A 288,358-nucleotide genomic window follows, 5' to 3' on the forward strand; every position below is an offset into this window, starting at 1 on the left:
CTTTGTTGAGCTCTGTTGGTTTAACTATTTTTGTGTGTGTGTTTTTTCTAACCCCACCTCCATACCTAGGGTTCTGGTAAATTTCCCTGTATGTTTCTCAGCCAAATTCATTTGGTTTTTTTAATGCTTGTCTCTTTAACATCTTTATGCCTGTATTTCTTGATTTTCTTCCCTTGTGAGGTTTGGGAACACTGACTGCTTCATTATCATATGCAGATTTGATTTATCCGTTGTTCTGAATCAATAATGAAGATGTAAAACAATGTTTGACTCTAGGGGCTGCGGATGACACCTCCCCTCAGCAAGATTCATTTCTATTCATTTACTGACGCTGTCAGCCTTCCAACCACCGGAATGTGCAAAGCCCAAGCAATTTGCAAGTAAGATTTTGGAAATATTATCTCAAATGCTTTCTGAGAGTCTGACTCTATACACGCATTGCTTATATATTCATTTTCTCTCCCATCCTGATCTGAATTATTTTTATCAATACGTGGTCCTCATAGGTCTTTTTGAGATGGCTTAGATATTTACTGATTTTCTCTTTACTACTAAATTCATATTTCACCAAACTTTAATCACTACTTTACCAAATAGCAATTATCAAGATCTTTTTCTCCAATAGGCCACATTTTTTTCCTCATTACTACCAACTCTCTAAGGAAAAAAATTCCATTCATCCTGAAAATTAGGATACAGTGGGCCCAGTTTACCGTAGCTAAGCACTCACAGTGGGTGACGTGTGGATGGTGTAATGTATAAGGGGTGATGTACAGACCCCAAGGTTATAAACTCAGGATAGAAGCCCAGACGAACAGCTCAGTTCTTAGTTATGGTGGGTCACAGTGGGTAACAGCTTATATAGTCGTTTCTATATTAAAATATCTACCTCGCAGCCTGTTGTGGCATCTAATCAAGCAGAATTGGTTATTTTGAGACAAGTGAGCTTGTGCTGAAAATACTTACACTTAATTGAATTTTTTTAAAAAAAGCATTCTGGACTTCAGCAAATTAAGGAGGAGGTGAAATTTAACTCACCCTTAAGCTTTTCCTTTCTTCCAGTTAGAAAATTAACACACCATGCCTCAGAGGAAAAAAAGGAACTCTCATTTTTGCTAACCCCTGCTAAATTGTTAATGCATAAATGGATAGCTAAGCTGTTGAGCTTTACCACTATTGATCTATAATATCACCTTTTGCATCTTGATGCGGAACTCTTAAAAGTAGTAAGCTTTCTAGATCAAAGGAGTTAAAGTACAATGATACCTGGTCCTGAAGTTGATGATGTTGGAGATGGCTTCCTTGCTTGTCACTCTTACAATTTATCTCATACAATCTGCTCCCAGCAAATTGGTAGGATGGGTTCCTTGGAGAAGAAAAGTTTTGATTAAGTGCTATATCTGATAACATTTTCTTTTTAGCTACCTGTTTCATAGGCAATTTGGCAATGAGAGTGCAAATATGTGCGATTTAGTGCTTGCCTTTTCTCACGGTTGCTCATGTCCTTGTTTCCTCGACTACCAGGGATTTGAGATTCAGGATTATAATCCCAATAATAGTAAATTTTTTCATTTGGGGTTTGGAATGGAACAATTAAGGCCTACAAGATGAAGAGACTTGACTGTTTTGTTTGAGCGAAGGCTGATAGTATTTACATATCGTGTTAGCCCTCTCCCCAGACTGGGAGTAGATGGAAAGAATGACTTCTAAGTAGGTGTGATTGGGCCTCCATGAATTGCATGGACTTCCTGGTTTTAGCTTGTTGTAACGGTATTCAGATATGCATAAGAGTATTTTGGTTTATTTTTCTCTGCAATGGGAAATTAAAATAGCCCCAAATCCAGGTGTGTTGGCTGGATACAATTTCATTTGCATACCACGTAGAGGAGGAGAGAAAATCTGGACAGTATTTTTGGCATTTTAATAATATGCTTCCAAGGAAGGAAAAAGTCACACAATTCATGTTCTTTGACAAAACTTTAATTAGAAAACCAGACTCCTCTGATTATAAAAATTACACAAGCTGATAAATCTTGGTAAGTTATAGAGAGAATAATTTTATGAACATTTTATACCTAATAAAAAAGTTAAAATAATTAACAGCATTCATCCATTTTGTTTTCACATGATTTTCTAATATAAAAAGGCATATAGTCATCAACCTTTATAGAAATCCATATATGTTTGTAATAGCTTTTCATAATGGGAAGGGGACAATATTTGTATTTAAATAATGATATTAATAATCAATAGTGAATATCAAAACTGCCATAAGCTGAAGCATGACAAAATTTATGATCAAAGATGCTTAGAGAACTTTTGAGTCTTCTGAATCCAGCAAAAAATGATCTTTTGGAGAAAACCTAGACACAACAATTCGTATTATTGTAGTATTGCCTCACTTGAAAAAAAATACGTATGATCAGTGTCGCTTTACATATTTTCAGAACAATGACTTTTTCTTTTCTTTCAACAGTTTTGTACCAGAGTGGGGTAACCATGTGCTGGTGAATTGTGATGCCTGCAGGAAATGGTGTTTGATCTACAGTAAACTGGAAAACTTCTTTTTTCTACCCAGACTAGTAAGAACAGATGCATACTGACAGTACAGTGTTTCATGTGAATCCACAGTTTACTGTGGAGATTAACCTCTGTCCTGCAATACTGCATTTCAAGATACCTCACTCCTTACCACTCCTGTCTTGGAGCAAGGCAGCATCACACTGACGTTGTGACAATCGCCTTTCGGCAAGATAAAAGAGTAGCTCTGTGTCCAAACAAGAAATGAGGAGTCTGGGTAGCATGAAGTAGTCCCATGTAATATCTAAATTTCTTTACTGCATTCTAATTTTTTCAATATTGCATTGCAGTGCTGACCCAATTTCATACCATCACCAAACCATTTTAACCTACAGTGTTTACAGGTGCTGCTGTCTCTTCGATAGTACCCAAATACTGTAAACTCTTAACAAATTGCTTATTTTCCTGTGAAGAATGGCAATGAAAAAATTGTGAAGTAAATCGACTTCTGAAGATGGCATTACACTGAGCACACATATTAAACACACAAATGGTTGCCATTAAATATTCTTTTACTTGCTGGTACTTTAACACTTACATCCCAAAGTGAATTTGATTAGAATAGTTTTGGAGCAAACTGTAACTAGAAATAATTAGACATCAGTACCTTGAGGACTGGGGATAATACATTTAAGGATGCCATTTTTTCACATCTCAAATGCAGATCCAAACATAAACATTTCTAAACATTTCAGTTGATTTAGCTTGTGGGCTAAAGAGCGGCAGAACCAGACCATCTATGGACATTTAAACTTGAGTGTTGTTCGTGCAGTCTCTGTTGTACCTTCCCTAGGAAGTGTTTTGCTAGAAATTATATGCCAAGTGAGAGGACTGAATGAATACCTCAGCAATTATAAGAGAGGGAAGGTTCTCAGATCGAAATATACTTGAGTTTATAGCAGGCACCCCACAGGTTTGGATTCAGAGACAGACATAAGAAGAAAATGTGACTTTAGTTTATAATATTCATCACCTTCCTCCATAAATAAATTCCTTGGGTAGGACAAAGTAAAGTGTATGAAAAAATATTGTATATATTCAGCTTACCTCAACTTCAAGTGGATAAAAATATAAGCAGCCATTTCAGCTGAGCACAGGGTAGAGATGAAAACATTAATGAAAATAAAATAGCTATCACATCACCCAAACATCTACAAAACTTAAAGAAAACTTTGTGTATGCTGAAACCTATGTGGTACAATTAATAAAGCATTTTCGGCCACAAATAATGTAATACTGCTTCACCAACATAAATTACATTATTTTGGAGAAATTCTAATAAGGATAAACTAAGGCATAAAACAAAAAGCAATACAAAATTTGAACACATAACAAAGCCACACTCTACTAGCCATCTGAGTCAGAACTTCTGTGGTTGGAGTTGAATAATAAATCTGCTGGTGTTAAAGAAACTAAAATAAGTTCTATAATAACAAAAATTTAGAAGATGAGAAATTTCTACCAGAAACAATGATACAGCAAATATCACAATTATACAGAAAAATGCTTCTTATATTCCTTCCTGAACTGATGAATTTAAACTACAAAATTTCTTCTTAATTCTTTCAGCCATTAGAGGACTAATGATCTTACAGAACCTGTGATTTAATTATGAGCATCTGTTTTGGGGACTAATAAATGAATCATTAATGTGAGTTTGGGAACAGCAGGTAAAATACCAATAAATTATTCATTTTGAGGGAAGAAGGAAATGTTCCTGGGCATCAGATGATATATTTAACTTATATTTATGTCAGGCTAGCTTTGGGTGCTTGTGGACATAATCCTAAAATTCCAGCTGAAAATGGCTTGGGGCAGAATCTTTGAGTTCCTTAGCCAAGAAGAAGTAGCATAGTGATTTCCCCCACTTAAATTTGTGGTTGCATGATAATCTTTCACCTTTTCAGTTGTAAGACAGGATATGAACACAGTTCCTGCGGTATCAAAGGAAACCAAGGCTTTTGTTAAAATTTAAGCTACTGACAAATATTTAGGGAAATGAAAGGCTGATGCCAATATTACCTGGCAAGGAATTCACAGGCAAGGAACTTTCTAGTTTATTAGTAAGTCTACCCTGAATTACTTACTAGACAATAAGATACATCCAATGGCTTCAACTTTATAATTGAAACACCTGAAGCTTTCAAGGGCCTCCTGAAATTGGTCCACTCTTTGATCTGATTTCCTCCCTCCCTTCATCCCTCCCTCCTTCCCTTCCTTCCATCCTTCCTTTGTTCCTTCTTTGCCCAAATATTTATTGAATGCCTAACATGTGCCTGGCACTATTCTAGGGTACTAGGGTTATAGCAGTTTGTAGAACAGAAAAAAATCTCTGCCCTCATAGAGCTTTTAACCTACTGGGGACAGATAAATAATAAACAAATGCTATGAGAAGGAGGGAAGGAGGAGAGGAGGGTTACTGTATTTTTATAAGATGGTCATGGAAGGCCTTCCTAATGGCATGGTATTTACGTATAAATATCATGAAAAAAGGGAAGAAGACTTACAGCTGGAGAGCAGAAAAAGAGCATTCAGGGTGGTGAGAACTGCAAGCAAAAGAGGACAAAGGGGAGAGTGGCAGGAGAGCAGGCCAGAGAGGAGGAGGCTGGGGACAGATTCCCTCCATCGTGCATTTTCCACCAGAGGTAACGGCTGCGGAGGGTGGGATCCTTGGCTTAAGCAGGTGCACTGCATTCTTCAAGTGAAGTTGCATTTTCTTCATGCAGTGTTCCCCTTTAATGCCAACAGAACTTGATACCCAGATTCTCTTAACCCTAGAGTATGAACCATGCAAGTCATTGTCAACCATTTTCTGTGTTTTATCACTCAGGACTGTTTCCTCTGTTAGCCTCTTCAAATAGATCCCAAGCAGTTTAGGGCAGAAACCACATAATACATTTTCTCCTTTCCTTACAGTGTGTAACACTGAGCTCAAGGTAATTAAATGAAAGAAATACATAAAATTATCTGTTCATTAAGAGAAGACGAAGAAATCCACAACTCAAAAAAAAATTTTTTTTTCAAGAAATTTCGAGAATGTTGCCATGGAAACAGAAAAATAGTAGGTTGGAACACAGTCTATCAATTTCTGATTTGTCTGATGAATTACGTCATCGTCCATCCTAATCTAGGGATTATCTCTATGTGCTTGTAGACTCTTCCCTCATGCCCTGCAGAAAATGGGACCCCTATCTATGCAGGCTTCTTTCTCTCTTTATAATAGTACTACTACCCATTCTCCTTAATGTCTGCCGTCAGCTATGATTTTTTCCTCTGAATTTATATCTCCAATTTCCCAAGGTACTGTTACCAAGCAGGGTCAGGGCTGTCAGTGGAGCAGAGGATTACAAATATATCAAGGAGTTAAGCTACAGGGTAAAAATTCACTAGGCCACTAATTTATTTGAACCACTTGCTTGAGATTCACCTACTTTAAGCAGGGTCATTAGGTTATGGATGAACAGTGGTGATAAAACACTTCCATAAAAATTAATTATTTCATAAATAAATAAATTTTTAAAAAAATTCATTATTTCCCTTGTGGTAAGGTCTTTATGGGTTTTAGACTTAAAATAATTTTATGCATATTTTTCATCAGTTCTCTATCAAAGATAGTAGAGTCCAACTAAGGAATAAATGTTGACGTATTCAGGCTCAGCTGAACAAAGAAGAAAAGCAGCTGCTGCTTGATACCTCTCAGATCATTATTTTAGTGGAAAATATCAATCCCAGATCAATCTCAGTCCAAAGCTTGAGATCTCACAATCCCCGCAGTGCTAAATTTCCAACTGGACAAGCATTTTGGAGCTAAACGTGAAGGAGCAAGACTGTTCCCTCCATCCACAGATGGACTCTTCTTTCCCAAATTAGTCACGATGTCTCCTCTCTGTGAGCCATCCTTCTGAATATGTCTGAGTCATTTCCACACTGAACAAAGTGAGCAGAGGTGGCAACAGGGCAGGAATGATTCCTCACTAATATTCTTTGCTCACGCTCTTTCATAAAATGATTTTTCCTTTTTTTTGTTCTTGTCAATCTCAATTTTGGCCCAACTGGTCTATTTATCAGTATTTTTTCCCTTGGATCAAATTATGAGTTTTGGAACTTGTTTACACTTGTACTCGCTAACTTGTTTTAGTGTATTAACATCAAGCAAAAGGATTTACGCCCTCAAAGTTTTTATCTCCTGCATTGTTGATAACGTGAATCCATTGATTACCCATCCTGGCCTCCCTGCCTTACCATTTTGTCTCAGACTCATCTAGCACTCGTTGATACCCATCTCCAGAAAACAAACAAAAAATTCATAGAGTAACTGCTATTTATTATGGTAGACAAATATTAACTAAAAATTTTGAACAATTTTTAGATTAGGATAATAGCGGGCGAATGATAACTCTGGTCTTGCCAATGTTTCATAACACAACTGTTTCAGTTAAAGCAAATAGCTACTCTCATCTTTTTATAAGACATTAAGATATTCCTGTGAATTATTCGAACATTGTTTGTCCCTAGCATAGGACTTGGTTCATTACTTGGCACATTAAAAGTGCTTAACAAATGTTTGTTGGGTGGATTAGTGAAGGAATGATACGGCTGGTTCATTATGCCATTTTACTTTCCGAGTTCCTAGGTAACTGCTCATAGTTTTAGCTGTTGGAAAATTTCTTCTTATCAATAATTACTTTCTGTCCCTGTCAACCTTTAGTTGTGGCTTCCTATTACTGAAAAAAACTGAGTGCTCTAAGTATTTAGATATAATACATAAAGGAAAATTATTGGAACATAAGAGATCTTTTACCTCTAGAGGCATTTTGTATGTGACTCTAATATAAGTTTCAACAATTCTTTATTCTAGTTGTATGACCGAGGTGGCCCTTTGGGGGTCTGGTGGTGGTGGATTTTCCTAATGAATTACAGGTTTGTCAACCATTGCTTTTGCTAGGCTGTGGCTTTTTTTTTTTTTTTTTTTTTTTTTAAAAAGTATCTCCAGTGTGGCATACATCACAGTTGAATAGCTAAGGAAAAAAACAAAATAAATTAATGATTAAAATATTAAATCTGGACAGGAAAATGGCTACTAAGTCAAATATTTCCATACAAAATTCTGGGCATCTTTGTTTAAAAAATATGAAAAACTATATAAAGTGAATGTTATTAAATAGAGTTCTCTGGTTATTCATGCAAATGATGTCACTAATGAAATCTGCAATAACAAAAGCTTCTAAAGTGGATTACGGATTATTAATTCGGCATAATTTTGGCATCAGGTTAAACATGGTGAATGTTGGATATCTATGTATTATTCCCTGTAATGCCATGACATTAATCACCAGATACAGTCGACTTGGGTATTCAAAGATTTAAAGTTATTGGCTTAATGACTTGGAAATAGTGCTGACAGCTCATGAATAATTTTGTCCAGACGTGGAACTGTATCGCGCGCAGCCTGAGGGATGTGCTTTGTCAATGAGCCTGGGTACTGCTCAGGAGCCACCAGCCTATTTATTACTGTCCCCATCTCTGTAGTTCTCACATGGTGAGAAAATTGTGAGTTCATGCGCGTTTGTAGTTAATGTTCATACAGTAATACAGTGTAATGAAGTGAGATGTTTTAGGCAGAATTTTTTTGAACTGATTATAAATTGCTTTAGATTTGAAGTTAATACAAGCGTTAGGGGTCTTAAAGGGCCACCTAACTATTTCAATAACACTTCAGTGATTTACACGTTATAAAGATATTTGTAACTTAGGGATTTGTAAAAAATATGTTTCAGGAATACCAAGGTACTCTGTGTTTGCTTCACAACCTTACCTTAACCAGGTAGAAATAATTGATATACATAATCATGGTATTATTTTTAATGCATGTGTCCTTGTATTTTGCAAGGATAAATTTTATAATTTTTAGAACCTGTAATTCAACAAAAGACTGAAGAAGTATAGATTATTATGTTTCATTTTGATGTCATGGGATGTTGTGCTTAAGAAGTTTAATTCCTAGCCTAGAAGAATCTTTCCCTAAAGGATAGGGAGCCCAAAGATCCCACTGAAGTTAGATGAAGAGGTCATGTGTCATGACATTACGTGGGGCATTTAATATTAGCAATAAGAAATGAAAGAGAGGACAGTGAATCTATGAACAGCCTAGTTTGCAGCATTTGTGACTGTGATCTAAAAAGAACTGGTAAAGTTAACTGATACTAGTAACAAAAGAGTAAACACCTGTATCATCTATCAGTATTTTAACATGCTAACTGTTCCTTGTTATGACTAATGGAACTAGACTTTTGTTGTTTTTAAAATAAAAGGTCAACATACCCAGAAGTACTGTAAATAACTTTGCCTAGTGGCATTGTAGTAAATATAACTGAGATGACATTTTCACAAGTAGCTAAGACTTTATGATTATTTTTCTTAAGATGTTTACTTTTAGGCTTAAATCATAGATTTCCTAAACAGAGTAATCCTGAGGAATTTAACTAAAGTTATTATATCTCTGTGTGGGCAAAGTATGAAAATAATAAAATAAATAAGGAAATATTTGCAACATAATTTCCCTTGATTGAGTTAGGACATTAACTTAATTATTAGAGGTATGTTTACATGTGCAAATCTATGGGGAATAATTTGTTACTTCTTTAACTATAGTTAGAAAAAATCTGGTTTATAAATTATTTTTTCCCTTAGAAAGAATGGAGATAAATTTTGATAATGGACCAAATTAAGGCAATTTTGGAGACTGTGAAGGATTCACGTGGAAATACTTGCTTTTTAGCGAGATTAAAAAAATGTGCATTCGGGCAGTTCCCTATTTTGAAGATACGTTGGGGTGAAAATATAACTTAGGAAATACACACATATATATATATATATTTTTTTTTTTTTTTTTTTTTTTTGATTTGACATTTTTTTGTTCAGAATTCTTTTTTAAGCTTTCCTCAATAGGTAGCTTTAGTTTCAGAGCCCAAGATACAGAATTACAGAGCAGAGAGCTTTAAATGGCTTATTAGTTTACTTGCACTATTTTAGAAGTGATAAGTGAGACCGTTTTCATGAACAAGATGTGGTAAGAACCTATATCGCACAGAGTATTAAACAAAAGAATGTTCTTACAGGGAAAGACATCTGAAAATGGTGGTTTGCCATTAGGTTTGTATTGATAAGACACTAGAGTCTCATAATTGTACACTTTTTATCCTTCTCCTTTATTTTGTGATAGAAATTAGCATTTGTTTAGCCAGGATTAAGAGCAAGTGGGTTTTGTTTTAGGAAAGGAAAGGAAATAAAATGCTCAACTTTTACTCTCATTCCTACAATTTGTCTATGCACGCGTAAAGAGTACCTCTTCCTAGTAGTTTTCTTTTCATTGATTCTAATGTTTCCAAAAGTGACCTGTGTTTCAGAACCCCAGTTTAACTAAAAATAATAGTAATGGCATCTAGTGAAAAAGAAAACCTAAGTAAAATGCCAAATACTGGTAACTCTGTCTCTTTCTATTTGCTTAGGGTAAACAAGCAAACAAACAAACTGAGTTTTCCCTCCACTGATAAAAAGTGCACTTGGAATTTTTACTGAAGTTATTCACGGATTATTTGACTGTGCACCTCACTAGGTGGACCACTGCCTCATAGGCAATGTCAGGTTATTCTCTTTCTGAACCAAGTTTTGGGATGTCTGCAGAGAGACACCAAACAACTGTCCTGAGCTATTTCAAGTATATGAGTATTATTAGTCAGAATGCACAAGTGGGACTGCACATAGGGGTATTCCTCTTACACTTAGCCTGGTCTAAATTTACAAAGTAAAAGAGCATCAAGGAGAGCTGATAAATAATATTGCTTCGTGGCTATAACATACTGCCATTTAATCAAAGGTTGCCTGCCACTTTGTCTTTGAATACCCTTTTGAGGTAGCTTGGAGAGATCTCTGCCCTTTTCATGCTGTGACAGATTTCCTATTTAAGAAAATCTATTGCTGAAAAATATGCATAATTAACAGGAAAGTATAATAAAATTGTTGCTTAAACTCTGCCAGAACTTTGGAATATTTGCATTGGTGAGTTTGAAGTCTAATTTATCAGTACCTAGCACTTTCATGTTTGAGAAGAAAAGATACCAGAATTTCCTGATTCCACCTCAAAAGAGATGCTGCATGCTACGGCAGGGCATGTAGGAATATGACAGTTTGGTTTTCTTCCAGGTCTCTTATTGTGTCTACCAATAACCAGTGAATTAACCAAACAGAATGATGGAAGGTATTTCAGTTTCCAGGGGGAAATTCTGTTGACCATCTTACATTAAACAACTTAAATGCTCCCCACAACATACTGCAGGTTGCCTGTACCAAAATCCAAGTTAATAAATTTATACAGGACTGGAAAGTGACACATTTATAATAAACCCCCCTTGTCTCTTACCCATGGCATCCTCTCTAGTTACTCCTAGGAAATTCTTCAATGAGATTGTCCAAAGCATTAAAGTTCTTATTTCTCCACTGGTTTGACAGAGCCCTTTGTGTAATGCAGTTGTTCTAATAACTGGATATAGAGGGAAGGGAAAACATGGGGTTCTTCTATCTAGCCATGCCATTAGCCATGTGGGAAACTGGAACACAGTTACTAAATGACTTCTGAAGACCCCAGTTCAGATAAGTACAAACACGTGACATGGAGCAGGAATCACACAAAACCAGTGTATGTTCTTATTCCTCTGTTTCTAAAGTTTCCTTCTGATTTTTAAGACTTCATAAATAGCATGACCTGTGAGAATTTTCTTAGGGAAAACTTCAACTGGGAAAAGTAGTAGGGACTGACTTTCTATGATTTATAAAAGTGCAAAATTAGCAATAATTTTTAATAAATACTTTGTTATATTAAAAAATATCTACCTCATAGAGCTTCTCATTTTAAGGTATAAGCCCATTTAATTTTGACAACACCTTTAGAGGTGCAGAAGGAATATGATGTTATTTGTAGGCTAGTCATCTGTACTATTCTAGTGTATGATTTTTAACCCTATATACTTCGCTCTGTGAGTTGTTTTCCATATCATAAGAAAAGCAAGGAACTTCTCTATCAGCAACAGAGAGGTCCTAATTAAGTACAGAGAAAACATCAACAAAATATTCATTATGTCTCTAAGATGCACAAAATCAGAGCAATGCCAACAGCCATCCAGGATAATGCTTATCTGGGTGCTTACTTGAAGCTTCTTTTCAAGGAGACTCCCTGGTATCCCATTTTCATCCACAAAATGATCTATGGTCCTGACTCATGCTTGGAAATTCAGGAGCACTTTGCCCACAAAGATCAGGTTATGAATCTGACAAATGAGAAGGCAATCAATCCTCAAATGGAGTGTATTGGCATGTGTTCGATTTGGCTAGCAGTTAAGAATCTATAGTTTTGAGGCACTGTGCAATTCTCTGTGCACAGTGTCTCAAACTATAAACTGTACACGGTGTGCTTGAAAGATTGGTGTAAATGCCTGCACCACAGTGATGATGCTGAGTTTTATATTTAGATTGAAGATGGGGAAATTTCAAGGGCATACCAATTCAGCTATAGATCGATTTTGAGTCAGTGTCATAAAATTTGTCACAATTTCTTTTTTGTAATACAGAAAGAGTAAGAAGTGTTTTTGCTTTGTTTTGCTCTTTTGTTTTTAAAGGGAATGAAAGTGTTCCTAGATCTATTTTGGTATAAATGACAGTTTTTAGGTTCACGTTTGAAAGGACTATCAATACCATTCGCAAACACCAACAAAATAGACTGAACAGAGAGATCCCTCTAGAAGAAAGAGATGGAGTAAATTATTGAGTTCTCCAATCCACGGGAGACAACATCTAAATTCTATTCTCAAGGCATTGTATTCTCTGTTTCAACTTGAGATTAGCAAACACGGGACACTAAAGTATGCTTAATTACTGACTAACATAGAATCTGCTACGTCCTTTACTTGGAATCCAGATTTACCCTCTAGGACTTTCCAGAGGACATTCTAGAAGAGGTTGCTGCCATTGACACCCAGGGAAGGCAACTTTTAAACTGTTCCCCTTGGTATGGAAATTTCTGTGGACTTTAGGCCCTTGGGACTAAAACCTACAAGGCATTTATGAATAGGTGATATGAGAATTTTAATAAAAGTTGCAATAACCATGAAAATAGTGTCTTTAAAAATCTATGTACTATTAGTAACAATGCATGCATAGTGTCAGGCATTCATAACTATTTGGCCATAAAAATATGTGACTGTAATTATAATATTTACAGTCAACTTATAAAAAATACATGTAATTCTGAATGGCAATAGTTAATCCCTAGCTCTAACCACAAGCCTAGGATGATCAGCTTATTATGGGAAAATGCAATGGGTAATTACAAAATGGACAAAGCTCTCACCCTCTTGAATTCAACATTCAAGAATGGCTATTATGGCATCATAGGAGCTTCATTTGTCATAATTCTTCTTCTAATCTCACAAGGTAAAACCAAAAATTCTGTGGAAATAAAGAGGAATAAAATGGGAAAGGAACACTCACATGATACAGCCACAGTGGAGAATAATTCTTTCATAGAATATTCATGCACAACCTTCAAAGGTTCACTGGTCCCTGAAAGAATTCATGGGATGACATTTAAGTATACCTTTCATTTAAAAAACTTGTGCATGGTCTAAATCAGCATATGATTACCTTTAACTATAGGAGGGAAAGAACCTGTTAGCCAAATCTCCTTTCTATCATTAAGGCGAGTACCTCTTTGAAGCTTTATTAACCATCACGGAGAGTGGAGCTCTTATGGTACTAATTCAAATTTAAATTCCAATGGGAGGAAACAAATCCACATTCCAGTTTAAATTCAGAAAGGGTGTGGTTTTTGCAAACTTTTAAACTCTCTCACTTGAAGGGAAAAACATGTTTCAGCAAAAGAAAATATTCTACGCATCTGAGATATTTCCCACAGGTTTCTTCTCTTCCTGGAGTTGATTAGTCATCTTCTAGCAGTAGCTAAGTTCCTAATTTGAGTACCATCAATATTTCACAAAAGGAGTAAACAACAGGAGTAAACTTGAAAAACTAGAAGAGTTGCACATGGGCTACTGAAAGAGGCAGAGGTTTGGTGTCACATGCAAATCATGATCTTATGTTTTAGGATGTATCTTGGCATTCAGCAAATGGAATTCTTGGAATTACCTGTTTCACAGTGAGTTTGGGAGGTCAGAGGATGCTCAGTTACATTCTTCCTAGGCTTAAATTACTTTCAAGGACTGAGTTAGGGCATTTTGTGTGGTATATTAACTCTTCCAGAACAAGAAACCCCATTTCAATAAATTATTGCGACAGTTCACTAAAGAGTACCACGGTGTCCTGGAAAAGATAATATCCCTTCCAAAATTCCACCTCTCTAGTCTCTTGAACAATGAGAAATTCATATTTTTCTTAGTCACTTTGATCCTTGAAGATATAAGCTAAAAAAGAACTGTTTTCCCCATCCAAATAGAGACTATCTAGATGGAGACATGATATTAGAACTGCCTCAGTATTGGGGTAGTTATGCCACTATTCCCATATGCATTTGGCAACTGGCACACTTGATTCTTTCTTTATAAACCAACCTGCCAATCTTCTTTGCATGTGGAATTGTCTAAGGTGATCAAGAAAAAAAAAATGAGCCAAGTAGGCAAGCTTTTTAAAAATTGGTAAATTAATGGAGTATGGCACATTTTGGAAAGAAATGGACTGATAGTTAATGGAATATCTCGGCTGATGACCTCCCATTTTTGAAAAGGATGTAAAACACATCTTCACAAATGATGAGTAAACTGTGAAAGAAGAGTCCCCCCCGACCCCACCAAAAAACCCAATGCCTCAGAAATTTCCACTTCAGATATAAGATCATGGTCTGCAGGTCTGCTAGTGCCAAATACCAGTTCATCCTAGCAGAGCAGCTCAGGAGGCAAAAGGCTAGGGTTATCTGTGACATGACTTTACAAATAATGTACGAACAATAATGCTATATTATGGCAATTATTTTCCACACTCGATCTATTGATATTTTGCCAATATGAACACAATTGAGAAGACATGGATCATTTCTAATAGAAACTCAATAACCTCAAGGTAGGACAAAACAAACTCCATTTAATAAAATAAAATTTGGTTAAAGGTTTTTCATTGTAGAGACAGTTCTCCTTTCCCTTAATATTCCAGCAAACTCTTTATTTGTAAAAGCACACCCGTTTTGTTGTTTCATTACCTCATTAATCTACCAACTTCATTTCCAAACACTGCAACGAGACTGGAATGGTTTGTATCTCTTGTCTGAACGTGAGTCCAAAAAGTCTTTTTTTTGTTTGCTTGTTTGAGATTTCAATATTTTAAATTCAATTAACATATGCAACCAAAGTTGGTGGGAGACAGTAGCTCTCTTCCAGGTGAAAGAGCTGACTGGCAGATTTTCTAATCATTGGACATTTGTTCAGTCCTACCTGAAAATTAAGTTATTTTACTGCTTGGCATGGGAAAAGGCATTTTCTAGTAATTTTCTGTGACAGGAAGCACACCATTAATCCAAGGAAGCACCCAACAGACTGAGTCTATCTGCTGGGGAGCAGTTGTAAAATTTAACACAATGAAAACATTTACCTCAGTACTGTTTTTGAGAGAGAATTCAGCAGCAGTTACAGTTAATACGTCACCTGTGGAGAGCGGCGATCACCCTAGGAGGCCTGCCAACTGACAAGCACTTTTCAGGTAACAAGAACAATGATATTGCAAGAAGCTACAAAACAATATTGCAGTAGTTACAGCGACCACCACTATAGTGATCGTGGCCTGGGTTAATGTTCCAAATATTAATGCAAGGAACACACTAGACTTGAGAGGTTTAGAATATTTGCTTTACACTCAGAACCAGTTGATAACACGTGATGAGTGGTGTTGCTCTGTTTACTCTATTTCCTTCTATAACAAGTTTCCTAGTTATGTCCACTTTCTCCATGTTAATTATCTATATTCCGTGGCAGTATATTTTCAACATCCTAACTGAGAATACTGTAACTACGGAATACCTCAACTCTCTCTCTCTTTCACTCGCACACACACACACACACACACACTCTTGTGCAACTTTACACACATTTGTATGAACAATGCATGTAAAGTGCTCATTTGCAGTGGGTGAGCTCCCTAAAAGCAGCTAAATCAGCCCTCCCAAATACAGAGAATCATTAAAAGCCAATGAAAAGCCACAGTAACTATTTAGCACAAACATGAGATTTTAAACCTTGCCCACGTGGTAATTAATTCAAATGCCTTTTGCGTTTTTGGCTGTCATCCAAAGCAAGAATCTCAAAGATTGACAACACGATATGTGAATCTAATGGGCTCACATCTCTGTTTATTTTGCTTATTGCACAGATGAACGATACTCTTGCTGCTGCAACACGTGAATCGATTTTGAATGGCCCTTAATGCGTCTATATTTGGCTAAGGCTGGTTTGACTTTCTAGAGAAAGGCCAGCCGGTCTGCAAATGGACACCTCCCTCCACATAGACGTCAGTGTACACTAAAGACAAATCTAAGTATATGTATATATGGCACATATACATATATATGCACACTTAAGATGAATTGGGAAGTCCTTTGGTTTAGATGGGATTAAATATGTACTTCCCAAGTGCATAGGTTTCCTCTGGCCAACCTGTTCAAACAACAAATATGAAAATTGTCATGGCAATTTTGACATTTCCTATGTCTTTTCCGCTATTTGGAGGCCCCCATCTTCTCTACTCCATCTCTCCTAAGCATTTTAGTTTTAAAAGCAGTTGACTCCTTTGGCCTTCCAACACTCCATTGATTCGTCCATTCCTTGGAAGAGCTCTAAGGTCACATCCAGAAACTTATCTTTAGTGGAGAACAAGGTTGCAAAGAACTTTTTCCCCTTCTTTGAGTCCTTCTTTCCCCCAAGAAGTGGACACCTTGATGTGTCATGAATAATTCACTCTTGATCTGACTTGCCTTGTTACCCCTGGCCAGCCCAAGCAGCTGAGGTCTGAGCTTTACCTGCCCTGCATCGTTGTGCAATACTGGAAAAGAAAAATAATCCATTAGTCTACACCCTTCAGACTGTGGTGACGTGATCAGGGTTCTCTTGAATTTCTATGCATTCGATTTCCTCTCTCTCCTTCCGTTTGGCGCGTTTCTTTTTCTTGTGGTGCTTTTTGGAAGGGGGGAAAAAGGTTAGGAAGACAGGTAAGATAACAAAACAGTGCAGAAGTGTGCAACCCCCCGTGAGCAGCAAGCATTTGAACAGTGTGAAGGTCAGGTTGGAAGGCACAAATAGGAGGGGGACCAACCCAATAAGAAAAGAAGTAACATTTTGCAAAGTGGCTGTCCCATGCTCTTGCAGGGAGCTTTTTATACATTGTGTTCGGGTGTGCTCAGTTGCTAATACAAACGTGTAAAGCAGTGGTGCACAGTGGTCAATGGCGAAATTTAAAGTGTAGATAAGGCACAAGATAGCAATGCAATCCATGTCGATGTTCCATAATGTCATTAAGCCCAGAACGCCCAGCTCAATTGAGGTGACACTAAGAATTAGCCAGAAGTTTCCCAGAGGGTGGATCACTAGGAAAAAAGTCAGGATTAACACCAGGAGAACACCAAAGCCTGCAATCAGAACAGGCACCGTGACAGATAAGCTGTAATGGTCCATGAACACAAAGGAGGGGTTGAACACGATGAAACGGATGCTCTTTGACAGGGACAGGGGCCTCAACTTTTCCAGCACTTCTATGACTTCCTTCTGCTTGTCTCTGCTAGTCCTGGCCACCAGATACAAGCGAGAAGCAATGATGCTGTTTTCATCTCCTGCCTTGGAGAAGATGATATCGTTTCGAAAATGCTGGAATTCTGGCTTTTTTAAAAACGAACTTTGTAGAACACTGATGAAGTCACTCTTGTTATTGGCACTGATGTTACCCACTTTCAGGAACTGGTAATACTGCTCCACCCAGGACACTGCAGTGAATCCGCTGCAGAGTCTCCGGAGGTCCTGCTGGACACTGCTGTTCCAGTACTCGAGGGGCTCGTAGACGTAGAATCCTATCACGGGGCTGTAGTTGCTGAAGTATTTCCGCTGAACCATGGCATAAGAGACGCTTGGGGAATCACTGGCTAGTAGATTGATGATGTTGGCTCCGTCACTGATCTGCAAGCACCCCATGAAGGAGAAGGAGGCATAGATGAGATAGAGGATGACCACAAATGGCTTCACGTAGATGTTGGTAATCCATTCATTGTAATGTTCACGGAGGAAGTGCTGAATAAAGTGGTGCTGGTAGGGGTTCGTCTCATGATGGGATGTCTGCTGATGCCCATCACTCATCACTGTCTGGAACCACACAGGCTTGCGGTCCAGGTATTCTGCAGAAGGGATCTTACAGCAAAAGATGCTGTGGTAGCGGTTTTGCTCTAGTTGGCCAGCGAAGACCAGACAGGAGCCAAAGAAGGAGAAAATGTAGAAGTAGTTCAACAGGATGGAGACACACATGTTCTGACAGAAGACCTTCACAGCCTCTATGTTGGTGAACGGGCTGGCACCCATGCCAAAGGTAATAAAGTACAGGGAGCTGGTCATGGTATAGGTCACCATCACATCCGAATAGGCATCTGCTACCCTGTCTTTGAAGGGCAAATTCTCTTTGGTTCTCCGCCATCCAGACAGAAGCTCAAATACTCCTTTCGTTCCGTGACCTAATTTAAAAAAAGAAGGAAAAGAAGAATTGTTTTCATTTCCTCCTGTGGTTCAAGCGAATTCCTTATAGGTTATCTATGCTCAACAGTACTGCTTATGCTAATCTTCAAAGTACTATGATCCTCCTATCAGGGTCTCAAATTTCAGTTACATAGCAGGATATGTTTGGTTCATGTTTCTACTTCAGCAAAGTCCAAACTCGTTGGTATTCTGGGCAAAATGAAGCATTTATTGTCTGTTCTATCAATTTGACAAATTGTAAATTTAATATGACATTGTTCTGTGATTTTTTTCCCCCTGCACACATATTGTCTCCCTAAATGGATCCTAAGTTGTCAAGGGCAGGGGCTGTTAGTCACCCATCTTCAAATGCTCCTCAATATCAGTTCAGTGTTTTATCAACTGATGTATTGACTGATAGTCCCTAACCTCCATTTCAAACTGACTTACATGCTGATTTTGGAAATTATATGATGATTTTTTTTTAAATTTATTTTTGGCTGTATTGGGCCTTCGTTGCTGCGCGCAGGCTTTTCTCTAGTTGCGGCGAGTGGGGGCTACTCTTCTTTGCGGTGCGCGGGCTTCTCACTGCGGTGGCTTCTCTTGTTGTGGAGCAGGGTCTCTAGGTGCGCGGGCTTCAGTAGTTGCGGCACATGGGCTCAGCAGTTGTGGCTCGCGGCCTCAGTAGTTGTGGCGCATGGGCTTAGTTGCTACGCGGCATGTGGGATCTTCCCGGACCAGGGCTCGAACCCGTGTCCCCTGCATTGGCAGGCGGATTCTTAACCACTGCGCCATCAGGGAAGCCCTAAGATGATCTTAAACACTTAAAAATGGCTTTAAATTGATTTTCCAATGTTAATAATCTGCTAGGTAGCCAAACAGCTTAGAAACCAATTCCTATAGATTTGATTAATTAACATCGGATGTGAGTCAAAAAAAATCTGCCAGGTCACATAAAACACAGGGGCAAGACCTTCAGTGGGAAAGATCATAGCAGGCATTTCCTCACAGAGCTTTTATTCACACAGAATGGGTGATGACTAAATGTCTGACTGCTCCATTAAAGTGGAAGGAGTATGCTTCTTTTTAACCGATTTCTGTGCACCCTTTGATAAGGGTAAATAGGTAAAAGGTTTATTCAACAAATATTACTTGAGCACCTACTATGTGCCAGATACTATTAGATACTGAGCTGGGTTTTTTTTTCCAGAAACCTGACAGCTCTTAAGATACCACCACTTGCTTCTTTACTAGAAAAACAAACAAACAAACAAAAACCAACCAACCAACCAAACAAAAAAACCCAGAAAGCAGCTGGGAAAATGAAGGCAGCTGGGAAAATAAAAGTATTATACCATACCTTCAATTTCCCCTTTTCTTCACTGCCCTGGATTAGCTCTGTCAGTTATCATCGAGGATATATCAATTGGTAACTTTCTGACTGACCGGAAATCTTCATGGATCACTCTTGCCCTTGTAGGCATAGCAATACTACACGCAAACCTTCTCTATGAATGGATACAAGCTATGCTTGGGCTGTTTTCCAAGAAATTCATTAGACAAAAATGAGTTTAAAGGTACAAAATGACCTAGTTCAAGAAATCCTGGAAAATGGACTTCGTGTGGCACCTAGATGTTGGAGCTATGTGTTAACCCAATTCACTTAGCAGTGCTTTAACAGGCCTCTTTTAATAGCTAGGGTCTTACTATAATCACTGATTTTGTGTTGTTGATAGAATTTGCTAATTGGTCTCTATAATGCTTCTACTTCTTTGTTAGTTTTATTTGGGGCTGCAATGTGCACAATTATTCTCAGCCTATCTTTCAGCCAGGGGTGTTTCACATGATGCACTTCTGGGCAATGCAATGTAACTGGAAGTCATCTAAGGATGCTTATTAGAAAACCAGAAGGAGCTTTGTCCTAAATGGCATCACGAAGCCAACAAGAAGAGCCGTGGCTTATCTTCCTCTCAAATTCTCTTTGAAGAAAACCAAATCTCTATTTGGTTAAGCCACTGTTATACGCAGCTGTTATATGCAGCTAAACATTTTCCTAATCAACAAAACTTTGTGGGTAAATTAACATTTACCAAAACCTCTTTTATGGGTATCTAAGAATTCTTGCTTTACAGTTAATTTGACTATAGTATTTATAGGTTTAAATGTATACAGTGCTAATCTTTGATTTTAAAGACACATTGGTTCATCCATCTTGGGAGGTTTTTTAAATTAATTATTAATTGTTTTTGCATTGGAGTTCTTTTTGTCCCCAATATAAAATGTGTTTATTCTCCAAAGTTCTCTCTTATGGGTCTCCAGTCAGGAAAGATAAGTTTATCCTAACAAATAGAAAGGGTTATGAAAACTACATTTAAGTATAAGGTAGATTTTTTTTTTTTTTGAGCCAATGATCTATTACTTCTTGCAATTAATTATTAGCTCAACATCTATGTGCATTGGATTAAGTCTAATGATTCTTAACAACATTAATTATTCATTTCTATCTTCTCTAAGACTCCTTGACCAAACAGAATACTTGTTCTCTTATTCCCTTGACAAAAACATAATATTAGGATATTAGTTAAAGTAATTAAGATAATTCTTTAATTAGAGCACCTCTCTTCTGAAATGAAGACTCTTGGTATCTTTGTAGTCACAAGGGGGGAAAAGGTTACCTGAGGCTACGGCTAAATTTGGCTTGTCTCTGCTTTTGGTCACTTTTTTGGAGCATTAGGTACATTATGTAGGCCAGGTTGTTGCTTTATATAGTACAAAGGTCTTACGTGTGGGAAGATGAAGCTAAATCATATGAAGTCAAATAATCACTCTTAAGTGTGGTAAAGACTGAAAACACAACTTTGGGGCTGGCATGTTTTATCCCATTCATAGGCTTAGATATTTTACAGGGTATTCCTAATAATACTCATTCATTTGATTTTCACCATAATCTGGCCACCTCCCAGCAGTTCAAATCTATTACCTGCTCAACGAGAGTGGTCCTCTCACTCCCCATCAACCTGCCTATGATCAGTCTTACTTTCCAAGTTTTGTTCATGCTATTTTCTCTGCCTTTCAATACCTTCCTCTTGTTGCTGCTTATATTGAAATTCTACCCATCAGTCTGTTAGCTCAGTTCTCTTCTTTGTCTTGAAGCCGTTTCTCACAATTCCAGACATATTGATTTTTTTCTGTTCCTTAAATTCCTATTGCACTAATTAGCTACTCATTTTGGCATGCAAACATGTGCTGTTTTGCTCTGGAACAAAATGGTTTTCTCAGGACATGGTCTATCTCTTCGGTTAGACTGCAAATTCCTCAAGGTCAGGGAATGCATTTTATGTTACTTTTATACTCTGCAGAACGTCTGACAAAGTGATAGATGCCCACTAACCTCTCAATGAATTAAATCAACTATAACTCTCAATTCCAGTTGGGTCTAGAAAATGTACCTTTTAATTACTAATTCAGAAGTTTATTATGCATCTTTATACCTATATTAATTGTGTCCAGAAGAGATATGCACTTTTAATTCAACTCAACCCAATATATATTTATTAGAATTTGCTACACATGAGGATCTGTGCTAGTTAATATATAAAACATAAAGGTAAAGAAGAGATACAATCTTTTCCAATATCTGTCAGTCCAGAGGTCATTTTTACTTGGGTCATTCTGAGCCAGAGATCATAGCTTCTGATACAAATGCATCTTCGGAACTGTTCTGTATGTTGTAGGGTGTTTAGAAGCATCCCTGGCCTCTACCCACCACATGCCAGTGCCACACTCCTCAGCTGTGACAATCAAACGTGCCTCCAGACATTGCCAGATGCTGTTTGGGGGCCAAAACTGCCTCCAACTGAGAATTATTGGTTTAGTCAAAAGAAAAAGAGATATTATACACACACACACACACACACACACATACACATAACACACATTTTAATCGCCCTTTTCTGACTAAAAAATAGGACATATTTCCATCAAAAATTTGGGGAAAATGGAAAAAATAATGGTGAAAAAATTATTCCATAGTCCCATAACACAGATAACTGCTGTTAACAATTTGGTGCATTTATTCTAGCTATGTATGTATGTATGTATGCATTAAGCTTTATCTATCTATCTATCTATCTATCTATCTATCTATCTATCTAACCATCCATCCACCCACCCTTCCATCTTTCCAGACAAATAACTATTTAATTATTTCACAGAGCTGGGCTCCTACAAAGAGAAATTAGGGTTTGGGATTATCTTGTTGCTCTGTGCAGTTGGCCTGTCGACAACGGAGATCCTGTTTTCTAACCTCTGCAGTGTTTTCCCTCTTGGTTTCTTACTATTCCCTTTAGTTTTCATTCGGATGCTAGAACCATTTTTTGAACATCTCTGCTCACTTGAAAGAATCCTTAAATCTCTACATAGCTTTTTAAAAGGATTGTATTCACTATTTTTCCACCCTTACTCCGAGAGTCCTATTTCAATTCAAACAATACACCTGAAAACAAGGCACTGGTATCCACTCAAAAGACAGGTGGTCCACCATCTCAGATGATGAAGCATGGAATATACACAAGTGTGACTTGCTGCACTGAACAAAGACCTGAACTGATTCCATTATATTACTCCCTGGTACCCTAGTCCTGGCAGTTCTTTGCTTCTGTCCGATTCCCACCAAAATCCTTAATCCTCACCTAAGGCCTCAGTTTGTCCTGTGAACACCATTCATGCTCCTGAGTGGTGATAGACATATATGTAAGCAGCTAACAGACATGAAAGGAAGGCTTGCATTCTTGTTAAGTAGAGATGTATGCTGTGTACTGTGAAAATACAGTTGATTCTTTCGGAGGGGTCAGAAAATCTCCAAAAGGTGTTACTAGGCAGAGGATGATGCCAGTGGTGATCTAGACTGACGGAATAACATGAATAAAGGCACAAACCCTTATAAATTAAGGGAAGGTAGTTTTGTTTTTAATGTTTATAATTGAATTTTTTCTCTCAGCAGAGATAATCTACTGCCCAAATTATACACTTTATTTAATGTTTCAAAAGATGACTGCCAAACATTGATCATGATTTCCTCCCACTATATTAGTATATATTTGCAAATTATATTAGAATAATATGACAAGTATCTCACCTGGGACATTATGGGATAACTGACATTTGTTTTGATAAAGCTTCATGAAAGAAAAGAGAGAGAGAGAACTCTTTTTATTAACTCTTAGGAATAAAATGATTTGCACAGAATTGGAACTGGGAGAAAAATTCAAGGAGGAAAATGAATAGAAATAAAAGATCTGCATGTATATGTGTGTGTACTGAATATTCCAAAAGTCTTCAGGGATGTTGCTGGGGAGACCTCTTTCTAAATGAAAGCAAATGGAAAAATTGTGCAATAACAAGGAAAACTTAGCTGGCAGCTTACTAACATACCTTATTTAACAATTTAATAAGTTCTGCTATTTGCAGTTGAGAAATGAGAAAATGAAGAGTATGTCGATTCTTTCTCTAGCCATGGCAGTGCAGGTCAGCCAGAGGAAATATTTTAAATGATTAAAATTTAAAAAAAAAAGTTTTGTTACCAAACAAAACTCATTTCAGTCCTAAGTGAGCTGAACAATATTCAGAATTAGTTATTATTCCATCTGAACCTCAAGTAATCACTCTACAACAAGTAAAGATGACTTCTAAAGTGAGATGGATCTTCTTGAGAACTTATTCCAACCCACATTTTACAACATTTCTCTAAACTCCTGCACTTCCCGTGTAAACTTCTACACTATGATTGACCTGACGGTGCTGTAGGAAATCTCTCTGGTTCATGGCTAGTCTGGAAGTGACTTCTTTCAAAGCAATGATATTCTTCTGCAAATCTAATACAAATTTTACAGTTGCCACTTTAATACCAAACCCAACCTCTCCAAAATCAAGAATTCCAAAGAAAATAGTTTTAACAAGGATCCAATCCAATCAGAACTAATTGTAACTGACCCAGTCAGTTTCCTACTGGGTTTTCCTTTGATACAGTTATTGCTCTAATAAGCTCCTTCTGTGGGGCTTCTAATTCTTTCTAATCTGCTGAATTAGAATTTTCTTCTGAAGACGTACTGGTGGGTCTTCCTTTTCACTTGAACATGTTAAGCCCTCAGCAGGTCATGAGAGTTTGACATCTGTTTCAGCGACATAAAAAATAGAGGTAAAAATAATACTCCTTCTCACAACCCACTCCAGAGAAAACTTTCTACTTTCCCTTAGCCATTATTTCTGCTTTGGTTAATTAACTATGTGTTCAGCAGCTCTGTTTGTGGAAATCACCATTGAGCTCAGCTTGAAAAGCATTTTGATTTTTTATTGGGCTCTTAGGCTATGTGATCCTGATGCCAACCTAATGGATGAAAAAACAAAATCCCAGTCGACTGAACCAGTAAAGCAGCTAACAAAAAAATCGGGATATTGAATCAGCATTCTGAGTTGTCAGTCACTGGTTTGGCGTTATATGGGATCCTTATGCATTGTTCTTTCTCTTTAGTTGGCTGATTCCTATGTATATTTTAAAGATACCACTTAAACATGATCTCATCTCTAATGCTTTCCCCTTCCCCTCTTCATCTCTAACTCACCCACTTAGAAGCCTCCCCTCTGTGTGCCAACACATTTCTTAGTGCTTACTACTACACCCAACTGAAATTATCCATCCATGGGCCTGTATTTCATGTAAGTCCTTATAAGGTCCTTACCATCTAGGGCAGGTACTTACCTTTTCTATTTTTGTATTCCAATTATTTGGCACTTACTGGTGCTCAGTAAATGTTTGTGAAACTAAATTGGCCTTGATCTGCCAAAATCTGTATAGTTTTAAAGATATTTTTAAAGTTCTTGCCATAATTGTTATTAACAGAGGTATATTCAGTATAAGATTTAGTGAAATATAGTTTGCCCCTCAGTTTACTGAGAAGGGCATTTGCCGAGTGCTTCTGTGGCTGAGGCGGTGGTAAATATCAATGATGTTCAACTACAAAATTAGCACATAATTCATTCGTTCGGCTGGTTCAGCATTGTAAATGTCTAGAGGGAATGAAATATGAAATTAAGAAACTTGCTCTAAGTTGCTAGTTGCAGGGTAGAAATGGGTCCATAAGGCACTCCTGTTACCTGACAGATGATGAATTTTTTAGACATTTTCTAATCCCCATGATGTCTAACTTAGAGGTGGTTATCAGTGTGTCTTTGTAGACTGACTACTTTTAATTAACTCTCATCTAGAATAAATAGGTGATTATCAAGCTCCATTCATAAAGGACGGCCAAGGCTGTTGCATCTTGGTTGCTATGTAGCCCACAAAGACATAGGCAGGAAGTTATTCAGCAGGAATGCTCCAAGTTGCTCTTTGATGGGGCATACTTGATGGTTTTACGTGTAAACCTGTGGTGTGCAGTGAGGGAGGGTCTAGCTTCATATTACCCTTAAGCATTTCTCCTGAAGTGCCCCCATCCCCGTATGGAATGAGGCAGGTAAAACACAGAGAAGAGAGGCAGCGAGGAAGGAAAGTAAGGAATTCAGAATGAATCTGAACAGATACTCATCCCTTAGCTCTTAGCAGGAGGTTAGAGGATTTTATCATGTCTCTAATAAGAAAAAATGGAATCCAGTAACAGATTCTCATTGTATGATTTTCAGAGCTGTTATATACTTGACACATATCTCAATGTATAGAAAAGGGCATGCAGTCTCATTCCAGAGTTTGCATTCCATCATTTTTGACAACTTATTTTGTAGTTCTATATAAAGTTAAAAATTTAAAAATCCAGTATGTGTGTTTATTCATATGCATATGTGTATATACATGCACATACATATACATGCATATACACATGTATATATATTGAGAGAGATATGTGTGTATATGTATATATATATATATAGAGAGAGAGAGAGAGAGAGACAGAGAGACAGAGAGAGAGAGAGAGAGAGGAAAGAGAGAGGAGGTGGGAGTGTTCTAAAGCTCACAGACTATTAGCCAAGGTTTTAATACTCAAAGTGGGGAAAACTAGGTAAGTCCCACTATTCGATATTGTGATTAGCAGCACATTCCCCAGAGCCGGAGTTTAAATCCTGGGTTAAATCAGAGTTTAAACTGCTTGAGTTTAAATCCTGGGTCTTCTACTTCCTAGTTCTGTGACCTTGGGCAGGTTGTTTTTTAACCTCTCCGTGTCTCAGTTTTCTCATCTGTAAAATGAGGTAACAAGAGAAGCCACCTCATGGGATTGTTCTGGGTTTTAGATAAGTTAATACATGTGCTTGGCACACAGGAAGTACTCCACTGAGTGGAAAAGCTCAGTGCTGGCAACTCCAGGATATTTACCATGGAGAACATTCCAAGTCACTTGACTTGGGATGCCAGCTTCTGCATGCAGCCGGTTCCTGCTCTCTTTACCACCACAGCTGACTTGGCTTCTGGAGGGAACTCGGGGGCTCTCTTTTCAGATTTCCTTGCTGCAGGAGCTCAGTGTTGCCAAGAGCTGAAACTCCACTGCAGAGCCAGCATACACACGGTGGCTTGCTTTCTTGTTCTCTCCCTCTCTGGTATTCCCATTCAGGGAGAAAAAGACTCCCAGGAAGCTTTTCATTTTCTTCTCAATGCTTTCTGCGTCTTCTAGTTTTATGAAAGGAATATACATTATTTTTGAGAAAGGAAAAAGCAGCCCTGATAGCTGGGTGCTGTCAAGTAGGTCTTGGTGTTGCCAGGAGCTGGTCTGGCCCTCACAGCTCGGCTTAGTATTGTCCTGTTGATCACACAGATGGTCTGGCAAAAAAGCATCAGACAAGATCACTTTGTGACCGGGATAGACTGAGACAAAATAAGACCACTCCATAATCACGACTGAGCACAAACAAAATGCAAACATTGTCCAAAACATAAAATAGGCCAAACATCCTTTTATCAAGAATAGTAGGATTGATTGCTGCTTCCTTACCAATCACAGTTTAATCTTGGTCTGGTTTCCTTGCCTTCTAAGAATTGTTAAGATAACTGATCATGGATTTACCCTCTCTTCCTGACAGTAACCAACCTTGCTGCCTTCAACCCTCTTCCCAATCACCTAATACTTGCAAAAATCATACAATAAGTCCATTCTAATATCTTCTTCCAAAAATGCTTCATAGTCCTCAGAGGTGTGTGTGCTTCCTCATTGCAGTGAGTCAATAAACCCAGATTTGTTCAATTATTGTAGCAGTCCTGGTGGTCTTTGGTTGGAGGACATTGATATTTTATAATAAATATTTTTGGAAAATGAGAGAAATTAAACTTCCTTTATTGTTGACTTTATAAATTGACTTCTTTGAGTACAGGAGTTAGAAGTGTGGGAGCTAGAACAGGAGCATTGGATGAGAGTTAATTCTTGGAGGATTTAAATTTCCAAATCATGTCACTAGCGAAAGGGATGGCGTTCTGGTGGAAGTGATATTTTAGTTGTATTTTCACTAAAAAGAGAAAGCCAGTTGGGCATATGGGAAGTGGCAAGCTGTTCTGAAAGGAATATAACATGGTTGTTAAAATCGGAAAAGCGGGGAGGAGCCACGTGGATGAAAAAGTCATTGCTTCAAGCAGAGAAGAGCAATGAATGGGAGAACCGGGGCGGGGCTGAAAATCTTACAACAATTGTCAAGAGAAGTGGATTGGTAGCTCATAAACTAAACACAAGCATATGCTTAAAAAAAATCAAGACCTACAATAAGAGATCATATAAAAGAAGAAAATAATAAGTATAAGAACTTGGAGGAAGGAAAATTAAGATAATCTAAGTATTTATTGAGCTAAAGACATTCAAAGATTAGTTAGAATAATCAGTTCATTCATTTGAAGGACATTTCCTGAGTGCCTCCCATTAGGAAGATATGGTAAAATGTCATCGCTTTGAAGTTTAATAACTCCCATTTGTCCCATTTGAAAACCATATCATACCCATATGCCTGAATTTAATGGTTCATTAATTACAAGCTTTGGGGATCTTTTATCCTACAAAGAGTAGAAGTGATGATGATTTAGGATTTCTATAACACCAAGAGCTGGAGAATGCTTTTAAAATGCATTTAAAGGGGCTTCCCTGGTGGCGCAGTGGTTGAGAAACTGCCTGCCAATGCAGGGGACACAGGTTCGAGCCCTGGTCTGGGAGGATCCCACATGCCGCAGAGCAACTGGGTCCGTGAGCCACAATTACTGAGCCTGTGCGTCTGGAGCCTGTGCTCCGCAACAAGAGAGGCCGAGATAGTGAGAGGCCCACGCACCGCGATGAAGAGTGGCCCCCACTCGCCACAACTAAAGAAAGCCCTCGCACAGAAACGAAGACTCAACACAGCCAAAAATAAATAAATAAATAAATAAATAATAAAATTAAAAAAAAAATGCATTTAAAATGTCTAATTCAATCATTAAGAAATGCATTTGAAGTGGAAGGAATCTTACAGAGCAAATTTAAATTATGCACAGTTTTGGTTTCTTATAAATATCATTCAAAAGAAAATCTTCAAAGTTGTAGCACAAATGCTTGATAAAAGCATAATGCTTCAAAGAGCAAGTTTTCTGGGAGCATCCTTGAATGTTTTGCTGCCTTTCTTACCAGTGAAGATGAATTTAACAACCCATGAACGAGAATTCCCTCTGAACAGAATGGCCTGAAATCAGTGGAAACTCAATTAACCAGGAAGCTCAAGAATTGGATCATCTGATTATTTGAAGTCATTAAATTAATCAACCAGAACTTCCTTTCTGATTCTGCTTTTATTGGTTGATTAGCTTTATTGGAGATCTTTCTAAAATGCATTAGACTTGTATTCCTCTTCTGCATCCAATTCTTAAAAAAAGGGAAAAAAGGCATTATTTGTAGCAATTAAAATGATGTACTCTGGACTAACACATTTTGCTTCTAGTTCTGGCACATCATTTTGTGATGTGTGGTACGGGGAGAATTAGTTTAACGTCTGTGTATTTCACTTTCCTAGTCTGGAAAATAGGGATTAAAAAGGTACCCATTTTAATGGGCTATGTGAAGATTAAATGATACAATAGTTGTAATATGCTTAGAGCAGGCCTGGGACCCAGGAAGCACTCAATAAATGTTAGTTTTTATTATTTATTAAATAATATACTTCAGAGTCATCATTTTATCATACATCATTTTATCAATAATCAGGAGGCAATTTAGCATATTGGTTAAAGAATTGAGTTCTTGGGGGCTTCCCTGGTGGCACAGTGGTTGAGAATCTGCCTGCCAATGCAGGGGACACGGGTTCGAGCCCTGGTCTGGGAAGATCCCACATGCCGCGGAGCAACTGGGCCCGTGAGCCACAACTACTGAGCCTGCGCGTCTGGAGCCTGTGCCCCGCAGCGGGAGAGGCCGCGACAGTGAGAGGCCCGCGCACCGCAATGAAGAGTGGCCCCCGCTTGCCGCAGCTACAGAAAGCCCTCGCACAGAAACAAAGACCCAACACAGCCAAAAATAAATAAATAAATAAAATTAAAAAAAAAAAAAAAAAGAACTGAGTTCTGTGGGTTTAAGCTTCCATCTATTAGATGTGTGACCCTGGGCAAATGAAAGACTCCATGGCTAGATTTGCCAATCTGTAAAATGGAGAAAACAGAAATTCCTGCTTCAAAGGATTGCTGTGTTAAAGGAGACACAGACACTTGAATCCCTTTATATAAATACCTGGCACACAATTAGTGTTCCCACAAATGATAGCTAGTATTGAACAGTATTATATAGTTGCAGAAATGTGGGAGTTTGGATTGAATGTATACCAGGCCTAGAGAAAAGTTTAAAAGTTTTCTTCTCTGATGATTATTTTGAAATTGCCTATTCTGTCCTTAAGAAGTTCGTTGTGGAAAAATGTTGATTAATAAAAGACTTTAGTTAACTGGATCCAACTAATTGCAGCATTCCTTCCAAGTGTGCTCTTATTCAGGCTAAGCTAATAGAATCGTTCTCATCTGGCAGGAAAGAAGCTGAAGAGGAGCTTTTCAGCCACTATTTTATTCTGCAGCTCACAGAGCAAACCAGACTCCCTTCTAGGAGGAGAGCACAGTAGGGCTTTGGGGCAGCCTGCTGAGTTCCAGCAGCCCTGGCAGTGGTGGGGAGCTGGTGCAAGGACACCATTTCCTAGAGGGTTCTCTCAAAGTGAGAGAACTGCTGTCATTTGAATACATCCCTGATGAGTACAGAGTTCCTTTTCAGATGAAAAGGCCCTCTTCTCACCATATTTCTCTGTAATCTGTCCGCTTTCAGTGGTCCACAGCTTAACAGCTTTAACACAGCATAAATTAATCAACGGGAGTTATCTCAGAAAAAGTTAGATGTTAATTCCCAAAGGCAGGGGATCAAGAACAGTGGCTGGGCAGATAGCAGGGTGGAAGAGGGGCCCTGAGTACTGGCTCTTGTGTTAATTCCCTGGGTTCAAACCCCAGCTACATCACTTCCTACCCCACACCTTCAATAGCAACCTCTCCGTGTCAGTTTCCTTATGTGCAGAGCAGGAAATGCAAGCCCCTACCTGATAGTGTGCTGCTGACATTAATGAATGAGATAATCCACATAAAGTGTTTACCACAGTCCTTGGCACATATTAAAAACTCAATAAATAGTAGGCGACACTTTTCATTTACGGGTGAACATTCATTTGGAGTCTTAGCTACATGCTCACAGTGTAGTACAGCACACTGCTGTGTTTCATTCTTGAAGGCATCAATAGAAGTGACAGTTAATCATGATAACACACCAGGCCACCAAACACAGCTTCAAGGGATGAAAGTTGTATGAAACTCTTATTGCCCTCTTGGGATAAATCTTACTCTTTTCTGTCTTGAGAATTCTCATGGACTTTGTCCCGCCCATTTCCATTAGGCAAAGATTAATCAAGAAACAATCATAAGAAAGAGTCAAATGAAAACCCTCGCAGATAGCTATGACTCTGAAACAGCTAAGTGGACCTTGGGAAGGATGATTTTTGGCCATGTGACCATCTGAAAGTTCTAACCCTTAGAGACATATGAAAACGTAGGGCTATTTCAGCAATTACAAAATAAAAAAACCAAAACAAACAAACAAAAAACAAAACAGCTCCACATTATTCTTTTCAGAACATTTTCACCTATAATTAACTGACAACAATTCAGGATCCAGAAGGGTTAAATAAAGAGCTGATGAAAGAATGTCAGCAGCTTCTAAAATTTATCATCTCTTTGACACTTTCTGAGATTTCTCAAGGGGTAGACTACATTAACACTGGTATGGAAATCTTTAATAAAACAGCATGCCTCTCAAAGAAATCCATCAACTAATCAGCAAATATTAATTAAGCACCTACAGTATGCAAATCATGGTGCTACATGAGACCACACTCAGCTTTCCTCCTGATGGGTATACTCTTCCTCTATGCCCAACAAGTGCATATCCTGCCCAGATACTTTCTGAAATTCAGGAAGTTCTTCCATATTTAGAGTTGAAGTTAGTCTCCCTGACATTTCCAAAATTTTCTCCTAATTGTATCATTTGGAATCTTTGTCCATTATTCTGCCACATACCCATACTTCAAATATTGGACAAAAAAGCATGGTACCTTCCATCTTCTCCAAGCCAGTAATCTCATTACTTTGACTGTTTCTCTGATGACATCAGCGTTGAATTCCATCAGAAGTACTATGTAGCAGTGAAAGTGCCTTGAAAACAAGGACCATGTCTTCATTTTTGTTTGCCCCTCAGTACCTAGCAGTGTCACAAATGTAGCAAGTTCTAAAGGAATATTTTTTGAGTCTAGTGGTGATAAAATGTTTGTACCTAAACTTGCTAAGCTCAAAAGTATATTGAGGCATTATAAGGAGTAGCAGATGATACGTCCTGGGATCATCTCTTAACTACAGTTAAGGATTGATATTTACATGCTGTGGATTGTTACACTCTTTCTGACTCCTGTACCATTGTAGATGATGACTGTTTTCTAACTTGACTGTTGGGGTGATTTCTGTGACACATGTGGTCAAGTCAGTATTGTACAAAGCCTGTCCTCACCAACTGTGGAGGTCCTCAAAGGAAAGACCCATTTCTCTCTCATGAGGCAGAGTATCCTGGGAATACTTCTTGGATAGCTTTATAAAGTCTGTGGATAAACTAATACATGTAAAGAAAAGACATAGATTTTCTATACTGGCTCTCCATGCAGCATGGCTGGCCTTATTTGTCAGTGGAGTTGCCTGCCACTTTAGAGTCATGCTAGGAAAAAATGTTGCTACATGGAAATTTCCAATTATTTCAGTATTCAACTTGAGTTAGTCTTTCATGAAAATGGAAATACTCCTGGGAAGATCCACCTTATAAGCATAGCAGTTCTTTATTCCTTTGGGTGAATGAGTTTTTCATATCCTTCCCTAAAATGCATGTGTGTGGACAAAGTAAGCTGGGTACAAAGGAAGAAATCACTAAGGGGGAGATGTGCACAAAGGGAATCCTGAGGAACACCACTGCATGAGACCCTCATGAACAGATCACTTTTCCCCCTCATTTTACAGTTAGGAGATAGAGGCTCAGAAGAAGCAGAGACATGAAGAGTTTACAGAGTTCTTTTGGTAGTCAGGACCAGAACCCAAATCTTCAGCCTCTCACCCCAGAGAGAGTAGACCATGATCTTGAAGTCAGTATCTGTGCCTTGCTTTGATTTCTATATCATCCTTTCCTAAGGCAGTACTTGGCACGTAGTAAATATTTATTGTAAAACTGAGGAATGTGCCTCTGAGCTTCCAAGATTTCTGGTGTTCTAGCACATTGGAATGGGGATACTTACCCCCTACTTCTTTTTTTCATGAAGAGGAGACTTCAATTCTACTCTCATTAGGTAGTGCCGGAGAGTACACTCCCATTTTTCCTTTTTCTCTTTGACCACACTCTTCTAAGCACTAGGAATGGCTGATCTGATGGTGAGAGCCTGATAACATTTGTGACCATGTATCAGTGGGTTGGCCACTATTCCTCTAAAACAGTAAATAAGCTGAACCCCATTGCTCTCTCCTGCACGACTTGTATAATGGATGAATAAGAAGGGTCAGGGCTTGCCCTCAGCTTTCTCATCCCTTGCAGGCACAGCCCCTGGTGCCACTGCTCTAAAGGGAGACAGGTTATCTATCTCTTAACCTTGGTCTCTCTTCTGACAGAACCTGGATTTGTGAGGCAAACCACAGACTTCCATTCAGTTGGCTGTTAAGGAAATCTTAGGGGCGGGGGACTCCTTGAAGATCTAGTTCTCCTACAGGTAGGAGGGGAAAATATCTAGATTTAGGATTTGTTAGGTAGAGATCGCTACATTGGCTCTGGCCCCATATAAGGTCTCCATTCCAGCTTTACTGGGGACTTTAGGAAATACCGTGCCTCCATTTATAAGGAAGAAAATTTGATTCTCCTTTAGCTCCTTGAGTGTATATTCTCTACTGCACAGAACCCAGCGAGGAGGAGGGCTGATTGGTTGAGATGACTGATTTCCACACGTCTACGAGATGATCAGTGAAAGAGCACTGTCTGGTGCTAGGTATAGGGAAGGCACATCATAGACACATTATATTAAAGCTGGAGTTTTCTTTCTATTTATTACTGAATACTTACAAAACAGCACTTTATATTTTTTAGTTTGACTTAAGAATGAGTTAATTTCATTTATTTTTAATTTTATTTTTTATTGAAGTATAGTTGAATTACAATGTGTTAATTACTGCTGCACAGCAAAGTGACTCAGTTATATATATACATATATTCTTTTTCATATTCTTTTCCATTATGGTTTATCATAGGATATTGAATATAGTTCCCTGTGCTATACAGTAGGACCTTGTCGTTTAGAATGGATAAACAACAAACCTTTTTACCTTTTCAAACTGCATTTTAACTATCATAACTCTATATCTAAAATTTTAGGTGACTTCCAGAATCTTTTTAGCTAATATTAGTTTTTAAATGTCTGCCTAAGGAGTACCATTCCCACTATTTAACCTGACCCTGTTCTTCTCAATTTTCTCCTCTATGCAGTAATTAGACAAAACTGTAAAACATATATAGTGGCTAAGGAATCTTCCTCATTGAAGAAGAATGGAAGCATGTGATCAGCGAAAGAAGGTCTCATCAGTAGTGCTGGAGATTCAGGGTCAGTTCAGCGAGCACATGCTACCACTCACGGTTCTTTTCAAGGGGTCTTGTAAATAGAGTAAACACAAAGACCTGAGCTAAATGGCAACCTAGCAGTTTGCTGATGGTAGAACTCGATGGGAAGATAACGGAGCCGTCTACCTCCCAACTGATGTAGACATCCTCCCAATTAAAGGCAAAGTCACTTCGGAAAGACATGCATCCCTTGCAAGAGGAGAGACTCCATGTCACCACAGGGAGATAAAGAGGAGTGAGAACAGGGAAGGAGAGAAAGAAAAGGAAAGAAAGAAAGAAAAGAGAGAAAGAGAGAAAGAAAGAAAGAAAAGAAAGAAAGAAAGAAAGGAAGGAAGAGAGAAAGAGAGAAAGAGAGAGAGAGAGAAGGAGAGAAGGAGAGGAGAGAGAGAGAGAGAGAAAGAGAGAAAGGAAGGAAGGAAAGGAAGGAAGGAAGGAAAGAAGGAAGGAAGAAAGGAAGAAGAGAAATGTTTCCTTTTTAGGTCACTACTGGTCTTGGGGCCCCTAGATGTCAGATTCTCCCTATTTTTCCAATCAGAGAGATCACTTTCTCCCTGGAGAAGAATCCAGTGAAGGGCTTGAACGAATTAACGCAAAGTTTTCCCCTTCCATGCCTCATTCAGGGAGAAGCTTAGGAGTATCCATAAGTGGAAGAGCACTTGCTCCTACAAGAGGCAAGAAGTAAAAGACTAAAGCAGAACATCCAAGTACATACAGGTCTAGAAGAGGATCTCCCCTTCATAGCAGGGCTATAAAATACTGTATACGCCACAAATCTGGGATTCTCACAAGAATTTCTCCTATATAATGTATATAGTTAAATACCTTTTTATTGCTCCTCTATTGTTCTTGTTGTTTCACGTATTTTGCCAACTACACAAAGTGACATCTGATGTCTCTTCCAAATACCCAAGCTTTCACTGTACTATGAATATTATAGATGATTAGGAAATATTTTTGACAAATTGAATACAAACATTTCCCCTGACCACCACCAAATGGGATGGTATTTGTGAAAAGGCTGTGGAGGGAGGAATACTCTACAGCACTCCATAAACACAACATAGGTGTAATGTCATACAGCTGTTAAAGATTCTTGAGTTTGAAATCATTTTATTGGGTACAGAAAATCAGCTTGGAGATCAAACACTTGCTGAAATAATTTTGCATGTTACCCTAATGGGGTTTGCAGCTTAAATAGAGAAAAAGGAAATGGAAGGTGAGCCCTTTCCTTTTGTATGTAACAACTTTATTGAGTTACATGCCATACAATTCACCCACTTAAATTGTACAATTCAATGATTTTTAGTATATGAAAGAGTTATTTAACTATCACCACCATCCACTTTAGAACATTTCATCACCCGCAGAAGTAACTCCAAACCCCTTTAGCAGTCACTCCTCATTCCTCAGCTCAATCCCCCCAAACCCTAAGTCCTAGGCAACCACTAATCTACTATCTTTCTGTATATGTTTATTTCCTAGACATTTCAAATAAATGAAATTATACAATATGTAGTTTTTTGCAATTTGCTTCTTTCACTTGGCATAATGTTTTGAAAGTTTATCCATACTGCAGCAAGTATTAGTACTTCTTTCCTTTTTTTGGCTGAATATTATCTATGTGTATGAATATACCACATTTTATTTATTCATCAGTTGATGGACGTTTGAGTTGTCTCCACTTTTTGGCTATTATGAATAATACTGCTATGAACATCTGTGCATAAGTTTTTATGTGGACGTATGTTTTCATTTCTCTCGGACATACACCTGTAGGTAGAATTGCTGGGTCTTATGATAACCCTACATTCAGCATTTTTGAGAACTGTCAAACTGTTTTCCAAAGCAGTTGCACCATTTTACAACTCCACCAGCAATGTATGAAGGGCTCCAATCCTCCACAACCTTGTCAACCCTTGCTACAATCTGATTTTTTAATTTTAACAATCCTGATATCTACAATGTGTTGTAGTGGTTTTGGTTTGCATTTCTCTAATGACTAATGATGTTGAGCATCTTTCATACTTTTTTGGACATTTGTTTATCTTCTTAGGTTAAATATCTATTCAAATCCTTTGCTCTTTTTAATATTGGGTTATTTGTCTTTTTATTAATAAGTTGTAATAGATCTTTTTACATATTCTGAATAAAAGTCTCTTATCAGATATATAATTTGCAAATATTTTCCCATTATTTGCAGTTCCCATTCTGTGAGTCATCTTTTCACTTTCTAGATGGAATCTTTTGAAGTGCAAAAGTTTTTAATTTTGAGGAAGTCCAATTTATCCATCTTTTGTTGCTTTTGCTTTTGGTGTCATATCTAAGAAGGCTTTGCTTAACCAAGGTCATGAAGAGTTACTCCTACATTTTCTTCTAAGAGATTTATAGTTTTAGGTCTTTCATTTAGGTCTATGATCCATTTTGAGTTGAATTTTACTTACAGTGTGAAGAAGTCCAACTTTATTCTTTTTCATGTGGATATCTAATTGTCCCAGTATCATTGGTTGAAAATATTATTTTTTCCCCATTGGATTATCTAGGCATCTTTGTCAAAGAATCAATTGACCATAAATGCAAGAATGTATTTCTGGAGTCTCAATTCTATTCCATTGACCTGTATGTCTACACTTGTGCCAGTTCCACTGTATCTTCATTGCTGTAGCTTTATGTTAAGTCTTCTAATCTATGAACATGGAATGTCTTTCCATTTACTCAGGTCTTTTAAAGTTTTTTCAATAGTGTTGTGCAGTTTTCAGAGTACAATTTTGCATTGCTTTTGGTAAATTTATTGCTCAGAATTTTATTCTTTATAATGCTATTATAAATGGAATTGTTTTCTTAATTTCATTTTTGGATTGTTTATTGTTAGTGTATAGAAGTACAATTGACTTTTGTATACCGATCCTGCAATATTGCTGGACTCCTTTATTAGTTCCAACCATTTTTTGGTAGATTCCTTAGGATTTTCTGTAATGAGATCATGTCATCTCCAAATAGAGATAATTCCTCCTTTCAATATGAATGCCTTTTATTTCATTTGCTTGCCTAATTGTCCTAGCTAGAACATCCAGTACAATGTTAAATAGAAGTGGTGAGGGCAGATATCCTTGTGATGTTCCTAATCTTAAAGGAAAAGCGTTCATCAAAAATATTATGTTAGGTTTGGGTTTTTCACAGATGCTTTCTATCAGGTTGACAAAGTTCCCATCTAGTACTAGTTGGTTGAGTGTCTTTTATCATAAAAGGGTGCTGAGGCTTGTCAAATGCCTTTTCTATGTCTATTGAGATGATCATGTCTTTTCTGACCTTTACCCTATTGCTATAGCGTTTTACATTAACTGATTTTCAGATATTAAACTAACCTTGCATTTATGGGATAAATTCCACTTAGTCATGGTGTATAATCCTATTTATATGTTGCTGGATTTGATTTGCTCATATTTTGCTAAGACTTTTTTGCATTTATAATCCTAAGAAATATTGGTCCATAGTTTTCTTTCCTTGTGATGTTTTTGGTTTGGGAATCAGGGTAATACTGCCCTCAGAGAATGATTTGGGAAGTGTTCTCTTCCCTTTATATTTCTTAAGTATAAAAATTGTTCCTACCTCTCATATCTTGCCAGGCAACCTTCTTCATTTTGTTTATAAATTATAGCATATCTAAACTTCCTCATCAGTCAGCACTTAGGAAAGTACCTAGGTGATTTGAACCAATTTATCCTCGTCATCAAACAGTATTTGTAATGCTCCCACATGATTTAAACCAATTTAGTATTCCCATGAGAGAAGTCAGGTGTGAGAGAGAGAAATGGTGTGTGTGTTGCAGATGTACAGCAGTTAAGTACAGGGAGGGAAGGAATGTCTGGAGGATACTTACCCTCCAAGGAGCAGACAGCTTGGTTCTTAGACCAGAATAAAATCTCAGTATTTCACAAATCACTCTGTTTATTATTATGGTTATTATCATTATCATTATTTGGTGTCCTACCTTTAGACTCTAAGGAGTGAGCCTTCGTGTTGAATCTTCTAAATCTTGCTTCTTTTTTTCTCCTTCCTACCAGAGGTTTTTGTCCTCCCTCCTTCCCTCCTTCCTTTCTTTTTTTTAGAACTAAATCTGCTACCGGCCTGAGATAAACTCAATGGAGATAACCCATTGATGCCTTAAAAATAAAATAAGCACGGGAATCCAATAAGAATCCAACGCAGGGGACACGGGTTCGAGCCCTGGTCCAGGAAGATGCCACATGCTGCAGAGCAACTAAGCCCGTGCGCCACAACTACTGAGCCTGTGCTCTAGAGCCTGCAAGCCACAACTGCTGAGCCCGTGTGCCACAACTGAGCCTGTGCTCTGGAGCCTACGCACCACAACTACTGAAGCCCGGGAGCCTAGAGCCCGTGCTCCGGCCACAAGAGAAGCCACCACGATGAGAAGCCCTCGCACAGCAACAAAGAGTAGCCCCCGCTCGCCATAACTAGAGAAAACCCCCGCGTAGCAGCGAAGACCCAACGCAGCCAAAAATACATAAATAAATAAATAAGTAAATAAAAAAATAAAATAAGCAAGTCAATAACTAAAGTTAGAGTGTTATTTTCTTAACTGAACTCATATTTCCCACTTACTCTTGTGAAATCACTAGGGAATTAAAGATTTTACAAACAACAACAATAACAACAGCAACAACACAAATACCTTGTATGATTTTGGATAAATTAATATTGTCTGGCTCCTCTTATAACACTAGGCTTTACTGAAATGCTTCATTTTAAATGCTGTAAAATTATAATCCTTTAATTCCTAAATATCTGCTGTATATCAACGTTTCTATTTTTAAATAATCAAATTCAACAGGTATTGTAGTAACTAGTTTGTTCTGGGTATTAGGGATTAGAGAAAGAAGGTTCGGATAACTTTTATTTTGAGGGGTTTACAGTCTCATTGAAAAAATGCATATATTTAAGAAATAATTAAATAAGAATTCGAGATACTTTAATCCAGGGTAACAGGCGCTTGTTTACTAGTATGTTCAAGGCACTGCATGTCACTCAGAGGTGAAACTACAAGAGCTCAGGAAAATGAACACATGGGAATGCTGAAATGAAGAAAACGCTTCCAGAACACAGAAAGACGATGAGGGTATGGACTGATAAGGAATGGAGGCATTAACAATGATTTCAGCCTGAAGATTAATTAGCAATTGGTTTCCCTTCCATTTCAAACAAAGCAGCCAATTTAAAAACTGTCAGCTAGTTTTCTTTACTCTGATTTCCTTTTAATCACATATAAATAAATCCAAATTCTAATCTTTCTTTTTCTCTTTTATTGGTATAATTGTCAAATGTCTTACCCTGGGTCGATTTCATACGCTCATAAGTAACCCATGCACACTTACGTATCATGAAAAACTTGATGTTTTTCTTTGTTCTCAAGTACAAAGGAAACATAGGTTCACATAGTGCTCTCTGTTTAAAGCTAGGAAAATAACTTGTCCTCAGAGCTTTCTAAGAAGAGTTTTTCTGGCATTATTTTGACCCATGGGCTAAGGTTCTGGTCAGCACGTTCACAAATACCCGGAGAATTTAAGTAAAACTTATCAATAACCAATTTCTGCACATGCATTTAATTAAAAAACAAGGTATAACTTCTTTTTGACTTTTGAAACTTTTTCCCCTCCCTCTAGTTTTAACCTGTCAGTGGAGAGAGTCAATTCAGATGAAAAGAAGTTGCTAAGATGCAACTATTAAGCGTTCTTAAGTTGAGTACAAAGATGAGCCCAATGTGTACAAATTTTTTCAACTGGAAACTTGACTTGTTTTCTTGAATATTAAAAGGAAAAGAAAAAATTACTTGTGATGGTGTCTTGGCTCAGGCACAGAAGTTCCTATAAGGAAAAGGACTTGCTTATTCACTTATTCTTTTATTCAATATATATTTATTGAGTGTATACTATGTACTAAGCACTATTATAGGCATTAGGGATACAGCAGTGATGAAGACAGAGGTGGTCTCTGCTCTCGTCGGGCTTAATTCTAGTGAAGAAGACAAATAATAAGTACTAAGATAAATAAGCACTAAATATAATGTGTTATATATTGGTCAATCAGGAAAACAAGCAGAAAAAGCGGAGTTATATGTGTCTGGGGTAGAGGTGGGAAATTTTAGAGAGAGTGAATAAGAAAGACCTTATCATAAAGATAACTTTTGGAAGATGGCCACAAAGAAGTGAAGAAACAGCTGTGATGTCTTCACGAGAAGAGTATTCTAGGCAGAGGAAACATTAAGTTCAAAGGCACTGAGTCAGGAATCTGCCCGATATCGGTAAGGAACAGCCCAAGGCCAGTGTGGGCTGGAGTGGACCAAGAGCAGGGAGGATGGATGGGAGGTGAGCTCAGAGAGATCAAGATGAGGGACAGATACAGCCATGCAGATCACAGTGGAGACTCTGGCTTTTACGTGGAGTAAGATGGGAGGCCACTGAACAAGATCACCTTGGTTGCTGGGATGAGAATAGAAGGCAAGGGTGCAGGGGAAAAAGGATCAGTACAGCTAGGAGGTCTTTGCACGAATCTAGGCAATACAGATGTGTCATCTAAAGCTGTGGCTCTGATTACCTAGGGCAGGGGCTGGCAAACTAGCCTGCCGCCCCAAAGCTGCTTCCTCCTGTTTGGGAAGTAAATTGTATTGGAACACAGTTATATACTCATTCATTTACCTTTTGCCTATGGCTTCTCGCCCCCTACAACGGCAGAGCTGAGCCATTGCAACAGAGACTGCGTGGCTAGCACAATTGAAAATATTTATTATCTGGCCCTTTACAGAAAACAATTTGCCCACCTCTGACTTAGAATCTACTGGGAGGAGGATTACAGCAGGGAAGATGGCTTCTGGATGTACAAAACAGCATGGGCACAAACCACCGTTTCTCTTCACTACAATTCTGTAGAGTGTATGCACTTCACAGAAGGTGGAGAGAATTATATCTGGGTGTTAGTAAATGGGACAAAATGAAAATAAGATTCGTCTTTCAATAATGGATAATGGAGAAATCATTCATTCACTCAAGAAATATTCTTTGCAAATGCCATTTATCATTTAATGAGCTAGAAAGACATCAAATAAATAAACACGCGAGTAAATATATAATTACAAAAGCATTAAGCACCATGAAGAAAAGGATTGGGTTCAATGGAGAGAACAACAAGGGACATACTTTATATCAGGGGAGGTCAAAAGAAATTCCATTTGAGGTGAGCCCTGAAGGATGAGCGGGAGGGAAAGATAGCGGAAGCATTTCATGTACAAGGAACAGGATGTACGCAGGTGGTGAACTGGAGGGAGAATTAGAAGAACTAAGAAGAAAAGAGACACATACACACACACACACACACACACACACACACACCTTATGCGCACACACATATGTGAATGGCTGAGTCAGGAGGAAAGAGTAATGGAACGTGGTTGGAGATACAGTGTGGCTTGGAAAATACTGGGCTTTTGTAGATCACGTGAAGGAGTTTTGATTTTATTGTAAGTCCAATGGGGAGCCACTGAAGGATGCAAGGCAAAAAAGGCATGATTAGCTTTGCTTTTGATACAGAATTCTGGCTCCATGAGGATAATGGAGCGAAGGGGGTCAAGAATCAAAGTCCAGCAACCAGTTAGGAGGTGGTGTGCAGTGAGTGGCTCAGGAGACAGATGATGACAGAGGTTTATAATAAGTTGGTGTCTGTAGTTTAATTCACAATTTATTGTATTTTTACTATGAACAAAATGTTATTCTTGGTTCTGTGTTGGGGGGAGGTAACGATAAATGGAGATAATCTCTGCCTTGGACAAAACTATAGCTCTGAAGAGTGAGAAAAGTGTACAAATACTTGTTACATGTAGTCAACTCTGAAACATTCTTATGACAGCTTGAAAGAGTACTACTGGAGACCAAGGGAAGGAAAATTTCCACTGGCTTCGTTGCTGAAAGAACCTTAGTCACCACTATATTTCCAATGCTGAGCACAGTCTCTCGATACCTCCCAAATAAGACAGGCTTGGGAAATGTTGAGAGAATGGCCTGAATCATGTCTCTGGATTCTTGTCTTGTTCATTATTCCCAAACGCTAATTGCAGTAACTTGATGAGCCAACCTCAGCTCCTTTCTACGTTGCTCTGTTGCTACCAGTCAGCCTGTTTCTTGCCACCAGACCTTCCTCACACCATGATCAGTCAGTCTGCCAGGACAATTGTGCCCCTCCCTGTGCTAGCAGCTTGCTGGCCTGTATGCCGGCATTGCCAGGTGTTTCTTGTGTCTGTCCTCACAGTGTGGAAGGGAGCCAAGAATGAGAAGCAAGTACGCCAAACAAAGTTGAAATAGTATACAGAAGCCCAGGACCTGACAAGTGTATCCTGTCTTGTGGCCAAGAGTTACTCAATTCAGTTTGGATCTATATGAGGGTCCCGCCCCTCCATGAGTGCTTTCACACACTAGGTGTTTAATAAACATTAATTAAATTTAAAAAACACAAAGTAAAACGCAAGACATTTCAGTTAATCCACTTCAAAGCAGGCACTGCACACAATAAAGAGTATTCAGGGTGCTTTCCTGCTGCTAGTGAGAGGGGGTGCCCAGCCCCATTCTTTGTCTTGCCCTCCAAGCTGGAGTCACTTCCACTTGTGGGATGAGTCTCACCCAGCACAAGCCAACTCAGGAAGAGAGTATAATACAAACCTTAATATAACCAAGAGCTGGAGCCTGAATTAGCCTACGGGCATAGTCTATGGATCTTTCAGGGAAAAGATAAGAGTATTGATGAAAGCCGAGTATTTGGAGCCTGAATTCTCTCATTTTCTTTCTTTACACTGCCATATTCAGGCTGTGTGACATGGGGCAAATTTCTTAACTTCTCTGAATCCTGATTTCTTCCTTTATAGAAGGAGAATAATGAAATCTTCCACACAGGATAAAGCCTTTAATGTAAATCTTGACATGAGATCAGCATGAGATGATCAGCTATGGTGAAATCCTGTGGTGATGTGGCTCATTTTGGAAATTTTGGATACAAGGAGATTGGCAGTTTCCCCTAGCAGACTCACCCCCATCATTTCACTAACTTTATAATAGTGTGACCTTGACATTTTTGGACCCCACTTACAGACTATGGTTGGTTTTACTATGTTATTATATATTGAGCTATAATAGTGCTCATGCATAAACCTGATATTAATCACGTCAGTCTGAGAAAGAGAGAAAATTTCAACTCTGACATGTTTCCCCCATCTTTGTTTTCCAAAGGAGGACCGTGTTGAATAGCATACATCAATATAATGTTTGTATTTTGTTCTTTCCCCTTAAACACCCTTTGAAACAAACATGCCTTCAAATCTTGGATGCAGTTACAGGTTTCTACTGGCCAAGTGGAATTGGTAGGAAGGGATTTTGGAAATGACTGCTTGGAACTGAGAAAACTTTTCTCAGTAGAAGACTGTTTACCTCCCCATGGAGTCAAAAATAACATTTTTGTTATTATTCATTCAGGTTCATTCAGGTTCCCAGGAGCACAGCCACAGGGAAGAATGTGTTTTGTTAATGATTATAACAATTAATGCTGTTATTGAAGTGAGACTTCTGGTTTTAGATAAGATGGAGAAGACTCACTTCTTGCTCCATCTCTTGCTAAGTATAATTATAAAATCCCTGGACATAATACAACTAACAAACACAAGAAGACTTTGAAAGGTGGAATGAAGATGGTATACTGACCAGGGACCTTGGGACATTAACAACAGGGGTGATTTCCCTGTGCTTTCTTTTTGCCTCCCACGCATCCTGGGCTTGGTGCTGGGATCGGTGCAGGATTCTGGAGAAGCCCTTAATTTAGAAGTGCCAAAAGACACAGACAAAAACAAAATCCCCCATAATCAGCTCCCTCTAGACAAGACCAGAAAGTGGGTGATCCAGCAGGATGGCAAAATTTTTGACAATATCCACCTAACTCCAGCCAAACATCCTGAAGAAACCATGCCCTCTCCCCTCACTCCCCTGTGGTGCTGGCAGAGATGGAGTGGGAGCCTGGACTTCCCATTCTACCTAGAAGTAGCACATGCATGGCAAGAGAGCAGGCAGCTCTCCGATGCCCCTGCAGCCAGGGTGGTGTCAGCAAAGACTCTGGGGGAAACCTGGACTCCATGACTCCAACCCCCAGCTGTGCTCCTCTGTCTATCAGTTAGAGAGAGGGCAGGATTTTGGAGAAGAAGGAGCTGGAGAAAAGATTTCTTTAAACCTTTATGTGGGCAGATTCCTCATAACTCACACGTGAAACTGGTCACAATTTAAGACAGAAATACATTGTAGGGACTTCCCTGGTGGTCCAGTGGTTAGGACTTCGCCTCCCAGTGCGGGGGGTGCGGCTTCGATCCCTGGTCGGGGAGCTAAGATCCCACGTGCCTCTCGGCCAAAAAACCAAAACATAAAGCAATATTGTAACAAATTCAATAAAGACTTTAAAAATGGTCCACATCAAAAAAATCTTAAAAAAAAAAAAAGAAATATTGTAGAACACTGCCCAAGATTTCATGTTGGCCTCTGAGTAGTCCACACACAAAGCAGACTAGATTATCGCTACATAGGCTGTGAAGACTAAGTTCTTTGGGACCACATCCCACAAAAGTAGGACAAGACCTGCATGAGAGACCTCAAGAGAGACTCGGCTAAAAGCAGATTAGGATCCGGAGTCATATACTCTGATGCCCCAAATGTCCAGATACTGTATTGGTGTCACTGGACACTCTGATGGCCATCAACCAACTTCCAGCATCGTCCCCACTCTTCAGCTCTTGCTCATTTGACATGACCTGTTAAGTTGGGATTTTGTCTTCCTTTTCCTGCTTAGAGCTCGGAGCCCTGATTCTAACTGCCCCCCAGCCCTCACTCCGGGACACTGACTAATGTTTTCAGGAGAGATAACTGTTCTACGTGTTCCCAGCAATGGGTAGACTCTTGTGGATGGATCAACTGAATAGAATTATGATGCTGTCCCAGTTTTTTGGGGGGTGCTCATTGTACATATGACCCAAATTGTCCTAGGGCTGGGTCAGTTTCCCTGATGGCACTCTTTGTCAACCCAATCTGGGCTAGAATTACTCCTCCTCTCCAATAACCCAGGCTGTTGAAATCTAACCATGGTTTCTGCCAATATCGTCCTTAACACAATGTCCTGGTTTCTACCAGAAATGAAAATTTAGCCCACCAAATATTTTTTTTCATATCTAATTATGCCACAATTCTATAAATTCAGCCACTGAGGACCCATATATTTCCTACTGACGTCAATTCATGAAATGTCCGTTTTAATAACTTTTTTCCTGACAGTGAATGTACAACCGTGGGTGGCTAATGATCTGTTTGAGGAGATTACAATATGTGAATAATGAAGTAATAGTAGTGATGTAAGCAGAAAAGACATAATGGTTCCCTTGTTCTAAAAACGTCTCTCGCTTAGGAATGCTACACGAAATGAATGTCAGACTACCTAGCGGGGAGCCTGGTACACAGTGGGTGCTAACATATATTTACTGAAATTAAAACCATAAATTATGTTAAATGGTTTGTTCACACTAATGGATATTTCAAATGCTACTTTAATCCTGATGGTCAAAAGAAATCTAGAAGTGAACTCTTTTCTTGAGGTAGAACTTATCATTGTAGTTGAGGCCGTGACCTTGTGAGAAAGTAGATTAAATACCAGAGAGAATACATATCAGACACCTGAGACCACAGATCTACAAAACCATCCCAGTTTTGTAATCTCAGGGAAATATTTTACTGAAATATTTTGTTCGCACCATCTGAAGCAGATTAGTAATAAGCATTGAATGCCTACCTACTGGGGAGATTGAACACATTTGCTCACGTGATACTATTGTAAACCATTAGGAATTCAGTGCACAATTCCTTAACATATTTACATTGAAGGCAACAATCATATACTCAAAATATCATTAATATTAAACAAAAACTTAAAGATTTTAATGTTTTCTGGTGTTAAAATGAAGTATTTGGTTTGGAGGCCCAGATTTTAAAACTATGAAAATAGTTACTGTAGGCGAGGTGACAAATATTTTGTTATCCTCAATTGTCTAATGATGATTTATTAGCTTATAGTTTAGACTCAATCATTATGCCATTTTCACTATTATTTCACCTCTAGGACTCTTTGAAGCAAGTCAGTAATATTAGTCCCCCTGTTTACAGATGAATAAGCAAGCACTAACAATTAACTGATTGGGTCAAGAGGTTAACAGTGGAGATGCAGATGAGTTATCGGACTCTAAATCTTACCCCTGCTGGGATCTGGTGTCTGCTGCCTTGCGACACCGGGAGGCCTTGCACACGTATCACATGAGAACAAAAGTAGAAACTGTTTCTCAGAATATAAGGGGTGACTCATCTCTCCACACGGGAGACATGGCTGCTGCAGTGGGAGGGTCAGCATCCCCCGCGACTAGGGGAAGTCGCTCTGCTTCTCCGTGGCTAAGTGGAACTGAAGTAGTCACTTAACTTTTTTGACTTCCAGTTTTCACATCTAGAATTCTGCACTAGATGGTCTGTAAGATCTCACCTGGTATTCAATTCTCTGAAATAGCATCAGAAGACAACAGCTTCCTTCGTTTTGAGGGTCTCTTCCTTTGAATGGAGGGACCTGTTGAGACCTTGACAGTGGGGCTAGAAGAGGCATTGAAAGGTCAGGGTGACATCTGGTGCACTGCACAGGCAAGGAGGTACACACACACACACACACACACACACACACACACACACTCATTCCAAATTTTGGCTAGGCACTTGGAATTTAGTTGGGAGGTAGAGGTATATATTCTGTTTTGTTTAAAGGAGCTGTTTTGCCTTTTATGTTCATTAGGTTTTTGTTTATTCATCAACTACCTCTTTATCTTTCCATCAATGCATGCCCTTTGGTTTGAAACTAGGTCCTGGAAGCTAGAACAAAGGAAACTAAACAGCACCTGGTTTTCTGATCCCAAGTATTTGTGACATCTTTCTCTTTAAGATGGGTTGTTCCATGATTACCTCAGAAAACAGCAATAGCAAACAAATAAAAACAGAGGCATGGGGGCTCATTCCTGGCATTGGTTGGATCAGAAACAACTGGAGTTGTCAGTGACAGGCTCATTCTGCCACACCTACAATGGCTGTGTTTAAAGACATCAGCATGAACGAGAACAATATATGTGTTATGTGTAACTGATCACTCTGCTGTACGCCTGAAACTAACACAACATTGTAAATCAACTATACTGCAATAGAAAATAAAAATTAAAAAAAAACTTTCAAAAAAACTAAAAACATCAGCAGAAGAGGAGCAACCACAGCCACCGTACCTCCCACACCATCAACCCACTGCTGGTGGGACTCAGGCATCACAATCCCATTTTTCTTCACTCTCCGTTGTTCTAATTTCCTTCTGCAATCCATTTCATGCTTCCATCTCTTCCCAGCTTTATTTTTTTTCTAGTTTTTGACTTTTTTTTTAGATTTCCTTGGCAAAGTTTGTCCTTCCTTTCTTCCTCCCTTCATCTGTCCCTTCCTTCCTTGTCTTCTATTTCACGACCTTAGGACATTACATACTGTGGTTGTAATTCTGCATCGACTTGACTGGATTAAGGGATTCCCAGAGAGCTGGAAAAACATTATGTCTGCGTGTGTCGGCGAGGTTGTCTCCAGAAGAGATTAGTGTTTGAGGTGGTAGACTGAGTGAGGAAGACGCTCCTCATCAGGGCGGGCAGGCATCATCCAAGCCACTGAGGGCCAGGGTAGAACAAAGAGGCAGAGGAAGGGCAAGTTCACTCTGGTGGTTTGCAACCTGGCCCCTGTACATGGAAGGCAGGGAGAGACAGGAGAGCTAGAAGAGCTACTCCAGATTGAGAGGTGGCAGGTTTAATAAGAAAGGGAACTTACATACGAGTCTTGTCCTGCGTGGCTGCAAGACAAGTAGATCTCCCCACCTACCCATCATAATCTTAAACGTTTATAGAGAGGCCTTAACTGGGTTCAGTCACATACTCAGTCCAGATGATCTCAATGACACCTTACCTTCTCGAGGCTGTGTCCTTGGAAAGGCTGCTAGTATGGAGATGGTAGGCGGAACATACATTCTAAACACAGGGAGGGGCTCAGGAACCTCCAATTGTCCAGATTTAGCTCAAGGGTCAACCGGTGGTCACAGTCTCTTGATAACCAACTCAAAGAACTCTCTCTGTTTAAGCCAAGACATCTACCTTCTTCTGCCCTTGGACATGGGCATTCCTGGTTCTCAGGCCTTCAGACTCAGACTGGAATTTACACCACTGGCCCCTTAATTCTTGGGCCTTTGGACTTGGACTGAATTACACCAAGGGGGAAGAGGGTGCAGAGAAGGGGGGCTTTCCTGGTTCTCCAGCTTGCAGAGAGCAGAACGCGGGACATAGCCTCCATAATCACATGAGCCAATTCCTATAGCAAATCTCATATATATATACTTCTTATTGATTCTGTGTCTCTGGAGAATACTGACTACTGCACACGTCATAGCCCCTGGCTCTGACTTGGCATGAGAATGTCAGGTTCAGTATCTCAAGTTTATGTCTCCAATATCTTGGGAGGCACTCTGAAATAAGCTGCTATTGACATTTCAATAAATCCTTTTGTATTTAGCTGCTTTTAGGAACTCATTAATAACTAATCAATATTCATGACATCTGACCAGAAGCGGTGAGCCCTGAATGTGGGATAATTAAGATCTCAGCACTCCTCCAGTACTGTTTTTTTGTTTTTTGCATCTCACTCTCTTTATTTTATTTTATTTTATTTTATTTTTTAACACCTTTATTGGAGTATAATTGCTTTACAATGGTGTGTTAGTTTCTGCTGTATAACAAAGTGAATCAGTTATACATATACATATATTTACTGAATGTGTAAAGCACTTCGATTCTCTCTAGGATGTTCCTGGTTGCAGATGTTGCCATATGTATATTGCTTAATTAGCTAATATTTTGGTGTTTTGCTTTTGCCATCTATTCACTTTATGATATTACAGACCAGCAAAGGAGATGCTATTTACCTCCTGTCTTACCTGCCCAAGATGTTTGCTGCCATTGGAGTTACTCAAAGCACCCTCCCCAGGATAATGAATTGATCAGTTCAAATCTGTGCCCTCTGTAGTGTGGACAACCATAGCACACAGGCAGGACATACTGCTTGTGAATATTTATGTTCCTAAAAGCAGAGCTTTAGCTCTCATTTTTTGGAGTGTTTATTTTCTTTCCTAATTTTCCCTAAATAAGCAAAATCAGGTTTTTACTTGATAAAATCCTTCAGAAAAAGCTTTCCATTCTAAGTTAATTTTCTCTTCCTACATGTTTCCATGTAAATAATAAAGAGAATGTGTTTGAAAAATGTGTACTTTTAGCAGTGCTAGAAACTCTGGTTCTCTGAATCAAGATAGCCCTTGTGAGCTGCAAACTCATTGTGAGTCTAAACCTTTTCTACTTCCTGGTATGGCTTTATCCACAGCCCTCTCTCCCAACCCTTAGCATCCCTTCCCTAAATATCCCTTATTCTAAGAGATGTGTAGTCTTCTCTCTTGGTCAGAGATAATCATGTGCTTCAAGATGCTAAGAGGTTTTGAAGAAAAATAAGACCTTTATTGATAGTTTGGATAGAAGGGCATGTTCTAACTATTTTGAGTTAAAAATAACCACCCCCTCATTATGTATAAGAATCTATTCACAGTGCAGTGTGCCAGGCACTGTTCTAGGCACCAGAGATACAGGAGAGGACAAAGTTGACAAAATACACCTCCTTATGAAGCTTATGTTCTCATGGGGAAGACAGACATTCAACAACAACAAGGACAAGTAGTTGAATATACCAATCAAGTCAAGAAGTGATCAGAACTTGTGATGGTCACTTGCTCACTGCTCTTGGATCCATTCCCAATCTTTCCCCTGGAAATTACAGAGGGTCCCTTGTTCTCTGGCTTTCAGCTAGTTTTGGCCAAAGGGAGGCACTAATAGGAGACTGGAGGGCAAGAGAGAGGGAAAATTCAGGGCATTTCTCCTCCTTTCTCTTGTTTCAGGCAGTGCATCGTACAAAAGCTATGTTCCCTTTATATCGGCTGCCTCTCCTCTCTATATAAGCTACTTTGTGAATCCACCCCTCACCCTCCCTCCAAGGGCAGCCCTTGGGCTCTGGTGATACACGTACTCAAGTTCTAAGGGTCATGGGGCTTCCCTGGCGGTCCAGTGGTTAGGACTTGGCGCTTTCACTGCCGAGGGCCCAGGTTCAACCCCTCGTTGGGGAGCTAAGATCCCACAAGCCGTCCAGCGTGGCCAATTAAAAAAAAAAAAAAAAATTCTAAAGGTCAAAGCAGCTTCCTGTTCTTCCTAATCTTTGTGTTGCCTCTTCTGATAACTTTGTGCCTATTTGCTTACACTGCAGTCCTTCTTTTGGACCACTTAGTATGGACCTTCCCCCCCCCCCCCCCCAATATTGGACCTTGCCTAACACAGTACTATAAAGTTTAACTGATAAGAGAACTGAGAGGGAAGGGGATGCTGATAAGATAGCCAGGGAAAGCCTCTCTGGGATGGTGGCTTTGGTGCAGGGACCTGGATGAGATGAGGATATGAGCCACGATAATGTCTTGGGGTAGAATATTCTGGGCTGAGGGCACAGCAACTATACAGGACAGGGGTGGAAACGTGCTTGGCATGTGGAATAACAGCAAAAAGCCCAGTGTTATTAGAGCATAATGCGTGGAAGAAAGAGATGTAGGAAAAGATGTCAGAGGTTAGCCAGGTCATGTATGGCTGTGTAAGGCCTGATAGAGGTAATCAGAATGATTGGGGAGAGAAGAGTAACTTGAGCTGATGACTCTGGGAAGAGTGCAGGGGGAACAATTAGGAGGACCAATTAGGAGGCCATGGCAACAGCCTGTCCAGGTAGAATATAATACGTCAGAGGTAGAGATGGTGAGACATGGCAGATACAAGATATATCCTAAAGGTGGAGCCAAAAAATTTTGCTGCTGGATTGGATGTGGGTTGTGAAAGAAAGAAGTCAAGGATGACTCCAAGGTTTTGAGCCACTCAACCACATGCACAGTGATGATTCTGACTGAATTGGGAAAAACTTGATGAGGAATAGTCTTGGAGGGAATTACATGGATGGGCAGACAGCGAGAGTTTGATTTTGGACATGTTAAATTTGGGATGCTTAATAGACGTCTAACAGTGCAGCCAGAATTCAGGGGAAAAGACTGGGCTAGAGAAGAATTCTAGGAATCATTAATATATAGATGGTCAGGGGACTAGATGAGATCTAGGGCATGAATATAGAGAAATACCAAGGAGATCCTTGGATTAAACCTTGAGGCAATCCAATATCTACAAGTCAGGCAGGTGAGAATTCTATCAATCCAGCAACCTAAGTGTCCATCGATGAATGGATAAAGAAAATGTGATACACACACATCCACACACAGAGGAATGTCATTCAGCCATAAAAAACATCCCCCATTTTTGGCAACATGGTAGACCTTGAGGGCATTATGATAAGTGAGGTAAGTGATACAGAGAAAGACACATAATTATGATCTCACGTACATGTGAAATCTAAAAATACTAAGCTCAAAGAAACAGAGTACAGATTGGTGGTTGCCAGAGGCTGGGAGTGGGGAATGGGAGAAATGGGTCAAGGTGGTCAAAAGGTACAAACTTTCAGCTGTAAGATAAAAAAGTTCTGGGATTATAATGTACAGCGTAGTGACTATAGTTAACAATACTGTGTTACATATTTGAAAGTTGCTAAGAGAGCAGATCTTAAAAAGCTCTCACGCAAAAAAAAAAATTAAACTATGTGAGTTGACGAATGTTAACTAAACTTAATGCTGTAATCGTTTTTCAACATATATGTATATCAAATCATTATATTGACACCTTAGACTAATACAATGCTGTATGTCAATTAAATCTCAATAAAGCTGGAAAAGAAAGTTGGGCAGTTAAGGAAGATCCAACAAAAGAGGCTGAGAAGCCACAGCCAGGAAGGCAGAAAAAAAATGGAAGGATGTGGCATCCCAAAAGCCAAGTGAAACAAACGTTTCAAGTGGAGGCCGTGATCAGTGGTGTCTAATGCTGCTCTGAGGTTGATAAAGGAGAGGCTAGAAAATTGACCATTAGATGAGAGTTACCACCTACTGCACTGTAGCTTGTGATGATGGGGCTGGGGTCTCACTCAAGGGAAATAAGGCAGCAGGTCTGGGGAGGCAAGGGAGGAAGCTAAGCTTCTGCTCTGGTGGAGAACAGACACTTCTCTTATCTACTGATACAGAAGAAAGCAAATCCACCCCACCCTTAGTGGTGGGTAAGTTTCTGAAATTAGAAAAATACCATGCCTCATCCTAGAACTCTAGGCCAGCATCCTTCAGCTGGGCATGTTATGAGTTTGAGGAGGGACGTTCTACACTGTGAATCATTGCAAGACATTTAGCATCCTTGACCCCTCTTCCCTGTCCCCCCACACTAAGCACAAAGCAGTTAAACTTACTCCCCTCTTTTCCTGCTTTTCATTGCCACCAACAATATTTCCATTTCCTTAGTATAACTGATCATATTAAGATTAAACCAGTTCGCACCAGGATGTAAATAACTGATCATCTTTTTTCAAGCCTTCCTTGAATGTTTTCTTTCTCAGACACTAAATCCAAATAAATAAAAAATTAGTGACACTGCTGTTGGTGTAAGCAAGTGAAGCAGTGCAACAATGGGAGGCAGATAATTTGAGGTAAAACAAACTGATCTTCATCTTGTCAAATAATCGAATCCAATTCAATTTTACACTTACAAAAATATCTATTATCTGCAGGGCTTTTTTCCAGGTACAGCATGGAGCACAAAGTGGGAAGTTTTGGTGACTTGACGTTTCCTGGGTATCGTCAGTGGAGACACCCAGCAACTCCTGTTTCCCCCACCCCTTCCCGTGTGTGACCTTTACAAAGTTCTCCTTATTCTAGCTTTTCTATCTTTGGCCTTGCCTCCCTGTGCTATTGCTCCAGATGAGAAAAGAACCTCTCTTAAAAGCCAATCTTGGGACTTTCCTGGTGGCGCAGTGGTTAAGAATCCTCCTGCCAATGCAGGGGACACAGGTTCGAGCCCTGGTCTGGGAAGAGCCCACATGCCGCGGAGCAACTAAGCCCGTGCGCCACAACTACTGAGCCTGCACTCTAGACTTATGAGCCACAGCTACTGCGTCCACGTGCCACAACTACTGAGCCCACGTGCCACAGCTACTGAGCCCACATGCCTAGAGCCCATGCTCCACAACAAGAGAAGCCACCGCAATGAGAAGCCCGCACACCGCGATGAAGAGTGGCCCCCGCTCGCCGCAACTAGAGAAAAGCCCACGTACAGCAACGAAGACCCAACACAGCCAAAAATAAATTAAAAAAAAAAAAAAAAAGCCTATCTTAGATAAATCACCTCTAGCTCTGAATTACCAGCACTGCTAAAAACTAATTTGTCCTTAATTTTACAGTTTGGATGTGTTAAAAGCTCAGGTTTCTTGCATTCTGTTTGGGCCTGGGTCCAGTCCTAATTCTACCTCTTACTATTTGGGTCATTTTGTGCTAAGTACTTAAGTTACAGTGCTTCATTTTTTTAAAAAAATCTGTAAAATGGGAATTCAGTAGTAGTACCTACCTCATGGGATTTTTATGAGGATTAAATAAGATCTTACCTACAATGACTGTGAAAGAGTATATGGCACTTCATAACTGCTCCATAAATGTTAGCTATTTCTATTATTAAATGTGATTTTTCGTGTGTTCTGGTCTTTTTAAAACGTTAACAAATTAATCCTTTTAGAACAGTCCTTATGGAGAAAGGATTTGTTTAGATGCAGGCACTAGTTTACTAGACATGTGTAGGTCTTTTGCCCAGGTTACACAGTTTGCAAAAGTCCTAAAGGCACAGATAAGACTGTATCTTATACCCAGCACCTGAAAACCACACTCCCTAAAGTTGTCAGTGCTGCTAGCCTTGCCTGGCACGGTTCTGGAGCACAGTAAGTACTCAACTGTGACTTATTAAATTAACAAACTGCAGGATATTTCTCAATAAATATCAAACTCCAAACTGACCAGTTATTCTAGAAGCAAAAGTTCTTGCATAAATCTCCCTCATTAATTTAATCTCTCTCATCACATTTAGGATGAATAAATAATTTCTTGTCTCAATTTTCATTTTGTCTATCACTTGTTCTTACAACCTCACGAGCTGTTTATACCCCATGTTGCATGGACAGAAGGTCTATATTTGCCTCCTTGCTCTCCGCCCCCACTCCTTTGTATTTTGCTGTGTGTTGTAGAGGGTTGGTTGCCTGAAAAATATTTCCCAGGCTCTCTTGCCAGTTGGATTCAGGTTATGTTCTACCATGAATAGGCACTGGTACAAGAGCAGACAGGAGGAAGGGGAGAAGTGGCTTTCTTCTTCCTTGTGGTTTCTGGTGCACTTTTTGCCAGCAGTACAGGGGACAATATAACAGAGGCTACAAAAATGACAGCTATAAGAGTGGTTTCAGGCAACAGTTTCTGTCCTAATCAAGGTGACAATTCTGGTAGATCCAGAACCAACCGTGACAGCATCTCCAATGCCTCAATAACAATTGTAAGCTGTAGCTACAGCCCAGCAATAATAGCAGTTCTTACCTCTGGGTATCATGCCTTCCTACTTATCGCTCTTCCAGGCCCCTCCTTCTGCTTTTGATTTTCTGGTTCTTCCAGCATCTTTGTACCTAATCCCCTGCATTAAAATACCTGTTTAGGTATTTATATAGATTGTATTAGAGGTGATATGAATTGGAAATGTCTCAAGTGCAATTACATGTTTCTATTTATTCAATAGAAATTGTTACACACATGTGATTTACAAAGAATTTCTGGTCATGGCCTTTGGTTATATTTAAACTCTCACAATTTTTCAGTCAGTTGCTATAATTTGGGATACCTCTGTCCCGAAAATTTTCAAAAGAAAAGACAAATAGTTTTGCCCAGCAGTGAGCTAAACCTCAGACTCAGCTTTGCAAAACAATGGCTTCTCCAGTAAGCGATTATTAACTCAGCTCCTGTCTGTTTCAAGGAATTTCCTTTCTTCTACTTGGCGCTAGTCGACTTTATTAGCAGTGGAGGATCCCGGTGGTATATGTTCCGTGGACTTCACTTTATGGTGCTCCCCACTGGGACACTGTTTCTTATGACTTTCCCCACCAAGACAAATCTTACTCACTCCTCTAATGAGGACAAGTATTTCACACTGTTCAGCTTCTTTTCAATCTGGGTGACCTGTAATCCCAATTCTCATTTCCAAAAACTGAAGCAAATGTTCTGCTCTTTTTTGTTACAATTTTGTTTTTTTTTTTTAAGGTAGTGATTAACCACCCATATTGAAAGGTCTACAAGGTAATTTCATGGAAAAGAAACCTAATTAAATATCACAGACTTTTTACTACCTCTCCACTTAAAAAAGTAAAGCCAGGAAGAGGGTTGCCTCAGGCTTCCCCAAATACTTGTCAATATGAATTGTAAAAGCTGAAGTTAAATATTTAAGTTCTTATTTATTCAGGAAAATGATATATTTAGTCTGCCAGTATTTCTTTACATTACTAGGTGTGCTGATACCTGTATTAGGTTCATATTGTAATATTTACCATTATTGAGACATAGTCAGAATTCAAGTACATGTCAAAATAGAAAAAAATTTCTTTACGGCGATCACCTCGAGGTGATGACAACGCCTGGCTATGGAGAAGAACCATCCATTGGCACTGGGAGTCCTAAGCAGCTTCCACAGGAACATAATAGTGACATCATTTCTGAACTAACATTGTGGAAAGTTTCCAGAAATTTCTGATTTGGTAGAATAGACTCATGGAAGTTATAGGGGAGATTCTTTTCGCACAGAAGAAAATTGAAGTCAAAAGAAGAGTGAAAACTAAAAGGTACACACTGAAAGTTGGGCTAGTGATAATGCCATTCTATTTGTGATGGATTTGATAATAAATTATAGTGCTTGGCATTTATATTTACTATGCTTATTAGAAACAAAGACTGGGACTTTTCCCGTTGCCTCACAATTGCCCTGTACTGGGACAGAGGAGCACAAAGTATCCTGAGAACATGCATAACTCACACAAAATCAGTAACAGTCTGAAAGAAACCATTGAGTGTCTAAGGATAAGAAAGAAAGTGAGGAATTTTGGGCAGGGGCTGGTGTGGCTGGCAGTGCTCTAAGAGAATCCTTTTCACAGACCAGCCGGAAGGCTTCTGAGCTGCAAACTCTGAAGTCCATTTTAGTGCTATCATCTAGTGCATGGCAAGAGGTTTCTTGGGAGAGTGTGATATGTGTGCATGCCTGGCAGTGGTGAGTGTGAACAGAGACTGTTGGTTGCTTCTTGTCTGCCAGTTCCAGAAAGTGCTGAAAGGCGGCTGGAGTTGCCAACATTAGCAGAACGACAAGGGACTGAAGTGTAGTGTGGCTTGGGAGAAGAGGGCAGTGGTATCCTCCTCTGGGTCCTTGTGGCTCTCTGGATGGAAGAAGACCTTAGCAGTTCCTCCAGTTCCAGGAAGATTAATGGGGGAGGCTAGATATAGGCAACCAAAGCATAAACTGGCCAAGTGAGGTTATACCCCACCTAGGAACCTATACGCTGTAGGACTGAAGGGAGACCCTGTTGACCCTCCTTGAGGGCATCCCTAGCAAACCACCTCCATCATCCATGTGGAGACTACCACACCTGTGGATGCTGTCACAGCATGTGGGACCATTGTGAGCCAGAGCAAGAAGTCTTCCTCCCCACCACCTACATGTAATCAGTTGCTTAAGATTTGCCCCTCCTAATTCCTCTTCTGCGTTCCCAATTATGGAAGAGCTAGACCTAGAAGAGGGGGAAGAATCAGGTATCTCTAAATCACACCTTCCCATCCACCCCCCATAACCACATACCCACGTACCCTACAAGGGGTTAGATGGGGAGAAGTACACCACGCTCCCTCCCAGAACTAGTGGATGGTGGCTAATGGGACAGGAAGTTAAAGACTTATAGTGAAACAGGCTGAATTGGAACACCTAAAATTGACCTGAAATTATAGAATCTGTCCAAAGTGTGAAGGCTCATGTTGAAGGCAATAACTGGAGAAAAATAAAACCACTCTGTACTTACATCCTTCTGGGTTGGCACTCCTCAACATATCATTTAAAGAAATCCTCTGATTATAAAAAAAAATCTGAATTTAGGGAATTCCCTGGTGGTCCAGTGGTTAGGACTCCATGCTTTCACTGCTGAGGGCCTGGGTTCAATCCCTGGTCGAGGGACTAAGATCCGGCAAGCCCCACGGCGGGGCCAAAACCCCCTGCCCAAAAACAAAACAAAACAAAACAACAACACAAAACAAAAACAAAAAAATCTGAATTTAAATAAAATGCTGTTGTCTGTCTTATAAAGACTCCTTCTCTGAACTTAAACTACAATATAAAATAATGTACTGTGGGCAACTCTGCATGTAAAACGTGATTATATCTTTCACAGTTCAATTTATACTAATATTTTCAATGCTACTACTTTTGGAAAAAACAAGTACTATGTTTTCAAATAATCCGAAGAAAAGAATTAGTCATTCCTTCCAAAATTCCAGTGCCACAAAGAAGTTAAGTAAATTGCTCAAGGTCATGTTTTAAGCCTGGTCTAGGATTGAATGCGTCACCAACCAGCCTACACAGTCCAACCAGCCTACACAGTCCAAATAACAAAAGCCAGACTGAGGGAAATGCATCAGTGAAACGGACAAAGGCTCTGACGTACACAGATGGTGCATATTATCACGTAGGGAGATGTGTAAGAACACAAACGAACTCCATACACTGCGATGTGCTGTCCTTGAAAGGTTTTCTTCTTAGGCTTCCTTCTTTAAGGATGCCATAACCCTTTTAGATCATCAGCCAAAATTGAAGAAAACACTTGATTTTTCTACACATATTCTTTTATAAATTTTCTCAAACTTAAATAAATTGTGACGCTGGAGGAAAGAGTTTTAAAGGTTTGCAGGTGCCAAATGAATACACAGTATATACGTTTTGAATGTAGAGTTACTGGAAGTTTAAAAGATTTATCTTCAGGGATCTCACCCTGTTTTCTTGGAGATAGACACCCCTGAAAATTTATTTCTATCCTGATGGTGTCGAAGGCACTCACAGGAACAACAAAAAAAGTAAATCCAAGTAGCAAGATGGTAATACAGTTGCAACCATTAAACATGCACATGAAATAGAAAAATTAAAACCCGAGCAGAACTTTTAACTTAAGTTGCTGAAGCAGTAAGGACTAGTGGGGATTGGGGATGGGTATGTGCGTGGAGCTATGGATATGAGCTATCAAGAGGAAACAGAAAAAACTCAGTGGAGAGAAGAGCTTCACAGTACATTTTTTTTCTAGCCTAGACTCAACCTAGAATTTACCTTTTCCATGAAAAATCCAGGAAGTCCTCTTAAACCCCCTCCAAGAAGAGCTGCAGAGGGCATTCACAGACTTTTGGAGCTGAGAAAGTTCATGTTTGCATCAGAAAGCCACTCTTTCAAATTTTCAACTTGCTTAGATTAGGGCATTTCTGAGAAGGAAAATAGCTAGCTAAAGGAATAGGAAGGTCATTGACTAAGTCAAAGTAAGCAAAGACGCAATGCCTTTGCATTCAACCTGAAATCAAGAGTTCTTTGCAATTAGTCCATTGGGCTTTGAAGCAGAAAGAATCCAGATCAGCCTGGGGAAATAACACTGTGTGGGATGTAGGAGTGAGTAAGAGACTAGAACCAGGGCAACCAAATGCCAGAGAAGTTGAATCAGAACTAGGACAGAGATTGTCCTATAGTAATTTTGCTAAGATATTACAGATACTTACATGAAAAGGGATTGGTAGTTAATGTTAAAATGTTTGTACAGTATTTCTACTTGACTAGCTATGAATATATTTAAGTTAATGGTCACAAATACTATAGAGGTCATTCCACACTGTAGGTTCAGTTTTTTTTTTTACACAAAAGTTATTTACTTACATCTCTGAATCTTATATCTTCATCTACAAAACAAGGAAGAATAACATTTTTCCTGATAGATATTCTGAGGATGGAAAGGGATAATTCAATTAGGGTTCAGTTGTTTTTAATGGTGCTTTTTCCCCTATAAAATTCTAAATGGAAAAAAAAATCATTGCAAGTATTATGGCAGAGACTTTTAGTTTTCTTCTAGTATATCTCCCCTCTATAACAACAGAACCTTATCTACCTGCAGTTTTTATCTTGGCACATAGCTATATATATTAAATCTGAATTTTTCATCCACTCTAACAACTAAGTATGACTACATGACTAAGTTCTGGGCAATGGAATATAAGAGGGGATGATATGTTCAACTTCTGAGTCTGGATATGAAAGGTTAGCCCCACCTGCTGGCTGGGTTGTGGATGAGGTGTGAGCCTTGATGGACCAGTCAGTCTAGGGCAAACCCCTAGTACTAGCAGGGAAACAAGGAAGAAGAGCTCTTGGACTTTGACTCTGTGAAGCTGGTATATCAGGCTTAGTATGCTGAAATATGGCTCTTTATGCTGGAATTATTTACTGGTGAGAGAAATAAGCTTTAATTATGTTTAAGCTGAACCTAAACTCATAACCAACTGAAATAGTTATTTGTTCATTCATTCATTGATCAAATTGATATTTTATGCATATCCTCTATCAGTCACTGTTCTAATGATACCAGGTCCCTGCTCTTAGTAGAGTAAGGGGCTTCAGACAATAAAGAAATAAAATTATATATAAGGCGATATCTCATACGTATAAATGCTGTAAACAAAATGGCACATAGTAATCTAATAGAGAGATATTAGATGCACAGGGGAGCTACTTTTAATGAGTTAATTATGGACAGCCTCTGTGAGGAGATGACAATTAGGATGAGATCAGAATGATAAGAAGGCATACATGAGAGATATTGTGGGTCCAGTTCAGGACCACCACAATAAAGTGAATATCACAATAAAGTGACACAAACTCTTTGGTTTCCCAGTGCAGTATAAAAGTTATGTTTATACTATACCGTACTGTACTGTGTGCAATTGCATTATGTCTAAAGAAACAATTACATACCTTAATTAAAAAATACTCTATTCTTGAAAACTGCTAACCATCACCTGACAATGCAGGGTTGCCACAAACCTTCAATTTGGAAAAAACCCCGAAATATCTGCGAAGTGCGATCAAACAAGGTATGCCTGTAAACATATAAATATATGGAAGAAGAGTGTTCCAGCAGAGGGGACCAGCATGTGCCATAGCCCCAAGTAAACAGTGAGCTTAGAATTGCTGAGGGATGTCAGAAAATAGTGAGCAAAAGGAAGTGCAGAAGCATCCAAGGTCAGAGAGACACACAGGTATCTGATCATATAGGATTTCGTAATAAGGGTGAGAAGTCTGAATTTTGATGGAATTGCAGCAGGCAGCTATTGCATGGCTTTAAGAAGGGCAGTGATATACTCTGATTTTTAATCTATTTGAAAAAATGCTCTAACTGTTGTAGAAACAGGAAATGGGTGTTACAAAACCAATGCTGTGTATTCACCAAAACATGTGTGATTTTCCTCTTGGCCAGACAGGAAGACTACATTACCCAGTCTCCCTTGCAGGTGGGTGGGGCCATGTGACTGGCTTCTGTCCAATGGGATGTGGGTGGAATGGTGTAGGTCACTTTAAGGCCTCAACCTTGAAACTCCTCCTGTGAATCCCCATGAGTTTTTTCTTCCCCCATCTGCTCGTTGGATGCTGCACTTTGAAGACTTAAGTGATGGCAGAGTCTACTTGAAGGAACCTGATCCCTGAATGACAGCATGGAGCTGAGTCTCCTTGCTAGAAATCATCCTTTATTGTGCTAAGCCACTGAAGTTTAAGTATTGTTTGCTGAAGCAGTCAGTTGAACCTGATTGCACAGGCAGCCAGTGTGACAGTCTAAACAAGAAATGATAGTGGCTTGGACCAAAGGTAGCACTGGAGGTAGTGTGCAGTGACTGGATTTGGGATAAAACTGCAAAGTGGAGCAAACAGGACTGACTGATGGATGAGATGGAGATAAGAAGGATATGAACAACATTTTAAAAAATGACTCTTGAGGATTTTTACCCGAGCAGTTGTGTAGCTTGTGATTTCATTAACTGTGGGGGTTGGGTGGGGAGACTTGGGGAGCGTCACATGTATGTCGGGTGGGGCAGTCAAGCACTCTATTCTGCCTAGGATACATTCTTAGATACTTAGTTATACATCGAAATAGAAATGTTGGCTGCCTGAATCTGTATCCCAGAGAAGAGTGAAGGGCTGAAGATAAATTTTGGAATCATCATCCAGTGTGGACTAAATCAACATTTGTATTCACAATACTTGTCCACTGCATAGGTTGTTTCTCCTAAGCATGCCCACTCCTTACCAATGTCTTCTTATAAAGATACACACACCCCATCATATTAGAGAGGAACATTACAGAGATGTGAGCCTGGACAAGCAAGTAAACACAGTGTGAAGAATTTGACCATGGATAGACACATAGGCTTTTAGCTAAAATTCTCTTCCCAGGAAAATGATGGCTACCACCCAAGCGTCAAAGAAAAGAACAAGACAAGAGGACTGGGAATCTCTTAAGTACAGCTAAATAGATTCTGCTGATTGTTGTTGAAATTACAGGAAGCAGAAAGAAAAAAAGATGACCCCTGAAGTGTAATTCCATTTACCACACTGTCGGTTCAGGTCACTGAGACAAGATCTAAAATTGTCTGCTGCAAAAGTTAAACAAAGAGGCATAGTTTTAAAAAAATGGCTCGCATTTAAAGAAAAGATTATTACTGTCACCACTGTAAATTTGAGACAAGCTCTTTTGAAAAAAAATCATTTGTAGTCCCACTGCTCCAAGATAACTACTGTTAACTATTACACTTTTCCTTAACTATTCAGCAAATTTCTTTCTTTTTTTGAGGGGGGGGGGTTAATTTGATAAGAGAAAGTGCCACCCCTCTGCTTTAATTTACATTCCTTTAAATATTAGCACATAGCACAATTACCCCCCTATTTGCCACCTGGTGATATTTATCCTTCGTCAATAAACTGGTGATATCCCCAGGCTTTGTTTTCAATATCAACTTTTGTCTCTGTGTTAGAGACTACTAGTTTTCTACCCAAATATCGATTCCCCCCTGTTTTAGAAGGCCTAGCTTTTAGCTGTGCTCAAGGACACTTGAAATAAGACATTTCCCAGCCTCCATCGTAGCAAGGTGTGGCCATGTGACTAAATTCTAGCCTACGGAATATTAGTGAAAATATAGTATATCAGGTTCCAGGGAATTTCTTTAAGAGGCTGTGATATGGAACCCTTATGTACTTCTTACATCTTAATGCTTAATCTTAATGCTTAATCTTAGTTCCCTGAACAGGGATCAAACCCACGCCCCCTGCAGTGAAAGCGTGGAGTCTTAACCTCTGGACTGCCAGGAAAGTCCCCAATATTTGATTCTTATTGTCTCAATTTTCAGCTTCCTCTTGTGCTGATGTCTTAAGATGCAGAAATTAATTAACAGAAATTAATCAAATTTACTGAGTAGCCCATGAGCCATTAGTTAAATATTTTCAACACAGAAATGATATTTTAAAGTATTCTCCAAATTTAAAGTGTAAGGGGGAAAATCAAAATATTCCATAGAGGTATTTCCTAAAGCTCTATGTGCTTTAGGAAATAGTCTTATTTTCTCTACAGGTTTTCTTCCTCCTAATTTCTGGGATTCAGTAATACGTAATACACTGTATTTTTTTTTTTAGAAATTCTAGTTGTCTTACTAACCTTCCCACCAATATAACCAAAGATCTCTTGTCCTTGCACAATTTACAGCATTAAACACTTTTTATGTCTTGTTTTTCCAGAGTCCTCACATGTAAATACAAACTTAACTTGTATGAAGCACAATGTAAAACAACCAAGACTGGCTCCATCTCTGTCATTTCCAACCAGATGCCCTTGGGGTTAAGAATGGAACTCCTGCTACTATTATTTTCCCCACTTGGTATAACCATACAGTGTTGTTCCTGTGCCCTTCATTTGATTCCTTTTCTTGCCCCAATGCCAAGAGCATAGATGATGTCAAGTTTGAGATTTGTGTCACGTTAAACATGATGGTACCCATAAATCCATTGTAAATGGTATAGGCTCGTTGTTAGGTTTTCCTTGTTTTAACTTTTATTTGTGGGATAGAAAAATGAGTTTGAACACGTAAGAAAGCTTGATTGCAAAGGTAAAGAGGTTCCTTGGGATCAGCTCAGGGGAACGATGTCACCTCAGTACTCTTGGCATGAGTTCCCTGTCCCAGCCAAGGGATCCCTTGAAATCCTCTGATTTCTGAGTGACGCTTTGCAGTGCTGGGCTGAAGGTTATCACTACTAACAAAGTGTGAATGGAGAACAAAAAACTATGTCTAGATAGAGCTCCCCTTGGCATTTCCAGTTCTTACTGACACTGCCCTCAATATTTCCACCTGTGTAGGCTCTGCAGCTTCCCTGCTGAATCCATTATTCTCTGACTGATTTCTACATGAAGTACAATCTCGTGGTCACTATCACTAGCCTGTTCTTCTGAGCCTTGTCCTCTCCTGAGCTGCTGTCTCATGTGCTCAGCCAGATGGTTGGTCTAGGCCACTCTTGGTCAGTACTGTCCTGGCCAGCTTGATGGGGTCCTGACTACGTGGAAAAGCCCAGAGAGAGGAAACCCACTTCAGAATGAGCATGAGAGGAAGGGAAGGAGAAAGAGAAGGATGCCTAATAGGCTGTTTCAGATTATTACCAAAGTGAAGATTAAGATGGCTTTGAAACTCAGTGGTACAGAGGCACTCAAAATGAGGGAGGGTGTTTGGAGGTGAAGCCAAGTGGATGGAGCCAGGAGTGAATCTTAGCCTGCCACTTGCTTTTGAGTATGTTGGGCTGGTTTCTTAACCCCACGAGTCTCAGTTACCCCATCTGTAAAGTGAAGGTCATGACATCTCCCTTATAGATTTGGGAGGATTATAGGAGATAAGGTATGTGACCCACTTAGCATAGTGCCTGGCCCATAACATGCATTCTGTAACTGGTATTTCGAAAGAACAGGTCAAAGAACCCTGTAAGGATTTTTTACTGAGGTTTGCTCAAAAACAGCTGAGAGCAGATTGTCATGTTTCTAAGTAAAGAACACAAATACAATCCTTTACCTCTAAGTTTTTCTTTCTTTCCTTTTACTTGCTTACTTCAAACCTCTGCTCAAACGTTGCCTCCTCAGAGAAAAGCCCTCTGACCACCCCATGTAAAATAGCACTTCCCTTCAGTTTCTTTTCCTTTATCTTGATTTTTCTGTACAGTACTTGTAACCAGACATCATATTATATATGTTTTTTATCACTGATGGTGATGGTTTCCTTCACCAGTGTCAAAGCTTCATGAGGCAAGAGACTTTGTTTGGTTTATTGCTGTAACCCTAGTACCCAGAAAAATATCTGGAACAAAAAAGGCATTAAATGAATATTTGTTGAGTGAGTTATGATGAATCATTTTTCCTACTTCCTGTTTATAAATATATTGTTTTTATGGTGAGTATCTGCAGCTACATATAGACAGAAGTATAGGTATGACTGGCAGGGTATTTTCCTAGTTTTCTTGCCCATGAAAATTCTTCTCTAATATGTGGCACCAACTCATGTGATCAAATCAAACAGCCTGTTCCCCAAGGACCTGACAAGTCCCTTTTGGACTTTCTGTACCCTAAAAGAAAGCCAGAAGCTTCACGACTCCTTAATATTTTGCCAGTCTCATCTCTCAAGAGCCCAGGACCTGTGTCAACCTCCACAATGTGGGAAATTCACAAGAGTTTGTGACTTTCTCTGTTGGCTTGCTTTCAGTCACTCTTTCCTTCCCAAGAAATTTGCGCAGTTTTTTTCCTTCCTGTCAGATGCAGCACTGCTGTTTAGTCTGCTTTCGGTCTCAGGGACTACTCATCAGAGATTGTTCCCCAACTTGCTCCCAGTTGAACAGGCCTCTTTAATTTCATTGTTATTCAGTTGAGCAAAGAACAGGTTCTGGGGATTGATTATGGGAGCTTCCTGCACTAATGAGCAATCTGTTGCCCAGAGGCTGCCGCTCTACCTGGGGGCCGGCGGGAGGATCTTCAAGGAGCCCTGCATAGGACTCCTGCTCATCTTCCTCCGTCTGTCAAGGCCAGCGAACACCAAATACCATGCTGCATTCAAGGGGCCTGGAGCTCAGCTCACCCATGTTAGGAAAGGACATTTGAACGACGTCCTCATCTCAGTACTGCAACTATAATTGTGTAGAATCCTTGACAAGGCGTTGGGCAGAAAGTCACCTCCTGGAGGTGAGGAGGAAAGGTGAGTGCTCTGGGTTGACAGTGGCCAATGGGCAGATGTCTCTCTTGATGCTGGGAAAGTTCAATTTTTAAAATATAGTCTATCAGTTATATATGTATATATATACATATATATATGTATATATATGTATATGGGTAAATAATGTTTTCTTCAAAGAGCTTAATGGTGTACAATATATTACCCTAAAGGGATACGACTGTTTTTGAAAACAGCTACTTCTTTGATAAAAAAGTGAGATATAACTATTCTTTATTTCTTAACGATAGTATCTCTGATTTTGTGTAACTTAAATCCCATAGAAAGAGAAAGTTAGACCAGGTTATCTATAAGATACATTATGCATTTCTATTAAAGGTGTGTGAACCTGGGACAGACACTATCAGCTTGACCTGAGACCTTGTTAGAAATGCGGCGACTCAGGCCCCATCCAAGATCAACTGGGTCAGAATTTGAATTTTAACCTGCTCCTGGACAATTCACATGCACGTTACATGTTGTGAAGCACTGATCTTCAGCTCTAATATTGTGAGATTCTAAGATTATACTTCCTAGGTTAAATAATATAATTATCTAAATGCAAACAATAGCAGGCAGTGGAAAGGACATAGATCTGAATTTGGATGTCAGCTCCATCACTAATCATCTTTGGGAAAATAGTCTACCTTCAGTTTTCTAATTTGTAATGTGGAGAAAATAACATCTGCCTTTGGGTAGATGTGGGGATTCAAAGTGATACATGTAAAGCACATGCAATGTCTGGCACCCAAACCTGATAACAATTATTATTAATTAATTTAAATCTACATAGTTAGGGGATTCTTAAAACTTTTTTACTCATTCAGAGTTCATTTCTGTGAAAGCCAATAGCATTCTCCAATGAGTTTCCTCTAGACTGCCCATCAATGGGCCACCTGGGGTTGGAGGGCCCTTTACCGCCCAGAGGGGAGGCAACACCCAGTTTAACTTCTTATGGGGCCAGGGATCCCTAAGCTCTGTAGGGGTCGGAAGCCATCATTTCCCAGGACTATCCTAAAGAGCTGGCACCTAAGCTCAGCTACTTCAATCCTAAGCCCAACACGTTTATGTACCCTCTATCCCCCACCTCACACTCCCCCTATAAAAAAGGGAGAACTAAGGGGTTATTATCCAAAATATACAAACAACTCACACAACTCAATGTCAAAAAAACCAAACAACCCAATTAAAAAATGGGCAGAAGACCTGAATAGACATTTTTCCAAAGAAGACATACAGATGGCCAACAGGCACATGAAAAGATGCTCACATCATTAATCATCAGAGAAATGTAAATCAAAACCACAATGAGATATCGCCTCACACCTGTCAGAACGGCTGCCACTAAAAAGAACAGGAATAACAAATGTTGGTGAGGGCGGGGAGAAAAGGGAACCCATATACATTGTTGGTGGAATGTAAATTGGTACAGCCCCTGTGGAAAACAGTATTGAGGTTCTTCAAAAAATTAAAAATAGAACTACCATATGATCCAGGAATTCCACTCCTGGATACACGTCTGAAGAAAATGAAACACTAATTCGAAAAGATACATGCACCCCAATAGCAGCATTATTTACAGTAGCTAAGATATGGAAGCCACCTAAGTGTCCATCAACAGATGAATGGATAAAGAAGAGAATATTAGAATATTACTCAGCCATAAAAAAAAGAATGAAATCATGCCATTTGCAACAACATGGATGGACTTGGAGGGTATTAAGCTTAGTGAAATAAGTCAGACAGAGAAAGACAAATACTGTATGATATCACGTTTATGTGGAATCTAAAAAATAAACTAGTAAATATAACAAAAAAGAAACATACTCACAGATATAGAGAACAAACTAGTGATTACCAGTCGGGAGAGGGACAGGGGGAGGGACAAGATAGAGTAGGGGAGCAAGAGGTACAAACTACCGTGTATGAAATAAATAAGCTACAAGGATATATTATACAGCACAGGGAATATAACCAATATCTTATAATAACTGTAAATGGAATATAACCTTTAAAGATTGTAAATCACTATGTCATATATCTGAAAATATTGCAAATCAACTATACCTCAATAAAAAATAAAAATAAAAATAAAAAGGGAGAACTATGAGGGGCAGGAGCAATTTGTGGGGATAAGTCGTCTCCCTGTGGCCTTTCTGCAGGATAATGAAATAGCAGGGAACTCATTCACTGCTGGTCCTTTTGTCCATGAGTTCTGGCTTGCTCCAAGTAATGCTACTCACATTTACCTGAGCCCTTGGTCCAATATTATTTGGGTTAAGAATAAAGAGTGACAGATAAAACAGCCACCTTTTAATCTAAGTGGTATAAGATGTTATGATGTAGAAACCAGAACTGGACCGCATATAAAAAAGGAGCAGGAGAAGAACAATCTACCAGGAGCTGAGGCTTGGGGTCTAATTCTGTATATACAGTTATTTGACTCATCTCTTCTAGTGCATTTTATAAATCTAGGACTTGGATTTTCTATTTGTTAAAATGAGAATACTGGATCAAATTATTTTTCCACTTTAAAAGTCAATGATTTCTTTCTACCTTCCTCTTTCTTTCTCTCTTTTTTTCTTTTCTTTCTTTCTTTTCCTTTCTTTCTTTCTCTCTCTTCTTTCTCTTTCTTTCTTTCTTTCTTTCTTTCTTTCTTTCTTTCTTTCTTTCTTTCTTTCTTTCTTTCTTTCTTTCTTTCTTTCTTTCTTTCTTTCTCACTCTCTCTCTCTCTGTCTCTCTCTGTCTCTCTTTTCTTTCTTTCTTCTCATATGAATTGAGATGAAAAATCCATGGATTTTTTTTTTGAGAATTTATAGATTTCATCATCATCTTTTATATTATCACCATAAACGACTTAGATTAAGAGATTTTTGTTTGTTATTATTATTTTTTCTCTCCTTCTCTGTGTCCTCGGAGGCCCTCCCCTCCTTACCAAGTACAAGCAGTTCAATCTTTCCCATAAGGTTAAGTTTTCAAAAAGCGTGTTAGAAACACTGGCTTCAGAGAGCTTCTGCTTCTGTCTCTGCCACATACCTCTCCCGCAGCAGGGGAAGGGCACCAAGCCTGGGTCCCACTCCAGGGAGAGCAAATATTAGCCATCTCAGCAGCATGTGTCCTGATACCTTTGCTGAAGCTCTCCTACCAGCAACTAAGGGTGCTCAGGCTGCCAGGTTGCAGCCCTGGCTCTGGCAGTGGGCGTGGGGAGCAACTTCTCTGACATCCTTCTCTGTGCTCAGGAGCACGTGCTTTGTACTGATGCACACCCATGCAGAGAGGATAGCGGTACCCCACCACCTGGGATGTCATGGGGAGTAAATCCAGCCATTAAGTCAAGAACATAGAGCTGGGCCCGTAAGTAAGAGCTGTCTTTCCTCCCAGAGCAGGGAATTCACGTGGCTCCTTGAACTGCCCCCTCAGCCAGGGCCCCTTAACCTGAAGGCAGGTCGGAATCAAAATGAGGATCCTTTTCTAGACCCTCCCTGGAAACTCCCTTGTTGGTGGAAACAGGGTTTCTGTATCAAAGGCCATTCAAATTATTATACAAGTCTCAGAAAACTGATGTGTCCAGTTGGCACCAACAGTGTATGAGAACATTCATTGCCCCTTCATTCCACCAATGCCAGGTATTACCATCTTACGTTTTTGTTTTTTCCTAGTGGACACAGAAGTTCAGAGCCGCAGAATGAGAGTAGAGGTGAGAGACCAGGGTCAGCATGGACCGACAGACACATGGCTGACCACCTCCCCTCAGGACCCTCCTTTTTCTGGGGGGAGGCACAGGGTGACTAAATGATTACAACCTGTCAATCTTGAGTTTCTAGACAGTTGCCAGAAAGGCTGCCCTGTCCCTCAGCCACCCCCCACCCCCCCATAATCCTGCCTTCCTCTGTACCCTCACTACAAACTCAAATCCCAAAGAGTTGGGGGGCCCCCTGGGTCTGGGATTTTATCAACATATATAAACAATCTACAAGTGTAAAAAAAAACTAGTGGTCTAACCATGAGATTGCAAACCTGTTTTATTACTTTTCCTAAGCGTGGCTATTTTGAGGACAGATTCCCTTTCAATCGGAAGTTTACTTTCCCGGGACCGCCTTCCTCTGCACCAGCTTGGGTCTAATCCGGGTCATTCTGGGGGCCTTTCTGCACACAGATGAGGTCTCACCAGGAACACAGTTTCAAGGGCTTAACTTGTCTCAGGCTTGGTTTGGGGGAGAAATATTTCAATCCCACACGCAAATGCAAGTATGTAAACAATGCTGTTTGCTAAAGTGAAAAATGTGAGCATGGACATTCTTTAAAATATGGTTTCTATTTCAATGTAAATTTTCTTGTAATAGTATGGTTAAAGAGGAAATAACTTGAACTGGAATTGATACTTTGGCAAATTCCATCTTGTTATCAGGTTTGTGCATCCAAAAAAAAAAAAAATCAATTGTCTCTTCTCTCTGCTTCTCCTCCTCCTCCTTATTTTTATTCTTAATTCTTATTCTTGCTTGGTAATACACTGTATCATTTTTTTCAAAATAAATTACAACGTAAAAGGTTTTTAATCTTTGTTTTGTTTTGTTGTTATTCTTCATATAAACAATTTGTGGCCCATGTGAGGTTAGTGGGGATTTCCTCATTCAGTGGCTATTTTTCCAGGATATTGGCTTACCTAAGCACACACGCACTGGAAGATTTCCAGGTGACTGAGTTTTAAAGTACTGCTCCTATAGCAGTAAAAAAAAAAAAAAAAAAGCCAATCCAAATAATTTTGAAAAGAGCATTACTTATCTGAGTGAAAGATTTTCCTTTTTTAAAAAAATTAATGTATTTATTTATTTTTGGCTGCGACGGGTCTTCGTTGCTGCCTGCGGGCTTTCTCTAGTTGCAGAGAGCGGGGGTTACTCTTCGTCGCGTTGTGCGGGCTTATCATTGCAGTGGCTTCTCTTTGTTGTACAGCATGGGCTCTAGGTGCGCGGGCTTCAGTACCTGTGGAACGCAGGCTCAGTAGTTGTGGCGCACGGGCTTAGTTGCTCCGCTGCATGTGGGATCTTCCCGGACCAGGGATCAAACCCGTGTCCCCTGCATTGGCAGGCGGGTTCTTAACCACTGTGCCACCAGGGAAGCCCAAGATTTTCATTTCAAGTTTAGCAAGGAATAGTTTCTAAAACTGGCACTGACAATTATTTCCATAAATAGGAAAGTCAGTGAGAAAGAAAGAAATCTAAAGGAATTCTGAATTAAAGTGGCTCTTATTTAAGGCAGGGACCTACAACTGGGGATGAAATTCCAAAAAGGCATTTCTAAACTAATAGAGAAGAAAAGTCTAAAGTTACTTTTAGCATCTTCTTTAGTCTTCATTGATTTGGATTAAATCATAGCAATGGATAACAGGTCTACCATTTAATCCACGTCTCTCCTTTTTAGAATTCACCCCAAACAATGTTATCTCCCTGAGTATTCCCAATCCCGAAAAGCTGATCTCTTCTATCTCTGTTACAGCACTATGCTTTGTGTATAACCCTATACTATTGTATTACATAATGTTACACTATACCACATTATAGCATCTATATCCTAGTGCACAGAAATTCCTATTTACATTTCTGCCCACTCTACTTGATCCTGTTTTTGATGACAGGGACCAAATTTTAGTCATTTTTTTGCCTCAGGCGCTAAAACAGTTCTTGGTGCATTTGATACCCAATAAATGTGTTTTTAATGTTGAATGAGTGAATTAATGTACAATGTAGTAATATAAGGAACTTATCATAATGGTGCTTGAGAGGAAAAGTATTCTAAGTCATCATGGCCGTTCCACTTTAGAATGGAAATTCCTAAAGGAAAACATGATTTGAGCTGAATCTAGCCACATCTGGGGTATAGAGAATGTTTTTGAATGGTAGCACTCTAAATGTACCGGCATTTAGCAAGATCTTTTTTGACCCACCGCCTAGAGTAATGAGAATAAAAACAAAAATAAACAAATGGGACCTAACTAAACTTAAAAGCTTTTGCACAGCAAAGAAAACCATAAACAAGATGAAAAGAATGGGAGAAAATATTTGCAAATGAAGCAACTGACAAGGGATTAATCTCCAAAATATACAAACAGCTCATGCAGCTCAATATCAAAAAAATAAAAACCCAATCAAAAAATGGGTGGAAGACCTAAATAGACATTTCTCCAAAGAAGACATACAGATGGCCAACAAACACATGAAAAGATACTCAACATCACTAATTATTAGAGAAATGCAAATCAAAACTACAATGAGATATCACCTCACACCAGTCAGAATGGCCATTATCAAAAAATCTACAAACAACAAATCCTGGAGAGGGTGTGGAGAAAAGGGAACTCACATGCATTGTTGGTGGGAATGTAAATTGATACAGCCGCTATGGAGAACGGTATGGAGGTTCCTTAAAAAACTAAAAATAGAGCTACCATACGACCCAGCAATCCCACTCCTGGGCATATAACCAGGGGAAACCATAATTCAAAAAGATACATGCACCTCAGTGTTCACTGCAGCACTATTTACAATAGCCAGGACATAGAAGCAACCTAAATGTCCATTAACAGAGGAATGGATAAAGAAGTTGTGGTACATATATACAATGGAATATTACTCAGCCATAAAGAGGAATGAAATTGGGTCATTTGTAGAGACATGGATGGACCTAGAGGCTGTCATACAGAGTGAAGTAAGTCAGAAAGAGGAAAAGAAACATCGTATATTAACACATATATGTGGAATCTGAAAAAATTGGTATAGACCATCTTATTTACAAAGCAGAAATAGAGACACAGACGTAGAGAGCAAACATATGGATACCAAGGGGGGTGGGGGGGTGGTTTGAATTGGGAGATTGGGATTGACATATATACACTATTGATACTATGTATAAAATAGATAACTAATGAGAACCTACTGTGTAACACAGGGAACTCTACTCAAAGCTCTGTGGTGACCTAAATGAGAAGGAAACCCAAAAAAGGGGGGATATATGTATACGTACAGCTGATTCACTTTGCTGTAAAGTAGAAACTAACACAACATTGTAAAGCAACTATACTCCAATAAAAGTTTTTTTAAATGTAGCTGCATTTAGAATGAAGCTGTTATTAAAATTATGAATTGGTACCTACACTTAATTTTAATAACTAGACAATTTTTTTTAACGTGAACTCCTATCAAATGCTATGTAAACAACTTGATATACAACATCTTATAATCAGTACAATTATAATCAGTACAAAATGAAAAAAATGGCAAAGCAAGTAAAGTAATCCACATAAAAAAGACAATTTACATATCAAAACTAAACACTTTTGAACTAAGGATTTTAACTCTGGAAGAAGACCTAGAAGAAGTAAAAAAAGAAATTCAAGTAGGTCACTGAATATCAAGAACTTACCTGCACCCAGGTGGCAAGTTATCATTTTTTAATCTTTACATTTATAATTAATAAACCCATAATAAGGAAGAGTATCTGATAAGCCCAAAGGGATACTTCTGTAGCAATTCATTGTAATCCTTGCTCCCTGAATCTTGCAAACATTTTGAGTACCTGCCTGTTTTGAAGAAAACGTAAATAACTTAACCCTTTCCTTTCTTGCAGCAGGTAAAAAGGTTGTAAACTTGGACATATCACTACTGCATTTTAGTTTACGACACTCCCGTGCCATATATGTCCACAGATGTCGAATAGTGAATTTCCAGAGAGGACTAAAAGGGGTTTGAATCATTACCTGGGAAGTGGGGTCCTGCTCGCTCTGGTGCCGTTTTGTAGATGATTTATGGACACAACCGAATGCCAGCATAAGCCACGGTGACAGTCCAGTTCACTGCCTGGTATTTGTGGTTGAGTGTGGCCCCTTTCTGGTCCCTTCTGCTTTCTATTTCACACGAGTGCAAGCAGCCCACCCTCCTTACAGATCAGTGAGTCAGAGGTCAGGCCAACCGGGCAATGCCTCCTGCTCTTGGTCCTATAGCTTTTCTACTGCCTCTTAGATTCACTTTTTCTATGACAAAATGTAGTCTTAGGTAAGAAACTTGTTGTGACTAGTTCCATCAACTTCCATGCCCCGTGGTTGAAGCTGGGTCAGCGTCCTTATATCAGCTTTCAGAAAATAGCATGATTTTTCTAAAGTGCATGGAAAAGAAGGAAAAGGAAAAAGAAGTGGGTGGGAGGAGAAGCAGCACATTGGGGTCAGCACAGAGACACACTCTTTGAAAGGGCAACAAAGGCAGATGTTTTACAGACATGACAATATTTTACACTGGAACATTCAACTACGATATTAAATAATTCCAAAGATACATTTCAAGAATATCCAAGTAATTTTGCTTTGCATAAAGATGTTTGGGATCTGATAGAAAGTCAGTAACAGGGACATTGATTTTTAAAGTACAATTTCCCCAAATAGGGTTCTTTTTAGTCTCCACAACATCAAACCTTACAAATTTTTAACTATCAGTGTCTACCAGATCATCATATTTCTGTGTATTCCCAGGGGTCCATGGCACACATTAAAGAAAATATTTTTAGGAGATTTGCTTTGCAGAAAACCCAAAATGCAACATTCATGAGAGCTATGTATGTTCAGAAGGTATGCAGGCTGCTATCAAAATTTATATTTTAAGTGATAGTTCTGCACCAACTCAGAGTGAGCTAGCAACTTCACAGTACATAGGCAAGATCTTGGAAATATTCCTGCTTTCATATTATAAATATCAGTATTATAAAGAAGTTAGTCTACTCATGAAGAGTAATATTATACTCTGACTTTCCTTTTAGTTACATATGGGGGAATGTGGGGTATGGCTACTCTAATACCTTGTTTGCCATTAAAAACACCATATGGAATTATATATGAATATGAATTTCTATATTATTTTTTATCCCAGTGGTTTAAAAATGGTTAAACATTCAGAGACCTAGGGGAGCAATTACTTGGTTTACTCAGGTCACACTCTGCTCTGGTTTGCATCTTTCAGCGAATTCAGGCAAAAGCGGTATAATTTTGACCCTTTTGTTTTTCCCTTTTAAGTGTAGTGACACCCGGCTTCCTCTTTCTCTTTAATGATGGGACATGTCACTGACAATAACTAACTAATACTTATTAACTCTGTGTCATTGATGGTGAGCTAAGCTCATAGAACTTCCTCAAGGAAAGGAACCTTGCCTTTTATTTATTTTGGGGCCCCCCAAAGTGCTAGACACAACTGCTTGATAAATATAAAAATAAGAGTATTCTTATAATACTCCTATTCAGCAAGAAAATACTCTTTTAGGAACACTCGTTCTTATCATAAACTTCCTTAAAATGGGTATGAAATATGGATATCAGTAGGATGTATTTCTTATTATCAGAGAAGGGGAGTTTGGTTCCCAAAACACAAAAATCAGTGTGTCAGATACGCAAGATTAAAAGCATTCGTAACCACAGTGAGGAAAGCTGACAGAGGGCAACAGAGATTAGGTTCAATGGTGCAATGGGGGAGCGGCTAAGCTCTTCTTAAAGCAGGGCCCCTGGGTGGCGGTGTGCCCACAGGACTATGGATAAAGATGTGGTTCTGATAGAGAGGATGGCAAATGAACAGGAAAGGATTTTTTGTCCTTAGCAATTAATTATTGAAACAGAGTTATTCATCAGCTGGAGGAGGCTGGGCGGGATTCCTGGGAGAGCACCCTGTCCCTCTCTACGTGTGGGCTGATTCCAGACTGTGGCCTCGAAGCCACCTACCCTGTTATCCACAAACTGTCAATCAGGTTTCCCTCGGTGGGAGGCCTCCAAGCTGGTCTCCTCTGATCTCAGAGACTTCTGAACTACAACTTCCCGAGACCTCTATTTCTTTGATGATACCTAGAAAAAATACCTTTAAGAAGGCGTATATGTGTTACAGAGGGAGATTTCATAACGGAGTCTAACTTGAAGCTGAAATAACACCGTAGTGTGAATTGTGATCTTAGCCAAAATTTAATTGGTTCTGTCAATCTGTAAATGCCAGGTTACAGGTCCTTCGCAGTGTGGATTCTGGGAAGCCGGCTAGGCCTAGTAATGTCTGTCAAGGAGGAACGGTAAAGGGACCAGAAAAAAGAGGCTGGGGAAAAAAAAGAAAAAGAGAGAGAGAGCTTTGAATATCTGATGATTTTGCCCTAGAGAGTCCTTGTTTTCCTTCTAGTGAGCAGGACAGACAGCTGATGTGCATTTAGGGGATTTTTGTCAGGCTACTGGAAATGGCAGCATCCTTATTTCACATGATTTGTGAACAGTATTTCCGTTTATATTTGACACTGATAGACAGCGTCTCCCCCAGAAGGTCCATTAATCAGCTCCTGAGGTCCGGAGTGTGAGGTCTGGCAGGGTCCTGCTCAGCACGCCAACTCCCCACCAACGAGGGGCTGCGCCCAGGTCTCCCTCGAGTCTGCATTCCTGTGCTCAGTCACTCGGCATCTTGTTGGTCTTACAACTATGCATGCAAATATCAGCTGGGTCCAATGAAAGTTATAGATATGCACTTGGCACTTTTTAATGAGTTTTTCCATATTTGGAAAAAGAAGTATTTCCAGATGGACAAACACGGGATTGAAGATGCACATCGAAAGCCAAGTGTTTCGAATAGCAGCTGAAAGGCTACAAATTAAATGCATGAATAAAGGAGCACACTCAGAGTGGTAATTTCAGATGGAGGAAAACAGGTAATTGTATAAGCATTACTGTTTGAAGAGCAGTGAAATGCTTCTTTTACTTGCTGTTAAAATGTTATTTGCTTTTTAAGCATATTCTCCAAGTAGGATGTGAAGAAACAGTAAGTTCTCATCTTCTCATCTTCATGTAGGTTGTGTACTCTTTGAATAAACATACAGATTCCCCTTTTAGACTGAAGCTGATAAAAGGCATCATTAGCATAATAATGACATAACAATGGCAGGGATCATAATAATGCTCATCTCAAGGGGCCAGGGAATTTTCCTAGGTAGTGGGTCATGAATCCTTCCAGTATCATGGTGATTTTACTGGTGGGGAAATTGAGGTTTGAAGGTAAAGTGATCCAGGGACTAAAGGGCTTCCCAGGGACACTGAACACCGTAGAAGTCCACGCAGTGCCACAAAACCCAAGAGTGGCCTCAAGTTCCATGCAGCATGGGAACCGCTCCCATCCAACCCTCTGGAGGGAAGCTCTGCACAGAATCTCCCTCCTTCGGGAAACATTCTCGTTTGCCTACTCCTCCCCCCTTTCCTCCTGTCTCTCTATTGCAGAAGCTGCAGGGTATGGTGCTTAAGAACATCAACTCCAGAGCCAGGCTGACTGGGTAGGAAGGGCCATTTTGCCCCTTGCCAGCTGTGAGACTTCACACAACCCACTTAATCTCCATTCCCTCGTCTGTAAAGGGGAAACTCACCGTAGCTCCTCCTGGGATTGCGCGGAGGATTCAGTGTTCAACTCTGCAAGGCTCTTAGGACAGTGTGCAGCCCAGGCCGAGCCTTGTTTGCTAAGTGAATAAAATCTCTCCTCACTTTCTGCTTTCCCTTTACATTTTATTCTCCAACAAAGGCAAACGGTCTGTGCTTTTATAAACTTACCACACAGAGAATTTACTTGCGTGCCTTTGCTCCTGATGTTTTTCCTTTCTGGAAGGCTTTTCCTTCTTGGACAAGACCTCTTCCTTCTGTGGCTCCCACAGCTGACTGACCCCACTGTGCCCTGCAGGCGTTCCTCTGAGAGCATTACATACATTGCATGGCGATTCCCGGGAAGATGAAGCCGGGTCACAGTTGACACATGCTGGTTCTTGACTTCCATTATACCTCCGCCAGTTTCCTCCTCTCTTTCTGGCCAGTGCATCTAGGCTGCCTTTTGGGATGCCTCTTCTCCACCCGTACCCTCAGGCCTCTGCTCTGGATCCCTTTCTCTTCTCCCTAAATGTCCATCCACCCCTAGATGCTATCTTTCGTTCCCTTGAGAGCAAATCCTTAAACTGACCATTTCTAAACTTATTTCCAGATCTTTGTTTGGCGTTTTTGACCCATATCATCAAATGGTTCCCAGTCTCTTTACTCACATGTTCCAAAGGCACCAAAAACTCAACGTGCTCACAGCTGCTCGCAATACTTTTTTCCCTCATCAATTCTTCCCCGTAAAGATGTCACTCACCCTAGTATTTCTCTGAAGGGCCCCATGCTTAAAATTATTCCTCGTTCCTCTTGTTTTCTCATTTCCATCAATACTCTGATCACCTCAGCTAACCTCAGCAAGGTCTTAGGAAAGCTAACTAATTATATTAGTCAACAGGATCATGTAATAGGGGCCCTTCTCACTCCTCCTAGGAGTGTTTTCATATTAGTCCAAGTGAATCCCCAATATTGGAATTCCAGGTGTTGGGAGAGGCATTTTGGAGACATTTCTCTTAAATTACATAATTCAGATGACTCCAGGAAGGCCCAGACTGGATGGCTTATTCCAGGAGTCCTTGGTTTATTATTAATCATAAGTTGGAAAGCAGAATCTCATCCTTTTCTTTTGTCTCTCTGCTTCCAGAGCTCCTCCCTACCTCTATGGTCTTGGAAGGGACTCTGTTCTATTCTATTCCTTTCCAGACCAGATAGGGCTTGACTCTCAAATTTTCCCATCTCCCTTTAGCTTTTGCATGCAAGCCTGAAGTCTGGACACCTCTACTGAAGAAAGGCAAACCCAAGTGGCTGTGAACTCAGAGGTGAAAGTATAGTGAGCAGTTACCTACAGTTCGCTGACCCTAAAATGCTTGCTGCCCAAACACAACTGTTGATAACATTTCACACTCACTGGACTAGTGCATCTCTCTGTCAAGAAGCGCTATTCCATCTTTACTGGATCTGTTAGTAATAACGATAATTTGTTTTCATGCTTGCTCTTAAAAATGCATTTGGAGTGATTTAAAGAGTCACAAATAATAAAACAAGGGAGATAAATGTAGGGAAATAATGTTGAATAATAGGTAGGATCAGGGCACAAAATACTAAAAGGGCAAAGATGGGAGATAGATGTGGAGTAAAAATTAGGTTTGGAGCTTTCCAGGGGCTGGAATAAAGGGACAAACACAGTAAGTTATGAGAATGGATTAATGTTGTTCACTTGATGAAAGCACACCTTTTTTCTGACACCTGAGAAAGGTTGATTTTCCTAAAGGGTACTTGGTATGATGTAGTGAACTATATCCAGAGCAATATCTTTCAGTACGTCCAAAGGTGAGTTTCATAAGGCTACTTCTTCAGACAGCTCTCAATACAATAGGTGGCTCAATGCCAAAGCAAAGCTAGACAAAGACACAGTTCTGAGGGACCTGCATATTTTGGTATAACTACACAGCTAGCTGTGCATGGTACAGTGTAGAGGTTAAGAGCATTGGCTTTGGAGACAAACTGCCTGAGTTTGGACCCCAGCCTTGCCACCTTCCGGCTGTGTAAATGAACAAATTACTTTATTCCTCTGGCTCAGCGCAGTCATCTATAAAGTAGGAGTAATAATATTATCCACCCCTAGGTTTATTCTTAGGATTAAATTAGCTGATACGTGTGAAGCGTTTAGCATCCTGGCACAAAGGTTAAGCTATTATTTATCAAAAGGAAAAAGTGTAGAACACCTAGAAGAAAGACTTCACACAATTTAAGCCACACGCAATAAATAGCATTTCTTGTTGCTCTTGATCACAGTTAGGAGGAGCGAGTTTGAAATTACACTCTTTGACAAGAACCTAGCCTGCAGAAATTCTGTATGGCTGATTAAAGGAGGAACCATATGCTCATAATCAACCAAGTGGAATGCTGGGTTGACATCTGTAATGAAGATCAGGAACGAGGTGAACACATGGTGAACGGAAGACCATACCTCTACTGCAGAGCTACCTGGGGAGGAATCAAATGTTTCTCAGGAAAGAGTTCTGGATCCACAGAGGTACACACAAATCTTAAAGGGCCCTAATTCTGTGCAACAGAGAGAACTTGGCTGAAATAATTTAATTTTAGTTTGGAGAGTTTTCAAAATGAGTATGAATATTATCCATCCTGATCATATATCTTATTAAGAAATTAGAAAACATTTTAAGTGCTTGCAAATTTTTAATGGATCCGCCAAGATGATACAGCTCTAGATAACTGAGTTTTAGCTTTGCCCGTAACACCTAAGTCAATGAAGTGTTGGAAAACCATGGTTTTAGCATTTGAGTAGTTAACAAAAGTTCATTCTTTTAAAAGCCCTCAGTATCAGTTATTTATTGAGGCCAATCCTCATTTAGGAGGGAAAAATACCTTACTACAAACACAATGATAATGGTAGCTCCTTTCTTCTCCATTTTAAACAACAGAAATTTACCTGATGCTTATATTACTTTCCTGAACAGTTACCCATCGATTACCATGCATTATAAAAGAAATGATCAAGTGTGGCAAATGATTAAGTTCTTATGTTTCATTTGATTATTATGCTAAACTTAGGACAACTTAAGGTCTTGTCCTTATAAATTCTTTGTAGAATAGCATGATCATCTGCTTACAACTTAAAATGCTCCTGTATACTTTATGTATATGTACATCCATGTCACCAAATTCCTCATAAAACTATTACATTGAAAGCTACTACATATGAAAACTTTCTGGGTATTAAGCCAAGAAAAAAGAAAAATTAACATGCTTGGTTTCCAGCACGTTTTACGGATCTAAATCTAGCAACTTAATCTAGTCGCATAAAAATATGTGTGTATATACAATGGAATATTACTCAGCCATAAAAAGAAACGAAATTGAGTTATTTGTAATGAGGTGGACGGACCTAGAGTCTGTCATACAGAGTGAAGTAAGTCAGAAAGAGAAAAACAAATACCGTATGCTAACACATATGTATGGAATCTAAAAAAAAAAAAAGGTTCTGAAGAACCTAGGGGCAGGACAGGAATAAAGACACAGATGTAGAGAATGGACTTGAGGACACAGGGAGGGGTAAGGGTAAGCTGGGATGAAGTGAAAGAGTGGCATGGACATATATATACTACCAAATGTAAAATAGATAGCTAGCGGGAAGCAGCCACATAGTACGGGTCACAGGTGCTTTGTGACCACCTTAGAGGGATGGGATAGGGAGGGTGGGAGGGAGACGCAAGAGGGAGGGGATATGGGGATATATGTATATGTATAGCTGATTCACTTTGTTGTACAGCAGCAACTAACACAACATTGTAAAGCAATTATAGTCCAATAAAGATGTTAAAAATATATATATATATATATATATATATATATATGTGTGTGTGTGATTTAGTTTGCTAAAGCACATATGAACAGTTAAACTTGACCAATAATTTTTAGTTCACTCTTCAAAATTCGTTCTTCTCAAATATCTTCCTAAAACTTCTAAGGCCGTGCTTTCTTGATAAAGAATTTGGGACTACATTAAAATGAAGTGACAACTTTTTACTCCATCACTCCCCCCAAAACCCCAAATTTATATATTTACTCATTTTCTCCTTCACTTTGATTCTGTTATCTTCATCTTTTGGTGAGGGGTATTATTTGTATTTGACCGTAAAATCTATGTCAGTTTTGAAAACAGAGATGTTAAATAAATTTTCATACTTCTAAATCTTATAAAACAATTGAAATGATTGGATATGCACAGTATTATTTAACTAAGTCTTTAAATGTTTCATTCTTCTTAAATCTAAAATTAAACAAGGTTCACATAGCAAAGTAAACCTGGTTGAAAAAGATATCATCTAACTGCTTATTTGATATTATTTATAGTGACTAGTTCATTTCCAGTAAGTGTTTTTGTGTGACAGTGTCACAGATTTAGAAACCAGATCTTTTTAAGGAGCCTCTTGTAATAGAATTAAAGCCATTCCTCCTTACGTTGCTCTCACATACTGCACACAGTCTTACTGTGTAAGGCTGTTTTTAGGTCAAATACATAAATTAAACAATGAAATCAACCATGAAGTATATCATCCCTATGCTACCTCTTCATTTGTGGCTTTGCATTGTATTAAGAGGTTTGTTCTTATGGTAGTCCAAATTAGGGAAGAAATTCATATGTTGAATTCTTTTAAAAGGAGAATATGCTGTGGGGCACTTTGCATTGTTCAGATATCTGTATGAACTCAAGTGGAGTAACACGAGCTGGCACACCCTGTACTTTCTTCTGCCACCTCTCATTTACATCACCAGCAACCCTGTCTTAATAGTCTCTTCCCCACATAACAAACCACATCAAGGGAGGCCTTAAACACCATGAAAGCATTTATTTATTTATTTTTTATTTATTTATTTTTGTGAAAGCAAAAATAAATAAATAAAAGGAATTCACTGGGAATTCACTGGGGAATTCACTGGGACCAATGCACTTGTATATCCTAGCTTGGCTATTATTTCTTTAAACAAGTTGACCCATATCTGACTTGCACTTAATCATGCCTTCAATTTCTTTCATCTATTTATTTATTCAACAAATATATAGAATGCTGATGAGGTGCTAGACACAGTTTTAGGTGCTAGCATATAGCAACAGAAAAAGAAAAGTTCTGACTATTATCGATATTACATTCTAATGGGGGAGACAGACAGTAAGTAAATACAAAGCATATACAGTGTTAGGTAATGATAAATTCTATGGAGAAAAATAAAGCTAATGAAGCAGATAAGGAGGGTAGAAAGTGCCAGTGGCAGTGTGGTTCAGAGGGAGAACTTGTCATTTTATTAAATGGGTGATAAAGTGACATTTAAGCAGAGAGGTGAGGGGGATTGAGACATGTGAATATGCAGGGGAATGAAATTTCAGGTGGAGAAAATAGTAAGTGCAAAGGCCCTGAGGTAGGAGCATGCTTGTCATGTTGGAGAAACAGCCAGGAGCTCTGGTGGGCAAGCATGGGGAGTAGTCATTGGAGAGAAGGTCAGTAATATAATGGATCATGCAGGTCATACTAAGTAGCTGAGGTCGTGAAGGACAGGCAAAGCCCCTGGACCATCTGAAGCAGAGCAGCGACCTGATCTGATTTACATTTAATAGCATCATTCAGGGTGAGCAGGGGAGGACACTTTATAGGGAACAAGAGAAGACAAGAAGCTACTGCAATGACCAGGTGAAAAAAAGATGATGGCTTGGACTAAGGTAGTAATGGTAGTGGTGATGGAAATTATGAGATTCTAGTTGTATATTTTGAAGGTGAATTCAAATGAGTTTGATACATATAAGATGACTATGTCCTGGTTTCCACTGGGTACTCTGGTTAAAATTATTAAGAGTGCCCTCTTTCACTCTCAAAAATATCCCAGTTTGGATTAAATTATATGGTCCCCTGTTTATAAAACACTTTATGTTTTCCAAGCATTTCCTCAAACATTATCTCAAAAAACCCTGATAAAATCGATACCACAATTCTCCCTTGATAGACATGGACTCTGAAGCTGAGGAAGTTTTAGTGACTCGTCCAAGGTCACAGATAGTAATGGCAAATCCAGAATTGGCCTGGCTAGCAGGCAATGCTCTTTCTCCTGCTCCTTGGATTTTTTTCAAGTTGCATCTGCAAGGCACAAGCACAATATTCACCCTCCCAGTCAGTCACTCATTTATTCATCACACAACTATTTGTATGTACCAGACACTGTTCTAAGCAGTTAGGACACATCAATCAACCAAAGATCCTTCTACAGATTGTATTCTAGCCAGGCATAATAAACAACAAATATAAGAAATAAGTAAAGTACTTAGTATGTTAGAATATGATGTGTGCAATGGAAATACGTAGTAGAGAATAGAGAGGATTTGCTCAAAGGGCCTCCAGTCTCAACCTGGAAATGGTCAGGGTAGGTCTAAGAAGGTGAGTGAATCAAGCAGAAAAGTGTTCCAGGCAGAGGGAACAGCTGGAGCTAGGGAAGGCTGTAGACAAAGGCAAATCTAGTGTGATCAAAAAATAGCAAGAAAGCCCATATGACTGGGGCAGCGTGAGTAACAGGAGTTGTAGGAAGCCTCAGAGTAATAATGGGGCTGGGTCATGTAACACTTTGTAGCCACTGGGAGAATGTGGGATTCTTCTCTGAGTATAATCAGAACCCACTACAGGGTTTTGAGCCAAGGAAAAGCATGATATGACTGGTGTTTTAAAAGAATGACTCTGGCTGCTTTTTGAGAATGGACTGTAAGGGGGCAAGAGTAGAAGCAGAGATACTCATTAGGAATCTACTAAAGCAGCACAATGAAAAGTGAAGATGGCCTGGACCAGCGTGGTAACAGTGGAGAGGGTGAGAAGTAGTGAGAGTCTGGACATATTTTGGAGATAGAAGAATTAACATTATTTCCTAATGGATTATGTGAGGGAAAGAGAGTTGTCAAGGGACTTTCCACAGATGGAGAGCTTGTTTTTAGATAGGGAAGGCTATATAGATAGAGCAGGTCTGTGGGGGATGATCAGGAGTTTTGTTTTGTACATACTGGGTTTGAGATGTCTGATAGGCACCAAATGGCTATTGGGTATATGAGCATCAGGAAACACGCTTGGGTTCAGGATAGATGTCTGGGCTGGAGATATACATATGGGAGTTGTCAGCACATGGTGTGTATTTAACTCGAGGACTGTATTAAATCACTGAAAAAAAAATCAAGTATATGGAAAAGATGACCAAGAACTGAGCCCAGGTACTCTGACTATAAGAAGGTGGGAAGAAGAGAAGGAGCCTGTAAAGGAGATTGAAAAGGAGCCAGCAGCACCACTGGAATAAACCCAAGAAAGAATCAATAAGCAAGTGAAGAAAATACTTCAGAAGGGAGCCACTGACCAATTGCAAAATACTGCTAATAGGTGGAGAAAGATGAGGACTGAGAATTAACCATTGGGTTTGGCAGCAAGGGGGTCATCGGAGACTGGATACAGATTGTTTGGTGGAAAGATGGTGCTCGAGATTCTGTATGACTCAGAAGCTTTCAGGTAATCCATTGCTGCTGGCAGGGACCACACTTTGAGTAGCAATAATCTAGTGAAGAAGCAGAGGGATTGGCTTTAGAACAAGTGGCGGGGAAGGGAGAGCATGTGGTTGTAGACGCTATAAGGTAGATGATGAACCCAAGGAAGTTCTTTCTGAATGTTTCTACTTTCTCAGTGAAACAAAATGAGGTCATAAGTTGAAAGTGAAGATGGGGGAAGGCGCTGGGTCTTCGAGGAGAGAGAAGAAGGTATGACAGTCATCTAGGTGAGTGGGGGCAGCGTGGGCTGGGGATGATGGCCAGGCAGCATCAGGACCAACTTCAGGTGCGTGGCCATGAATTTAAAGGGAGAATAGTCAGTGTGCTTGTGTATTTTTCTTCAACCATGTTCTGCTACACAGGTACAGGTGCAGAGTAGGCAGAATTAGATTTAACCATGGTTCTAGTTTTACCAGGTGAGGCCAGCCACATGAGAAAGGGCCAGGGAGTTGAGGATCTTCCTGAGAGAGTGATTATCATAATTAACCATGGAATTTAAGCTAGGTAAGGAAGGCAGGCCTCAGTGATGGTGTAGGAGGGAGTGCCTGAGGCTGGATGGAGGAAACTCACTGGGGAAGAGGAATTCAGGGAACTCAGAGGCCATGGAGGTGGATCCCACACAGCAGTGGCTCTAAAATTTCATCTGTATCAGGATACTGTGGAGGGGTTATTAGAACTGAAATGGCTGGGTCCCACTCCCAGAAATTTTAATTAGGTTAGTCTGGGGTGGGGCCTGAGAATTAGGTGGTGTTGATGTCACTGGTTGGAGAACTACATTTGGGAACCATGTCCTTCAGGTACATCAAAATCAAGAGTTAAGAGAAGAATAACAAGGGAGAGAGTGACACTGAATCTGAAGCTAAAACAATTGCCAGAAGAAGAGGAGGGGGACTGACCCAGTTGGGGTGAACAGTCTCAATGAGCTGTAGTGGAGACCACAGTCTGATTCTACTGCAACGTGAGCCTCTGTTTTATTCTTCTCATTCTGCTCTTTACCAGTGACTCAAAGTGAGGCATCTGGAGTCAGGCTGGTCTTTTATCAGCTCTGTGACCTTGGACCAGTTGTTCACCTCTTTGTTTCTCTGTTTCCTCATCTGTAGAGTAAGGCTATAAATAAATGTACCTGCTGAGGTTGTTGAGAAGATAAATGAGTTAAATGCTCAACTACTCAGGCAGTATTGATACATGGTTTTCAACAGACTCAACACAGTTCTACCTGTTATTTATTCATTTCCTCATGTTCTTTGTTTAAATGAGCTCTCCTGAAATCTTCTATCTTGCTCTGAAACTGATCTTTTGCCTATGATTTGATGTGGAACTCTATACTTTTTTTAATATTATCTGGAATTTTATAACAAATGGAACTTTAGGCGATTTAGACATTCATTCCTTTGAACTAGGAATGTTGTAAAGGACTTTGACATAACATGAAAGCACTGTCATTACACAGACGTGAACTTTAATTATAATCATAATTGTTTTATTTCTGCAAAGGTCTCTCATCCAGTGTAGAAATGGATTTGACCACAGCTCTTTCATGATCTTTTTGTCTTGGATCTCATGAGTGACCACAAAGAAAATCATAAACAAAACTATAGGGAAATATATAGAAACATTTCAACTGCATCTTTAATGTCATTATTTAATCTCACTGAACAATGTAACAAATTGTAACTAGTCTGTATATTGGGTTTAAATTATTAACATATCATGTTTCCTGCATTATGACTCATGCAATGTAATTAGGAAGAAGTATTAGGTAGGTGCTTAGCAAAGCTTGGGATCCATGTGGCCTGTATATTTTTCCCCTAGTGGATGACCTTCCAAACAAAATCAGAGAGAGAGAGAGAGAGAGCAATTTAACAAATGATTTTTTCCATCTGCAAAGGGAGTTCCCCAGAGTTATTCAGCTGAATATTTTTGAAACTTTATACCATATAAAGCATTAGCCTTTCTAGGTCACTGTATTGCATCTGAGCCTAAAATTAAAACCATGAATACTTAAAGCTTTAACTTCCACACTCCTTAAAAGCTGGTAAAAACAGGCATTTCCCTTTGCCACTTAGCTGTGCTTTATAATCTGAGAAACAGCACTTTCAAAAATGTGGCTTAAAAGCAGCCACACAGAGAATAAGGGAAGAGAAAAACCAATTTACATGTTTCCATTTTTCTTTCCCTTCTATTTATTCACTCTTGCTTAGGATCAGTACTGACACGATTCTCTACCGAATTTAAAGAGGGAGGTACTGGCCATCCCTGGCTCATAGTCCAATCAACATTAGAATATGGAAGGTGGTTTTAAGTCTAATGTCTCCCATGGCACCTGTTCCATTGCTGGTCCACAACAAATAACTAATAAGTATTGATTCTCTGACTGCGAGGCTAATGTATAGACTCTTCATTATCTGGTCTGCTTAGTGAGCCATAATATCAATTGTTTTAGAACAAACTTTCCCTGACTTCCAGCTTGCCTGTCTATCGGCAACTAGCATCATTGTCTCCTTCTATGCGCTCCCTTGTAAGGCAGGAGCTATAGACACAGGAGCTACATTTTCCAGAATCTTTACTAGCAGAATTGCTGATTGAAAGTCCACAAATCAGACGCTTTCAAGATGTCTGGAGGGTAGAGGAAAAGCCGAAGATATACTTGTGTTCTTCCAGTAGATGCAAAAGTCACGTGTGTGTTGGCAGAGGTGAGATTTGCAGTGTGGAGGCACCGCAGTTGCTGCTGGTGTAGCTGCAGGTTGGCTACTCGCGGCTTCCTGAAAGCTTGAAGAGCCCTTCCCTGTTCTTTGTCCTTTGGCCCTTTTGATGGTTTGGAAGCTCCTGATTCCCTTTCTATATTAAATCTCTTCTGGCTTGAAGTACCCATTTTCTTGACGGAACTTGTCTGGTATATCCATATGGGGGAAAAGGCATGAATTTGGAGACAGAGGTTCACCACAGGAATTCATGCTGTATAGTCTACTAGGGGGCATAGCCATAAAGCAGTAAAAGTGATACCACATAGAAACATACTAAATGCTCTGGAGCTGAACTGAGTGGGAGATCATTAAAACACAACACATTGTTTGACCTTGAGCAAGTTATTAGACCTCAGTTTTCTCATCTGTAATATGGAGTTAATGACAGTAGAGACCTCCTAGGGTTATGTGGCTTAATGAATTAATATTTGTGAAAGTCGTAGAATAAGGAATGGCACATGGTTAGTACTATATGATTTCTGCTTTAAAAAAGTTAATTAAAAAATACACACATGAATATTCCCTTAAAAGCATTCTGCTTGGTAAGTTAGCTAATTTCAAAGCTCAAAACATTCCTGGAATGTGGACATTTTGGAAATGTGTTGACATCTTGTCTAGCAGCCACACTAGAAAACTGCAGTTTCTGACCCAGTTCTATTCTGCTTCCCATTGTAGGAAGCTCCCAAGCCCCAGGACGTCTCTCTCCCCAGCAGTCCAGCTCAGCTTTGGATGAAAAACTGTGTTATGCAACTTGGCCACTCACCTGGCTCATGTGTTTTAGTTCTGAATGATTTAGAACTGTTCATACAAAATCAAACACACTCTCAAAGGATAAAGCATTGCTACCCTCAAAAAGGTTCAAAACAGCATTGCAGAGAATTTGAAAAGATTCCAACTGGGCAGCTGCAAATGTACCCTGGACAATGACACAGCCACTGGCATAAGCTTATAGCCTCTCAGAATAACTTGAAAACGACAGAACTTTTTGGTTGATAAACTTAAAGAAAAATGTGTTTCTACCTTATAATATCCCATGAGTATGCAGTGGTTGTCCTTCATAAATTTTCAGGGATTGCAGTGAGAGTAGAAAATAGCAAAACACAGCACAATTTAAAAAAAAAAACTCAAAAGAATAACACAAAATGGATTCAAGGACAGAAAATGTAAGCTGCAGGGTCATGATGGTCTTTCTCTGTTGCTTCTGTCACAGTTGGTGAGGCTGCCAAGGTGGCCCTAACCGCTAAGCACAGACTTATACCTGCAAGTTGCAGTTGGGGAGAATGTGGTTTCAAAAAGCAGGCTTCCTTATTTCCTAGCAAACCAGTGTTTACCCTTCTGTGCTTTTCCTTGCAAACACTGTTCAGTTTTGCAAAGTGAGACACGCGTTTTGCTACTTCACAGATGCCACCCAGGGGCGAAAGAGGAAAAAAATAATCTCTGTCTTGTTTCTTCTCTCAGGTGTAAAAAAATTACCTCTGGTTCCTTCCTGTCTCAGTAATCAGTTGAGAAATTGAGCAAGAATATGTCAGATAACCTGAAAAATATTTTTTCAGTTGTTTATGTTAACATAAAATGAAAGCATTTTCTAGAAGTCCTCAAGTTTGTGACAGCAGTTTGCAACCTGGTTGTGGATTAATTTTTTTATGCTGAGATTTACAACAGAAACGATTTGGTTAATTAGTCCTATTTTGATCTAGCTGAATGCAGATATCAGTAATTTATTAAGATGAGTCTTTAGGGCATGCCTAATCTCCTAATACTATCCACTTGGGGCAAATCCTCAATCTCAGACTGAGGATTGCAAGGGTCTCACATTTTTTGTAAATTTAAAATACTTAACAAATACAAATCTGAGATTTACATATTTAAACATGTACAATGTTGTGCATGCTCAATGTAAAGTTTGTAAAGAAAGGAAAGGCCTGTAGATATTTTTATTCTTTGATGATTGTGCACAAAATTTATTTTTGTGATTTTCTGGAGTTTTCCAAAGCATACCCGCATTCATTCATTCATTCAACTAACATTTAATAAATGCTACTATGGCTTGGCACTGTGTGCTAGGCCCTGAGGATTTGCAGCTCTAATCTTGAGGAACTCAAAATCTGGGGCAGTTAAATGTATTAATTATCCAGCAGTTATCAATTACAGTGCTTATATTTAAGTAAATTCCTCAAGCTTATATACCTGGAAAATGACACTTTATCAGGGGTAGGCTTATCAGTTTATCAGCCTTCAGGCCAAATCCAGGCTGCTGCTTGTTTCTGTAAATAAAATTTTATTGGAACACAGCCAAAGTCATTCATTTATGTATTGTCTGTGGTTACTTTCAGCTACAAAGACAGAGCTAAGTACAGTACTTGCTAAAGAGAGGAGTTGCAAGACCTAAAATATTTACAATCTCACCCTTCAGAGAAGTTTGCCTCACTCTGGTTTAGATTATTATAATTACAAATCAGGTGTTTGAAAACAGTTCCATCTGGCTACAAAGCCTCTTCTATTTTATCTTGTCAAACTTTCAGAATCATAAAAATCATAAAGAGTTCTCTAGTAAGTTTTTTTTTCTTATTAGTAGTAAATATTTTCTATACATTTCTTTTAAAAAAGTTTTTGATGTTGGACTAAAAATCTCCTCCCCCAGAAATGATCAATCTTCAGAAACAAATTCTACTTTTGCACATAGTTTAGAAAGGGAATAGGAGAGCTGGGTAGCAACAAATAGAATGAGACAGCAGGACTAGATTATCTCAAAAGAACCTTCCTATTCCAGCATCCAATAGCTCTATGTTTCTGTAACAATAACTGCAAGGGCTAAAATGAAAAGACAGGGCTGCCACTGGAGCAAACACACAGCACAGTGGTTTATGGAAATCAATTAAGGATGAGACCAACCTGACTATACCTGCACCATTAAAAATCCAAGTCTCCCAAATTTCATTTTGCAAAAATAAGGATAAATCCTAATCAATAACACATTATTCAAAGAACTTTCAAAAAACAGCAATGAAAATAACATGACAGAATTCCCAAACCATCTCTGACATACATTAATTCTAGCAGGTGAATACGATGTGAAAAAAATGCCCTTGAAGAATAAAAGACAAAAAAAATTACCAGCAGACCTGATGGGAATAATTATTTCTCCAAAACTACCTAGTCTTAATGACCCATTAAGACACATGGTAAAAGCTTTAATGTGGGCTTTTGACCAGAGAATGGGCTAGACACACCTGTATTATACTCTGAAAAGTATAAAACATTGATGAAGGAAATTGAAGATGATACAAAGAAATGGAAAGATACCCCATGTTCTTGGATTGGAAGAATTAATATTATTAAAATGGCTACACTACCCAAAGCAATCTACAGATTTAATTGCAATCCCTATCAGGACATTTTTCACAGAACTAGAACAAATAATCCTAAAATTTATACGGAGCCATAAAAGACCTGAATTGCCAAAGCAGTCCTGAGAAAAAAGAACAAAGCTGGAAGAATAATCTTCCCAGACTTCAAACCATACTACAAAGTTACAGTAATCAAAATAGGGCGGTACTGGCACAAAAACAGACAAGTAGATCAATGGAACAGAATAGAGAGCCTGGAAATAAACCCATGCACCTATGGTCAATTAATCTACGGCAAAGGAGGCAAAAATATAAAACGGAGAAAGGACAGTCTCTTCAACAAGTGGTGCTGGGAAAACTGGACAGCTACATGTAAAATAATGAGATTAGAAACTCCCTCACATCATATACAAAAATAAACTCAAAAAGGTTTAAAGACCTAAATGTGAGATATGAGACCATAAAACTCCTTGAAGAGAACATAGGCAGAACACTTTTTTGACATAAGTTGTAGCAATAGTTTCTTAGATCAGTCTCCTAATCTAAGGCAAAAGAAGGAAAGGCAAAAATTAATAAATGGGACCTAATTAAATTTAAAAGCTTTTGCACAGCAGAGGAAACCATCAACAAAATGAAAAGACAAGCTACAGAATGGGAGAAAATATTTGCAAATGATGAGACCAACAAGGGGTTAATATCCAAAATATACAAGTAGTTCATATAACTCAATATCAAAAACAAAAACAAAATACAAACAATTCAATGAAAAAAAGGGCAGAAGACTTAACTAGACATTTTTCCAAAGAAGACATACAGATAGCTAACAGGCACATGTAAAGATGCTCAGCATGGCTAATTATTAGAGAAATGCAAATCAAAACCACAACAAGGTATCACCTCACACCTGTCAGAATGACTATCATCAAAAAGTCTACAAATAACAAATGTTGGAGAGAACATGGAGAAAAGGGAACCTGAGTACACTGTTGGTGGGAATGTAAGCTGGTGCAGCCACTGGGAAACAGTATGGAGGTTCCTTAAAAAAACTAAAAATAGAACCACCATATGATCTAGCAATCCCACTCCCGGGTATATATCCAGAAAAACTGAAAACACTAATTTGAAACAGACATGCACCCCAATGTTCATAGCACCACTATTTACAATATCCAAGATATGGAAACAACCTGAGTGCCATCAACAGATGACTGAATTAAGAAGATGTGATTATATATATATATATATATATATATATATATATATATATATATATATATATATATATTCACATATATATGCAATGGAATTTTACTCAGCTATAAAAAAGAATGAAATACTGCCATCTGTAGCAATGTGGATGGACCTAGAAAATATTATGCTCAGTGAAATGTCAGACAGAGAAAGACAATATGTGATATCACTTATATGTGGAATCTAAAAATATATATATAAATGGATGTATATGCAAAACAGAAAGACTCACAGATATAGAAAACAAACTTGTGGTTACCAGTGAGGAGAGGGAAGGGTGAAGGGACAAATTAGGGGTATGGGATTAACAGACACAAACTACTAGGCATAAAATAGATAAGCAACAAGGATAGACTGTATATCATAGGGAATTATAGCCCTTATCTTGTAATAACCTAGAATGGAATATAATCTGCAAAAATACTGAATCACAATGCTGTACACCTGAAACTAACACGATATTTTAAATCAACTATACTTCAATTAAAAAAGACCCTTCTGGAAGACTTTCATTTAATAACAAGGATAGTGCTAAGAGCAGAGAAGAGGAAGGAGGGGAAGCAAAGGATAGTAGCCCTCATGTTCTTCTCAGGCTGCTGTAAAGACCTGTATGCTTACTAATGACACTTGGGAGCATGTCTCTTGTCCATTCATTCATTCAACAAACTTGTATTGAAGACCTGCTCTTTGCCAAACGAGCAAGGTGCTGGAAATACAATGGAGAATAAGCCAAACTTGCTCCTCCCTTTGTGGTGCCTGTGCTTTAGTGGGTGAAGAGAGGCACTGAGCAATTATAACAAGATACGGTGTGCTAGTGGGGGTAGGGAAATGTAGAATCCTACAAGGACGTGCCAGGAAAATCTGACTTGGTCTAAGTTATGGGGTCAGAGTCCTCCCTGACAGGTCACCTCAGACATGAAGGAAGATAAGTGGGAATCCACGGCCTCTTTTTTGCTCCTTCTCTTCCCTTCTCTGTATAGTCCCTCTTTCCATGCTTTCTTGTTTCCATCTTCTCAAAGTCTGAAAAAGGAAATTGACCCAGGAGCCATTTGAAAATGTGGATGAGTGAGTTATGTATTCAGCAGAAATCATCAGGACAGGTAGATGCTAAGTGGGTGATAAAAACAAACTGACAAATATAAAGGTGACAGAATCCATTCACTTCTGCGAGGCAACGATACAAAATGGTCAATAGGAAAAGCAGACTGTCTTCCATGGAAATGGAGCAACAATGTTTTATTATAACCATTAGGTACAAGACTGCCTTGATGGATTATGGTAAACTGTTTTAAAATCTTTAAGTAAAATGAATGTTCTAAGAATTCTCTTTTTAGGGTGAAGGTTTATACTTCCCAATTTGAGAAGTATAATTTTCTTTAAAAAGGTTTTTGGCATGAATACCATACTTGTCCATTTTAAAGAAAACAAAACAAAATCTAATACCTGTATACACCCCACCCAGCCTTAAGAAATACAACATTACAAAGACTCTTCCCTAAAGTTTTCCCCTTCTCTCTCCTCCGTGAGGTAGGCTTCCTCTTAACTTTTATATTAATCATTTTGTCCTTTAAAATGTAACCTCATATGGTAAGTATGCCTAAACAATATTTTGTTTAGTTTTGCCTATTTTTAAAATAAATGTAATCATTCTGTATATTTTTTTCTAAGATTAGCTTTTCTTTCTTTTTTTTTTTTGCATAACATACTTTTGAGATTAATCCAGGTTGAATCATGGAACTGAAGTTCATTTACTTTCATTTATTTTACTGCCTGTATATGGATCAATTTGGAAAAACAGACATCTATATGATATTGTGTTTTCCTACCCATGAAAATTACAAGTTTCTTCAGTTAATTAGGTCCCCTTTACTATCTTTAAACATAAATCTTTCTAGTTTTCTTCGTAACGGTCTTAAACATCTTGTTAGGATATTCCTAACTTACATTTTAGTTGCTATTCTAAATATTACCACATTAGCTTCATTGTACACATTTTCTTAAGTAGTATTCTGCTATTCAATTATTATATGCACTTTTAAAATTTAGTTATGAATTTTCTTTGATACACAGTTTGAAGTATACATTTAATTTACAAACATCAGATTTTGGATATTTTTTCCTTATTGATTTCTAAATCAATAGCCTTGATGCCAGAGAATATAGTAAATATGATACTGATTCTTTGCAATTCGTTGAATTGACAAATATACTTGTATAGCAAGTATACTTGCTATACAAATATAGCAAGTATACTTGCTATACTGTCCAGATGATGGTCAATTTCTATTAATGTTTCACTTGTACTTAAAAATATGTGCATCCTCCCATTCTTGGTGCATTATGGCTATTAGAATAAATTTGTTCTTTGTGTTGTTCAAATATTCTCTATTATTACCAATAATAGCTTTGGTAATAATTATTCTTACCAATAATCTAGCTTTCTGTTAGATTTTTGAATTATTGAGAGAAGTATGTTCAAATCTTTCACTGTAATAGTACATTTTTAATTTATTTCTACATTTCTGCTAAGTTTTGCTTTATATATTTTGAAGCTATGTTATTAGGAATATACAAAGTTAGAATTCTCATCTTCCTGACAGCTAGAGACTTTGTGTCAATGTATGGTGACCTCCATCTCTAGTAAAGCCTTTTTTGCCTTTATGTCTTTTTCCCTTGATATTAATATAGTTTACTTGCTTTTGTTTGGTTATCACTGGAAAAGATGTATTTTCTGATTATTTCACATTCATCTTTTCTCTACATTAGGATGTATTTAAACTGGACAGTTTAGTTGATTTGCCTTGATTATGATTCCTAATATATTTGGTTTATTTCCATCCTCTTATTCATACTAATTTTTATGTTTGCTTTTTATTAGTCTTTCTTGCCTTGCTTTGTATTGAGCTTTCCCTAAATAATTTACTTTTCCCTCTTAATTTTGAAATCGTGCACAATTTCTATTCTATTTCTTTAGTTTTAATGAATACTCTAGAGATGTTCAATTGTGTATTTAACTAAAAAAAATCTGAGGTTTATTAATATGTTTACTTTTTCACCAAGCCATGCAAGAACATTTTATATTGATAACACTACTCCTCACATATATGGTAATTTTGCCCAGTCATTTAGTTCTATCTTGATGCCTTTACCCACCCTCCCTTTGTCCTCCCCCCAAAGAAAAAAAAGAATAATTTTCTTTAAAAATGTTACTGGCTATATAACATATTTGTTATTAGATACTGTTATTGGTATATATAATATTTACCAAAAAGTTTATATTTTCTTTTTTCACATTTCTCTTGTAGCTCACACCTTCTTTTTGGGATCATTTTTTTTCTTCTTGAATCGCATTCATTAGCTGTTCCTTTAGAGTTAATTAATTTTTAACTAAACTTAGTTTCTTTCTTGTCTTAAAATGTCATTATTTTACCCTTATTCGTAAGATATTCTTTGCTAGACATAGAATTCCATGTTGATAGTTATTTTTTCTCAGTTCATTAAAGATAATTATGTTCTACTTTTCATAGTTGTCAAAATGTCAGTTTAAATTTTGTTCCATTATGTCTTCCTTTTCTCTCCAGTTAACTTTTTTGCTTTTTAAAATCTTCTTGTCCTTAGCATTTTGTAATTACAATATAATGTGGCTGGGTATGGATAGGTTTTTGTTTAGATTGCTTAAGTTCTTTTGGACTTTCTGACTCTGAGAAATGGAGCCTTTTATAAAATCTGGAATATTCTTACTCATTATTTCTTTGGTTATGACTTTTCTGCTACTCTTTCTGTTCTTTCTTTCTGGGACTATGATTTAATGTTTGTTAAACCTTCTCATTCTATCCTTTATGTTCCTTAGCTTTCTTTCATAATTTTTATCTCTATGTCCAGTTTTCTATCATTTCTTCAGCTCTTATTTTCCAGTTTACCTTCTCTTTAAGTCTCACCCACTGAGTTTTTAATTTAATTATTATATTTATTTTTTTAATTTCTAGAAGTCTATTTGGTTCTCTTTGAAATCTGCTTCATCGATTTTGAAAATCTTGAAACCCCCTTATCATTCTTCTGAGTCTTCTTGTGACTATCTTTCTTGTGACTCTTGCCCATTGTTGTTTGTGAGCATGTGCCCTGTCTGAGACTTGATTTTCTGGAATTATTTGAAGATGGCACTTAAAGTATATTTTTCAAAAGAGCATCTATGTTTGCTTCTGAGTGTAGAATTATAGATGGGAATTCTCAATGTTTTTTAATTTTCATTTCACGCAGCACCAAGGGCTAAGGAGACATGCATTGCCCACTGTTTCCCTCTGCAGAATCAATTTTTCCAAGTTCAACCAAAAAAGGTGCCACCCTCTAAGGGTTCTGCATCAGGTGTGAGATCCCAATCCTGCCCCTACTCTCCTCAGGGGACAGGCTTTTCCTCCTGTCTCACTCAGGCATGGCCCATGGAAACCCAAGCCTTAGGCTGTGGAGTCAGCAGTTCCCCTCAGGGCAAACGCTGACTTCAAGACACTCTGGGTTTGTGCTTCCTTGTCATTTGTAACCTCTGATCTTTTCCTTCCTTCACTGCCAGATCAGCTTTACTATAAAAAAAAAGTATTTTCACAAAATGTTTTATCTAGCATTTTTAGGTGTTGGTGCTGGGTGAAGTTTTCCTGGACATCTATACTGCCATATTTCTGCAAATAAGAAATGGATTAGTACAATTTTCTTTCTTATTTACCACAGGGCAATATTGGAAAGAAATTACTATGATGTTACCAGTGTTTATTCCTCGATGGTTGGACTTTTTCTTTTTTCTTACCCATGTTACTTATCTACATGTCTTGACCATACATTACTTTGGTAATATTAAAAAAAAAACAAAACGGTTATTTTGAATGATAGCAGTGTATAAAATAAACTCCAATCTAACTACTATAGATGGCATCACTGGCAATTAAAGAGAGAAAAAGTAAATGTGCTTAGACTAGTATATAGATAAACTGGAGTAGAAGGAAAAAAAATTAAAGAGACAACAGATAATATAATACTGAAGAGGTAAAAATTAGAGGGTAGAACAGTGAGAATTCTTAGAATATGCTGTGGGAGAGAAAATGATGTAAAAAGTTGGCATGTGGGGATTTAGAAATGAGCAAAAGGCTGTCTCTGCAGATCTGATGCCAATTTTCCTAAAGCCTTGATGAAGCAATCTGTTTTGGGGATCTAGAATGACTGGGAATGCTCAGAAGGCAGATCACACATCTGCCACCAGGGCAAGGGGTGTGAGGAATGATTAATAAAGTAGTGTTGTATAGTTTAATTTTTTGCTTTTCAACATTGTGAGGACAGAAGACAATACTCATTGGAGAAAATGCATCTTGGGTTGAAAGTCAGGTGTGGTGAACAAAGGGTTTCCAAATCGGAAAGGGGCTAAGCCTGAAAAAGGGTAAAGAAAAAAGAGAAGAGGAAAATCACAGGGGTGTTGTCCTCCATCTGCAATAGACTAGGGTTCAGCAGTCTTCCTGGGCCTGATGAAAACAGCTCTGCTCTAGAAAATAATTGCTCATGTGTGTACGTAGAGCCAGATCCTCAGGGCTCTCTGCCAGGTGTCTCTAAAATACAGCTTTCGAAGTGAGACATTAGGTCCCAGGAACTTGCTGCAGTTCATTCTTTTATTCAACCATCAAATATCTTAAATAGATGTATGTTTGAGTGACGACGCTCTGCCAGGCTGTGCTAAGCCTGGGGATACAGTATAAAAATGAAGACACATCCCCACTATTCCTGGTATTAAAAAGTTTAAAGTCTATTTGGGAGAGATAGGTATCAAGCAAATACTTGAAAACTTACGTTATTATAATTACAATTACTTATACGTACTATAAAACAAAGCAAACTCCAAACCCAAGGGTACAGACACCAGACCCTTGCTAGCCATTTGCTGTTATCTTAATTTATTCACAGGGTAGTGCCCAGTTCTGAGGCAGTTTTCATGTTTAGTCTCTACAGTCTTTTTCTTCTTTTTTCTTTTACTATGTTGTAATGGTGATCTATTGCTGCATAGATACATAACAACAAATGTAGTGGCTTAAAACAACACACATTACTAGTTATATCACGGTTTCTGTGGGGTATGAATCTGGGTATGGTATAACTGGGTCCTCTGCTTCAGAGTTCCCCAAGGCTACAATCAAAGTGTTGACTGAGGCTGAGGTCTTGTCTCAAGGCTGAACCAGTGAAGGATCCACCTCTAAGCTCACATGGTTGTTGGCCAGATTTAGTCCCTTGTGGTTGTAGAACTGGGGCCTTGGCTGGCAAGGCAGAGTCTCTTTGCAAGGCAGAGGGCACGGTCCTATGTAACGTAACCATGGATGCGACATCCATTACCCTTGCCGAATTCTATTGATTTAAAGCAAGCCACAGGTCCAGTACCCACCCCGAAGGAGAGGAAATCACACAAAAGCGTGAAAATCAAGAGCTGGGAGTCACAAGGCTTACTGTAGAGTTTTGCCACAACATATAGTCTTCTAGCTTACTTTATTTTTTACTGCTATATATCTGATTTTGTAAATTTTATCTTTTTCAAAAAGTTTTATATTTTTTAATTGAAGTGTAGTTGATTTACAATTGTAAATTTGATCAATTTGATTAAAACAGGAAACAGGAAGGATCAACACAAGAGAAGGATCTGGAACCTGTCCCATTTTCTCTATTCCTTTATCTTTTGCCTGGATTTCTACAATATTCTCCTAACTGGTGTCTTGTTTACAGTCTGACTTCTACTGAATCCATTCTCTACCCTGCATCTTATATGGTCTCTCAACATGGGAGAGATGTTCTAAATAGCACAGCTCTGTTTCTATCTCCTCAATGGCTCCACACAGCCCTTGGGGTCCGGTCTAAACCCCAGGTCTTGCCTTGCTTATTCATAGAACTTTGTATTGCTCCAGCTGCATCTCTCACCACTCTCTCTTCTTTACCCTTGCTCCACACTTCCTGAATTCTTTACAGTTCATGTATCCAACAGAACATCATTGAGCCTACGCTTCAAAGCTCTAGGAACCAAGTAACAGGCCAAGTGTCTTCATTCTTGGTAATTAAATTCTGGTTAGGAGAAAGACAATAAACAAGTAAACTAGAAAAATAAATAAACAAAACAAATAACTCTGTGTTTCTTTGAAAAGTGTATGAAGACAATGCAAAGGCTGAGGGTATCAGAGGGACTGTGGGTGGTTTGGCCTGTGGCTGCTTTAGGTAAGCCAGTGAAAACTAGATTGATTTTCACTACTAGGCCAAGAACTAGTTCCCTTTCAGGAAAAAAGACAAGGTCCAGAAAGATGTGATAAGAAGAGAGAAGAATACAGAGGAGAGAAAAAGTTCAGTGTGGATGAGTTTTGAAATACTGTTTTGAAAGGTTCTGAGATCTGGAGGAACTAAAATGAAAGGTTTAAGGCAGTGTTTTAGGCTATTCAGGCTGCTATAACAAAGTGCCATAAATTGAGTGGCTTATAAACAATAGAAACTTATTTCTGACAGTTCTGGAGGCTGGAAGTCTGAGTTGAGGGTGCCAGTTTGGTCAAGTTCTAGTGAGACCCTCTTCTGGGTTACAGAAAGCTGCCTTCGCTTTGTATCCTCACGTGGCAGAGAGCAGAGAACAGCAAGCTCTCTCATGACTCTTATAAGGACATGAATCCCATTAATGAGGGCCCCACCCTCATGACCTCCTCTAGAACTAATTACCTCCCAAAGGCCCCACCTCCTAACACCATCACATTGGATTGTAGGGTTCTGGCATATGAATTGTGGGGGGACAAAAACATTCAGTTCATAACAGGTGGGGATCATCCAGTTTGGAACACGGAAAGGAAAATAAAAGAAATACATTTCTTAACTTTTTCTATGTAATTTCCTTTTGGAACTTTAGTGAAAGTGTTCAGTAGATATTTAAATTGCTTTTCAGTGCTTTTTAGGTGCCAAAATAGTGGTTCCATAGACTATGATGCTGTGCAGATACATTTGTTCTAAATTAGTAAGGCAATTGTCTGTTTACTTGTCTGTTTTCCTTGGGAGGCAGTGATCTCTTCCTAATTTTCTTGGTAGTCTGGACACTCACTGTGCCAGGCACATAGTATATGTTAAGATAGGGCTGTCTTCATGGGAGTGTGACCTGTACAATCACACCAGGCCCCATGCAGAGAAGAGCCCCACCCTTGGTTTAGTGTTCTGCTGTTGCCATTTTGAAACACTTAATTTTTGAATAAGAGGCCCCAGATCTTTATTTGACACTAAGTTCTTCAATGTATGTAGCCAATCCTGTACTCAGTAATTATTGGATGAATAACTGAGGATAGTCTGTACCCAAAACAAGGAAGGCTGGGTATTTTTTTCATTTATTTTGGTTCTATAGTGACCTTTTCAGCTTGCTAAGAAGATCCCGCTTTACATCCTATAAAAATAGTTGATCAGGTATCAGTCTACCAGAAAACAGAAGAAGAGCATTAAGGAGATAAATGTCAACAGCTATCTGCACAAAATATAAACTGATTAGTTTGTGTATAGATATATTACTATGATCTTTAAAAAGTTGCCCAAGTTAGAAAAGAAAAAAAAAAAACCAAGATAGAGATGTTACATAACATACAAAGATAATACACCAATGATTCAGGGTACCAGAAAGTTCCAGAGGAAAAGATATACTGTATGCCCAAGAAAACTGTTTAGAATAGGGACAGAGCAACATTTAGTCCCTCATTATGTTTCTGCAAAAAAATTTTAATTTTTTTGACAATTATTGGAGGGGGTGGGTCAGGGAGGCTGGGTACGTACATGTATTAGAAAAAAATTGGAAAAAAATGAACAGAAATACATCTTCTAGAGTAGGGGACAATGAAATGAATGGTGATGGTGGTGGAAGTAATTTGAGTGTATTTTATTGACAAAATATTGATATTCCATGTCTGTTGGAATGTAAGCTTTGGCGATGGAGCTCCTCCAAGAAGGAATTCGTTGTCTCCTGGGCTGTGCTGCCACAGCATTTACTTATGTATCTCTGCTACAGCTCTCTTGGCTTTGTACTCCAATTACTCTGTAATTATTTGTCGTCAGTCTATCAACACTAAGAGATGTGAACTCCTCCAGGGCAGATTTTATTTTTATTCTTAGATTCTAAAAGAGTGCCTGGCACAAAGAAGATACTTACTGAATGTTTACTAAATTAACTGTAGAATAAGTGTGCATACACACATACACTCACACAAAATTTGTCTTGAAAATTAAACAATATAGATTCACGTACATTGAAAATTCTAAACTACTATAGAAACAACATCTAATGATTGTGGTCATAATGGTAAGGATGATAATGATGGTGATGATGACAAAGTCAATGGTAAGATATACCCTCCAGAACAAAGGAGTCCACCCTTAACTTTTGGATAATGGAGGTTCTCCTGTGAGCTGTGATAGCTTTGGCAATTGTATGCAAAACAACAACAACAAAAATGTGTGACTATGTGTGACTATGTGTTTGTTTGTTTTTACTCTGAGGGTGAGGTTCTTATCTTTCATCAGCATTTCCAATGGTCTGGATTAAAAAACAAAAAGTTAAGGATTCTGCTTTGTGGGGAAAACCATTTTGAGAAAATGTACTACCTGCATGCTAGTGGGAGATTTATCTCTGAGTTTGGATGAGATTTTTAATCAAGAAATAATCTTTGTACCTTTCAGCATCTTATTTAGAATATAAGTAAAATCACTCCTGCACTATACATCTTAAAAAGAATCCCATTAGGTTAAATGATCTGAGATATCCCTACAGAAAAGATTCTGGTGTGAACACAAAATATTACATTGGCTTAGATTAAAATCAAGGGAGTATTTAAAAAATTCGAATCAGACTGTAAAGCATAAAGCATAGAAAATGCATTAATGGAGAAGCAGAATGAGGCCAAGTATATCTTGTCCAAAGCACTTTACACATAGAAAAATATTCCATTAAGAAAAAGAGTATTTGGGTGATGTATTGATATAACTAAGGACTATGAAGTAATCTCTCAGGAAAACACTGACTGCTTAAATGATAACATCACATAAAACACTATCTGGGGACTTCCCTGGTGGCACACTGGTTAAGAATCTGCCTGCCAATGCAGGGGACAAGGGTTCAAGCCCTGGTCCGGGAAGATCCCACATGCAGCAGAGCAACTAAGCCCATGCGCCACAACTGCTGAGCCTGTGCTCTAGTGCCCGCGAGCCACAACTACTGAGCCCGCATGCTGCAACTACTGAAGCTTGCGCACCTAGCGCCTGTGCTCTGCAACAAGTCACCGCAATGAGCAGCCCGCGCACCACAACAAAGAATAGCTCCCACTTGCCGCAACTAGAGGAAGCCCAAGCACAGCAACAAAGACCCAACGGAGCCAAAAAATAAATAAATAATAAATAAATAAATTTATTTTAAAAAAAACACTATCTGGAGTAAATTGGAAACTTCCTTCAATTTTGAATGTTGTCTGCCAAAACAGATTGCAAGAGCAGAAGCTAAACATCATAGTATCTTCCAAATGTATAATTTCCCCCCTAACATTTCCTGTGGGAAAGATTTCACATCCTAATTCAATATTCTACCTTTTTAACCCCTTCCATGTTTCTTCTTTTGACATCACCTTTTCCACTTTGCCATTGAATATTTTCCATCCAAGCCTGGCTGAACCCCACCCTCTGCCCCCGCCCACTACCGCCACACGTGGATGCGCAACCAGCGGACACCAACAGCAGAAGGACTCCAGCATTCTCGGATTTTGGTATCTGCGGGGGATCCTGGAACCAACACCCTGCGAACACTGAAGGATGACTGTATATTACCTTGTGTTTTTTTTTTAGTTGTGATGATTCGAACTTTTCACTCATACAACAAACATGTATTAAGTGCCTATTCTGCACTAAGCCTTGTGCTAGGTTTTGAAATAAAATATAACTAAGGTACAAATTCTGTTCTCAGGGAACCTGTGTCACCTGAAAGAGATGGCCATGAAAACCAGGAAATACACAAAAGTAGTGCAGTTACCATCAGAGGTATGTGATAAGTATTGCATTGTTAGTATTAATACTGTTTTAATATATGGCATTGCCAGTTGCAGTGTTAGTATTAATATTACAGTTTTAATATATAGTATTTCATGGCATTAGTAGTATTGCTGAAGTGTTAGTGTGGCAGATATACAAAAATGGCCACAGCAATATTTCTGATCTTCCATGCTCTTCCAGACCTTGCCACCCCTACAGTTTTAGATCCATCTCCCACTCTCTCACACATTTTACCTAAATTAAACTTTTGATTAAATAATTTATGAAGCATGTTTCTGCTTGAGGGGAGATTTTAATTACAATGTAATGAAGTTTTTATTATATATTAGTTTCATTTTATATTAGTTTTTGATATCTGAGAATGTATATCTAACTCTTCTTTTTATGTTACTTCTACTCCCATTCATGTTGTTTCTGGATAAATAAGTACAGCACTTGGATATATTCTTTTAATCAAGAGAGATTATTATATATGGGTGGAGAGAAAGCTTATCAATCTATAAGATATTCAAGAATTTAAGATTTGGAGTGATTTTCAATCTACCATCATTAAAGAAAATACCAATTCACTCTTTAAAATAATTAATCCAAGAAACCAATTATATATTGGTGCAGCCCTTTTGGAAAAGAGCATCATATACAAACCCTTTTACACAATAACCCCACTCTGATACATAATTCAATAGAATCAGAGATAAATTTATGAAGATTTCTCGGTAGCATTACCTATAATGACATTTAGAAATAATTTGAATAAAAATTAGAAATTAATTCAGTAAATTGCAGACCTTTAAGATGATAGAATATAGTCATAGAATAATTATGAAGAATCTATAGAAACATGTAAGTATCTATAAAAATAGCTAGTATTAATTGTGTATTACGCACATTCCTCTGTTTTAAGTACTTTACAAATATTATCCCATTAGCTCCTCAAACCGTCCACATGAGGTAGGTAATATTATTCTCCATGTTATAAAGATGCGGCACAGAGTTAAATAACTTGTCTGGGATCAAAGAGCTAGGGAATGAGAAGGCAAGGATGTGAAGCCAGAGAATATAGTACAGAATTCAAGGTGTTATACACTATGTTATGTACTTTTTTTTAAAAATCAATTTTATTTATTTTTTTAACCTCTTTATTGGAGTATAATTGCTTTACAATGGTGTGTTAGTTTCTGCTTTATAACAAAGTGAATCAGCTATACATGTACATATATCCCCATTTCTCCTCCCTTTTGGGTCTCCATATCCCACCCATCTAGGTGTTCACAAAGCACCGAGCTGATCTCCCTGTGCTTAAACTACTCACACACACACACACACGCACACATAAGGACTGGAAAATAAAAATATTTGAAAATGATTGTCTTAGCATAGTGGGAACATGAATGCTTTTCATCATTTTTTAAACTGCCTATATTAAATTATTTTTAAACAGAAAAAAAGAAAACTAAATGTAAAGAATTTGATAGTTAAGAGAAAAAAACTAGCATAGTTTCATTCAAGAAAGACTGAAGTTGACTGCACAGGATATGAATTCTCAAATCCCATTTTGAGACTTATTACTTAAGATACATCTGTTATTGCAGGTCGAATTTCCATTATTTATAAGACCACGCAGAAATACTGTTGCTAAAGCTGCACGTTCTATTCCTGTTATGAATTTTCAGACCAGGTAACATATGGTTCATCTCTTAATAAAGTTTAATCTGAATTAGTTATTCTATATTCCCACCCCACCCCCTCCAACCCAAGGAATACTGTAAATGTATTTCTACCATTCGAATTTAAAACTACATCCATATACTTCAATTCTAAGCAGGCCTGTTCACTGGGGGCTGAAGACAACCAAATCCATGTTACTTTTCAAAAGTGTATTGTGTAGAATTCTCAGTATTTGAGACAGTCCTCTCTCTAACTGCTAATAGAGAGCCTGATAGCTTTCTTTAACACTAAAGTTGAAGTTGTCTTAAACCACTGTGGATTTTGTTTTTATTTTAAATATTAAAAACAGATGCTTTGCTAATAGACTTTCTGATTTGGGGATAATGTTTGCGGACAGACTAGATTATATTGTGGTAACAAATTAATCTCAAACTCCCAGTGGCTTGGACTTCCACTTCTGGCCAAGATAGAATCACAGGGACCAGATCAACCATCTCACCTACCTTAAACAACAGATACTAGGATTAGCAGACAAGAACATTAAAGCAGTTATTATGACTGGTTTTCCAAAAAATTTGACGAACGATATGAAACAACAGTTTTCAAGGAAGTATATGGGCATCAGACAATTAAAGACAGTAATCCCGGGGAAACGGGAAACAAATGAGATGACCCCTACTATTACTCCCAGCTTATTGCCTTGAGGGAATTTCCAGCCCATGGTGCAGGGAAGCAGAACCTGGACAGAGCCCAATGGACTCCCTGAGATGGAGCTGAGAGTATGGGGCTACCAAGGAGGCTAAAGTTTGTAGAATGGAACACTGGAGAGGAAGTAGCTGCAGGACAGAGAAGGTTGCAGATCTTCAAGAGGGCTTCCTGGAGAATTTAGCAGAGTATCGATCAGCACTTGTATGTGAAGAAGCTACCCTAGGTTGGGGAAAGGATCATTCAAAAGTAATAAAGGGAACAGGACCTGCTGCTCACAGAGGCACAGGAATAGTGTCTATTACCACCAGCCAGCCTGGAAAACCTCCAAGTCATGGGCATTGAGTACAGTGCACAGAAGAGTCTTGCGTCTGTAGTGAGGAATGATTATCTCTAGATTAACATTACCCTGATTTCAGCTAACAAAACTTTAAAGTAAAACTGAAAGGATCAAACAGTTTCCAGGTAAGTGCACTGTGTCCTAGAACAAAGCTCCACAATAATGAAAGGTGTACAAAAATACACAGGGTCCAACAAGGTAAAATTCACAATCTCTGGCATCTAATCAAAATTATCAGGCATTAAAAGAAGCAGGAAAGGGGGCTTCCCTGGTGGCGCAGTGGTTGAGAGTCTGCCTTCTAATGCAGGGGACACGGGTTCGAGCCCTGGTCTGGGAAGATCCCACATGCCGCAGCGCAACTAGGCCCGTGAGCCACAACTACTGAGCCTGCGCGTCTGGAGCCTGTGCTCTGCAACAAGAGAGGCCCGCGCACCGCGATGAAGAGTGGCCCCCGCTTGCCACAGCTAGAGAAAGCCCTCGCACAGAAACGAAGACCCAACACAGCCAAAAATAAATAAATTTAAAAAAAAAAAAAAAAGAAGCAGGAAAATATAATCCACAATGAGGAGCAAAGTCAATCATTTGGAACCAAACCAGAGCTAATACAGATATTTGGATTAGCAGGCAAGAACATTAAAACAGTTATTATGACTGTATTTCATACGCTCAAAAAGTTAAGCAGAGATATGGAATATAAAAATGAACAAATCCTAACTTCTAAGTAAAAGGTACGATTTCCGAGATGACAAATATACTGTGTGGGATTAATGGCAGATTAGACATTGCAGAAGATGAGTAAACTCAAAGACAGAAATGGAAACTATTCACAATGAATCTAATTGAGAAAAAAAGAGTTTAAAAATGAACACACCCATGGGCTTCCCTGGTGGTGCAGTGGTTAAGAATCTGCCTGCCAATACAGGGGACACGGGTTCGAGTCCTGGTCCGGGAAGATCCCACACGCTGTGGAGCAACTAAGCCCGTGCGCCACAACTACTGAGCCTGCACTCTAGAGCCTGTGAGCCACAACTACTGAAGCCTGTGCATCTAGAGCCCATGCTCCACAACAAAAGAAGCCATTACAACGAGAAGCCTGTGCACCTCAACCAAGAATAGCCCCTGCTCGCTGCAACTAGAGAAAGCCATGTGCAGCAACGAAGACCCAACATAGCCAAAGGAAAAAAAAAAAAAAAGAACACAGTATCTGTGAGCAGTGGGTCAACTGCATGCAGTAGAATATATATGGAATTGGAGTTCCTGAATGAAGTGGGGTGGGGGAAAAATACTTAAAGAAATGATGGCCAAAATTTTTCCAAATTTGATGAAAACTATAAATCCAGATACAAGAAGCTCAAGTGCAAGAAACGAAGAAAACTACATTAAGGCATATCATCATCAAATTGCTCAAAATCAGGTTTTGCTCAAAATCAGGTTTTCTCAAGAGAAAATTTTAAGAGCATTCACAGCAAAATAACGTGTTATATACAGAGGAACAAAGACAAAAGTGGCAGGAAATTTCTCACTGGAAAAAAATGTAAGTGAGAAGACAGTGGAGAAACATTTTTAAAATATTGAAAGAAAAACTATCTGCCAGTCTAGAATTCTGCTGTCTAGAGAAAATACCTTTTAGAGATGAAAGCAAAGTAAAGATTTTATGAGAAATGTTAAAGGAAGTCCTTCAAAAAGAAGAAAAATGATAACAGATGGAATTAAAGATCTATAAATAGGAATGAAAGACATTGTAAATTTTAGTTTTATGAGTAAATATTGGTGGTTTAAAAAATAATAACATGACAACAATAATATATGATAACAATGAAAAAGTTGGGAAGGGAAAAATGGAAGCATACTATGATAAAGTTCTTATTCTATATGTGATGTGGTGAATATCACTTGAAAGCAGACTGCGATGTTAAAGATGTGTAATATAAACTCTAAAACAACCATTTAAATAATAATAAAGGAGTGCCGAAGAGTTATAGCTAATAAACTAAACAGGAGATAAGATTTAATAATAACCCCACTCAACACAAAGGAAGATAGAAAAATATGGAAAAAGGGAACAAAGAAAAGATAGGAAATGATGAACTTAAATCATCAAAATGACATACAAAACAGAAATAGAGTTACAAATGTAGAAAACAAACTTACGGTTACCAGGCGGTGGGGGGGAGGGATAAATTGGGAGATTGGGATGGACATATACATACTACTATATATAAAATAGATAACTAATAAGGACCTACTGTATAGCACAGGGAACTCTACTCAATACTCTGTAATGGCATATATGGGAAAAGAATCTAAAAAAGAGTGGATATATTTATATGTATAACTGATTCACTTTGCTGTACACCTGAAATTAACACAGCATTGTAAATCAACTATACTCCATTAAATTTTTTTAAAAAATGGCATGAAATGTAAATGGTCTAAATACCCCAATTAAAAGACAGAGATTGTCATAGTGCATAAAAAAGCAAAATCCAACTGTATAATGTCTACAAAAAACTCACTTTAAATGTAAACACGCAAATAAGTTAAAAGAAAGGGATAGAAGAAGACATATCAGGATGACACCAACCAAATGAAAGCTGGAGTGATGCTATTAAGATCTAACAACATAAATTTCAGTGTAAAAAATTCTACCAAGGATAATGAAGATCATTTTACAATTATTCCTGGGTCAACACATCAGGGGGACATAATAATCCTAAATGTTTATGTATCTAATAACAGAATTTCAAAATACATGAAAAAAAAACCCTGAATTGCAAAGAAAGAGATGGATTCAAAATTATAGTCAGAGATTTCAATACCCCTCTCTCAATAATTGATAGAACAGGTAGACAATAAAATCAGTAAGGCGATAGATGACTGAAACACTGCTGTCAACCTTCTCATCTGAAATTTATGGAGCAGCCAACAACAGCAGAAAGCACAGGGAACATTTTTCAAGACAGACCGTATTCTGGGCTATCAAATAATAAATTTAAAAGGATTCAAGTTCTGCAAAGTATATTCCCAAATCAAAATGTAATTAAATTAGTAATCCATAAGAGAAAAGTCTATGGAGTATCATTAAACATTTGGAAACCAAACAGCATACTTTTATGTAACCCAGGGGGCAAAAGCAAAAAAAAAAAAAAATGAAATTAGAAAGTATTTTGAATTGAATAAAAATTACACACACTATCAAAATATGTGTCACTAAATCAATACTTAGGGGAAATTTTATTGCACTAACTAAACACCTGTATTAGAAAAGAAGAAAGATCTCAAATCAATGATCTCAGTTTCCACCTTAGAAAACTAGAAAAAGAAGATGAACTTAAATTTAACATAAGCAGAAGACAGGAAACAATAAACTAGAGTAGAAATCAACTAAATAGAAAATTTAAAACAGTGTAGAAAAATCAGTGAAAACAAAAGCTCATTCTTTGAGAAGTTTAAAAAAAAAATCAATTTATCTCTAGCCAGACTTAACAGGAATAATAGAAGAGAAAATGATCATCTCAGGGGTGAGAAATGTGACATTACTACAGATTCTACAGGTCTTTAAATGATAAGGGAATATTATTAGAAATTTTATGCCAGTAAATCAGACATTTTAGATTAAATGAACAAATTTCTTGAAAGATACAAACTACCAAAAAGAAAAAACAAATCCCAGTGACAGCCAAGGCTTCCTTCTTGTTCATGCTATAAATCCTTTGTGAATGAACAGATACTTCGTTTTACTCAGACTTTCAAGATGTAGAACCTGTATTAAGGCACTAAGGACTCCATATCTGCTGCAGCAAAGCAAGGGCAAGACTGGAGAATCACATATGAGTTTCCGTGGCCTCAGCCCAGAAGTGACACACATATCCCCTTTGGGATTTAACTGGCCAGAACTACTTTCATGGCTTAACTATTTGGGGCTGGAAATTGCATGATGAGCATAAATGTCTCTGTCACAGACTGATAATAGACCCAATGTTACTACTCAGAAGACTTTTTATCCTCTTGGAAAAAAATGTAGATTGACAATTCTAAATGTTTTGAACGCATTTCTGGATTTATGCACAGGTTATCTAATTTTTGGTACCTACATCAGTACTTTTACATAAAGCAGTTTCATTTTGGGAATGAATGGCTTAATCCTATCACAGTATGTCAATATCATCTATCTGTTTAATAGTTTTTTTGATTGTTTGAGAGCTGCAATAACTGCAATGATTAGCTGAATATACTCTAGTCCAACACTAAAGTTAGTTTGAAATAACATTTTTTCTTTTTTCAAAAATTTTTTATTTATTTATTTATTTTATTTATGGCTGTGTTGGGTCTTCGTTTCTGTGCGAGGGCTTTCTCTAGTTGCGGCAAGTGGGGGCCACTCTTCATCGTGGTGCGCGGGCCTCTCATTATCGTGGCCTCTCTTGTTGCGGAGCACAGGCTCCAGACACGCAGGCTCAGTAATTGTGGCTCACGGGCCTAGTTGCTCCGCGGCATGTGGGATCTTCCCAGACCAGGGCTCGAACCCATGTTCCCCGCACTGGCAGGCAGACCCTCAACCACTGCGCCACCAGGGAAGCCCCACATTTTTTTCTTATGCCGTATTCAAAACTTATGCCGTATTTAAAACTTATGCCGTATTTAAAACTTTTTTCTTATGCCGTATTTAAAACTTCATTGGCTCTTGAGGAAAACAAAATAAAACAAAGATAGGACTACACATTAAATTTAGACAAAATAAAATAAATTAGGGCTATTGATCATTTATTCAGCCCCTAAACTTCAGGATCTCAGGAGTACAGAGGGAGCCTGTTGTACTCCTTGTGTTTTTCTCTTGAATAGCCCTACCAGTGGAACTGCTTATGCTGACAGAACCAAAAACAGGGCATGAAATCTGACAAGTGTGCATGTATTTGATGGATCCATTTTTGTACTCATTGGTTCAGATAATATATTCGAGCATCTAATACGATCAGGAATCCCACCAGAAAATCTGAAAAAGATATTTGTTATATCTTTTTTGGCTCATTCTTAAAAAGATTTTTTTTTTTAAATTTGCACTCACTACTTTTCATAGATATATTTCTATGTAAAACTGGAAAATTCTATTTAAACTCAAAGATTAGTAAACTTAAATATTAAAGTTATATATTAAATAGTTCAGATTAAAATTTTCTAAAAGAATTTTTTTAAAATGAAGGAAAAAAATAAAATAAAACTGTGTAGCTGTTAGAAGGAGACTTTTTTTCGGGGAGCTTGAAGAATTTCCGTGTGGGTAATTTTCATTTTACCTCAAGCTAGGATACATAAAAATTCAGGGTATTTAAAGTTCTCATAAATAAGAATTTCAACTGAAGATGGAAGAATGCAATTTCTAATCCAATTGCCTTCCTAGAAATTTACCAATATAAACAGAAAATAAAAATTATAGAAAAAAATTATCCTTAATGAAACAAGGGTATATCAACCACTCAAATAATAAACTTTGATTCCAATACTGTCAAGTATAGACCAAAATAAGTGAAGGAGCTGAGACTCCTAAAACTTTGGGTAGTTCACATTGGTCCCTAAAAGTAGGAACACAATCTGAGCTCATGGGTATAACATGGGATAAGACAGAACTGTTTTTATAAAAGAGAAACTATATGCCTTTAACCATGTCCATTGTCTATGACTTTGTTTTATTCTAGAATAAAGAAACCACCAGGTGAAGGGGGGGCGGGGAAAGGCAAAGAAGGAAAGGGAGATTTTTAATAAAACAGTAGATTGAACACATGCATTTATATTTGCTCCCTCCTAGAGCCCTATTAAATGAAATAATTTTTTTTCACATTCTTTTTTTATTGTATTAGTTTCAGGTGTACAGCATCGAATTTCAGTATTTTTACAGATTTTACTCCATTAACAGTTATTACAAGATAATGGCTATAATTCTCATGAAATAGTTTTTTTTAAGAAGGTATATACTTTACAAAAAAAAAGAAAGAAATTGGGAATAGAGACAACAATGGGTGAAATGTTAAGTGGGAGAAAATGGGAAGCAGGTGGAAGAAAAGTAATTAGCGTGGGGGAAATGAAAGGTGTGTGCCTGAACGGAAGGGTGCCAGGCAGACTTAAGCTGCAGAGACCTTAGAAGGATTCAGGAATTGGAGGCAAGTAGCACTTTAGGAGGGAGGAAATGGGAAGTTGGACTGAAAAGAGGAGGTCTGGTTGAACTCTTTATAAGGAACAGCTAGACCCCTGGGTAGGGTGAGGTTTATTCTCTGATGAAATTATCAGAGGGACTGTAATTTGCATGACACGAGGTACAATGAAGCTCTGGAATGAGAACTTTCCTAAAACTGAAGGTTTTAGAGAAAGCTCAGAACTGAAGAGTGACAATCCCAGTCTGCTTCCTTTGCTCTGCTTCTGGTAGCAGATGTATCTCCACCAGGCAGGGAGCTGAACTGAGTTTCCTCTAGACCAATGCTTCTTACATTGTGGCTCTAGGATCAGCAATTGGAGAAAACCAAATCTTTTATAGACCACCATCACCTGCAAACTTTTTACAAATGCAAATTCTCAGGTTCTACCTGCCCACTAAAAATTGGCACTTGCCATCTGCCTCTACCAGGATTAAGTGACTAGCCATTGCAGCTGCTGAACTTCAGCACACCCCGGCAGGGGTTCAGGATGATGATCAGGAATGAGGCACTCAGAGGAAAAACTGGCAGAACAGGCCTTCAGAGAGTTAGATATTTTCAGGCGGTTTTATGAGCCCAAATTCTTGCATCTTCTCATATCTAAAAAAGCACTAAATTATTAATGGCGACGTCTGCTTCTCGTGAGTAGCAGCAAGCCTCTAGCAAAACATGTGCTTGATGGCACATACCCCTTTCTACTAAAATTATATAGAATACTGACCTTTCTCCCTACCTCTCTGGAGCAGTCAGAGCTGTCTGAAATGCTGTCTCCCGGGCTATAGTCCTCATTTTGCCCCCAGTAAAACTTAACTCACATCACGTTGTGCATGTTTTTTTCAGTCGACATACCTACTGAATAAAAAATCTGAGGGTGGTGCCTAGCACTTTGTGTTTTAGCAAGGCTTCCAGGTGATTCTGAGACGCTGAAGTTTGAATCTCAAACCCAGATTTGAGTACCACTGCTCAAGAGTGCTCTGATGCCAGCCAGAGCACTCAGCCATGAAGCGTGCCAAGCATGCACCCAGAGTTCCCAGTATGCTTTTAAAAAAACCTGACATGGAAGAGATCACAAGATATTTGAGGAGAGCCTTGCAGAGGGAATACAGAAACTCAAACAGGAAAAAGAACATAGGGAGAAGTGTGATTTTGAAGAGAGCAGAAGAAACTTCGAAAATTATAAATGATATCTTCAGAAAGTTAAGAAAAGAGACTGAACTCACAACACCTGATAGGGTGTTTAAAAAAAAAGGAACAACAGGAAAACAAGAAAGAGCTTTTTGGAAATTGAAAGCATGATTGCTGAAATTAAAAAGGAAAAAACCCTCTAGGAGAGTTATAAGTGAAGGTCATTCAAACTGAAATTACCCACTGTGTACCCAGCAAAAGAATGAAAAAATACCTGCACCAATTCAGAACCCCACATTTCAGAACAATAGGGCTTAAGAGAGGTGAAAACAAGTTACCTATAAAGCCTGGGGCATCAAACTGGCATCTGGTAACTGCAGCAACCACATTATGGAACCTAGGAGATAATGGGAAAATGCCTCCAAATTTCAGACAGAAGTTTCTAACTAATGCCCAGCCAAACTATTTTTAAGATGTAAGGATAGAAAAGGTTCTCAAAAATTTGTCTCCCAAACTCCCTTTCTCAGAATGTACTCCATGTTGATGACAGACTGAAATCATAATAATCATAGTCAAAGTCATACAAAATGGAGCTGGTGGCTATTGAGGATCTGGTCTCAGACACAACCCTACATCACTGAGACTTGAACTTTCTGTGAAATATACCAAACCCAAGCACACCAACTGTTTTTAAAACATCAGCCAGCTGCAATCTTGTGTCTCAAGGTTGTTCCCTCTTGTAACTATCAACCATTTCTGACCCCAACCAATCCTTGCTTAACAAGCACCCTTACTTCTTGCCAGCTCCAATTATAATTCTTGATAAACAACTCATGTAACTAACTGTGTAGCCTCGCAGTTTTTGCCTTTATAAGCTTCCTCCATTTTGAAGTCTGGTGGAACATATTCAAGTCCATTTTTGAATCTGTCTCCGGGTTGCAGTCCTAACATACCCCAAATAAACACCTATGTCAATCAGGCCTCCATTTCTGAAATTTGGGTTAACAATGTAAACAAGAAGACACAAGATTTGGGAAATAGGGCTACCATCACAGGACATAGAAAAAGAGGATCATCAAGATCAACTCCAGCCAAAGGCGAAAATAGTGCAGCAGACTTAGAGAGTAATCAGCTGACTGGCTCAGGAGATATTGTCCAGAAGCAACATCTCTAAGAGGGAAAAATGAACCTAAAAAATCACTTAAAGCATTTTGACATGTGGGAAATACTACTGAATCTGGGAAGAATTAGCAACGTTACCTAGAAAAGCAAGGCAATGACTAATTTGAGGAAAAATCTGAACAGGGGAGAAATGTAATCACTTCTCAGTTCCGAAAAAAATTTAGTTATATTAGTGTAAGGACTAACCATTGATTTAATAAAAAATGATGATGTAACCATAATGAGAGGATGTCAGGAGTGAAGCATGTGTGGCTGAGGTGGGGTAAGTGGGCTACATGCTTACATTCCATGCTAGGAAGTCAATAGATAATGGACAATTATTAAATCAGTCACGAAACAGCAGAATAACTGTGTATGGATTCAGTGGAAAGGCTGATGATGAGCCTGGACTCTCTTTAAACGTAGAACTCAAACTAAACAATTGGGAGGATAAGGGCTATGTTAGGAAAAACATTATATAGTAACTAATGAAGGTCAGGAGCTGGGAAAGAGGGAGCTATAAGGAAATAAAGTGTGCTGAATTAAAAATGTTTCATAATAGGGAAGAGAAAAGGGGGGGCCCTTAAAAAGGGAAACAAATATTTTTAAAAATTCACCTCCTAATGTTTTGCATAGTCTTTTTCTCTCGCTCATAGAAATTCTAGAAATGAATCTCTCTTGTGTTTTATGAATACTGTGTAAAGTTTAGCAAAATTTTAGCTCCAAAAATTCTTTTGCTTCTTAAAAATTTAAAGTAAATGAAACTAAATCTTTTAGGATAAAATATAGCATGCTATCATTTTATTTTCCAATCTATCCATGTGTCATCTATCTAAACTTTCATCCGTCCATCCATCCTTATGTCTGCACAAGTACACTGGGCGACATCCAGACCGAGGCTGACCAATTGTTAATGATGACTGTTCTGAGTGGTGAGACGTAGAATTATTTTTTACTCTTGTCTTTGTACTTTTTGTATTGATTGGACTTCTAAAAAACAATGATGATGTCACTATTAAAATGTCTTTAACTTTGAAATTGAAGGGATCTTCTTTTAACAAATTTTAGTGCTTGAAAGATGAATGATGCCATATTATCATGCTTCTATATTATAATCTTTCATAATATGCTTTTAGCACTCTGATAATTAAACCACTTGTTTCATGCTACTTGTTTCATTCCTCATCTACTATTGTTTCTCCATGTAAATATCATTACATTGCACTTTTTATCCCTATGAGTCAGAAAATTATGCTTAAGGTATACCATTGTTTGTAATTCTCTGTGTGTTTCACATTTGAAATGGATACAAACAGAATGGTCATATTTTTGCCATGGATATTTTTACCATAATTAATTTTCTTGCACAAAGATATAGATATATTTTTTGGAACTTTAAGAAAGATATTGTGGAAGATCAAATTTTGGTTCATATCTCAGGTCTTCTGTTTTCCTTGAAAATATTCAAACAAGTACCCAAATATTAAGAAAAGGACGCTTTTCACCTACTTTTACTTATTGGGATCTAAGAAGATAAGAACCACCCCCACCAACAAAGACAGAATAACTTGACAACAGTTGTAGCTGGGGATGTAATCAAAACACTATTCAAACTATTTAATAACATGGTGTGTGTGTGTGTGTATGTGTGTGGCAGTGGGAAAGAGCCAATCAGAACAGAAGCTGTTGGAGTTAGAAGGCACCTACTGGGGCAGGTATTAACCCTGTAGTTGCTGAACTGTGGGGAGATGGAGAAGGTTCTCAGTGGGGCTGGGTCACTGGGGATGATGATGGGAATTCATGAGGCTTAGAGAAGCAGCTACGTATCTATCAGTGTAGAAATAGTGGGTAGGCCAAAAAGTTCATATGGAAAAACCGGAATGAACTTTTTGGCTAACCCAATATTTTAGTAGTTTAATCACAGCCACTACTATCTGTCGCCAAGGATGAAGACCAACCTTGGTTATAGATTCTTATGTTTGCAGAATTCAGAGTTTACATACAAATTCAATCCCAAAGAACAAAGGTAAATTTAAAGCATTGCTTTAAAGAGCTCTAATAAGTCACTGCTTGAAATCTCATCGCTATTGATCAATAACTTTCGGTTAAGCATTACCGTCTTTCCTGAAAAAACGAAAATACAGTTATCAAGTATGTACATCAAAGCCTCCGTAAGCTATTAAAACTGACTCAGAGTCCTCTCAAGTGGTTAAGAATAGGACACCGGGGCTTCCCTGGTGGCGCAGTGGTTAAGAATCTGCCTGCCAGTGCAGGGGACACGGGTTCGAGCCCTGGTCTGGGAAGATCCCACATGCCGCGGAGCAACTAAGCCCGTGAGCCACAACTACTGAGCCTGCGCGTCTGGAGCTTGTGCTCCGCAACGGGAGAGGCCGCGACAGTGAGAGGCCCGCGCACCGCGATGAAGAGTGGCCCCCGCTTGCCGCAACTAGAGAAAGCCCTCGCACAGAAACGAAGACCCAACACAGCCAAAAATAAATAAATAAATTAAAAAAAAAAAAAAAGAATAGGACACCAAGAGAAGGGCTATTTTGGGAGAATGAGGGGTATGTATATTTATATATGGGGGACTCCATATATAAATAATGGGATTCTTTATGGGTGAGGTGACAACACACAAAGAGAAGACATAAAGAAGCAGAGGGGGGTGAGTACCAATAATGATAAGAGATAAGTTAGGAGAAATGCCAGAGACATTCCCTACTTGTTAAGTTTTCCCAGGCTCCATTCTGGAAAGAAAACAAGAAAAAAGTTGGCTCCAATATTTCATCTCATTTTAGCAGCAGGCAAATGGCTAACTCTTCAAAGCATACTTCACTCAAGAGCCAAAATCCATTTTCTCCTCCCTGCTTCCTACTGTATTTTGTTCTATTAAGGAGACGAATACAATCCTTGTAATAAAACATAGACTTTGAGAGCTAGAGGAATTCTAAGAGTTCAAAGATAAAACCATCTTTTGACGACCTGTGTCAAATAAGCAGAGACCCTGAGTCTAAAAACTCCAGGATTTCTCAACCTTAACACTGTTGACATTTTTAGGCTGGAAATATTTCTTTGTCGTGGGGGCCATCCCGTTCTGTGCATGAAGTTTATCAGCATCCTGTCTTTACCCACCAGATACCAGTAGAATTCCTCCCATCCTGACAATGAAAAATGTCTCCAGATATTGCAGAACATCCCCTGGGGGCTGAGGGGCAAAACTGTCCCTGGTTGAGAACACTACAATAATCTAAGAAAAATACTTGATTTTGGAAAGCACAGTATTTTTATTTCTTGCAGATTTTCCTTTCTAATTGTGTCTATTGTAGGCTAATATTAACATTGATCTTTATTTGCTGACCACAAATTGCTGGCGAACAGGGAAGTTGGCCAGTAAATGTAAAAATATCTGCCAGAAACAATCTGGAATTTAAAACATTTCATACCAAGCTACATTTTTATAATCAAGCTGTGGCAGCGTCACTCATTTTCACTTTCCTTTAACAAATATTTATATACTAGGCACCATTCCAGATACTGGGGATTCAATGGTGAAAAAGATAGTTGAGTCTGGTCCCTCACGGAACTTACAAGTCTCTGTCTGCACACACATATTCTGGTAAAGTGCACATTCTCGGTATTTTCTAACTGATCTTTGACTCTCATGTATCCTTGTACCCATAACAATTCTAAAAGTAACATTCAGGAAATTTGGTTGTTTTAGGTCATGCCACTAAGAATACAATTGGTAATTAAAATTTTTTTAAAGCCAAGCAATTATATGCCTGCTTCCGTTATAGGCTCCGGGTTGTATTCACACCAAAATACAAGAGGTTCCCTGAGTGCTCCAAGCTCCTTCTGGCCTCTGTATTTTGCTGCATTCTGCTGCTCCTTTCAGGAATTTACAGTCATCCCTTAGTATACATGAGGGATTGGTTCCAGGACCCTCACAGACACCAAAATCAGTGGATGCTGACGTCCCTTATAGAAAATGGCATAATATTTGCATATAATCTATGCTCAGCCTCCATCTACTTTCAATCATTTCTAGATTACTTATAATGCCTAATATTGATACAATGTGCTAAGTTAAATAGTTGTAAATACAATACAAATGCTATATATAAATAGTTGCCAGCACTCCACAAATTCAACTTTTATTTTTTGGAAATTTCTGGATTTTTCTTATTTTTCAAATATTTTTGGTCTGCATTTGTTTGAATCCTCGAATGAGGAATCTGCAGACTCTGAGGGCCAACTGTACTCTCCAACTGTCCTCCTTCAGCTCAACTAATGAATTCTGAATTGTCAGTCATTACAGTTGTCCGTATTTGTCTCATCTTCTTTGGGAAGCCTTCATCATCCCCAAGGATGAATTAGGCTTCCCCACTGAGACTCCTTTAAAACTCTTTCCTTATTCCATCACGGCCTTTATGCTCTGTTGTAATTGTTTGTTTCTTGAAGTTACAGGATGTACCTTGTTCACCATCATATACCCAGTAAGTAGCATATTCAGTCATATACTGGGTGTTCAGTGTATAATTATTGAATAAGTAAATAAATTACTAATTCACTTGGGGAATGCTTCATGGTATGGATTCTAACATACATAACCATCCTGGCTGAGGCTGGTGCTTATCCCAATGTCAAGATATCCCTCCGTTGTTTCCTAATATCTGTATCCCCAACCAGTTCTTGGTTTTATCGATTTCTCACCTCCTGACAGTCTGCCTAGCTACTAAACTTGCCCTGTCTTGGGTGTATCCTTTTCGCTTCCTGAGGTTGACATTGATAACCACACCCCACCTCCAATCACTACTCTCTGTATCTCTCTTCCTCCAAGCATCCAAGTATCACTGTTACACTCACCCGGGCCTTTTCCTAACTGTGCTAATACTCTCATTCTTTACTTAAAGTAGTTATATTTCTTAAGTACCTATCATGAATTTGGCATTGTGCTTAGCATTCTGCATACAAAGATAAACACGGAAACTCTTGCTTTTGGAAAGTATATAGTGTGCCACATGTTTCTTCAACTTTACGCACACATCCCTGGCCATTTGTATACAAGACGGGGGCTAAAAGGGATGGGTCATATTTTTGAGATTTTTGAGATTGGTCCCCAAGCAAGCCTTCAGCTCTTCTGTTCTTCCCTCTATCTCATGTCTGCCCCCTTTTAGCTCTCAGATGCCTTGTTCTTCCAGGTTGGTTATACCATTTGGGGGCTTTCACAGACCACATCACTCTCCAATTTCTTATGCTTTTTACTTTGATAAAGCACTTCCTGAAACTGCTATTCCATTTGATGTACCTCACTCAGCTTGTTGCTGGAGTCCTCAAAACCTCAAAAAGCCCTTATTAGGTATAATTCAGCACACAGGAAATGAACACTCTCCTGGCTATCTTTCAAGTTGGCTCAAACACACAATTCTATCTTCCTAGGGACAAAGGGTGAGTTCCTCACAGCCTTCTCAGCAACCTGCTCCCAGATGGGAAATGAATTCTATCTGGCTGAAAGTCTGCTAAAATCTCAATTCATCAATATTCCAGAGGTGTTTATGTTCTAAAACTAGAAATTATAAATTATTAATTCAAATAATATATCCCATTTAAAAATGGGCAAAGAATATGAACTGTAATTCACAAAAGAAGAAATTTCTACTGCCAATAAGGAGATCAAAAAAGATCAGCCTCTGATCCAGAAATTCCACTTCTGGGTAGTCATCCAAAGAAAATGCCATTTGTGACAACACGGATGGAACTTGAGGGCATTATGCTAAGTGAAATAAGTCACAGAGAAAGACAAATATCTCATGATCTCATTTATATGTGGAATAAAAAAAAGCCAAGCTCATAGATACAGATAACAGACTGCTGGTTGCCAGAGGTAGGGGGGTGGAATGGTAGGCAAATGGATGAAGGAAATAAAAAGGTACAAATTTCCAGTTATACCATAAGTAAATCATGGAGATGTATTGTACAGCATATCTATAGTTAAGTACTGCATATTTGAAAGTCGCTAAGAGAGTAAACTTTATTTTTAATAAATTTATTTATTTATTTTTGGCTGCATTGGGTCTTCGTTCCTGTGCGTGGGCTTTCTCTAGTTGCGGTGAGCAGGGGCTACTCTTCTTGTGGCACGCGGGCTTCTCATTACGGTGGCATCTCTTGTTGTGGAGCACGGGCTTTACGCACGCAGGCCTCAGTAGTTGTGGCCTATGGGCTTAGCTGCTTCACGGCATGTGGGATCTTCCCAGACCAGGGTTCGGACTGTGTCCCCTGCATTGGCAGGCGGGTTCTTAACCACTGCGCCACCAGGGAGGTCCAAGAGAGTAAATCTTAAAAGTTCTCATCACAAGAAAAAAAATTCTGTAACTATGTGTGGTGATGGATGTTAACTAGACTTATCGTGGTGAACATTTTGCAATGTGTACAAATATCAAATCATTACGTTGTACACCTGAAACTAATATAATGCTGTATGTCAATTATACCTTCATTAAAAAAAGGGAAAAAAATTTAGCCTCAATAATAAGGATACACAAACTAAAATGAAAACGTAATAGCATTTCTTGCTTTTCAAGTTATCATCAGTTATTAAGATGAGACTTGACAGAACTGGTGAGAGTTTGAGGAAACAGACATTGTCATGTTCTGCTGAGAAGATAAATTAACATAAACTGGTTGAAAAGTAATTTGACAATGATATATATCCTTTTGCCTGCAATTTCATTTTTAGGAATTTATCATAAGAAAATAGAGAAGTGAATAAAATTACGTGTCCAGTGATAATCACAGCAGCATTTTAATAACTGGAATAATAGTAATGATGATGATGATAACATTCATTGAGTGCCTAGTATGTGTCAGGCACTGTTCTTTTTTTTTTTTTTGAATTTTTAAATTTAATTTATTTTTTATACAGCAGGTTCTTATTAGTATCTATTTTATACATATTAGTGTATAGATGTCAATCCCAATCTCCCAATTCATCCCACCACCACCACCACCCGCCAGGCACTTTCCCCTCTTGGTGTCCATACATTTGTTCTCTACATCTGTGTCTCTATTTCTGCCTTGCAAACCATTCATCTGTACCATTTTTCGAGATTCCATATATGTGTGTTAATATACGATATTTGTTTTTCTCTTTCTGGCTTACTTCACTCTGTGTGACAGTCTCTAGGTCCATACATGTCTCTAAAAATGACCCAATTTCATTCCTTTTTATGGCTGAGTAATATTCCATTGTATATATGTACCACATCTTCTTTATCCATTTGTCTGTCAATGGGCATTTAGGTTGCTTCCATGACCTGGCTATTGTAAAGGTGCTGCAATGGACATTGGGGTGCATGTGTTTTTTGAATTATGGTTTTCTCTGGGTATATGCCCAGTAGTGGGATATCTGGGTCATATGGTAATTCTATTTTTAGTTTCTTAAGGAAACTCCATACTGTTCTCCATAGTGGCTGTATCAGTTTACATTCCCACCAACAGTTCAAGAGGGTTCCCTTTTCTCCACACTCTCTCCAGCATTTGTTGTTTGTAGATTTTCTGATGATGCCCATTCTAACCGGTGTAAGGTGATACCTCATTGTAGTTTTGATTTGCATTTCTCTAATAATAAGTGATGTTGAGCAGCTTTTCATGTGCCTCTTGGCCATCTGTATGTCTTCTTTGGAGAAATGTCTATTTAGGTCTTCTGCCCATTTTTGGAATGGGTTGTTTGTTTTTTTAATATTGAGCTGCATGAGCTGTTTATATACTTTGGAGATTAATCCTTTGTCAACTGATTCATTTGCAAATATTTTCTCCCTTTCTGAGGGTTGTCTTTTCATCTTGTTTATAGTTTCCTTTGCTGTGCAAAAGCTTTTAAGTTTCATTAGGTCCCATTTGTTAATTTTTGTTTTTATTTCCATTACTCTAGGAGGTGGGTCAAAAAAGATCTTGCTGTGATTTATGTCAAAGAGTGTTCTTCCTATGTTTTCTTCTAAGAGTTTTATGGTGTCTGGTCTTACACTTAGGTCTTTAATTCATTTTGAGTTTTTTTTTTAACATCTTTGTTGGAGTATAATTGCTTTACAATAGCATGTTAGTTTCTGCTTTATAACAAAGTGAATCAGCTATACATATACATATATCCCCATATCTCCTCCCTCTTGTGTCTCCCTCCCACCTGCCCTATCCCACCCCTCTAGGTGGTCACAAAGCACCATGCTGATCTCCCTGTACTATGTGGCTGCTTCCCATTAGCTATCTATTTTACATTTGGTAGTGTATATATGTCCATGCCACTCTCTCACTTCGTCCCAGCTTACCCTTCCCCCTCCCTGTGTCCTCAGGTCCATTCTCTATGTCTGTGTCTTTATTCCTGTCCTGCCCCTAGGTTCTTCAGAACCACTTTTTTTTTTTTTTGTAGATTCCATATATACGTGTTAGCATACGGTATTTGTTTTTCTCTTTCTGACTTACTTCACTCTGTATGACAGACTCTAGGTCCATCTACCTCACTACAAATAACTCAAATTCATTTCTTTTTATGGCTGAGTAATATTACATTGTATATATGTGCCACATCTTTATCCATTCATCTGTCAATGGACACTTAGGTTGCTTCCATGTCCTGGCTATTGTAAATAGTGCTGCAATGAACATTGGGGTGCATGTGTTTTTTTGAATTATGGTTTTCTCAGGGTATATGCCCAGTAGCGGGATTGCTGGGTCATATGGTAGTTGTATTTTTATTTTTTTAAGGAACCTCCATACTGTTCTCCATAGTGGCTGTATCAATTTACATTCCGAACAACAGTGCAAGAGGGTTCGCTTTTCTCCACACCCTCTCCAGCATTTACTGTTTGTTGATTTTTTGATGATGGCCATTCTGACTGGTGTGAAGTGATACCTCATCGTAGTTTTGAGTTGCATTTCACTAATGATTAGTGATGTTGAGCATCCTTTCATGTGTTTGTTGGCAATCTGTATATCTTCTCTGGACAAATGTCTATTTAGGTCTTCTGCCCATTTTTGGATTGGGTTGTTTATTTTTTTGGTATTGAGCTGCATGAGCTACTTGTAAATTTTGGACATTAATCCTTTGTCAGTTGCCTCATTTGCAAATATTTTCTCCCATTCTGAGGGTTGTCTTTTCATCTTCTTTATGGTTTCCTTTGCTGTGCAAAAGCTTTTAAGTTTCATTAGGTCCCATTTGTTTTTTTGTTTGTTTGTTTCTATTTCCATTTCTCTAGGAGGTGGGTCAAAAACGATCTTGCTGTGATTTATGTCATAGAGTGTTCTGCCTATGTTCTCCTCTAGACTTTTATAGTGTCTGGCCTTATATTTAGGTCTTTAATCCATTTTGAGTTTATTTTTGTGTATGGTGTTAGGGAGAGTTCTAATTTCATTCTTTTACATGTAGCTGTCCAGTTTTCCCAGCACCACTTATTGAAGATGCTGTCTTTTCTCCATTGTGTATTCTTGCCTCCTTTATCAAAAATAAGGTGACCACATGTGCGTGGGTTTACCTCTGGGCTTTCTATCCTGTTCCATTGATCTGTATTTGTGCCAGTAGTATACTGTCTTGATTACTGTAGCTTTGTAGTATAGTCTAAAGTCAGGGAGCCTGATTCCTCCAGCTGCGTTTTTCTTTCTCAAGATTGCTTTGGCTATTTGGAGTCTTTTGTGTTTCCATACAAAATATGAAATTTTTGTTCTAGTTCTGTAAAAAATGCCATTGGTAGTTTGATAGGGATTGCATTGAATCTGTAGATTGCTTTGGGTAGTATAGTCATTTTCACAATATTGATTCTTCCAATCCATGAACATGGTATATCTCTCCATCTGTTTGTATCATCTTTAATTTCTTTCATCAGTGTCTTATAGTTTTCTGCGTACAGGTCTTTTTTCTCCTTAGGTAAGTTTATTCCTAGGTATTTTATTCTTTTTGTTGCAGTGGTAAATGGGAGTGTTTCCTTAATTTCTCTTTCTGATCTTTCATTGTTAGTGTCTAGGAATGCAAGAGATTTCTGTGCATTAATTTTGTATCCTGCTACTTTACCAAATTCATTGATTAGCTCTAGTAGCTGTCTGGTAGCATCTTTAGGATTCTCTATGTATAGTATCATGTCATCTGCAAACTGTGACAGTTTTACTTCTTCTTTTCCAGTTTGGATTCCTTTTATTTCTTTTTCTTCTTTGATTGCCACGGCTAGGACTTCCAAAACTATGTTGAATAGTAGTGGTGAGAGTGGACATCCTTGTCTTGTTCCTAATCTTAGAGGAAATGTTTTCAGGTTTTCACCATTGAGAATGATGTTTGTTGTGGGTTTGTCATATATTGCCTTTATTATGTTGAGGTAGGTTCCCTCTACGCCCACTTTTTGGAGAGTCTTTATCATAAATGGGTATTGAACTTTGTCAAAAGCTTTTTCTTCATCTATAGAGATGATCATATGGTTTTTATTCTTCAATTTGTTAATATGGTGTATCACATTGATTGATTTGTGTATATTGAAGAATCCTTGCATCCCTGGGATAAATCCCACTTGATCATGGTGTATGATCCTTTTAATGTGTTGTTGGATTCTGTTTGCTAGTATTTTGTTGAGGAGTTTTGCATCTATATTCATCAGTGATATTGGTCAGTAATTCTCTTTCTTTGTGGTATCTTTGTCTGGTTTTGGTGTCAGGGTGATGGTGGCCTCGTAGAATGAGTTCGGGAGTGTTCCTTCCTCTGCAATTTTTTGGAAGGGTTTGAGTAGGATGGGTGTGAGTTCTGCTCTTAATGTTTGATAGAATTCACCTGTGAAGCCATCTGGTCCTGGACTTTTGTTTGTTGGAAGATTTTAATCATAGTTTCAATTTCATTACTTGTGACTGGTCTGTTCATATTTTCTGTTTCTTCCGGGTTCAGTCTTGGAAGGTTATACCTTTCTAAGAATTTATCCATTTCTTCCAGGTTGTCCATTTTATTGGCATAGAGTTGCTTGTAGTAGTCTCTTATGATGCTTTGTATTTCTGCGGTGTCCGTTGTAAGTTCTCCTTTTCAGTTCTAATTTTATTGATTTGAGTCCAGTGACTTGCTTTTAATAAATAAAATAGAGCAAAGGTGATGGAATGTCCCTTCTGTGATTTGATTGTAAAAGCTTTGACTGCCATCTTGCTCACAGACTCTCTTGTGCTTCCATGAAGCATGTTCTTATTTTGGAGAATTTCATGTGACAAGGAACTGAGAATAGTCTTTGGCCTACAACAGCTACTGAGGAACTAAGACTCTCCATCCAACAGTCTGTGGGGAATTGAACCCAGTCAACAGCCACTGAGTGAGCTTGGAAGGGATCCTGCCCTAGTTGAAAGTTAATCACAACCTTACAGAAGATCCTGAAACAGAGGATCCAGCTAAGCCATATCCAGGTTCCTGACTCCTAGAAATGGTAGATAGTAATTTTGGTTGTTTTAAGCTAGTACGTCTTGTGGTAATTTGTTATGCAGCAATGGATAACTAAAATATACACATTTACAGAATTTTACAGCATTATCTTTGGACACTATGATTATAATAACAAGAATTGGTAACTTTGGTTCTATATTCAATAGCTTTATCATGGCTTCTCCTTTTAGATTTTTTATTCTGATTCCCTTTTTAATGACATTTTATAAAGGTACTTCATTGTTAAAAAGGGGTCATGTGTGCTGTATTTCCTGAGCTATTACACCCAGGAGATTATCTATCTTTAATCTTAATGCTTGAAAGATGGTTGGGGTAATTATGAATATTTTATTTCTGTTCCATATTTCTATACTTTCCCTCAGAATCATTGCTTATCATTATATTGATGCCTTGGTCTCCCTCTCAATCATCTTCTCTCTAATTGCTTTCCAATTTTTGTTCTTTTTTATTTCACTTTATGCAATTTCCTCATGTCTGTGTTCTATGTTTCTAAATGTGTTTTCACTTGTTTTGTTGCTTTCAAGGTAGCTTACCTCTCTAACAATGGTTTTATTTTGTCCTTCCCTTTTTTCCCTGAGTTCTGCCTACTTAATATTCCTTTCTTTCTTTTTCTTTCTTTTTTTTTTTTTTTTTACTGTCTCTTCAGTTTTTCTGTTTTCTTTTGTGTCTATTTTTCACATGTTTATAATACCTAGTGAGGTCGTAGTGTCTGTATCTTCTATGTGGCATGCTTTGAGGTTTTTCTGGGATAAACTGCTCTTCTGGTAGAACTTCATTATCTGCATTTTGCTTACATTTTTCCCCTCCATCTCGTATGCTGGAATCTCCCTGGTTATGAAATGGAGGCAATTCTGTCTGGACCAGCTATTGCTGAACCCTGAGGGGTTGGTAGCAGAAGTGAGGTGGGCTCGCCCTTCATGTTTCAGTTTGGACTGGCCATCTTAGGATCTCCCTCACTAAATCCTCTGTGTCCTCTATCCTGCTTGCCCATCTCCTTTTAGCTTTTGGTACTCAGGAAGTCTGTATGGCTCATGGAGACCCTCTTGAAATGTAGGTTCCCTGAGATTAAGAGGTAGTCCACACTGCTCCCCCTCTGGCCTTCACCCAGGCTTACCTACATCAATGAAGACTACTCTTTCCTTTGCTCCATTTTTCCTAACATTTTACAGTATTAGACTGGGTTCTCATGGGACATTCCTCCGACCCTCCCAAGTCTTGCCTTGGCTTCTACATCTCATTCTGCTATTAGAAAAGTGGTCTGAGCTCTTTCCAGAGTTCTGACATTTAACTGTCAGGAAATCTGCAGCCTGCCATAAGATCAAGGAGTTGGATACATGTTGACCCTTCATCATCTCTCATCTTGGTCCAATAGAGCAGATGTTCTTCACAATTTATAGTTGTGACTCTTTGTTTGCTTTTAGTGGTTTGTAAGGAAGGTATGCAATTAAAAACGTCTGTAGCAGCATCTCTAATTAGAAGAACTGTCTACCTATGAAGCTGACATCGAGTTTCATCTTCCCTTGAAGTTTCTTCAAGAAATCAACCACAGTCTCATCTCTGTTTTTTTATGGCCCTTTCATGGTGCTTACTATTTATCTTTGCAAAATATCTCAGATTTTATCCTAAATCAGTCCTTATTTTTCCATTTGGATAAAAATTAGAACTTAATCTCCATGAATGAAAGGACCACATCAGTCTGACTTACCTATTTTTCCCCCATTACCTAGCATAGTGTCTAAAAGATAATAGGTGTTCAATAAGAATTTTGAATGAAATGACGAATTAACTCATAAATTGTAGTGTAACTGACTTCCAAACAAGACTATATTTTTTTGAGGGCAACTAATGCATATCAAGATAAATAACTTTGAAAATATTTAAAAGGACTATAAAATAATATATATAATGTATATGGCAAAGCACAGAGTAAACATGCCCTTAATGCCTACAGAATGGAATTGAACTAAAGAATTAATTAATTATGATTTAATTTAATTAAATAAATATAAGAAAATAAATTAACTATAGACATACATTTGGATGATTACTTATATAGATTACACATTTCTAAACATTAGGGTAAAATTTAAAAGTAGACATCAAAAAGTCAAATAAATGACAAGACAAAGGCAAGAAAACTGTGTTAGAGGTAAAATGGAGGAGGAAAGACAATTGTGTGGCTAATAACGTTTGCAAAGTAGTTTTTGTTTGCTTTTTTAGTTTGTTTCTGTAAAAGAAAAATGAGTTTTAGTGTGTTTAAAGAATATTACTAAAGGAAGTTTTAATGATGCCTTATAATGCCAATGTTGCATTTATGCATGATTCAAAATACGATTTTGAGCTTCAGAGTGGAAAGGTTTAGTTTTCAGTGGTTTAAATATTTAGTTTTCTTACAGTTCAGGCAGACATTCTGAGAGCAATTTAAAAGCATGACATTAAAACAGTTTTGAAAAAAAAATTTTTTTTCTGTTTAGGAAGGCACATTTGGTATTTCAAGATTTGAAGGGCAAATAACTTGAGATTTCCAAGTTTAGTTTTTTATAGTGCAACCATATGCAAAACTCAGTCTTTGTGTGTAATAGGATAAAATTTTGGCAAATGCCTAGTTATTTTAACATATTAAGGAAAAATAAAGACAATAGTAAATCACCAGTAAACTCAACAAACTATGCTAATGGCTTAAAGGCCTATGAAGTTCAAAATTTAAAACTCTAAATATTATGGTAATCTATGCTAACCTGTCATTATAATCTTAGAACCTAGAAAACAGGATAATTCTAGTTTTACATTTACAAAAATACTATAAATCATAAATATCAAACATTTCAGTAAACGGAATGGCATTTTAATCCAGTTCCTATGTAAATTCATGGCACTACAACATATGTAATATTTAAGCAAAAAGAATAACACATTTCCTTCACCTTGTAATATGGTATATTTAAATAGAAATGAGAGGCTCTGTTTGAATAGTGACATAAATGGTCAATAAGTGTTTTATCATAAATATTTTTCATCAGTAATGTTTCTACATAAATATATAACTTGATAATCATCATTGACTTCCTAATTACTAAAATCTGCAAAAAATTCAAGGATTCCTTTCTTTGTTATATATTAAATTAAATCTTAAAAACAATGATTTAGGGTTTCCCTGGTGGCGCAGTGGTTAAGAATCCACCTGCCAACGCAGGGTACACGGGTTCGAGCCCTGGTCCAGGAAGATCCCACATGCCGCGGAGCAACTAAGCCTGTGCGCCACAACGACTGAGCCCGTGCGCCACTACTACTGAAGCCCGCGCACCTAGAGCCCGTGCTCCACAACAAGAGAAGCCACCGCAATGAGAAGCCTGCACATTGCAATGAAGAGTAGCCTCCACCCGCCACAACTAGAGAAAGCCCGTGCACAGCAACGAAGACCCAATGCAGCCAAAAATAAATAAAAGAAAAGAAAAGAAAGAAAGGAAGGAAGGAAGGAAGAAAGGAAGGAGGAAAGAAAATGCATGGTATTAAAAAAAAAAATTAACAAAACAAAAAACAGTGATTTAAGGGTAATATTGCCCTAAAAATGATTCTTTTAAATCTTTTAAAAATGATTCATTTAATGATTCTTTTAATGAAAGCTGCTATTTCATATAAAGCTTTAGTTCGGATCAATAGATGCTTAAAGAATATCTAAGGTACATATACGGGTACAGTTTCAGAAGATATTTACCAGTGATTATGCATCAGAAAGGAAGATAAATGTTAATATATTACGAGTATGGTTTAATTAACAATTTAATGCACACGTAGTTTGTCAATAACTGGACCTGTCAGGGAGGGCAAATTTCCCCCTCTACCCCAGTCTTACGGCTGGACTAATAATAAAACTGACACAAGACTGATTAACAGGAGAAAAAAGCCCAAATTTTAATTTGTGCTCATGGAGCACTCATAGAAATAGGACCTAAGAAGTGGCCAAAGCAGGCAGCTACTGTACTTTTTGGACAAAGAAACGATAAATTTGTAAGAAATTGACAAGAGAAAGAAACTTAGGTTTCGGCTGTTTAATTGGGGAAAAATCTAAACAGAGTTTGGGCGTGGGATAGTGAATTAAAGAAGTAACAAGGTGTGTTTTCACAGGCTTTTCAGCCTCAAATTCCCTGTCTCTGGCAATAGGCTATCCTTCTATCTCCAGATGCAGGGAGGGCACCTTTCACATGAGAGATTTATTTCGTGCTTTCAGGAGGACAGAGGAGGGTCAGAGTTTCCTTCATCAGTTGCTTCTCAAGCAGCTTTAATTCAAAATAATCAAGATGCCACTGTGGCATAGTTTGGGGAAGCCACCCTAAACCCCAGCACACCTATGATGGAAATTAAAGTAGATGTGACATATAACTTGTATTGGAGGAATTTCAAAGGTAGGGAAAACAATTACATAATTTATAATTTAAGATTTTCTTTAAGCTTGTGGTTAAAGACAAATTTTCATGTTTTCAATTGTGTTAAGATTTTCTCTATGAGTTTAACATGAGTATAGGGTTAACTCAGTTCTCTGCAATGAAATGAATAATATGGGAATTTTTAATTTAATTGTGACCATTCCAATACATTTCCATTTACTTTTGAAAACTGATTTGTATTCATAAAACATAATATATCTCTTCATGTGATTCCTGGAATTATTCTCAGACCCTAACTTCTTTTTTTATTTTTTTAACATCTTTATTGGAGTATAATTGCTTTACAGTGGTGTGTTAGTTGCTGCTGTATAACAAAGTGAATCAGCTATACGTATACATATATCCCCATATCCCCTCCCTCTTGCGTCTCCCTCTCACCCTCCCTATTTCACCCCTCTAGGTGGTCACAAAGCACCGAGCTGATATCCCTGTGCTATGCAGCTGCTTCCCACTAGCTATCTATTTCACATTTGGTAATGTATATATGTCAATGCCACTCTCTCACTTCGTCCCAGCTTACCCTTCCCCCTCCCCGTGTCCTCAAGTCCATTACTATGTCTGCGTCAGACCCTAACTTCTTAATGACTCCTGCCTTTCTTGTGCAGAGCTGCTATTCTTATTGCTCCTTTATGCTGACATAGTTGAATAAAAATTATCATGGTGATAGGACTGGTTCTCTGTGCCTTAAGTAAATATTGAAAAAGGCCACACAGCACAAAAGGAAGGACATGCTAAGAACTTACAAGTGGTACAAAGACAGACATGAGGACACATGGAATTCTATGAAGTAACTAGCTAGAATGGTCTAATATTTTTGAACAGTAATAAAATTATTTGTGGTAACAAAGGATTTGCCAAGATAGCAAAATGCTGTATGAAAGCCATATATTTAGTCAAAATATTTTTTAGCATTATAAAGTTAGAAATATGTAAAAAATGGAGAAAGAAAAGTTTATGATATAACTATTCCCATTCAATATTCTTGTCTTAGAAGAAATCCTTCATTTAATGGAAGATGAAAAAAACTACTGATAGTTTTAATTAAACAAAATTAATGCTGATTCAACTGCTATTTATGTTGTATATGCATATTCAAATAACTTTTTATTACTCTGCCCTATTTTTACCATTCATTTCAGGTATAGAAAGCCTAACATTTCAACATATGAATTTTCATTCAAACACATTGATATTTTTAGCAATATCCATGGAGTCTACATGATGAGAAAAACTTGTGGTGATATTACATTGAGGTGAGTTTTTCCTTTTAAAACTTTGTTTTCTTTTTTTGGCTCTTTTGGTTTTTCAGTATCTAAATTATTTTTGAATAGAGGCCAAAGCAGACCTGCTTCATGCTAAATTTCAAACTATACTGAACTGAGTAATTGTGTGTATGTGTATACAATTAATATATTAATATGATATAATATTATATTAATACTATGTATACTTTTTTCTTTTTATCAGATAGAAAATATGTCTGAGTTTTGAGAGAATCTGGTAGACAGTATTAATTTTGTTTCTAGAACTTTAATTTGTCTAATAATTAGCTACTTATGAAGACTTGGAAAGACAATACACTTAGTGGCAGAGAGCATAGATGGAGACAGAGCTGCTGTGTTTGTACCCTGGCTCTACCACATACTATCTGATATGACCTTCAGCCAATGAGTAAAATTCTGTCTCATTGTTCTGATCTATAATTAAAGTTCATATACAATGGATTATTATAAAGATTAGGTAAATTAATACCTGTAAAGTATTATTACTGGAACATTCTAAGTGCTGAATACTTATTAGTTATTATTAAATCTCCACTGTCAGTTTTCCTGGCTCCCTGGCCATACAACCTGGCTTGCAGAAGTATCTCATATAGGTAGTGGACTTTTTTAAAAATTAAATTTCAATGCTTTTTGGCTGTCTATATATTCTCTCATGCACCAATCCCCATCATTCCCTATTGTCTTATAATAGTCTATTGCACATACCAGTGTAAACGTATCAGTATTCGCAACCTGTCCCCCAAGGCATTTAAGTTCAGAACCTTTTGATAAAGAGGTATATGTACCTGTTCTTGGGGACTTCCCTGGAAGTCCAGCGGTTAAGACTCTGCACTTCCAATGCAGGGGGTGCGGGTTCGATCCCTGGTGGGGGAACTAAGATCCCACGTGCCATGTGGCCAAAAAAATAAAGGTATATGTATCTGTTTTTAACTGTCTTCACTGGTTTATAAGAGGTTCTTTGTACTTTACTGTCATCAAATCACTGGATCTGTTCTGCCTAGTGGAGCTGAATTATGTTCTCTATCAATCTGGTCTAATGAAACTTGAAACCAGAATACTCCAAAGACCGATATTTTTGAATTGTGAACTCAGGAATCTCCATGAATATTATTTCTGTTTTCTCTCAAAATGTACATCAAATTGTAGGATAGGATTATCAACAGTATGGTCTAGTAATATAGTGACTGGCATCCTCTCAACTTCCTGAACATGGATATGAAAAGCAAGTCACTGCAGGGGGAAGGCACTTGTTGACCACTGCACTCTACACTGGTGATGTAGTAGTGTCTTACTCTAGATAGTGTCATTCTAGTGCACCTTGTGTATGGAAACGTTTTGCTTCTAAATTCAGATTAAAGTTCTCATAGTGGCAAACCCTTTCCTTTGAGAAGGAGATGCCTGTTTTTCAAAGGAAAAGTATTAATTGGTCTACAGTAAAAGTAAGCTTTAAAAAGTTTGTATCTGAATATTATCTACTGAATCAGAAATTGAAGATAATGAACAAATTGTAACCTATGAAATTATGTGAAAAACAAATTTGGGTTAGAAAGCAGTTAATATTAACATTAAGCACACAATACGTGTATATCATGAAAATACTAAAATAATAATGCTTTAAAAACAGTCCAGAATAATATCCAGCCATTAAAAGTGACACTGCAGCTGTTTCTGCTTCCTGATATTACAAGATCGTGCTATTTGGATCAACCTTTTAGCCAAAAACAAGAAAAATGCTAGATAAAAAATAAACACAAAATATATTAACAAACCTTGTCCTAAAAATCACTAAAGTGCTGCAGATATAGTGGGGAACTTTAAGGATAAATTCTTGGGCTAAGACTGAATGTAGAGTGCTAAGCAGAATTTCACAGCAACTCTATTTTCATTGAGAGGTTTTTTTTTTTTTTAAATAATAATACTGCACACTTGGGCTTCAGATTAATAGCCTTCATTTATGAGGGAGGGCAGAAATTTAGTTTTATGGGCTGTGCGAGGTGAGAAGTCTTATGGAGACACCTTCCCCACCTCAAGCTGGGATCTCAAAGGCCACATATTCACAGCAATGACGCACTATAGAGATGGTATCTGTGCTGAGTAGAATAGAGAAGAAAAATGAAAAGGAAAAAAATCGTAAAAGTTGTTTTTATAGATGGGTCTTTGTGTACATCTACACCCTGGATACCATAGTCTGGATGGAGCAAGGAACCTCAAGTTGGGAACTACATTTGAGATGTTTCCAATCATAAGTGTCCACAGGTGCCAGACAGATGCAAACACAAGCCTCTTTGGAAGAGAGAACAGCATTACAGGAATCTGAAAACACACAATTTTTTTTCAAGGATAATGAATACCACACACTCATAGATAACTAGGCACACAAAGAAATAAGGTGATTGATTTAAGACCTGTACAAACAACAGACAGCAGCAGAGCCACAGAGACCCCAGATAATATAATGAATATAAAAATCTTAGAAGACCACATTTACTGTTTTTAAAAATACATAACTTTGAAAGTATCTTCAAATAACACAAAATAGGTATAGACATAGGCTCAAAAACGAACTCAGTTAAACTTGCAGACATAAAAATATTCAATAATAAAAATTAAAAATTTGATAAGTATTTTAGTAATAGCCTAAGGTGCAGTGTCTTAGTTCCTTCAGGCTGCTATAACAAAAATACCATAAACCAGGTGACTTAAAAGCAACAAACATTCATTTCTCACAGTTCTAGAGGCTAGGAAGTCTAAGACCAAGGTATTGGCAGATTCAGTTTCTGGTGAAGGGTCACTTCTTGGTTCGTAGATGGCCCCTTTTCATTGTGTACGTCATGGTAGAGGGGACAAGCTAGCTCTCTGGGGTCTCTTTTATAAAGGCACTGATCCCAATCATGAGGGCTTCACCCTCAAGCATACAGCAAAAGACAAAATTAGTAAACTATTCTATCAAACAGAAGAAATTATTCAGAATTCGGCACAGAGAGACAAAGGGAAAATGCCAAAGGGAGGATAAGAGACATGCAAAGTTGTAACATGTTTCATTGGAGTTCAACAGGGAGGGAAAAAAATAAGATAGAAATAACATTTGAATAGATAAAAGTGATAATTTTTTAGAATTTATGAAAGACAATACTTCATGAAACCAAGGGACTTAATGAATTTTCAGTGAGATAAATACAAAGAAATCCACATCTAGATATATCATAGTGAAAGCGCAGGAAACCAAAGACAAAGAAAAATCTTAAAAATAGAGGAAAAAGACAGTGGAATAAGATGATAGAGAATCATTATTTTAAATGTAATTAAAGAATTATATACCCAGCAAAAATAACTTTCAAGTATGAGAGGAAAAAAGACATGTTCAGATAAAGAAACAAAAAACTGAGTTTTTCACCTGCAGAACATCTCTAAAGGTACTAAGTAATTTCCTTTAGACAGAAAAAAGTAACTCCAGATGAAAGGTGTGAGATGTAAGAAGAAATGATAATCAAAAAAGTAGTAAGTATGTGGGTAAATGTAAAAGACCATGTACTATATAAAAAAGAAATAATAATGTCTACTGAGGTTAAATAATAACATTAGAATTAAAGTGGTAGACAGGATTAACAGGTAAGTCAGGAGGGGGTCTAAATGGAGTTCAAATGATCTAACTACTTTATTACATAAGGAAGAAAAATGAAGGTTTTGATGCATTTTAGATTTTGATAAGTTAAGTATCAATATTATAATTTCTAAAGCAATCACAAAATTAGAAGCTAATATTTAACTTTCAAACTTGCAAAGGGAGAAAAGTGGGATAATAAAGGTATTAATTCAATCCAAAAGATGGCCAAAAAGGTAACAAATATATATATATATATATAGGCAGATAGATAGGAATATATATCGGAAGTGTGTGACAAATAGGAAGCACAAAATAGAATGGTAAATTTAAACTCTCGAATATATGAAATTATATTAAAGGAACTAAAGGGATTAAGTTCATCAGCTAAAAGACAAAAATCATTACGACAGGAAAAATCTCCACATCCAACTATATGCAACTTACAAGACACATATAGAAAATCTAAGAAAACAGAAAGGTTGAATGGAAAAAAATATATTTTAAAAATATAAACGAAAGATTCTGATGAAGCTAGACAGACTTTACAGCAAAAATTGTTTTTAGAGATAGAAAATCAGTTTACATTGATAAAATATTTAGTTCACCTAGAAGAGATAATAATATATATTTTTATGTACATTATAACATAGGTTGTGAAACTATGCAGAAAAGCTAAGAGCTGATAACCTTAAAAGTCAGGATAATGATTATTGCGAGGGAGAGGGTATGATTAGAAAGAGGCTATAGGAATGCTGGTGATGTTCTATGTTTTAATCTGAGCACTATTCACACATGTTAACATATAACTATTAGTGAAAATAGTATATATTCAGGTTTTACACTTTTTTTGCATATGGAAATTGTTGAGTTATTGAATTAAGCAGGCTGCATAATAGTATATATACAGTCATCTCGTTTTGCTTCATATATTGACATATTTATCTCTCTATAGATATAGTCAAAGAATAAACATGAAATTTTTATCAACAATTATCTCTGGATGACGGTTTTAGATTTTGTTTATCTTTCAATGTTTTCCTAAAAATGCATTGTTTTTGTAATAATGGAAAAAAATGAATTAGAAAAAAATAAAAACAAAAACCTACTACCCAGGAATAGAAAACAGGGTTTCTAGCAAGAAGAGAGTTAGTAGAAGGATGTGTGTCAACCTCAAAACTGGAAAATGAATAGCTTTGTGGAAAGTGAGACATAGATAGTCCATGAGAAGGAAATACTTGGAAAGCGGCAATGCTGAAAAGGACTTCGGGGGGAGTGTGGACAGCAAATTAGGTAGAAGCTTGCAGTAAAATGTGCCAAGAACGAGCACCAATGCTATTTTCAGCTGCAAAAGCACAGGCACCATGGCACAAAACAAGGACAGGCAGCCTCTTTTTATATATATTTGGAAAATCTGACTGTAAGGCAACAATTTTATATCAAACTACTTTTAGCTTAAACTAGGTACAAGAAAGAAAATAGCCACCATGACCTAAAAATGATTATGATGATATGGAATTTTCCAGTGAGATAATTTCTCATTCTTGCTTTGCAGAAGGCATAGCCTCTATTAATGCCAGCCCTAAGTTTTACCAAGGGTGATGGTAAAAACATGTGTGTTTAAAACTTTTTCTGTAGGATCTGTCTCAAAAACGGCATATCATAATAGCCATGAAAAGTACAAAAACAAGTCTGCATAGGAAGCTTGCATGCCCTCAAGACTTCAGCTTACTGCAGAAAGCAAAGTCCTGACACAAGAATGGCCTCTAAAAAGAGATACACTGCCCACTGTCCAAGGGACATTGTGAACTTAAGATGTCCAAAATGGCAGGCAGAACATGACTGCAGATGTCCAGCTGTCAATTGCTAATCAAATTCAGGTAGGCAAGGCAGACTGCTCCTTAGGTCCATTGGGAGTTGGGTTGGTAGAGAGTAGGATTCAGTGCCCTTAGAGAAGGTTGGTTGGCTAGTGTTAAGCAGAGAATTAAGGTAGGTGGATGGACTTGAGGGCAGAATGTCAGATTCAACAAGATATTGGGATGCTGTATATCTTGCAAGAGACTGAAAGTCTTGGCAGGACATATAGAAATCCTTCAAATGGTATAAGTAAAAAGACCTTAATTGAAAGACTACTTACAGAGATATGAGCAGAGCCAATGGGAAAGAAAACAACAACAAGGGATGTTGAGGTACCCAGAGACTATCAAGAGCAGGAAGCTGTTACCACTTTTAAGTCTAACAGAAAAAAGGGAGGAAATAGTATGATCAGGGTCCAGTAAGAGCTATAGATACAGAGGAGTGGCTGCCTGTCAGAAACTGGAGTTACTGCCAGAGAAATAGTGCCAATGCAGGGAGGGAGGGAGCAGGGAAGAAAGACCTTGACCTCTTTCTCCTTCTGCCCTACTATCTCCTGGTGATGCCTCTTGGTGGCCAAATCCAACCCAAAGCCAGAGGAAAAGGGGGCCTGGGTGATGCAGTCCATAGGGATCAGCCTTCCAGAGCAAAGATCAGGGAAGAGAAAGGTAGAGAAGAAAATCTGTTGGTGATGATGGAGAGTGCAAACAGAGAGTTACAGGCACAAGTGCTTTTCAAGGAACCCAAGGTGAAGGCCAATTATGCATAGTGGGCTAATATGGCGGAATGGTCAGTCCAAAAATAATTTAAAAATACTTCCTAATTGTGCTAGGCCCACTACTAGTTGCTAAGGGTACAAAAACAGTAAGTTGATCCTTTCTAATGAAAGCTCTGCAGCCTAACATGGAAGTAAATATAGGCATGTAAACAAGGATAAGCAAAAAGGAAAATCAGTCGTTCTTGGGTTTAGAAGTCATTAAAAATTTCCATAGAGCAAGAGGCATTTAAGCTTTGAAAATCAGAACAAAGCAGAGATAGAAAGGAATCTCTAGGAAAAGGAATATCATGAGACATGAAACAGCCTTGTATATTTGGCCACATAGCAGTTTGGTTTTGGTCTGAGCAAAGAATGTGAAGGAAATTGGAATTAGGGGCTGCATAGAGATGAAGCCCACAGGCCTCCTTTGACAGACATGTCTCCCTTGGCCAGACTGCTATAGACACACAGCAGTGCTGACCTGAGTGAGTAGATGGTGTGTTGGTAACCTTGTTCGGATTGGATAGGGTGGGGAATACAGGAACTCACGTAACCTGCTACTGCTTTAGGGTTCTCATCTTTCAGGATAAGGTTAAGAATGAGCAGAAAGGGCAAAGGGATAAACAGACTGGAATAAATAATAAACCAAAAAGAAAGATCACAGGGGGAATAGAAAGGAGGAACCACAAACACTTGGAAATCATAGAAAGATGGTCCCTCTCTGAGGATTAAACTCATCTCATCAATAAATAATCAAAGGAGAAAGAATGTCTCCTAGTCCCAACAGAAACACTCTTTACTTACTTTGTTTACTACATAGCGATACTGAGTCATCTTAGAGAGAAAGCTTATCAATGGTGGTGGCCAACATAGAATGAATGGTAAGGTCTAGCAATGTGAGCATCTGTATTGGGTACACAGAACTTCCCAAGGGAGAATGACACTGAATCTGGGAGGCACGGGTGGGCATTTTGGCATCATTCTTTGTGGGAAACAAGGAAATCCGTCAGACATCACTGTGGGTTTTTTTGTTTGTTTGTTTTAAATTTATTTATTTTATTTATTTTTTGTTGCATCGGGTTTTCATTGCTGTGTGCGGGCGTTCTCTAGTTGCGGTGAGTGCGGGCTACTCTTCGTTGTGGTGCGTGGGCTTCTCATTGCAGTGGCTTCTCTTGTTGCGGAGCACGGGCTCTAGGTGTGCGGGCTCAGTAGTTGCAGCACACGGGCTCAGTAGTTGCAGCACACGGGCTCAGTAGTTGTGGCGCACGGGCTTAGTTGCTTCCGCAGCATGTGGGATCTTCCCGGACCAGGGCTCGAACCCGTGTCCCCTGCATTGGCAGGCGGATTCTTAACCACAGTGCCACCAGGGAAGTCCTAAAAAGTTAGACTTGATGGGATTCGGCGGTCTCTGTGAGACGGGAGGGGGCACCCATCACCAGCACCACCAGCACTTCCTGCCCCGCCCCGCCGGTCTGCCTGCCTGCATCAGGGATCACGTGCTGCCTCACTGTGTTTTAATTTATGCTCATCACATAGCCCTCTGAGTCTTTTTTATATATCTTGAGAAAGGGAAGCCTAGCTAGTGTAAACCACTTTTTGAAAAGGTTACCAGAACAGAGATTCTGGCTAACGTATTACCCTTGTCAACCTAGTTAACGGGATTCTTTCACTGAGAATCTAGTTTTGTCACTGTGTTTTTATAGTACAGTTTTTTGACCTGTAAGACAGCCATTCTAACCCTAGAATACAGTAAAATTACAATTAATTCTACCCTTTGGAGCCTCTTGGCAGTCTTACTTAGTTCTCATGACAGAGATACAACCTCATTGCCTCCATCCTTTTGGATTTTCTGCATCTTAAAAATAGGTTAACTTGTCTGCAAGAGAGAAAGTTAAGGTCTTAAGTAGACATCCCGCCTCTAGAAATACTTCAACAAAAAGACTACAGGCTGTCTGTGGATATAACAGTTGATCAAAGCACAGCCACCCAGACTGTAAGATACACTTAGTTCATCTCAAGTTTAGTTTCTACCTTCCATTTTATTATGAAAGAGGCACTACAGGATGGTAGAGGACGGGCAGTTTTCAAACATTTTTTTTTTTAATTCACAGGAATTTTTCCTCAAACTAAATATCTATGGAGACTTGTCATGTAAAAATATCAGAACAAAGTTTCTGTTCGGAAGCAGGAAGGAGTAGCCGGGACTTCTGGGGCTTAATTCTTTCTGAGGCCCATTGCACCCCCAGCACATCCCAAGGACTCCCCAGGGCCGAGTTTGAGAACTGCTAACAGAGTCAAAGAACCTGGGAGGAAAAATCAAGTAATACAGGTTCTGACCTTGGCTCCTCTTCAGGCTTGAGAATAGTTCTCATGACTTTATTTCCCCATTTAATGGAAACAGCTGCCCTACTTTCCTCTGGGCGAATAGGAAGCCATTTTCATGATCAAATGGCCAATGGGATACTTTTAAGGTACATGATGCACCAAACAAAAGATACAACATTTAGACTATACTCTCATGTTTGGACATTCAAAATCTCCTCATTACATAATCACTTTCACTGGCTTTGTTTAAAAGTCATGGTTCTAAAATTTTTCAAAGAACATGTACAATTTCAAACACAGATTTTTATCCATTTCTAAAAAATTCTCCTTCATGTCTGCTGTGAGCTAGTGAAATTACAAGTCACTCATTCAAGAAATAATTATTGAGCACTTCTTATTCGCAAAACATTGTACCAACAAGGTAAACTATATTATAAAGTTGCCCTGACCCTTGACTTTGACAGAGGAAAGGAAGAGGAAGGTGACTGAATTATAGAGTAAATCTAGCAACTTGCTGTTAATTATTATGAGTCCTTATTATATGCATCACAGTTTCACCCCAAAATCTACAAGTTAGGTGCCTTTCACTGGTTTCTCTTTGTGTGTATGTGTGTGTGTGTGTGTGCGATTTTGATTGGTTTTCATTCAATGAAATGAGCCATCTAATCTGTTTCTCCCCAAATCCATCACTTTTTTTTTTTTTTTTGCTAAAATGCTAGTTTAACCTACTTATATCCAGTCCTTTCTGATAAAATTATCTCCTTTTCCTTCATTATTTGGTTTATATCATTGACTATTATGGTTATACTCTATGTTTTTTATTATCTCAAACACTATTAGTAAATATTCTTAACTAATACTTTGCTGATTTATATTATTAAGTATGATATTTAGTTTAGGATGTTCCACTTAAAATTGAAACAATCACTGGAAATATCACTGGCCAGGACATATTCTTATTCCATTTAGGCCAAGTCAGTGTGAGAAGCAGTAGGAAAAGTAGCAGGATCTTCTTTATATTAAATTCAAACTCAGGTTATAACTTCTCTAAGGGTACAGAGTGATATCTATAAGCCAAGGCTTGAATAATAGAGTTTTGCCTTGGTCTGGATGAAGGCATTGGTCTCTCATTACAAAGAAAATCAGTCACGATGACACACAGATATTTGATGCATTCACAAACCACCGTGTTCCAGGAAGGCAGGTGAAAATCAGTGTACAAGGATTCTTCAATTCTTGGAAGCCCAAGGCTGGCCTCTAGGACCCTCAAACCAATGAAGGATTAACCTCATTTTTCTCTGCTGATTTTCAATGACTGGGTATGAAAATACTGGCTTGGAAATGAATTGAATAGAATCTTGGAAATAAGTCTCTAGTTTGTAAATGATCTTTATCTGGCTGAGACTTTGCTTTTCCTCAGAAAAGCAATGGCATAGCCTTAATGCATTTTCACCCTTCAAGTTTCAGGAGTTTGAATTTCAGTTTTTACCTTGATGAAGCACTGCAGAAAATCCTGATCTGGTTGGCAACTGCAGCTCTTCTGCACCAGGAATATTTTTTTCTTGAACATTCTCATATGACAGTCAAGTCAACTTCAATTAATGAGGATAGTTAGGGTTGCTTGTGATAGATGCATATTTGAGGAAGGCTTAGATGTCCACACTGGAGAAGTGGTAGAAGCTGACATAGGAACAGTTCTACCATATACCGGATAAATTGATGTCTCTCTCCTTTCCCTGTCTGCTTAAATATACAAGCCTAATTCACTATCTGATTTAAGAAGTAAAAAAGCAAGGGCATAACATATTAGAAAGCATAAGGCTTAATTACAAATCTTTCCATTTTAAAAGTCTAAACTAGCACATCACCTACCCTTGAGATAAACACAATCACCAAAATGGGCCCATATGCTTTTCACCCTGAGTAAAATTTTGTTATATAAATACTCTTCCTTGTTCCTAAACTCCAACTACCATGGGAGGAAGCTCATTAGCAGTAAAAAGTGCAACAGATGGAGGTGGATTCCAAAGAAAATAAGAATCTTAAGGAGTCAGGATATAATTATTAGTAATGTTGGACAGTGCTTCACAATAAAAACTACATACTATTCAATGCTACCTCAAATGCTTGGCATAAAATTCAGCTTCTTACTTGTTATGCTAAGATCTGTTCCCTTCCCACCTCCTTCAAAAGGTCTACAAAAACCAGTTAGTGAGACAACATCTTAACTTGTTAAAAACTTCTGTTCTGGGAGGTCCATTTCACAGCTACAAAAAGAACAGAGATCAATATAAAGAAATGAAAACTGAAGAATAACATATAAAAAATAAGGACATTAAGATATCTAAGCTAAAAACAACCAAAAGTTAAGCCTTCTCTTGCAAAAGTCAACATTTGTAAAATGCATGCTATGGGCACTTTGGACTAGACACTTGAAAAGATGACAAGTAGACCCGGTTCCAGCTCCCAACAAGCCAAAAATCTAGATAACATATAGCCTAAATGTCAAATGAATGACTCACTGATTAAGGAGTAAAGGTGGAAAAGATGTTAAGGACCAATCAGTCCGACTTCCTCATCTTATGAAAGAGGAAACATGGGAGGCCCAAGGAGAAGTCACCTGAACGGACAGGGACTTGACTGGACTCCAGGTCTTCTGACTCCAAGCCTCTAAACAGAGAGATATTTTCACATCATTGACCAACATTTTCCCAAAGGAGATGGTTATTTATCACCAAGAGCAGGGTGGCTGCAACTGACATAGCTAAAAAATAGCTCCAATAAGAGAGTTTCTAGCAATAGGGTTATTTGGGGCAGGCTTTTGATGGGTTTAATGACCCCGAGTAAAACAGGTCCTGTGGCAAAACTAACTTATTGAGAAACATTTCAAAACCCTTAATATAATCATTAAAAATTTTTAGCCCACCATCAAACCTCAGAGGGCTCATTATGTGCCAAACACTGTGCTGGTCGAAGTCGAGGAAAATAAAAGTGCCCAAGAAGTAATACCTTATGTCCCTGGCAATACCTTCCCCTTCGTAAATCCAGATCCTGTCTCCAGCAGAACCAAGAGAAGCAGCTACCCATGCTTCTGAGGAGTTCTCCCAGTTGCCTCCCTATTAATAAATCCTTACCTATCACCGTGTCTGCTTAAGACATTAGTCCAAAGAAGTTTCTAGACAGTGTGTTTTCTAAAACTTTTGATTGTGGCCCACATTAGGCAATACATCTTACATCATGTCTATTATACACATGTATATTAAACTGAAACAGAAGTACGATGCAATAACACTTTACTATGTGCAACACCTTTTGATATTTCCTATCCTTTTCTACTCTCTTTTCTTCCCCATAAGTGAAATATAAACATGGATCATGATACGTTAAATTAAATGGCTCTCTAATAGACTATAACCCATTTGAGAAACGCTAAGAGACCATTCATTCATTAATTCCACATATATTTGTTGAGTGCCAACCCAAGGCCAGTACTGTTTGAAGTATTTGGAAAACAGCGATGAATGGAAAAATAAAAATTTACATCCTTTGGGGGCTTACGTTCTATGGCGGGCAAAACAAGTCAAAAAGTAAAGTATACTGTATGTTAGATAATGATGAGCTCTAAGGAGAAAACCGAATCAGAGAGGGAGAAAGGGAGTATTGGTGAAGCACTTGTGGTTTTTGATAGAGTGGCCAGGAAAGTCCCCACTGAGAAGGTGACATTTGTATAAAGACCAGGAGGTAAGGAAACATCTGAGGAAGAGCCTTCCAGGTGTAGAGGAGAGAGAGACAGGTTGAACCTGAGGTCAGAAGGTTAGCAGATGCCAGATTTGTTGGGCCTTGGAGATCATGGAATATCTATGTCTGTTAAATTGGGTCCTTTGACATCTAACGTCTTTAATCTAACATTTGTCTTCCATCCCCAAATGATCAAATCATAGCCATTGTCATCAGTAATAATCTCATCTCAAAACCTTTATAGCAAGCATCTCTGGAATCCACCTCTATCTTTACAGCTCACTCACATTATGACTCTGTGGTGATTGCATTTCCCAAAGGTGACCACAACAGTAGCTCCCATTCCACATGCTCTTCTGCAATGTGACTCTGCCACTCTTTCAGTTCTCTGCCACTGTCTTAAGAAGTGGAGTCCCATTGCCCTCCTCTGGGATCTGGGCTCACCTTAGTGACTGGTACTCAGATGGTAGAATAGGGCTGATGTGATGCTATGGGACTCCTATGTCTAAGCCAGCCCTGGACTTTTGTCCTTCTCTTGTGCAAAACGTTTTCTTGGAGCCCTGAACCACCATAAAAGAAGTCTGACTACCCAGGGAACACCATGCTGGAGAGGCCACATTTAGATGCTATGCTCAACAGTCCCAGCTGAGATTCTCCTTCAGAAGTCCCAGACTTGGTACCAGCCATGTGAGCGAAGAAGCCATGTTGAAAATTGTAGTTCTAGACCCGACTATGCCAGACCTCAGATATTCAAGTCACCCTCAGCTGAGGCTCTAGACATTCTAGAGGTGGGAGGAGCTCACCTCACTGTGCCATTTCCAAAATACTGACCAACAGAATCCACAAGCATAATCTAATGGTTGTTGTTTTACACTACCCAGTTTTGTGGTGTTTATTATACAGAAACAGATAACCAGAACAGACTCCAACCTAAGACAATTCTCTGACCCCACAAAGAATATAATATTTTGACCTTATCAGTGTTTTACCACGATGATGAGGCAAAATAAATCCTCGTTACCTTTATTGTTTGGCTTAGTTTATGTGGAAGAGACAGTTGATGCTCATAAAATAATCCATTTGCTCTCCTATATTTTCTATCCTCCCTCACAGTTAGCTTATGGCCATATGTCTAGTTCTGGCCAATAGCATGTGATGAGAAGTAACTGAATCACTTTGGGTACAAGGTAGTTATAAGTAGTGTGATTTCTCTAATTATTCCCTCATTTGTGTACATGCCAGGGAGCACAAACTCTGAGAAGGCAACATGTTGTAAGACAGAGGCATCCTAAATCCCTGAATCTCTGTTGGAAAAGAGTTTCCAAAGAGAGCTTCCCGACCCACACCAAACTGTGATATGAGCAAGAAGTTAATCTTTGTTCTCTTAAACTAAATGGATTTAAGGCATTATTTGTTACTGCAACATGGTCTAGCTGATCCTAACTATTACAACGCTCATGATCTGTCATTACAGTCACTCTTTTGCATACACTATAAACCCTCTCTTTTTTTTTTTTCTGGGAGTTTCTTTCCGATTAAATTCATCTCAATGCCTACTCAACTCCTCCCCCAAGCAGCTATATATGGCTGGAGGGGGGGCCGACTCAGCAACCACGCTAACTGATTTCTTTTTTTTAATTCATGCACGTAAACGTCAAGGAGGCCCTTGTGCTTCCTAGTTATTCACCTAAATTTTCTTCTTTATTCTCCAATTTTCTGAAGTGACTCTTTAAGAATCCCTTCACTTTCCTCAAATTAACGCTTCCTTCCCCAAATTTATTCTCAGCTGATGACTTGCTTCCTATTTTACTGACAAAGTTGAAGCCATAGAAGAGAATTTCCACGTGGTTCCACCCCCACATGTACCAATCTATCTGGATCTGTCCATATATTTTGCCTTCCCTTTTCTTAACTGTAGATGAGCCGTCTAGGCCTTTTTATAAAGCCAATGATTCTAGCTGTGCTCTGAATCCCGTCCTATCTCTCTCTCCTGCTCAATGACATTGTTTCTGCAATCTCTTCTCTCTGCTTTACTATGAAGCTTTCTCTACTGCACGTCGTCCCCAACTGCATAAATCATTCTTTCCCTTTAGTGCAAAAATTCCTTGGAAGAATTAGCTTTACTCACTGTCTTCACTTCTTATACTCCAAGCTCTACTGAACCTCTTTAAATTACCTCAGCTCTCCTCTAAAGCAGCTCTTGCCAAAGTCATTCATGACCTTCAAATTCCTAAATCAAACGACCAATTCTCAGTTCTCACTGGACACAATTTCTTAGCAGCTATTGGAACAACTGATCTCTTGCTCCTTCATGAAACACCTTCTTGACTTGGCTGCTGGGACACTATTCTCTCTTGGTTCTCCTGCTATCTCACTTGATAGCCTAATCCTTCTTAGTGTCATTTTCTGAATCATTTTCATCTGCCCAATCGTAAGCGTTGGAATACTCCTGGGCTCAGATTTTAGACGACTTCTATTTTCCATCAATATTTATCTTTCCAGTTGATGCTGATGTTATCAGATTCCATGGCTTTCATTATTAGATATGTCACGATGAATCCAAAATTTATATTTTCAGCTCCAACTTAATAGATTTTACTTCTGAACCTGATCTGTATACTGTCTTATATCGCCAATTCCACATTTTCCCACTTGGATACTTAATAGGCACCTAACTGAGCACATAAAATAAAAATTGGTACAGGCTTTAAAAATGAAGGATATGGAAGTACAGAATACATGCCTCTGAAATGACATTGGGGGTATTAACTGGATGAATGGTCAGAAAAAATAACAAGCAGATGCAGTATTAAAGGAAGATAGTTGGTCAAAAATAGAATGGTTGAAGAGTAGAACACCTAAGCGACATACCCAGCTTCAGGGATAAGTTCTAATGAGGATGAATGGCTTGAATCTTGGAGCATAACGAAGTGAATATTCACTACCTTAAAGAAATCTTTGTAGGAAGATAGGAATAGAAATAGAGGTTTATCAAAAGAGTTGGGTTTCTTTTCCTTAAACCCAACTAACACTGGATTATGCAGTTTTGACACAATGTAAACTAATTCATCAAAGGACTACTTTTAAACAATGCTGTGTGTACCACCAGAAGGTATGTATCTGCCAAACTCAGCTCTCAATCTCTCAATCTCTCTCTCTCTCTCTCTCACATACACACACACACACACACACACACACACACACACACACAGAGTCAATAAAGGAGAATGGAGGTTAGAAGTTTGAAGATAATACAAACCTTCAAGGTTTTTACAAAAGAATGATCAAATTCTAACTTCAGTTGAAGAATGAAACGAATAATGTAGGAACTTCAAAATTTAAGACTGAAGAGTCCAAATCCTTCATTTAATAGATGAAAAACTGGGGTTTCCCTGGTGGTGCAGTGTTAAGAATCTGCCTGCCAATGCAGGGGGCAAGGGTTCGATCCCTGGCCGGGGAAGATCCCACATGCCGCAGAGCAACTAAGCCCATGCGCCACAACTACTGAGCCTGAGCCCGAGAGCCACAACTACTGAGTCTCCGTACCACAACTACTGAAGCCCACGTGCCTAGAGCCTGTGCTCTGCCACAAGAGAAGCCATGACAATGAGAAGTCCGCGCACCGCAACGAAGAGTAGCCCCCGCTCGCCGCAGCTAGAGAAAGCCCGTGCACAAGCGACGAAGACCCAACACAGCCAAAAATAAAAACAAATAAATAAATAAATTTTTAAAAATAGATGAAGAACTGGGACAAAGGGACTATACCTAACTTGCCCAACAAAACATACAAAGTTAGTGGAAAAGCTGGGGTGGAAACCTAGATGTCCTAGCTCTGTGGCACATCCCTTTCATTTCACTAGTTCTCCATCTTGGTATCTTTACCATTATGATCATTTTACAAACAAAACAAAACACAACAAAACCAACTCCCCCTTGATGGAGCAAATATCTTAAATAAGTATATATTTATAGGTCTACTGTTGTTATGTTTTCAGAACATAGCAGGAAAGTTCTTTTAAGATTATTTTAAGAACTTGAATTGCAGGAATACTGAAAAGTAACCATTTACCAGGCTTCTGGAGTCTGCACCGACCCTGTCCAGGGCTGATTTGTGATTATAAAGATGACTGAGAGAGGAGGAAATGTGAAAAGTGTGTGTTTTAGGGTTGGGACATTTACCTCACTGTGGCTTTCAGTGTTCTTATTATTTCTTTAAGGAATGAAAATACCACTGATTTTGTATCTGAGCCTAGAATACAATTCAGCATCACTGGAGACAATTTTTCTCCTTATTTGTATGAAATATGTAATTCTATACGTTACAGAATTTTCCTGATAAATCTTTCCACTACCTAATTAGATTGCCACCAGTTTTAGAAAAAACCCTCTCGGCTCTAAGGTGCCTAATTTGTCCATCTTGAATGATCCATGTTTCACTTGTGAATCATGCTGCATGATTCATAGGAATCTTACATTATTAAGTTAAGAGACTGAGCCCACAAAACATAACAAGTATAAGTGGTTCAAATCTAGACCTATCCTTGTCACTGGTGAAAAAAAAATTTCATATATTTCTTTAGGAAATAGAAAAACTTTTTGTTAACAAGATGAACATGCATTTAAACATGATATGCAGAATGCAAGAAAGACTTTCAATTTCTTGAAGCCAAGGGCTGTTTCTTATTCATCACTGAATCCACTGCACTTAGCACACCAGGTTAATGACTAAAACTCGATGATACTTATTGAGTGTCTACCCTGTCATATTACCTTTAGGTATATTCTATTACATTCAGAAAACAATTCTTTGACTTATTTTTTATCCTCATTATTATTATCCTCATTTTATTTTTTTAAGTGATAATAAGCATAGCTGCTTTATTATTATTATCATTGTTATTATTATTTAGTTTTAAGTAGAAATATTGCTGTATCATAGAGGTTAAATTGGAACTGGCTTTTCGTTTATCCTCATTTTATATAAGAGGAAACTGAGACTTACCGAGATGAGCTAACAGGGCCACAGTGAAGATGGGTTTCCAGATAAATCCACTTTGCAATGTTGTTCTCGAAAACGTTTGTTTAGGTCAAAATGAAAAGGGCCCAGATCACCTGGAAGACTTTAACCGCATGCCTACATCTTTTTTACTTAATAATAAAGCTATAATTTAGGGCTGATATTAACCTGGGGAGGGAAAAGCAATTATTTTACAGCTGAAGACTCTCCTGTGCGTGTCAGTTCACCATCTAGAGGCCATTTTCACAGTTTATCCTTTGCTGCATGTATGGAATTGTACCACATCTGACAGAACTCTTCGGTGGCACCACAAATAATCACCGTCATCATCTCTATTCTGATAAGTTCCACCAATCTTGTTGATGAACCATCACTCACTTTTCTTCCCAGACTTGATCTTCTCTTTTGCAAGAAACACACACACATGCACGCGCACGTGCACACACACACACACACACACACACACACACACACACTCACATACCATTTTCTAGACCGTTTATGTATGTCTGGGAAAAATGTACAAGAAAGGATAATCTTGACTGAAGATACTCATGAATTGTTTTCAACAGACACCAAAAAAGTTAGAGGCCACATCTTTAAGTGGCTGCAGAAAAATTTTAAATAGAGGTGGGGAAATGGAGTATATTCTCTGCAAAAACTTTGAAATGAATTAATAAACAAAGTCTAATGAAGAAGGTCTTTGAAATTAGAACCTATCGGTGGCTCTCAGAATTTTCATCCCATGATATCCACTCTTCATCACCATCAGTTTGAGGATGCAACACTAGTATGAACCACAAAAACCTGTGTGAAACAGGTTTTGGACCTCCTTAACTTTGTACCCCATGATCTTTAACCTATAATTTTTGAAGAAGCTGAGTAGAGATTTACAATAGCGTGTACTTTAAAAACACTGGACAGCATTAAAGTCCCTGGCATAAATGAGGTGCCTTGGTCAGCCTAAAATTTACTGAAAAAGGCCTAATCAGGTAAAACAGACACCACCCCAGGTAAAATTTCACATCACACAGACATACCAATGCAAAATTAAAACACATTTCCACCTGAGAATTCAAGAAATGTACTACCTTGCCCCAAACCGGTAAGAAGCCGATTACCACAAGGATGGATAGTTACCCATGGCAAAGAACGGGATTCCCAGCAGGGTGGAGTTGTACTTTCCGTCGGTGATGAAGAAGATCCCAGCTGCGGTGACGATGGAGATGCACACGGTGAGCACCCCCAGGAGGCCCAGGAAGGGCTTGCCGCGCAAGCAGTCCTTCATGGAGCTGGAGAGGGTGGCTGTGGTCAGGATCAGCACAAGGCTCACGAGGACCTTGCTTCTGGCCAGGACGCTGGTCTTATGAAAGTCTCTCCAGAGGCTAAAGGACGCTAAGGAGTATAGCTGGAGGTCCTGGCGCTCCTCCTGGAGCTTCCTCACAAGCTTACAGAACTCATTCTCCCACTTCTCCCCTATGAGGTCTTGGGTGGCAGAGCCATAGGTCTGGAGGTAGTAGGTGATTTGAATGGCTCTGGCTGACTTGACCCGCTGGTCCTTGCTGTTTGGCACTTCCACTACCCCGCCCAGTTGGTGTCCAATAAAACTGTTCCTCCCATCCTTGAAAACAGAAAAAGGGGAGGCTGAAGTTACCAGAGGGATGCACATTCCAGAGAACAGATTCTTACTCTAAGTGAAGGGGCACAAAAGGCAGAGGTAGACTCTAGTGACTATGGAACTGATGTGGGTGGAGTGGCATGTTAGGATTTTATACTCAACCTTTTGGAGCTCCATGGGATACCATGCAAAATGATCGGAATTAAAAAGGATGCAAAGAGTATTGTGAAGTTATACAAGACTCGCCACATGCATAGGAAAATGTACGTACATATTATTTCGATCTCATCCATACCCTCATTCTCACCATTTCCTTCTGTAACAATCTATTATAACTCCTTTATGCAGGATCAAGTTTAATCATTCAGTTTCAGCCAAAAGTGAAGCATGGCATGAGTTAACAACTTTTCAGAAATTAGAATAATAATGTATTTAATAAATACATGCTAAACTTTCTAGGGTTAACACACACACATACCTACACTAACACACACACACCTACACTAACACACACACACACAACACACACACACAAACATTACAAACATCCATTGTTCTTTGTACTCTGGGGGTACAGCTGTGTATTGCAGAACAAGTAGAAGAAAATACTGTTTTTTTCACAAATAATTTAATAGTGTTGAAATGTTTTCTAAATATAATGTGAGCACCTGTTCACTCACTACAACATTCCCTTTAAATACCTGCTCCAGTTGTAGGTTGACCAGAAAGCACAGTGGACAAACTCCCCAAATGAGACTAAGATTTCTGGTGGGGTTGTCAAAAGTCATCTCAATTTCAGGATTTCACATGAAGTAGAGTAGACAAGATCGTAAGAGTAGGGTTTACAAGAGAGGCAATCACTCTTCTTCAAGGAAGACGAAAGGTGGACACTGAGTTGCTTAAACAGATTCAGAGCAGTAATTCCCAACTAGTGTGCCTTAACACTCAGAAAGAAACCCCTGACAGCCATCGCCAAATTGGAATCAATTTGGATATATTTGTTTTGCCACATCTGTCATGTACTCCAATGGCAATTTTTGTCAGATGGAACATCGAACCCAGTGGTAGGTTGCAAGATGGAGTCTGGTTCTGAAAAGGTGCATCAGGTCCCAGAAGAGACACAGGCACAAAGGTAAATGTGTGCCATGAACAGCTTATGTGTTTGCTACATCAGGCAAGACATTTATCTCGTGAGGATATAAAAGTGTAGAGTCAGAACAGGAAACAGAAAGGTAGCACAGAAGGGCAACAAACCCAACTGTGTGGTAACCACGGTTGTTTTCACAGAACCGTGAGGCACTGTGTACTCAAGAGACACGTGTAACAAGTACTGTGGACTTAGACCAGACACCTATAGCTGGGGTACTTGTTTGTATTTGCATCAAAGCTGCCCTAGTACTTAAGAATGGGTTGAAACTCAAAAAGCTTGAGAAATTTACAGAGTGTACAAATATTGTTAGTAGGGATCATCAAGAATTGCAGGAAAGAAATTTTATAGTCACTCTATATACCCATTTCCCCCCTACATGTTAAATAAAAAGTCTTTCTATTTAACTCAACCTGACCAACTCTAAATGAACGATATATTTCTCAATAAGAATTTAATTTGAGGGTTTTTTCCCCATTGCTTGGGGTTTCTCCCACTCCCCATGGCATCTTTGTACTGTTCCTACCTTTTTCCTTATAAAAAAATCAAACTGAAATTCTGACTGTAGGTTCCCAAGGATCTGTCTTGATTAAATTCTCTGGGGTCCCCCAATGAGCTGCAGGTGGAAAGGTAGGGCAGCTTTGAGTAAGGAGGTGGAAATTCTGCCCTATCACTGAGAGACTGTGATGTATGATTTTCACTCTTTCAGTACAGGTCAAATTGCTCCTCAATTGGGCTTGTTTATTTTTGTTTTAAGCTTGGTGTAAGTTTTAGCTCCAGCCTTGTTCCCACTTCTTTGAAATCCTATCTGTGATGTTGACATATTTTGGATTAAGATTACACTAGACAAAAGAGACTGAAAAAAGGATAAAGTTTGTTTTTTTCTCTACCATCCTCTAATCTCTACATATACCTCTCTTCATCTGGCTTCCTACTGTTCTCAGACACTTATACCATCTCTTACTTTTCCCATACTTAGGGAAGTAGTCTCTAAAAAATAACCTGTGATTAGTTAAATACACCTCAGGGTGAATTCACTGAGTCAAATATTATGGAGTGTTTATTATATACCAGGCTTTGTTCTAGGCACAGGGAAATTACCAGCGAGCAAGATAGGGAAGCCGCCAGCTCTCAATAAGCACACATTCTAATAGAGGAGACAGGAAAGGAGCAATTAAATGATTAACTAAGATTATTTCAGATAGAAATAGTAGGTAGAAGATAAAATAGGACTAAGTGCTGGGAAGGAGGTGTCTAGGTTAGATGGTGTGTTCAGAGTGTCCTCTAGAGCTAAGCCCTCTGTGAGGACGTAGACTTGGCCATAGAAGAATAGAGGAAAGCACCAGGCAGAGGGAGAGTAGTGCAAAGGCCTTGAGGTGAAAATTAACGTGGTGGGCTCAAGGAGCAGGAAGAAAGGCCAGAACAGCTGCAGCAGAGTTCAGGAAAAGAGTGGGAGGAGACAAGGCCTGAGGGCTTGGCCAGCAATAGGCCTGGCAGGCCTGGCAAGGAGTTCTTATTTTACTCCTAGTGCAAGTAGAAGCCAGTAAAAGGTTTTAGGTGCAGAAATGATGTGCTCTCATTTAGAACTGTCCAAGCAGGCTCTGGCTTCAATGTGAATATATTCAGGGAGAGCAGAAGTGGACTCAAGGATATGAATTAGAGACTTAAATTCATCTTATGTTAATGATGCCGGTTCAATTCATAGAATGATAGAGCTGAAAAATGTCTTCAATATTATGTAAACAGTTTTACTCATACTTATATCACTCATTTTATAGATGAGAAAACTGAACCCTACAAGGGGAAATGAACCAGCCAAGAGTTTCTTATCCAATTACTGAGAAATGCACACTATATGTGCATGATTCCAGGTCACATGATTCAGTGTTCTCTCCATTAACCCCACCTGACTCCTTACAAATCCAGGGAAGTTCTGCTCAGAGGATAATTACAGTATATGTTGTATTCATTCCTTGTTTCTCCTACATAGAAGCAACTATGAGCTGGGAACTAATGAACTCTTCCACCACAAAATAGTAGAATAATCTCTAACAAATAATGTATAAAAGTGTATTTCCCAAGACTATATTGAGTAGGCTGATTGCGGCAATGGTTTGTACAAGATGTTCATTCAACAGAGCTTTCGAATGTCCAAAGACCCTGTTTATTTTATCCTGGTGCGTGGAGTAGGGCAGATTAAGAGAGAGAAATGCATTCGATTTGTTACATTCATTTACACATAATGAGACAAAAGCCTATCTTTTATGAAGTCATTTTTGTAAGAAATGGAAATTAGGCAATTTCAAAAGGGAGGGGGTGGTGAGCAGCTAGCTAAACCCAATGTAGACCAGCCATTTAAAAAATCTATATTTTGCCTTCTTTAAAATTTTGAGTTTTGTCCAGACACATTATCAGCACCCTCTTTGATCCACCATAATCTCCAAATGAGGCCTGAGGGATGCATAAATCTTTGTTCTGCTGCTAACAATCCCTCAGAAATCTTTTTGATGACAGAAATGAGTAAAGACAGACGGAACTGCACTTACGTGAATAAATAAATTTTAAAATACTTCCTTTTTCAAATAATAGGAAGTACAAGTCCTCTTCCACTTTTATTGCACAAGCAAGCATGTGCCATAAGCTAGTGAATAGACAGGGGGACTTAGGGGGTACCTGGAAAAAGGATTTGCATGTATCATGGCCTGGAGGCAAAGAACAGCACATGATGTTCAAGGAACTGAAGGAAGTGATGGGATTGGAGGCTACAGAAAGAAGCAGGGCCTCTTCTGTAAAGGCCATGGAAGCTTTATTAAAAGAGTTGGACTTACTGTCCTGTAATAGGAAACCACTGGTGAGTTCTAAGCAGGGGAATGACATGATCTACTTTTTGGAGTGCTCTCTCACTGCACTGTGGAAAATGATTTAGGGAGTCAGGGTGACTCTAAACGAAGGAGGTCAGTTAGGAACTCCCTGCAGTATTTCAGATTCTTAATGCAGCATGAAAAAAATGTCAGCCCAGGCCGTCGCTGGTAGGTAAATTGTTCCAAGGTGAATCAACAGAATTACAGGTCATGATGCTATCTCACCGCCATGAAGCACCTCATCACATCAACTCTCCCGGAGCAGTGATGCCAGAAAAAAAAATCTTGCGTTCTTTAGGTCTTATTTTGTTTATGGTTACTACTTTGTAACTTTTACAGTGACTCCCACCCAATCCACACCTCTACAGTGGAAAAGGAAATTAAACTCCTACACATTAAGATCAAAGAATAAATTCTCAAAGAGATATGAGAGGAAAGAGACATGAATGTCATAAACTATTGTGCAGAGAAAAAAATTACTCAATGATGCTTTGAAGTTATAGGAGAGAAAGTGCCATATCTGCTCAATATATGTGCTAGGTTGACATTCAGAGACTTTCTGTGCATGATAATCTGGCAGAACAGCTCCTGTCCAGAATAATTGTACTTTTGATCTCATCAATTTTCGATGAGGTCAACACTGCAAGGATATTGGAAATCTTTAGATGGCCAGTTGTCTTTTATTGCTGAAAAGAAAGACTGCTATGTATGGTAGATAGTGACATTTCTACAGGAATGGTACAATTTGTTCTTGTTGTTTGTTTGCTTGTTTGTTTAAATAAGATTTTTTTCTTGTATTTATTTCCTAACATATCTCTTTGTTTTATTCTCAATATCGACTGTGCACACAAAGTAGGATTAAATAAAATCATCAGCTATCTTGAATCTCCTCTCTAGAGCTTCATGTTTAGTAGAAACAAGCAAATAATGAGAAAGCAAGTTCCTATAAGGTATTTAGTTTAAAAAAAAGGAATCAAAAGCATTTTCAAAATGAAGACCTTAAAGCATTAAAATGCCCTAATAAAGAATAAATTAAATTTCTTATGTCACATTTCTAAGCTAGAATAGTGCAGGGGTGTATTTTTTATTTTTTTCAAAGAGGAAGGTTAAAAAAAGTAAGGTTTCTGTGTTGCTGCAATGAAATAAGGGCTTTAGCCAATGAGACTACAACTTTAATTCAGCACTCTAGCACATTAATTTTTAACACGTGTGGCAGACTCAGTTCCAAGACGGAAGAACTTTATTTGCATTATCCTGGGTAACTTTCCCGGCCACTCTCTGAGGAAGTGCTGTTCTGAAATAACCTCAAGTCACCATCCAGGACACAGGGGCCTTGCGAGAGGAAGTAATATAAGGTTACACAGCTAAGTGGCACAGCCAATTACCTGATTCCTGTTTATAACTCCAATGCTCTTGTTCTTAACACAACTGCACATATGTTTGAATAATTTGTGAATATACTTGAAATGAAAGGAAGTACAAGGTAGCAGTTTTGTACACAGACTCAAGAGGCTACTGTCACGCTTAGAGCCCAGTGTCGACACTGACCAGCTGTGGGAGTCTCCTTAGCTCTCCCCACGTCAGCTTTATTATTGGTTAAAGTAAGAATCATAAGGCATTGTGAGGATCAAGTGTGTTAATACATATAAAACACTTAGAAGAGCGGTCAGAAAACTGGATATTATTAATGTGTCATCAATTAAATACTGGAATGATACTGTTTATTTACTTAGCCATCTAGTTATTATTTCCACATTTCCCAGCAACTGTCTGTAAATGTGATGGAAAGCACACAGGGTCCAGGGTCCAGACTGGTTTTAAGTTCCAGGTCTGCTGCTCTACAGCAGGGTGACAGAGGACAAAATGCTTGACTTCTCTGAATGCCAACTGCCTCATCTCCAAAATAAAAGGTTTGGCTTATATTATCTCTAAAGTTTTCATTAGCTCTGTATTTAATGATCCGTCCATGGTAAAGTCATTAGACACTACAAAGTAGGCTAGAGAAATCTGCCCTGAGGAAAAAAATAAATACGAAGACAAGAGAAATGCAAGGTGACCCATGTTCATTTCCATAGAAACAAGAAGTTTTTTATCTTCTTTTAAATCTGGCCCAGTAGCTTTTTCTTCTCTTTGAGTAATTTCCAGAGAGAATTTTTCTCAAATGGAAAAAGATCAAGACTTTGCCCCGTTTTACCTACATGTAAATCATTTCTCAGTAGCCCAGATGAATTCATTTATTTCTTAGATAGTAAAATTCATTTTTTCTTCAGATCTCTATATCATGAAATCTGAAGAACGAATCATGGAGGATTCATCTTCTCCACTGTACTGGTTTACTTACCACATAATAGGATAAATGCATTTAATCTCTCCTCAACTCATACAAAATCGTCACACAAATTTATAAGTAATGTGTGGAAGTAGAGTTGATAACTACATTAAATGTGAAGCATATAACAATGACCTTTTTATTTCTTTGTAACTTGTATCAGTGACCCTATCCCAAAAATTTCCATTAAAAGCAATATTACTATTTTAAATGAGTCTTTCACAAAGCGAGCACAATGACCACTCAGGGCAAGTATTCCATATTAAAGATTTAAGTTTGATGCTGGTCTACACAAAGGAAGCTGGCCATCATTCACACAGGAGCATTTGAGGAATACAGAAAGCTTCCTTCAGGAGAGGGATTGAAAGTCTGCCATTATAGCTTTTGCTTTGGGCTAAGAAACTCCCGAAAAGACTAGTTTACGACCACATGCTTTATAAGGAACGTGACACCTGAGCCATTAGCATCTCTGAGTGGAACAGTCATCAGACTAACAAACTAGAGGCAAACCTGTGTAGAGCTCAAAACATCCTCAAGAAGGCGAAAGTTAGGGAAGATCAAAGGTGTGGGTATGGCAGGCAGGAGTGTGGTGAATCTGTGGGGTACCCAAGGACATGACACACAGGTGGAAATAGGCAAGAAGAGCAGAGTCATTCATTCATTCCAGAAATATTCAGTGAACACATGTTCTGTGACAGCCAGCTACTGAGGATAGAGTCGTGAACAGCTATAGTTGTTATCCTTAAAGAGCCTAAGGCTCTGTGGTGCAGTGGGAGGTGGTGGAAGATAAGTAAGCAGGCAGGCATATATATATAAATGATACTGGTTAACCCAAGATGTTAAGGTAGCACTGAGATGGAATCACTAACCTAGCAGGGACTAAGAAGACTTCCCAAAGAAGGTAGCACCTAAGGTGAGACCTGAAACATAAGTAACAATTATCCAAGCGAGGATGGGGGATTTGGTTGGTGGACGTGGGAAGGGATGGTCCTCCAGGCAGAGGGAACAGCATGTGCAAAGGCCGAGAAAGAAGAGTAAGCATACTGTGCTCCTGGGACTTTGATAATGACTGGAATATACAGTGGGGGCGAGAAAGGGTGATGCAGAGATGGGTACAGGTAATGAGTATGGAGATTTGTTTGTTCAAAAGCTCTCTTTGACTGCAATGTGAAAAATAAACTTTAGGTGTGCCTTGGGGATGGAGATGGACATTCGAGAAGGGCCATGGGACCTTTTTTTTTTTTTTTGCCTTCCTCACAGCATTATCTAATCCAAGACTTACCTGATTGAATGAGCATCAAAAAAAGATTTTCAGATTTTATAGAATACACACTGTTCTTTTTTTTTTTTTTTTAACCAGGATTTGGCAGCTAAGCTATTTTTTTTTAAGATTTGATTTTATTTATTTTTGGCTGCATTGGGTTTTCGTTGCTGAGTGCCTAGGAAGGCAAATTGTTAGTCTATGTGTAGAAAGCAAGGTAAGGACAAATAAATGGAAGATAAGGTCTCTTCCTTGGAAGAGTTTATAACTTTGTACAGAAACAAAAGCCTTTTAGATGACAAGAAAATAAAGCTGCATAGAGCATTAGAACTCAGAAGACACTGTTGAAGAATCGTAACTGCTGAGGGCTGCAAAATTATATACATACAGCATGAACTCACCACCATATAAATATTCAAAGGAAATTATAAAAATTTTAACATTGGCTCTTATTCAGTATAAAATTATAGGTCATGTCTGCCTCTTTGGTTAATCAGGCTATTTTATATTACCTTTTTAAGAAGCCTATTGACTCATCAACAAAAACAATAAAAGTAAGTGTGTTAAGAGAACTGAATAGGGCTTCCCTGGTGGTGCAGCGGTTGAGAGTCCGCCTGTCAATGCAGGGGACACGGGTTCGAGCCCTGGTCTGGGAAGATCCCACATGCCACGGAGCAACTGGGCCCGTGAGCCACAGCTACTGAGCCTGCGCGTCTGGAGCCCGTGCTCCGCAACAAGAGAGGCCACGACAGTGAGAGGCCCGCGCACCGCAATGAAAAGTGGCCCCCCGCTCTCCGCAACTAGAGAAAGCCCTCGCACAGAAACGAAGACCCAACACAGCTAAAAATAAATAACTAAAAAATTAAAAAAAAAAAAAAAAAAGAGAACTGAATAAAGGCTAGATAGGAGTGAGAGGGATAAATCAGGTAAGACTTTGAATCAAATTTCACTCAAACAGGCAGTTGGGAGGGGAGGGAAGGCCAAGAATCAAGACTCCCTTAGTCCCAGGCTCAAGTTCTAAGCAGTCTGCATTGTGGCTTCCAAATAAACTTGAGTTTCAGTGGTTCATTCTTCCTCATGAAGGACCGTGGTTTTGTCCATCGAGACATAATGAACGATAGTATTCGACTTAGAGTAACAGCAGATTCCCAGCTTCTAAGGGTAGGGTAAAACACTAACACACACTCAACTCTCCAGCTGATCTGACCTTGCCCTTGGCTAAATGATGTTTTCTTTTCAGAAAAAAAAGATCATGGAGACCTTGGTAGCTCAATGTCATTTTCCTTGTTCTGAACTTGAGTTCTGAAAAGGTCCTCATGAGGTTCTTTTTAATTTTTGTCTTTATACCTTTCCTTTCCATGCGGTTTTTCTTTAATCTGAAAACAAAGGCCAAATTATTTGACCAATCAAATGAAAAATAATTTCTGAGGATTTGCGATGCATAAAACATCACGATAGGCAAAAGCTGATTTCTTTCTTTCTTAAATTATCCAGATAATTGTAATCACAGAGGTCTGGATTATGAGATTGATTAAAACTTCCAGGAGATAGGCCATTAATTTAGGCAGTTTGAAAACAGTGTTGCCATTTATGAACTCCATTTTTCTAATTTCTATTTTTCTTTGCTTTCCAAGATTGTATCAAATTTTCATTCAAAGGGGCCTCTTCTGATAATTAATATGTGTTGTCTTTTCTCATTGTTATTTGTTTTATCACTCCAACTAGACTTCCAAATTCAGTGAAGTTAGGAAATGAAGGTGGGACCTTTTTCCAGCTAAAGGAAACTAATTTGGGGCACATATCTCAAGGAAATGTAGAGAAATTGACATACTATAAAAGAAGAAATCAATGGCATAGCTTTTATTTGCAGTTGTGGGTGAGGTTACCTGTGTCTTAATACTTTGATAAAACGAAGGTGACACCCTTGTTTCTCTACTGAAGATGAATCAGATCTTAATATTTCATTGGCTTCCATGAACATCTCCTTCCTCTTTCTCGATCCATCTCCTTTCTCCCCACCACCGCCCCCCCCCACCCCCGGCTCTTTCTTTCTCCTGCTCTCTTTCTTTTTTTCACTCTTTCCCCCCTCCTCTCTGTCCTTTTCCCCTCCTTTTCCTCCTCTTCCCCCTCCCATCTCTGTCCTTCCTTTATTTGAAACACAACTACTGCAAAGCCACAGCGAGGGATAATTATTGAACTATGTCAGTAAAATGCCAGATAAAGAATACAGCACTTGCTTAAGTCCATTTTATCTTCACTAAATTACCTTTTCTTTTTAATATCTAAAAGAACAGACAAGCTTTGAAAATACTGTGTGTGATATACATTCTAATGAGATCCATATAATTGTTCTTTACTACTACCAAGCTATTCAGCCTCAAAGATATTAAAATAATTGAAAGCCTTTCGATAAAGCCAAGAAAGTAAGAATTAAACTTCTAAAACGCCTGAATGAAAAATTAACTCAAAAGCAAAGTGCGTGGTTTTTTTTTGCTTGATAATTTAACCTACTGCAAAAGATTATCCAAAAATCTTCAAAGATTTAGAAAATAAACTTCCACTTTTATTTTCTGGTTGTTTGTTGCCTTTCTGGTTGTTTTTGTTTAAGGCTAATATTAAAGTTCATTTGCATTCACTTACAAATGCTTGTTGGATGTAGGAAAAAAGTGACTCATAAAGTTAAGTATGTTAAGCAAGAGAATAAGTTCTGTCTAATGACTGTAGACTCTAGTTTCAGTAAGGCAGATAAAACTTAAGAGATTAATTCATGGAACACTTACATGCATGTGTTTTTAGTTTTATACCTATGTGAGGCTTTTTAATTAATAATATTCACAAACTAAAATCTTTAATTTGATTGTATATCCCTTTTTTGGTTTGGAACACATGGTAACCTGAATAAGCTAGATGGTAGAAAGTTATGGTGGGTAAAAGCATATATATGATGCATAATCCTAGAAGGTTTGACAATTGATTTACTTAGATTTTTAGGCAAGAGAGAAAAATATTAAGACAGATAGTCTCATTATAATGAAAGTAATCATCACTGTAAATTCACTCTTCAAAATTAGGCCAGTTTTAAGTGGGCCAACCCACATTCCAGCCTTTGGGAGTTTAATTGCCTTCACTACATAAACATGATTGCTGCTTCTCCTAGCCACACATAAATATCCCTCTTCACTGTGTCAGTTCTTACATCACCTAGCCCTATTTCATGGAGTTTGGAGACAAGGTTTCTAATCAAAATTGCAATCCTGTTTTAGGCTGGTTTCAATTTGCTTCTGAATTTTCCAAAATAGTGCCAAGTTTCAGCAGCCCAATTTCTCATAATTTGACAATCAATATATTTTTTCTTTCAACAAATCACTACCTTTCTTTTCAAACTATAAAACTTTAGTAGAGAGAATTCTTCCAAAGCTGCTCTTACAAAATGTTAAGAAATGGACTGAGATACCCTCCCCATTCTTCAGAGGAAAGACCTACAACACATACTACAGGTCTCGTGACCTGGTTGCTGGGAAGGTGATACAAAACCACTTCGGCATCACAGGCCACGTGGCTGACAATAGCAGCTTGGCTTTAAAGTTTGAAGAACTTGGGTTTGAATGCTGATTTGGCCACTTAATAACCAGTGTGATTTTTAAAAAAGTTACTTAGGTTCTCTGAGCCTCTTTTTTTCAGTTATGAAATAGGACTGTCTAGCTCATAAGCGTTATTATGAGAAATGTTTTATGATATTGGAAGAGGGATGGCACTCTGTATGCTATTTTGTAGGAGCTCTATCAACAGTTATTATCAATTACAAAATGATGGTTGAGGGATTCAGTGATCTTAAAATGAATTAAAAACAGACCATGGCCCTTGGCACCAAAAACATTCCATCAACCCTCAGCCTACACTGCAAATACAGAAAGCTTCCAGGGCTCCCTAAGTAGGAGATGCTTAGCTAAAAGGAGGAACAAAAGATTCTGTCTGTTCCAATCCTGGGCGTCCACTCGCCATATGACGGAGAGCTTGCTCCCAGTTCAATGCAGGTTCAGAAGACAAACTGTACCTGGTATTTTTAGGGGAAACCTAAAAGAGTTGGTTCAAAATTCTTTTCAATACACTCCAAGTGATCATCTGGACAGAGGATTTCTCTAATCCAGAAAACAATTTAATATCAAAGCAAATTTTCTGAGTCAACTGAGCTCATGAAGTTTACCCTCCTTCACTGTGGGGTTCCCAGGATTCACTGGGTTCAGACATTGAGTCAGGCCCATGTGTCAGCAGTGCCATATGCTTTTATTCTAGGCACCAAACAGGTGGGGCTTCTGGATGTGACCAACCCCATGGTGAAAAGAGGGCCTGCTGCAGCTCTGTGGCTTTCTTTGCAGCCAAGACTATGATGGAAATAAGAATCAAACTTCCGGATTCCACACTACGGAGGGCCCCCACTGAAAGTTCCTGTAACTAAAAGCACCTCGTGAAATCATGCAGGAGCCTCACATAGCTTCCCTATTTTATTACCTGTCTTTAAATTTCATATATAAAATGGCAGCAGGCACAAGCCAGATGAGGTGACCCTACACTCACATGGTTTCATTTTGTGTTTGCTGACGTGCTATCTGAGCACCCTACTGGATTGTTCCAAGGAATATAATTTCATCAAAATAATTGCAGTAAACTTTGATTTTAATATACTTGTTTCAGTACAAGATCCCCTGCTTGCTACAGATGTTCAGTGTTCTCTCTGATATTCTATAACACGTCACAGGCATCACTGAGGTTTGCTCAAAGGACGCTAAGAACACTATGTCTAATGCAGTGTCAATATAAATTCAGTGTAATTCATCTTCCCCACTGGTCGCAGATATCTTCATTCAAACGAGTTGATTACACCAAAATGAAGAGAAGGAAAAACATGCAGAGTGAGAAATGCAAATACAAAAAGCGGACACACAGACGTTGCTTTCAACTTACACTCAACAAAGAACTAGTTTTTTTAAAGCACCTGCTACAAATGAAGCTATTTTACAGACACAAAAACATAAAGGGCTGGTTCGTTGTCCTTAAGAACACTCCCTGTCACTCTCCCTCACTGCAACACAGGTTAATTCCCTATGAGTTTGCAAGTAGTGAGAGCATTCGCTATGACGATGTCAGGCCTCCTTATGAATAAGGTGAGAGGCTTTCTTTTTTACAGAGATTATGTAAAGAAAACAATCTAACATCTTTCATTTACATGGAGGTACTTTGTGGAAGCAGGGTTAACTTGGTAAGTGGGTGTCTGATTTGGCTAAAAAGATCAAGGCTATTTGAAGCCACTGCAATCAGGGGAGACTTTTCAAATGCACATTGCTATGTCAAAGGGCTGTTAAAAACAACGATAATAACACACACACCAAAAACAACACTCCCTCAGAACGGCAGCTGGCAGCTGTCTGCACCACACTGGAGCTGTTTACAAGGAAATACTGAGTGAGGTTCTAAAGGAATAAAATGGCACTCAGGACTGAGCTACCCAATTTGGAATAATAAAGGACTCCTGGTGTGAAAGGGCAATGAGGCCCACCATCCCTTCAACAGCAGAGTGAGCAATGATGTTTGTTATTGATCGTCTAGGACGGAAAAGAAGGATGATCCCGAGGGAGACATCAGAAGCGACTTGGGTACTGCCCGAAGGAACTGGGAATAGTTGCCATTGAAAACCTTTAAAACTAGAAGTGACCCGGTGAGATATATGTGCTACAAGTGCCCTCTGGTAGCAATATGATGGATGGTCTGAAATGCCTGTGTGTGTATGTCAGGATTTTAGGACAATATTGACAGGAGGGCAGTAGATGAGTTAATTCCAGGAGAAATCCAGGTGAGAGATAATGAATCCCTAAATGGAGCAAGTGACAACAGAGAGAAGAGAGAATGAGCTAATAAAGAGATAATAAAGCTAATAAAGAGCTAATAAAGATAATAAAGAGCTAATAAAGAGAGAAGCACAATGGATAGAACTTGGTGCCTGACTGAATGTGAGAAATAAAGGAAAGGGGGGGAGAAGCAGGTGGTGATTCCAAAGTAGTGGCTTAGGAGCCCTGTAGATGACAGTGGCACTTCCTGAGCTGCAGACCACATTTGTGTGGGATGAGTGGAACAGGGATTGAGTTCTATATCTTGAGTTTTAAGTACCCAAAAAACATCAAGGTGGAGATACTTAGAAACAAGTGAAATTATGAGTAGCGTGTTTAAGAGAGGGTAGAGATGAACACTTCAAAGGTATTACACAGCTAACAGACTGCAGGAAGACTGGAAGCTATGGTGAGATTGCATAGGCTGAGAAGAATAAAGTCAGGAGAATTCATAAAAAGGCAAAACAATGCAGAAAACTGGCAACACTTCTTGGAGAGTCTATACTGATGAAACATTTCACCATCCCTGATGGGAAAATATATATTAAACAAATGAGGAATTATAATGGATGGCAACACCTTTGCTGACACTTATTTAATTATCTCAACATAAATTTTTATAGGACATGGGTTTACAATATGCTCAAATGTCCCAATTCATTGAAATGAAAGTCGTTCAGATCCAAAGAACAGTCTTCAGTTGGAATATTTTTTCAGAGCCTTAATAGGAAGTTCCCGTCAGTCAAGCGAAGTTGCATCCTGTTCAACCTTTTGAGATGAAGGATTTGCCTTTTAATGAGAAATTTGCATTTCATTATTACGATGTACCCTCTGTCCTTGACTTCGTTATTATCCACAAAAGCAGCGACTTCTTTGGATCATATGCTTAGCATATAGTAATGACAGATCCTAAAACTTTAACTCAGATATTCTTTAAAAAGCAGAGTTAAAAGAAAACGGGTATGAAAAACACCACACTCTCCTCTGCTGTGTGCAATACAAAGAAAATCCTTAGAGGTGACCTCACAAATTTCCTGTTTCACTGGCAGGCATCTGTGAAGACTGAACAAGTCAGGAAAAGAGTCCTGTTAGGTTAGGTCATTGAATATGCTAAAAATTACTGTAAAGGGGTATTTGATCACTCAGGGCCACATGAGTCAGCAGTATACTTTAAGCAAGGAAATAGCTGTGTGTGTGTGTGTGTGTGTGTGTGTGTGTGTGTGTGTGTGTGTGGCAGGGAGGGGAGAGGGATCCAAACTTCTAATTTAATTTGCCATAGCAAACCTTCAATAGACAGACATTAGATTACATAATAAAGAAATAAGAAAAATGAGCTCCTATTTATGAAGCAATAGAGTATTTACATTAAGAATAATTTTAGCAACTTACTACATTTGCTGGTTATAATTATATAATAAAACGGACAGATTTTCAAGTTGGATCAATATGACCATTAAAGCCACAATATTTCTGAGGAAAACTCAGAACTGTCTGAGATAACTGCTCTGCAAGAGAATTTTTTTTTTTAATCAGTGGTAAATAAAAAGTTAGAACTGATATAAAACATTTCAAGAAATTTAAATTGGAAGAAAGCTCTTTCCTCTGAAGTCTTGTGATATTTTCTGGATTGCTCCTATGGCATTTATAATTATCATCTGGTATTTTCATTATGTTTGTTCTCTCCTTTTTTTACTGGAAATTCCCCGGAGGCAGAATACATGCTTTTGTTTTGTGTAACTGCCTACAATAGAGTAGCTCCTCAAAAATCAGTTATCGATCCAAGAGTTATATGTGCCTTATCCGCTAACAACTTTCCTTTTTGAATTGTGTGGAGACTTGTAATACTAGATCACAATAGAAGAGAAGAGCAAGACATTACATTTGCAGGCAGATGGATGGGATCCAGGTAATTCATGGCTTTCTCTTTATGTCAAAATGGTAGCTGGACCAGCACCAACTACATTCACATGGTTTCTGCCTTCTCTCAAATCTCTTTTCCATTGATTTCCACAGCCTTGCTTTCACCTCTTCTTTGGGCCTGAAACTCTTACCGCAAGGTGCTATTGTTGTGTGTTACACAACAAAGGGGGTGGGGGCAACATTCCCCAGAAAATCACCCTTAGAATATTAATTCCGGATGGGAATGGTTACCTTGGATACTGCTTCTTTCTCAGGTCCACCCAGAGCAACAATCTGTTACCCTGGAAGGCACAGAGCAAGGGCCTGAAAGAACGACCAATTAGACAAACAGGTTTTAATGAGTCAAACAGGTGGCACCGCTTGAGGAATCGTGGGCCCTGAAGGACACCGTAGGAAACCCTGGGCTACCAGATGTTGGAGAAAAGAGGCAGCTTGAGCATACTGTACCCTTTTGACTAAAATTAGCTGTGGGATTTCTTTAGTGTGATAGATGCAATAGTCATTTGTATTTTATAAAAAACAAAAACAAAAGCAAAGAAACCTCACAGGTGCACAGGACCTAAAATGGTAGGTTTTAAGCAAACAGATTTAGACCTGAATGATGGCACATTTGGATAAGAAGAGCTGTCTACGGGAAGTCATGATTAGGTGACTGGGTATGGTTGCCAAGGTAGATCCTGAGAGGTGGGGCTTCTGGGTACGGGTCTCCCCAAAAGGGACTAGAATCAAGGTATAGATATAAAGATGAGGGGTTAACTGTACTGCGTTCTCTTACTTTCCTCAGAAAAACAGTGAAGATTACTTAGAGAGCTTTTGGGTAACATCTTATAGAACAAAGCTGAGGGTGGGAAGGCATTCAAAAATGTTTATATTCTCTGATTTCAGAGAACTGTAGTACCATTACTATTCGAGTGGAGGTTTGAAATATTAACACACACTTGAAAAGTGTAACAGGGAGAGTGTTGGGGCGGGAGAAGAGGTGTCTTCTGGCTAATTGTTCTCCACTCCTTTGCTGCTCTTTCCCTTCTGAGTCTTGGCATCCCGTGCACTTTTTCAGCCAGTCTGTCTCTCAAGACCTAATTACTGCAGGCACCATCTCTTATCAGAATAAACTCCCTTTGCAATCAATGAAAATGTTGCTTTTCACTCACTCTTCTCACACTCCCAAAACAATGATTAGAAGATAAAATGTCTTGAAGAACTGAGTAATAATAAAATGCTGGTTAAAGATATTGGGGCAGTGAGCTGGGAATGGCTGTTGCACACATTCTGCATTTACCATCCCCCAAAAGAAGAAGACACACTTCTCAAAGAATGGAACCCCTTCGTCATAATGCTCTACTGTTCTTGTATAATGAAATGTATATCAAATGCAAAATTAACTGCTTTTTCCTTTTCTTCTTTAAATAATCTTTTTTTTTGTTATCATCTGTGTGGTAGATAAATAATGACCTCTTCATTTTGCAGAGAAATATGTGATATTTGAAATATGCTTTTTCCTAATACATATTGTATTCTGTTGAAACACTTACTTAGAAGATGGCAACACCTGAATCCACTCAGGTGGATTCAACAACTCAAACTCTGTAATAACAAAGTATGAAGAAGAGTTGAGTCACTGTGAATTAGGAAAATCAATCCTTCAGAAGATTCTAATATTTCACTCGACTACAGTGACTTCCAAAATGTTTCCCTGGACCCAGAAGCATCAACATCACCTGGGAATTTGGTAGAAATGCAAATTCTCTAAATTCTGATTCTCTGAATTAAAACCTCAGAGAGTAGGGCCCAGTCATGTTTTGTTTTGTTTTGTTTTAATTTTTATTGGAGTATAGTTGATTTACAATGTTGTGTCAGTTTCCGCTGTACAGCAAAGTGAATCAGTTTTACATATACATATATCCACTCTTTTTTAGATTTTTTTCCCATATAGATAATTTTTTTTTTCAGTCATGTTTGCTTTTATAAGTCCTTAGGTGAGTCTAATGCACACTTGAGTTTGAGAACCACTGCCCTGGAAGAACTTCTTTCTCCTGTGCTTGCAATGTTAGCCTGATGGTGATGAGTCAAACTTCATACGAGAAACATGGTAAGAAGTTTTCTTTTTGGCTCCTAAGACATTAAGAATGTGTATGTTAGCAGAGAGATGGTTAAAAGAAGGGAACCAAGAGAGATACAATTTAAGGAGAGAGGTTATGCTAACAAGACAGACTGAGGCTCATGAGCAGTGAGGAGAAAAGGTTAAAGCACTAAAGTGAGAAAGTCAGAAAGTACTTAGTGATGGCATGTTATACTGAAGAAACACAGAGGTATAGGCACTTCCCTGGCAGTCCAGTGGTTAAGACTTCACCTTCCAGTGCAGGGGGTGTGGGTTCGATCCCTGGTCAGGGAGCTAAGATCCCACACGCCTCGCGGCCAAAACACCAAAACATAAAACAGAGGCAGTATTGTAACAAATTCAATAAAGACTTTAAAGATGGTCCACATCAAAAAAAAAAAAAAAAAAATCTTTAAAATAAAAAAACAAAAACCACAGAGGTACACAAACTCTCGAAGTCAAGGGTCCTTTTCTCATAAAGGAAGTATACACAGATCTGTGTCTTTCTCTTCTCTTCTTTTTAAAAAATCTCCTTCTGATTAAGCTTGGGCTTAATCAGACATGCACTGTGAACTTCAGAAAGGATTTCAAGGATTTAAAGAAAAAGTTGACATAATCTATGCCGTGCAACTCCATAACAGAAAAAGAAAGCTCAGAAGTTGGAAAAGTCTTTAAAAATACCATTTAGACTATGCAAACAGAAGTAATTGCACTGAGGAAGGAAAAGGGAAGAAACCTACAGAAAGCGAGGCAGCACAGAATGTTCTCCAATGATTTTAACTTTTAAACAAAGAAGTCCAAATAATCAAAAGAGGGAGATAATTTAAAAGAACATCATGACCCTATAAGAATAGTTTTCAAAAGGCTAAATTTAAAATAAGTCACCAAAGGCTAAAAGTAAGAAAAGAGTTCTTTTTGTTTGTGGTTGTTAATGTTTGACTTGTTTTGTTTTTCTTTGTTTGGACCAAGAAGATCAGAGAAGAAATAGGCTCACTGCTTTGGGCTAGTAATGTAACTCTTGGTGGCTAACCCAAAAGAAAAAAAAAGTGAAGAATAAAACTACTACTTAGGGCTTCCCTGGTGGCGCAGTGGTTGAGAATCTGCCTGCCAATGCAGGGGACACGGGTTCGAGCCCTGGTCTGGGAAGATCCCACATGCCGCGGAGCAACTAAGCCCGTGAGCCACAACTACTGAGCCCGCGCGTCTGGAGCCTGTGCTCCGCAACAAGAGAGGCTGCGACAGTGAGAGGCCCGCGCACCGTGATGAAGAGTGGCCCCCGCTCGCCGCAACTAGAGAAAGCCCTCGCACAGAAACAAAGACCCAACACAGCCAAAAATAAATAAATAAATTAAAAAAAAAAAAAACCAAAAAAAACTACTACTTAGGTTCTGTCTTCTCTTTCCATGAGAATGAAGGGGTAGGAAGAATACAGGGAAAAAGGAATTGAAGCTGAGTAAGGGATAGAAGCTGATGTAAACATTGTTGAATGGTGGTTTTAAAGGATCTGTTTCCTGAGCTGAGTTAATTACCACCCAACTGTTCCAAGACAACAGGAGCTGCCAACAGTGTTGTTGATGCAGCCACAGGAACGATGTGAGATCAGAAGCCTGGAAATGGGCAAATGTAATTTGGGCTTAAAAAAAGGAAAGAAAGTGAATTTCTCACCTGTCTCTATGAGGATCAATGATGATTTGAAGCCCAATATTTCAGGTAGTCGTAGGTGAACAATTAAGATAAGAGGTAGGGTTAATAAAATGCTGATTCGAGTTTTTTTGTTTTTTTTTTAAAGCAAAAACAGTCACAGACAGATATTTAAGAATTACAGAGGACCTAGTGCGCTGGTCTCTGCCAAGGCAGCATCTGAAAACCTCTCTTTTGGGCAATGACAGGATTCTCACTTATTCTTCTGGTAAATATGAATGTTAATGACAGGACCACTTTGGAGAACTCTTGGCATCATCAGTTAAAGTTGGAGATGCAGAGACTCCATGACTCCGGGATTCCTCTCTCAGCTAGGTAGCCTGGACCAACTTCGCACACAGGTACTAGGAGACATGTACACAAATGTTCGTGGTGGTATTGTCCATAATGGCTCCAAAGAGCAAACAACACAAACAATAACATTAGAATAACTTGTGAAATTAGTGGTCAATGAAATACTACAACAGCAGTGAAAAGAAACCAATTACAGCAAAACAAATCAACGTGGATGAATCACACAAATATAAAGTTGAGTAAAATTAGCAAGGAACACATACCATAAAATTCCATTTATATAATGCTCAAAAGGGGTGAAAGAGAATCATATTATTTAAGAATGTATACTTAAATGAAAAAACTATAAAGGAAAACAAGGAAAGAGATTATCATAAAAGTCACACTTCTAGTGGTTATTACCACTCGAGGGAAGGAAAGGGAGTGATGGGGGAAAGCTCCACAGGAAGGCTGACTACTGGCAGTGATTTATGTCTTAAATCTTGTTATGTTTACATGCTGTTTGCTTGATAATTACCCTTTAAACTATATACGTCTCTACATATTCTTCCTTGTGTATGATATATTGCACAACTAAAATGCTAGAGAAAATGTTTCTTGTGATGTTATTAAAAAAGATGAAGAAAAATATTTGTGGTGATAATATTTAATTAGATGAATCTGTATTACTGGGCAGGATGCTGATTTAATCACTGATATCACACTAGACTTGAGAGAGTTTTTCAGAGGTGCACTGAAGAGTTCTGTCTTCAACCTTGTTCAATACTTCAGTGAACACTGTTTATCAGGGACTCAAATGAAAATATAAGACATGCATATCAGACTTGAAGCTTACATAGGGTGGGTAATGGACCTGGCCAGTGTTTCTCAAACTTTTGTGTGCACGGGAATCTCCTGGGGATCTTGTAGAAATGCAGGTCCTGATTAAGCAAGTCTGACACGGAGTCTGAGGTTCTGCCTTTCTCACGTGCTCCAAGGGGTGATGATGCTGTGGGTCAGCGGGTGTCACTTTGAGCAGCAAGAGAATAAGGCAATTTTTAAGATCCTTCCCAATCCTGAAACGTAATGATGGTGTGATTCTAATTCTTAATTTAGGTACATGCACGAGTCAATCTCGTACTACTGAGACCATGCCACTCACAGGATAATCAGGGTGGCTTATCAAGCCAATCAGTCTGATTGCCCTCTTTTCCCACACCCTCTCTTAGGTTTTTACGTAAATCCTCCATCTTTATTTACAATGGTTCTGTTTTCATCCATTCTGAAATGCAGCAATGAATCCCTGGGAAGATTCATCCTAACTCTTTCCTTATAGCGCATGTAGCAGCCACAATGGCCCGGAGGCAATTCCCTCCTTCCCTCAGTGGCACCTATACTGGGAGTACGTCAGGTGTCTCAGGGGAGTCAGAAAGGAAGGAAAAATTATCAAGCATGTCTTGCTTTCTAACTTTCATAATGAGTGAGTTATAATGATTAGTTATAAATCTGAGGGCCAATAGGATGGTTCTAAGTTATGAACAATGAATGTCTCACAGCATGGAAACTTTATAACATGGAAAAGAGTGGGTTTAAAGTAAGGAAGAAAAAATAAAACCTATTTATTAAGTTTGTACTGTATGCCAGATACATTGGTAGGTGCTTTCCTACGCTTTAATTCTCTCCACAACTCTGTGAAATGAGTATTCTTATTATTCACATTTTATAGAGAAAAGCCAAGTGGCTGCACAAAGCAACACATCTCATGATAGATGGAGTAAAAATGAGAACTGTCTAACTTCCAAGGTAGTGGCCCTTTTTGACCCACCACCCTGCCTCACTGCAGCTTCTAAAAACGGGCAAAATCTCATTCTGGTGAAGCATAAATGAGAGGTACCATGCACTTTAGGTTATTCAGAAATATCTTGAAAATTGCATCTTTGACATATCTATATATATAACCCATGGTGATGATCATGGCAGATGTCCCTTCTGAATATCATGTTTTAACTAAATCCAAATATCAACTCATTATGTGTCAATTACCAGTTTTGTTTTTTTTTTTTAATTATCACAGTGAGATGAGCTTTGTTTAAAAACTAGTTCCTAGGGAACTTCCCGGCAGTCCAGTGTTTAGGGCTCCACACTTCCACTGCAGGGGCCACGGGTTTGATCCCTGGTCAGGGAACTAAGATCCTAAAAGCCATGCTGTGCGGCCAAAAAGAAACCAAAAAAACAAAACCAAAAACCAAAAAACAAAAAAAATTGGTTCCTAGGGAAACTAGCAGTGACAAGTTCAATTTAGTGAGTAAACTGATTCATACCACAGAGTAGAGAGGAAGCGGGTCTCTATCCAGTTGAGAATCTAATTGGACTCTCAATTTTCATAACAGAATATCAACTCTGCTACTACCTCCTCTGGTTTCCAAAAGTATTCACTCTCCCATACTTAGGAATATAGGACATTGGTTCTAAAGTCCCCTGTCAAAGCATGCAACTTCAAACGCTCTGAAATCCAACTCCTACCAAATGTTTAGCTAAATAAAGTAACACTTGGTAAAGATTGCCTAGGTGACATGTTGCCCACCAACTCTGTTGAACTTATTAAAAATCTCTCCTTGGTACCAGTAAGAATATGGGAGGTCTGCACACCTAGCCGTTGCAGATTTTCCATCATTAAAATGTTTTAATACTGTGCTTTCAATTTTTATCACAGGTTACTGAAAGCCACAACTACATACAATTTCCTTCTGTGCTTGCCAAAAATGTCACTGGGATTATTGTCCAGGATATCAGTTCTTTAAGATTCAATGACGGGAAAACTGATAGAATTATATTCTTCCTGTTGAGAGGGTCATGCTATTTTTAGTTGTATCTCCTAGCATCCAGAAAACTGATCTAAATTTGAAGTTGAAACTAAGTAACCGTTTGACCACAGTTGCTAGCAAATGTGTAGTATCAATAACATTTTAATTTTCTTCTTTCTTCTGTTTTCATTATCTTTTCAAAAGCCATCTGAAATTATTTGTGAATATTTATGACTAGTAAAAAAATTTCAAAGTGTTTAGATTGCTGCAAGAAAGGGCAACACACTGTAAAATTCCTCTTGATTGGTATAGCTTAAGACATACCCAGAAACATACTGACACATTGATTAGAATCTTGGTGCTCAAGGTCATAGCTGTGGGAACCAAGCAGACTGGTCTTCTCTTAAAGTCACAATCTATGTATGGCAGGGACATTAACCAATGATATGTTGCTAGGTATAAACACTTTCTTCTCTTCTAATTGATTAACTCCAAGAAAAGAGAAAAAAAACCTCACTCTTTCTTTAATGTTTTTGTGTATTATCACCACCCATGTTGAGCAATTTTTAACTCTAATTTAGGGGCTTCCTACCTGGGAGTAGAGTAAGAATGGCTCCAGATAGCTTCCTATCAGGCAATGTGCAGAAAGGCAAACACCTGAACCTGGACTCAGAAGACTTACGTTTGAGTTCACTCTTTCCTAGCTCTGTGTCCTTGGAGAAATCACTTCCTTCCAGGAATCTTAGTTATTTGAATTTTAAATGAGGATGCTAATGCAAATACAATTCAATACAATAGAAATACAAGCTCCAACCTACATCCAGGCTAGAGGACCCCCTGCTCCCTATAAAACAAGTCCTTCACAGAGACGGAAAAGAGTGATAGGAATATCAGCTCCGCATTCTGGACAGAGAAATGGAAGCTGACTAGAATAAGAACAAGGGCCCTTTTCAACAAGTCACTGACCCAGTCTTCTTTTTCTGGATGCTGCTTGCTGGAAGCTCTTTCAGGCAACTTCCCAGGCCATTGCATTGCAGTTTCTTCTTTCCTAGTTTTTTACCCTGCAGTTCTATTCTGCAGTTTCTAGGTCTTGCCTTAGTCAAAACACAGGCAGACATCTGATGCTGTGGAAACTTAATACATATTACATCAATAAAATGATTAATCAGAAAAAACTGCCAACAAAATCCAGCACCATAAACAGCTGCCTGTATTTTCTCATTTGCTTAATTTTTACTCAAGGAATACTGGCCAAAAAGAAAGACTGCCAAATTGCTGCCTACACTGATTTCTGATGAATATCAGTAGTCTTGGGTCTAGTTCCTCAGCTAAGGTATCAAATATATTTGCTGAGTTTCTACTGTGTACCAAACTGAGGGACGGACAGTATTAGTGACTAAGTTGAAAATACGAGGGAACAAATATTAGAGTTGGGACAAATTAGAGAAACACAAGCACAATTTTAAAAAGGACTGAAGGTATAAGCAAACCCACATTTTAAAAAATATTCACTGCTAGGGAGACATGAACAGTAGATAAATATGCACAAGCACTATTTGTCTTTAAATTTTCTTTCATTTCAATAAATTTCTATGTCAATCCCAAGCCTTCCCAGAGTAGTTTTCCAACAATTACAATTTCCCGATCCAAACTGTTCTTTTAGTATCTATAACAATATTAGTAACGTCCAGAAGCCAATCTGAGGCATACACAGAATCCATTCCCTATCAAAGTATTTAATTATTCTTTTCATGCTAAGAGGCAGCATTTTCTGATGCCCAAAATCAAAAGTCTCTGACGTGAAGTGTCTAGATTTTATTTCCTCACTTTTTTCATCTTAGTCTCAAAGTTTTGCCTCAAGCATACTTGCACTTTCTGTACACTTCTTCACTCTTAGTTTAAGTCATTAGAGTGATAACATATTGCAGGTTTGCTATAAAGCATGCTTTATAATGGCATGGTGCAGCTATGATCTCAAGCTCAGAATGTTATCACTCCTTAAATTCAAAGGCGTCCAATGCTTGCTATTCTCACTACGTATGTCTCTAAGAAATGTCACCAGAAATAGTTGCCAAGCTCACAACAATATTCAAAAATAAAAAACGTGCTTCCAGATGATGCCAAGTATTTATGAAAGTGAGGCTGTCTGCCTCCTTGAGGGCATAAAGCTTATCAGATGCACTGTAGCAGTTGCATGAAACTTGTGGATCTAAGGATGAGATGCTATTTAACCCAGAGGCAGAAGCAGAGAGTTCGCAGGCTTAGACCCCTGATCCAAAATCTAAAGTAAAATTGTCTTCAATATGTGAGAATTAGAATGCAAAAACTCAGGGGTTTGAGGGAAAGGAGAGGGGAAAGGAATAAGATGGGGAACCTCACTTTTCTCAGTTGAAACTGATTGCAAGGCCCAGTATAAGTCAATGTTTTGAGGCCTTTCCCAAGGAGAGTTTCATGTTGCTAGTTTACGTATTTTCATTAATATTTTAATTTTTGTACTTGCATCCCGAGGCATTTTCATGCAGGGAGCAATTTTGGGTATGCAAGAAGAAAAATATGACATTTCATTTTCCCTGCTGCCGGAAAGTTTTAATACACCACAATACACCCTCATGTCATCAGGGACTAGACCCTTCTCACCTATCCTTTCAGTGTCCACAAATTGTCTCTAAATTGAACCAAGTTTGTAATACAAACCTGCAATACATCTGTCTAATTCTCTTTGTAGATTTGAGTCTTCCTAGTCTAAGTGCAGCTCTAGATGCTGCGTTCTGAAGACTGAACGAAAACACAGACTTACGAACCAGATTTGCGGTGGGGGTGTCTGACACTCAGCACAAGAAACTATTGTTAATCATTTTGAAAAAATAGCTTTAAAAGAAAATCTAAACTAGGGGTTAGCAAACTACAGCCCACCAACCAAATCCAGCCCTTGCCAGTTTTTGTAAGGAAAGTTTAACTGGTACACAGTCATCTTCATTTCTTTATGCATTTGCTGGAATTTTACAGAAAAGCTTGCTGACACCTGGTCTAGAGCACACAAAACAGATAGCTGTATGTTCCAGTTTTATTTATTCCCATGTTTCGTTGTGCTTAGAATCCCTTTTAATTGAAATGAGTGACATGCATTTTGAAAATGAAGGAACAGAGGAATTTTTAGGTTTAAATTTCCAAATATTTTTGACACGCATTCCAAATGACAAAGTCCTCAAAATCTTGTCAAACAGCATCTTACGAACTGAAATGCTATTGGACTTTAATGCAACAACACCATAAGATTTGGAGGCTGCAATTCTAAACAACATTTGCAAACAGAATTTATATGTTGATGTTTCCACACCAAACCTTCAAAAGACTATGCAATTCCACACATTACAGAATATCCTCCATTCCTTATTGAAATTATATCTGCTACCTATTTCTCCTGACCTTTTCCCACAGCCTTTCCATCTCTGCCACGATGGTTTATTATATGTTGTCAACTCTGCATATCATTCCTACATCAATCATAGGAGAAGAGGAAGACCCTAAAGATTTCACCCCTCTGGCTCCAGTCAGCCCTGCAACCAAATCATCCGGGGAAGACAGCTGCAGGTTGTATTGCTAAAAATACATTTTTGGGGATGATAAATTCTAACAACCTTTAGAATTGACAAAAATTTCCCTTAGGCCTAATCTTTTACTATAGTTTAATTCTATTTTCTTTAATTCAGCAGGGATGAGGAACAGAGTAATTCCTTGATCTCATTTACAAATGCTTGAATTGTAATATTTCTAAAATTGCAGGTTTTGATTATTGCATCCATGCCTCCACTCAGATCGGACGGTTCATTTTCATTCTTCTTGCTCTTGAGATGCCAAGGGATCCTTGGTGCCCCTACACTAGAGACCTCTACAATTTGTATTTCATTTTTAAAATGTGTTTCTTCCCTTTAGAGCATAAGCATAACATTTGCTCATTGCTTATTTTGCTATAATCACTGAAAAGTGTTTTTCATTTCAATCCTTCCAGTGATAAGATCGTTCCTATAATTATCCCATTTTAAATTGAAGAAGCCAAGGTTTAGAGAGAGAACGTCATTAGTCCAGTATCACATAGCTAGTAAGTGACAAGGTCAGGATGGAACACTAGATTTATCTTACTCCAGAGACGGGGCTTTTGCCCACAAGTTTTGCAGCTTGGAGCACAGGGTTTGGGTTTAATGCCCTCTTGTTTCTCCAAGGTCCAGCACAAGTTCTGGTACAGAGGAGACTCTCATTAAAATGTATGCTGAATGAAAAGAGGGCTAAACAAATTCTAAACAAGGTGTGGAATGTCTATATAAAAATGTTCACTGTATCTTTAGTAGTTGTCATGTCTTGGTTTAGCTGTGACCAAGCCAGCCTGACTACTTCACAATTTGTTTGAACCAGACATTCAGAGAAAACAAGAAATTAGAGAGTAAATACTCACATTTATAAATTAAATACTACCAGGGAACAAATAAAGATAAGTTACTTGGGAGGGCAAATCAGAAAATAACTCTAAAACTTGCCATCTCTGTATTAGTTTAATTTCCAAACATCTCATTATTAAGGTCTTTTCATAACCATACTGTTGAGTCATTAATTCACAGATATATACCCATGTTTAAATCTGTTTCTGTCACTCCTTCCTACTAGAGTTGTTCCTTTACAGAAATAAAAGAATTCAAGATGCAAGTAGCTCTGTTGCGAAGGCCCATTCCTACAAAGTGTTTTGAGCGAACACCTCAGTCTCCTTTGAATGGAATTCAGACAGATTTTCAAGTGTCAGTTTTATTCCCAGCACCACGATTTCATTTTCAATTAAGCAAATATACACATAATTGAGAGGATGGGTTGATTCTTTCCTATCTTTTAATATTAGTTATAAACTAGTGTTTTAACTGTGTTAACTCTATCATCTTTAGGGATCCTTATTTTAAACTTCTCCAGCAACTTCTGTTTTCCTTCCATTGTATGCTTCCAAATTTACTGATATTATATTGGAACAGCACTTTCATTTGTGCCTTTTTAAAGGTCCTACACCTTATTTAATAATACATATCCTATCATGCAGCATAACATCTGATTTTTGATACAAGCTGTCAATTTTCAAATGAAATAAAATGCACATGAAATGAGGTTTCCCAAGGAAGACATCTTTGAAACATAATAAAACAAAAGCTTGTTTGAATTAAAGGCTCCTTTTTTGGGTATACGAAAGCAAGCTGTGTAATTAAAAAGCCAGAGTAGCTCAGGTTACACTCCTCACTTCTGAAGAAAACATCATGAAGGAAAAAAGTATGGATGTCCATATACCTCCTCTAATATCACTGCCATAAACTGAATATTGCTTGGGATGTCTTGGATTCAAACTGTCAGAGGCTGAATATTGGGTTGTCTGGCCCATGGGCCCAATCACCAGGATAGTTTTTTCCCTCTCTATTCTTATAAGATGAAGAAAGACTTTAATAAATGAACCCAAAATGAGATTGTATTTGCTAGAATTGTCTCGTTTTGATGACTACAGTGACTTTTCAAAAGAACATAGCTGGCCCTGGCGGGTGAGCAAACAAGCATCTCAGGCTGCCGTGTGGCTGACAGGGTTTTGCTGCTCCGGCCGGGTGTCAGGCCTGTGCCTCTGAGGTGGGAGAGCCAAGTTCAGGACATTGGTCCACCAGAGACCTCCCAGCTCCACGTAATATCAAACAGTGAAAGCTCTCCGAGACATCTCCATCTCAACACTAAGACCAGCTCCACTCAATGACCAGCAAGCTACAGTGCTGGACACCCTATGCCAAACAACTAGCAAGACAGGAACACAACCCCACCGATTAGCAGACAGGCTGCCAAAAATCACAATAAGGTCACAGAAACCCCAAAACACACCACCGGACACGGTCCTGCCCACCAGAAAGACAATATCCAGCCTCAGCCACCAGAACACAGGCACCAGTCCCCTCCACCAGGAAGCCTCCACCACCCACTGAAACAACCTTAACCACTGGGGGCAGACACCAAAAACAACGGGTACTACGAACCTGCAGACTGCGAAAAGGAGACCCGAAACACAGTAAGTTAAGCAAAATGAGAAGACATTCGAGAAACACAGAGCAGATGAAGGTAAAAACCCACCAGACCAAACAAATGAAGAGGAAATAGGCAGTCTACCTGAAAAAGAATTCAGAGTAATGATAGTAAAGATGATCCAAAATCTTGGAAATAGAATGGAGAAAACACAAGAAACGTTTAACAAGGACCTAGAAGAACTAAACAGCAAACAAATAATAATGAACACTACAACAAATAGAAATTTAAAATTCTCTAGAAGGAATCAATAGCAGAATAACTGAAGCAGAAGAACAGATAAGTGACCTAGAAGATAAAATAGTGGAAATAACTCCCAGAGAGCAGAATAAAGAAAAAAGAGTGAAAAGAATTGAGGACAGTCTCAGAGACCTCTGGGAAAACATTAAACAAACCAACATTGGAATTATAGGGGTCCCAGAAGAAGAAGAGAGAAAGAAAGGGACTGAAAAAATATTTGAAGAGACTATAGTTGAAAACTTCCCTAATATGGGAAAGGAAATAGTCAATCAAGTCCAGGAAGCACAGAGAGTCCCATACAGGATAAATCCAAGGAGAAACACGCCAAGGCACATATTAATCAAACTATCAAAAGTTAAATACAAAGAAAAAATATTAAAAGAAGCAAGGGAAAAACAACAAATAACATACAAGGGAATCCCCATAAGGTTAACAGCTCATCTTTCAGCAGAAACTCTGCAAACCAGAAGAGAGTAGCAGGACATATTTAAAGTGATGAAAGAGAAAAACCTACAAGCAAGATTGCTCTACCCAGCAAGGATCTCATTCAGATTCTACGGAGAAATTAAAACCTTTAGAGACAAGCAAAAGCTAAGAGAATTCAGCATCACCAAGCCAGCTCTACAACAAATGCTAAGGAACTTCACTAGGCAGGAAACACAAGAGAAGGAAAATATTTACAATAACAAACCACAACAATTAAGAAAACGGTAATGGGAACATACATATTGATAACTACATTAAATGTAAATGGATTAAAGGTTCCAACCAAAAGACACAGACTGGCTGAATGGATACAAAAACAAGACCCATATATAGCCTGTCTACAAGAGACCCACTTTAGACCTAGGGACACAGACAGACTGAAAGTGAGGGGATGGAAAAAGATATTCCATGCAAATGGAAATCAAAAGAAAGCTAGCGTAGCAATTCTCATATCAGATAAAATAAACTTTAAAACAAAGACTATTACAAGAGACAAAGAAGCACACTACATAATGATCAAGGGATCAATGCAAGAAGATATAACAATTGTAAATATTTATGCATCCAACATAGGAGCACCTCAGTACATAAGGCAAATGCTAACAGCCATAAAAGGGGAAATCAACAGTAACACAATCATAGTAGGGGACTTGAACACCCCACTTTCACCAATGGACAGATCATCCAAAATGAAAAAAAATAAGGAAACACAAGCTTTAAATGATACATTAAACAAGATGGACTTAATTGATATTTATAGGACATTCCATCCAAAAACAACAGAATACGCTTTCTTCTCAAGTGCTCATGGAACATTCTCCAGGATAGATCATATCCTGGGCCACAAATCAAGCCTTGGTAAATTTAAGAAAATTGAAATCGTATCAAGTATCTTTTCCAACCACAACACTATGAGACTAGATATCAATTACAGGAAAAAATCTGTAAAAAATACAAACACATGGAGGCTAAACAATACGCTACTAAATAACCAAGAGATCATTGAAGAAATCAAAGAGGAAATCAAAGAATACCTCGAAACAAATGGCAATGAAAACACGACGACCCAAAACCTGTGGGATGTAGCAAAAGCAGTTCTAAGAGGAAAGTTTATAGTAATACAATCCTACCTCAAGAAACAAGAAACATCTCAAATAAACAACCTAACCTTACACCTAAAGCAATTAGAGAAAGAAGAACAAAAAAACCCTAAGTTAGCAGAAGGAAAGAAATCATAAAGATCAGAGCAGAAATAAATGAAAAAGAAATGAAGGAAACGATAGCAAAGATCAATAAAACTAAAAGCTGGTTCTTTGAGAAGATAAACAAAATTGATAAACCATTAGCCAGACTCATCAAGCAAAAAAGGGAGAAGACTCAAATCAATAGAATTAGAAATGAAAAAGGAGAAGTAACAACTGACACTGCAGAAATACAAAGGATCATGAGATATTACTAAAAGCAACTATATGCCAATAAAATGGACAACCTGAGAGAAATGGACAAATTCTTAGAAAAGCACAACCTTCCGAGACTGGACCAAGAAGAAATAGAAAATATAAACGGATCAATCACAAGCACTGAAATTGAGACTGTGATTAAAAATCTTCCAACAAACAAAAGCCCAGGACCAGACGGCTTCACAGGGGAATTCTACCAAACATTTAGAGAAGACCTAACACCTATCCTTCTCAAACTCTTCCAAAATATGGCAGAGGGAGGAGCACTCCCAAACTCATTCTACGAGGCCACCATCACCCTGATACCAAAACCAGACAAAGATGTCACAAAGAAAGAAAACTACAGGCCAATATCACTGATGAACATAGATGCAAAAATCCTCAACAAAATAGTAGCAAACAGAATCCAACAGCACATTAAAAGGATCATACACCATGATCAAGTGGGGTTAATCGCAGGAATGCAAGGACTCTTCAGGATACGCAAATCAATCATTGTGATAAACCATATTAACAAATATAAGGAGGAAAAAACATATGATCATCTTAATAGATGCAGAAAAAGCTTTTGACAAAATTCAACACCGATTTATGATAAATACCCTCCAGAAAGTAGGGATAGAGGGAATTTATCTCAACATAATAAAGGCTATATATGACAAACCCACAGTCAACATAGTTCTCAGTGGTGAAAAACTGAAACTATTTCCTCTAAATCAGGAACACGACAAGGTTGTCCACTCTCACCACTATTATTCAACATAGCTTCGGAAGTGTTAGCCACAGCAATCAGAGAAGAAAAGGAAATAAAAGGAATCCAAATCGGAAAAGAAGAAGTAAAGCTGTCACTGTTTACAGATGACATGATACCATACATAGAGAATCCTAAAGATGCCACCAGAAAACTACTAGAGCTAATTAATGAATTTGGTAAAGTAGCAGGATACGAAATTAATGCACAGAAACCTCTTGCATTCCTATACACTAATGATTAAAAATCTGAAAGAGAAATTAAGGAAACACTCCCATTTACCATTGCAACAAAAAGAATAAAATACCTAGGAATAAACCTACCTGAGGAGACAAAAGACCTGTATGCAGAAAAGTATAAGACACTGATGAAAGAAATTAAAGATGACACAAACAGATGGAAAGATATACCATGTTCTTGGATTGGAAGAATCAACATTGTGAAAAAGACTATACTACCCAAAGGAATCTACAGATTCAATGCAATCCCTATCAAATCACGAATGACATTTTTTACAGAACTAGAACAGAAAATCTTAAAATTTGTATGGAGACACAAAAGACCCCGAATAGCCAAAGCAGTCTTGAGGGAAAAAAACGGAGCTGGAGGAATCAGACTCCCTGATTTCAGACTATACTCCAAAGCGACAGCAATCAAGAAAATATGGTACTGGCACAAAAACAGAAATATAGATCAATGGAACAGGATAGAAAGCCCAGAGATAAACCCACGCACCTATCGTCAAGTAATCTATGACAAAGGAGGCAAGGACATACAGTGGAGAAAAGACAGTCTCTTAAATAAGTGGTGCTGGGAAAACTGGACAGCTACATGTACAAGAATGAAATTAGAACACTCCCTAACACCATACACAAAAATAAACTCAAAATGGATTAGAGACCTAAATGTAAAGCCAGAGACTATCAAACTCTTAGAGGAAAACAGAGGCAGAACACTCTATGACATAAATCACAGCAAGATCCTTTTTGACCCACCTCCTAGAGAAATGGAAATAAAAACAAAAATAAACAAATGGGACCTAATGAAACTTAAAAGCTTTTGCACAGCAAAGGAAACCATGAACAAGATGAAAAGACAACCCTCAGAATGGGAGAAAATATTTGCAAATGAAGCAACTGACAAAGGATTAATCTCCAAAATTTAGAAGCAGCTCATGCAGCTCAATATCAAAAAAACAAGCAACCCAATCCAAAAATGGGCAGAAGACCTAAACAGACATTTGTCCAGAGAAGATATACAGATTGCCAACAAACACATGAAAGGATCCTCAACATGACTAATCATTAGAGAAATGCAAATCAAAACTACAATGAGGTATCACCTCACACAGGTCAGAATGGCCATCATCAAAAAATCTACAAACAATAGATGCTGGAGAGAGTGTGGAGAAAAGAGAACCCTCTTGCACTTTTGGTGGGAATGTAAACTGATACAGCCACTATGGAGAACAGTATGGAGGTTCCTTAAAAAACTAAAAATAGAACAACCATACGACCCAGCAATCCCACTACTGGGCATATACCCTGAGAAAACCATAATTCAAACAGAGTCATATACCACAATGTTCATTGCAGCTCTATTTACAATAGCCAGGACATGGAAGCAACCTAAGTGTACATCGACAGATGAATGGATAAAGAAGATGTGGCACATATATACAGTGGAGTATTACTCAGCCATAAAAAGAAACGAAATTGAGTTATTTGTAGTGAGGTAGATGGACCTGGAGTCTGTCATACAGAGGGAAGTAAGTTAGAAAGAGAAAAACAAATACTGTATGCTGACACATATATATGGAATCTAAAAAAAAAAAAAAAAAGTTTCCAAAGAACCTGGGGCAGGACAGGAATAAAGACCCAGACCTACTAGAGAATGGACTTGAGGACATGGGGAGGGGGAAGGGTAAGCTGGGACGAAGTGAGAGAGTGTTATGTACGTATATACACTACCTTACGTAAAATAGATAGCTAGTAGGAAGCAGCCACATAGCACACGGAAATCAGCTCGGTGCTTTGTGACCACGTAGAGGGGGGATAGGGAGGGTGGGAGGGAGGGATACACAAGAGGGAGGAGATATGGGAATATATATATATGTATAGCTGATTCACTTTGTTATAAAGCAGAAACTAACACACTATTGTAAAGCAATTATACTCCAATAAAGATGTTAAAAAAATAAATAAATAAAATAAAAAATAATAAAATAAAATAGACCCCCCAAAAAAGAACATAGCTGCTACAAATCACACCTGGCAAGTTTCCTGTTGGGAAATTCAATTTTTGTCTAGCTATGTACCCTGAGAAATGCCCTGGATAAAAACTAAATGATCATTATAAATTTGTGTTGCCTTGGTAATTGCAACAGTTGCATGCACCCTTGCTCTCTTACCTTTGTCTACGTACTCTTAGAGGAGCTAATACAAAACTCTAGAGCCTGACCAATGGAAAAATTTGAAGTTTGGTAGTTTTGATATTTATATCATGTGGGATCAACCACTCAAGCAGCCTAGATTAAAACGAAAGTTTCTGCAATCATTGTGCATTATAAATTCTCATTTGAGTCCCACAGTGAGTAATCTTGGTTGAATTGAGCATACAGGTGTAGAGTAGCACATAGGGACCCTGTCTTGTATGAAGAAGAATATTGTCTCGTTAAGATGTAAAATAAGCATTATGGTTAGAATGTTACCTCTTTCCGGGTACAGAAATAAAAGTTCTAAGATTACTAGTTACCTGAAAAAGCATTAATGAACTGCTGTGGAACACTGTTGTAGGAGGTGTGCGTTCTGGAAGATTTAACACAGCTTCAAAAATAATATGAAAATCCCAGATGAGCTTAGGACAGGTCTAGGACAATTTGGACTAAAATAAGTTACTCAATAAATAGCCAAGTGTGAGAATAGAACCATTAATGAGAAATATTTATCATCAAGGGATTGTTCAAAAGTCACCTATTTTCTGGCAAGTGCTTCGCCATTTCCATCATAACCTTCAGATTTCTGGGGAAAATATTTTTTAGAACGGTCAAAATATTTCACTTGAAAAATGAATTATGTGCGTGAATGACACAGGCATGACAATATATAAAATGTTGAAAGGCTGATTTTACTTAATGGAGTTTCATAAAATTCTCCCAGGGAAACCTATCTTTCCCGTGTTACCAAAATGGGGAAAAATCAAGTCAGCAAATAGCATTCTCTCTCCAGCTTCTCCTAAAGCTGTGGAGGACAGCGTCTGTAATTTAGCAGGCCTTTTCCCTCCTTAGTGCCAAGGACTAGGTTTTGCAGTATTACCTTGAGGATTTAATATCTCAGCGCGGCTGTTTCTGACTCTCCAAAATGAGGAAGATGAATTATTTAACAACCGGGAAGCACCAGCTGTGCTCTCTCCCAAATGTTGAGCTTCTCCCACCAATGGAATTTACAATTGAAATAGGTTTCTAATCTAAAATGGACTACAATTTTGACAAGCAAACAAGCCTGGAGAGTTTCCGCTCAGTGGAGAAGACATATTAGTGAGCATGTCTTCATGGCTTTCACTGGGCATCCAAGAAATTCCCCAGAGATTAGACCCTGGCATCCCACCAAGTGGGCTGAGTACTCCTGACATGGAGGGCACATGCTCCAAGGCCACTGAAGAAGAGGATTTACAACTTGCAATATGAGGGATTTAGGTTAGACAAAGACTACTTTCCTGATGGTCTGTGTTACAGGAGGAGAGCATTCTAGGAGAACTCTTTGCCTCAGTGTTCCAAGAATTAGAGTACTAGTTCTCAATGGGGAGCAATTTTGAACCCCAGGGGACATCTGGCACTGTCTGGAGACATTTGTTTTCGGCTGTCACAACTGGGGAGAAGATGATACTACCAGAGTCTACAAAGGGCAGGGATGTTGCTAAACATCCTGCGATGCATGGAACCGCCCCACGACTAAGAATTATCAGACCCAATGTCAATAGTACCTAGAAAACTTACACATTTTTTCAGTTCTCTTAAATGTTGGCATACTCAGGGGGTCCTATAATTCACTGTTTCAAGAGGGCTTTCTATGACTCTAATTAGCCTATCAGGGCCAGTTCTAGGAAAGAAAATAATTCTCCTCATTTGTTTAATGCAAACAAAAATGCTGACTTACCACCCAAGTGGGCACACTCTAAAGACTCGTTCTTCTTTTGTCTCAAGTGCCTCTTATACTTGCATATATGCTTTATTTCTGCTGGCTAAGTAATCCCACAATTACCTTAACAGTTACTATCACTTGGAGAGAAAGACCTGAGGGTAGGATGATTTGGGGGGGGTCATGGAAAGTTCCACTATCCAACAGTCTTCTGGCCAGGTTTTGTGTTTGATTAATAACCCTCCTGTTTTTTCATTTTGATATTTCTTGGCCCATACCCATAACATTTTCCTGCTTTGTATTCATTTTTTAAGTCTACAGCATTATTGGGATTTTATGTTGACTTCATAACCTTCAGAGTAACTGTTCATGGCAAAACATTTCCCTGTTTATGGAGAGCAGCTCTCCACTGACCTCAATTTTAATGAATATTTAAAAATAAAACATTTGTTATCAATTGAAATAAGAACCCCTGAAAGACTTCTCCCACCAGTATAGAGTATTTGTTTTTATTATAGAGCCCTGGAGGAGGCTGAGTCTGATGTAGCACCAATTCTGGATTATTTGGTGCTCTGAATCATTTTGAACTAACCTTTAAGATTCAAGTACCATGCTGTGCTGCTAATTTTCCATTTACTTGTCCTCCTTCCTCACTAGACTGTATGTTTCTGGAAAAGAGGATCTATAAATGATCTCTGTAACTCCAGTGCCTAGCCCAGTGTCTGAAACAATATAAGCATAGAATACGTCTCTACTGAGAAAAGCTATTCATTGGGATAAGGTAAATATGGAGAGGAGAATATTTGGAGCAGGGAAGATACTTGTGTATCTTTTGAACACAACATAGGTGTTTAAGACTCAGGAGACATCAATTTCCCAAAACTTAAAAGTTTGCTAAAAACAAAAAGGGGATGTAGTTGAGAATGAGGTCTATGTGTAAGAAATTATTCAGCCAAAGAGAAGTACAAGAGAATGTAATAACCATTTTCAAGGTCACAGGTAGAAGATGGTTCAAAGATGATAGTAAAGACCAGGTTTCTTCTTTACTGAAGTAAGAACAAATAGAAATAAATGTTTTAAATAGATATGAGAAATAATTTTCTTCTGGAGAGACATTAAATAGTGAGTAGTTTATTGAAGCAATTTATATATAACAGGGCTTTCCGAAACATGTAGATTAGATAACCTTCCCAAATCTCTTTCAACAAAGGCTTGTAAAAAAATATATATGCACAGGGGGATTCCCTGGTGGTGCAGTGTTTAAGAATTCGCCTGCCAGTGCAGGGGGCACGGGTTCGAGCCCTGGTCCGGGAAGATCCCACATGCCGCGGAGCAACTAAGCCCGTGCACCACAGCTACTGAGCCTGCGCTCTAGAGCCCGTGAGCCACAACTACTGAGCCTGCGCGCCACAACTACTGAAGCCCACGAGCCTAGAGCCCGTGCTCCGCAACAAGAGAAGCCACCGCAACGGGAAGCCCACGCAACACAACGAAGAGTAGCCCCCGCTCGCCGCAACTAGAAAAAGCCCGCGCGCAGCAACAAAGACCCAACGTAGCCAAAAATAAATAAATAAATAAATAAAATTAAAAAAAATATATATATATGCACATAATATGATGATTATGTCAAACTCCTTTAAGGCATGTCACAATTACTTAATCCTTTTTTTAGAACAGTAAATAAAAGAAAGGTCAATTCCCTATTTTATATGGTTCTGCAAAATGTGAGTATGGATTCAACTCTGTAAAATGCTTTTACTTTTTGCTAAAGATAAAATATTTAATATAAAGGTGATAGTGGGGTACCAAATGTTTGGCTTTCTTTTTGTAATGTATAATTTCCCGTTACTGGTGGCCACTGGTGCACACCATTCATATTGACTAGGAAAACATCCTTTCACCTCACTGTATCAAGTGATTTGTAACTGCCATTTAAAAATAATAAGAGAGGGAGTATAAGATTTGCGAACCCACTGGGATGCTAATGGAAAGCTTTCTACTGACCCAAGAAGGGCACTAGATTGTTATGGCTCCTATATAGTTGGAACCACTTTAAATATTCATTGCACTTTAATGAACATACTTTTCCTTTAATTAGACCTTGTGTTAATACTGTTTTAATATGAATGGACTTGCCACACTGATCTGGGGACTCCAGGATCCGTTTGTGAATGAGTTAGAATGTCTCAAGCTTGTTAAAACTAGAGGTAGTTAGCCTTCCCAGAACTCATTTATGTAGAAAAGTATAATATTATTTTCACTGATGAAAAGATAGAAGGCATGGGATTTGGCTGAAGATTAAGTAAATTTTGGCTAAGCTAAGACTGGGAGTATTTTGAAATTCTTTAATATGATGTTTTTAAAACTCAATATGGGACAATTAAAAAGCCAAATAGTCAATTCACTTGATCCTTCATTCATTCAACACATATTTCTTTATCTCCTACTACGTGCTTATCGAAGGAATGGGCTAACAATGAACAGTATTAATGAATGGTTACAAAGTGGTAAACACTGACCATCTCAGGATACGAAGGAATTTAGGTTATCTTGATGGAAATCAAGGAGCTAATAACAACTTAATAAGAATTGAAAGTCTATTTCAAGTCCTAGTATTATACATCTTTGAGCTATCAAGATTTATTACCTTTGGCCCTATCACCATAATAATAAATATTTACCATGTACCTACAGGTTTTCTTATTAATCTCCTGGCAGAAATGTATTAAGAAACAATGCCTTTTAAAGTGTCAAGGGACATATTTTCCCAGTGACTGGCAATCCAGGACATCTTTGGAGCAGAGCAAATTGATTAAGACATCATATTTCTGGCCAATCAATATCAGATTAGGGAATTACAGGAGAGAATGAAGTTGTTTATTTTAGCTACAGAGCTCCTATGGAGGCAACTTACCTGGCAGGGAAATGGTACTGCGATTGCTTACGTCAGGGCAAATGCTCTCTTTCTGAGACCCCAGACTAAGCCTTGAAGTGGAGGTTCAAAGGAAGTGGTATTATTCCCTTGTCCTCTCATCCTATGAATCCGCAAAGGAGCTCGGTAGGATGGGGGATCTTTTTCTGGTCTAAGGTCCCTCAGTGTTTCTCAATCTGGTTATTCACTGGAATCATACAAAGAGCTTAAGAAAATACCAATTCTCAGGTCCTTTCTCCAGAGCTTCTGATTCAGTTGGTCTGGGGAGGGACCAGGCATCATATAATTGGAAAGTTCCTGAAGTGTTCCTTTTGAGAATCATGGAACTATACCAGGTGAAAAGCAGTAAAAATTACTTTGTAATAGGATAAGCCACAAGGTACCCTTAGAAGCTTACTCTTGGATGTGGTCCTTAACAAAGCAATTTACAGCATTTTGGAGTTGATCTATAAATAAATCAGGTCCTTCTAATTTCTATCCAAGGTTTTTCTTGGGACACCTGCTCCCCTGGAACTTGTTGACCTATATTTGTATCTTGCTTTCATAAGTTCATATACTTATGAAAATGACATTTTAAATCACATAAGAAAATGCTCTTTTCCTTCAGCTTCTGTTGACAAGCCAGAATATTTTCCATTTGTCTGTTAAGGACTGTGGAAATCAGCTCCAAAAACACTGTCCTAGATATACTCTCAAGATAACAATAAATGAACAATTAAGTAAATTATGCCACAGTCACTTGCCAGACTTCTGAGCTACCAAAAAACAATTATTTAAGTTCTTATAAAAAAATGAAAATAAATCGGATCAAAAAAGACATGCACTCTATATAACAACTGTGTACTTTATAGTTAAAGACTGGAAATAAATTGTTTATAGAATTGGTGAGTGGGATTGTGAGTGATTTTTCACTTGGTGTTGTTATGATGTTGGATTTAGATAAAAAATTGTTACAATTTATTAAGAAACCACTAAGTGCCTGAAAGTTTTAAAATCTGTAGAGTGGATATTAATAATACTTTTAATGTAACATAAAAGATATTAATAATGCTTTTTTTTTTTAACACAGAAAAACTGAGGGGCAAAGATGTTAAATAACATGTCTAAGGCCATACATCTAATAAATTTTAAAATTAGATTCAAACATAGATTTGTTCATTTCCTTTTCACTACCCTCTTCATCATTATTTTATAATTTTAAAAGAGGGGCTCAATCAATAAGAGACTCCCCTATCTCAACCCATTAAAAACTAGGACCTACCTCAGTGAAAAACATCTGTTGCTTTAGGCTAAATGGGCCGCACTGTCAATGCTTATAACTTTAACATCATCAATAACTTCAGGGTTCAGAGCTGAGGCAAAGAAGGGAAGTAAAAATCTTATGTCAATTTAGTTATCAATTACCAAAACATTCTTCTATCAGGAAGAAGACTAGTAGGATAACATCAGTTTATAAACAACTTTTTGGGATAAATTAACTAAAAATATAAGTGAACATTGTTTAGCAAGAGACACACTGCTAAGATGCGATTAGTTAATAAAAATGTCTAAAAGCCTAGAAAGGATCCAATTCCTTAAAAATAATCCCCAAGGTAACAATGGTTGAAAAGAATGTACTGATAATAAAAGTCAAGCAGCTAGTACCAGTTTTGTGTGCTATTCCCTTAGAGAGATATGCTCAACTACGAAAAGGGGTCATTAAACTAGTGCAGCCCTTGAGCTTCTCACTCCCCGCTGGGAGCTTAGCAGGGTGCCTGTCTCCTGGGGCACTTTGTGGTGACCCACTGGCCCTGACCTCATGCTCCATTACTCAGGCTTTGCCTCACCCACCCCAGGAATTTGCCCTAGAGAAATCATTCCCCAAATTGCATTGTGCAGGAAGACCTGGATCCTGGGGAAGGAGAAATGACAAGCTAGACTTTTCTCACATTTCTTTTAAACTAGAAATGTGAACAGGAGAAAAAAAAAGAGCATGTGTACATATATGCATGTACAAGTTATATAAATTTACAAAAAAATACTGATTAAAATATACACAGGCATGGTGATTCCTCAGTTTACAAATAAAAGGTGCCTTGCAGGTAAATTACAAACCAGAAAGGTTTTCAATGTAGTGATGGGTGACTGGTTACCAATATTTAGAATTATTTTTGAGGGTAATTTTAGCAGTTCTGTTCAAGTGTTCTGTTAAAAGACTGCTATTTTTCTGAGTGGAACATATGTCAGGAGAGCAGGATAAAAGCCTAATAAAAACATATCTATTATTTTTTAAAAAGCTTTATAATCTTGAAGGAAAATAAGATGGGTTCTAAATAGCCCATATACTTATTATGCTGTTGCACAAACGTTTAAGAGCGTGCTTCATCTTTGATTTTAATGCCACATTTCATACATGGAAAGGGTAACCAATCCTGTCTACGGGTTTAGCTTTTGGCTTGCTAATATTCTCATCCTACAAATTTTCACTAATCTGCCACATCATCTATTTCCTCCCTCCCTCCCTTCCCTCCTTCCTTCCTGAAGTAGGACTTCTGTTCTTCTTCACTTCTTTAGCCAATTCCCTTTGTTTTAAGAAATTAATTTCTCTCTACCATGACATGAATAGAAATGATAAAATCTTTTACTTTACGTTTCATGACCTCTAGTATTTTTGCTTATGATGCTCTGAGTCCTACTACATTTAGCATGGGTAGCTAAATATATATCCCTCTCTCCAATCTAATGATTCTAAAACTTGAGTAACTGATGGACACTTTTTTTCGTAAAGTAAAAAATTTCTTCTCAAACTATAGTATTGACCTAAATTATTTTACTTATGATAAACTGCTGTTTTAATATAGATATGGTTCTGGCTAATGTGGTCAGTTTCTCTTTTTTTTCTTTTTTAAATTTTTAAAAATTGAGATTAGAATTGACTTATCACATTGTATTAGTTTTAGGTGTACAACATAAGGATTTGATATATATGTATACTGCAAATGATTACCGTGATAAGTTTAATTAACATCCCTCTTTTAGCAACCTTCAAATATACAATACAGCATTGTTAACTATAGTCATTATGCTGTACATTGTATCCCCAGGACTTATCTTACAACTTACTTTCTTTAATTACATTTCTATTTACGTATAAATATTTTTCATAGATAAAATATAAAACAAAAGAATCTTCTAAATGAAACATTTATCCAGTGCAGTCTTTCATTTCACTAGCAAATAAACACTTGGAACTACTAAAACAATTAATGTAACTTAGGTTTCCTAAGGCCAGAGTATCCATAGGAGGTCATATCAAGAGGAACTTAAATTTCATTTGCTGGAATCCCCACTTGAATAAGACAGAAATTCTGGCCTCCGAAAACTTTTACCCATGCATTTCCTGGAGTCTTTAGAATGTCTTTATTATTTCCCAAATTGGCCTTTACGGCCTGCCTCTTTGGCCCCCTGGCTGATGGCCACTCTTGTGCGTTAGAACTGGTGCTGGTCCCCTGACATTCTGAAGTCTGTTCTTGGGTCTTCGGATGTGATTCTTTGAATTCCCATCATGCTACGTTGCCAGATAAAATACAGGATGCCCAGTTAAATCTGAATTTCAGATAAGCAAAGAATGCAATATTTAGAACATACTTATACTAAAAAAAATTTTTTTTTGTTTACCCAAAATTCAAATTTAACCGGGTGTCCTGTATTTTTATTTGCTAAATCTGGTAATCCTACCAGGTGTTCGAGCTGTCTCTCTGCAGGCTTTCCCGAGCTGAAGTCACATGTGTGCTGTGTGTAGGTGGGGGAAAGAATCTCTCTCTCTCTCTTCCTCTTCTGGTGGCCCTTTGTTTCCTAAGCCCAAATGCAATCCTTCTTGTGGCACTTGTATCTCAGGACCACTCATAGAAACAGCTTTCAGTGTCTTTCCGTGGCCATCTTTCTTTAGGGTTTAGGCACAGCCTTGGAACAGCAGGCTGGCTGGGACGGACTTTTTTCCTGTCCCCTTGCAATTTCCCCCAAGGGCTTGTACCACAACCTCCCCTGTACTGGCTGGCTCCACACAGTCAAATCAATGTATGTAGTGAAAGCTACCAGCCCTACTAGGTTCATTAGGCACATACAGTTATATTTTAGCAAAGACTTGTTAAAAGTCTATAATACAAGTTAGACTGTGATTAAGGGAACTGCCTCTTCAAAGTACCTCTAAAGTGTATAAAAGTGCTTTCTACCTTCGGAAGCACTTAGAGAAGCTCCATGGAAAAAGCAACTTTTAAGAGATGTGAACTTGACAGTGTGAAAGAAATTCCAAGCAAAAGGAACAGTATGAATGAAGGTAAGAAAACAGGAAGGTTCAGGGTGGGTTTGCTTCGGTTTGGTTGCAGCATAAGATGTACTGCAATCTGAAACTTCAAGTAAAGTTGGAGCCCTGATCAAGAAAAGTTCTCAATGGCTATGGTCAGGAGTTGATCATTTGGGAAACTCTAGCAGGATCTGGTCAGAGGAAAATGTAATCAAGAGATGCAGATGATCCTGTTATACAGGCTAGGTTCCAAGTGTGAGAAATTATGTGAGAAAGATTAGATTATTGCCTAGATAAAATAGGTAAGAGGTAATGAAAGCCCAGACAGACAGTGAGAAAGAAACGAAAAAAATTTGAAAAGGAGACCCTGGTCTTCAACCTTGATAATCCATTATAATCATCAGAGGAGATTTAAAAACTTTCAGTGTCCATGCCACCTCCTGACTGAGTCAGAATCTCTGGAGATGAGATCCACACGTCAGTATTTTTAAAGCTCCTCTCATGATTCCTACACTCAGCCAAGACTGAACACCTCTACTGCAGAACAGAGGTCCTCATACATCTGCAGGAGTCAGAAGCACCTGGAGGGCTTGTGGGACCTAACCCCTAGTTTCAGTAGATCTGGATTGAGGTCCAAGAATGTGCATTTCTAGCAAGTTCCTAGGCAGTGGGGATGCTCTTGGTGTAAGAGCCACTGTGGCATAGAATGAATTAGCCCTTACTGTTTACATGTCTCGGCTGGGTAGGGGTGGTGGGAAAAGAAGAGTTAATCATAGGTGACTGAGATTCTGAGCCCGAGTTAATGACAGAACAGAGATGCCATTCAAAGAGTTACAGACCTGGAAGAAAATTGGTGTTTGGCTTGAATGAGAATATTGAGAGAACACACCATGAAAAAAAGACTTTCATGGGAATAATTATAAATATGGGAGTAGTAAGGGGAGTGAACCAGTAAGAGGCAGAGAACCATCAGAGATGTAAGACGAGAATCAGAATGTCACAGGAGCCCAGAGGGGAGAAAGAGGTCAAGGCTAGCTCTATTGAAAATGACAAAAATATACAAACTCTAAGATATTTCCAGACCCAGTGAACACTGAAACCAAGGTCCCACAGTCTCCTTAACTGTTCTTTACTGTCCTTAGCAAAGACTGGTCACATTCAGAATGATGATCCTGGAGGCAGCGCAAGCTCTTTGGTGCAAAAGTCAGAAGGATCTACACCCCTCATATTCTACTTCCTCAGGAAATAGCAATGACTACCATAGGATAGAAAGATTTTCAGCTTTGAGGTCTGAAACAAAAAGGGCTTTTCATCTAATCAAGTGTTCACAAGAAAATCAATTAACCGATTTTAGACAAGGGCAGAATATCACTGCTCAAAGAGTTAAACCGCCAGCACTTGTTAAGAATTTACAAAGAACCAGGTGCTGTTCTCAGTGCTTTAAGGACCAGAGGCATCAGCATCACCTGGGAGCTTGCTAGAAACGAAGAATCCCACTCCATCCCAGACCTAGTGAATCAGAATCTGCATTTCTATCAAGCTCCCCAGTTGACAATTAGAATTTGAGAAGCCCTGCTTTAAGTATCATAAACTCATTTAACCCATATAATGATGGGAAGTCAAGGCTATGATTGAAGGAACTGAGTTACAAAGAAGTTAAAACATCTGTACAAAGTCATAGAGCTAATGGAACAGAGGAAAGATGTAAAACTAGACCATCTAGCTCCATAGATCCTAATCAAAATTGTGTTATACCAACTCTCAAGAAATTCTCAACACAGCCCTTAGCACCTTCACCATTACATTTTACTTCCATCCACAGTGGCTTTCGTTTAGTGTTATCTAAGGTACCACGTCCTCCCCTTCATACTCTTGCTTCTACCATCTAACCCCACCATCTAACCCAGATCTTAGCTCACAGTTACTTCCTCAAGGAAGTCATTTCTAAGAGCCCAAGACTTGGTCTACTACTCTTACAGCACCAGGCAATTTTCCTCTAGGATAATCTGTAATAATAAATTTATTTGATTTTTGTCTTTTTTACTAGACTCAAGCTCCTGGAGGGTCACGCACCACATCTGTTTTGTTCCTCACTCAATCTGCAGCGTCCAACACAGGGCCTGACACAGAGCAGACACTTAGAGTACGTTACGTTAGTTAGTGTATATGAATGACTTTTGAGTCTACTGTACATCTTACCCACGTTAGTATGACCCGCAGTGACAATCAGAACTGCACATTCTCTCTCTCCACGTAATTAAGAGACCTGGTGAGGTGACAGAACATACCTGAATGTTCAAAGGGCAGAAAGAACTTTGAGGCCGAGCCCTGAATGTCCAGGCAAGCCTCCATCTACCTTGAACACCTGGAGCTGCTTTCAGACCCTCCTAAAGCTATAAGAACCCTTGAAACACGTTTCTGTCTTCCAGAACCTGAGCCATCCTCTGCCTTCAGCCTTTGAGACAGCAGAGGGAAGTAAGAGTGGCACAGATGAAGCCTCTCCTTGTAGGGAGGGCAGCTCTGAAGGGAAAACATCGGCTGTTCCAACACAAATCCCGTAACTAAACAGACCCATTCATTTTAAGTGCTGCTCATCAGGTACCTTTCAGAGGCCCTGAATCCCCTGAATTACAGAGAATGAGCCTTGATTTCAATGAATGGCTGTGCCATAATAATCCTGTCCGAGAAAGGCATGGATTGCAAAGCCACTTTAAAAATACACTCCACTCTAATTTTATGTTTCATTTTCCCCAAATACCCTTGTGCCTATGTATAGTTCCTATACCTTGTGTTCTCATATAATATTAAGACGATTAGGCTAATGAGGGCTTAATGTTGCTACTATTGTAAAATAACTGCAAAGGGGCTTGAGAAAAAACGTTGCTGATTTTTTTTCTTAAAGAGATGGTTAGATTTAATTTCAACATTTTTGGAAATTATTGAACGACAGTAATCAGCTTTAAGCTCAACCAGGTGACAGGCCCAACTACAGATGATAAGGATGAACATTTCCTTAATGTCACAGAAGAATCCTAGAGCTTGAAGCCCATACTGGAGATGGGACTTATCCGATGTCACACAGCTGGTCTTTACAGAACTGGGGTCAGAACTCAGGTCTCCCGAATATTTCTCAATTTAGTCTGCATTGTATTATCCCATGCTATCTCATCAATTCTTTTTTCCTGATGCCAATTTAAGACAGAAGTACTCAAGCCTGCCTGGCACATAAGCCCCTGGCTCAGAACCATGGGTCACCTGACAGGCTTCCCACACTCAGTTGATCCTGGAGTCTCACCTTAATTTGTTCTGAGTTGATGTGAAATAATATTAAAGGTGAAATCATGTGCCAGTGAGGAATTTATTAAACTCTTTGTGGCAAGTTCCACGATAGTCAGATGGTAGGAGTCTGCCCAAACTGGAAGCTTTACTCCCTTGCGGGTGAATAAGGGAAGTGAAGCTTCACTGCACCTTCATCTGGGCTGGTCTCCTGAGTGAGCAAGGGGACTGGTGTAAAAGAGCAGCAGTGGTTTCAGCAGGGATTTGAGATGGCTTGGGAATTACGGCCCTAGTTCTTCCTTAACACAAAGGGCTGTTGTCACAGAGAATAGTGCAGGATGTACAGGGACCTGATATAGTACCGTGGTTAAGAATATGAACTTCAGTGCCAGACAGACCTGGATTTAAATCCCACTTCCAACATGTACTACCTTGGGGACCTCTTAGAAGCCACTTGACCTCGTGGTCTTTAGGTTTAGGTTCCCAACTTACAGAAGGGGAATAAAAATATTCTTCCCGATTCATAAGCTTGTAAAAATGACATGCTGTGTATAAAACACCACATCGGTTAGGACACAAACTGAACATTCAATAAGGTAGCAATTTTTTTCCCTTATTAAGAGAGAGAATCAGGAGTGTAAACTTTAATCTAAATATAAGAGAAGACCCTGACACAGCTGTCTTTTGAGGTTTTAGAATGAATTAGGGAAAGAAGTCTGTGGAATAACTTTTCCTGGAAATCTCTGAAAGTAATGCTGGTCTTTACTTTGCATGTTGGCTTAAGTTGCTCTCCCATTGAGATTGGAACTAATTAATGGCAACAGCCTCGAAATTAGGAAGATGTACTCAAAATGTGCCCAAAGAAACACTCTTTTAAGAAGCAGGAAAATCTATCTTTGTTCCTCTTCTTAAATGTGGTACGTTGCAGCACATACACTTGACTTAAACATCTGTTTAGAGGTGTGTATTAATGGAATTTAATGGGGAGGACAGGCTGCAGGGGAAGCAAATATGCTTCATTTGTTTCTCACCATTTGCCATGGACCACATTTCTCTGCTTCTTCTTTACTTGGCCTTTTTCAGTGGTAAAAATTAAGAACTAGGGACATATGGAAATTGTTACTTTCTTGGAACTAGCAGATGGAAACGTGAGGTTATCATGGCCTACCTAAGAAGCAGGGAAATATTGCCTGTAACCACTTGAGCCCCCTGAGTTATAATGACAATATTTCTTGGAGTCCAGAGCAATCCTTGCTTAAGGGTTTTGAGTGCCTGTCTCATTTTAATCAAGAGACTGGTTCCAACAATATGTTATGTGTTTAATTTCAAAATTCAGTCTGGCTGCATTGTATTGACTTATACAATATGTATGTTTAAATAAGTAGAAAAAATGGTCCCCGAATTACCAGGGTCAAAAAATTTATAGAAATCTGGAGAGTGTAGAGAATACCTTTAAAGTAAAAGCACATCATAGAATTTGAAAAGTGATGATAACTTTGCAATGTTACAGTACAAATGAACAAGTTAATCAACAGACCGGTCAGTGATGTAAATACTGTCTGCATAAAACTGGGTTGGGGTCGGGGGTTGTGAATAGTACAGAAGGAATGTAAGACTTGACCTCTGTGCTTACTCAGGGATATAATAACGTAAAGATTAAAATGACAGGCACAATTGTAGAGTTCATATTATATAGGTGTAGGAATTTCAGATTCTGGTGTCTTTTCTACGCAGCTTTTGAAAATGTGTGTATGTCTCATTTCTTCTGTAGTATTCTAAGCTGACTGCTCCTTTTTTCGTATCAGCTTTATCTGAGCCTCTCTTTGGAATTCCATACCAGCAACTTTTTGTGTCCCTGCTTGTCGGGATCACCTTGTCAAGATAATCATGTTTATCAGAAGTCTAAACCTTTCTGTGCTCAGAACTACTTGGGTGTCTTAATAATATTTGGAAGATGCCCTTCCAATTGTCATAACTAAGATTTCTGGCCGCTCCTTTCTGTCAATCAGTGTCTATACATCTTCAGACTACCTCCAGGCTCTGACCTACTGCTTCTTTTATGTCAAGAGATTGCCAATTCCTACTCACACTGTCCAGCCCCTGCCATTTATTTTGCATTTTTCCTTAACTATTGATTCTCTGCCCACGAACAGCATTATCTAGCACTAAAATTTTCCACAGTGGCCTGAGTTGGGAAGATCGGTGACCCAAGTATGACAGAGGAAAGCAACATTAATTAGAGGGCCAAAAACTGTGTATATAAAAATTTCTCTCAAATCTCATACAACAGAAGTTCTCAAACTTTATTGTGGGTCAGCATTCTAGGGACACTCTTTGAGTATCACTGTCACACATGAATTAAAATCATTTCCAGATCACATATGATCAAAACAAAAGCCCATCTCACTTTGCTCTGTGCCAGGGAGTTCTTCACCTGAAAGGCCTTGCAGACTCTTTGATAGGATTCTAGGTATCCCTGGAATTCCACCAATTATATTTTATACTACATTAGCATGTGTGATATTATATCTGGATGCTTGAGAGGGACCATTACTCTCAGAAGATTACCAAATAATTCATTTACCCAAAAATAGCTTAAGGACCCCACTGACAGCATGCAAAGAGAGTCAAGCCAATGCATTTGAGGAGACATTGATATTAGAATGTAGCAGAAGAAGAGCTTTACAGATTAGAGAGCCAGTGTATATATAATTCTCCTGTTCTTGTTATGGTTAGTAGAATAATTCCACTAGTACTACATGGCCCTTTGTAATCAATTACTCCATTCTTTGATTATCCACTGACTCCGATCAATATGCAGATCAACCAACCAATCAGCCAGAAAGTTTAGACAGAGCACCTATTATAGGCCTAGCCTAGTGGACCCAAAGATTGCAGAGTCCCTGCTTGCAGGTAACTCAGGGTGAGGACCCTGACTTCTACGATTAAGCCCCATTAGGGTAAGAACCTTGCTTCTCTTGCTCCAGACTGTCTGTGCCTAGAATAGCACCCAGTAAAATCACAGGAACACAACCAATCATTATTAAAGGAGTGAATTAGAGACCTCAGGGGTTTGTATTGTAAATGTCATAATGATATTGCCGGATAAACAAAATGCCCACAGTGGTTGACTGGACAAAGCCCTTACCCCTGGAGAGTACTGCTGACTCAAGGAAATAAGGGACTTAACTAAGACTGCATATTAATAAACTGCAAACTTGCTTCAATAGGGAAAACAAACTGAAGTTTAAATATGTCACAGTTTCAAAATCTTTCTTTACACCAGATGTTAGCACAGGACTCAGTTAAAAGACTGTAGGCGAAGAAGATCACCTTTTCACTGCATCCTTTTCTTGAGCAAGCAATAATGTTGATGGCAAAGGATTCAGGAAACGGAATGCATGCAACCCAACCACATACATTCATCATGCTCCTTTCAATAAGTGTGAGGTAGGCAAGCCCTTACCTAGATTTCAAGCTGATGAATCATCTGTCTAGTTCCACTAAACCCCAAGGGACTGCTCCTCTGAACAAGGGGCTGAAACCCTGTCAGCCTCTGGATACATTTAAACAAGGACAGTATGTTAAAAGGAAGCAGGTTATGGGATTTCCTGAGGAATCCTTAGTTTCTTAGTGCATTAAATCCTCCTTCAATTCAGGAAAAACAGCCTTTTTATCTCAAAAATCCTGAGAAACGTATTTTTAAAATTGTGTACAGACGCTGTATCAAATAAATAAATAGAAATACTAGTAATTTTCTATGTTTGGCCACCCATTCATTGAAACTGGGGTCCCTCCTATTCCATGATCTCCCCAGAAGCACACACACACCCTCATACACATTAGAAGAAAGAAAATTCCTTCTTCTTGGGAAACACCTGTCTCGGGAATTCTTGGCTGTGCAGCCTCTGAGCATGCACAGGGTCGAGCATACAAATGGTGCAGTGACTCTTTTGGAAGTCACATTTGTCCCTGAAACTTCAGTCACCTGGAGACTGTATGCCCTCATTGCCTGCAGCAGCTCAAACCTGACAGTGTGGAATGAATTTAGAAATCTCATCTGAGCAGCAAAATCTGAATTGAGAGTTTAAACAGTAACATCTATATAATGCCAAAATTATCATTCATGGCACCTTTTGCTGACTGTGGATTTTTTTCTTTTGCTATTGGGCTGTTATAATAATCTTGCTCTGGTTTGGATCGTGTGTGTGTGTGAGTGTGTGAGTGTGTGTGTGTGTGAAAGGAAGATAACAGGACTCAGTTAACTAGTACATCAGTTAGCCGCACATTTCTATTTTCACACATAGAAAATTTCTGCTGCTTTTGCTGTGAGAACACACATACACATAATTCCTGGAATCCTTACCCCATTCATACCCACTGTTTTCAGACACACACTCACAGGGCAGTGAAGCACAAACTCCCTACATGTCAAAATCAAGCCAGGCTGAAGATGTAAATAGGTGGATATGGCACCAGGTGGATGTGTAATCAGTAATAAGAAATACATCGAGCCCCATAATGAAAAGAAATCCCCCAAATTGTTCAGGATTCCCCCTCCCCCTTCCATTCACTGATTTATTAACCCTGAACAAAGATGTAATTGCAGGGTCTCAGAAACAACTTTTTTTTTTTTTTTCACTTTTGGCATTTGTTTCGTTTGGCTTTGAATTTCTTAGTATCTAGTCATGCCATTTATTGCCTGTTTTCTTCACTCAGTTGCCCATCGTTTCTCCCCCCCCCCAACCCCCAAAATGAAAGAAGCATCAGCTTCTGAGTCTTAAGGATGAGACCTCTGCATTTTCTTTGCTTGTTTAGGGCAAGAAATGAAGTGCTGCCTCTTTAACTGGCAGAAGCATGCAGGAGAAGCATACCTTTAATTTAGTGTTGGGATACCTCACTTGCACCCTGGCTGTTGTCTTATTGGAGACGGCAGCCTGCCTGAGATCCTCTAGCACTGAAATAATATCATCCAGCACGCATTTCTTATCCTGATTTCTCAACACACACAGATGGGAAAAAGTATAATTATAGCCCTTGTGGTTCACCTTCATTTCCAGCACGGCTCGGTGGGTCTGCAGGATCCCCTCAGCCTGGAGCAAAATATTGTCCCCGGGTGGGGAGAGGAGGATCACCCTGCCATACCTCCCGGGGGTGTGTAAGTCCGAATAGAGCTGGCTTTTGGACTGGTCCAGGGGGAAAAGGCTGCTGGCCAGGCTGCGCTCGATCTTGGCCAGGCTGTGGCTGGGAGCGACCAGGCGCTCCAGGTCGCCCTCGGGCTGGAAGCGGTTGAGCGCGCTGAGGCCGAAGGTGATGGTCAGGACTGCGGGCACGGTGAGGAAAAAGACCGGGTGCCGGCTCACGCACAAGCCCAGCCTGTGGCAGAACGACTGGAGCCCTCTGCGAAGCACCTGCCGCAGCATCCTCCACCAAATCCAGCTCGCAGGCGCTCCCGGCCGTCTTAAAAAGCACATGTGACATGTGTAAGCGCCGGGCTACCCCCCCCCCGTGTCCCCCGTCCCACCCGCTCCGGGTCTGCCCCTCGCCCCACCGCCGCCGCCGCCTTCCCGCCCCCTCCGCGCTCACCCCTCACCACTCCACCCGGTCTTTCCCCGGCCCCACCTCCATGCGCTCCTACTACTCTTTCAAACACTGCAGCAAGTTGCAGCAGGGCGGGCAGGTACCCACCGCGCGCGCGGGGGCGGGCGGCGGGCGCTGCGGGGGCCCTCTGGCCCACCCCTCCCCGGCCTCCCCACACCCCGGCCGCCTCCCGCGCCCCCTCTCACCGCATGAGCGGCGATCCCGCGGTCTAGCCCTTCATCCCGGTGCTGCAGTCCCACGGCCTCCCTCGCTGGAGGTGGTTCCGTGCGGAGCGTCCCACAGATGTGGATTTCCTCTCCGTCCTGGTGGGGTTCGGCGCCTAACTGGAACCATGTGGCTCGGTGTTGTAAGAAGCAGACATGTGCCCCACGAGGTGGGGCGGGAGGAGGGAGAAGAGAAGGGAGGGAGCGGGGGACGCAGGGGGGGCGGCAGCTAAGCTTTTCGTTTTTTAGGAGGCTGACAGTTATTTTTAGAGTTTTGTTTTCCCTCTTCGCTCCCCGCTGGAGTGAACGGAAGAGGAGATGGTGAAGGCGCCGCTGGCCCATTGGAGCGGTGGCGATTAGAGCCTAAGAAGGGGGTTGGGGGGGGGGGGTGGCGTGGAGGGAGGGACTCGAGGGCTTTTGGCAGAGGCAGCCTTTTCGCCTTTCCGGATTCCCTGTGCTCTCTGATTCAGCTTGTCGGCCCAAGAAAAGGAGCAGAGAGGATGATGCTGCATTTTTAACACACCACAAAGCTTGCAAAGGATTTCCTTGCAGCGCCTTCCACGCTGTCATTCCCCAGACTGGACGGCTGCAGCCGAGGCTGCCAGAGACCCCATCTATTGGCGGTGCGTTGGGCTCTAGGGATCCTTCCTTGCTCTGGTGATTGGAGAAGAGGCATTTGCCAATAGCAGTCGCCTGTGGCTTAGGGTGTGTGTGTGTGTGTGTGTGTGTGTGTGTGTGTGTGTGTGTGTGTGTGTGTGTGTGTGTGTGTGTGTGTGTGTGTGTGTTGGAAGGGAAGATCCACAGACAATATGTGGTTTCTCATAAAATATTACATTCACTTTCTGTACTTTTGAAGTTTATGACCAAAAGTTCTTAAGGCTTCTTTCAATCTCCTTCCCCCATTTTCCCTTCCACCCCTCATCCCTGAGAACCTGAGAACCTCCATTTTCTCGTGGGAGTGGAACTCCAGAAACAAACGTCTGGGGACACCCATGACAAAATCTTTGAATAAAGAAGGCGAGATAGGTAGGGGGAAACACATTGGAGTCAACTAATGTATGAAACAGAGTCACCTTCACCACATGGTAAAGAAAACTCCCACCAGGTGCAGTTCCTCCCTCCATACCCAACAGTGTGAAGGTGAAGAACCCTTACCTGCAAATCAGATCAATTTCAAAAACTTTAATATTAATAAGTGTGTGTATTGTTATTTTCTACCTATTGGGGCTCTCACAAATTCACGTTCCAAAAAGAACATGAAGGAATTTTGAGGCCAAATTCTAAAGTTTGATTGTGAACAGGAGATCTACTTTCCAAAGTTTCTGTTCTTTTTGTATTGCCCTAATAGAGAAGATTGAGTTTCAAGAGATGATTCCACTCACACTCTCTTAATCACAATGAAAGGGCCCATCCTTCATTAGATGCTTAGAGATGTACCCATCAATGTGTACAAACAAGCCAAAGGACTTATCCGCTTAATTGATGCCTTTATTTTTGCTAATGGTTCAGTTCTTCAGTTAAGAGACCAATGAGACAACAGACAGCTCAGAAACAGGGTCAATGCTAAAGGTGGTGTTGTTCATAAAATTAAAGAAAAATCTTAGCCTTTTCAAATGGAAAGTGTTTTTGGTGACCATTCAGCTTGAATTCCTACCCAGGGCAGAAATACCTTCTGTAATGTCCCCGATGGTTCTCTATCCAGCCCCAAGCTGCAAAATTCTCACATCTAAAAACTCACTAATTTTTCCAGAAATCATTCTGTTGTTAGACAGAGTTTCCTATCTGTTCTCACAACATTCATGGACTAGTTCTCCCTCTCCTTCACCAGGAAGAGTCCCCTTTGCCTCCAACTGTCACTTCATGTAATGTATTCCGTTAGTGCCACGTGATGGGAAATTGTTTTTGGCTATACAACAAAGAGGAAATGTGTCTGTCATCCATTTTCTACATCCTCTTCATTATATTAAGTATATTTGGCCGTATCACCTACATGAAATTTTCTAAGAAATAGTTGTTTTGCAAAATATGGAAGAATAGATTTTAGGAATGGATGGTGTTGAGCAAGTTATCTAGCCCATCTTATAGATAAAAACATTTTGTAGATAAAGAACTGTAGAGATGAAGTTACTTCAAGGCTACCGTCAGAGTCATTTGCAGAGCTGACACCAGTGTCTGGTCTTGGTCTCTTGTTTCTGGGCCCAGTGCATTTCCCCTGGCAGCTTTGGATTGGCCGCATCACTCTCTTTCTCACAATGAACAAATACGTCAGAATTGTTTCCTCTCTTCGTACTCTCTCCATTTCCCACATCTCCTTCCCCAATAAATTCAGTAGGATTAGAGAAGAATAAACATACCAATAGATAACTGACTAAATAATTTATGATACATCCCTAAGATGTATATAAATATACATTGCTGTAAGATTATAATGACATGAAAATACGTTCACTAAATGTTAAGTGAAAAAAGTACGTACAGTATGAAACCACTTTGAAAAACAGACCCATAGAAAAAAAAGATTAAATCTGCATTAAAATGTCTGTCTATTGCAAGATGATAGGATTACAGGTAATTCTTTGAAAGAAAATAACTTCTAGATTTTAGAACAGTTCAGGTTTTGGAAAAGTTGTGAAGATAGTACACAGAGGGCCCTTATACCTCACACCCAGTTCCCTATTATCAATATCTCACATTAGTATGGTACTTTCATGACGATTCATGAACCAGTATTGATACATTATTATTAACTGAAGTCCATACTTTATTCAGATTTCCTGAGTTTTTACTAACATCCTTTTTTGTTCCAGGATCCCATTCTGGACACCACATTGCACTTAGTCATCCTGTCTCCTTAGGATCCTCTTGGCTGTGACAGTTCTCAGATTTTCCTTGTTTTTGATGACCTTGACAGATTTGAGGAATGCTGGTCAGATACTTTGTAAAATGTCCCTCAACTGGGAATTGTATGATGTTTTTCTCATGATCAGACTGGAGTAAGAAGTTTTGGGGAGGAAGAACACAGAGGTAAAGTGTCCCTTTCATTACAGCTTATGAAGGGAACATTCTATCAATGGGACTTGTCACTACTAATGTGAATCTTGAATACCCTACCTGAAGTAGCATTTGTTAGGTTTTTCCACTGTAAAGTTACTCTTCTTCCATCCACCTTTCCGCACTGTCTTTTTTGGAAGAAAATCACTATGTACAGCCTACACTTATGTAGTGGGAGTTATGGTCCTTCCTCCTTGAGACTGGAGTCTCCATAAGTTATTTGGAATTTTTCTGCATGGGATATTTGTCTATTCTATTCTATTCTATTCTATTCCATTCATTTGTTCAATATTTTGTATCAATACAGACTCATGGATATTTCTAGATATTTCTTTTATATATTGTGTTATAATTTGATACTACTTTGTTTACTTCGTTGCTCAAATTGTTCTAATTTTGGTCATGAGGAGCTCCTTTGACATATCCCATTATTGTGGGATACCTTTAAAAAATTATTCCTTATTTTCTGGCACTGTAAGATATTCCAGGCTTATCTTGTATCTTTCCTGCCCCAGTCCTAGAATCATCCATTTCTCCAAGGAGCCATGCTTTGTTTTATTGTAGAATGGTAATAGAAACAAAGATCTGGGTGCCATATGTGCTGCTTGCTCTTGGGATGTTATTGCTTCTAAGCCCTCTCAGCTGACAGAGAAAGGAAATACATGGGTCTATACTAATCCCTGTATATGTGTATCTGTATGTAGTTCTTTATGTAACTCTCTGTATCTATATTAAGCTAAATATGAGTTTATACTTATGTCTCTAACTATAATCTTTTGCCAGATGGATAATTGTAGCCTCTTCCCCTTGCTTACCTGTAACCTCCCACTCCAACAGTGAGAAACCAGCTCTGTGGGAAATTTTTAAATCACTTTGCTATAATGAAAACATATTAACTTTTAATTAGAAAAAATGTTTAAGGGAAAGAAGGAAAGCATGGTTTCTTAATTTTGATACTGTAAAAGTTAGTGCCAAATACCATTATGGGAGAAAAGAATGGTTTCTTAATTTTGATACTGTTAAAAGCTAATGCCAAACACCATATTGGAAAGATAAATTATATGCTAAAAATAAAGGAAATGTTAGCAATATTCTAGATCAACCTACGGGTTAATTTGCACTAAAACATCAGTGGATACCAATCATGTGATAATTCTAGTGAATCTGATGTAAAATCAAGCTTAATATAAAGCTGAAAGCAGTGCACTTAGGGACCAATCAATAACAACACAATAATCTGTACTGTTTAGTTCATACAGGATTTGCCTTTTCTGATATATCTTAGTCAAGATCAGTCTTCAAGACTTGGAACTAAGTCGGATTTTATCCACTTGTCCTTTTGTAGGATAGGATACCAGAAGTAGGTGAACTTGACACAGAACATCTGAGTTCTAGGTTAGCTCTACAATTTACTCGTGGGTGTTTTGGACAAGACACCCAACTCTCTGAGCCTCAGTTTTTGTTGTTTATAAACTTGAATTATATTAGCCCACTTGTTCACTTCAGTCATACCACTATTCACCAAAACTCTTTAACTCTGGTGTATTAATTAATGCTGTAATACTAGCAATTGTAACAAATAAACCTCTAAAACTCAGCAGTGTAAAACAATGAAAGTTTATATCTCATTCAAGGTTAATAGTCTATTTTGGATATTCCTTCTGAGCAGGAACAGGTAGAACACAGAGACCTGTTTCCATGGGTCACTCATCCGCCTTTAACTCATGGCTTTCAAGGTCATTCCTAAGACCATTTCCTAGCCAGGCAGCTGAAAGGGGGAGAGAGCCTGGAGTAGCACATCTGGAAGGTTTATGGCACAGTCTGGAAAGAGGCATACATCACTTCCTCTTATACGCCTCTGATTAGAACTTAGTCACAAGAGAAGCTGAATAATGCAGGTTAGCTGTGTATCTAGGGAGAAGAGGAAATGGGTATGATGATCATGGTGCCAACTCCCTCACCCCTTTCCTGGATTCTCTTGCCCTCTTTACCCAAGTCCCTGTTATATGTTCAAGGTGAACATCTGGTACCCTTTGTCTTTTCACATGGAACTCGTTGTTCTGCCACTGTCATCTCAAGCAATGCTGGCTTTTGGGTTTTAAGAAAATGCTCTTGGGGCTCCTTCTGTGATGGCTTTAAGGAGTCTGCATTGGATCTTCCACACTTCTTGGTGAGGCCTGTTGTATCCAGGAACGGCACATCTCAGAGGGAAAGTTTTAGAGGCAATTTGGTCTTTACCATGTTGGATATTTCCAACTGCAACTAGTTTAATAGTAAGGATATATTTCTCACACATGCATGAGAAGATGTCCAGAAGAATGGCAGTTATAGAGCTGGTTAATTTAGGTTCAAGTGTGTCATTAGGAATCCAAGTCCTTTTCCTCATTCTGCTTTGTCCCTCCCTAGAGCATGGGCTCTACGGGCAATACATCCAGGCAAAACAAGAGCCCAGGGAAAAGGAAGCTGCCTCTTTCTCTGCATCTCTCCTAAGAGTGAAGAAGTCTTTCCCAAAAGACCCCCAACAGATTTCCTCATAAGTCTCATTTATCTAAATCAGTCACTGGTGAGAGGAATGATAACACAGTAATTGGCTTAGACCAATCTGGACTCAGGCTGTGGCTGGGAATGGGGCCAGCCTCCTCTCTGAGCACATCATCATATGGGAGTTTATGTGGGGTTTATTTTGTTTGTTTTGTTTTAAGCAAAAGTTTCTTTAGAAAGAAGCATGGTGTGATGGCAGGGATGTTTGACTGCGGGGCATCCAGCACTACCTTTGGTGCTGAGTATTTCTGTGTGGAGCAAATTAGTTTCTGGAGACAATGCTTTCTGAATGGAAAATAGAGCTGTAATCAGACAAAGAAATTTTTCTGGTTTGTAATTTATTTATGTTAAAAAGCTTTATAGTGGTATACAAAGGATATCTGATATCTTTAAAATTGCCTTTATTTAAATAGGATAGAGATATACAAGTAGTATTCTCCTAGAAACTCCACTCTCTCTGATCACCGTATCTGTGTGGGATGAAACTGACTGTCCCAAGGAGTCCATGCAAATTGTAAGTGAAAATTATAAGTTTAGATAGGATTTGCATTAATGGACAACCTAAAACTTATCATCTATAAAGTTGTGCATCAAATGTGGCTTACAGGTTCAGTCTCATTGCCATGTTGTTGCAGCCGGTATGCTTAAAACCTCAAGTAAACATCATTCTCATTCTAACAGTAAAATATCCACACTACATATTCAAAAAAGGAACAAAAGGGTATAGACATCCACTTTTATACCATTTATAAATAAATCATCAGGACTGAATTTTTGCCAGAGCTACTATTTTCCTGTGGTGGAACATGGTTAAAGTTCTGAAGAAGATTTCATGCGGTCAAGCTTCTGCTTTTGTATTAATCATTAGTTAGTCTGTCCTCCTGCTTAACTATTGTATCACCTTGGTCAAATCATTAAATGTCCTTATGCCTTAGATTTATATCTGTAAACTAATACAATTAGAATTGAGCTAAAGTGATGTTAATTTCACTCCAGGTTTGATGCCATGATCTTCTGGAACTTAAACTCATGGGGTTCATTTGCTAGGTTTGCTACATCTTAACAAGGGCAACCTCTGATTCCCTACTAAGTCTCAGCTTCCCTTTCCTGGTTACTATTTACACAGTATCAAACACAGAACCTCTGAGGGTTGGGAGTGGCCCAGTACACAAGGAGACCGCAAGCTTTGCTTTGGGTCTGGAAAAAGATAGAGGCTGGAAAAATACTTGGAATATTGTGGCAGCAGGGGAGTAGCTGGACTGAAGATTAAGAACTGCCTGCCAAGGTACAGTATAGTGCAGAGTCTTATTGGATCAAGGCACAAAGATGGTGTGCTGCTTTGTACACATTCAATTTTCAATCACTTAAATAAACATTTTCTAATTTAGGTAGAAGTAGGCCACACTTTTTTTTTTAAACCATTTTTAAATTTAATTTTGTTTTTTCTTTTAAAATCCAAATGTAGTATAGGTCAATCAGTTTTGCTCTACAAAAATTGAAGGGTTTTCTACACATTTCCCCTTCCTTCCTTACTTTCCTCTCTTTTTCCCTCCTTCCCTTTCTTCCAATAGGAATTCTTTTTTTCTTAAATATTCCTAGCAAGGCCTTCTGCAAATTATTCTAAAAAATATCTCTCTTTCTTCCAGATGAACTCAGGAGGATATTTCTTTCATATTATTTCTTACAAAGTTATACATTTTCCAAAAAGCTTGTGCTTATATTCAAAATGGGTTGTTGGTTACCAAACCGGGCTTTTGGTGGTGTTACTGCACCCAGGGAGAAGCCTGTTCTTAAAGGAGCAGCGCTCAGTAACTACTGTGTGCATCACTTTCAGGCCCGACCATGAAAATGCCTCTTATTCCCTGATAGGACAGTTCTCTCATCAGATCCTGACAAAATAACTTTGTGAAGCCATTTGCTGAGTGGAAGAAGGCATCATATTTGCCAGGGAAGAGATAATCTACTAGGGAAACAGTAGGGATGTTGCCCCTGGATAGAGCTCCACCTTTATTACTGCCTCATCAGAGAGCAAGCAACATAGATGCCACTGTAAAGAAAACAGCAACTGATGACAACACTCCCTGTCTCTGGTAACAGTGTTACCCACCAGGGTTCTGGCCTTACCCAAGCAATAGAAATTGGCTAGAGGCCCCACAAGAAATTCAGGCAAGGCTTTATTGGGGCGCCTGCTGCAGCAGGGGAGAGTGAGAACAAACAACAGTTTCCTTCACCTGCTCTTTCAGTGGCGGGGGCAGGCACTTGCTCTTTCAGTGGCGGGGGCAGGTCGAGCTGATTCCTTACACTGGGTGACGGTAGGGGCGTGTCCAGGGGTCAGGCCGGAGGGGTGTCTTAGCTGGTTAACTATCCCTTAGCTGGTGGTGTGTGCAGGTGGCACGCTCAGTACCCTGTTTTTGCTCAAGGCTCTTCAAGAGTGGCAATTGGGTTTTTTGGTTTCTTTGTATCTTTTGGGTCCAGAATTTGCCCCAACTGCACATGCACACAGTTCTTTTTTTTTTTTAACATCTTTATTGGGGTATAATTGCTTTACAATGGTGTATTAGCTTCTGCTGTATAACAAAGTGAATCAGCTATACATATATGTATATCCCCATCTGTCCTCCCTCTTGCGTCTCCCTCCCACCCTCCCTATCCCACCCCTCTAGGTGGTCACAAAGCACCGAGCTGATCTCCCTGTGCTATGCTGCTGCTTCCCACTAGCTATCTATTTTACATAAGGTAGTGTATGTATGTCCATGCCACTCACTATGTCCCAGCTTATCCTTCCCCCTCCCCATGTCCTCAAGTCCATTCTCTATGTCTGTGTCTTTATTCCTGTCCTGCCCCTAGGTTCTTCAGAACTTTTTTTTTTTTTTTAGATTCCATATATATGTGTTAGCATACGGTATTTGTTTTTCTCTTTCTGACTTCTTCACTCTGTATGATAGACTCTAGGTCCATCCACCTCACTACAAATAACTCAATTTCGTTTCTTTTTATGGCTGAGTAATATTCCATTGTATATATGTGCCACATCTTCTTTATCCATTCATCTGTCGATGGACACTTAGGTTGCTTCCATGTCCTGGCTATTGTAAATAGAGTTGCAATGAACATTGTGGTACATGACTCCTTTTGAATTATGGTTTTCTCAGGGTACATGCCCAGTAGTGGGATTGCTGGGTCGTATGGTAGTTCTATTTTTAGTTTTTTGAGGAACCTCCATACTGTTCTCCACAGTGGCTGTATCAATTTACATTCCCACCAACAGTGTAAGAGGGTTCCCTTTTCTCCACACCCTCTCCAGTATTTATTGTTTGTAGATTTTTTGATGACGGCCATTCTGACTGGTGATACCTCACTGCAGTTTTGATTTGCATTTCTCTAATGATTAGTGATGTTGAGCATCATTTCATGTGTTTGTTGGCAATCTGTATATCCTTTGTATGGAAACACAAAAGACCCTGAATAGCCAAAGCAATCTTGAGAAAGAAAAACGGAGCTGGAGGAATCACGCTCCCAGACTTCAGACTATACTACAAAGCTACAGTAATCAAGACAGTATGGTACTGGCACAAAAACAGAAATATAGATCAATGGAACAGGATAGAAAGCCCAGAGATAAACCCACGCACATATGGTCACCTTATCTTTGATAAAGGAGGCAAGAATATACAATGGAGAAAAGACAGCCTCTTCAATAAGTGGTCCTGGGAAAACTGTACAGCTACATGTAAAAGAATGAAATTAGAACACTCCCTGACACCATACACAAAAATAAACTCAAAATGGATTAAAGACCTAAATGTAAGGCCAGACACTATAAAACTCTTAGAGGAAAACATAGGAAGAACACTCCATGACATAAATCACAGCAAGATCCTTTTTGACCCACCTCCTAGAGAAATGGAAATAAAACCAAAAATAAACAAATGGGACCTAATGAAACTTAAAAGCTTTTGCACAGTAAAGGAAACCATAAACAAGATGAAAAGACAACCCTCAGAATGGGAGAAAATATTTGCAGACGAAGCAATTGACAAAGGATTAATCTCCAAAATTTACAAGCAGCTCATGCAGCTCAATATCAAAAAAACATACAACCCAATCCAAAAATGAGCAAAAGACCTAAATAGACATTTCTCCAAAGAAGATATACAGATTGCCAACACACAGTTATTTTTAGTACTATACAGTTTCTTTGTATTTTGTTGCTTGAGGAGAGGTGTTTCCATGTACAAGCATTGCAGCACTGCACCAAAGGGTCCCAGGTTGCAGCCTGTCTCAACAGCAGCCCTTGCCCCACAGGTAGAAGAGAAAGAGAGGTAAATAGTGAGAAGGAGACTTTGCAAGGGAGTGGTGCAGAGGGGTTAGTCTAGCCCAGCAGAAAGGAGGATTTTACCACTGACATTGTTTAGAATAACAGCACATGGTGATAATAATAAGCAGACCAGATTTTAGTCAGTCTTACTATTTCTTTAAATTTTCTACAGCCAGTGCTATTACTGCCTACACTTGAGATGGAGGGCTTCCACTGCTCTGTCCTCTCCCCATACCTGGTAAACCACTGCTCCCAGGAGTTGCAACTGTGATTTCTGAGCAAGTCCCTAATCTGCATATTCAATACTGCATATTGTTGAAAATATGTGGGTGGAACACTGTAACATGAAAGACCTAGTTGGTCTACTCAATGATTATAACCCCTGTCCCTTGGATGACTCCCCATCTCCCCACCTCTCAGAATGGTGTGGAAATTGAGAGGAGAGACATGGAAGAACCTAGCTCCTGGTGCAGCAGAACCTGCATATGACTTGATTTCAAATAGAGTTTTCATGCTGGGGAAAACATATTTCTTCAGAAAAAAATATAAGTGAAATGGCATTAGACATCAGACAAACTCAACCTCTTTAGAAGCGTGTTTGACATTCAAAAATTTGGTCTTCATCCTGTCAAACAAAGTGAGGAATTCCACTGTGACCTTTGGGAAATGTTCAGCCTTTTAGCCAGGAAAAGCAGTGTAAACAAAATGAATTCATATTCAAATGGAAAAATAAAAAAGTTTCATATGACCGTTCACCTGTTCTACATAAACAATAATGTATGTCCAGAAAACATGTAGCCTAAACATCTGGAGATCTAGTTATCTTGTTGACACAGATCAAGTCAATAGATGTTTATAGAAACTGTGATGAAACCTCTTTCTGTGAGCCCTCATCTTTGGCAAAGTGCCCCTCCTTTGTCGTGCAGCTATAAAATTTAGTGCAGTCTTTCCTCTACCATATTGAAATAATCGGTATCTCCCTCCTACATAGACTACAGTCTTCATGAGGGAAATGCATATTACCCTCTGGTCTTGCACCCTCACTTTCTAACAGGATGGCTGGCATATAATAACCAGATAGTAACAAAATAGTCACTGAACTCAATCCAGAATGGCTCTCCTGATGTAAGAAAAATACATAAGGAACTAAGGAAGGTAAGACAAGTATACTTGTCACTAAGGATAAGGCACAACGCACAACATTTGATCCAGAGATGTGGTCCTTGTGGCTGATGACATGGGTGTGTACTCCTGTTTGCCTGTGTCCATTGTCCATTTTCCTTTTGTTCCCAAGTATCTCTTTGTTTGGCCCTCCTAGCTGCCCTGTCACCAGCCTCAGCTCTCCTGGCATTATCAGATGTCTGAGTCTTGGAGCTTACCTTTCTTTTTTTCAGCACTGTGCTTTTCTGATAACTTTTTCTCTTTTGGTGATTTTCATAATCTAAACAATTCATTACAGCTGCAGTGTACATTCAAGCTCAGGAGTGGCAAAACATGACGCTGAAGGAATGAGCAGGGGAAGAACATAAAGAAGCTGAGAAACTAGGTTCATTCACACACTGACTGAAGAGTTACTGAGTAACAAAAATGCACGAAACCTCCCATGCAAACTGGACAGGATGGCTACTTTCACCCAGAGCTTACATTGCAGGGGGAGCAAAAGAGCTGGAGTTTCTTACTCAGAGCAATGTAGGGGCTACTGAAGTGTTACAGGAACAGACTGGGTTTTAGAGCACAGCTCTGCTACAGTGTAGACAGGGAACTGGATGGTGTAAGGAGTGAAGACTGGTTGTTCCTTTAGGAAGCCAAAGCAGTTATTTGAGCTGATGACATTCTGGACCAAGGTAATAAGGACAGGGATGGTGAGAAATGAAAGGATTTGAGAGTCCCTTACAGGTGAAAATAGATATAATTTGGTGCTGGATTAAATGTGTATGTGTACACTGAAAACAGAGAGTATACCTCCTCGATGTACCTACAAAAGATAAGCATAAAAGCAATGGCAGTGGGCTTCCCTGGTGGCGCAGTGGTTGAGAATCTGCCTGCTAATGCAGGGGACACGGGTTCGCGCCCTGGTCTGGGAAGATCCCACATGCCGCGGAGCGACTGGGCCCGTGAGCCACAACTGCTGAGCCTGCGCGTCTGGAGCCTGTGCTCCGCAACAGGAGAGGCCACGATGGTGAGAGGCCCGCGCACCGCGATGAAGAGTGGCCCCCGCTTGCCGCAACTAGAGAAAGCCCTAGCACAGAAACGAAGACCCAACATAGCAATCAATCAATCAATAAATAAGTCTTTAAAAAAAAAAAAAAAGCAATGGCAGTATCTCTTCTCCTTTCAGTTTTACAGGTCATGGCCGTACACATATTAGATACCTGGACTCTGGATAGACACATCTGGTTCAAATCCCTCAAATCCCTTCTCTGCCTCCTTCTAGTGGTATTACCTTGGCCAAGATATTTAATAACCACTCTAAGTTTTAGCCTTTTCATCTGTAACAGTGCGATAATAAAAGTTCACAAGTCAGATGCTAGTGTGCACATTAACTGGAATACTGAATGTAAATATTCAAATACATTAATAGAAGAATGCATGTTATATTGTTATATGAGAAGTATTAGATGTGCTTCTTGCCTTCAAATATTTATGCAAGGGGAAAGGAATTACATAATTACTTGAAAGTAAAACAGATAATTAAATTAATTTGTGTATATTTAAAAGCTGTACCTAGGTATATATATAGATAGATTTAGATATTATTTATATGATTGCAGATACTTAAAAGGAAGTAGTTTAACGGGAGAAGTTTACAGTAATAGGCAGAGAAACTTAGCTATGTTGAATGTTTACTGCATGCTAAATATTATGCTACTTTATTTTTTTAATAAATTTATTTATTTATTATTTATTTATTTTTGGCTGCGTTGTGTCTTTATTGCTGTGCACGAGCTTTCTCTAGTTGTCGTGGGCAGGGCTACTCTTCGTTTTGCGGTGCGCAGGCTTCTTATTACGGAGGCTTCTCTCATTGAGGTGCATGGGCTCTAGGCTCTCAGGCTTCAGTAATCTTGGCTCGCGGGCTCTAGAGCACAGGCTCAGTAGTTGTGGTGCACAGGCTTAGTTGTTCCACGGCATGTGGGATCTTCCCCGGCCAGGGATCGAACCTGTGTTCCCTGCATTGCAGGCGGATTCTTAACCACTGCGCCACCAGGGAAGTACCTATGATAGTTACTTTATATTCATTATTTAATTAATTATTAAAGAATCCTGTGACGTAGATTATCACTTACTCAGTATTACAGATACTAGAACTGAGGTCTGCAGGGTTAGGAATTACTGGAATTTGAAATCAGGCTAGCCAACTATAAAGCTCACGCTTATTCTGATACTCAGACTGTTGAGTAGAATTTTCTGTGTTCTTAGTGTATATTGGATTTTTCCTTGTTTAGAAAAATTGCCTATCTATTGACTTTTTCTTGCTTTGCCTCCCTGTGTATACAAGGGAAATATTCTACCATCTGTGTCAGATTTGTCCTGGGGAAAAAAAGACCTTCGCTTAATGGTTTCCCTTCTCTTGGTGGGAAGGGAGGGCTTTCTACAACCATCAGAATTCAGGAATCTTCTCTTCAGGAAATGAGTGTAGAGGGAAGACTGCAGAACATGCTGGACAAAAGGAAAAATGTGACCTACAAAATATTGTTTTCAGGTCCTGTGAGATTCCATTCAATTTATGTTTCTTTCACTTAAGCTCTGGCCTATTTGGTCAAAGGGAGCAAATTTAGTAATTAGTTCTACTCTCAATTCCTCAGTCATTTCTGTTTTGTGGAGTATAATGATTTCCTGAGGAAAGAACAGCCTCCACGGCACATTTCTTAAAAGAAGAAAACACACAAACACACACATACAAACACACACACGTATGCATAATTCCCTATTTTTATACTTTTATCAAAGTAAAATCAAATAGTACACAGACCTTATAATGAAAAGCAAGGCTCCCTGCTCTAAAACTTCCCACTCTCAGTCCCACTACTGAGAAACAACTGTCATTATTTTTTTAGCCCTTTCTTCTGGAAGATTTCTCTAAACCTCTAAACAATAGTTGTAGAGCTCTATTTCAGGATTAACCATTTTAGACTGAAGTCTTTTTCTATTGCTTCTTTTAATGTGCCCACAAAATTGTCAATTATTTTTATACAAATAGCTTATAATTATAGTTACCTCTTAAAAATATTATAAATACACATTATTAAAAACATTAAATTGCATATAGTCAATGATGATAAAAAGAGCTGCATTTATTATAATATAATTTTAGTACCTAATGGGTTTACTCATTTATTTAACCATCCTCCTATTGATACATACTTGGCTTAGCTACAGATTCTGGCCTTTATAAATGATGCTGAATAAGCAAAAACTGTTGCTAAATTTGAGCACACACATACATAATTTCCTAGGAAAAACTCCTGTTAATATAGTTTCTAGCACAGCTTTTTGTTTGTTTTTGTCTTTTTGGTTTTAGTTATTGAAACGTATTGTTAAACTTCCTTCCAGAAAGTCTATGCCAATTTATTTTTCCATTAGTACAAGGATCAACAAACATTTTCTGTAAAGGACCAGATAGTAAATATTTTAAGCTTATGGGCCAAAGGCAAAACTGAGGATATTAGGTAAGTGTTTATATAATAAGAGAGAAACACAAATTCCCATACATTTTTAATTAATGAAGTTCAAAATATAATAAGAAGAAGAATAAAAATAAAGTACAATTTTTTGTAACACAGATCTGCTAATGAAAAAAATAGATTTCTTTTTGGGCAGTAACATTTTGCTTAGTTATATATGTTAGGCAGGATAATAACCCTACAAATATGTCCACATCCTAGTCCTTGGATCCTTTACATATGTTATATAGCAAAAGGGAAGCTGTAGATATAATTGAGATTATGAGTATTAAAATAGGGAGATTAGCTTGGGTTATTCATGTAGGTTTAATTTAATCAAATGAGCTCTTAAAAGCAGAGAGAATGCTCTCAGGCTGAAGACAGAGAGATGCAGTGGAAGAAGTCATAGAGATTAGAAGCATGAGAAGGACTTGACCCACAGTTGGTCGAGGGGCCACATGGAAAGCATGAGAAAGATCATGGGGAGTATCTAGGAGCAAAGATTGGCCCCTGGCCAACAGTCAGCAAGGAAATGAGGGCCTCAGTTCTACAACCATAAGGAACTGAATTCATCCAACAACCTGAATGAAATTAGAAGTAGAATCATTCCCGGAGCCTCCAGAAAGGAACACAGTTTTACTGACACCATGATGTTGGCTTTGTGAGACTTTAAGAAGAGCCATGCTGTAACTCAGACTTCTGACTTACAAAACTGTAAGATAAAAAATGGGTATTCTTGGGCTTCCCTGGTGGCACAGTGGTTGAGAATCTGCCTGCCAATGCAGGGGACACGGGTTCAAGCCCTGGTCTGGGAAGATCCCACATGCCGCTGAGCAACTGGGCCCATGAGCCACAATTACTGAGCCTGCGCGTCTGGAGCCTGCGCTCCACAACAAGAGAGGCCGCGATAGTGAGAGGCCCGCGCACCGCGATGAAGAGTGGCCCCCGCTTGCCACAACTAGAGAAAGCCCTTGCACAGAAACGAAGACCCAACACAGCCATAAATAAATAAATAAATAAATTTTAAAAAAAGGGTATTCTTTTTAAGCCACTAAGTTGTGGTAATTAGTTATAGCAGTGACCGAAAACTCACAACATTGGGGTTTCAACTTTTGTGTGCTCTATCATCAAAACTGGTTGCAAATATCCATCTGTCAATGTTGATCTGAAATGAGATTTTGTATATATCATCTATGAAATGTATTTTCACACAGGTAGGTACTGCCAAATACTGTTAACAATCCACAAACATATGGTTTCTTAAAAAATTAATTAATTTATTTATTTAGGCTGTGCCGGGTCTTAGTTGCGGCACGCAGGATCTAGTTCCCTGACCAGGGATTGAACCCGGGCCCCCTGCATTGGGAGCACGGAGTCTTACCCCCTGGACCACCAGGGAAGTCCCACAAACATATGATTTTTATTCTTTTTATTTTTTTGGATTCCTTTTCTTTCTTTTCTTTTTTTTTTTAACATCTTCATTGGAGTATAATTGCTCTACAATGGTGTGTTAGTTTCTGCTTTATAAGAAAGTGAATCAGCCATACATATACATATATACCCATAACTCTTCCTTCTTGCATCTCCCTCCCACCCTCCCTATCCCACCCCTCTAGGTGGTCACAAAGCACCGAGCTGATCTCCCTGTGCTATGCAGCTGCTTCCCACTAGCTATCTATTTTACATTTGGTAGTATATATAAGTCCATGCCACTCTCTCACTTTGTCCTAGCTTACCCTTCCCCCTCCCCATGTCCTCAAGTCCATACATATGATTTTTAATTGAACATATTCATCTCTTGGAAGGAATCTGTGGATTCTATTAGATTCTCTTCTTAATGTTTGCCTTTTAACATGCCATTCATTGCATTGCAGATTAACCACTTCCAATGAAGGTTTGGTGGAAGCTCCTCAGTTGCACAGTTAAATTGATCTCAAAATATGGAAATTCCCTTGCACTTTCATCAAGGTTAGACAAAGGCTGCTGTAATTGTAGTTTTAGCTCAGAACTGTAATTTAGCCCACGACCAATCTGTCTAAGAATGGAGATCTAGCTTGTTGTTTTAACTTTTGACAGCATAAGACATAAAAATAAGTTTGACATTACTTGTGATTCAACAACATCAGTTGCTGTGCAAATGACCATACTGAAGCATACATTTCACATATAAGCATTCTCTGCCTTTCTTCATGTTCATTAAGAAACATCAAGTTAGCAGCAAAAGCTAATTTCAAAGCTGCTCAGGATTTGATAACAGTGGTTAAGAGAAGTTCTCCTCATTCAGAAAAATTTTATTCTTGGTCCTGAATTCAAAATCATCCAGCTGACAATGGTTAAGTTCTCAAGAGTGACTGAAGTTCACTGTTGACATCACTGGTTCAATAACACCAGACAGAGTCAAATATTTTATGCAAAGTGCCTGCTAATGAATAATATAGGGAATAACCTTAAGCATTAAACACTTGGATTCTTCACAAGTTATATGAATTAAAAAAAAATAAGCCCTTTTCTGCTCCACACAGGTTTTTACCACCATCAATGATAACACATCTTATCAGATTCCACTTCAGGTTGTACCGAATTAGTTTTTCTCAGCTTCCTTGAAAATATTCTCACCTATGTTTATTCCACACAGATTAGTCATGGAGGATAATCCTTCAGTAATTTCAAACTCATCACTGACTTCTTTGATAAGCAACAACCGACTAGCATTGGTAAGGAAAGCCACTCAAGATCATTTGCCTTGTTTTTAATTGACTGTTAATGTCGCTCTCAATGTTTTCAACTCTTTGAGAAGCTGTTCTTGTCAAATAGTTGAGAGTCTTAATTACTTTCTCTCATTACATTCTTCAATTGCTAAGTCAACATTGGTAAATGGATTTCTTGCTTGGCTAATAAATGACCTTCTGAGAAATTTCATTGCAACCTCATTTTTGTTTTTGTTTTTATTTTTGTGAAGAAATTTGTTGTGATTAGTTATTCCATTTAGATTTTTCTACTTTATCTGATTGTTGTTTTCCCATGAGTTGGAGATGTGATATGAGTGCATAGTCTGAAAATATCAACATTTATTTGGCACTGCTATAGTATCACTGCTTAATAAAAAAGACATTTTTAATCTAATTTGATAATGAAATAATCCATAATCCACCGTACCATTAGATTGCAGTACTCAGATTCCACTCTGTTCTTCTTTTCTTATTTTGACATGATATGCAATGGTAATAAAATAAATGTTGTGGTACAGTGATATGCATGGCACCAGAAATGTTGTAGAATTAGAACTGTCACTGTGATTTTGTAGTGAACCAAGCAACGGTGCAAAGCAATGAGAGTGCAACATATGGTCTGTGTCACAGCTGCTCAACTACACGGTTGGAGCATGGAAGCAGCCGTAGGCAACGTGTAAATGAATGGGTGTGGCTGAGTTCTAATAAAAATTTAATTATGGACACTAACATTTGAATTTTATATAGTTTTCATCTGCCACAAATAATTATTTTTCTTTTGATTTTTCTTTTACTTCAATAATGTAAAAGGAAAAGCCCGCCCTTAACTCGTAATCCATAAAAAAAGAGAAGTCGAGATTTGGCCTTAGGGCTGTAGTTTGCAGACCCTTGTACCAGAAGAATATCCTTTAATAAAAGATCAAAAATTTCAAATAAACTTAAATCACTAAATATTCACCATTTATTTTTTTTAAAAATATACTTCAGTGAAAATATAGTAGGGGAGAACGGGGAGCGTGGAGGTGAAAGGGGAAGGACATTGACTTATTTCTCAGGGCAAGTCTGCTTACAGATGAACTAATGAACTAAGAATTCTGTGTCACTATGAGGAGATGGCAGTAGAATAATGTGAATGAAAAGTGACATCTGGATTTTTTTCCCTTTAACTTTTTCAATTTTACTTGGGGGGAATGCTTCAGATTAAGAAAGTAAGAATGTCTACAGAGAAAAACACACATGCAGAAGGAATAAAACATTCCCACCACAACTCTCTACAGTTACTATGTTTTGTTTTATTTTTATCATTTGCACAAATGATAACATTTGTCCTAGATTTCTGTTATCCCTGTTCTTTTTTAACAGTGCAAATAAGAATTCCTTTACATCAATATTCTCATTATCTAAAAGAGTAAATAAGAAGAATCCCTTTATCTTAATATTCTAAGCTTTTGCTTCTCTTAATTTTCAAAATTTTCTTGTAAATACAAAAGAGCTGTTTGTACCAAAGTAGACTATAAGCAGAGATGGACCAACTCAGTATTTAAAGCATTGAAATGGAAGACCTGGAGGCTGCTCCCAACTCTACTCCCATCCTTGCCCGCCTGTCCAGCCACCTCCTCCCTAGGCGTGTCTATCTGTGTAGAGATGTGACACAGCATTTGTTTCAGGACAGGACTAGCTCCAGCCTAGAAAAATTGTGAAATGGGATTGGTGTTTGTCCCTCGTGACCACCTTCAGTGCTTCCCTCCTCTGACCTATTTGATATTTTCAGAAGTCCCAGTACCCAGAGTCTCATATTTAGTACTTCTTGTTTTCATGCCCTGTGACAGGTACTCAGACCAGTACCTTTATGCTTTTAGGTGATACAATACCAAGTTTGATAAACCAAGTTGTGCTATCATAATACCTCTTATTAATAAAGTAATTATAATGCTAATGATCTTAATCATAATAATTAACATTTATGGCATCCTTACTAAGAGCCAGGGCCTTTGCATGCACTGTTTTATTTAATCCTCACAAAAGTGCTGGGTGGGTGGTATTCATTGCTATAGGGTTCTAGATGAATTAATTGAGGCTCCAAGAGGATAAACAACTTTCTTAAGTTCTCATAACCACTAGATGGCAGAGCCTAGATTCAAATCCAGATGTTTTTTGTTCCAAAGCCTATATATAGATTCTAAAGAGAAAGCTGATGAGGCAAATGAAAAAGTCATAACTATCTAAAAAGAATTAGCCTGCTATTGTGTGAGCTGTCATTTCCTTTAGCTCTCAATTATTAATGAGTTAGGCAGCCAAGACAAGGGTCAATTATAATGTTTATGTATCTCTATTTTAAATGAAACCATTATGCGGTAGCCTCTTAAGTTAAATCTCAGATAAAGTGGGCAATATACAGAATATATTAATGTAAAAGCAACTTAGATAAAATATAAATGTTATTTTACAATATACAACCCAGCTGGCTGCACTAAATTGAGGGTATAACCACTAATTATATTTACTTCAAAACCAAAATAATATTTTGTGTGGACATGTTAAGTTACAACACTGTCAATAGGAAACTCAGGATCATAGATTCCTTGTCCTTTCTTGTAGAACTTTTACAGGAAAGCATCCAGCATTTGGTTGTTCGGATAAAACACAAAATAATACTCTGTATTTTTTAGAAGTCTCTACTGATAGCGTTTTGGTGTGCCCCATTTGGAAGGGTGGACCTCTTCAGTCAGCACTAATTGATTTACCTCACTTAGCATAGTTTAGCTGCTCAAAAAACATGTCGATTTGATTTAAGAAAACCTATTTCATGAAAACCCCAAGTTCTAAAATAGGTAAGTGATTTATAGTTTCTAGTGCCTCCTTTCTTCATAAAAAGCAATTGACTTTTTGGCCTCTGTTTAAATCATCATCAATTGATTGTGTTAAAGATGACTATGGAATAGATCAAACAAAAGCAATGCATGAAATAAACACTCATAAGTCTGGGTGGTTGTGTAAATGTGAATGTGAGTTGTTGAAGATGATTTATTATTTCAAAGCCGTGAGCAAAAATCCAGCAAAGTCCAACATATCGTGTAAGAATATCACTAAGTGTTTGAGGAACTAAAGGGCTCTGTGGTTTTAGTGCAGTGGAAATGTACATATGTCACAAAGTCAAAGGGACCTGTATTTTTTCCCAATGTGTAGGCTTTGCCCAGATCTCTGAGTTAAAGAAAAATGCGTAAACATCACTCTGATGCAAGCTTGCCTGTGTTGAAGACAAATGTATACTGATGCCATAATGTGGTGAGGTCAATAGTAGCAAGGCCAGATAAGGTAGAAATTCCCAGAAGATTAATAGTAACTAAATGATGGTAATGACAGCTGAACAATTTACAATGTACTTATTCTAGGGCAGACATAGTTTTAAGGATGCTCTAAATATTATTTATTTAATACTTTCCATAATATTGGACTCTGAGACTCTGGGAAGTTATGGTCACTAATTAAGTGGTAAATTGGGTATATAAAGGCTATCAGTCTGTCTCCATAAACCAAGAAGAATCACAATTAGCTATACCTATGTAGAACTTATTGTTTTAGCAGATTCTAATGATTGGTAATAAAATACTAACACATTTTTAAATGTAGTTAACCATACAGTCATTGTAAAGACAACCAGCGATCATATTCATATAAGATATGATGAATCTTTTGAGAATGAACATTTAGAGTACTGGTTTAATTTTGTCACTCATTGTCATAATCCCCACTGTTGAACCGTACTCATGTAAGATTTTGCAAATTTTGTTCTTAAATTTAAATTCCCTTAATCAGCTCTTTATATAGAGTACATTATCTCATTCAGCAGGTTGAGAATAATCTTTTCATTGGGCAGCATTCAATGCATTTATCAATTGCATTACAAATTCTTATTCCCAATGTTATAAACTACAGTTTTATGTCTCATGTGTTTCCCATCCTGTTGATTACTGTTAATTGTTCACATCCTGCACCACCACGTGATTACTTTACCTCTCTTTTCATTTCTATTTGTTCCCTTTCTTTAATACTCTCCATCTGCCTTCTTTGGTACAGAAGTTTTAGTTGAAGAGTCAATTTGATGTATCTTTTAAAGTTTCATCATTATTTTTCTGTAGTTTCTCAGAGCTATTTCATACATTTTAATACTTCTTGGTATAGTAACCTTTGATTTAGTTAATAAATATTTAGAACCTATACTGTTATTATAAAAAATAATTAATGTCCGTTTGAAGTTAAAATAGGTCATGTAATGTTAGTTACAATTCCAAACTTAATTATGAATAATGTTAAATAAATATGCATTCACAAATGCACACAATTTTATAGTCACTACTTACCTGCTATCTTTTGTGTCAATATGGATAAATTAACAAGAGTTGTTTTACATGATCATTGGGTATTTGACTGAAGAGAAAGTCATTCCCAGGGAAGCTTATAAAAACCTTGCTCCTCCATAGAGAATAGCTGCTATCAGCTGGGCACTTTACAGGCTGCTTAACTTATGTTGTCTCTAATCCTCACAGCAGTCCTGCCAAGCAGGTATTTTTAGTGCCATTTTGCAGCAGGCTCAGAGCGGTCATCCTGCTAATGATTATCTGTGCGAGGACTTGAACTGAGAACAGCCTGATTTAAAGGCATATCATTTTTCCACATTAGGCTACAAAAAAATCTCAGAAGGAGAAAAAATAATTATTCCATGAGAAAAATCAGGCTGCCGAGGGCTGCAGAATCTCTATCCCTTGTCATCTGTCCATGCGTGGGGCTGGCCACTCAATAGTGCAGACCATACATCAAAATATAGAATGAGCATTGGTAGCCAGCTAGAATCCATACATGTTCAAATAACTAAAAAAAGTCATGTGTAATATTCATCAGCTATCCCACTTCAGTCTTGACTTAGCTTCATTCTTGACAGAGGTAAAGTTACAATAGTGTTCAGTCATCCTTAAAAGAGCATGCACCCTAGTATTAAATATAGTTAAATTTTCACAGCTTTTAATTCACACCAAAAATTTCATTACACACTTATTATATAAACAAGTGTCTAGTATAACCAGTTTTTTCTATTAAAATTTCTTTAAAAATCTGTTGTAAGCAATATTATGAAAGTTTACCATCTCTTGGTTTTATGGTATCCAACAGCAAGTTAAATCTGGGCAAAATTACCATAATTTAGGATAACTAAGGTGAGGGAAAATATGGAGAAACAAAATCTTTATATTTTAGCATATTTTAGTTACCTTAATGTTTTTTTATTATTGAAAATAGTTGATCTACAATATTATATTAGTTTCAGGTGAGCTATGTAGTGATTCAACATTTACATACATTATGAAATGATCACCACATTAAGTCTAGTGACCATCTGTCCCCACACGAAGTTATTACAATATTATTGACCATATTACTTATGCTGTATATTATATCCCCGTGGCTTATTTATTTTATAATTACAAGTTTCTACCTGTTAATCCACTTCACCTATTTCACCCAAACCCTCACTGCTCTCCGCTCTGGCAACCACCTGTTAGATCTCTTTATCTATAAGTCTGTTTTTTTCATTTTGTTTTGTTTGCTTGGTTTGGTTTTTACGTTCCAAATTTACATGAGACCATACAGCATTTGTCTGTCTTTGTCTAAATTATTTCACTTAGTATGATATCCTTTAGATCCATCCATGTTGTAGCAGATGACAAGATTTCATTTTTTTATGGCTGAGTAATATTCCATTATATATATATGACATCTTTATCCATTTATCTGTTGGTGGACACGGGTTGCTTCCATATCTTGGCTATTGTAAATAATGCTGCTATGAGCATTGCGGTGTATATATCTTTTTGAATTAGTGTTTTTGTTTTCTTCGGGTAAATACCCAGAAGTGAAATTCCCGGATCATATGGTGGTTCTATTCTTAATTTGTTGAGGAAGCTCCATACTGTTCTCCATAGTGTTTGCACCAATTTACATCCCACCAACAGTGGGATGCTTACCAGTGCCAGTATCATCAAGGTAGAACAAGCTCCCCAAAATGGCTGCCACCAGCATCTCCGTCCCCAGGAGGAGGCCCAGTTGCCTCCTGCCTCTCTGGGAAGCTCTCCAAGATTAGCAAGTGGGTCTGACCCAGTCGCCTTTCAAACTACTGCCTCTGTGGTTAGACTTGGAGAATATGACATTTTCCACATGCTCTTTGAGAGCGTAGCCTCTGTTTCCTATAGCCCTCCAGCTTTCCCAAACCTAAGCCCCACTGGTTTTCAAAGCCAGATGTTCTGGGAGCTCATCTTCCTGATGTAGGACCCCCAGGCTTGGGAGCCTGATGCAGGGCTCGGACCTCTTGCTTCTTGCTCCTTGGGGAGTACCTCTGTGGTTTGATATCTCTTTAGTTTAAGCATCACTAATCTGCGGTTGTGGGTCCTGACTATACCGTGTCTCCACTCCTCCAACCCATCTTGTTGTGGCTCCTCCTTTATATCTTCAGTTGTGGAAATCTTTTCTGCTAATCTTCAGGTTATTCTTATAGATAGTTGCTCTGTAAGTGGTTATAATTTTGGTGTGCCTGTGGGAGAAGGTGAGCACATGGTCTGCCTACACTGCCATCTTGGGGAAGACCTCTACTCACTTGAATCTTTTAAAATTTTTGTAGCTTTTACTCTCCTTTACCTAAAACAAAAGCGCTACTTTTTTTTTATTGTTCAACATCTGGTGATGGCAATAATAAAAATGAAATTATATAAGACATGCTGCAGATGACTGAGAAGTGTTACTCAAAATATGGACCTCAATCAGTCAACCAAGCATTACCTGGGAGCTTGTTAGATGTGCAAATTCTCAGTCCCTACCACAGACCTACTGAATCAGAATCTCTGCAGAGATTCTGGGGTAGGGTCCTGAAATCTGTTTTCAGTCAAGCCCCCCCAGGGGATTCTGATGCATGATCAAGTTTGAGGAGCATTGTTGTAGATCACTGCTACTCATCATGAGGTCCTGAGACTGGAAGCGTCAGCATCACCTGAGTGCAGAACCTTGGACTACGTTCCAGCCTATTGCAATTATATTTTATAGATCCCCATGTTATTAGTAAACATACTAAATGAAGACCTAGATAAGATCTCACTGGACAACTAACTCCAATATATTCCTTACATCTGTCTCCTGTCCTAAAATTGCTGATATTCATCTACTATGAACAAAAATGACTCTCTGTTTTTGATGGTTTTAATTCTAACCTTGCCTTTTCATATTTATGGAAAATGAAACCTAGACAGTAATGAAATAGTAATCCACCAATGGGCTAAGTCTACTGACCATGATTCCTTTATTATCCCTAAATGCTGTGGTGGAGTTCATACCAGCACTTCGAGTGTTGGTGTACAATTTCTCCTCCATTGCCTTTGCCAAGAAGTAGATTATTTGCTTTATCAATATTTTGTGTTAAAGCATTGAAAGCTTTTGTCAACATGCAGTTAGGGGATCCATTACACTTCCATCAGTCAGTACTGAGACTAGAATTAATTTATAAGATATTAAGCTGTGGTGAAATAAGCATTGGTTATGAGTCACAGCATGCTATTCAGCCCTGGTATAAATATGCATTAATTGTGTTTTGTTTTTTCTTTTTAAATTATTTATTTATTTTTGGCTGCATTGGATCCTCATTGCTGCGTGGGCTTTCTCTAGTTGCGGCAAGCGGGGGCCACTCTTCATTGTGGTGCGCAGGCTTCTCATTGCGGTGGCTTCTCTTGTTGTGGAGCACGGGCTCTAGGCGCGCGGGCTTCAGTAGCTGTGGCTTGCTGGCTCTAGAGCGCAGGCTCAGCAGTTGTGGCACACGGGCTCAGCAGTTGTGGCGCATGGGCTCAGTAGTTGTGGCACACGGGCTTAGTTGCTCTGCGGCATGTGGGATCTTCCTGGACCAGGGATCGAACCCATGTCCCCTGCATTGGTAGGCGGATTCTTAACCACTGCACCACCAGGGAAGCCCAATTGTGTTTTTTGATAGTTCATTGACTGGTCTGAAGCTCAGTTTATTGATATGAGAAACATGGGAAAAACTGAATTAATAATTTTATGTTGTCTTGAATTCCAACTCAGTGATTCAGTAATCACTTCAGTGACTTCAATGGCTAAAACAGGGTTATCAAACAGGTTTGCTTTGTAGGGGCAGAAGGAATCAGGCAAAGAAAGGTTCAGCACAAAGGGGAAGTCACTGGGGATACACCGTGCAAACAGGCACACAGAGGTATCACCAATTCTTCTTCTCTGGCGCATGAATGAGTGTTAATAGGGCCACCAGTGCAAGATCTTTTCATGGACTCTTTTCTGTAAGCATTAATGTTTGACCGTACATGTTACCACTTCCATTTTGAATTTCAGGTATATTTGTGCTCTCCACTCATCATAATTTCTGGATCTATTAGGGGAATTCTTGTTCTCTTTTGCCCCTTTCCGAGGCTGTGTTGGGCACAGCAGTGCTGCGGAGTCTGACAGCAGCTATCCCCAGACACAACAGACTTCCCTGGCATGCTTCATTTAATAAAAATAGTTTTTGGCATTAGCATAAAACCTTTCATCCTTGAGTGCTAAATTATTTCACAAACATTAATTCTTGCAGAATTCCTGCAAGGCAGACATTATAGAGTCAGAGATTCATGGAGACTTGAAGGTAAAAAGAACTTCAGAGATCATCCACTTCAAGTCACTTCATTTTTCACGTGAAAAAAATTGAAATCCCAAAAGGTGAAGTGACTAGTCCAAGCAGTTCTCTTTTTAAAAATGTAAATGCAAGACAGTCAGGTGAATAACTCTAAGCCATAGAATGCATTTTTAATTATTGTAGAAATTAAACTTTCAATTTCATTTATTAGTCTAGGGAGAAAGTTTATTCTATCTTTTTAAAGGCAGACCTAAAGGGTAGAGAAATGGGTAGAAATGGGTTAATAAAATGATGTGTCAATAATGAGTGATAATTTAAAGTAGCACACCAGTAAGCAGAAGAAACAATGTTATTTCTACTCACTTAACCTGAAGATATGGAATGAGACAAATTGCTAGAAATGAATCTCTCTTTATTAAATATGACAACCTCTCGAGACTCCCATCTTTAATCCTAGATAGATCCAATCACCTCTTACCATTTTGTCACTCCTTTTTCCCACCTCCACATATTAATCATCTGTCACTTTAAAGGAAGAAGGAGTTTGGAGGGAGACGAAAGAAACTGACCCTGAAGAGACCTACTAATCCATAAAGATGGTTGGTGGGAAGATCATCATGGGATCTTTTTGCTTCTGTTCAGAGAAGGGAGACTGACACAAAAGCTACTGAGATAATAATATTTATCCCTTAGATGCAAGGCGTCTTCAGGGATTCAAGGCTGCTGTCTGAGACTTCACAGGCAGCAGAAATATATCTTATACGTACTAGAACCTACCACAAAGTTATAGGTACTAAATGCATAATAGTTGTACAAATGAAGTGCTATGGGAGCACACGGAAAACATATGATTTCAAAATGGGTGGATTTGGGGAGACGGGGGGAAGAATTCAAAGTGAGTCTAGAGAAAATCATTAGCAAAAATGAGGTTGATAGGGAGAGGGCATTCCAGATAAAAAGGAATATATTTCACCATAAGCATCATGTTCTTTCTTTCCCTGAAAAACAAAGAGAAATGGAAGAAACTCCTAGGGATGAATAACAGTATTATGGTGCAGCCAAAGGACTAATTTGTGAAAAAATAATGCAAGAAAATGAAGATATGAATCATGACTAGTGACAATGAGAAGATTCCACTTGAGGGAACTTATTTGGAGCATTTTGGGAGAACTTACTGCTGGGTTGATAAATAAAATGAAGAAAGGCGAAACAGGATTATATTACAGAGAAAATGAAGAAATAGGAGATCGATTAGAAGGCAAGGAAGGCCACAAACTCCTCACTTAATGCTGTGTAATACAGTCAGCTAAGAACAGCATTGACAGAACATTGGAAGACATATGGATTTGACCTAACCAAATAATAACTTTACCTTTCTAAACTGGGGCTAGACTTTTTCAAAGTCTTCTTTCCTGAGAGACATGACTAAATCTATAATTGTATACCTCAAAAGATAATACAATGGAAGATCTGTGATTGGTAGCCTAAGAAAATGAGGAAGAGTTAGGGTAACAGGGTAAATGTGAGTAGATGATATTTTAAATGGTAATATTTTAAGATAAATGTGGTATCTCCTCCTTGAAACCATAGCAGGTTAGAGCAACTAGTGACTTTAGGAATTATTATTAATATGCATAACAGTATAGATGAGTCTCAAAATATTTCTGTTGAGTAAAAGAAGCCAAACCTCCACTCCCCTACCCCCCCCACCCCCCAAAAGAGCACATAGTGTGTGATTCCATTTACAAAAAACTCTAGAAAAAACAAACTAATCTATAGGAACAGAAAACAAATCAATTGTTGCTTGGGGATTGGGGCAGGGTAGGGTAGATTATAAAGGGGCATGAAGAAACCTTTGGGTACCATGGATATGTTTACCATCTTGATGCATAGTTTTATAGGACTATATATGTGTCAAAACTTATCAAACTGTACAGTTTATACATGTGTATTTTTTGTATGCCAATTATATGAATTTAGACATGAGGGAATCACTAGAGTTTCAAAATATGCAAGTATATAGTCAATATAAAACTAACATAAATATATATTGTATTAAACAAGTAAAAATAGGTGAATACACTAAAATAATCAGTTCAAAAATAATTCATGATTACATATTTGACTTTTACAATGGATAATTTTGGAGGTATATAAACAAAAATTAATATAGGAGTGCAACCACAAATGTCCAGAATTTTATTTCCTGTTAAAATAGTTTTTGCAGTGTAAATCTAAATTAATTTATAGCAACTAGTTAAGTCATGCTTATACTTCTTTGTTATTTAATGGTTTAATATTCGTGTGCCACCATAGATCAAAGACTGTTTTCTTAGAAAAATATTGACTAAATTTAGCTTTCTCTTGGGAAATAAAGACTTGTATAATTTAAATGTGCCTGAGAAATGCAAGCACAGCTTAAAAAGTAATGGTTTTTAATGGCTTTTAATCAAGAAAATGGCTTGCTAATGTAAAGCAAAATAATCAACAGATTCTTTTCAAATGTATGCAGTAGAAAACTTGAACGGAATGAATTTTTTCCCTGACTAAAGTCAGTATCTTTGTTTGGCCTTGAAATTTTTAAAGATTACTGATGTAAACAATATTTATGTTTATTTTCTCAGTATCCAGAGTCTAGTGCTGTTTCAGTGTGGATTTTCGTGTTGGGAAGATTTGAATTTAGTATAGACCCTGAGCGTTTCTTGCTGGGTAACTTTAAGCAAGTTATTTGGCCTCTCTAATACTTAATTTCTTCTTTGTCAAATGGGGATAATACCAATATTCAAATCATAGGGTTGTTGCAATAATTAGATGAAAGTGATTCTAAAATACATAAATAGGGTTTGATATACAGTAAACTTCAATACAAATTAGATATTTTTTTTGTTTTTATTGCTGTTGTTGTCTGGACTTGTTTGGACTGAAAGACCAATATGGGACCAATTATCCTTTTCATACTAAGTGCATGTGCCGCCCTCTAGTGAATGAAAAAAGCACCACATTGGAAATTAATAAGTGTGGTTCTTGCCTCAGGTCTGATATTAATGAGCTGTGTCACCTTGATTGTGTAATATTATATCTCTGACTCTTAGTGTTTTTTTTAAGGTTACAAAATGTTATTGGTTAGTAGTTTTTTAAATTTTCTTAAATTTTGTTGAAGTATAGTTGATTTACAATGTTGTGTCAATTTCTGCTGTATGGTAAAGTGATTCAGTTGTATATATATATTCTTTTTCATATTCTTTTCCTTTATGGTTTATCACAGGATATTGAAGCAGGCCTTCTGGACACCCTTGGATTTCTACGTTTCTGGAATTTGGCACTGACTGTTTGCACTTCCTGCTTCATTGAGGTGACCCAACTCTGGGTGCTTCTTTTCTGCTCCAGGCCCTGTAGACAGGGCACCAATTCCACAGGATAACAGTAACATAAGATACATATGAGAGGCATATGAGAGCTGAAAAGGAGAACCACTGGAGTGGAGATGTGGAAAACAAATCACAAGCACAGTGTTGACCAGTTATCTCAGAACCCAAGAGCAAACCTTTTACTCTCAGCCATGTTTTCTTCACTATAATTCAAGCAATTCACTGATGGATATACAGCAAAGGAAACATAATTATGACATGAGGTTTAGGGCACAGAGTTTCTGAGCCTCTTCTGCCACTACCTCCCTGCGTGTCTGATGTAAACCCCTTGGCTTCTCTGAGTTTCATTATCCTTTAAAGTAAAATTCAGACCAGCAATCTTTAAGATTCTTTCTACTTCTAAAGTCCTAGGATAGCACAGTTTTATTGATATCTATTTTAAAATATGTTTTAACAATCATAGAAAAAAATGAATACAAAATAGTTCATTCTTCAGAAAAATACATTTCATATGTAGTGAATACAAATATATAGACAAGAATAATACCTACAACACAAGCTAATGTCTTTAATTTTGGGGTTTTACTGTTCATTGATGTTATGTTTAATGACATTTTCAATCTGTGATTTGTGTTAAATCCAATGGCTTTTTAAGTGCTGGAAAGACAGAGTTATTCTCAGCTCTGACTCCAATAATGACTTACAGTTAGGGGTTAATTTGGGAAATTGTCTGAAATTGCAGAAAAGGCCCAGATCCTATTCTCCTGAGGTAAATTTGGCTGGTGGCTGGTGTGTTGCATTATCACGGTTTTTTCTTAATCTTGATGCACTGTATTGATAGATGAAACAAATTTATAGTCAAGCATAATCACATAGCATCATAAACCTTCAGGTTTATAAAGTGTCTCAAGGATCATCTGGTTAAATCTTTACTCTGTACTTGAATCTCTTCTCCAACATCCCCCTAAGCAGTCATCCATCCCATATTCAGAATAGTTTCCAAGGTGCTCTAAGATTCTGTCACCGAGTGGAGGCTTCAACGAGGTGATCTCCTCTGGAGTTGGATCTGGAATGGAGTTCCCTGCACATCTCTCCTTGTAAGGCTTGTCCTATATTTGCATGCCCTACCCCAAGTCTTATTATAGCTAATACATGTTGGCTCACCATTTAAACTCAGTATGTCACTGCATCTTCTTCTAGGTGTGTTTCTAACCCAAAATTTTCAAATTCTAGTAGAAGGGTGTATTTGTCACCTTTAAAACATTTCTTCCACTGAACACTATTGTGATCATATTATCTTACTGGTGAATATTACTGGATTATCCAGGGTTTTCAAGAGCATCTTTTTTAGTTCCTTTGCTTGTGGATTTATTTCTCAAGATACAGAGCACCTTTTTTTATACTCGGGTGGTATCTGGTGCATCTCATCAAATTGCTACTGCCTGTACTCTTCAGATTAAGGCACTATTATGGTGTTTCTTAAACCTGGTGTATTTTTTTATAGAGCAGGTTTTATTTTGTTATTTTGTTGATAGATGAAATGAATAAATGGTTAACATAATAGTATAATATCATAGATCTTCAGGTTATTAAAGCATTTCAGGAACCATGTGGTTAAATCCTTATCAAGTACTTGAATTCCTCCTGCTCCATCCTTCCAAGTGGTCATACATTCTATACTCAGACTATTTGGTCCTATAAAAAGTTTATTCTTCAAAAGCTAAATATTGACTTATCATATGACCTAGCAATTCCACTTCTAGGTAAATACTCAAAAGAATTGAAAACAGGGACTCAAAGGATACCTGTACACACATGTTCCTAGGAGCATTACTCATAATAGCCAAAAGATGGGAGGAAAAACCAAGAGTCCATCAACAGACAAATAGATAAATAAAATGTGGTTTATATATACAATGTAATATTATTGAGCCATAAGAAGAACGGATGTCCTGAAAGGGCAGCAGCTGGCTTGGACATTTACTTCTAGGCTATGCAGTAAGCAGAGCTTTTCGAAGTAGGCATTCTGATCCAGAACTTAGAATACAGTTTTTTAGACGAAGATTGAATATACCAAAGAGTGTCTGGGTGCACATTACTATGCAAACAAATGTCTACACAAGTAGGTTTTCTACTAACAACCTCACTGGAAATGTCTCAAATGTAATTTCTGTTAGTGGCCATTTTAATGAAGTTCAGCACCACATGCTGGGTTGATGATTTTCAATGGCACGGTAAAATTACTATTACTGAGGATAAATGGGCCAGAAAGAGCATAGTTAAAACAAATAATTATTGGAACATAGCTTATAAAATTGAAAACAATCTGAAACTTGTAATCCTCGATGATGTCAACGTGGATTCATGAGAGCATGTGAAAACATGCTAAAATTTCTGTTGCATTTAAAAATTTGGATATAGATACTGAAAAATACCTTAGATTAATTAACTAATTAAATACATACAAAATAGTAATGTAAGTCACTAAGATAATAAATATAGTTTATAAAATGTCTAAACTACTAAAAAAATTAGATTGACCCCAACTGAGTGAGGGCTAATGGAAATGAGATGCCTGTCTTTGCACTGTCATTCCTTCTCTTGTCCTTCTATTGATAGAATTGCTCTTTCTAGTCATGGTACCTAAATCCCAAGCAACAACCATTGGTCTAACAGTAGTCACAATATCAAAACTAAGTCAGTCTGAATCCTTCCTGCACTTTGTCTTACTGAGGAAGAGATGGAAAGGATTTCCCTGGCATGCTTCATTTAATAAAAACAGTTTTTGACACTAGCATAAAATCTTTCATCCTTAAGTCTTAAGTTATTTCACAAACATTAATTCTTGCAGAATTTCTGCAAGACAGAAATTATAGAGACACAGATTCATGGAGACCTGAAGATAAAAAGAACTTAAGGGATCATCCACTTCAAGTCACTTCATTTTTCAACCTGAAAAAGATTGAAAGCCCAAAAGCTGAAGTGACTTCAAACTACTTTTGCCCAAGTAGTTCTCTTTTTAAAAATGTAAATACAAGACAGTCATATGATTAACTCCAAGTCATAAAATGCATTTTTAATTACTGTAAAAATTAAACTTTAAATTTCATTTACTAATCTTGGAAGGAAGTTTATTCTGTCTTTTTAAAGGCAGACCCAAGGGGTAGAGAAATGGGTAGAGAAGGGTTAATAAAATGCTGTGTCAATAATGAGTGATAATTTAAAGTAGCACACCAGTAAGCAGAAGAAACAATGTTATTTCTACTCACTTAATCTGAAGATATGGAGTGAGAGAAATTGCTAGAATTTAAAATAGTATATCAGTGAGCAGAAGAAACAATGTTATTTCTACTCACTTAATATTCTGAGTTATAAGACCATGAGCCTATAGGTATCACTATTCAAGTAGGAGATGTTCGGAGGAGAAGGCTGAGGGAATGATGCCAACAAAGAGAGGAAGCTTCCACTGGTAACAGAAATGTGGGGAGATTGCCTGACACTGTTTAAGCTCCGATATCCTGTGGACACCGAGCCCAGCTTCCCTTTCACTACTCTGTTTTCCTTGCTTTAGCCTATACCTAAACATAAACACACGTGTAGTTTTTTTTTTTTTTTTACTTTGAATTGTATATCACTTGGAATAGAGAATCCTGATCAAAAGCTCAAGAAAAGAACAACTTAGGTAACAAGTTCACATGACAAATTATTAACCTAAAATAATTTACTGTGTTTAAGTCTCATGATATTGAAATAAATAAAAATAATAAAATGAATAAGTAAATCAAAAGTAATTAAAATAAACATGAAGGATTAAATTTTCCTATGAGACAGATATCATTGGATTGGGTAAAAAAAATTTAAACAGAAAAACTCAGAATAAAAACAAATAGACAAATCAAACAACATTAATTAAATGCTATTTTCAAGAAACATGTCCCAAACAAAATGACACAGTTTAAAAATGAAGGATGGAAAGAAAAAGTACCAAGTAAAAACTTATTTTAAAAACTAGTGTGACAATATTGATACAACAAAAAGGTAGAATTTAATGTGGAGATTATTTATTTGGATAAAGAGACCTACTTTATTATGACTCAAGATCTATTTTTCTAAGAATCTCTAACAATCAGAAGACTTTATTCTTCCAGCCGCATCAGTTTAAAATACACAAAGCAAGCCCAGTGAAACATAAGGACTAGCAGATAAAGACATAATCAAAGTGGGAGACATTGACAATTCCTCTCAGATCAAGAAGTGTTACCATGGGACTTTCCTGGTGGCACAGTGGTTAAGAATCCGCCTGCCAATGCAGGGGACATGGGTTTGAGCCCTGGTCCAGGAAGATCCCACATGCCGCAGAGCAACTAAGCCCAAACTCCACAACTACGGAGCCTGCACTCTAGAGCCAGGGAGCCACAACTACTGAGCCTGCGTGCGGCAACTACTGAAGCCTGCGTGCCTAGAGCCCGTGCTGCGCAACAAGAGAAGCCACTGCAGTGAGAAGCCCGCCTTCTACCACAATGAAGAGTAGACCACGCTCATTGCAACTAGAAGAAAGCCCACGTGCAGCAACGAAGACCCAACGCAGCCAAAAAAAAAAAAAAAGAAGTGTTACCTTAATGTGAGCAAACATGACTCATGGGTGCAGTCATAAAGAAACTCTATTCTGCGTCTCACTGTCCTATTGTTTTTGTTCAGTGCCGCTACTTTTCCCCTTTACCCAGCTCAGGTTAACTGGCAACCTTACGATTTACCCTAAAGGAATAATTCCTGTTTAACTTGTCAAACAGGGTCTTATTTCAGAGATTAAAATGTCCAGTCTTATGTAATCATCAAAAACTCTAATCTTGATTTAAGTCCTCTCCTGGAGATCCCACTGCAGGGAAAAATCTAAGGAAAGGAGGTTACTTGGCTTCTTCTCTCTTTCCTCCTGTATTTCTTCTACTCCTTCTCCCCTTCTGGCTAGCTGACTACTCTAATTATGGGATGGGTGGATAGGAAATTGGAAGAGAGGCCATGCTGCTCTCTATAAATATCTGGTCCATGGAAATTGCAAGTCTTTTCCCCAAAACTTTGGAAGAGCAGTTTCCTACCAAACTTCAGGCCACTACTTTGCTCCCATGGAGGTCTCCTCAGCCAGTATGCTGTGCTTTATTTAGCTTCTTGGTCTTGACTCAGACCCCCGCCTACTCCTCTGTCCCTCTAACTGCAGAGTACACAGGCTAAACTCTGAGTGGTCACCTGCAACCCCCTTTCTGTTGATGTGGGTGGGGCTGAGGGAGAGCACATTCCTCACTCTTTTTCCTTATGGGAGAGAGAGGGACTGTGAGTCAGAGCAGAGTTCAGGCTAGAGATATCCTCTTCAGCAATTTCCTCCAAACCCAACTCTTGACTCTAATATCCTAGATGTGAGTGAGGGACAACATGAATATTTCCTTTGAAAATTCTGCATTGCGGGTCTGCCATCTCACCTTGAGATGTAATTTGTAGTGTTCATGAGTATCAGCCCAAACTTCCATTGTCACATCTTCTGATATAAGTAATGATGGAAAGTTTTTGAATAACAATTTATTTTCTCACACTTTCTCCCTCCCAACCGGTTCTCAGAGAGACACTTACAGCCTTAAATGCATTTAATAGAAAACAAAATAAACAATGAATAGATTAAGCCTTTAATGTGAGATCTTGGAAAACAATTCTAAGTACTTAGAGAGATAGAATAAACAAAGATAAATTCAGAATTTATAAAACAGAAGAAAAAATTTAAAAGTATATGTGACTTAAAAAGCCAAAAAGTAGATTTTTAAAATATATATTAATAAATAAAATATTTAAAACTCTAGCAAGTCTAATTAACAGGAAAAAAGAGAATTCACTAGTAATCTACATTAGGAAAAAGAAACAGATGTAGATGTTGAAGAAATTAAAAATAAGAAAATACTACATGTAAATTTATACCAAGATATATGAAAAGCTAGATGAAATAATCAGTTTCTAGGAAAATATGAGTGACCAAAATAATGACTGAAGAACATGTAAAATACCTTAATAAACCAACAAACAAATTTTTTTTTAAAATGGAAAAGTATTTAAAGCAAAAGTGCTTAAATGACATCTGTTTAGCTTATGAGTTCAGTCAAAGCATCCTATAAGGCACTTAAGAGCTGTCTAATAATTCCTGTTACTTAAGCTGTTTCACGGTAAACAAAAAGATTAAAGCTTTCTTATTCATCACATGTCTGCTATAACACCAAGCCAATAATACAAGAGGTACTGTTGTACCTCCTGTCACAAAAACTTAATAATAGTTCAATGTCACATAGAACATAGATATAATTTTAAAAATCAGCAAATTAAATTCTTTTCTTGTTAAAAGACTAAGATAACATAACCAAGTATATTTATCCCAGGACTGCAATATGATATATCATTAAGGAATTCTTTGTAGTTTATAATAGAAATGGTATTTCAAATACTTAAGAGGAAAGACTTGCTATTCAATAAACAGTGTGTTACAATTGGATACCCGTATGGGAAAAACTAATGTTATAATTCAACCGCTCATCATATACAAAAAGAAACTCCATATAAATTGAATATCTATATTTAGAAGTTCACGGGGTTGTTGGAGAAAAAAAAAGAAAATATTTTTATTCTTCTGGGATAGCAAAAACCTCCTAATATGCTACAAGACCAAAGTCCCTAAAAGAAAAGATTGATAAACGCAACTCAATAGATAGCAACATGTCCTGTAAAATGCAAGGTATCTTAAATAAAGTGAAGGACAAGCACCAGATTAGGAGAAAATATTTGTAAGAGGAAAAAAACTATAAAAGTTTACTAAACTTAGTGTATTTTTAAAATGTTAACAATTTTTAAAAAGGCAAACAATCCAATAGAAAATAGAGCAAATAATACAATTTATAACTATAAATTACTAATAAATGGTAATAAATATAAAAGGGTATGCTCAATCACACAGGTAATCAGGGGAAAACATATTAAAACCACAGCGATGTGCCATTTCCTGCTTGGATGATTGGGTGAAAATGAGAGAATAGTGAGATTCTGCCAGGGTCTGGGGCAACTGGCATTCTCACCGGTGAGTGTGTGAATTGATGCAGTTTTCTGTAGAATTATTTGACTGAATCTATTAAGTTAAAAAAATGTCTTCCCTTTGACTCAGTTGTTTTCTATCGAGGTATCTTTTCCACAAGATCACTTATATGTGTGTCCAAGAAAATTAATTTTGTTTGGCATTGTTGTAAGAGCAGGAGAAAAAAAGGGGTGGGGAATGAGTCATCTATAATGTTCTGTCACTAAAGAATGGTTTAAAAGTTTATGCTATTAATTTATTTACTGAGGCGATATATGGAAAGTGCTTAGAACAATGCCTGGAACAGGGCAACAGTGAATAGCAGGTCCTCAGTGAATATTTTTAGAATGACTTTTATATACATGCAATGCTCTTTATTCTGTGATTGCCCCTCTATACCCATGCTCTGTCCTTCTCTGATTCCTAGGAAGATGACTTGCATTTCCCTTCTGCTCTGGCCTTCTGTTGGTTTCGATCAACCCATGGAGGCACCAACAGGATGGGAGAGCGAGAGGGTATTTCTGGTATTTCTCCTTTGCTACTTCCCTGCCATACTGTGATTGGTAGTGACAGCATCCTTCTACCTATGGCCAGACCTCCCACTGGATACGTATGGGCAAGCACCCAGGCCCACAGTCCTCACTCGGTCGAGGACCAAATCTCATTCTCTCCCTGTTCCTCAGTCCTCGAGGTGGTAACTGTTTTCTTCTGTTGCTGACACCTGGGTGCTTCACCATCCCTTGCTGGTTCTTTTAGTCCTGCCCATGCACGTTTCTTGTTAGGACCACAACTGACACACAAGCTGTGTAATACCATGCAGCTATTAAATAGTGTGAGGGGGTATTAGATGTACTGACATAAAAACAATTCCACATGGGTATGTTAGGTTTTAAAAAGGCCAATACCCACAGATGTATTTATCCACAACCATTTACCCATAATTAAGATTTGCCACGTTTTGGTATAATGCTATTTCCAACACTTAGACATTTCAAATCCACAGTGCACTATAATGGAAAAAGATTAAAATATATAATACACATTTGGACAGTTTAATGGTTTATAAAGAGCTTTAAATGTCAAAATATGTAAACGACTGATAATCTTAGAAAACTTAAGTCATTCCAGCAGCGATACTGGGGCATTAATGCAACCCTGCCTTAAGTCCCACACATTTGGGCTGTATCACAAAGAACAAGGATTCCATGGCAACGCCAACTGGCTATTTATAGGACCACCACCAATCAGCATGCACTATAGCACAACAACATCATGTACTCTAATAACTTTAATTATGATGACACTTTGGTTTATAAACTGATGATCAAAGAACAGGCTATAAAACTTTAGAAAGTTCTGGTGTTTAGACATCCAGATAATGTATCTCCTGACAAATTTAAATTCTGTTGGTTCAAAACCTCAGGAGTTCTCCGGGTGAAATCTGAAACTAAGGCCCACACATGAGGGCCTGGAGAGACTGGAGGAAGAGGCAGCCACTCGAGAGGGGTAGTTGGCAGGTTTAATAAGCAAGAGAACTTACATAAGAGGCTTGCCTTTGGTGCCACAAGATAAGTGGAACTCCACAATCCCCGCCAGGATCTTGAAAGTTTATGTAGAGGCCTTACCTTGGTTCAGTCGTGTGTACTGTCCAGATGGACTCAACAACACGTTGCTCTCTCATGGCTGCGTCCTTGAAAACGGCTCCCATTGTGGGAACAGTGGGTAGAATGTGCATCCCAAGGACAGGGGAGGGAGTGAGGTGCCTCCCATTGCCTGGGTCCAACTCACCGGTCAACCAGTGGTCATGTCCCCTCCATGACCTCCTCCAGCAAATGCCTAGAAAAGGATATTGAAACATCAACGTATGAATGACAACTACCTCTGGGAATGGAATTAAAATTGGTTTGGGCATGGGGAAATTTACCTTTTTGTTCTCTAAACTTCTGTATTACTGAAAAACAATTTTACAGGGAACCCATGTTCATTTTCTATTATGTAAACAATTTTAAATAAAATTTGATACAAAAATGATAGGATTTTCTAGAATGGAATTTTGACAAAATTTTGGTAATTCTATGGAAGAGAAAAGGAAAAGAGAACAGTTTGACTATACACAGGGCTCTCTGAGGTCAGCATTTAAAAGAACGGGTTAAAAGAAATAGGGAGAAATTACATAGAGAGGTCATTAGGATCACTAAATGGATAGTGTGAACGAACTGCCTTAAATGGAGCAGTCAGATCTGCAGCAAAATGGCCAGGATAGCCCAAAGCCCAGACTGTGTAGAGACCTATGAAAAAAACTTAAGACAATTATACATACATATATATATATATTAGTTAAGAGCAGACAAGAACATAAACTGAACAAGAGAAGCAACTGTTTAGGAAGATGTACACTTTTGTTAACTTGACAGAAACAACATACATACTCAACTATTATTTCTTTAACAAGGAGCTGTAAAGAAAGGGTGTCAGGTGGAATTGAAACTCACGAGAGAAGAGAAGAGGGCAACACCTAGACCCTTTAAATGGTATTCAGTTTTCAGATACCAAAAGACTATATTCTAGTGCAATAAAAGAATTTACAAATGTGATCAAGAATACAACTGATAACCTTTCTGAATAGGAGAGGTTTCATGGAGATAAACCAATATCCAAATGTTTTAAAATAAGAGACAGATTCTAAGCACTCAGTCTTAAGGAGGGTTGTGTGTGTGCGTGTGTGTGTAAAGTGATCTTTTAATTTCTAATTCTGTCAGTTTTTTTTTTTTTTTCAGAGAATCTGTGTTAGTTTGCTAGGGTTTCCATAACAAAATACCACAGACTGGCTTAAACAGAAAAACTTTATTTTCTGACCATTCTGGAGGCTAGAAGTCCAAGATCAAGGTGTCAGCAGGGTTGTTTTCTTCTGTGGAACTCCCTCCTTGACGTGTAGACACTGTCCTTCTGATGGCTTCACATGGCCTTTCCTCTGTGTGTATCTGTGTCCTAATCTCTTCTTATAAGGACACCAGTCATATTGGATTAGGGCCCACACTACTGACTTTGTTTTACCACTTTTAAGACCCTATCTCCGAATACAGGCACATTATGAAGTACTGGGGGTCAGGGCTTCAACATATGAATTTGGGAAGAACATAATTCAGCCTGTAACAGATACTTATCACCTTTAACTGAAATTTAATTATTTTGGTATATATCTTACTATTGATGTGATTATGTAAACTTCTTAAACGATGAAATGCTAGTTTGCCTTTATATCTCATAGCATGTTTAACCATCTAGGTGATCATTAAGTGTTTGTTGAGAGAGAATGAATAAATTAATTAAAGGTACATAGTATGAAGCAATGCCTTCTCATCTCTGGACGTGCTCTAATTCCAACCATAAGATCATGTGTGAACACTACTGCTGAAGAGAGAAAAGTTAGAAAACAAAAAGCCGAAGTTCCTTCTGTGATTACAGAGTGCGAGGAGCGAATCACGACAGGTACAGGGACAGCCGTAGAGAGACCTTTCATATTTCTTTCTTCTCCCAACAGGATGATGGCAACCCCCATCTCATCAGCCCAGTCTCCTCTTAGGAACTCATCTCATATCAAGGCAGAGATGGCTGGCTCAGCGAGGTCCTGGCTCTTATGCACAAGAGGCTGGACCAAGGTGGAGAGCCGACCCCTCTCAGAAAGCAGCCTCCCATCACCTTTGAAGCAAACACCCTTCAGAATAAACTCAGAAATTTTCCGTGTCCCTTTGTGGCATTTAGTGTCTTCTTGAGTTCTGACTGTATATCAGACATAGGGTATCCTTCCATAAACATGGTAACTCGATGATGAATTTGGACTGGTAATGGACTTGTCTCAGCTGTAACACTTTTTGACAACCCTTCAGACACTGTGACCAGAGCTTTTCAAAAACATCCTTCTGCCTGCCTGCTTGGTCCTACCCAGTGCTGATCCCTTGGTCGTCAAGAAATAGGAGTCTTTATGATCCTGGTCATACTTGGGAGCTGGTTTAAACCTACAACATGCAACCCCATCTCGACCCTAACAAGGTACTGGGAACCTCATGTTGTTAAATTCCACAGCCCTGGTTTACATGAAGTTGAAGGCTGTTCTAGGGAGCTGAACACAAATGAACAATTTACTTCATATCTTCATATGCTCAGAAATCCAAATCCCTAACTTCTAAACTAGTATTGTGAACTTTTTTTTTTTCAGATGAGGGCTGTTAGAAGAAGTGTTTTTCCAAGTTGTCACAATTAATTCACATTTATGAAATATTGTCATTTCATTTCATTCTGTAAATAGGAGGCAAAGGAGAGAAGTGATCACCATCATTCCAATTTCTCGTGACCTTTCCCAAATGTGCCTTTATAGACATGCCTCTGTTCTGGGCCTTGATCTGAAATGGGAAACTCTTTTACATTGTCAGTAATGATGGGAGGTGATGAAGCACAAGGGCAAAAATGGCAATCACAGTCTCTCTCCAGGTTTCCAATTAACAAGCACAAACTTAACCTTCCATACTTTAAAATAAGTAGTTTTCAAACTTTAAAATAAATACTTTTCAAACTTTAAAATAATAGATCTGTGTTGGCAGTATCTTGATCTTTCTAATATGAAATATTTATGAAGTTATCTGTATTAAAAAATAGAATTATATAGAAACTTATCTAAACCAATGAATGCAAGTTGACTGACTAATTGAAATAAAGTGATTAACAAGTATTCTATTCAATTATGAATTATTAGTCTTAAAAATTTAGAACAATGTACAGAAATAGCTCACTGCTTAATAAATACAACTGTTTATTATTGCAGCATTTTTTTTTTTTTGCGTCCTGCGGCATGCAGGATCTCATTTCCCTGACCAGGGATCGAACCCATGCCCCCTGCATTGGGAGCACAGAGTCTTAACCACTGTACCGCCAGGGAAGTCCTATGCAGCATATTTTTTTAACCCCTTTCCAGGTGTGGTATCTATAAGTTTCTTCAAACATGAAAGGAACAAATGAAAAACTAAAATCAGAGTATAATGATGAGGAGGAAGTACTTTAAAGTCAGACAGAACAGAATTTTTTTAATTAAATTTTTTATAATTTAAGTGTAGTCCTAGTTTTATTTATAGTTTCTTGAGGAGCCTCCATACTGTTCTTCACAGTGGCTGCACCAACTTAGATTCCCACCAACAGTGTACACGTGTTCCATTTTCTCCACATCCTCACCAACATTTGTTATTTGTTGACTTTTTGATGATAGCCATGTTTACAGGTGTGAGGTGGTGTCTCATTTTGATTGTGATTTTCATTTCTCTGATGCTTAGCGATGTTGAGCATTTTTTTCATGTACCTATTGGCCATCTGTATATATTCTCTGGAAAAATATCTATTCAGGCAGACAGACTGGAATTTTAATCTCAACTCTTTTACTGACTAGAAGTGTGACCTTGGGCCTAAGCTTCCTCATCTTCTAAATCGAGTTAATGACACTTACCTTATTGTGATTAAATGGAATCATGTTTTTTAAAAAGCCCATTATAGGGCTTCCCTGGTGGCACAGTGGTTAAGAATCCACCTGCCAAGGCAGGGGACGGGGGTTCAAGCCCTGGTCTGGGAAGATCTCACATGATGCAGAGCAACTAAGCCTGTGTGCCACAGCTACTGAGCCTGCCCTCAACAGCCAGGGAGCCACAACTACTGAGCCCACGAGCCACAACTACTGAGCCCACGTGCCACAACTACTGAAGCCTGCGCGCCTAGAGCCTGTGCTCCGCAACAAGAGAAGCCACCACAATGAGAAGCCCATGCACTGCAACGAAGAGTAGCCCCTGCTCACCGCAACTAGAGAAAGCCCGTGCGCAGCAACGAAGACCCAACACAGGCAAAAATAAATTAAAAAAAAAAAAAATGCCCATTATACTGCCAGTCACATGGAAGCACCTTATAAATGGTACTTCTTATTATGCAATCTTAACTAAATTCCTATAAATATTGTAATGGATATGGAAAAGACAAAATGTCTTGTGAGTACATTGTATTGTTACCTACACAAAAAGGCAAATAAGTGAAGTGCATATGGACTGCTTTTCTGACTCATGTTTTGTCAACAGATGCTGCTTTCCTTGTGCCCTCTGCTTTCCCTTCAAGTGTGTGGATGAGTAAGAGTTTTCTTTAGTAAAATAAACCTCACTTGATTAAAAGAAAATAAAGGCAACAATCACAGAGAGAAAGTTTATATACATACATTGTAAGTAAAAATATACTTTGAGAAATCCTGTTATTGAAGACCCCTGAAGCAAGCCATTTCTAAGTAGAAAAATGCCATATGCTGGTGCAGCTGTTGCTCTGTCTCTCTCTCTGATTACTGCTGTTAATGGTTAATAGGGATTTTCAAATGGACATAGAGACTGTCACACAGAGTGAACTAAGTCAGAAAGAGAAAAACAAATATCGTGTATTAACACATATATGTGGAAGCTAGAAAAATGGTACAGATGAACCGGTTTGCAAGGCAGAAATAGAGACACAGATGTAGAGAACAAACGTATGGACACCAAGGGGGGAAAGTGGGGGTGGGGGGGATGAATTGGGAGATTGGGATTGACATATATACACTAATAAGTATAATAGATAACTAATAAGAACCTGCTGTATAGCACAAGGAACACTACTTCACGTCGCTGTACAGTAGAAACTAACCGAACATTGTAAAACAACTATACCTTAACAAAAAAAAAATTTTTTTTAAAAAGAAGCAATAAGAGTTCTTACAGTTGACTTGGTTAAAATAGTGTAATCATGCTGAAATTCAGTTTTATATTAATTTTTTATTTGCTTTGCTGCACCATACACACACATAGTCAGATAAACAGAGGATGTAAATCAGATGACTATGGTGACTTTGATTTCAGTTGTTGTATTTGCATGTGTCATTTCTTGAGAAAGGATATACTTGTTCCCTTTTTCAAAGTCACTGTGACACATTTTTTTTTTTTGGATTTATTACAATTTAATCACAATACCAATAAAAGTTGTATCTTTAGACTTGTGCACAAAACACAAAATTTGCTTATCGATGTTCATTCTTGAAAACAGGCATTTTAAAATACTTTGTTTTTAAGTCTTTTAACAATAGAACGTTTGTTTTCAATTAAGGATTTTATTTGGCTGCTTTTAAGGAAACCTTCCTAAGCAATAATTTTGAGATCTTGAGACACCTTAAAAACTTCTTAAAAACTCAATTAGTTTGCAGAACATTTGCACGAATTACATGGCTTTTAGGTCATGCTCTTTCTTTTTTTATTTTAACGTTTATTTATTTATTTATTTATTTTCTTATTAGTCATCCATTTTATACACATCAGTGTATACATGTCAATCCCAATCTCCCAATTCATCACACCACCACCCCCCGCCACTTTCCCCCCTTGGTGTCCATACGTTTTTTCTCTACTTCTGTGTCTCAATTTCTGCTCTGCAAACCGGTTCATCTGTACCATTTTCTAGGTTCCACATATATGCGCTAATATACAATATTTGTTTTTCTCTTTCTGACTTACTTCACTCTTTATGACAGTCTCTAGATGCATCCACATCTCTACAAATGACCCAATTTTGTTCCTTTTTACGGCTTAGTAATAGTCCATTGTATATATGTACCACAACTTCTTTATCCAGTCATCTGTCAATGGGCATTTAGGTTGCTTCCATGGCCTGGCTATTGTAAATAGTGCTGAAATGAACATTGAGGTGCACGTATCTTTTTGAATTATGGTTTTCCCTGGGTATATGCCCAGTAGTGGGATTGCTGGATCATATGGGAATTCTATTTTTAGTTCTTTAAGGAACCTCCATACTGTTCTCCATAGTGGCTGTATCAATTTACATTCCCACCAGCAGTGCAAGAGGGTCCCCTTTTCTCCACACCCTCTCCAGCATTTATTGTTTGTAGATTTTTTGATGATGGCCATCCTAACTGGTGTGAGGTGATACCTCATTGTAGTTTTGATTTGCATTTCTCTAATAATTAGTGACGTTGAGCAGCTTTTCATGTGCTTCTTGGCCATCTGTATGTCTTCTTTGGAGAAATGTCTATTTAGGTCTTCTGCCCATTTTTGGATTGGGTTGTTTGTTTTTTTAATATTGAGCTGCACGAACTGTTTATATATTTTGGAGATTAATCCTTTGTCTGATGATTCATTTGCAAATATTTTCTCCCATTCTGAGGGTTGTCTTTTCGTCTTCTTTATGGTTTCCTTTGCTGTGCAAAAGCTTTTAAGTTTCATTAGGTCCCACTTGTTTATTTTTGTTTTTATTTCCATTACTCTAGGAGGTGGGTCAAAAAATATATTGCTGTGATTTAGGTCAAAGAGTGTTCTTCCTATGTTTTCCTCTAAGAGTTTTATAGTGCCCGGTCTTACATTTAGGTCTCTAATCCATTTTGAGTTTATTTTTGTGTATGGTGTTAGGGAGTGCTCTAATTTCATGCTTTTACATGTAGCTGTCCAGTTTTCCCAGCACCACTTATTTAAGAGACTGTCTTTTCCCCACTGTATGTCCTTGCCTTCTTTGTCATAGATTAGTTGACCATAGGTTCGTGGGTTTATCTCTGGGCTTTCTATCCTGTTCCATTGATCTATATTTCTGTTTTTGTGCCAGTACCATATCGTCTTGATTACTGTCACTTTGTAGTATAGTCTGAAGTCAGGGAGTCTGATTCCTCCAGCTCCGTTTTTTTCCCTCAAGACTGCTTTGGCTATTCAGGGTCTTTTATGTCTCCATACAAATTTTAAGATTTTCTGTTCTAGTTCTGTAAAAAATGTCATTCGTGATTTGATAGGGATTGCATTGAATCTGTAGATTGCTTTGGGTAGTATACTCATTTTCACAATATTGATTCTTCCAATTCAAGAACATGGTATATCTCTCCATCTGTTGGTATCATCTTTAATTTCTTTCATCAGTGTCTTATAGTTTTCTGCATACAGGTCTTTTGTCTCTCTAGGTAGGTTTATTCTTAGGTATTTTATTCTTTTTGTTGCAATGGTAAATGGGAGTGTTTCCTTACTTTCTCTTTCAGATTTTTCATCATTAGTGTATAGGAATGCAAGAGATTTCTGTGCATTAATTTTGTATCCTGCAACTTTACCAAATTCATTGATTAGCTCTAGCAGTTTTCTGGGGGCATCTTTAGGATCCTCTATGTATAGTATCATGTCATCTGCAAACAGTGACAGTTTTACTTCTTCTTTTCCAATTTGTATTCTTTTACTTCTTTTTCTTCTCTGATTGCCGTGGCTAGGACTTCCAAGACTATGTTGAATAACAGTGGTGAGAGTGGATATCCTTGTGTTGTTCCTGATCTTAGAGGAAATGCTTTCAGTTTTTCACCATTGAGAATGATGTTTGCTGTGGGTTTGTCATATATGGCCTTTATTATATTGAAGTAGGTTCCCTCTATGCCCACTTTCTGGAGAGTTTTTATCATAAATGGGTGCTGAATTTTGTCAAAAGCTTTTTCTGCATCTATTGAGATGATCATATGGTTTTTATTCTTCAGTTTGTTAATATGGTGTATCACATTGATTGATTTGCATATATTGATGAATCCTTGCATCTCTGGGATAAATCCCACTTGATCATGGTGTATGATCCTTTTAATGTGTTGTTGGATTCTGTTTGCTAGTATTCTGTTGAGGATTTTTGCATGTATATTCATCAGTGATATTGGTCTGTAATTTTCTTTTTTTGTAGTATCTTTGTCTGGTTTTGGTATCACGGTCATGGTGGCCTCATAGAATGAGTTTGAGAGTTTTCCTTCCTCTGCAATTTTTTGGAAGAGTTTGAGAAGGATGGGTGTTAGCTCTTCTCTAAATGCTTGATAGAATTCACCTGTGAAGCCATCTGGTCCTGGACTTTTGTTTGTTGGAAGATTTTTAATCACAGTTTCAATTTCATTACTCGTGATTGGTCTGCTCATATTTTCTATTTCTTCCTGGTTCAGTCTTGGAAGGTTATACCTTTCTAAGAATTTGTCCATTTCTTCCAGGTTGTCCATTTTATTGGCATAGAGCTGCTTGTAGTGGTCTCTTAGGATGCTTTGTATATCTGCAGTGTCTGTTGTAACTCTCCTTTTTCATTTCTAATTTTATTGATTTGAGTCCTCTCCCTCTTTTTCTTGATGAGTCTGGCTAATGATTCATCAATTTTGTTTATCTTCTCAAAGAACCAGCTTTTAGATTTATTGATCTTTGCTATTGTTTTCTTTGTTTCTATTTCATTTATTTCTGCTCTGATCTTTATGATTTCTTTCCTTCTACTAACTTTGGGTTTTGTTTGTTCTTCTTTCTCTAGTTCCTTTAGGTGTAACGTTAGATTGTTTATTTGAGATTTTTGTTTCTCGAGGTAGGTTTGTATAGCTATGAACTTCCCTCTTAGAACTGCTTTTGCTGCATCCCATAGGTTTTGGATCATCGTGTTTTCATGGTCATTTGTCTCTAGGTATTTTTTGATTTCCTCTTTGATTTCTTCAGTGATCTCTTGGTTATTTAGTAACATATTGTTTAGCCTCCATGTTTTTGTGTTTTTTACGTTTTTTTCCTTGTAATTCATTTCTAATCTCATAGCGTTGTTGTTAGAAAAGATGCTTGATATGATTTCAGTTTTCTTAAATTTACTGAGGCTTGATTTGTGACCCAAGATGTGATCCATCCTGGAGAATGTTCTGTGTGCACTTGAGAAGAATGTGTAATCTGCTGTTTTTGGATGGAATGTCCTATAAATATCAATTAAATCTATCTGGTCTATTGTGTCATCTAAAGCTTCTCTTTCCTTATTTATTTTCATTTTGGATGATCTGTCCATTGGTGTAAGTGAGGTGTTTAAGCCCCCCAATATTATTGTGTTACTGTCGATTTCCTCTTTTATAGCTGTTAGCAGTTGCCTTATGTACTGAGGTGCTCCTATGTTGGGTGCATATATATTTATAATTGTTATATCTTCTTCTTGGATTGATCCCTTGATCATTACATAGTGTCCTTCCTTGTCTCTTGTAACATTCTTTATTTTAAAGTCTATTTTATCTGATATGAGTATTGCTATTCCAGCTTTCTTCTGATATCCATTTGCATGGAATATCTTTTTCCATCCCCTCACTTTCAGTCTGTATGTTTCCCTAGGTCTGAAGTGGGTCTCTTGTAGACGGCATATATATGGGTCTTGTTTTTGTATCCATTCAGCAAGCCTGTGTCTTTTGGCTGGAGCATTTAATCCATTCACGTTTAAGGTAATTATCGATAAGTATGTTCCTATGACCATTTTCTTAATTGTTTTCGGTTTGTTTTTGTAGGTCCTTTTCTTCTTTTGTGTTTCCCACTTAGAGAAGTTCCTTCAGCATTTGTTGTAGAGCTGGTTTGGTGATCCTGAATTCTCTTATCTTTTACTTGTCTGTAAAGCTTTTGATTTTTCCATTGAATCTGAATGAGATCCTTGCTGGGTAGAGTAATCTTGGTTGTAGGTTCTTCCCTTTCATCTCTTTAAGTATATCATGCCACTCTCTTCTGGCTTGTAGAGTTTCTGCTGAGAAATCAGCTGTTAACCTTATGGGAGCTCCTTTGTATGTTATTTGTCGTTTTTCCCTTGCTGCTTTCAATACTTTTTCTTTGTCTTTAATTTTTGCCAATTTGATTACTATGTGTCTCGGCGTGGTTCTCCTTTGGTTTATCCTGTATGGGACTCTCTGCGCTTCCTGGACTTGGGTGGCTATTTCCTTTCCCATGTTAGGGAAGTTTTCAACTATAATCTCTTCAAATATTTTCTTCGGTCTTTTCTCTCTCTCTTCTCCTTCTGGGACCCCTATGATGCGAATGTTGTTGCGTTTAATGTTGTCCCAGCAGTCTCTTAGGCTGTCTTCATTTCTTTTCATTCGTTTTTCTTTATTCTGTTCCACAGCAGTGAATTCCACCATTCTGTCTTCCAGGTCACTTATCCGTTCTTCTGCCTCAGTTATTCTGCTATTGATTCCTTCTAGTGCATTTTTCATTTCATTTATTGTATTGTTCCTCTCCGTTTGTTTGTTCTTTAATTCTTCTAGGTCTTTGCTAAACATTTCTTGCATCTTCTCGATCTTTGCCTCCATTCTTTTTTCCGAGGTCTTGGATCATCTTCACTGTCATTATTCTGAATTCTTTTTCTGGAAGGTTGCCTATCTCCAGTTCATTTAGTTGTTTTTTCTGGGGTTTTATCTTGTTCCTTCATCTGGTACATAGCCGTCTGCCTTCTCATCTTGTCTTTCTGTGAATGTGGTTTTTGTTCCACAGGCTGCAGGATTGTAGTTCTTGCTTCTGCTGTCTGCCCTCTGGTGGATGAGGCTATCTAAGAGGCTTGTGGACGTTTCCTGATGGGAGGGACTTGTGGTGGGTAGAGCTGGCTGTTTCTCTTGCGGGCAGAGCTCAGTAAAACTTTATTCCACTTGTCTGTTAATGGGTCAGGCTGGGTTCCCTCCCTGTTGGTTGTTTGGCCTGAGGCAACCCAACACTGCAGCCTACCCGGGCTCTTTGGTGGGGCTAATGGCGGACTCTGGGAGGGCTCACGCCAAGGAGTACTTCCCAGAACTTCTGCTGCCAGTGTCCTTGTCCCTTGGTGAGCCACAGCTGCCCCCCCCCCCCCGCAGGAGACCCTCTAACACTAGCAGGTAGGTCTGGTTCAGTCTCCTATGGGGTCACTGCTCCTTCCCCCGGGTCCCGATGCACACACTACTTTGTGTGTGCCTCCAAGAGTGGAGTCTCTGTTTCCCCCAGTACTGCCAAAGTCCTGCAATCAAATCCCACTAGCCTTCAAAGTTTGATTCTCTAGGAATTCCTCCTCCCGTTGCCAGACCCCCAGGTTGGGAAGCCTGACGTGTGGCTCAGAACCTTCACTCCAGTGGGTGGGCTTCTGTGGTATAAGTGTTCTCCAGTTTGTGAGTCACCCACCCAACAGTTATGGGATTTGATTTTATTGTGATAGCACCTCTCCTACCATCTCATTGCGGCCTCTCCTTTGTCTTTGCATGTGGGGTATCTTTTTTGGTGAGTTCCAGTGTCTTCCTGTCGATGATTGTTCAGCAGTTAGTTGTGATTCCGGTGTTCTCAAAAGAGGGAGTGAGAGCACATCCTTCTACTCTGCCGTTTTCTCTGACAGTTTTTATAGTTTCCTATTTTCTGCAGATATTTTAAACTTTTTTGGTTAGTTCTTTAAATATTGTAATGGTAAAGAAAATATTCTGACACTTGTTAAAATGTACAGAAGACTCTATTCAAGACTATTGCAATAGGGGAACTGTAACAGGGGAGAGAGATCAGGCTCAACTCTGAACACAGCAAAGATAGCTGGGGGTTTATAGCCAAGGGTCAGAGTGAGGGGGTCCATGGATGGAAAATTACTAAGAGGAGATGTGAAGGGTAGGGGGATTCTTGCTAAACTGACCTAACAGGATTTTTGCTAAAGGCAGGTCTTTATGCATTAAAGGTGGAGAATGAGGAACTTGATCAGATATCGAGAGTGGGGTGATTCTTGCTAAAACTGGGCTAGTTAAGCCAAAGACAGGAAGAGGGATAAGGTTGAGATCCTCTTGATTCCAGAGGATCCTAACTAAAGTTTGGTCAAGGAGAGAGCTTTGTCAATAAACATGATTGCCTTCAGTCTTCATCTAGTGATTCCAATATCTGAAGACGCTGCCATTCTGTTCCTTGGTCTGTTGCTTCCTCTGGTTCTCTGGTTTCCTCCTGTGCTTCTTTCGGAATGTGGGTAGTCCATGGTACTGAGACCCAGTATGAATGTACCTTTCTCCAGAGATTGTGTTAGCTACTCTCAAGTGTTTGGGGGCTTTACCTTTCCAAAGCCACCTTATTCCAAATCAAAGCCTGAGGTATGCGGGACTACTCCTGCGGTGTGAACTGTAGACTACACAGCAGTAGGAAGGCTGATCAACTTCAGGTTCACTTTTAATCTGAGGATGTAACCCTTTTGTGTTTCAGATTATTTTGGGAAGTTGTTCTATTAGAATCCCTCCACCACTGCAGATCCTTTGATTTCTGTCTCCTTGCCCTGGTTGGCCATCAAAACGAAAATTCAAACATGACAGTATTTGCAAGTGTCCTCAGGGCAAAAGCAACTTCTCTACTCATTTATCTCTCCATGATTCCATTTCACTACACTTTGACATGGATTACTGTATACTTCTGGTGAAGATAATTTTTATATTTTATTTAGCAACTTTTGTTGTTTTTCAGAGGGAGAGTTGGCCCTGATTTTCTTGAGGTATGAATTAAAATTTATATCTTGGACTTTAAGTATGTATAAGAAAGCTTCTTTTTGTGATACAAACATTTTGCCACATGTTATAATAGATAAATTTTCATTTGGAATAACTCATTTAAGATTGACAATACATCTGTGATGTCAGTATTATTGTTTTATCCTTGTTTACAAATAAGGAAATAGGGCTTATGAAGACTAATTGACTTCAGAGCCATTAAATAACCTGCTCGTTGTTCCAAATTTAGTAAATCCAGGAACCAGATTTCATAACTTCGTGACCTGATTTTGTCATTATATAAGAAGAATTTTCAGAAAATTTCTAGTTTTTAATTAGGTAAAGATGAAGAAATTCATAGGAGCAAAGAGTGAGAACTGGACCTATACAGACAACAATTAGTAACAAGACGCAAAGTGAGAACAGTGTCAACTGTAGTTCAGTAATGAACTAGGAGATTTTTCTTTTGCTTCCTCGAGCTGTAGTATTTTTTTCTTTTTTTAAATAAATTTATTTATTTATTTTTGGCTGTGTTGGGTCTTCGTTTCTGTGCGAGGGCTTTCTCTAGTTGCAGCGAGCAGGGCCACCCTTCATTCACGGTGCACGGGCCTCTCTCTGTCGCGGCCTCTCTTGTTGCGGAGCACAGGCTCCAGACGCGCAGGCTCAGTAGTTGTGGCTCACGGGCCTACTTGCTCCGCGGCATGTGGTATCTTCCCAGACCAGGGCTCGAACCCGTGTACCCTGCATTGGCAGGCGGATTCTCAACCACTGCGTCACCAGGGAAGCCCTGTAGTATTTTTATTCAATTGTTGAATCCATTTGTATATTGACTATTGACTATTAGCTTCAGGACTGTCAGTCTTTGAGTCACGACCTTAACACAAGCCTGCCCCTACTCCTTGAAAGAAACCTCTGTATCAGTAAGACAGTCCACTTAAGTTGTACCAGCCTTGCCTTCTTGAGTAGTCAGATGTGATTACTTCATTTATTCTTAGTTCCTAATCTTGGCATTTAACCATGACTGTGACTTTGATACTTGTTTCCTCTAGTGCTTCATATCACCCATCTTGACACTACTTGAAAGCTTGATGGTTTCATTATCATTAAATTCTGCCCTTAAATGCTTTGGATGTTTTCCTTCTTTCTTTTTTTTTTTCCCATGATCAACTAATCTGTTAAGTCCACACCACAAGAGGTGACAAATCCAAAAAGCATTGTCTTGGATTGGGTTCCCTGGATGAGACACAGGGTGACATGCCAAAGGTTTGGGGGGAGTATGCCCAGGAGATAAGCTTTTAAGGAAGTGTGGAAGACAGAACAGGACAGAGGGAGAAGCTAGTCCACTATGGGGCTGCAACTGAGCCCTTGGTCCCTACTGGGAGCTCTGGAGCTGGGATGGCCCTTCAACATTTTCCGAAATTGAGATTCAGGGGCTTAGCTTTTGTATTCCCACATCAGTCAGTCATTGGCCATGGCTACCAGAGGAGTGGGCAAAACCTTGGGTGAGGTGGTTCTAGGCAACCAGCTGAGAGCAGTTCCCTTTGAGGACACAACTATGATCCATCAGCTGTGACATGGGTGTCTTGATCCTGGTGATCTTGGTGCAATTTCCAGAGATCCTCTATAGCAATACAAAATCTAGAAGGAAATTAACTAATATAGAATGGATTATAGCTCTAATATAGCTCTCTGCTTTACACCTGAAAGTTATTTGAAATATTTTGTCATGAAAATTTTGTGAATTTTGCTTTATTATCTAAAACATTTGTGATTATTTTAATATAAAAGCAATGCTTTAAATAATTTACCAGTTTAATTACTTAATCTTTCTCCCTTAGATCTTCTAATAAATTGCTTATGGCTTATGCTGAGGCTTGGAATAGACTCCTGACACAGCATTATAAACCTTCACTGTATAACTCTCCCAGTTTGAGAAGAACAAATAAGGCAAAATTAACAACAACAAAACAGTAATAATAATAATAGTAGTAGTAGTAGACATAAAAATAATAGTGCCCAACATTTGTGCAAAGTGTTGGAGTTTTCAAAGTGAGCAACAGTATAGCATAGGGATTATAGAAATGGGTTCCAAATCCAAAGAGACTGTGTTAAAATCCCAGCTCAGATATTTACAAGCTGTGAAAGTCTGAGTAAGTTGCTTAACCTCTCTGGGCCTCATTTTTCTCATATATAAAATATGGATTATAATAGCTCCAGATCACCTGCTTGTTTTGGAAATAAAATGAGTTGATGTTCATAAAACATTTCAAATAATTCCCCCACAAAGAACACTCTTTAAGGTTTGGGTGCGATACTATTTGCTTTATAAATAATGCTATTTTAAACACTGTTTCATAAGGTTTAAAAGTGAACACTATTTAAAGGTTGGCTAAATAAGTATTTCAAATGATCTTCAAAGCAAGGCTGTTAGACAGGAAATTTAGTCATAATTCATGCATGCAGATAGTGAGACATAGTAGTAGTTAAGGTCCTTAGCAAACTCATACAGCTTGTCAGTGGAATATTTAAGTAGAGGTTCTGTTTATTAAAACTGAATCCCTCTTAGTTTCTTTAGAAATCTTGTTTTTGAACTAGCCACGGCAAACTACTTTGATTAACCAGGTAGAAAGAAAAGGCTCTACTTTTTAAAATTGTGGCAACAGAATTTATTTTGTCATGCAGTTGTCAAAGCAATACTCTAGACACTGAAAACATTTGGCCCACATAATAAATATTTTACTCAGTTTAATTAATTTCATGAGAGTAAGAAGGTGAGAGAAAAAAAGAAGTATCCTTCCTTCTCTACAAAAGAAACGTAGAAATAAAAATGTTTCGGTGTGTAAGTTCCCCCAAATCCTTTGTGGTTTAGAATAATAGACTTTTTTTAGAACTGGAGGGAATGTTAGACATCTAATACCCTCAATTTATAGAATACCAAATTGAAGCTCAGAAAGGTAAAATAAGTTTTCCCAAATTACAATGCTAATTAGCTAATTAGCTCTGTGGAGCTGGTACTGAAAACTATGTAATTCTTACTTCTAGGGTATAATATTTCTTTGTTACAGGAATATTAGCTATATTAACTCTAGTTTTTCCCTCAAAGGAGACTTTTAAATCAGTCGCTATTTTAGACCAGAATACTCCCACATCTGTAGACCAAGCAGATAAGGACTTTAAAAAAAGGTTAATGCAATTTGCTGTTCCACATTATAAAGTCAGATTAAAATATAGATAATAGCTGTTAAAAGAGATGTCTTTATTCCTCTCTACTACACACACTGAAACAAAGTTGGATCATTTACTTTGTGCTCTTTTTTCTTGCAGTTTCATGGGCTGACCATACTAATTGTGTTTAAGGAAAGCAATTGCCAAAAAGGTCCCTTAGACATGTAAATTTAATAGCCTATTTCTATAGTGCATGAAAGAAAACTCTTTGTGGAACTGTTAGTGTATTTGAAGTTATCTTAAAAGGGTTTAAAAATCTGCTTTTCCCTTGAGAAGAATATGGAACAAGGCATTTGGGCTAGCTGGTGCTAAAATAAACAATAATTTCCCTCCTTCTATATATGACCACTGACATCCTATCTCCTATTGCCAACACAAACCTACACCCAATTAAATCTATTTGATTGTATGAATTGATGCTTATGTTTACTGACTGAGAACCAGAAACAGAAATGGTCTTGGTTGGGTAGTGCAGGAGCAGGGGATTAAAAAGGAAGATTTAAAGGATGAAGAAGAAGGATGGAGGAGATGTGGAGCCTATTCCAAATTGGTCCCTTGGCTTGGTTTTAAACTGGCAGAGTAGGGACAGAGTGACAGAGGCAAAGGCCAATATCATAAGGTTGGGACTTTGAAGATTCTGGGCATGAGTGGAGCTGCTTCAGGCCCCAGAAGACAAAGAATGACTCAGAGATGTGGATGCTGGTGCTGTTTCTGTGTGGAACAGAGGGCCATGGAAGCCAGCATCGGGAACTTCCAGATGTAACCTACATGGCTGGGCAAGGCATTCCCATGACTGTCAGTGAGTGCTGTGAAACCATTCTGGTTTGGTCAGTAGATGTGTAATGGGGGAGTCAAACCAGGAAAAGTAAGAACAGGACAGACACGTGGTGGTATCTACTGCTGGTAAGTTTGAATGCAAGTGAGGCATGCTATTGGTTACTCTTGAATATGACTTGGAGACACTTTGAGAGACAGATAATGTCCTCCTATTTTAGAGGTGAGGGTACTTGAGGTAGTAGCCATATTACTTACAAGTATATATTTCAAGTTATCCAAAGAGATTCCATCATTGCCTTCAGTTACTCTTTTTACAAGTCTCAACAGGCTCTATGTCATCCATCAGAGAATAACAGACTCACACAGTCATAACTGGAAATGAATTATTTTCATATCTGTATGTTCACATATTATATACATGCAATTGATACCATCACCTCCAGCTCATTTAGTTTTACTTAATGCAGGGACATCTCTACAGTATACCTGACAAATGGTTTTCTAATCCCTCTGTTTTGTCAGCTCCAAATTATTATTATAGTAAACAAGTCCTATTTATAGTAAACCCAAAGCAATCCCTTGGTAACTCTCATTCTTGGTTCCTACTTCTGCCCTCTGCAGCAATAGACTTGCTCTTCTGTATGACATCTGCTCAAGTATTTAAAGACAGCCTTTGTGTCCAGCTCTATCCTGCATTTTCATTTTACCAATCTGACTATCCTATTCTTTGACCACTGTATTTATATCTGGGGTCCTTATCTTTCACTATCTTAGTCAATCTTCTCCATACACTCATTATTTATTGTCTTAATATAGCATTTAAATTGAGACCCAAGATTTCAAGTGGGCTAACTTCAAGGTACTTCCTCACTTGATAAGGACAATGTATATCTCTACTTTCAAAAATAATGACCTTAAATAAAATATTAAATCACCGAAAGAAGTGGAATTAAAAGTAAATCATTTTATAATCTCAGCAGCTGCCTTCTGTGGAAGGGTGTGAATGGAGATAAATGCAGTAAAGTGCCTACTGAAAACTTGAAATATATCATTATGATACTCATGAAAATCCTGTGGGGGGTAAGTATTTTCACCTCCATTTTACAGAGGAGAAAACTGAGGTTCGGAGAAGTTACATAACTTGACCAAAGCACACAGCTGACACAGGAAAGACCCTGAATCTATGTGTGTATATACATTCATATATGAATTCAAAAACAGTTTTCTCTAACTCTATCTGGTACTTACTTCTCCCAGTCCTTGCTCTTCCATTTTAGGTGATATTTTAGGAGAGGAGAAAGCATCTAAACCAGCTTCTTATATACTTAAATTATTCACTCATCCTAATTTAAAAGATAGAAGTAGGAGTGGGTAGGTATGGCAGGAAAAATTGTCCTCAAGGCATAGTACAGAAAGGCAACAATTCTCAGATGATTAGAGAGTTTCGGGCACCATTAATGTGGTAATGGGTGGAGACGGCTACACAGAGAGAACTTGTGGTCAATTTTTACACCCAAGTATTTTCACATGAATTTATATCCTCTATCTTGCATGTGTGTAATTCTTGTCAAGGGGATGAGAACCAAACATGGACATTTACCTCAATCCTATTACATTTCATCTTTTCTTTTTTCTTTTTAAATGTCCATTTGTCTGGCCTGTTCATTCTGCCAACCAGTGAATTTGTTATTTATGTGAGCATTACATCATCCATATATTTGGGCATTCTGGGTCTTTATTCAGCCTCTGATCTAAATCTTGAAATGGACTGAATGTAGGGCAGAGAGGTTTTACACCTTTCTCTTCCCTGGCATATACATAATAAAGATCAGAATTGAAAAGATGAAAGCCTTCCTTGAAAGCATGCTCACTGGAGAAAATCTCTCCAGAATTACTAACATCAATGTTCCCTTCTTATTTTGTATCTCAAAAACAAAAAAAAACAAAAAACCCTCAAAACCAAAAAATGTACCAGGTAAATACACCTAATATCATATATTATCATATATATCATATATATTATATCTAATAATACTCTTATGAGAAAGGTAATATTAATTTTATATTACTGATAAGTTAACTAAATTTCATAGAATGTAAACAAATCTTTTGATATCACAGATCTCATAAGTATCAGACCCTGATTGTAAGACTGGTCTCTGATTTGGAAGTCCATACTATGAAGCACTACTCTCTCTAAATACCTGCCTAAGTCTTCTGTGTTTCTCAACTTTTGTACGTACCTGTTTCAACTCCTCAGCCTTTCCCTTAATCCTGTCCTCAGTGTGGGAACCTGGCAGTGGCAGAGTGCCAACATCACTATCACTTTGTAAAAACAGGACTCCAGCCACCAACATGGATCCCTGAAGAGTCTTAAAACTTCTATATAGGGATCCTTTAAGTACACTCAAAAACTCCATGGCTTTATATCAGTGTATACATGTTTCCCTATATATAACTGCTTTTTTAAGTTGAATTAAAGAATAGTTTGCCATTGCAAATTCTTAAGGGTTTTAAAAAGTAAAAAGGCTATTCATCTTTGGAAGATGGTTTCACTGTGTTTCTTACTGACACATGGAATAGGTTAACAATTCTTTTAAGAATTCAAGACTTAGAAGACAAATCCATACCATCATATTGGCTCATCCTGGTAAAATTTTGGGATTTTTTTCCCTCCCAAACGCTTACACTGTTGCTAGGTGTTGGGTAAGTGACAGGTTGATTCTTTAAGTCAGCAATGGATGCTGTGGGGAATAAACAAAGAATAAGACCAGAATACATCCTTAGGTAGAGGAGATGCTTAATCACCCTGTGATACTGGACAGAATACATATGTAAATAACAGGAATATAACCTGAATACAAACTTAGTAGACGTTCAACAGCATATTATGACAAATCTATGTACAAACTAGAACCCAGCATTTCAAAATGTAATTGTTTTTGACATTATTGCTGATTGAATCATTGGGACTCACTTGGGATGGCTATTATCAACAGCCCAATTTTTAAATGATTTCTGAATTAACCATTAAAATGCAAACTTCCTTATTGAAGTTTTAGTCAGCTATTGAATGTAAATAAAATTTCCCGAAGACCGATTTTCACAGAAGTGGGTCAGAACACTGCACATTGTCTAAGCTTTCATCCATTAGCTTAAATCATAAGACCCTACACAAATGAAAATATGTGGCAGAAATTTCCTGAATATTTATGTGTAAAGAAATACTAAACAACAAACTTGGACTAGTGTTTGAAGCAGACAAGGTGAACTAAATTTGGATCCTATTTATCATTCACAAATCTAATTATTCTTTTATTTATCTCCTCTCATTAAACTACAAATAGAAGAGCCACTAATACTTTTGACCTACATACATGTGCATCAATTTCACATCTTACTTTCCTGAGTACAGATTGAGATTTACTCAAAATTTCCATATATCACCAGTCTTAACTGATATATGTTAACATATCATTGTCATTCAGAGTAAAATTCCCAAGGAACTATCTTAAGTATTGAATGTCCCAGTTATTCTTGCTTATCAGTCTGTCTAATATTCACAATACACTGATAAGTGTACACTAGTTTATGCATGTGCAAATAATATGCATTAATGGACACATATTACCATATAATGGGGTAAAATTAGGAACAGGTAGTTCAGGGCTAGAATGTATATTTCTGAGTTCTTGAAGAATATATAAACGCCTCTTAAATTTTGAGTGACATAGCAGCTGTTTCACCACAGTTCTCATCCCCTGAGTCTTTATGGGTAGAAAGACTTTATGTGGTGGATCACAGGCTTCATCTGTTATATAAATAAACTGACTCCTAGAGAAGTGATGTGCCTCTCCCTAGGTCATGTACCTATTTCATAGCAGAACCAGAACTAAAACCTCAGCTTGTCTATCAGTATAACAATAACTACTATTTATTAGAGTCCTTGTATATTGTAGGCACTTTACCTACAGTATTTTTAATTACAATCCTATAATGTGTGTATGCATTACCACTACCATATTATAAATGAAGAAACTGAGCCCTGGGACTTTAAACAACTTATCCAAAGTCAAGCAGCTGATGTGATGTAGAGAAAGTGGTTCAAGTCAGATCTTTCAAGCCTCCTGCTTTTACTAGTGTCATGGATAGAGAGGCAGAAGCCTGGCAGTCACTGCCATTTCCCAAAGCTCTGTCTGGAAATGTCAGTCCCCATTGAACATTTGAGCAACTAGAGATCTTCCTCATTTTTACTGCCTATGTCACCAGCCCCTATTTCAGGGCAAGAAATCTATTTCAAATGATAAAATGTTCTATCTCATTTTTTCCTTGCTCAGTTTGTTCTCATTAAAATGTTGTTTCTCTAATAACATTTTAAATTCTAAAATGGTCAATAAGTCAGTGTTCTAAGTCTTATGAAATCCATTTTCTACAGTTTGTTTTTCCTACCAAATAGTCTTTAGAGATGAAGAACCATGACATTCTACCAAGTTCATTGTTTAGAGGCAGACTTTCTCATGGGGGTATTACCTGTGGCAACTCCTCCTTTACCTCAGTCACTCAACAGATAACTGATTATTGCAGTACCTAATATTTATCAAGCTCTCACTGTGACTTGTACTGTTCTAGGCACTTTACATGGATTAGCTTGTGAAAACTACCTTTTGAGAAGAATTTTATTAATCATGTATTACTGATATCAAAACCAAGCCACACTTTGTGGACTATTAGGCAATTCTGTAATGACCACTTAATGATCAATAAAGAGAATATTGAGGCCTGGAATTTTCTATGTAATTTGGACTTGCTGTCCAATTCCACAGTTAAAGAAGCAGGTACTAGAGTTGGGCCAGCTGCCTTTAAATCCTGATTCATCATTTACAAGCCATGTCATCCTCAGCACGTTACCGAATTCCTATTTTTCTCATTGCAGAAAACAGCTCACATAGAATTTTTGCCCAAATGACATTTATTTCTTAGTTGCAGAATCGATCCAACTCTCTTCTTCACTCCTGTGATTTCTTTCTGTTAAGGATTCACTTCTCCAAGACTGATTCCCTGCAGGTCTACTTCTTGCAAAATTCTATGGAAGTCAGCTATATCTGATATTGAAGGTAATCAATCCAGGTAAAAGGCAAAGGTGGCTGAAGCCACGGGATGTGCCATGTTGGACAGCTGCAACCACAAGGCTTGGACCTCCCTGCTTGTGCCATGGATGTGGCTGATGCCCCCACAGCCTTGATGAGTGAAGTTCCAGACTGCAACTGGCCTGCCATATTGCATGGTCACCACCACAAGATTGGGTAGATCCCAGCCTCTGTCCATACCATGAATGTGGAGGTGAGAATAGGGCTGGAAAAGTGTGAACTTCTGAAAAGGAGCAGAGATCAAATACATATCCTTCAATCTCAGTTTCATCTGTTCATTTTATCCATTTTAACTTGCATAAATTTATTTTCCATAAATTTATTTTCCTTCTCTGAGTTCCCACTTGACAGAGTAATTGCAGCTTTCTAACTGTAGTGAACAACATGATCAGAGGACTTGGGGGACAGTGTAACAAAAGTTTCTAATCTGTCTCTAAGTTACATTTTAGCAATTATTCACTCCAAAGCCAGCCTCAGTAATTTTGAGTTATGTTTCTTATCCCTACTTGGGTTCCATTTTGTTTTTGTTCTTTGGCATTATAACTTAACACTAATGCTTTAACAATGGGCATATCAAAATGGTTATATCTTCACTAAGCAGTTGAGAATAGGGAATTTTTGGCTAAAATTAAACTTGAATAAAAATGGCCAGAAAACTTATAACTACAAAGAAAATTACAAGGTTTCATTCTCTGTCACACATATGATGTTTTGCATTGCTTTTTACAGAGTATTTGTGTATGTATATACATATTTGGGGCAACTACCAAAATTACTGGCTAAACATTAAATTGAATGCTGATAGTTCTTTTCTCTGTGTTTAATGTTTGGTTTCGTGTAATTGTTTTACCTGCTCATTAAAAGAAAAAGCCAAAAATGTTCATTTGCATTCAGATGTTGCTTGCTATTTTCTTTTCAGTTAAACATGCAAATTGTCATCTTTGGCAAACTGACTATACAGCAATTAGATGGAAATCATCTCTTCTATTCAATTTTTCTAAAGTGTGAATATCTCTTCAATTTTCCAAATACATTTCCCTTTTTCTGTGTCTCAGGTTTTGTGTGATTTCTGTAATCATTTTTTTAATTGCTTTTTTTTTTTTTTCATTCTCCAACACTTGCATCAAGCTGTGCTTTAGAACTGGATTTAGGGTTTTCTTCCTAAGGTATTTGTGGAACATCAATGATGCTTTATAAAATACAGAAGAAAGATGTCTTAAGAGAATTGACTACATTTTAGATTAAAAAAGATAGCAAGAGACCAAAACCACTGTTTTAGTGGGAAAAAATATTTCTTCTTTAGTGCTATTTGGAATATACACATGATCATTTAGCTAAGGCTAAAAGTCTGTGACTGAGTATCCTCTATGACCTTTTAAACTTTCCTTCTCTAGCTCTAGCTTTTGTTTTGTTAGAGCCACAAATTTTGAATGTCTCCTAAGTCTGGTTCCTTAGCCCTCAGAACTCTTCTATTTATATCTTCACTCTCATAGCTTTCTTCTCACCTCTATATATAGGTGATCTCTAGCCATGACCTAAATTCTAGCTTTACATGTCTAAAAGTTGCTAGGATATATTTTTATTGGACGTCTTGAACTAAGAAGGCCAAAACTTGAGGCTTGGTGTTTTATTTTTTATGATTGCATTCATTGGTAAAGAATGAGATAAATCTCTGATGCCTATGCAAAACAATCAGTATTCCTGTTTCATCGACTCCTTTGCAGGAAGCCAGTTCATGTGCAAATTTTAAGCTGAATCACATAAACTCACTTCTAAAGAAAATACAATATATATATCATTGTGCTCCTATGATTTTGTTTTTATTTTTACCAGAGTTAAAATATATAACATAAAATTTACCATTGTAACCATTTTTAAGTGTACAGCACAGTAATAACTACAAGCACATTGTCATGTGCCAGATTTCTATTAACTTTTTCATCTTGCAAAACTGGAACTCTATATCCATTGAACAACAACTCCTCTTTTCCACCCTCTCCCTAGCACCTGGCAACCACCATTCTACTTTGTGGTTCTGAGGGACTGAATATTTTAGATGTCTCATATAAGTAGAATCAAGGAGTATTTATCTTTTTGTGACTGGCTTATTTCACTTAGCATAAAGTCAAGTTCCATCCATGTTGTAGCATGTGACAGGATTCCCTCTCTCCTTTTTTTAAAGGTGAAAACTATTTCATTGTATGTATACCCCACATTTTCTTTATTCATTCATCTGTTGATGAACATTTAGGTTGCTTCTACCTCTTGGCTATTTTATATAGTGCTACTATGAACACAGGTGTGCAAATATCCCTTTGTAATTCTGCTTTCAATTCTTCTGAATGTATACCTATAAGTGGGATATATTCCCACTTATATAAGTGGGTGGGATTGCTGGATCATATACTGTTTTCCATAGTAGCTACACCATTCAACATTCCCACCAGTGGTGCACAAGGGATCCAATTTCTCCACATCCTGGCCAAAACTTGTTATTTTCTATTTTTTGATAGTGGACATCCTCATAGGTGTGAGGTGATAGCTCATTGTGGTTTTTTTTTTTTTAAATAAATTTATTTATTTATTTTTGGCTGCATTGGGTCTTTGTTGCTGCACGCGGGCTTTCTCTAGTTGCGGCGAGCGGTGGCTTCTCTTGCTGCGGAGCACTGGCTCTAGATGCGCGGGCTTCAGTAGTTGTGGCTTGTGGGCTCTAGAGTGCAGGCTCTGTAGTTGTGGCGCACAGGCTTAGTTGCTCCGCAGCATGTGGGATCTTCCCGGACCAGGGCTTGAACCCATGTCCCCTGAACTGGCAGGAGGATTCTTAACTACTGTGCCACCAGGGAAGTCCCAGCTCATTGTGGTTTTGACTGGCATTTCTTTTATAATTAGTGATGTTGAGTATCTCTTCACATGCTTGTTGGTCATTTGTGTATCTTCTTTGGATAATTTTTTGTTCAAGTCCTTTGTTCCTTTTTTAGTTGGATTACTTGTTTTTTTGTTGTTGAGTTGTGGGAGTTCTTTATATATTCTGGATTTAACCTCTTGTCAAATATATGGTTTGAAAATATTTTCTCCCATTCTATAGTTTGCAACTTAACTCTGTTGATAGTTTCCTATGCTGTGGAGTTTTTAAGTTTGATATGGTCCCATTTGTCTATTTTTACTTTTGTTGCCTGTACTTCCGGTGTCACATACAAGAAATCATTGCCAAATCCAATGTCATAAACATTTTCCCCGGTTTTCTTCTAGGAGTTCTATAGCTTGAATTAAAAATGATGGTCAAAAGGAATAACTCAGAAAATTTTATATGTATATACATCCAAGCAGGTGGATGTCCAATTCAAAGTAATAAAATGGCCCTTAAACTGACCTTAAATTCAGGATGAACCTTCTAGTTAATAATATTCAATTTTCAAAATTGAATCTAGTAATCACTTTGAATTATTGGAAAGCTGATGCCCTTCTTAAGAAGGTTCAAAACATTCTTGCTCATATTTCCCTTCCTTTTAATTCCTTCCCCTTGAGTTTATATTATTTTCCCCAACTAATTTAGCATTTATCTGCATTACAATTCAGGAAGATCAAATGACTACTAGCAGAATTACGCCTTCATGTTGTGAAGTACACAAGATTTGATGTCTCCAGAGACTGCCACTTTCTGTTTTGAGTCATTTAAAAAGTTTTTCCCTAATTCATTTAACCAGCTATGTGCCAGGAATGAGATAATCAAAGCATATATGAAACCTGCCCTCATGGACCAGTAGCATGGGAAGTGGGTAGGGAGAAAGATATTAAGCAAATAATTTCACAAATGTATAAATGAGAAATATGATAAGCACTATGATTGAAAAAAAATAATGACAAGGTAACAGATTAGGGAGTTCACCTAATCTGAGAAGTTAGACTTCTCTGGAGAAAGGCTGTTTGATTTGAGAAGGATAAACTGGAATTGTCTAGGCAAAGTGGTTGTGAGGAAGACATTGAGGGCTAACGAAGACAGGTCATGTCTAAAAGTCTTGACGTGTGAGGAATCACACATTACAGTGATTCCTGTACTTTCTATGGAGAATGGATTGTTGAGAGAGCATAAGTGGGAGAGGAGAGAGTGGTTAGCAGGCTAGTGCAGCAGCCCAGCAGGAGGTGATACTAGCTTGGACCAGAATAGTGGAAGCTTTGGAGATAGAAACCAGAAGACAGCATAGAAATATTTAAGACAGAAAATCAAAAGTAATTAAAGAAAGATATTTTTGTGAGGAGTGAAACAATCCATTTCAAGGTTGATGCCTATGATTCCACCTTGTAAACTAGATGTATTGTTCTCTCATTTGCTGGGAGAGGGCAACCACGGATAAGAAGCAGTTTTGGAGGAAAGATGATCAATTTACCTTCGGATTTGCTCAGCTTGAATTTCCTTTAGGAAATCCACATCTCATCTGGATGTGGAGAGTAGGTGATTGGATATACGATCTGAACTCAGAAGAAAATTCCTGACTGACAATAAAGATCTGGGAGTCACAGATCATCCAAGGACCTTTGGGTGAGGAGTTAATAGAGAGAGCACTTAATTAAAGAGTATGGGGTTTGGGAAAGGGCCTTCAGAAATCTAAGTACACAACACAGGTGAAAAAGAGCTTCGGGGGCTTCCCTGGTGGCGCAGTGGTTGAGAGTCTGCCTGCCAATGCAGGGGACACGGGTTCGAGCCCTGGTCTGGGAAGATCCCACATGCCGCGGAGCAACTGGGCCCGTGAGCCACAATTACTGAGCCTGCGCGTCTGGAGCCTGTGCTCCGCAACAAGAGAGGCCGCGACAGTGAGAGGCCCGCGCACCGCGATGAAGAGTGGCCCCCGCTTGCCGCAACTGGAGAAAGACCTCGCACAGAAATGAAGACCCAACACAGACATAAATAAATAAAATTTAAAAATACAGCCCAAGCTATGGAAGAATAAACTTGGAAAAAAAAAAAAAAGAGCTTCGGGGCACTGAACTGATTCTCATGCTTTTTAATCTTGAGACTTTGGTTGTTGTTTTTCTTTTTTGTTGTTTTTAATTTTGTTGGCTGAATCAATGATAGTTAAATTCTCTTCTCTTGATGGTTCCAGCTTCCTTCTTTCCTTCAGAAGTCCAGTTCTTTCGTGCTTTCTACATAGTAAGGTGGTTAGGTGGTCGCCTATGTTATTTCAGGGACTGCAAGAATGTCTCTGCTCATAAAGTTTACTGGTGAATGAAATATTAAGTCACTGGTTTGTCTTTTGGCTAAAGACCTTATCATCTTCTGTTAACACGAAAAACTCACTGGAGTTGTAACTTTTTAACCAACAACCATTTAGTGACCTCTTAATCTGAATGAATCTATAACATCATTTCCTGAGGATGCATTATAATTGATAATTATTTTTTCTCTGATTTCATTTTTTTAAATTTCATTATTGAGGAGGAAAGATTAAACATCAAATTCACCATGCAAGATGCATACTTATTAATCAAATTTCTTTGTTAATTTATCCCTGGGTGTTTGCATTTTAATAGGGAATGAGAGTCTCTTTTAAAATCAAAAGAATAGAGGCTCTAGTGTGAACTATGCCTTGTGGTTATCTTTTTGGAGAGGTAGAAGAATCTTCTGAGAATCAGTAAAATTTTATCAGCTGCCACTTAGCTCACTAATATTCTTAAGAAAATTTCAGTGAAAAACCAAAAGGTGGATTTTCTCTGGTGGAAAATCTCCTGTACAGAATACTGGGTACAATCCTTTACATTTTCCTCTCCTATCATCCCTAAATAAAACACTACAATGCAGTGTTTATCTTTCTAAAATGGTGCTCAACAGAGTTGTAGCAAAGATATTGTGTGGTTCAAGGACATATCATTAGTACAAACTTATATCATAAGACTTTCAGCCAAGGAAATTAAGATAATTTAAAAAAATAAAAACTACATTTCATTTGAGTGCTCAACTCCACTCTCTAGATCTCACCTTGATTCTCCTTCTGTCTCCTAACCTCACTTAAGAATTATTAAGACAATTGGTTATGCAACTGTCCTCCCTTCCTGAAATGCTTTCAGCAGCTTAAGTAAAATGCATCATGTTCCTTTTTAGGCTTTTCTATCTGCATGTAACCTCCCTGTGGTACTATTATAATAAACAGAGAAGAAAATTCTGGGTCAGAGGGGAAAATTAAAAGAAGTGAACTTCCTTTCAGTGTTGTAGAATACATCAAGTGGCTGTCTATTACTCTGACTTTTTATGTCTTCATTTCAGGAATTTTGGCACTAGTTAAGATTAATTCTTTTTGTCCAATGACACATTTAGTAAACACACAAAGACAGTGGACTCTCTTTCACAGAGTGGATGTTAAAACTCCCCATAGCCTCTAGAAAAAAGCACATAAAGTTATGGAGAGAGGCAAGTGCTCAAAATCATGTCCTGAAATTCATGTTAATGTAAATGGATGCATGGGAAACCAACATGAAAAGTGATATGGTTTACAAACATGATTACTTAGACACCTGAGTGTTATTTTTCCTTCACCTTTTGCATTTGCTTGATTGGATTTCTTATTTTCATAATAATATGTGTATTAGTTCCATTGGTACCACAGCTTTTGTTATAATATACAATTCTTTTGCAGGGGATGAAGTTGGTTCTTATTAATAAGTTGTCTTAGTCTGCTTGGGCTGCTATAACAAAATACCATAGACTGGGTGGCTTAAACAATAGACATTTATTGCTCACAGTTCTGGAGTCTGGGAAGTCCAAGATCAAGGTGCTGGCAGTCAGTTCTTGGTGAGAGCCCTCTTCCTGGCTGTAGACAGTCACCATCTTTGTGCACTCAGGTGATCTCTTTGTATAGATGTGGAGAAACAGAGAAATCTGGAGTCTCTCCCCCTTCTTATAAGGAGACTAAGTCCATTATGGGGGCTCCTACGACCTCATCTAAACCTATCACCTCCCAAAGACTCCATGTCCAAATCCCATCACATTGGGGATTAGAGTTTCAAATGCAAATTTTTAGGAGGATACAAACACTCACTCCATAACGTAAGGTTTATTGAGTTTGGAGAGGAGATGGGAAGAGTAGAAGGTAGTTCCAAAAGCTGGAGAAAATAGGACAGGAAGCAATTTTGTAAGGGTTAGAAAAGGAGACTATCGTTTCTGATGGATTTGTTCAAGTGGTTTCTCTTAAATGATACTCAGTTGCCGTAACACAAATGGTAGGTCCATTAATTACGGGATGTTGGAAATAAGGTAAAACCAAGAGATGGGACCACAGGATTCTTGATTACATGCTTTCAACTTGCTTTACACTTTACCTTCTTCTCCTGAATTTTTACATAATATCATGGCATCTGTCTTAATTATCTCTTGCTGTCTAACAAACTACTCCCCAAAATAGTGGCTGAACAATAAACATTATCTCACTTTCCTGTGGGTCAGAAATCTTAAGGCTGGGTGGTTCTGGCCTGATGTTGCTCATACCATGGGGGTTAAGATGTCAGTCAGGGCTGTAGTCATCTGAAGACTTGAATGAGGCTAGAAGATCTGCTTTTAAGGTGGTTCCTTGGCTTATGGCTAGCAATTTGGTACTGGTTTTCAGCAGGAGGCCTCCATTCCTTGCCACGTGGACTCTTTAACAGGGCTGTCTTGAGTGTTCTCATGACATGACAGACGGCTTTCTCCAGAGAGATCAATTCAAGAGAGAGCAAAGGGAAGTTGTAATGTCTTTTATGACCTAGCTTTGAAAGTCACATTTCTTTATTTCTGCTAAATCCTACAGTTTCCTCAGATCAGCTCTACGTGGAAAGGAATTATACACAGGCCTGAATTTTGGGGGGAAGAATCGCTGAAGGACCATCATGGAAGGTGGCTACTATAACATCTCTACAAAAATAATTTCTTGAAGTCCACAGCACACTCCTTAACAACCACTGCTTTTGGTCAATTCTGAAATGTTACCACTCTATTGAGAATGAAGAAGGGCACACTAAGACATTTTTTTCTTTTTGGACCTTGTTACGTTCTGCTAAGAGCCAGGCTTTAGAATATAAAGGTGAAACACACCTCTTTTGCCACCTTCTGGTTATTTCTTCCACTTCCGTCATTTTTCATATTTTGTTTGTATGCCCAAACTTTTCTTCTACTTTTGTGATTAACTAGAACTTCCCCCTTTTTCTCTAATATTTGTCCTAAAATTTATTATTTCTTACTTATTCTTCTTCTATTTAACACCTTTTCCTTAAATTCCTTTGATGTTAGCTGAGCTCATTTGGTCAAATTAAATTTATTTACAAAGTTATGAATTATATCTGATTTGCCCTTCTAAGTGTTTTTGTATGTTTAGAGAATGTTCCCTCTCTTAATGTACTGAATCTTGAGATGTGGAATGAGCATTATAGTCAATTAAGGACCCTTTAGATATTGTTAACCAAAATATGTGTAGTTTTGAAAAAAAAAAAAAACCCTATGAAGCCAAAATAAATTACAAACATCATCAGGAATTGCAAAAGCAGGGAGAAGTAGAAGTACTGAGATACCAAAGAGGGGAGACCTTTCATAATTCAACTCAGAATCTGTAGCTGCTTTTTCTCTGAAGGCATTTGCCAGTATTGGTTGTGGGCTAAAGACTGAGAGTCTGGGCTTGTGGGAACAAAGGGTCATTGCTGGGGAACAGAGAAAATGGAGAGCCCAGTGGCAGTCACATCAGGCTGAAGTGAAAAAACCCTGGGATTCAAGGAGGCTCAACACTTGGCTGGTTTCCTCTTATGGATATTTGCAGCATTCCCAAGCTGTATTTGGTGGGAGTGATATTCCCTTAAAATGAGAGGGGAAATTCCTGCAGTCTCAAGGTGCTTAACAGACAAAAACTTCCAGAAGCAGGGGCCCTAAGAAAATGAAAGGCAAGAATTGAATATTCTTAGAGGGAGTGATGATTGAGACTGATCAACTGTAACCATTTTTTTCCCCAGGGGCACATACCCATCTGGATGCAACTGAAAATTTCCCGAGTTTAGTGAAAAACATCAATCTACATTTATTAAACCACAAGCTGGATAGTTTCTAAGAAAATCACACCTAGGCACATCATGATAAAAGTGCTAAAAACCAAAGACAGTGAGAAGGGGGAAAAAACCACTCCACCTAAGTATTTGCCAAAAATCCTTAAATATAACGCAGCCATTTTACTTTAACTTCTCTTGTGGCATGCCCTCCCTAGGCCACTGGTACTATTCAGAGTCAACAATCCCTCCGAAATTTAAAGTATCAGTGTGTGTGTGTGTGTGTGTGTGTGTGTGTGTGTGTGTCTTATTGTTAAAACATGAGAAGAATCATGCAAACAGGCGTAGCTGCACAAATGGAAGGTGAATATGAGCAGGAGAGGGGTGAATCAGGATGTATTAAGAGAAGAGCTAAGGCTGGTAGGATCTGAGGAATCGGATTTTTTCACCTTCCTCACAGTACAGTTTTAGTCTACTCGACTGGAATATAAGTCCACAATTCTCAGCTTATTGTGAAGTAATTCACTTCTTTGAGAATCTTATGTAAATAATAGACGGAATAAAACTTGGGGGTACTTTTTGGAGAGAGAGTGAATGCCATCTTTGAAACTAGTAAAGGTCAAGAACTTCAAATAATGACTCTTACTGAGAATTGTATAGACCTTGGGCCTGAAGAAGGGGGTGCTATTAAACATTGGATCCTACTCCATTCAAAGCTATTTTAAACATCAAGGTAAGCCCAGAAATCATAGACTTGTCATTCACAGCACTGATAAGACTGACATCCTCTCCACAGGGTACAGTTGATGTAAAGACTGCAGAAGTCCTATAGAAATTAATCTGTGTTAAGTGAATTTGATCTCCAAAACTTGTACCCACTTAATAATAATGATGTTGGTATATACATGTGTAAGCCTATGAGGGTGAGAAAGACAACAATGTATAGATGTTGACTTTAAATTCATTTAATTTCTTTAAAGAAAATGTAAACCGTATGCACTTATTCGAGAGGTTGCTTGCATAATGATGAATCAAGATTTCACGTTCTATTTTATGAACACCAATAACACAGAGTTCATAAGGACGATGTTCACTTTGAAAGTTGCAGATTGTGATGCTTGGAATAAAAAGTGAGATAAAGAGTGAGTCTCTCTGTGTCCTTACTTTACCTCTGACTACATGGAGAAGTCACTGTGTAAGGACTCTTGTCACCTCAAAGGCCAGTAAGGTTGCCATGACCTATTTTATTCTGTGTCTTGTCCAGCAGCGGATGTATATTTTAGCAGTTGGAATCTGGATTATGCTAGTTCTAAGAGCCCAGGGAGAATCTTACATTGAAAGAATTCTGTAACAACTACTAGAAACTCAACTCCTTCCTAAGTATTTGCCTACATGTTTACAGATTTATGCAACAAAATTGGGAACTCCTTAACACCGATCCTTAAAGATAAATTTTGTATGAAAATTGAGTGCAAGTTTCAACACAGGTTCCATTTTCTGGGCCCAAATAATTAGCCATGGACATCACCTGGACATAAGATCTCAAGTAAAAAAATCTTACACATGGGGAGCAGTAGCAACATGGAGTTAAGTATATCTTTTCATACCCAGTTTCACTGGAAGTTCTAGCCTACTCTTTCCCAATACATATCAGATTTGGCTCTTGAACTCGTAATTAATTATAAGAGCTAAAGCAGACAAAATATCCATCCAGGTGTCTTGAAGAAGGAGTTATGAGTAAGACAACTGTGCAGAAGGTCAGATGTGTTCTTTATAGCTATAACCCAAGCAGAGATGATGAGAAAGCAAGTTAAGTAATTAATAGAGTATACACAGGTGTGTAGAGTACGTTAACTAGAAGCCAACAGTTAATGATGATAACATTGAAAACCAGTCATAATAAGTAAATAAAACCTAATCTTTGATTTAATCTGGTTTCCTTATAATTCTAGAATGTTACAGGCATATCTTTGCTTCCTCATTAGAAATTAATGAGGGTTCACACTATTTAAAGTAATGGTTAAGGGGTATTTATTAAAAGAAAGTAGGTTTGTTGTATAAGAATAAATGAAATCCAAAGAACATTATATAAGACTGTATTAGTCTGCTCAGGCTCCCACAACAGAATATCACAGACTGGGTGGCTTAAACAACAGAAATTTATTTCCTCACAGTTCTGGAGGCTGGAAGTCCATGATCAAGGTGGCAGCAGCATTGGTTTCCAATGTGACCTTCCTGGCTTGCAGATGCTTCCATCTTGCTGTGTTCACACGGCCTTTTCATTGTGCCTGTGTGTTCCTTGTGTCTCTTCCTTTTCTTATAGGGACAATTCTATTAAATTAGGACCCCACCCTTATTTAACCTTAGTTACTTCTTTCAAGGTTCTATCTCCAAATCAGTGACATTAGGGAATCAGGGCGTCAACGTGTGAATTTTGGGGGAGAGATTCATTCAGTCCATAACAAGTGGATATGAAGTATAATTCAAATAAAAATCTAAAAATTTAAAATTTAAACTATCTGAAAGAATATTATCCACTTGGAAGGAGGTTACTTCACATCATTTATCTCTAGGTAGTAGGATAAAAGATGATATGATTTTTATAGTACTGTTATTATTGTAATCCCTCTGCTTTTTTCCCCTAATTTCTCTTCAGTAAGCATGTATTACTGGTATGACTTTAAAAGGCAATCTGTCTAATATAGTATAATGCACAGCATTTCACTTTTCATTAACTTAACGACATTTAAGAGATCAGTGTTGTAATATGGCAAACCCAAGATTAGATTTCCAGCAGTAAGGGTTGAGACCTTCTGTGAATTCTTTCCAACATACTGTGAGGCCATCATACATTCTGTTATTGTAATAACATCTTTAAATGAAGACTGTTTGGGTAGAGAGACAGGGATCTCGTAGGCAGATGTACATTCAGAGACACCACTGGCTCTCTATGCCAGCAAATGCATTCCGGTTTCATGCTTCTGTTGAAACCTTCTCCACTGGGAGCCCCAATATTTTGTGAAGAGAAACTCTTTTTTTTTTTCTTCTTTGAAGAGGAAGGTCAGGAATTAGGTGGAAAAGGGACAGGAAGCAGGGGCTAGGAGCTAAAAAAAAGATGATGATACAAGAGTCACCTTTTTTATTATCTGTTGAGTTGCACTGTATCAGCACGAGTCATTTTAGCCATCCACAGGCAGTGTTCAAGAATACACAAGCCTTCCGATACTATTTTGAACTGGAATATCAATGGTAAAGGAAGATGTGTTGAAATATGGCAGAGGTACACAACACTGCAGCGTATGCATGGCACACTTTCAGAGTGGGTCTACTTTAATGGAAGGTTTTGGAGAAATGTACTGTAAACCAAAGAAATCATGGCTCTCTTGTGACTTGGGATGGAAACTACATAAGAAGTTTTAAATAAAACTTGAAAGAAAATTTGCTTTACAGGTAAATACTTTCACCTACACTACCAGATACCTAATAAATTATTATATTTCTTGTACAGTGCTGTGGTGGAAGTATCTGAGGACTCTTTTCATCTATTCCATGGGGGCAAAAATTGGTTCCCAAGGGACAGAAAAGTCTTAGCTATTGCAATGGTTTGTGTGCCTCCAAAAAGCCCCAAATATATTAATAGATATACAATCTATCTGTGTTATTAATTCATTGGGAGGAAATAGGAAAAAATATTTAAAACATCTCCTTGGCAGGGGACAATAAAAAAAGTTTTAGAATCACTTACCTATTCAGATCAGCCACTTGGCTTTATTTGACTAGTTGTCTTTAAATTTTTAAACTTTAAAGTCAGTAGATTTTGTCCTCTATCAATCCTACCTATAGTAGAAACTATTACAGAGAGACGTGTAGGGTTGAATAAAATTTTTAAAAAGATTGATATGTTAGTGTAATTTGTTAGAGAGGAAAGGAAGTCACTGTACATGGATTGAACTAAAAACAAAACAAAACTACAGACCATGGAGGTTTTGTTTTTATGGGCCATAAAGTATCTTATGATTATGATTTCTTTACCTATCAAATTTCTTTACTGATTAGATGCTGGAGAAAAAAATAAAAACCTTATGGGAAAAATTTTCTTATAACTGAGAAATAAGCAGTGAAGTTAGCATAAGTGTAGAAAGATGTGTATAATCACTGCCCAGTGAACAAAGGTATTAATTTTTAATCTTTAGAGGAATGAAAATGGTTGGTAAATATACTTAATTGGGAAGTAATATCCAACCCATGGAATTGCTAAACCATTAAATGAAAACAAGCTAGAAGAATGCTAGTATTGGTTCTGAAATCATTTCACCTCTTAACGCCAACTTTTTACCATAAATGTAGCAGATGATATTATTCTTTCTTTTTAGAAAAATATGCCATTTGAAGGACTTTTAAAGATTGCTTAATTCTGTTGGTTTAACATGCATTAGGAGACTGCCATGACCATTTTGCGTATTACAGTCTGATGAACCAAAGTGTTCTGACAACCCTTTACAGCTTGAGTCACAAGGGGTTTAGAAATAGGCTGATTTCCAAATCCTACCTTGAGAAATGATTTCTCTTCTGAAGACATGGCTTATAAACTTGAAGTATCTTTCTTTCACTTATTGGTCACTATGCTTTGTCTGTGCCCCTCAATTTAATAGTGGGCAGTATGTAAGAAAACAGTGTCCTTTATTTGGTCCTTGCCCCCAGGCTGACTTCTATGTCCAGCAGTGGGTTTTTATGGGAAGTACCAGAAAAAGGCTGAGGGCCCACAATTTTAGTTATGCTCAGGCTACTGCTTTGCAGAAACTATTGATTCTACTGCTCATGAGGCTCAAAATTCACAGATGCTTAGTCAACTCAGATTATCGGCTTCACGCAGAGAATACCTCCCTTATTTAAACTGTATTCTCTTCCATCTCTGATGATAGCCTGGCTGGCTTTATTCAGAGTTTTGTTTTCTCATATAGTAGGCTGCTGATAACAGCTACAAGCAGCTCCATGCTATTTCTTCCAACAAGCCTGAGTGATGCGTCCGTCACTGTAACCATAGCAGGCAATTGTACGACCAAATATTTCATCCTGGGATAATAAAGGTCACCAGATTTGTAGACTACAGTATAAGCATTCTTTCTGTCTGCTGTTTGACAAAGGGCATATATATTTTGCATATTAAATCATATTACACATTTGTGGTTGATTGGGAAATTATAGATTTCTGTTGCAAAACATAAGCAAATTTTAACAGTACATGTTAAAGAGACCTGAACTGACACTTGAACTTAAAAAAATGTTGGTGCTTCTAGATCATTCAAGACATAAAACAATCATTATCTGCTTTTTGCTGTGCAATAATTCTGGTATCTGGGTGTCGGCAGGATGAGATTAATCTCTCTAGATCATAGTTTTGCTAATAAACTATTCATGCCATGAGGAGAAGAATTACATCTGCCTTGTTTAACAGTACAATTTCAGCATCCAGTGCAGTGCCAGGGACATAGTAGGTCTTCAATAAGTATTTGTTCAGTTAAATTCAACAGAGTGATAACATGATTTCAAATATTATAAGAAAGATTATTAGAGATAATTTTACTGGTTAAATCAGCTTTACCAATTCAACACTAAACCCTTTTTTAGTTTTATAGCATTACATGAATTGTTATGCTTTGTGATTTTCTTTATTAAATTGGTAAGTTTTAGGTAATATCTTTAATTTCTCCTTTGTCCAGTTTTTGTAAAGTCTCTCTTGCAAATGTCTTTTACATCCTCGTTCTGAGGCTGTAAGCACACCTAAGCTCTTTTTTCCAAGGAGTCAGTCACTTAGTTTTAATTTATATCAAATAGTACATAAAAATGGTATATTAAAAAAACAAAAATATAATGATACAAAAGAGCTTATGATGAAAGGCAACTGTCTCTTGCTGCATCCCTCCCACTTCTGTTTTCAGTCCTTAGCAGCGACCTCTTTTAGCTGGTATTTTAGATCTTCTAGTAGTTACCTTCAAAGCAGGGGATTTCATGCAGAATTACTAAATATTTAAGAAACTGTCTGTGGTAAAATATTCTCATTTTTTCCCCCTTTACTTTCTCAGCACTGAGAACAGTGCCTGGCACTTAGCTGGCCCTCAGTAAATACTTACTAAATATATCGAAAACTTATGACAAAGAAGATATCAAAAGAAAAATGTGATATTTCTCCCTAAAGCAGCACCAATTCTTTTGAGACAGAAAACGTCTAGGAAGCTAGAGGACAAAGGAATACAAACTCCCATTGGTGATGTTATTGCTCACTCCTATCAGCCTCAGAGCAATTTAATGGAATGTAATCCCTTCCCGTCCACAAATGTAATTATGTAATGGGAACAAAGGGTTTCCCATATTATTTTATGAAATGCAGCCGAACACAAAGGTAGTAGCTTGACAGTTAAGATAAGCTAATGATTGCATTGTTGAACAGGTAGTAAACCTCTTCCCATCATTCTTAAAAGTGTAAAAAAAAAAAAAAAAAAAGGAAAAAACACTCATCTGCCCTAACCTAGTGACATAAACTTTAAAAAAAAATCAAAAAAAACAACAACCACCCAATTTTTCATTGTGATTAAATTTGCTTACATTTTGCGCTGGTTCCCTAGCCAACATTTTGAATCTATATTATGGTTCATATTTCTGAAACATGGCATCCCATGGAAAAAATCAGCTTTTCCTCCTTTTAACTTCCAAATGTATCATCTTGCAGATTGTTCAGTTGTATGTTCACCTGCAAAGTCTAGTCATTAATTCTATTTTTTAAAAAAAACAATTTAGAGGCAAAAGCATGTCCACATACATGTATTTATATGGACTTGAGGTAGATAAAACATTTTTTTACAGTTTTCTTCTCCTTGAGCTGGAATTTTGTTAATCCTCAAATATCTCTTCCTGTGTGAACTGATCCCTCCAAAAAGAGGCATTCAGTTTTTCCTCTAGCTCCCATACTGATGACTATACTCTTCTAGCATCACTAGTTCTACTTGTCTTGTAATTCATTTTGCTTTTTGCACCCTACCATCACGTGGATTTTCATTAAAATTTAGCATTTAATAAGATTAGCTATTCCAAATTTTGTGCTAGATGCAGAGATGTATTCAGAACATAAAGAAGCTTGATATATATTTGAGTAAATAAGTTAATAAGTTGAATGGAAATGGCACTTAGAAGAAAACCTCTCAAGCAAAGAGCAGAAGTATCTCAGAAAATGAGACCAATATCCTTTACCTCATTGGTTTGTAGAACCACATTGGCAATCCTATCCTGCTATGTATAGAATACTTGTGACTCATTTGTATTCTGTGTTTGGAAACCCACTATCATGCACTGCCTCCACCTGAGTGCTGACAGGGTTTGACACTCTAGCAGAGACTGGGGCTGGGTTTCTGTCCTGGTTGTATGTATCATAGGAAACATCACCCTCTGCCTTGCTAGGCAGGCCCTGCATTTGAAAGAATCCCTATCGAGATGAATGGATAAAGAAGATGTGGCATATATATACAATGGAATATTACTCAGCCATAAAAAGAAACGAAATTGAGTTATTTGTAGTGAGGTGGATGGACCGAGAGTCTGTCATACAGAGTGAAGTAAGTCAGAAAGAGAAAAACAAATACCACATGCTAAAACATATATATGGAATCGAAAAAAAGAAAAAAAAATTATCCTGAAGAACCTAGGGGCAGGACAGGAATAAAGACACAGACATAGAGAAAGGACTTGAGGACACGGGGAGGGGGAAGGGTAAGCTGGGACGACGTGAGAGAGTGGCATGGACATATATACACTACCAAATGTAAAACAGATAGCCAGTGGGAAGCAGCTGCATAGCACAGGGAGATCAGCTTGGTGCTTTGTGACCACCTAGAGGGGTGGGATAAAGGCAGTGGGAGGGAGACGCAAGAGGGAGGGGATATGGGGATATATGTATATGTATAGCTGATTATAAAGCAGAAACTAACACACTATTGTAAAACAATCATACTCTAATAAAGATTAAAAAAAAAAAAGAATCCCTACCAATGGCTTATGCTGATAACGCCACAGCAGAAAAATATATTTGTCTATTGGAATAAGTTGCTACTTTAAACAAGTCACAAATATTTCTCCGGTTTTGTAGAATTTCGTGACCACACTAAACTGTGTAGATAGGCTATTGCATGAAGAAGGTAAGGTAAGCTCACAAAGAAGCAACGTAGAATAGAATAAGCACAAATTCAATATTATAGATACCCCAGGAAAACTGAGGGAATAGAAGCATGACGTTTAGGAAATGTGCATTGTGGTCCTTTTTTCTCACCAACAAACTCTGTGACTTTGAGAAATTCACCTAACCAGCTGGACCTCAGAGTCTTCACTTATAAAATAAGAGAGGAGCAGGGTATTCACCAAGTAACCTATGCATATCTGTGGAGCCATAACTGCTTAAAGGCAGAGTTTATACAGTTCTTTGACACTGGAAGCCAGCAACCTTTACTCTAGTATCCAGGAGAAGATTGGAGCCAGATAGAATTAGTGTTGAAGCAGCTAATAATAATGTTGATTGAAAATTACAGTCTCTCAATTATGGAGAAAGAAGGCTGATTTGTACTGAAGTAACTTTGGAGACGTGGCAAATTGGTCTTGATTAGGGCCTTCTCTGCCAGTTACCTTGTGAACTTCCATGCGCTGGGTGGTTATGGGTCTTCTCCATTCACACTGCCAAGGCTGTTAGTCCTCAAGTCAGCATTTCCTGCCTCTGAGAGAAATGGAGGAGCCACAGAATGGATCCTTCACGCTAGAGTCCCTGCAGGGAGCTGACCCCTGTTTTGCAATTGATCTACACCTGAGTTTGGTTTAGATGGTTCAGTTGTTTAAACTTATTTACTTGGAATCTAGGCAGGGGAAGCATAAACTGTCCAGGTCAAAACAGAATGTCTCACTCAGACCTGCTTTTCTCATTTATTCTTCTCCCTAGAACCTCATGGCATTGGGTGTTGGCAGGGGTGTTGGGGGGAGGTGGATTGTCAAGAAAGCCTAAATGGCCCACTGTTACTGGGATTTAATTTCAGTTTGTTTTCTTGAGAGAATTCACTCCCCAATGTGAAGGTAGCAAATCCTCTGGAATGAAACTATAGTAATTTAAACAATAGCAACACAAATATTATAAGATCACAGCAGCTTGAAAGATGCAATTTTGGAAATAGGGAATTACAACTAGAATGCTCCACTAAGGACACGGAATCAATGGCCAACACAACTGTAGTCCCTAGTTGCCAAATAAACCCAATTTCCTGGTTCTGGCAACAGGGTCCTGTCAAAATTCTCAGTGGCTAAAGATCACCTTGGATCATTACAAAGGGAGAGCAGCTGGAAACAATGAAAAATTCCACTCTGCCAGGTGAATCAGTTGGTGCAAGGAAGCCGTGATCCCTCTTTACCTTCCAAATATCATTTGGAGGTTGTTTCAAGTCCTAAAACCTGAAGCCATTTAACTTCAACATAGTTGGGCCAGAGTTGTTGGCATATGCCTAGAAATTAACATGAAATTTCTATTTAGTATAAGGAAAAATATCTCTCTGATTTGGTTGAATCTCAAAAGTTAACGGTTTTATTTTTCAGTTCATTTATTTCCAACTTTCATATTACATCCAAACATGTGAAGGCTTAGGATGTGGAAAAGCAGAAAACCTTATGGAAAAAAAGCATATTTTAGTAAACATATTTAGTAAATCCTGTCTAGTTATACCACCTAAAATGGAATTTAAAGTCACCATGTAATTATAAGTGGAGTCCAAGTCAGAGCAGGAATGAGAAATGCTGGCAAAGAGATCCTCCTCTTAGGCAAATTCTCCAGGAGGTTCTAAAAGAAGCACAGCTTCAATTGTTGGAGCACTTAGAAAAGCAATACAGTAGGTCTTCTCCCTTATCCATGGGGGATATGTTCCAAGGCCCCCAATGGATGCCTGAAACAGCAGATGTACCAAACTCTATACATGCTATGTTTTTTTTACTATACATACATATCCATGATAAAGTTTAATTTATGAATTAGACATAATAAGACATTAACAATAATAAAATAAAATAATTATAACAATATATTGTAACAAAAGTTATATAAATGTCATCTCTTTCTCTCCCAAGATATCTTATTGTACTCACACTTCTTCTTCTAGTGATGATGTGAGATGATAAAATGCCTATGTGATGAGATGAAGTGAGGTGAATGACGTATGCTTTGTGACATAGCGTTAGGCTACTACTGACCTTCTATACATCAGAGGGAGGATCACCTGCTTTGGGTGATCCTGGATCATCAAGCCATGACAAAGTGGATGGTTGGATGTCAGGAGAAGATGATGCTGATAGTTGGGGAGCAGGATGGCATGAGATTTTGTCATACTACTTGGAATGGCATGCAATTTAAAACTTATGAACTGTTTACTTCTGGACTTTTCCATTTATTATTTTCAGACCATGGTTGACCATGGGTCACTGAAACTTCAGAAAGTCAAACTGCAGATAAGGTGGGGGGACTACTATATTCTTTTGTGAGTTACTGTGGTTTCCACTCATGCCTTCCATGCTATGCTATCAAAGGAAGGAACATCCAGCCCAGACTGATAAACCATGAGCTAGAAGAAATGATATCAGAAACCCAAAAGCAGCTCAGTGTCAGAGGCCTATTCAAACAAGCCACTTACTGCTTGTAAGATATCTACAACAAAGAAAATGTGTTTGTGACATCCCATAAGAACACCAGCTAATTTAATATTACTGTCAAGCTTAAAAATATACAGTTGAGGGGGGCTTCCCTGGTGGCGCAGTGGTTTTGAATCTGCCTGCCAACGCAGAGGACACAGGTTCGAGCCCTGGTCTGGGAAGATCCCACATGCCGCGGAGCAACTAGGCCCGTGAGCCACAACTACTGAGCCTGCGCATCTGGAGCCTGTGCTCCGCAACAAGAGAGGCCGCGATAGTGAGAGGCCTGCGCACCGCAATGAAGAGCGGCCCCTACTTGCCGCAATTAGAGAAAGCCCTCGCACAGAAATGAAGACCCAACACAGCCATAAATAAATAAAATTCTTTATTAAAAAAAAAAAAGCCTATGTATCTGGAGCCTGTAACACTGCAATATGTTTAAAATATATATATATATATATATATATATAGTTGAGGAAGTGTTAACATAAACCCCCCAAAAGAAAAGTAAGCAACAGGAGGATGTTTAAAATACACTAATGTGCTCTGTTTCTTTTTAGCTTTCAAGGGAATTATTGGGAAGTTACTATTACTAAGAAATGAATTATTAGTCTTGTTTGGGTTCCAAATTTTGGACTGAAGAACTTTGACCTCCTTTTAACATTGTTAGAGGAAATTCTCTGTGGCTACCATTCTATGAATAGGTATAACACAGAAGAGGGATGCTTGCCCCAAGTGAGGGTTAAAAGTATTGGATTAAACATAGAATTTTATCTGGCTGAGGGCAGGGATGCTTTAACAGTGAAGGTGATCTTCACACCTGTACTCAAATCTGAGGTCTCACTAAAATGATCATTGAATCACCATTTTATTGTTGAGGAAACAAAGCATGAAAGCATGGGGAGGTGAAGTTGTTCACTCAAGAACACTCTACTGTTAATCTGTGATTGAGCCGTGATTAGAATCCAAAGTTCTTGACTCCTAGTCCAGTCCTATTTACATGACACTACCATATCTCACCTAATTCATTTCACTTAAACATAAGTTCACTGAGGTTGTTCCAGATACTGTGGACAGAGCTCTACTTAGAGAGAGACAAGGTCCCTATCCTCAGGAGGGCATCAAAAGTGGAAAGAATATGGGCTTTGAATTACATGTATTTAAGTTTAAATTCCACCTCTGAGACTCACTATGAGACCTTGGACTAGTGACTCAACTTTTTGGTACCTTAGTTTCTTGACTTGTCTTTACAAACGAGGATGATGATATGCCTCAGAGTCGTTTTAAGGATCATAAATAACACGTTAGAAACATTCCACAAGTCTCTGGCACACAGTAGCTCTTCAGTAAATGTCCTCTCATATTATTAACAGAGAATGTAACAAGTAATAAGATTCCTATAAGGCCAAGAAGAATGAGATGAGTGTCACAGGGAGAGCACACACTGAGAGCGCACACTGAGAGCATTTAACATACAAAAAATATATATACTGTGCAAAACACTACTGGATGCAGCTTCCTCTTAGAATCAAAGACAGCAAATTACTGAAAGAAATCTTGTTTCTAATGCCACTAGCTTTATATCATTTCCTACCACCACCTCTGGACTTGGGCTATATTGCCTGTCACTATCTCAAATTCTATCTCTTATATTATTTCCTATTTATGAGTTACACATAACAGATTTTCAATGTCATTTTCTTGAGCCCTATGAAAACAGCCTTAGTAACATTATAAGGATTTATTGGAACAAGAAAAACACTAATAATATCACTTGATACAATCTTCTTTTCATTCCCTATATACACCTGTCTTCAATATTATGTAGACGTAGTTGCTACTATTATATAGTAGAGAAGTATCTGTGATATTAATATGTTCCCTGAATATCAATTTCTTTCTAAGAGCAAGCCAAATGTATATGGATACATTCCTCCCATGTTTTTATACCTTTTTATTTTCTTAAAACAGCTGTTGTTGCCCCATGAAAGACTTAAAGGATACATTTATTTTTTAGTGTATTTCTCCACTAATAATGTTCTTTTTTGCCTTGGTGCTCATTACTAACAGTATTTGCATAAATATACATTTCTATCATTTCTCTGAATAATATTCCCCACAGAGAGTTATAATCTTACATTTGTGGAATCATCATTAGATGCTGTGAAATCTATCAAAAATTTAAGTCACTAATAGCAAGATCTCTTAGCAGTAGGTAAACTTAAAACTACAGATTTATGTGCATAAAAAACACTTAAAATCACAGTTAAATCAGCAGGGCTCTCTTTGTCTCCTTTCTGATCTTTCTGTTAAGCTTTCTGCCTCTCTTGACATCACACCCACGTGTTAGTATCCACTAATTTTTCAGCTGAATCCTAGGGGTATAAATTGCTCCATAGTTTAATGCAACTTAAATTCAGGTCCCTTTGCAGGGGTAGTTCTGAGGCCTATCTTAGTTCTGACCTTAGGAGGGATCTTCTTAGTTGTCTCTTTCCCTGGTTCTCTCTTGTCAACAAGGTGACTGACTTATGGCTTAGCCTGTTCCTTTCATAGTGCTATCAGAATCCTCTTAATTGCTCATCACCAAAATATTCGTTGTATTCAAGTATGATCTTAGATTTGAACTTCCTACACTCTGTTTCAAACTGAGTTTGGGGGAACTTTAGAGATCTCTGTTCTTATGGGCTACTTCTTCAGTAGAAAAAAAATCTCTGAGCCACTTTTCCAGAGCTGGAGGCAAAAGTAACACCCCTTTATATGAGCAGGGCACTGAGGGGTGGTAGTAGCCTCTGGTCTTCTTGGATTGACTGTCCTGGCATGGAGTCTGTGCCTTGAATGAGCTGGGTTAATGGTTATTCAGGCCCCAGTAGTCCTGTCTTACTGTGCCTGGGAAAGAGCTTCTACCCCATGAATGGGGGCTGGATGGATAAAAGGACCACCTAATCCCCTGGCTGTAATCACCAGGGATTTAGCCTCTGCAATGCAAGTTGGGGCTGGAGAGGATAACAAATTCTGGTGCCCTGTTCCTATCAGTGAGACATCATACCCCTTGACGAGAATATGAGGGGAAGGAACGGCCCGTTTTCTTGGCCAGCTACATTGGGAGTGGAGCTTCCATCCTGCTGAGCTGGAGAGGGTGGAAGAGGGAGCAAGGCACGTTTCAGGTGTTACAGACTCTGTTCTTACTGAGACTAAGTAGATATTTTCTTGAATCGAAATTTCCTCATATCCTGTATGCTGTTAGGAAAATTTCCAGAGACTTTAAATGATTATTATTTTTGCTGTTTTTAAAATAATTCTCACTGGTTGTAGTTTTTTTACTGGAAAACACGTCCGTAGAGCCCCCCAGGCTGCCATTCTAAAAGTAACAGTTTGCTTTTATAAATATATATATTTTAAATTTTAGGGCTCTGACTTAACATATCTGTGAAAGATCTTGTTAAAGGCAGAGTTATTAGATCCCTTCTGATTAATTTTGGAGTCAATAGCACAGACATGAGATTTTTCCCCTTAATTTATATGAACCTAGAAATTCCAATTTTTGCTAAAGTCAGTTTGAAATGAGCTTTCTAACTCAGGCAAATGAGTCATAACCAATCCAACAAGGTACAGAATGGACTTGATATGAGTCATGTGTCCATTACTGTAGTCATAGCAATAGGTGCACTATATGAGGGAGGTGGAAGAGGTATTATGGAGATATAAATGATAGCTCTTTTTTTAAAAAAAATATTTATTTATTTAGGCTGTGCTGGATCTTAGTTGTGGCACTCGGGATCTTCGTTGCCCTGTGCGGGATCTTTAGTTGTGGCATGTGAACTCTTAGTTTCGGCATGCATGTGGGATTTAGTTCCCTCATCAGGGATTGAACCTGGGACCCCTGCATTAGTGGTGCAGAGTCTTAGCCACCGGATCACCAGGGAAGTCCCTAAATGATAGTTCTTTACTTACTTTAAAGACATCTCATTACCGTCTGGATTTTTTTAGCACTTTCTTACTTTCTGGAACTACAACATGCACTGGGTTCCTTTTGTGGATTCACTGCCCCAGCCCTAGGATCAGTCATTTCTCTAAGAAGCCCTAGTTCCTTTTATTGAAGAATGGTATTAGAAGCCATGATCTCAGTGCTAGGTGTATTTAGTACTACTGCGCTCACTGTTTATGGACTCTTTCAATTGGCAGATCAATTTTTCCTTTTAAAAATTATTTTCTGCCTTATACAGCAGAGTAATATATACCAGGAACTTAAGTGCATATTACCTCCTGATATAGAGACACATTGTACCATTAAAATCATCCTCAAAATGGAATTTTACTTGTGTATCTATTTTGTTCTCTCTTATCAACTATGAGAAATTTGTCCACAAAATCAGTGCTGTTTTGGATAAATTAGCTATTTTTCTCCCCAGACCTATCCAAGAAGCCAAAGGTGGGGGGATATCTTTGTTCCAATATCCTTTTTTTTTTTTTTTAATTTTATTTAATTTATTTATTTTTGGCTGTGCTGGGTCTTCGTTGCTGCGCGCCGGCTTTCTCTAGTTGCGGCGAGCGGGGGCTACTCTTTGTTGCGATGCGCAGGCTTCTCATTGCATGGCTTCTCTTGTTGCAGAGCACAGGTTCTAGGCACGCAGGCTTCAGTAGTTGTGGCACACGGCCTCAGTAGTTGTGGCTCGTGGGCTCAGTAGTTGTGGCTCCCTGGCTCTAGAACGCAGGCTCAGTAGCTGTGGCTCGCAGGCTCTGCGGCATGTGGGATCCTCCCAGACCAGGGCTCGAAACCGTGTCCCCTGTATTGGCAGGCAGATTCTTAACCACTGTGCCACAAGGGAAGCCCCCAATATCCTTTTTAAGAACACATCTCCCAGTATTTTTTTTCTGCAAATACTGAGTGGCTAACCACCATGCTAAATATTTCTCTTTATCATGGAATCTTCGTAAAAGCAGCACAGCTATGAATGGACTCACTCTTCAAGACAACAGTAATAACAGAAAAACAAAAATCTCCTAAAAAGAGTTACCTGGCAAACAATATTATGACAGAAGGAAGAGTCCCTGGATCTGGAGAGAATAACAACTGGGGTCTGGAAATAACAACTATTTTCATTCTTGTTTAGGAATAAAACATAATAGCAAATAAAGGAACCTCTGCGGTGACTGGAAGTGCATTTTTCCAATGATAACATCAGAGCTGGGAGATGTGAGTACCAAAATTTGGAGGGGAAAAAAGATACTAGTGGCTGAGATAAACTGCTGCTCTATATGGCAACAGTGCTAAAGAAGTCACTACATGTATTAGAGTATCAGTTGGATAATATGCTAAGGGAAATGAAATAAAAACCCCAATAATAGAATGGCTTAAAATTATGCCTGTATTATGTTCCTTTCTGTTTGCCTAAAAATTATTTTCATTTCTTCATTTTGGGGATAAAAAATTAAGTTACACAGATGCTCACAATTTTAAGGTAAGAAAACCCAAAGATAGATAGATTAATATCTCTTTCCAAATTACAATCAAAGCTAATTTAGCTTTCCAGGTGTTTGCTTATGGACTATCCATGTAAATCACTGTAAATCAGGGTAGTTTTCTCACCATAAAAATGTACCTTCAGGACACATCTTCAACTGAATTTAAGCAGAAGAGTACTTAAAAAAAACAACTCAGAGTTGCTTGATGAAATAAATGTCCATTTTTGGTTTTTTAAATTCCAGTTGAAAGGTTTACTAATGTAGATGACACCTTATCAGTTATGATGCCCTCCTTTCAGTTTCCAATTTGTTGGGCTTCAATGAGTGCCTCTAAAGTGAAATCAGTGGTTTCATGAGCGTCATTAATATTTGCATTTAATGACTTCTCTTTAAATATCAAATTGAATTTTTCCAAATGACTTTCAACTAGAAGCTCAATGACACTGCTTGTAAAATTCCAGGGCCTTTGGGAAGACAATTGGTTTCTAAACCAACAAAATGCAGCAACTCTGAGTTGTATTTGAGGTGTCCAGTGACCTAGTGCCCTCCATTTATTCAAAGTGGATAAGGCTGGGAACTGACAGAAATAATCCTTAAAATCATTTTAGAGTATATGGTTTATCTTTAAAGTTAGTTATTGCAATGACTTTCCTGCCTTTTATATTGATAAGCATTGGAATGTTCATTAGACAATGCTTCAGCCTAGAAGAGGACTAATGAGAATTGATTCAAGACCCTCTATGATGTATCAGATGTCTTACATATATTGTAACTTACTGTCACAACCACACTTCAAGGTAAATCTAATTATTCTTATTTTAAAGATAAGGAAACTAACTCACAGAAGTTACATAATTTATCTC

The 288,358-nt window shown here is 38.3% G+C and overlaps 1 protein-coding gene across 2 annotated transcripts; it reads right to left on the bottom strand.

The window, feature by feature from the left end:
- Positions 1 to 16,439: 16,439 nt before the first annotated feature.
- On the bottom strand, positions 16,440 to 202,811 carry PTCHD4 (patched domain containing 4). 2 transcript variants are annotated; one of them, XM_068557938.1, is made up of 4 exons: positions 202,446 to 202,811; positions 201,708 to 202,119; positions 150,256 to 150,736; positions 16,440 to 18,340 (listed from the first exon to the last, which is right to left on the bottom strand). In XM_068557938.1, the coding sequence occupies exons 1-4, from the start codon at positions 202,448 to 202,450 to the stop codon at positions 16,707 to 16,709; spliced, it is 2,532 nt and encodes an 843-aa protein (XP_068414039.1). In that variant the 5' UTR covers positions 202,451 to 202,811; the 3' UTR covers positions 16,440 to 16,706. The 2 variants fall into 2 exon arrangements, with proteins under 2 accessions (XP_068414039.1, XP_068414038.1); XM_068557937.1 differs by lacking the exon at positions 202,446 to 202,811 and having other exon boundaries at positions 201,708 to 202,133.
- Between the last annotated feature and the right edge of the window lie 85,547 nt (positions 202,812 to 288,358).

Source organism: Eschrichtius robustus, chromosome 12 (assembly GCF_028021215.1).
Source record: "Eschrichtius robustus isolate mEscRob2 chromosome 12, mEscRob2.pri, whole genome shotgun sequence".
In the NCBI taxonomy this organism is placed as follows: Eukaryota; Metazoa; Chordata; class Mammalia; order Artiodactyla; family Eschrichtiidae; genus Eschrichtius; species Eschrichtius robustus.

Excerpts from the sequence above, each read along its gene's own strand:
- PTCHD4 (XM_068557937.1), bottom strand. The coding sequence starts at position 202,133 with ATGTGCTTTTTAAGACGGCCGGGAGCGCCTGCGAGCTGGATTTGGTGG. Across the intron at positions 150,737-201,707 it reads GAGCCGTGCTGGAAATGAAG|GATGGGAGGAACAGTTTTAT; the intron begins GTGAACCACAAG and ends TCTGTTTTCAAG. Across the intron at positions 18,341-150,255 it reads AATCCCGTTCTTTGCCATGG|GTCACGGAACGAAAGGAGTA; the intron begins GTAACTATCCAT and ends TTTTTAAATTAG.